Source organism: Malus sylvestris, chromosome 9 (genome assembly GCF_916048215.2).
Source record: "Malus sylvestris chromosome 9, drMalSylv7.2, whole genome shotgun sequence".
NCBI classification, from domain to species: Eukaryota; Viridiplantae; Streptophyta; class Magnoliopsida; order Rosales; family Rosaceae; genus Malus; species Malus sylvestris.
In genome coordinates, this window is record NC_062268.1 from 4,004,907 (window position 1) to 4,286,655 (window position 281,749).

The following is a 281,749-nucleotide window of genomic DNA, read 5'->3' on the forward strand; positions in this document are numbered from 1 at the left end:
TACGAAAAATTATTATGCAGTTGGATCTTGAGTTATGCCTTGTACATATCTCGGAGGCAGGATCTGTTAGATATACGGATGCTAGGTGACGTCACGCGTCGATCCTGGACGTATGTTGGGTTCAGGGCGTGACAATAGGTCTCCCATATGATCAGGTGCTGAGAATTTCAATGAAATTAGTGAAAGATACTGATATGATGAGTATTTGGTGTACCCTGGATGACTCTCACAAGGAAGATTTCATTAAAATGTATATGGATGGCATCTGAGCATTAGGGGGTTTAGTATGATATGAACTATATCAACTTCTGGGGTTTAGTAAGACATTATCTTTCTTTTTTTTCTGTAGTCAGGACGAATGTTTAAGTTCTGGATATTTTCAATAGGTTGGGTACTTGTTTGGAATCTTTAAAAATATTGAGATCAATTTGGAATCACTTGTTAATTAGTACTCATAAATTAATAAAGTACAAAGTGATTAGCAACGGTTGGGATTAATGAAATTCATCCACTTACTAATCTAATTTTCTTTCTAGTTTTCTTTCTAGCAGCACAAAGGAGGATAGTGGTCTCCAAAAATGTATTTTCTTTCTCCTTGCCATGCTAGGCATGCTCCTACAAGTTAAATGTGCAACCTTGCAAACGTCTCCATTTGACACAAACTACATCATTGTTTTGATGTTAATTGCCGATTTATTCGCTTATTCCGGAACATTGGCGATTGTCAAGATACGGCAAGCTTCCCACAATTCAGATCTTTATGAATTGATGAACAAAATCAGCCTTTTGTGTGAAACTTTTGCTTTGATTCTACTAACGATCATCCTAGTTCCAACTTTTGGGTGGTTTACTTTGGCATGTTGGACCATATACTTTGTGACAAGTGTGATTAAGTCCTATTCAACCTTGAAAAGACTTTGCACAAGTACAACAATTGTAACTGACATACTCCGTTATTTCATTCGCAAAATGAAAAAGCTGAACATGATATAGAACGGCACAGAAAAATCCCAATCCCAAAATCAAAATGGAATAGCTATAGCTTAATTAATTTTATGAAAAAATGAGTGAAAAAGTGAGTTGTAGGTGTTGATAAGGGTGGTTAGTTTAAGATGTTTCGCTGCTCTTATCTTTATATGATGCAAATTTGAATACCTGATATAATCTTGGACTATGACTCTTGTGGTTCTTATTGTTGGAGCAATATTAGAAAATATGAAAATAGCAATATAATTCCAATGATAATAATCATAAAGAAAATCTCGAGATCAATAGTGTACAAAATTCATAAACTAGAGATAAAGTTAGAAAAACTGACAAACTTAGAGATTGAGGCTTGCATAAATGCAATGTCCTAAAGATAGAATTTCGCCGTACTCTTGTGTTTGTAGTTCGATAGGCATCCATCTCCCAAGATTCAACAATCTATAATCCGAAGTCAAAGCACTTTAATCTTTGGACTCTGGCGAACTTCATATATTCCGTACTCTCAAAACACGACTCGGAATTTGACACACGAAGCATGAGAGAAACAAAGTGGGGAAACCTTATTTCTCAAGAGTAAAAATTATCTCTTATTTTCTATTTTTAATACCAATGGTTTCATGGGTTTATATAGAATCCAATTTCTACGTATTAAAGAGATGTATTTCATCTATAAGTATACATCACTTATCAAGGGAATACACCTAAACAACATAACCTTTCTAAGAAATTGGTTAACACTATTTTTCATTCAATTATTAAAATTATATATTACAATATTTCATTTTATAATATATAATTTCCATCAATCCCCTACATGAATGAAAAATTGGAAGAATTTGAAAGTACAGGCGGACAAGAGATGCATCGGGAGAGGTGTCTTTTGGACTTGAACCTACCCTAATGAATACTTATTGGATTTACTTGGTGACGCAGTGAATATAGAATCTTGAACTGTTCACCATAGTAGTAAACCAAGACAATAAGCAACGCATCACTAATCCTAATATATTCTGGTTCATACGGTTGTGTTTATTTTGGTCCTGAACAAATCTCGGATTCATGAGAGCTTTAGATAATTTAGCCATCTCATTCTCATAGAAGCGACCCACTTCTACTCTCACATAGGTGACCACTGATGAAGAATAGTCTGCTTTATTCCTCTTATTTATAAGATATCACTGTCATTAAGTATAAATATACAACCTAAAACGTCTGCAGACAACACACTTCTTCCATCATAGGAATGAGGTATATAGTGTGTTAACTTCTTTGAATCATGCCCAACCAGTTTGCCTATTGAACTTAGACCATGGGATCTCCAATCAACTAAGTTAGGTTTCCGCTTGGCTGATTCATTAGTTATGTTGGCTTTAGCCTCATTCCCCTCGATGATTAACTTGTCAAACCTTTAATAATTGGATCCACTACTAGGTTGACTATATCTTTAATGGTGTGCACAATCCATCTTATGAAATTATATTTCATACGAGAGTAGTTGATTAACAATGTCAAGTCCTCAACCGTACATGTTGGGACTTTAGTTGTAATTTGCTAATACTTGGGCATACTTCCCCACATTTAAGGTGGTTGTAAGAAGGTCTCTAACCTTGCCATACCTTAAACAATTACTCATTATAGGAGATGACATGTCGTTCAATTAGCAAATTACTTTTAACCAACCCCCACAATTCTTTCATAATTGTAGTTTCTTTTAATGCTATCATTAAATCGATCACATTTTCCACTTTAAGAAGTAAGGAACAACTAAGATAGACTCGAACTATCTTTTTAGGCATTCAAGCCTCACTTGAATCTCCGCCAAGGAATGTCAACTCCCTTTGAATATAGGCCTTAAATGCCTCACTACTCATTTCTAGGCAAATCACTTATGGGCTTTCATCCTTAGCCTACTTTCAAATTGCCATGGATGACGAATTTGGAACCCTCACAAAGGGAATGTCATCCCCTTTTGAAGTTAGGCTTTGGCCTATCAAAGTGACTATGCAAAGTATTCTAATACTTTCGAAGTCTCTTTATTTCCTTCAACATAGGTATTGACTCCCATAATTTAATAGTCATCTTACTAAGGGGAGAGCAACTTCTAAAACCCGCTCATTCATTTGGACCAAATGATCCATACAAAGTTCGCTCTTTCACAACGTGTCTGCATTTAGAATGCAAACTACGCATCGCTTGTGAGATATACCAATTCAAATCAACATTTTAATTCTATTTTTTCATAAAGAAAACCTTCATGGATGTGTCTAATTAGAATCAAACAAACCATTACATTCCCTTTATTAGAAAAATCCAATGGCATTTGGCATATTTCAAATGCCAAACTTCTCTATTTCTGCACATCTCCTTTCTGTAAAAGGAACTCTTTCATTAACTGGTATGAATCCATTACACCTGCAGTTCACGTGGCTTTAACCGACACATCTTTTCAGTGTGTGCGTAAACTGACCAAACTACAACATGGGGATATTAAGCACTAAAACCCAATCCTAGCCTCGTTGATTTCCAATAAGAAACCACTTTTCCAAAGCCACAATGGTTAAGAAACCATGATCCAGTATGTTGGGATAGGACTATAATTTTCCATCATCCAAATCAGTTGAAAGCTATTCGGTAAGCCTCAATTGCAATTCAAAATCAGATATTTACTGTCATAGCGGTTACAAAAATAGTCATACCTTTCCAGCATATCGACCTTTCGCCAAGTAATGCATATGTAGAGATATATTTTCATATCATCTACAATCATACCAATTCCTATGGGCCTTGACACAAGGATACCAGTCCAATGACTGATCGTCAGTATATACAAATATGTACTTTTTCATGAACAGGTATGAGTTCCAGACTCTGCATGAACCAAGTTCATGAATAACCGTGCTATTGGGAAGTTATCTACATGCTTTAAGTATAACTGAGTGGCTTAATTCCATCTAGATATTGACACTAGTTGAATAAAAATTGCCCCATATATATAAAGTTCTAAAATTAATCACTAAAACATAATATAAATTAACATATATGCTATAAATTACCACAAGACAACCAATGTGCATGGTTCAGTCCAGTGGTTCCTCAAACGGTGTACAACTAGTATGCATATCATGGGTTTAAAGTATTTAATAATGTATCGACACATACATATTGTTGTGCTAGGACAACACCAAACCCGTTGGAACCAACTCAAGCTAACCCACATATAATATATCAAATGAAAATGCAAGAACAAAATATAAAAGACACCAAGATTTTAACGAGGTTCCTCAACAGTCAGTGTAACTGGAGTACGTCCTCGGAGCAGTAGGAGCTCACCCAATAATCCACTATCAACCAAATGGGAGTTTACAAAGTGTTGGCAATCTCACTTACAAAGTGTTGGCAATCTCACAACCCAAATAACCCAATACACCCAATAGCTCTCACACACCACAGAAACAAATAGAGGAAGAAATATAATGAATAATTTCTTCTCTACACATATAGCTCAAAGCTATTACAACAACAACTACTTTGGTGGATGATTACTAACCAAAGAGATGAGCACTTTCTTCTTCTCTTCAAAGAGGAGCTGCAACTTTCTTTTTCTGCTGCTCACTTCTCTCTATATTCAGCTCTCTATTTTCTTCTAATGACAACAAAAGCAGCAATTGCTGCTAAATAATTCATTCAAGTCACCCCCGTGACTTCCCACATGGACCAAAGAAAAAAAATTTCTCCAACATCATCATTTGTCATCATCACAAAGTAAAGAACCACATCATGATGTCTCCCCTTTTTTTTCTTTTTATTTGTTTAATAGTAAAGGTGATGGCCAATTGGCCACAATTCAACAATCTCCACATTGGTCAAGTTCCGAAAACACCATGATAAGCCAACCAACACAATCAACACAAAAATCACTCCTAAACACTAGCAAGAGAACAACTCATGCCGAGCCAAATGCTCCAAAACTCCTACTGCTCAACGCATTCTTCATATAGGCATAATGTGAGCCAAGTTCAAACAGTGAACAAACTTGGCTACACCAACAACCTTAGTCAACATATCAGCGGGGTTGTCTTTAGTTGGAATCTTCTGGAGAATGATTTCCCCTTCACCAACAATTTCACGAACAAAGAGATAACGCACATCTATGTGCTTGGTCCTCGCATGATGAACCTGATACTTAGCCAAATAAATGGCACTCTGACTATCACAATGTACCTCCACCTGCTTCTGATCAACCCCCAAATCTCTAATCAGCCCATGTATCCAAATGGCCTCCTTTATAGCTTCAGCAACTGCCATATATTCAGCCTCTGTAGTAGACAAGGCAACAGACGACTGCAAAATGGACATCCAACAAGCTGGTCCTTTAGCCATAGTAAACACATAGCCTGTAGTAGATTTCCTTCCATCCAGATCACCTGCATAATCTGAATCAACATAACCAACTGCAAAATGACCAATACCAGAGTCATCTCTCTCAAAGCATAAACCAACATCTCAAGTACCATGGAGATACCTCAATATTCACTTAGCTGCTTGCCAATGCTCTTTACCTGGATTATGCATATATCGACTCACCATGCCAACTGCATGAGCAATATCCGGTCTAGAGCATACCATTGCATACATCAAACTACCAACCAAATTTGCATATGGTATATTTTTCATTTGCAGCTTCTCTTTATCATTTTTAGGACATTGTAGAGAACTCAATTTAAAATGAGGACCCAAAGGGGTACTAACCGGTTTGGTTGAATCATGAATTCCAAACTTCCGAATCAACTTCTCAATGTATTGTCTTTGATTCAAACGGACCAAACCCTTCTCTCTATCTCTAGTGATCTCCATGCCAAGGATCTTCTTTGCTTCACCAAGATCCTTCATCTCAAACTCATTCTTCATTTGTTTCTTCAATTTTTCAATCTCTTCAACATTCTTTGAGGCAATCAACATATCATCAACATATATCAACAAATAAACGAAAGACCCATCTTGCAACTTCTTGAAGTACACACAATGATCATATTGACTTCTAGAATAATTTTGGCCTCTCATAAATTTATCAAACCTCAAATACCATTGCCTTGGAGATTGCTTCAAGCCATAAAGCGATTTCTTCAATTTACAAAACAAATTTTCCTTCCCTTTCACTATATACCCATCCGGTTGACACATATAGATCTCTTCATTCAAATCACCATGTAGGAAAGCCGTCTTCACATCAAGTTGCACAAGCTCAAGATCATACTGTGCAACAAGAGCTAACATAATGCGAATTGAGGAGTGTTTCACAACCGGAGAAAAGATTTCATTGTAGTCAATGCCCTCCTTTTGTGCATACCCTTTAGCAACTAATCTTGCTTTAAATCTCACATTGCTTTTCTCATCAGCATCTTCCTTCTTGGCATACACCCATTTGCAACCGATAGCTTTCTTGCCCTTAGGCAATTTAGCTAGCTCCCAAGTCTTGTTCTTCAAGAAAGAATTCATCTCATCACCCATGGCATTGCACCACCTTTTCTTCTCCTCACTCTCAATAGCTTCCTCAAAATTGGATGGAATCTCATCAGTGATAATAGGAAGAGCAAAAGAAACATAGTCACTATACCGAGCTGGCTTGGTAATTTGTCTATTTCCTCTGTTCTTGGCAATAGACTCTTGAGGTTAAACTTCCTCTTCAACTTGAATAGAATCTTCAAGTTCAACTTCTTCAACATCCTCATGGTCTCCAACTTCTTCACTTGTAGTGTCTTCGACATCAGCAGAAATAGGATTTGAAGTACCAGAGGCAACTTTCTCAAGCTCCACCTGTTGGACATCTCTCACATTCTTCTCAGAGACTTTGTACATACTTTCTTCATCAAATGTCACATCTCTGCTGATTACAAGTTTTTTCATCTCTGGGCACCACAACCTGTAACCTTTGACACCACTACTAAAACCAAGAAAAATAGCCTTTTTGGCTCTAGGATCAAGTTTATTTTCAGTCACATGAAAATAAGCAGGTGAACCAAAAATACGGATATAGTTATAATCAGAAGAAGGTTTTCCAGTCTATACCTCCATTGGTGTCTTACCCTGAACAGCAGCTGAGGGTAACCGGTTGATGATGTGACATACATAATTAACTGCTTCTGCCCAAAATGACTTGCTTAAACCCGACTGAGACAACATACATCTAACCTTCTCAAGCAAGGTTCGATTCAATCTTTCTGCAACTCCATTTTGTTGTGGAGTTCCCCGAACACTAAAATGTCTCACAATTCCTTCCTCTTTGCAAACTTTAAAGAAATGGTCGGATGTGTATTCACCACCATTATCCGATCTCAAAATCTTAATCTTTCTCCCAGTCTGGTTCTCAACCATTTTCTTCCAACTCAAGAAAATGCTCAATACCTCACTTTTGTGCTTCATAGTGTAAACCCAAGACCTTCTTGAATAATCATCAACAAAGGTCACGAACCAATGTCTACCACTCAAAGAGGGAGTCTTTGTAGGACCTCAAACATCCGAATGCACATAATCAAGAATGCCCTTCGTCTGATGTACAGCAGTACCAAACTTCACTCTAGTTTGCTTCCCCAAGACACAATGCTCGCAGAAATCAAGCTTACAAGTCGTGGCACATTTTAGAAGACCTTTTTTCACAAGCCCTTGTAGAGCTTTCTCACCGGCATGGCCTAATCTCATATGCCACAATCTAGTAGTATCTGAATCATATGTGCCCATATTTTCAGAGACTACAGATGCTTCACCTGTCACAGTGCTTCCCTGCAATAAATACAAATGGCCACATCTAGGAGCTTTCATCACAACAAGTGCACCATAAGTAACTTTCAATATCTGTCCATCTGAATGAAACCTGAAGCCCTTGGATTCCAAAGTACCCAAAGAAATAAGATTTTTCTTCAAATTCGGTACATACCGAACACCTGTCAACTCTTTAACCATGCCATCATGCAACTTCAAACGAACTGTACCAATCCCTTTTGTTGTGCAAGGATTGTCATCTCCTATGAACACAACGCCACCATCAAACTCTTTCAAGCTTGAAAACCAATCCTTGTGATGAGTCATATGATGAGTACAACCCGTATCCAACACCCGCTTAGTAGCACAATCAAATGATGAGGAAGTGGTTAAAGCAAAATCAGAAAAATATGTTTTAACCTCAGCAACATTAGCTTCAGAACTTTCTTTGCCTTTGGTCTTCAATTTAGGACAATCTTTCTTCCAATGGCCTTTATTATGACAAAAGGCACATTCATCCCTTTCCAAAGGTTTTATACCTTTAGAGTTTCCTCTAGGTCGAGACTGTGATTTTTTCTTACTAGAAGATGACTTCCTCTATGATGATCTACCTCTAACAAATAAAGTTTCAGAGGTACTATCATGATTTTTATCTCTATGCCTCATTTCATAATTCATCAAGGCATTTGACACATCTTCAAATTTCACAGTTTCTTTACCATGCATAATAGTGGTAACAAAATGCTCATAAGAGTCCGGCAAGGAATTCAACAATATTAAGACCTTATCTTCATCCTTAATATCCTCATCTAAATTTAACAAGTCGGCAATCAACTTATTAAAAGCATTAAGGTGTCTAATCATTTTTGTACCTTCTTTGTATTGGAAGCGGTAGAGCTTTTTCTTCAAGTGTAACCGGTTCTCTGCACTCTTCGTCATATACTTGTCTTCCAATTTTTGCCACAACACACTTGTTACCGTCTCTTGCATCACAAAATACTTCTGAGTTTTTGCAAGGCACAACCGAATTGAAGAGCAAGCCCACAAATTTAATTTCTCCCATTCCGGCTTCGACATAGCTTCTGGCTTCTCTCCCAAAGCGGTAAGTAGATCTTGTTGAGCCAACACATCTTTGACCTCACATTGCCACATCCCGAAGTTGTTTGTGCCATCAAACTTTTCCACTTCGAACTTTGCATTTTGCACCGTAGTTCTTGCAAACCCGGAGTTGCTTCCAAAAGGATTTTCATCTTACTCGTCTGACATCTTTGGCAACTAGACAGTACCCAAGAACAACCAGTGCTCTGATACCAATTGTTGTGCTAGGACAACACCAAACCCGTTGGAACCAACTCAAGCTAACCCACAGATAATATATCAAATGAAAATGCAAGAACAAAATATAAAAGACACCAAGATTTTAACGAGGTTCCTCAACAGTCAGTGTAACTGAAGTACGTCCTCAGAGCAGTAGGAGCTCACCCAATAATCCACTATCAACCAAATGGGAGTTTACAAAGTATTGGCAATCTCACAACCCAAATAACCCAATACACCCAATAGCTCTCACACACCACAGAAACAAATAGAGGAAGAAATATAATGAATAATTTCTTCTCTATACATATAGCTCAAAGCTATTACAACAACAACTACTTTGGTGGATGATTACTAACCAAAGAGATGAGCACTTTCTTCTTCTCTTCAAAGAGGATGGGGGCCTAGTTGCAGTGGCACTAGAGCCAAAGAAACTCCCACCTCACACAAGTTCGATTCCCCCCACCCCCAAGCTTAACTAATGACAAAAAAAAAAGGAGCTGCAACTTTCTTTTTCTGCTGCTCACTTCTCTCTATATTCAGCTCTCTATTTTCTTCTAATGACAACAAAAGCAGCAATTGCTGCTAAATAATTCATTCAAGTCACCCCGTGACTTCCCACATGGACCAAAGAAAAAATATTTCTCCAACATCATCATTTGTCATCATCACAAAGTAAAGAACCACATCATGATGTCTCCCTTTTTTTTTCTTTTTATTTGTTTAATAGTAAAGGTGATGGCCACTTGGCCACAATTCAAACACATATATCAATCATATATAAAACACATAAACCAATTGCGTGACTAGTGAGTATAAGCAGATGCAAGAAACAACCCATCATATTTCAATAAACTGATAATATATATATATATATATATATATATATATATATATATGAATATCCACCCGCGTATCATCATGATTTCTCACTTTTCTTTCTCTGTATTCAAAACCAGCGACAATTCTCTCCGTATTAGAGAAATGTTTCTTTCCTCCAAATGATGGCAAATGATGGCTACTCATTGAACATATTATGATGTAAGTATTTCTACATTATGAGATTAATTTCTCACATCCATATCTTCTAATTGTTCCATAGAGATAAAATTCTATCTTTAGATTGTTGGAGCAATATTAGAAAATATGAAAATAGCAATATAATTCCAATAATAATAATCATAAAGAAAATCCCGAGATCAATAGTATACAAAATTCATAAACTAGAGATAAAGTTAGAAAAACTGACAAACTTAGATATTGAGGCTTGCATAAATGCAACGTCCTAAAGATAGAATTTCGCTTCTACTCTTGTGTTTGTAGTTCGATAGGCATCCATCTCCCAAGATTCAACAATCTATAATCCGAAGTCAAAGCACTTCAATCTTCAGACTCTGGCGAACTTCATATATTTCGTACTCTCAAAACACGACTCGGAATTTGACACACAAAGCATGAGAGAAACAAAGTGGGGAAACCTTATTTCTCAAGAGTAAAAATTATCTCTTATTTTCTATTTTTAATACCAATGGTTTCATGGGTTTATATAGAATCCAATTTCTACTTATTAAAGAGATGTATTTCATCTATAAGTATACATATTTATCAAGAGAATACACCTAAACAACATAACCTTTCTAAGAAATTGGTTAACACTATTTTTCATTCAATTATTAAAATTATATATTACAATATTTCATTTTATAATATATAATTTCCAACACTTATGTATAAAGCCGTGTAATACAAAGTTTCATACTTCCGTTCTCTTAATGGAAAAGAAAAAACAGAGCATAAAAAATGTAAAGAAAAAGTGGTATACAAGAATAGTAGTTAACTTATCAACGATTATAATCTAAACATAACTTGTTTTCATTTGTCCTTTTCGTGAGGGTTTCTTTCTGTTTAATCGATCCGAGGTACTCGTTTCCAAGATTGGTTTGCACCGTGAAGAGGGATTCCTATGTCACATTGCGTACGAAAATTACAACATTACGTGCGTGTGTATGCATGGAATGGAATTGTTACCTTTTTCTGTCAACTGGCTCAATGACTCGGAGGCAACTCATCCACTCGCTTACTTCCTTTTGAGCCTCCCATACATAAAAGACCTCTCTCTCTCTCTCTCTCATTAAGGCTCTAAGCTATAGTTCACACAGATGACCAGAAGTCTTGTTCGGTATCGTCATTTTTGTTAACTTCATTTGCTATACATTCATTCCCTATCCAATCCCATGCTCTCTCTATTATTACAAATATAGCACTACCCAATTCTGTACTTTTAAAATATTTTTCTCTATGATCACGAAGAAACAAAGCGCCCTAGTAAACTCCTTGTTAGTCGTGGCAAGTCTCTTTTTTTGTTTGCAAATGAAAAGCCAAAACGGATACTACTCCTCCCTTCAACATCCCCCTCAATAAGTGGGATTCAATGAAATTCATCCACTTACTATCTAATTTTCTTTCTAGCAGCATAAGGCAGGATAGTGGTCTCCATAAATGTATTTTCTTTCTCCTCACCATGCTAGGCTTGCTTCTACAAGTTAAATGTGCAACCTCACAGGCATCTCCATTTGACACAGACTACGTCATTGTTTTGATGTTAATTGACGATTTTTTTTTTTTTTTTTTTTTTTTTTTTTTTTTTGGAAAACCTCGACGGTACGAGGGTAATTTTATTGATAACGAAAAAATAAGGTACACCTAGTCAGGGGGGGACATAAACCTTACCCCTCCAAAAAACAGAGATAACAAAAAGGAATACACTAGAAAGAAGGGGGGATATAAACCTTACCCTTCTAGAAACAAAAAATGAGAATGATACAAAGAAAAGAGGGGGGGACATGAAACCTAACCCCTCTAGAACCAAACATGAAGGTCTAAACCTGCAAAACAAATCAAACAACACCATAAAGATAGGAGAAAAAAAGGAAAGTGAGACAAACCTGGATGCCGACATGCACATTAATTTGAGAAGCGGTAACCAGGCAAGCCAACATAGTCAGAAAACAGAGTAGCACGAACCGCCATCGGAGGAGAATCATGCCATGTTAAAGATGGAGAAGACAAGCCCATGTTAGCAAAATTGTCCGCAACAAGATTTCCTTCTCGATATATGTGAGATGCGTAGAAAGTTATTTTCCGAATGCGATCCAAACAAATAGACCATTGCGTATGAAGAGGCCAAGGAGGATCAAAATCAGATGATTGAAGAGCAGAAATAACACTAGAACTATCACTTTCCAACCAAAGACAGTGCCAACCCCGCTGATAAGCAAACTCAATACCAATAATAATTGCTGATAACTCTGCAAAAAAAGAGTTGCAATGACCAATCCGTTGACAGAAACCTCCGAGAAAACGACCATGGCAATTCCTGAAAACTCCTCCACATGCAGCAGGACCGGGATTTCCTTTAGACAAACCATCTGTATTAAGCTTAACCCAAGGAAACCAAGGAGGAGACCAAAGGACAGGAAGAATAGTAGGAGCCTTGCGAGGGATAGGTTGGATCCCCAAAGAATAAATGATTCGAGTGTCAAAACCCTGAGAATAACCAGGAATAAACTTCCCACCATGAACAATCGCCGAATTAATAGACATGCAAAGACGATGAAAATAGATTGGACGACCCTCAAAAATAAATTTATTTCGAGCCTTCCAAATAGCTGAAATAGTAGAAAGACTCGCAAAAATCCATAGATTGTGCAATTGTTTGGAAAATGGCTTACGAACATATACATCCCAAAAAGCAACCAAAGAATCTGGAAAAGGTAAAGATGTACCAAATTGACATGCTAACCACCTCCAAAGTTGCCTAGATATCCGACATCCAAAGAAAAGATGAGCAGTAGATTCTTCAGAATTATGACATAAACAACAAATGGATGCCAAAGAAATACCACGTCGTTGTAACGCATCTTCTGTAGGAAGTTTATCATGAAAAAGCCTCCAAGCCAAAATAGATAGTCGTGGCGGAATAAAATGTTGCCAGATAACCTTAGCCCAAACACAATCACTATGTCTCCTTCGAATAAGGTGATAACCAGAAGAAAAAGAAAACTTCCCAGTAGGTGAGGGCTCCCAAATCAATTTGTCATCCTTAGCATTTAAAGGCAAAGGTAGACGTAAAATTTGTTGCACAATTGAAGGGAATAAATTTGAAAAATAATCTGGCAAAGACCAACTTTGTGCTTCAATAACATCTGAAACCCGAGGAAGAACCTTAGGTGAAATGACCGAAAATAAAGAAGGACTAATAATAGGCTCATCCAACCATTTGTCAAACCAAAAGGAAACTGACCTCCCATCACCAATAATCCAACGACTATTATTATTCAAAATAGGCAAAGCACGCTTCAAACCATGCCACACAGAAGACCGTAAATAGATATTTTGATTTCTGTAAGGCGAAAGAGGAAAACGCTGACGAGCAAAAGAACCCCACAAAGAGTAAGATTGTAAAGCATCCCATCCAAAACTAAGCAAAGCCGTTAAATTCAAAGAAGCTAAATCACGAAGACCAAGCCCACCTTCTTTTTTAGGTCCACACACCATACTCCAATCAACTGTTACCAATTTTCGGGAAGATAAATCCCCTGACCAAATAAAATTCCTTGCGCAAGCAGAAAGATGCTTTAAAATGCAAGATGGCAATTGATAAACTGAGAAGCTATGGAGAAATAAGCTTTGATAAACAGATTGTACCAATTGAAATCGTCCAGCCATTGAGAGAAGTTTACCTTTCCAACCCGAGAGGCGAGCTTTAGCCTTGTCTACCAAAGCTTGAAAGTGAATTCTCTTTGGCTTACCGCGAAAAATGGGTACCCCAAGATAAGTGAAAGGAACAACACCCAAACGAAAGCCAAGATGCCTAGAAACATGAGCTTTACGATGGGCTGAGGAAGAGCTGAGATAAAAAGTACTCTTAGATGCATTAACAAGTTGCCCCGATGCACAACCATACTTATCCAAGAAATTTCGAAGAGAACAAAGAGATCGAACATTCCCACGACAAAAAATGAAAAGATCATCAGCATATAACACATGAGTAGGAGGGCAACAACCTCGCGGAGCTGAAATAGAAGTAATCCTTCTAGTAGAGAAAAGCGAAGATAAACCTCTACTCAAAGCTTCCTCTGCTAGACAAAAAAGAAGTGGAGAAAGAGGGTCACCCTGACGTACCCCTCGGGAGCAAGAGAAAAACCCATGCGGTGTGCCATTTACCAGAATTGAAAGGCGAGCTGACTGTAATAAAACCCGCACCCAATCCACAAAGATACTAGAAAAACCAAAACTAGAAAGCACATGGAGAAGAAAATCCCAGTTCAAAGTATCAAAAGCTTTAGCGATGTCGACTTTTATGCCTACATTACCTCCAAAAGCCTTTTTGTCCATAAAATTGAACCCTTCTGAAACTAGCCCAATGCAATCAGAAATACGTCTACCTTTCAAAAATGCCGTTTGTTGAGGAGAAATAATGCGAGTGGCAATTAGGCTAAGCCGATCAGCAAGAATCTTGGGGATAATTTTGAACAGAAAGTTAGCAAGATCAATGGGCCGATACTGAGCAATTGTGGCAACACCTTCTACTTTAGGGATAAGCACCACAAAATTGCAATTGGCATTGGGATAAAGCCATCCACGCTTAAAAAAATCTTGTACAAAAGCAATCACATCTAAACCAACAATATCCCAGCATGACTGATAAAAGGAACCAGGAAAACCATCAGGTCCCGGAGCACTCGAAGGATCCATAGAAAAGACAACACTTCTAATTTCATCTGCTGAAGGTAAACAAGAAAGAGAAAGATTTTCCTCTTCACTAACCATAGGTGGTATTACACCACAAACATCCTCAATTCCAGTTGGGGTGAACGAAGAATTATATAAAGACTGATAAAAGTTTACCACATGATCAACAATAGCAGTATGTGAAGAGAGTACATTTTCACCATCTAAAAGATTTACAATCCTAGAGGAAGAATGCCTACCTCGAGCATAAGCATGGAAAAAAACGGTATTACGATCACCCTCAGTGAGCCATTTAACTCGAGCACGGTCATGCCAAAAAGCTTCTTGCATCTGAAGAGCATCAAGGACAGCCGTCTTAGCCACAACTTCCTCATTAAACTTCTCTTGCGAATTCCCATCAGAAGAAATACTATTTTGGATATTCTGAAGTCTTTCTTTAGCAAAAGTGACATTTCTATGGACATCGCCAAAAACATTAGAGTTCCAAACTCGAAGACAGCGCTTAAGGGCCTTAAGCTTTTCCAACATAACAAACATGGGACACCCATAGACAACAGTTGATTGCCAACACTTAGCAACCAAACCAGAAAATTCTGAATGTAAAGTCCACATGGACTGAAACCGAAAAGGTCGCGGACCTCCAAGACGAATAGCAGAAGCCGAGAAAACTAGACAATTATGATCAGAAACGACCCTGGGTAAAGCACAACAACTAGTATAAGGCCAAGAATGTAACCAACGTGTGTCACAAAGAGAGCGGTCAAGACGCCTCTCCATGTAACCATGGACATTCCAACCATTAGTCCAAGTGTAAAAAGCACCAGTAGTATCCATATGAGTAAAGTCACAAAGCTCAGTAGTACTGCGAAAGTCCTCACATGAAGTTCGAGCAGGCAAGCGACCACCCATTTGCTCATGCGCTCCAAGGATAGCATTAAAGTCACCAATTGCCATCCACGGCATTGTAGTATTAGAACGGATATTTAAGAGGTCACACCATAAAACACGACGAAGAGTCGAGGTAGTAGCCGCATAAACAATAGTAAACTGAGAAAGAACACCCTCAAAAGAAGTCTGAAAAGTAACTTGTTGCCCTGAAGAAGAAATCACAGTAGGAGAACAATAGTCCGTAGAGTACAAAACCCAAATATTAGGCAATAAATCATCCATGTTATTGATAGTAAGTAAAGAGAGACCTAATGAATTCCAATAAGCAGAAGGAATAGAATCAAAAGTAACCATAGGTTATTTGCTTATGCAAGGGCATTGGTAACTGTCAAGATACTGCAAGCATTCCACAATTCAGATCTCTATGAATTGATGAACAGAGTTAGCCTCTTGTGTGGAACTTTTGCCTTGATTCTACTAACGATCATTCTAGTTCCAGCTTTTGGGTGGTTTGCTCTCACATGATGGGTCATATGCTTTGTGACAACTGTGATTAAGTCCTATCCAACCTTGAAAGGACTTTGTACAAGTAGAACAATTACAAGTGACATACTTCGTTATGTCATTCACAAACTGAAGGTGCTGAACATGACATTGAATGGCACGAAAGAATCCCAATCCCAAAACCAAAATGGGATAGATTAATTAATGGGTAAATTTCGTGTTTGATTGCAACTCCACACAAAATTTTAAAATTTTACAACCTTGTACAAAAAATTATGATTTCATTGCAATATCATACATTCGTCAATTTTTCAATTAGTATCTTTGTTATATGCCTATGTGGCCCACTCTATCACCTATATGGACTATCTAAATTAAAAAATCAGAAGAAAAATTTTCTTCAAGAAAATTCATTCAATTCATTATATATATAATACGATATTCATTGACATATTACTACAAAATGAATGTATGAAGATGTAGTTATTATTTTTAAATGAATATATAATTAGTTGCATCAAGTATATGAAGTTAACATTTTTTTTAGGGTTAATCTCAGTTTATTACTCTCAAATTTCGTGGTTTTCAACATTTAGTACAAGAAATTTTTTCGTTCCGGAGTCATACCTAAAGTGTTAATTTTGGAACAGTCTCATACATTTATTAGTCTGGCTGTTAAGTCTCTCGTTAACTGATGACGTGACGACCATGTGGACAATGATTGGACATCACGTGTCAATAAAGGTCCCACGTGGATATAAAAAATAAAAAAAATTAAACATTAAACATTAAAAAATAATTTAAAATATTGCAAAAAAAATTGGGCGTCTTCTTCCTTAATCATCCCGACGCCGTTTTAATGGCGGTTCTGATTTTATTTGGGGATTTCTGATTTTTTTTTTTTTGCCTGATTCGTAGGGTTGGGTCGCTTCTACCTTTTCCCAATCGACTTTCTACGTAGTCAACAGTGGTTGTAGTTATGGACAAGGCTCAAGCCATAGAAGCCCAAACGCCCAGTCACCGTCGGCCATCTGGGATCTGCTGCATGCAGCTGCAGGGGTAGTAGCCAAGATGCGCATGAACCAAAGCAGAGGCCTCATGGATCCTCCACGAAAGCCTTCCCCCGTCTCGGTCCCCACCAACAACCCAAATGCTGCTTGTTGCTTCCGCCAACAGTCGATTTCTCACAAGTCGCTTAGGCACTAAGGGCTGGTTTGGTATTGATATGCTTTGAAAAATAGTTGTTTCTGTCTGTGAGAATAAGCAGCTGTGAAATAAAGTTATAGAATGTTTGGTAAACTCTTTTGTAAAAATGCTTTAAAAAAAACAGTATTACTGTGTTTGGTAAACTTTTATGTAAAACAGATGTGAAAAAAAGTCGGTTTTTCAAAGTTGGGTTTTGCAGCTTCTTGTTTTTGACTTTTTTTTCACCCAAAACTGTGGAAAAAAAAACTGAAGCTGAATGTTTACCAAACACAAAAAAAGCTCCCAACTTTTTTTTATACCAATTTTTTTCAGAATCACCTCAGTACCAAACCAGGCTTAAAAAAACCTCAAAACATTTATTCAAATGTCTCTGGTGACATCAAACACCTTGTTGGTATCATATATTAGGCCTCATTACTAAGCCCATAACTTATGTAAGAGGATGAAACTCTTACTCTATAAAAGGGATCATCCTCACCTTCACTAGAAGAAGAAAAAAAAAAGAGTCTCAGATCCTCACACAACAATAGAAGGCAATACCCTCTCAGCCAAACAGAGAGCAAAATGGCAAGGGCTGCATCCACAGAGAGTTCCCGCTGATCTATTATAATCCATACATTCATATAGTGAAATGGAATCAACATCAGTGTGGATGTAGCCCAAACATTGGGGAGAACCACGATACATCTTTGTGTTCTTAAGCGTTTGTGTGATTCACGGTCGGATTTACGTTGGTCCAAGATCCACCAGATTTTGTGCATCAACATTTGGCGCCGTGTGTGGGAAATCGACACGAAAAGCTATGTCGGTTCTTTTTCATTTTTTCATCTTACCACCGTGAAACCTTCACAACCTCATCATTGTCCACCGTGAATCTGCATAAACCTAAAAACCAAAACCAAAACCAAAATCCTAATTCCTTCACCCAACAACAACATTGGCTCTTCTGAGTCCTCCCTAACACATGAGTAAGGGAAGCTGACCATCGCCACCATTGTCACAGCCGCTGTCGTCGTTGTTATCATCGGATTCAAGTGATGAAGAGCCAGAACTTTTCATCACCCCACGTAGATGCATCTCGACCGTCCTTGGGCTTCCCTCTTAGCACGGCTCTTCTCTTGATCATCGTATTCAGCCTCAGTGGAATCTTCTTGTGCTGCTACCACTGAGACAAACTCAGATCATTCCGTAGATCTTTCAACCAAAACGCTGACCCCGAGGCCAATGTTCAACCACCATCTCTTTCCAAATCTAAACCTGCCCATATGGAAGTTTGTGAATTTTGAAAAATGAAGAAACTTAAGAGCTACTACTCGCATCTGAGGCACCACCAGACAATGGAGCTCAAATGGATCTTCCCCTTGGCGATTGGCTCCATTGTCTCCCGTATCTTCTCTCTTCCTCTCCAACCCTATATCCTAGTATTTCTCAATTGTTTCCATCTCCTGGTGGTGTGTCTCTCTCTCCTTCTGAGTCTTCTCTCCCCACCATCCCATCGAGCCAGAGTCCGCCGGACCTGGACGTCGATGTTGCTCCTGATCAACCAGACCTGGCTCTTGCTCAATCAGGCTCTCTCCCAGTTTCCCATGCAGTTTCTATCACTTCATCTCTGCCTATAAATAACAGCGCGCATGTACTGCAATGCCATGGCCACATCAATACATATCCTCAGCCTTTGGCTCCACGTTAAGAAACAATAGCATGACGCAATGAACTGGTTTTTTATTGCCAATCCGCCGTGGAGCCAGTCCTTCAAAGATTCATTCTTTGCGTACTAGAAAACCAAAAGTGATTTTTTCACCTCCGACCTCAAGCAAGTTCCCAACAGCCTCATTACGTTGGGGTGATGGAGAATTACGTCATGAAAAAGGCCAAACTCTATCTTCGGAATGTTGTCCGGCTGCATGCGCTTTACTGCCAAGTTCCTCCCGCTTAGGTGGCCATGGTACACAGATCCCTCGATATGGTTGCTCGAACTGATCGGTTGCTCTCGTCAGCTCCTCAATTGTATACATCTCTACCAACGCCTTTCGTGGTGTGGTGGTCTCGATGATTTGACTATCAAAAGTATCTTGAGATCCTTCAAATGAGACTTTCTTGGTGTGGTGGCCCTGAACTTACCTTCTCGTTCCACCGGATGTTGTACTACGGCTGCAACAAGGACTTCGGACCTGACCCACCGACCTAGATGCCTGACCCGGAGACTACAGGACTAACAAATGTTGGCCAGCTACTTGAAAGGAGGGGAAAAGAGCTCTTGGGTTCCAGATACAGGGATCCCACCTCCTGCGAATACCACGACCACCAGTGGAAAACCAGGAAAAAGATAATCTTTCTTACAATATTTCTATTATTATTCTCTCTACCATCTGCCAAAAAAAAGTTTTACTTTTCCTTTTCAGCAAACATCATTATGTTTTCATCATTTATTTAATATTTTATTATTATTATATTATGATATTTGTTACCAGTGTCGGCCATTTTCGTTTAAAATAAACATAACTTTAATCATTTCTGAATACTTTATTCATTATTTAAAATGGTGGGATGAACTTTAGTGACTCAGGGCACACTACACAATGCAAGTATACATATATATGTTTATTTAAAGATTTTATTATGATGATAATCTTTTGTCACATCATTACTACTATGCCAACACAGGCTATTGATACCACATAACCTGTGCGTCTATGCTTGTCATCGTAATACGACTTCATCATGATTATTCCCAAAGTAGGAAGTGTGACCACATCACATATTGTCACTTTTCATTATTAGGGCACGGTCCACACTCCATAATACAAAGTTACATATATATACACATATACTTTATCCCTATAGTCATCATGTGTAAGACTATTATACTCATATTGTTTTCCATTATTTGTCGCTAGTGACATATATTTAACCCAAGTACCTGTGCAATATTTATTCATTGCCTAGTGATATTGTGATTGCCCTTAAACTATGTTACTTATACAACATGTGATTTACCACACGACGGAATAAATTATTTATCTGTAGTAAGCACATAGTACAATATTTTACCTTGACAAACTTTGTCAATTTGATTTATTCATTATACGGTCATACTTATGCTGTCATTTATTGTCAGGAATTATTGAGTAACTAGATCCACTGATCAACATTGTTGCTGATTAAAGAAGTCTACCAATTTATAGACTGATGAGCCACGTGCTCATGGTGACAAAGAATCAGTCCGAACGGTGATCTCTTGTCTGACCAGACACCCACTTGCTCGGACACTCGTTTATTTAGACACCTATGTGCCTGGACCCAACTCAAAGACCCTACAGATAGCCCCGACTTGATGACCCTACGTATGGCCTCGACTCAAAGACCCGACTTGCGGACCCAATCCGCGGATCCGACACATAGACCTAATATGGGAACCCGACAAGTGGACCCAAATCATGTCGAGAATCAACTCATATTGAGTGCACGTTGACATAAAGTACATACTTGCAATGAGGAACACCACGAGCTGAGCCGCCTTGCAGCGAGCATAGCCTCTAGCCTCGCAACCTCGCAACTAGCATCATCTCCAGCCGAGCAGTATCGCAACGTGTGATACCTTTAGCCGAGTATTGCTTTATGTTGAGCATTGTCTTGTGTTGAATACTGGTTCAGGACAATATCTAGTCACTTCGGCCCACACATGGACTGGATTTGAAGTCTCCAGCCAAAAGACTCTTTTGACTGAAGACTTGGGGGACCATATATTGGGCCTCGTCTTTGGGCCTCATTACTAAGCCCATAACCCATGTAAGAGGAGGAAACCCTTACTCTATAAAAGGGATCCTCCTCACCTTCACTAGAAGAGGAAAAAGAGATAGAGTCTCAGATCCTCACACAACAATAGAGGGCAATACCCTCTCAGCCAAACAGAGAGCAAAATGGCAAAGGCTGCATCCACAGAGAGCTTCCTTGCCGATCTATTATAATCCATACATTCATATAGTGAAATGGAACCAACATCAAAGTGGACGTAACCCAAACATTTGGGTGAACCACGATACATCTTTGTGTTCTTGAGCGTTTGTGTGATTCACGGCCGGATTTACGTTGGTCCAAGATCCACTAGATTTTGTGCATCAACACACCTCACATTCAAATGATTTCTACTCCGTTTTTTCCTTGCATGTCTTTGAATCCAAGCCAGATCTCAAATCTAATGGTAATTAATGGATGATAATTTTAAATCATATCCATGGACTGATAACTTTTCTACATTGACTGGTGTTGGTCAAAGTTAGGCAAAATTCCACCCTCATATTCAAAAATTTACAAAAATATCTGCCAGCATGTGGGTGCCAAGTGCCAATCACGTCCACAGTTTAAGCTGTTGAGGCAACAACAGATGATGAAGGAGCAAAGCGCGGCGGTCTGGGGAGCACAAACTCAATATCCTCCGCCGCTTATGAATAGAAAGGTACGCAGGCAAGGATAGGTGGCTTGACGGAGAGATGGCGCTGACGGAGAGTTGTGCCTGGGTTCGAAACTTCAATGTGTAGAGGTCGAGCTCAATCGGCTCGAGAATGAAGGTCAAGCTCAATCGACGAGCTCACGGGGCCATTAAAGAGGATGAGGGTTTAGTGGGTGGAGTCGAAGAAGGAGGGGGAAGGATGGATGTGCAGAGGAGAGAAGGGAGGGAGAAGGTGGGGGGTCGCGGGTTCGGGGAAGAAGACAACTTCTTTTTTTCGTAATTTTTTAATTTTTTTAATGTTTAATTTTTAATATCCAGATGGGACTCTTATTGACACGCGACGTCTAGTTAATGTCCATGAATGTGCCACATTATCAGTTAACAGACAGACTAAATATATGAGACTGTCCCAAAATTAACATTTTAGATATGACTTTAGAACAAAAAAACTTCATTTACTAAATATTAAAATCACGAAACTTAAAGGTAATAAACTAAGATTTATCATTCTTCTTTAACGATTCATGAAGTTAAGAACTTATTCTCAATAATGCCACTTGCTACAGAAACACCCAATACACATAGATTGTACATTTCAAATTAAATTGCTATTACCCTAAAAAAATTAAATTAATGTATTCGACAAAAAAATTAAATAAAATTGCTATATTTAACAGAGAAATTATGAATGAAAACTAATAGCGCGTTTACGTAAGGGTAATCAGAATCAAGAAACGGAGTTGAATTCCGATTACGGCATACTCCGGTGTTTACCAAATCTGGGGGAATCAAAATTTAATGGGTCCCACACAAATTTTGGAATCCAATTCCAAAATGTGGCTGATTTGGATTCCTAAGATATAGAAGGTATTGGGATTCCGGGTGGCTTGGGCAATCCACTTGATAATTTTTTTCCCTTTATGCCCTCACTTACTTTCATTATTTTCAAGATTATCCTTTTTTAACCTAGACTTATTTTTCTTTCACCCAGCTCATTTCTATCTTCTCTTAGCCGCCTGTCTTCTCTTAACCGGAGCTCTCGTCACACATACGGCTAGGTAAATTCCTTCTTCTGCTTTTTTATCTCTGTGCTCGATGAATATCAGCATTTGGCTGCTCGTTTCTTGTGCGTTTCTTTCTTCTCCGCGATGGATTTTCTTTCGAGGATTCGTTCAATTTTTTTTCCTGATTTTCTTCTTTTTATTTTATTTTTTGGTGTGCGAAAAACTTGAGAGAGAGAGAGAGAGAGAGAGAGGATGAAAGAGTGAAAGACTGAGAGAGTGAAAGATTGAGGGTGAAAGAGGAGTTTTTGTTTGTTTTCTTTTGAGCTTATCGTCTGATGAATCAAAGAATCATTTTTTATTTTTTATTCCATAAAAGGGGAGTGGAGGAGGAGGACTAGAGGAAGCACAGCTCAGACTGTGAGTTGGGTTTTGCTCAGATTTCTTGCCTGTGCATTATGTATGCTTCTTCTAGCTGCTCCATTCTCTCATTCTGTACTTTTGGAATGGTTTTTCAGTGTTTTGTGCTTGAATCACATATTTGCATTGCTTGTTCTGTAGTGGGTTGTATTTTGTTTTCCCATTAAATTTGAAATGGGAGGAATAATTAGCTGGTTTGCTCAATTGTAGAAGACAAAGTTTGCCAAAGTAATGTTCTTGCAGAAATATTTTTTTAAATAGTTTTGAGTTTCTGGTGTTTATGGGAAATTGCTGGTCTGGTTTTAGGGATTTGGTTAGGTGAATGCGATGATATTTGCAAAAGAAACGAAGAAAATGATGGATTCCTTAAATTGGGTTCTTTTAGATTTCGATTTGGGTGTGCTCAAAAGTGTGAAGAAAGTCCTCAATCTTAGTATTAGCAAATAACCTATTAATCCAAGGGAAATAAGATAACCAGTAAGTAAACATGGAGTGGTTTATAAATGTCACAACATATATTTGTTAATGCAGGAGTAAAGGGAAAAAAAGTTTGTACTTACTCCTCATAGGCAACATGCTACCTGTATGAAAATATTTGAACAAATCTGTTTTGAATTCAGGGCATTGTTCATGCTATCGATTTTTTTTTTTTTTCATGCTCTCTGTATGTAAATTTTTGTGACTAATTGTGTTATGTAATGTTAGTTTATTTCAGTTTGCAGATATGTTTATTAACTTATTAATTGAAGTCCTTCATGACATTTTTTTTCTTCATTATTTTGTGTAGACTAATGGCTCGTCTAAGTTTGTCCACAAAGAAGAAAGTACATGCTGCGTTGAATGTGTTGATTGTCTATCTTCGAACTATATTTGTTGCATGTGCTTCTTGCTCATTAAGCATAATTCTATGCTCATTCACATTATGCACAACCAGTGGCGGAGCCAGGAATCTTACCACAATGGGTCGTAGTGTAAAAGTCCAGAAAAAAAATTTAGGATGGAAATGTTAAAGTTAATGCTTTACTTAAACTGATTATGTGTAAAAGGGCTGACTGTTGCCTCTATCAGTCGACTCATTCTATTTATCAGTCGACCCATTCTATTTATCAGTCGACCCAATTACTTCAGTCGGCTTATGTATTGAACTAATTCTGTGTAAAAGGGTTGACTGTTGCCTTTATCAGTTGACCCATTCTATTTATCAGTCGACCCATTTTATTTATCAGTTGACCTAGAGTAAATTCAATCGATCTAAAGTAACTCTGTAAATACATGCAGAATCATTTTGTTACTCAATGCAAAATCAGTTTGTTACTTCATGCAGAATCAGTTTGTTACTCAATGCAGAATCAATTTGTTACTTCATGCAGAATCAGTTTGTTACTCAATGCAGAATCAGTTTGTTACTATTATATACTATATCAAATTTTATTAAAAAAAAGTATATAAAATATTTGATTTGGGACAAGGGCATTTTAGTAATCATACTGGTTTATATTCCGATTCCAGACAGTTTTAGTAAACAATTTCAACAAGAATTTGATTCTGATTCCACCTCATTTCAATTCCTCCTCAATCAAATTCCTTCAATCCGATTCCTCTCAATTTGATTACTGATTAGTAAACGCGCCATAAGAAGAAGACCCAGAGTTCGAACAAAACGATCTGTTTAGTTTAGAGAGAGATAGAGAGAGAGGTTTCAAAATGCTTGCATTCTCAATCGCTTACAGTCATGAATCGTGTTAAATCCGGGTTTGGATCATTGCCTTCCAAAACCCAGATTAGATTTCTCTGCACATCCGTTCTCGACGACCCACACCCTCAATCTCCATTTCTGTCAGAAAACCTCGCTTCTTTCTTGGACAATTGTTCAGACGCTCTCTCACTGAGAAAACTCCACGCTTGCATTTTCGCTCACGGCCTCGGAAACAATATATTTCTCGGCTGCAAGCTTCTGAATTGCTACGCAAGGTTCGACCTTTTATCAGATTCCAGATGGGTTTTCGACAGAATCGTCAACGGGAATCTTTCTCTCTGGGATGCAATCCTGGTTGGGTATTTCAGAGCCGGTCAATTCGACGAAGTTCTTCGGCGGTACGTATATTTGAGGCGGTGGAATATCGGGTTGGATAGCGGCACCATTACGTTTGCTTTGAAAAGTTGTATCGAGTTGGGGGATTTGGGATTTGGACGAGGGATTCATTGAGATGCTTTGAAGTCTGGGGGTAGTTCAAATGGATTTGTGGGTTCGTCGCTTATGGGGTTGTACTCTCCCTTTTATCAGATTCCAGATGGGTTTTCGACAGAATCGTCAACGGGAATCTTTCTCTCTGGGATGCAATCCTGGTTGGGTATTTCAGAGCCGGTCAATTCGACGAAGTTCTTCGGCGGTACGTATATTTGAGGCGGTGGAATATCGGGTTGGATAGCGGCACCATTACGTTTGCTTTGAAAAGTTGTATCGAGTTGGGGGATTTGGGATTTGGACGAGGGATTCATTGGGATGCTTTGAAGTCTGGGGGTAGTTCAAATGGATTTGTGGGTTCGTCGCTTATGGGGTTGTACTCTCGATGTGGGTTTGTTAAAGATGCAGCTGAAGTGTTGGATGAAATTACTGAGAGAGATATTGTTGTCTACAAGTTGATTATTACTGGTTATGCTCAGAGTGGCGACCAACGTGCTTGTGAGGCTTTTGGGTTTGCTCGCTGTATGCAGAGGCAAGGATTGCATCCAAATCGGGTCACTCTTGTTAGCTTACTTCAGGCAGCGTCGCAGTTAGAGGCACTGAAACAAGGACGTTCGGTCCATGGCTATGCTATTAGAAGAGGAATTGGTGGTTTGGATGAAGTGTTCAAAACAAGTCTTATCGACATGTATAATAAATGTGGATCCCCTAGAATGGCAGCCTGCATTTTTTGGCGAAATGGATAGAAAGACTATTGGTTCTTGGAATGTGATGATTGCTGGTTATCTTAAAATGGAACAACCCTTGGAGGCTTTCCGCCTTTTCTGTCAAGTGATGGAAGAAAATTTTGTACCGGATTTGATAACTTTGTCCAATGGGATTCTGTCTTGTGCTTGCTTGAATTATTTGCGTCCAGGAAAGAGTATCCACGGTTACATTATTCGAGCTGGTATTCAGCTTCATCTATTGGCAGCCACCGCTCTGGTCGATCTATACTCCAAAGCAAACAAGTTGATCCAGTCCAGGGAACTATTTGATAGAATGGAGAAAAAGGATGCTATATCTTATGATGTGATGATGACGGGCTAGCAAAGCTGTGGACACCTCTGTCGAAATGGTTGGAGAAAGTATTAAACCAAACCTAGGTTCCTTGTTGATTTTACCTTCTGCTACTTCTGAGCTGAAATACATAAGAAAGACAGGTGTATCCACGGACATGTATTAAGGCACGGGTTTGACTTGAATACTGAAGTTACGAATCAAGTTATCTACATGAACGCAAAATGTGGTTGTTTAGACCATGCGAGGCAAATCTTTAACAAGGTGAGATATCGGAATTTGTTCTCATGGACTTCAGTGATGATGGGTAATGTTTACCACGGCCATGCTGATGAAACCGTAACATTGTTTCGATCGATGCAAATGGAGCAAGCACAACATGATTTAGCTACTCTGATAACCTTGTTCAGGCAATTTGTCAGCTTGGAAGTCTGAGTTTTGCAAAAGAAGTCCACTGTCACTTGTATCGAGCTGATATGAACAACGATATATCTCTCACCAATTCTTTGGTCACGACTTATTCCAAGTGTGGGAAATTAAATATGGCAGCTAGTCTATTTGAGCATGCAGTTGAACGGTGTCTGACATCATGGAACACGATGATGCTTGCATATGGGATGCACGGCAAATCCTTTAACCTTTTCCGTTATCAATGTCAACTAATTTCTGAAACATTATTCGCATATATCAATAACCTGAGTGTACCAATAGATAATCTAAATGTTAAATACAAGTTTATCTCGCAAAAGTTCAACTGAATGAAGTTACCTTGATGCTGTCCTGGAATTGAGGAGAGACGTCTTTCTCCTAACTCTCAGAAACTTTGAAATACATTACGAGACTCATCCCCTCTCCATCACCATCACCGAGGAACATTGCAGTGCGATAAGTAGGCATCTGCAACAACACGGAGGGCAATATCATAAGAAACTGTTGAGGACAATGTAAACAACGAAGCATATACCAACATATATTAGTTCTCTGAAAGTACCTGTGTCAATTTTTCTAAACATGTGTGTGAACACGGAAAATTCCTGAAACGAAACAGACAAGAACAACGTGCACAAAATAATATTTGTGTTTGATGATTTTGGGTTACAATCTCTCTCAAATTTGATTCTCTGATTCGATCTCCGTAAGGTGTTGATTTGTGGATGTTTCGTTGATCCAAAGGCCGTCGAGGCTTGATTTTGGATGAACTGTTGGAAGTTTCTTCAAGGGCCGTGGGCTTGATCTTTGAAGGTGGATTTGAGCGAATCTTCAAGGAGCCGTTGGGGCTTGATCTTGAGGATGAGTGTTTCTTCAAGGGCCGTTGAGGCTTAATCTTGAATAACGGTGATGAGCAGATCTTCAAGGGTTTTTGGGCTTGATCTTGAAGAACAGTGATGAACGGATCTTCAAGGACTTTTGGGCTTGATCTTGAAGAACGGTTTGATGTATGGATTTGTCGACGTTTGTTGATCCAAAAGGCCGTTGGGGCTTGATTTTAGGATGAACGGATGATGAACGATGGTGCTTTCTTCAAGGGTCGTCGGGGCTTGATCTTGAATTGGTGGAAGTTCTTCAAGGGCCTTTGGGGCTTGATCTTGAATTGGTGGATTGTTGATCCAAGGGCCGTCGGGGCTTGATCTTGGAAAAACGATGAACGAAGAACGAAGAACGAAGAACACTTTCTTCGAGGGCCGTCGGGGCTTGATCTTGAAGAATAATGATGAACGGATCTTCAAGAGCTTTTGGGCTTGATCTTGAAGATGGATGATTGTTGATCCAAGGGCCGTCGGGGCTTGATCTTGGGATGAACAGTTGTGTGGATTTATTGATGTTGTCGATCCAAAGGGTCGTTGGGGCTTAATCTTAGGATGAACAGTTGTGTGGATTTGTTGATGTTGTTGATCCAAAGGGCCGTTGGGGCTTGCTCTTAGGATGAACAGTTATGTGGATTTGGTGATGTTGTTGATCCAAAAGGGCCGTCGGGGCTTGATCTTAGGATGAACAGTTGTGTGGATTTGTTGATGTTATTGATCCAAAGGGCCGTTGGGGCTTGATCTTAGGATGAACAGTTATGTGGATTTGGTGATGTTGTTGATCCAAAAGGGCCGTCAGGGCTTGATCTTAGGATGAACAGTTGTATGGATTTGTTGAACACTTTCTTCAAGGGCCGTCGAGGCTTGATTTTGAATTGGTGGAAGTTATTCAAAGGCCGTTGGGGCTTGATCTTGAAGGAGGATTTGACGAAGAACGAATAGGGCTTTCTTGATCCTTCGGGATTTGCTTGAATTTGGGAGGTTGGATGCTTGAAAGCTTTAGAGTTTCAAAGCTTCAAGGATTTTGGATGTGTGGGGAGTATTCTCTTCCATTTTGGGAGTAGAGAAATGTATTTGTGAATTGGTTATTTGATTCTTTGATGGATGAGCCTATTTATAGGATTTGGGAACGAATCACCACCATCCATTTGTTTTGGTGGATGTTGTAGGTGAATTTTGGTGGATGTTGTAGGTGAAACTTGGTGGATGTTTGTAGGTGAAACTTGGTGGATGTTGTAGGTGAACTTAGTGTATGATGTAGGTGAAGTGAATGAAGGTTGTAATTTTAATACAATGGTCAACATTTATTTCACCAAAATTTCAATGTTTACAAATGTAATCTTAATGCAATGGCTAACATTTATGCCACCGAAATTTCAATGTCTACAATGTGTCTTACTCAAATAAAAAAAAAGAGAAAATAATATATTTGATTAACTCGCTCATGGTGATTGTACAACTCAAATGCATATATCAACAAGACTTCATCTCATCAATTTCTATGTCTTATTTTGGAGCAAAATATAAAGATACACATAATACATATTATATGATCCATAAAGCATTTCATTACATATAGTATTGTCCTCAATGAGTTCTCATAGTTTTGAATTTTTTTATAATCACATTAATACAAGCATTAACTACCCTTCTTACTAAATATAATCAATTGTCATTCCTCCATATTTAGAGCTGGTTTGGTATTGCTGAGTTTTGAAAAAAAATTGTTTTTGTTGTGCTGTGAGAATAAGCTCATTTTTGCTGCTTCACGTTTTCAGCTTTTTTTTTACCCAAAACTGTGAAAATAAGTTGTTTTTAAGTGTTTACCAAACACATTTTTAAGTTCAATATTTTTTTATACCCACTTTTTATAAAAGTATCTTAGTACCAAACCAGTACTTACTCTAAGAAAAGTTGCAAAGTTAGAGACATCACCTAATTTGTTGGAAAACTACACAGAGAAATGCAGAAATAAAATTGCCCAAATGGGTAGTCGTTTGTTGACTTTGTTGTAGGCAACGACAAGATAGCCGTGAAAGAGGGGATAATGGAATAGGAAGAGTTTAAACTTTATAACTCATTTTGCTGTTTAACTATTAGGTTGGTAATAATTTTTATGAAGCAATCAGTTTAACTATTCGGATCATTAAAGTTCGATGCAGTGTGTATATATCTATATATATAGATGCCACGAATCAATTGTATGAATGCGGATCTCTGATATCTATGAATTGTGTTTGTTCATCGTGTGCGGTTAGAAATCGTATTAATTTTTTTTATTTAAAATTGAATACAAACAGTACTTGACAAAAACTGACCGCATGATATACGATGAACGTACACGATTCAATATACACACACCACAATCCAAATCTCCAATGTCCATAGGCTGATCATCATCAGCACCTAAGGCGGCCACGTCTATTGAGTTCCACATCAGAAGAGACCGCCATAGAAATATTATAAATCATAGAAAATTGTTGCAGTTTTTCTTCATCAATTGCATGATATGTGAATTTTTCATATGTGCTTACTGCTTAGCCATGTACACAGTTGTTAAACAAATGGATGAGAACGATGCAATTCCAAAATTCTCTTCGACTTTCTTGACAACTCTGAGACTTTCGAGATATATAGCTGTCAAATTTTGCTACTATGTTAAGATCGACCTAAGAAGCCAACCATCAATGGCATGTAGAAAGAGGAGGGTAAATGGTGGTGTGGATATGAGTAGAAAAGAGGAATGCTTATTGAACAAGAAAATAACATAAAAAAAAATAAAGCTTATTATATATGTGACATAACTTCAAGGTATCAGATTTCTTTTAAATGATGAGGAAGAGATAGAAGGAAAGAGAATCCAAATTCAAATTAAATAGCTCGAGTTTAATATATGTAACACTAATTTTGTACTATTGTCAATTCAATAGGTTTTTTTTTAATAGCATCCCACTAAGTGTTGAATAAACCTCACATATGCAATTACTATTTAGGCCATATATGTATTAAAAAACAAAAATTATTTTCTGAATACACCCCAACTATTTGTCAATATGTATTCTAAGATTGTTTTCTTTTAAGCTCTTGAAGATACTCTCACATCCATTATAAAACAAAACTCTAACTAAAAGCACAACATAGTTAATGAAAAAAAGAGGTTAATTTTGATGAATGAAACATGAAATCAATGTTTTGAAAGCTTCGACGTCATCCGTAGCTTTGTCACTTGGGTATTGACTACAACATCTGTATCATTTGTAACTTTGACATTGATTCCAACATCTATATCATCTGTAAGTTTGAAATTAAAATGTCATCTCCAACTTTTGTATTATTAGAATTTTAAAAAAAAATGCATGTGCTTATATATTTCTTCATAAATACATCTTTTGACATACAGTTTCCTTTGCATGAAAATCATTTAAAATCTCTAATTGATATGCAAAGGGAACTTTTGGGTGGAGCTTTAGATACCAGGCATGAATCGTAACATGAAAATTTCTTCTTTGATCCTACAGTTGCCTAGAAATATTCAAACATAAAATAAGCAAGAAAGACAATATGGGCATATACTTCTTCTCATAACGTGATCCACATATTTGAGAAATCTATGACTATCTTCTCCCCCAAAACTCTAGCAAGTTCTTTGCAGAAAAACAAAACATCAAAAACTATTTGAATAATGTAATTAAGGAAGAGTTTGATTGTAGGGTTTAAGTAGGGTGTGAGGTGTATGTAGAGGGGTGTGGGGGTGTAAGGGTAGTATTGGAAAATAAGTGGGGTATATTAAGATAAATTTTTAGTTAAAAAGTAAATGTATGATGTATTAAGTATGTGAGATATAGTCAACAAAATGTGGAATGTTAATAAAACAAGTCATTTAATAAGTATAACAATCTTTTTAACAAAACTAGTTTGATATATTAATTAATATCATGGTTTCAATATATTAACATCGGATTCAAAATTATCGGTCTATTATAAAAGAGTAATTTTTATGAGTCAATATTTTTATCACACTCGGAAAATAGCCCCTTGCAAAAAATTCCTTAGTCGATCGTCCAGCGTTAGAACCTATAAAAAAAAAAAAAAAAAAACAAGGAAACTTCTTAGATTTTCTATTCCTGACATCCTGCTATTCTGTCACTTCTGTAAAAATGCTTTTTCAGGTACACTTATATAGTCCACTGACAATGACTAAGATAATCTTCTATATCTTGTGGTTAAAGGGCAGTATTGTCCATTGCACCGCCAAGTTAATTGTCTATGAGTGTGATAAATATATGGACTTGTATAATAATCATGCTTTTATAGTGTTGCATAAAATTTTCTTCAAATTGAAGTATGATATTCATTGATAGTAATTGAAAGCGTAAATGTGAAATTTAATATTTTTTTGACAAAAAAAAAACCTATAAATATTTCAAATTCATGAGTTTAATTCCATATCAAACTAGTTTTGTTAAAAACACGTACATATTAAATTCACACTCGCGTAGTATTAGTGCCATAAGTATCAAAATTAGGCTATTTAAAAACATTTTGATATATTAATATCACATTTAAACACAATTAGAGAGGGAACGTGTCATTTAAACACATTTCTTTGTTTTTTGTGTATATTTTTAAAGTGTGAATAAATAATTATTTTAATTATTAGACCAAAATGCCCTTGAATATAATAGAGAAAAGGCTAAATTGGATTGTTCATCCCTGTGACCATAGGACACTTGCATGATGACCCCCGTGGTGAAAAAACTAAGAATTAAACCCCTGTAGTCTAGAATGTTAGCAAATTTAGTCCAAAAGTAAGATTTATGTTAAAGGATTGTTAAAAGTTGGGGTAAAACTGTATTTTCAGTTCCAATTGACATTGAATTGGGCTTTTTTTTTATTTAAAAAATTAAGCATTATTTTTTTTGTTAATTGTTATAAAAAAATTATTTATTTTAAATGTCAATTGGAACTGAAAATACAGTTTTACCTATACTTTTAACAGTCATTTAACAGAAATCTTACTTTTGGACTAAATTTGCTAACATTCTTGACCACAGAGGTTTAATTCCTAGTTTTTTCACCATGGGGGGGTCATCATGCAAGTTTCCTATGACCACGGGGATGAATAATCCAATTTCGCCTCGAGAAAATTGCTGCTCTTAATCAGGGTGAAGAAGTAACACATTTTCTGACAAAGTTTTTTTTTTTCTTTTGAACTATTTATATCAGAAACACATTTTCTGAACTTTTTATGTCAGTAACACATTTTCTGACAAAGGTTTTTTATTTCTTTTGAACTATTTATGTCAGAAACACATTTTCTGTTTTTATGTTAGGGACTTGGATTGTCTGCCCTCCCATTTCGGTACCCTCCTCGTACTCTTCTGTTTGTGTGGTCACGGTTAAGTTACGTCAACATTTTATATTATTATTTCTTTTTATTTTATTATTTTTATAAAAAAACAATATAAAATGTTGACATGGCTTAACCGTGACCACACAAAATAGGAGGGCACGGAAAGGGCACCGAAATGGGAGGGCAGACAATCCAGGTCCTTATGTTAGTAACACATTTTCTGACAAAGGTAAGTTTTTTCGTTTTAACTATTTATCTGATAAAGGCATTGACTCCTATATAAAAAAAAATTGTAGCAATAGTTCCTCAACTTTAATTAAATTGGAGTAATAGTTCATCAATTAAAAATCCATTATCATTGGTCTCCCAACTTATCAAAATGTGTAACTATAGTCATTTTCATCACTTTCGTTAAAATTTTGTCAAAATAAGTTATGTTGGAATAACCATTTATATAATTAGGGTCTCTCAACTCATCAAAGTGTGTAATTATGGTCATTTTCGTCAACTACGTTAAAATTTTTGTCAAAATGAGTTATGTTGGAATGACCATTACTACAATTGGGTTAAAGTTAAATGATCATTTCTCCAGTTGAATTAAAGTTGATGCATATTTATCTGATGCATATTTGAATTTGTATTGACTTCGGTGGCAACAATTACCACCATGCATGCATGCAGCCGTTGAATGGAAGTCCAAATACTATGTAGACTTGTAGAGGTCTGTTGTGAGGAACACCACCGTTTCTATATCGGTGGACAAAGCAATAGTACAACTCTCTTATATTCAATCTTTTTGTTTATTTAGTATTAAATATAGTAAACATTGCGTCAGAGAAAATATTTTTTTTACAGGGACTTGGATTCTCTGCCCTCCCATTTCGGTACCCTTCCCGTGCCCTCCTGTTTTCTGTGGTCACGGTTAATCCATGCTAACATTTTATATTATTTTTTATAAAAATAATAAGACAAAAAAAATAATAATATAAAATATTGACGTGGCTTAACCGTGACCACACAAACAGAATGGCACGAAAAAAGCACCGAATTGGAAGGGCAGAGAATCCAAGTCCTTTTTACAGAGGTAGGTGTCCAAATTGCAAATTTATGTTTTACAAAAAGGAGCCCACCGACCGCCCACCCTTGTCAGAGGGAGCTAAACCCCACTACTAGTGTTTTTGCAATCAAGTCCTTTAAGAAAAACTCATCCTCCGGTTCCAGATTATACTCCATCTTCAATTGGTCGTGTTCTTCAAAAATCTACGGGCGTACAATACAAACTTATAAATTAAAAAATAACTTGTACGATAATAACATATCAATATATAAATTTGAAATAATAAAAACTAACACTGATTAAACTCTTCTTTAATCTCTTACCAGATTAATTGTTAAATCATCTTTATTTTTTTACATTCTGCCACACCATAAAAAGTTAGCAACACATAAATACCACAAATAAACATCATAAGTTACTTACACGAGCAACGAATAATAGTATCTCTTTGCTTGTAGTACAGGGAAATAAAGGTTGCCAACATTAATGTTAACCCTCTACATGTAGAAACCTTAAGTTCAAAATATTTGTTTGTTTTATTTAGTTATTAATATTAACAAGCTAAGATTATGTACAATATAACCGCACAAAGGAGGAGGGCGGTAACAGGTCCGCAAATGCATTTTCTTTCTCCTTCACACTAGGGTCACTCCACATTAGCTGTGAAGATACTCCACGCTGACAACTCGCATGTGTTGTCCTCGTTAGGTTTTGACCAAAGACAAACTATTCAAAATGTATTTGGGTTGGCTACGGAATGAGATTCTCTCTGGATGTCACACTTTAGAGTCTATAGACTGAGCAATTCGAATCGTCAATTCAAGGAAGAAAGATACATAAGCGTGTAATAGAAAAATTGTGTGTGACGTGAGCTAATAGGACTACAAAATTTAAATTGCAGAGTTTCAAATTGCTTGATTCGTGGGCTTCGGATTGTGAGCTTCAAAAAAGATCTGAATCCATTGACTACGTACTTCATAAACGGGTTTCACTTCCATGCACCACCACATTTCGAGCTCCGTTTTTCTCTTTCATTTCTTGTGCTGCTTTTCTTGCTAGCTCCCTGTGGAGTATATTGCTTTGAATTATTTTTAGTTAAATAGATAGTGTTCAAGTATTGCTATGTAAATTTATGAACTGATTTTAGTATTCTCTACTTTTTGTAGAAATACTCAATTAGTATTCTCTACTTTTTGTAGAAATACTCAATCCGCGATCGTAGAGACTAGAGAAACAAAGCGCACTCCTAAAGCCTAAAGGACCTGAACTTCTTTTTAAGTTTTGTTTGTCAAAAAGAAAAGAAAAATGCAGTCCAATTTTCAAATCCATTTAGAAAACCGTTATATCTATTTGTTAATTATTTGCATGAAATTAACCGCCAAGCATGCCTATACTAGTTTGGCAAACTAACGTCTTCTGCGGATTAATCTATGCTAACACCCTTTAGATTAATGCCAAAGCCAACCGGCAAACGAAAAGCCCAGACGGATCCATATTCTCTCTCTCACTCTCGCTCCGAGACAAATCGTTCGTCTCTCTCCCTCCGAGACAAAAGTTCCTCTCTCTCCCTTTGAGATAAAGGTCAAACATATTTTCTTATAATTTCTTCCTCAACAAATTTATCATACATGATCCAATTCCCAACTCTAGATAAATGATTTAAAAAACATGCAAAAGTTTCAATAGAGCCAAACACAGCAAACACACGACATATCCACACACACACTTAGTTGCTCAGTGCCCATAACACAAATACATGCAATATTTCATATAAGATAATGCTTGAGAGATTAAATTTTTAAACCGAATTTGCAGACTATGTGATGTGTCACTAATAGAAAATAAAAATGTTCATCAACACTTAAGTATACTAATAATCTAATCATCAACAGTCACCTCATATGATTTACAAAATATAATTTAAATAGATGGTCTCTCTAGAATTATTCTTTCAGGTATACCAAAAAAAATCTTAGAACGATATAAATATAGTAATTAGCTACAATGTACAGCTGGAAACTAAAGCAGTGAGCCTCCACATCAGCACAAGACCGTCAACATAACTAAACTGAATCATTGCTGATACAGTTGAGGCACGGGTAATACTCCAACTGAGTAGCCTCTCAAGGGAACCATTCAAGTTGAATTACAGCATGTCACCCCACAATGAGCCTTGCCCGCCAAGGGAACCATTCAAGTTTGGGTCACTGGGTGGATGTGTCTGCAATTGATGTGAACGATGTTCCTCTGAATAAATTGTAAGGAGTTAAAACACTGCATGCATAGAATCACATACTCGCAACATGCATACGTAAATACAATAGACTTACATGAAGAGGAAGAGCTTGACATTGCTGCAATTAACGCTACAGAAGGTCTTCTACACTCCACAGCCAATGATCCAGCTAGAATAGGGTTCGCTCAAAAGGGACGACGCTGTGAGTGCAGGGACCTCCCTATATATATGCATCCATACTCCTTGATATCAGGCCTATTAACTGATATCTCGGATATTCCAACAGATTAGGGTTTCAGTATAGTCCTAGTAAGTATTGAACTCTTGTCAAATCTTGATAAGGTTACGTGAATGTAGTTGCATGTTATTAGGACTCTTATCCTTAGCCAAGTAGGATCAGAATTCCCTCAACCTAATAACTCATATACTGAGCTATTAGTCTGTCGAGAACAAAACTCATTCTCCTTGACACTCATATCTTACATTCTCCCACTTGAGTGTCCAAGAAGAATGATATTACACAGGCTAAGTATAAGGTGATCACTAGTCCCCGAAAGCTGCAATTACCCTTTTAACAACCTGTCACTTATAGCTTTGAATACCGAATCATCAATGCAGTATGTAATTCCTTCTACATGTGCACTTAACGATTACAAGCATCTATTCCATAAGCACTGTGTTGTTTGACAAAATTCAAAAGTTCCAAGTTGATACCCAAAATTCAACTCCTTAACTGAGCCTCATACAAAGTATGGCTCATATTATTACGACAACATATTATGAGAACAAGCATTATGAAAGCATCCAATTAACCAAGAAAGGAAACGTAACAAAAACTAACTGTGGTTTTACTACTCCCACTTATTAACGTAATCAAATGGGTTTACTACTCCCACTCATTAACAGAATCAAAATCCTCTCGCATCCCCATGTTGTAAACATGCTTCTTGAACACTCCCACTGGTAAGCCTTTAGTCATTGGATCAGCCACCATAAAATCAGTTCCAATATGAACTATGTTGATCAGCCCTTTTCTGACTTCATCCCTTACACGTAAATACTTAATGTCCATTAATCTGCAAGCAATGGATCTTTTATTGTTTCTAGAAAAGAAAACTGCAGCCTTGTTATCGCAGTATATAGTTATAGGTTTCTCAACTGAGTCTACAACCTTCAATCCCATGATGAAGTTCCTCAACCATATTGCTTGTTTGGTGGCAATGTAACAACCGATAAATTCCGCCTCAATAGTTGAAGAAGCAATCACCTTTTGCTTGGAGCTTTTCCACGAAATTGCACCAGCAGCAAGAAGGAAGACATATCCACTCGTAGACTTTCTGTCATCAACACAACCTGCCAAGTCTGAATCAGAATAAGCCACCATTTCCAAATTCTCAACTTGCTGGTATACTAATGCAAGATTCCTTGTTCTTTTTAAGTACCTTAGTACTTTCTTAGCTGCAGTCCAGTGAGTATTCCCAGGATTAGATTGAAACCGTCCTAGAACACTAACTGCAAATCCTAGATCAGGTCTCGTGCATACTTGAGCATACATGATGCTGCCAACCAGTGATGCGTAAGGCTTGTCATGCATTCCATTTCTCTCGAGATCATTTTTAGGGCATTGGTCAGTGCTAAACTTATCACCCTTTGCAATGGGAAGCTCGCCACCTGCACATTTCTCCATGTTAAATCTCTTCATGATTCTGTTAATATAGGACTTTTGAGACAACCTCAGCATCCTTTTGGATCTATCTCGCTCAATCTCAATGCCAAGAACGAAATGTGCCTCACCAAGATCTTTCATATCAAAACTCTCGGTTAACATGGTCTTGGTGGTGTGCAAAAGAGTCAAGTCCGAACTAGCTAAAAGAATATCATCCACATACAGTACCAAAAAAATAAATTTTGTGGCCCTGACCTTGAGATATATGCAGTCATCAATCTTGTTTTCTTCAAAACCAAAAGCAGAAACCACTCGATCGAATTTGATGTACCACTGCCTGGAAGATTGTTTTAAACCATAGATCGACTTGTTAAGTTTGCAGACCATAGTCTCTTTTCCTTTCTCCTCAAAACCTGGTGGTTGAACCATCACTATTTCTTCATCCAATACTCCATTAAGGAAAGCCGATTTTACATCCATTTGATGTAATTCTAAGTTGAAATGGGCTGTTAAAGCCATGATCACCCTCAAGGAGTCTTTGGATGAGACCGGAGAGAAAGTTTCGTTATAGTCAATACCTTCCCTTTGTGTGAAACCTTTAGCTACAAGTCTAGCTTTGTGTCTATCAACGTTTCCCTCTGCATTTCTTTTGGTTTTGAACACCCATTTGCAGCCAATGGGTTTAGCATTGCATGGAAGTGGTACCAACGTCCAGACTTGATTCTTTGCCATAGCTGCAAGTTCTTCAACCATAGCTGCATGCCATAAATCTGCTTTCAAGCTATTGATGGCTTGAGTAAAGGTGAGAGGATCATCATCATCTCCTATATTGTATTCTGTCTCCTGTAAGTATAAAAAATCGGGTAGGATCACAGGTTTTCTTTGTCTGTTTGATTGCCGGATAGGCAACTGCACTGGTTGTAGTGGTTCAACAACACCCGGAGGTATGCTCAGGGGTTGGAAACTCAGGATCACAAGCATGCGCTGTCGATTGCATTGCTTCAGAAAATGACATGTTGTGCACTGGTTGAACAGCGTGCAGAACTGTTGGGAGTGTGCATGAGGTTTCTTGAACCCTAAGCAATGATGCATCAGTTGCTTCAGAAGACTGATCAGCGTCATTTCCAATTTCTTCAAAATCTGAGATTGTGTGTTGTACTGTTTCTTCTTCCAAATCTTCGATAAACTTTGCATTATTAGTCTCCTGGATTCTAGTATGAGAATCAGGACAGTAAAACTTAAAACCTTTGGACTTGTCCGCATATCCAATGAACCTGCAACTTACAGTTCTCGGGTCCAACTTCCTCTCGTGAGGATTATAAAACCGTGCCTCAGCTCTACATCCCCATACATGAAAATGGTTGAAACTTGGCTTTCTTCCTGTCCAAGCTTCAAAAGGTATGACTTTGACAGACTTACTTGGAACCCTATTAAGTGTATAATTGGTTGTTTTGAGTGCTTCTCCCCACAGAAAGATTGGAAGTCTGGATCTGGAAAACATGGATCGCATCATGTCCTTTAGGGTTCGGTTCTTCCTTTCTGCCACTCCATTTTGATGAGGAGTACCTGGAGTGGTATATTGAGCAATGATCCTCGAGCCTTCAAGATAAGATGCAAATGCTCCCTTGTGTTGTCCAGTCTCTGTGAACCTGCCAAAATACTCACCACCCCTATCCGATCTCACTATTTTAATACTTTTTCCAGTTGGTTTTCAACCTCAGTTTTGTATATCTTAAAACAGTCAATAACAGAAGATTTTTCAGATATAAGATACACATAACAATATCTAGAAAAGACGTCAATGAATGTGACAAAATAGGAGTTGCCACAAATTGTTTTATTTGGGAAAGGGCCGCACACATCTGTATGAATTATCTCCAAAAGATGATTGCTTCTTGTGGATCCTAACTTCCTAGTATTGGTCATTTTTCCCTTGAAACAGTCAATGCAGGTTGGAAGACTTTCAAAATCGAGTTTTGGAATGAGATTTTGTTTGGTTAAAATCACAAGTCTTTCTTTGGATATATGGCCGATTCTTTTATGCCAAAGTATGGAAGAGTTTTCATTTTGAAACAATCTTTTGGAACCAATGTGACAAACTGTGAAACATGCATGTAAATAGTCACACTGTAGTTGCCACATATCAGCATGAAGTAAGGCATAACCAAGCAAGGTGTCTAATTTATTTGAATGGAAAAGTCTTACACTTTCATTGTCTCCGATAAAAGTATAACCTGACTTGACTACCTTAGAAGCTGAAATCAAATTCCTTCTCATAGAAGGTACATAGAGTACTGGACTAAGAACCAAAATAAAACCAGAAGAAAGCTTTAAAGAGACACTGCCCACTGACTCGACTGCTACCTTGCTCCCATTCCCGACAAAAACATTGTAAACTTCATTATTTCTCTCCCTTAGATTTGTGAAGCCCTGCAAGGTATTTGTAATATGGATTGAGCAACCAGTATCAAACCACCAACTAAAAAGGGGAACATAAATCAAATTTGACTCGAAACAAACATAAACATTGATTACATTACCTTTCTTAACAAGCCAATTTTTAAAACCAGTGCAATCTTTCCTTAGATGACCAACTTCTTTGCAGAAATAACAAGGCTTTGGTGCTTCAGAAATGGCTTTAAACTTTTGAGATCGTTTAAGGGGGTTAGTATTTTTAAAAGAAGAAAAGTATGAAGTTTTCTTCTGCTTACCAGCAGCCACAGATTGTTGATCAACTGCAACATGTTTGCCCTTTGCAGTGTGGACAAGATTCACAGTCTCCACTTTATCTGTTGACTGCCTCAACTCCTCTTGCGCACACATGGAGATTAAGTCATCGATGTCCCAGGTTGCTTTCTGAGTGTTGTATGACACCTTCAGCTGACCATACTATGTAGGTAAGGAATTTAATGCCATATGCACTAAAAACTGATCTGTGATCGGATGCTCTAGGTCCTTCAGCTTCTGTGCAATGTCTGACATCTTTAGTATGTGTTCTCTCACACTGCCAACACCATCAAACTTCATGGATGTCAGTTTTATGAGAAAATTCCCTGTTTCAGCTTTCTCAGACTCCTTGAATTTGTTTCCCACTGCATTAAAGAACTCTTTTGCACTGTCACTTTTTGGAATACCACCTTTAACACTGCTTGTCATGGCCCTTCTCATGATCATGAGAGCCATTCTGTTTGCCTTTTCCCATTGAGCAAACTTCAGTTTTTCTTCTACTGTGCTTGTAGGAGTCAAGGCTGCAGGTTTGTCTTCCCTCAAGGCTAAATCGAAGTCCATCATGCCGAGAGCAATCTCCATGTCTTCCTTCCACTTCTTATAGTTGGACCCGGTTAGTGTTTCAATATTGGAGAAGTTAAGAGAAGTCATAGCTGTATCAACCATACATGTTCAGTGTGCTAGTTCTCATAAGTTCTTCACTAAAAGTTCAGGATATGAACAATTAATGGCATCAAGAGTCATATAATACCAGTCACATCTTTAGATCAAAAACTGATTATATTATTGTTTGCACAATTGAAATACAAAATTTCACAGTAGCGATGCAATTTTAACACTTTTGAGCAGATAAAATTGCATCAATATTAATCTTGCATTTCACTTGTATACCAATTAAACATGACTGAATATAAGAATTCTTTAGAATTATCACAAAATATATTCACCATCAGTTTAAGCGTTCTGTTCAATTTGAATAGATAAATCATGATACAAACACTTTTGAGTTGAAATTGATCATGATTCACCAAGGATTTCCTGCTAGGTCATATAATGACAGTATCCCCATTTGGTTTTAATTCTCCAAGATCTGGAGACTCATCCTCGTTTGTCTGCAATAAAATTTGCAGAACAGGTATATATACATAAGTGTATGTGTATAAGTGAGTATTCGTTTTCTTAATGGAGTTTATTCATACTAGTTGAAACTATATCAGATTTATGTGCGGAAGTCTTATGACAGGATCATGCGCTTATTCACAATACATACTTGTGCTTATAAGGATTCTAAACACAACAGTGTGGCTCTGATACCACATGTAAGGAGTTAAAACACTGCATGCATAGAATCACATACTCGCAACATGCATACGTAAATACAATAGACTTACCTGAAGAGGAAGAGCTTGACATTGCTGCAATTAATGCTACAGAAGGTCTTCTACACTCCACAGCCAATGATCCAGCTAGAATAGGGTTCGCTCAAAAGGGACGACGCTGTGAGTGCAGGGACCTCCCTATATATATGCATCCATACTCCTTGATATCAGGCCTATTAACTGATATCTCGGATATTCCAACAGATTAGGGTTTCAGTATAGTCCTAGTAAGTATTGAACTCTTGTCAAATCTTGATAAGGTTACGTGAATGTAGTTGCATGTTATTAGGACTCTTATCCTTAGCCAAGTAGGATCAGAATTCCCTCAACCTAATAACTCATATACTGAGCTATTAGTCTGTCGAGAACAAAACTCATTCTCCTTGACACTCATATCTTACATAAATATCTGCATGGAGTATAACTTGTGAACAAAATATAATTTCTCTCCAGCCTCCAGGGAATAAGGTACAAAGAAAGCCGACAAGGAAGATTGCATTGGCTCGAAGCTGTGTCACTTTGCAATGGTGAGTCTTCCAAAGAAGGTGAATGTTCTCGTCAGCTGAAAATAGATTCCTTACAGAACATTTCTGTGCAGTGTGCGAACCGAGCTGATTTGAGAAATGGCCATTCTCAAGGTCTTATTCCGGATTCCTTTTCATTAATGCATGGCCGTGATGCTGAGAATGGCTACTCTGCTAGAACCGCGTTTGATAAGAGTGATATTGTTCAGGGTCCTCTGCCACGCACATGTAGAGAGGAACTGAAAGCAGACGGTCTGGTTCTCGACGAGGGATTTCAAATGAGAATTCTGGTTCAAGACACCAAATAGATTTAAATAGATGTTTAACTGAAGAAGAAACTGAAAAGACTGCCGCTTCTCCAATTATGAGGACGGAAACTGTGATAGATTTGGAGGCACCGGTAGTAGTTGAAACAGATATTTATGGGGAAGATTCCATTGAAAGAAGACGTAATGACTCCCCTCATGGGGGCCTTATCAGAGTAGCAGCTGAGGCTCTAGTTGCCATCTCATCGTCCCAAACTCCTAATATGCAGGACAATGTCACTGGTCACGAAATGGATTCTTCGCAGAACGACTCCCTTCTTTGGTTTGCAAAAACAATTTCTTCATGTGTTGGAAATCTTGACAATGGAAGTGCGGCAGAGGTTAAGCGAACTGACAGTGAAGAGTCCTTTCCTGATGTGACGGATTACTTTGAGCACATGACATTAAACTTGGTGGAAAGTGGAAACCAAGGAAGAGCGGCCCTGCTATGTGCCTCCAAATTCACACAACCTAATAGAAGAAGTGACATTGTCAAAACAGCCACGAAGAGGTCAATCAAGGAGAGGGAGGCAGCGGAAGGACTTCAGAGAGATGTATTTCCCGGTCTTGTTTCTTTGTCAAGAAATGAGGTGACTGATGATCTTCAAATAATTGAAGGGTTGATTAGGGAATCTGGTGGGAGTTGGCAGTCAAGTTTGTCACAAAGAAATTCTGGTAAGGGTGATAAAGGAAGGGGGAGGGAGCGTATGGGGACTTCTGCTCCGTCTACTACTGTGGCTGAAGTTATCCAGCCCCAGATTGAGCAACCGAAATGCGAGGAGCTGCAGGGACCTGATGAGAGAAATCAAACCTGTTGGGGTAAGATGACAAGGCGTCCACAACGCCAAAGATATTCGATTGACAGTTGTCCTATTTCTCAAAACTAAGTATGGAAAGCAGTAATTTCCATAGAGATATAGAAGTGCATTGGATTAGAGCTGGCCTGCATGGATTTGTCCTCGGGTTTTCTAAGCAGTGGAGTTGTAATTTGATAGGTTTATGCCGAATCTGAGTTATCTGTGATTCAGTTTCGTGTATTCTGACTTTCTGAGTGAACTTGTATGATTAATTAGAACAAGTTGACAGAAGAATTTGTTAAACTGAACAATCGTAACATAAACTGCTCAAGTTTTATAGAGGAGTTATGATATTTTCAATACCTGAGGTTGATTTTTGCATCCATTCTTCTGTGCATTTCGTCACAAACAGATCATAAAGCATACGAATAACGGTACACAACCTTGTTAACCTGTCGATGATCCTTTGCGCAACTTTTTATTCTTTTCAATTTCCTTTCTCAATCATTCATCCATGTTTACTCTAAGAAAAGTTGCACGGTTACAGTTTGGACATCACCTAATTCGTTGGCAAATTCCACATAGAAATCCGAAAGTAAAATGGAAAGTGCTATTCCGAAAGTAAAATTGAAAGTGCTATTCTTACGTCCCTTTTTTTTCTCTCACACATCTTTGTTAAAATAGGTGTGTGGATAACTATCCACACATATTTACTCTAAGAGAGTTGTGTGAAAAGTAAAAATTGGTGAAATTTGTCCAAATGGGTATTTATCTGCTGACTTTGTTGTATAGGCAAGGAGAAAGCGTTGAAAGAGACGGGATAATGGGATTTGAAGAGTTTAAACTTTTAAAACTTATTTTGTTGTTTAGGTTGATAATAATTTTACGAAAAGGGTAATAATAGGAAGATTAAATTTATAAACTAAATTATGTGGTTGTTGATGATTGGATTATTACTTAAGTATTGATTAATTCATATATATGACACATTATTTAGTTTGTAAATTTAATTTAAAATTTTATTCTACGTAGCATGTCAAAGTTCTATTATAAAATTAATATGAAGTGCAGGCACTCAACATGCATGATCTTTTTTCGAGTTCTCGACATGAGATTTAGGATAAAATTATGAAGATCAAATTCTTAAACTAAATTTGCAAACCAAATGATGTATCATCAATAAGAGAAAAAAAAACACGTTAATCGATACTTAATCAATAATCTAATCACTTACTTGGTTTGCAAATTTAGTTTATAAAATTTTATTTCCTTAGCATTACCTGAGATTTAATACCAACAAAATCTTAATATTGCAAAAATATTAATTAAAGAAAGATGATACATGTTAAGGTCCCAGAGGCCAACTTGAGACAGGGTTCATAAGAAAAACTGGGCCACGTCCATGTACTCACGTTTGTAAAAAAATGAAATTTTATTTGAACCAATATAACTTCCTTACTTTTTTTACCTATATTGTTTTTTATTAAAGAATTAATCTCTCTTTAAACCCAAATTTATTACCTAAGCTACTATGTCAAACCCAATTCAAAATGTTAAGCTATTTTTATACCCATTAATTTTATAAAATAATATCTGTAATTGAATTTTATTTAAAAAAAAAAGAGACGTCCTTGACCCACCACCATCTTCCCACTAGCATTTCCATGGCTACTTTTTTTATTTTTTATTTTTATTTAATTTTATTTTATCTTTCTGCTACCAAACCTAGTCATTTGCTTTTTTTCTTTTTACTGATGTGCATAAGCAACAAATCAAACAATTCATCCCCTTAAATTTATCAACAAGCAAGGAAGTTTATAATCTAAGAACTTTAGTAAGAAGTTTCTCTTTGGAATTTTCCAAATACGAGGCATAGATATTTGATAACATGGAAAACACTAAGATTTAGAAAACCAAAAAGACCCTGCAATTAAAAGTAACCAATTATCAATTTTTCCAACTGTAAGTAGTTAAACTTGCTTGTCTTGATTTGAGAATTATAGAAAGATTGTTGTAGCTAGTTTTCTTTTTCACATTACCAATTTTTCCACCGTGAGTTCTAAACTTAAAACATGATAGCAAATAAACTAAAAAGAAAGGAAATTCAACATATCTATCAAAACATAAGCTCTAAGCTTGAATTATTTAATCACAGTGAGGATGGAGTTTTCATATATTTACTCAAAAAATATAAAATTTCATCAATAGAAGTAACACGTTGAAAGTATACAAGCTCTCAGCTAGAATTTTTGTAAAATTTTCATTCCTTTGCTAGAAGAATATAATTTGTAGTAGGGGCCTGATCTCACTACATGTCAGGTTTAAATCGATTAAAAATATGGTGTGTTAATGTGTTAAGGTCCTTGCAATTCTACAAGTTTGCACTAAAAGGCCTATTACTTGTAAATTAAGTGATAGGTGGCACTATAGGAAATAGTTACATTGATGCCAAATGGTGTTTTGGGGGTGCAGACATGCACTGGCAAAGAAAAACAATAAAAGGGATGGTAGGATAAACAAAAAGCGAAGATAGAGTTTCATGAGTTTATTGATAAATTTGAGTTTTGTTATTAATTTCACGTTGTACTTAATCTCTAATCTCTAATATTAGAAAGTCAGCAATCAACTTTGGTGTCTCAAGGCTTCACCAAAAATTTCTGGACAAAAACACCCCTAAAACAAAAAAAAATCCAAAACTAACCCAAAATAACACAACATAGGTAATTTTGTCAAAAAGAAAAAAAAAAAAAAGAGCAGTTATCAAATTAAAAAGTAAAAAAATAAAAATAAATAAATAAATACAAAGAGTGGTTAACACATTCAAACACGGTTAACCCGACTTTGACGTGATGAATCCGTTCCACACGCAAGGTGGGATTTGGAACTGAAACTGGTCTTCCACAGTTCCATATGATTTATTCATTTGAAATTGCCAATCTTGATATATATAAAAAAAAACTAATGATTTACACAAATCGGTGAGTTTCTCTCCCTCTCTGATTTAATTTGCTAAAAATTGACATTTATCTGACTTGGAGGGTACTTCAAGCACCAATCTGCAGAGTCACTCTTTAATTGGATACAAAAATAATCTTTTGTTTGTCATATTCATCTCATAGATTACCAGAGGATCAAATCAAAGGCGCCAATATTGGTGTTGCATTCTTCCTTAGTTTTGGCTTCTTCTTTTTTATTTTTAATTTTAAGTATTCAAAGGTCTTGGTATATTGCTTCATCCAAAAACCGATTCAACGAAATCATTGCTGAAATTTTTGAAGGTTGAAATTGACAGTTTGGGTGGATTTCTTTTCTGCAGACAGAAGAGCTAGGTTGAAAGTTGGGCTTTGGAAAATAAGTTAATCCTCAGCAAAGTTTCTCGGTAATTCTATTGGGTTACACTTAATTTTTCTTGATATTTCTCTTATTTTATGTTTATAATGATTGTTTAAGTAATTTAATCAGTACTCATTAGTCTGTGTTTTGGGGGTTTAAGATGAACTTTCATGTTTTTGAAGTTGAGGCTCAATGTCCTTATAGTATATTGAATTGAGGATGCAAATTAACAAAATCGATGAAGGCTTTCACATTCAATTTTAAAAGCCTCCCACCACATAATGCCATTTGGGAAATTCCCATAAGTAACAAAAAAATTTAGTCTTCTATATTTCTGATTTTTTTTTTCTTTCCAATTTGGTTTGCGCAGGGAGCAAGAAAGAAAGACTAAGAAGTAACCAATTAAGAAATTTCGGTTTGCTCAAACAATTCAAAGTACACACTCTCTGCACTCAAACCTTTTAAAATCTGCCTCATTTATTTGGTTTTTGTACATTTTTTAATGAATTAATTAAAAAATTGCTTCCTTTTTTTTGTATAGTATTTTTCCGATTGTGCTCTAAGAAGTTTTCCAGTAACTTGCAGATTAAGTTCTATACAAGAACAAAAATAACTGAAAATAGAAAAACAAAACAAAATGATCGAGACCGGAAGAGTCATACGACCCTTCAAAATAGGATCAAGCTTTTATTTTGTTTTTAATCTTGGACGTCCGCATCCACTGATCTCATATTACGATATACCAATATATTTGTTTTATGAAATAAACATCTTTTGTCAATTCATTTGTTAGTGCTTGCTTCATTTGGCTTCCCTTTTCATGTTTGTTTGGTGGCACGGGGGATTGGGTTGGCAGGTGTTTTTTACTTCTTAGATTATGAAGCTATGTTTGTAAGTAAGAAGTCTTAAGTTCGAATCTTGTTGATGATGAATTCGATACCAAATTAAGTTACATATCATGTGACTTAACCGAACTCTTCATTTCCATAATGTAAAATGTATTATTGTACTAAAAAAATAAACAATAAAATCGGTAACACCTTCATTTATGGCAGAACAATTGAAAAGTCAAAATCTTATTCAGCAAAGCCCAAGCTATGGCAAAAATTTTCATGGTGTCAAGACACGGATGGTACATTATGTGTGTGTGTGTATATATATATATATTTTTTTTTTTTGAACAAATGACATATTGTGACATTAGTGTACTATCCTGTATTTCAATCAAATTGTAAAATCTCTCCGAGCTATAAATTGCTTTTATGGCTCAGTGAGTGAGTAACAGTGACTAAAAAAATATTAGAAATATGTTTGTTCACGACTCTAAGATGATAGTGTATTTGTATTTATAACTGTTAAATAAGTTTAAATATTAAAAATATGTGTAACTGTTTGGAACGTGCGCCGAAGGCTGGAAGGGCAGTGTTGTCCGTTGTAGCAGTTTGACGCTCGCCATACGACGAACGAGTTAGGAACTTTCCGCAAGGGTCTATTTGTTATATACTAAAATAAACCACGTAAGTTGTCGACAAAAAAATCCACGTAAGTTGTCGACAAAAAAAATCCACGTAAGTGGTCGACAAAAAAAAACCACGTAAGTTGCCCTTAGCCACGTAAGTTACAAAAAATAAAAAAATAAACCACGTAAGTAACTCTTTTTCATGAAAGGATCTTGTGAAAGTGCTGTGCAGTTGTAGCACTATTTCATGCCTTTGACAAATTCAAAGATCTCATATTGCATGGACTACTTTATAACACAGTTGAACAAGAATATTTTAAAGTATTGATTTAGTTTCTGAACTATCATTTAGATGAAAATTAAATTATAAATTTTTTTTGGGTAAAGTAAGTCCGTGAATTCATTAAAAAATTTCAATTTCATATCTACTATTATAATTAAAGCTATTTTAATTAATTTTTCGTCAACTTAAGTCACTTGACACACTTTAGAGTGTAATAATAATACTATCATTTTCTTGCCTATAAGCCATAAACATTTCATATAAGTTGCGAATCTAATGTTTAATTTACCCTCTAAAGTTAACTCCATACACTATTTCTTTATGAAAAATTTAACAGTCTACCTTCTAATGTGTATCACATGCAAATAACGTGACATAAATTGACAGAAAATTGAATATAATAGCTTCGAATCTAATATTAAGGATGTAATTGGTAGATTTTTATAATTCAAAAACTGTTTTTTTTTTTTTAAAAAAGTTTAGGAATCTAATTTTAACTCAGATGATAATTCAAGAACTAAATTGACAATTCATCCTAAATATAATATTAGAGCCATTAAGATAAAGTCATATTAAGATGCACATAATCCATGGTACATGTTTCATAAAGCGTCTCAATACATATAGAATTGCCCTCTACTCATAGTTTTGAAAATTTGTTATGTTCACATTATTAGTACAAGTATTAACTACCTTTCTCATTAAATATATGAACTCTAAATATATTAATCATTTGTCATTCGTCCGTATTTACTGCAAAGAAAGTTGCAAAGTGAGTTTGGACACCAGCTAGGAATTTTCCCAAAGGGGCTATTGTTTGTAAACTAAAATAAGGAGTAATACTATACTTATCAGTTATCAAACATTTGTACCATTATTTTTACTATCTTTCTAATAGAAGTAACGTCGAATAACACATACGAGTCTTATTTCTATTAGAGAAATAATACAAATAATAGTACAAATATATAATATAAGAATAACATTTATGCTAAAATAAAACCAAAGTAGAGGGATGTCGACAAAGGATGTGAATCTTCTCCAAATCCATTTGTGGGAATCTTAGAATCTCAATTTAGATTCATATTGGAAAACCAATTGACAAGCAAGGATGCAAGGGACCGTAAACTAAATTAAAACACAACGAGTGGGCCCTACTTAGTGCTAACTGCCATCTCTACGTGCGTCATACCCTCTTCTTGAGTTGGAGTTCCCGACGCATCGAAAAATTTATCCTCTTCTTGCTCGAACCTCGCACAGTATATAAACACAACCCCACCCCACCCTTCCTCCCCCTTTTTGCCTGCTCACGGCTTAAGCATACAAGGCTCCTCTCCCCCCAGTCCTGTCTGCTCCAGGGCTCAGGCTTCCACCCCACCCCCAGTGTCCGCTCCACGGTTCAGGCTTCCCCCCGTCCCATCTGCTCACGGCTCAGGGATACACGGACACTGTAGAGCCGACCCCGTTCATGAATGCTATATAAATAGAGCCGCTCCCCACAAACAAACAAAAAAAAACTCAAATCCCCTTGCCACAAAAGTTGAGAAAAATTCAAATTTTCAGTAACATCAGAAGTTATGGTCCCAGCTGGGTTAGTACACTTCCTTTGGCCTTCCTTTTGCTTATTAGTTATCATCTTTTTAGTTGTTTACTTTTTTTTGCATCCATTCTTCTCTGAAACTCTTTCATCCGCGCACGCCGTCGGACTCTCAGTTGGGTGAAAGTCTAGTCATACGGAGAATGTTGCATCTACTCGTCCCTGCATTTCGTCACAAGCTGATCGTAAAGCTTCGTTTTTTTTTGGCAATTTTCAGGTCCCAAGTTATGGATCAAATAAATTTGGTTTCCAGATGTTCTGTAACACACACCTTCTGATCAATTCTCTCTTTTTATACAAACAAAAAAGGGCCTTCTGCAATCTTCACACGGGATGCAAATCTAACATTAACTAATAACAAATAAGAAAGCAAATCCCATTTACCAAAATAATTTTAGTAAACTAGAAATAGCAGTCTAACATTAACTAATAACAAATAAGGAAGAAAGGCCTCGATCAAAATTCAAAAGCAGAAAAATTGAAACCAAATACAAAGAAATCGAGCGGTAATTGAAATTAGGGGATTTTCAAAACAGAAATCCTAATTTAATTCTAAATCCCCAGATTGAAAGTTTAAAACCCTAATACTCAATTTCAGAATCCAAATCAAGGTACAATAATTTCATGAATCTTGGTACCTTCAGATCAGAGAAGCTTCGATTTGGAGGTCGTGGTGGGAGATGGAGGTGAAACCGTGAAAGTCTGGATCTGGAATATGGAGGAGTCATACAAGCGTGATGGTCGATGACTCGACGGCCAACGTGTTGAGTCTGTCGGCAGAGGCAGGGACGATTCGAGAGATTAGAGAGGTGTTGAGTCTGTTGACAGAGCGGAGGAGGAGAGGAGAAAGTGCAGAAACGATTCGAGAGGTCTGAGCACGAGAGAGAGAGTGCAGACGGAGAGATAAGAGAGAGTGAGGTCTTTCACCCAACGGTTGAAATTTAATCTCAACGAATCCAACGCTTACAATTTATTCTAATATATATACATATATATTTTGGTTCAAGTAAATTTCAGGTAAAATAAGCCTAAACTCACTTTTCTTTCAAATTTTATTATTATTTAGGAGAGAGTGAGGATTCAATATTATTACAATAATTTACGTGAGGAGTTTCGAACCCGGTACGCATGAAACTCAATACCCTACTACTAGGATATTGGATTACATGCAAGCTTAAAATCTTGGATTGTGGGTGTTTTGACATTTTAGCTTGATTAGTTAGGCTTTTGTGAAAGTGGCCGTTTGATTATTATTTCGTTTTAATATTTATGTACAATATAATAGAGGAGAAATATGTAGATATATAAAAGAAATGACGAATAAAAAGGAGTGAAAATACAATATGCGTATGAAACGGGGTCTTGGATAAGCTCATGTTCTTAATTAGCTAGTAAATGAGTTTGGGTTGTGGGCAGATATTCAAACGGTTGATGACACATGCCATTAACTACAATGGAAGAAATTGAAAATTAGGAACTCCTGTTATTCATTAGAGTATGCACGGGAGACGATCTTTTTAGACCACTTTACTAATTACTTCACATAAAATGATTTAGTATTGTGGTATGAAAAAGATGGCCTGCCTAATATTTTTCTATTTGTTAATAGTACAATGCCCCTTATTCCCATGTAATTTTCACATCCTTGATGTTGTTTATAATACAGCAGCACTAGCGAGGAGGGTGGTCGGTACAAATCTCTATTGGCAGCACACAACCGTATATTCCGTCTCCTCAACATCCTTGGAGTCCTCCTCCAGGTGAAGCATGCGACCGGAAATTTACCGTCTCCATTTGTCACAGACCACAACACTGTTGTGATGTTGATGGCTAATTTACTCACTTACGCCGGGACATTAGAGATTGCCGAGATTCTTCAAGCTTCCAACAATACAAATATATATGAATTGATGAACAACATCAGCCTCTTGTGTGGAACTCTTGCGTTGGTTCTACTGGTGCTCCTCCTCGTTCCAGCTTTCGGATGGTTTACTCTTGCATGTTGGGCTGTATATTTTGTGATAATTGGGACCAAGTCCTACCAAACGCTAAGAACAGTGTGTATTGACGCTGTTCCTTATGTCCGCGATAAAATGAAGGAGGTGATGAGGTTTAACGGCAGCGAAGAACCCCAGAACCAGAACGGGGATGCCTCAGTATGATAATTAAGCTGGAATGCAGAGTACAAGTTTTCAAAACACGTGTTTTCTTTTTTTTTTCATCCCAAATCAAAGAAAAAGGAGAGAATATCATACTGGATCAAATCTAATCGTTACATGATAATTGTATTACACAAATGCATGTAACAGTAAGACTTCATCTCATTGATTTCTCTGTCTTTGTAGTACAACTGTACAAGGCATGTGGTTTTTGATAATGGATGCAGACCTTAATGTTAGCCCTTTCCTTGCAGGAACACAAGTTCGAAATAATTGTTTCGTTTCCTTTTTTATTGAATTGGAGAAAAACACCGTAGCAAGTGTTCTGACATTGCTTGCTGCGCAAGTGCGTTTGTTGCTCAAAAGTACCGCGTTTCTTTGGCTCTCATTCACCGCCTTGCCATCTTCCGTAGTGATTTAAGCTTCACGGCCACAATTGGTCATATTCCTCGCCACCAAACTCTGTTTTGGAGTTCTCTTTTGCCTATGACAAAAAACAGAGCTCTCCTTTGGAAAAAAAAAACAAAACAAAACAAAACAAAACAAAAACCAGAGTTCTTGCGCTTGGGTCTGTGTGAGAAAGAGAATGTATCCCTGCATAACATTTATTCATATTTTATTAGGACAACCTCAAACTTTCATCTGTAAGACATCCTCTGGTGAATTCTATCTCCTTGCTTGTAGTACAAGAAAATTACAGTGCTTTTGGAAAATGGATGCCAACATTAATGTTAACCCTCTACATGAAAAAACGTAAGTTCAAAATATTTGTTTGTTTTATTTATTTATTTATGTTCCTTCCCCACTGTGATGGCATAAATATTGGGTTTTGCCCTTTGGACCCTGGTCACTCCATAAAATTTTTCAAAGGGTGCATTGGGTTGTCACAATAAGTTCAATTCATCTAGATTTCGAGGCCTATAGCTCGACCAACATAATGTCGAGCTAAAAATTCCCAATCGATTTTGGTCTTCAGGCTTTCTACTTGTTATTAACTTCGGCATTCCAGGCCATGGATTCTTACTAACTCCGGCATCCTTACTGTGAGTTTCTTTCCTTGCTTCCGTATCTTTACTGTAAGTACTTGTGGGTTAGGTGGTTTCCTTCTCATTTTCCCATGGATATCGAGGAAGAGATGATGGATAGCCTTAATATTACTTTCTAATGTAGCTTGGACTTGGAGGAGAGATTTGACAACAACATCCATTTGGTTGGGAGGCTAATTGCAGACAATGAGCCCCTCCCAAACGGTAGTTAAATAGGTTCTCAAGTCAGCCTGAAACAAAATGGGGTTGGTCAGGGTCCAAAGGGCAAAAGCAAACATTTATGCCATCACAGTGGGGATGAACAAGTCACCAGAAAATTCTGATCAATTCTCTCTCTTTATACTACTTGTAGTACAAGAAAAAAAAGGCCTTCTGCAATTTGCATAAATGGATGCAAACATTAAAATTGACCCTCTAACAGAAATGTAATCTCAAAATATTTACCAAAATAATTTTTATCACGGTTAAGACCAACTCCAATGGTGGGCTAAAAACCAAATTACCCCCTAAAATTTCCCCCCAAACCCAATCCAACCCAAGGGGAAATTTTGGGTTAAATGCTAAATGCTAAACCAAGGCTAGATTCCCCCCAAAATTTATCCTAAAAATCGGAATTTAAAGTTTTCAATATTTATCGGAATTTAAATTTTTTTAGATTAAAATGTTCATAAAATTAATTTACGATAGTCTACATATTTATTTTTAAAAAAATAATTTAACAAAAAAATTAGCCTAAGTTCATTCTTTAATAATCCTGGACTAAACTTTTAGGCTAGAACGGTTCGAGCAGAAAAGCTATTTCTAGGCTAAAAGCTAAATTTTCCAAGCTAAAATATTTGGCTTTTAGCCCAACCATTGGAGATGGTCTAAATAGTTTTTCATATACTTTGCCATGTATGTATGTTGTGATGTTGTCCTCGTATTTCCTGATCGTTTTGTGGAAAACTCTTTTTGCCCTTTTCATTTTTGTTCTTTCAAAATCAGCTGGGAATAAAGTTTCTCCGTTCTGTTTCGAACCCTTGTAAATTTTGAGTGAGTGCAAGTAAATTCAAGGCAAGATAAGCCTAATTTTTTTTTTAATTTTATTATTATTAAGAAGACGAGAAGATTCGAAACTATTACAATAATTTAAAGTAGGGGAAGTTTTGAACTCGGTTCTCATGTGTGGAAACCTCAACACTCCATCCACTAAGATATTGGACCACATGCAAGCCTAGCTAAAATCTTGGAATAGATAGGCTTTTGTGGAACTAAATTAGTGCCCGTTTAATTATCGTTTTGTTTTAATATTTGTGTGTAGTAAATAGAAGAGAAATATGCAGGTACATGAAAGAAAAGACGAATAGTACAATGCCACTTATTTCCATGTAATTTTCACATCCTATGTGTTGTTAACACAGAAGCACAGGGGAGGAGGCAGGTCAGTACAAATCTCTACCGGCAGTACACAAATATATGTTCTTTCTCCTCGCCATGCTAGGAGCCCTGCTCCAGGTGAAGCAAGCGACCGGAGATTTGAAGTCTCCATTTGTCACATACCACAACACTGTTGTGATGTTGATTGCTAATTTACTCACTTACGCCGGGACATTAGAGACTGCCGAGATTCTCCCAGCTTCCAACAATACAAATATATATGAATTGATGAACAACATCAGCCTCGTGTGGAACTCTTGCGTCGGTTCTACTGATTCTCCTCCTCGTTCCAACTTTCGGGTGGTTTGCTCTTGCATGTTGGGCCTTATATTTTGTGATAATTGTGACCAAGTCCTACCAAACCCTAAAAACACTGTGCACTGAAGCTGTTAGTTATGTCGGTGACAAAATGACGGAGTTGATGATGAGATTGAGGGGCACCGAAGAACCCCAGAACCAGAGAGGGATGCCTTAATTAATTAGTTAATTAACTCATGTCTGCCACGTAAACTTTAATTATAAACTACTTGTTATTGCCTTTGGTACCATTGGCAAAGCCAAGAATTGTTGAGGAGAGGGACAAAATTTAAAAGGATAAAAGCTAGGGATTATCGAGGAAGGTGCAAAATTTAAAAGGGTAAAAGATTCCAAAAGAATTTAGACAATCAAATCCTTTTAGATATTAGACAATATTAACGTCGTCGTCCATTATTCATAAAAGGCAATCCTAGTTTTATCATTTACGCGCTACACGTAATTGCCTACAAATCCATTGACAAACTAAAATCAAAACATTAGGTACCCGAAAACGCATAGGAGAAGAACCTGCAACAAGGACGCAAAAAAATTGATAAAAATCCTGAAACAAGAAAGTATGAATGTCACTTGAAAATTCAAACTAGAATGCCCAATTCAGATCCAACCAGACACAACAAATTCAACCTGGAAACCCCAATTAGCACCAAACCCAGATAAATTCGCACTAAACCATACAAAACCCGTCTCGCATAGATCTCAGATCATCAATTAATTTAAATTATGCAAACGAAAATAAGGGATTTACCTAAAACTTGACGGTGGCTGGTGGCGGATGATGACAGCGTGGAGTCGTGAGGGGCGACGGTGCATGGTGTTCGGATGGCTGGACGGCGGTGGGGAGGGAGTGACTGTTGCAGCCTTGTAGTCGACTGTCGCCCTCTGCGTGCAGGTGAATTGTATAATGCCAAAATGGTCCCCCATTTACGTTACATTCCTCTTACGACCAAAACGAATCGTTTGATTGATTTTCATTTTTTTAATTTTAATTTCAAAACGGCGTTGTTTTGAGTTGTACAAAGGCTTTGTATTGCTTGGTCAGCTTATACTGCCTTTTCTATTAAACACAGAGTGATACACAAATTTGATCGACAATCTCCATTAAATATTTTCTTCCCAAATTTTCTCAGCAAAGGATCTCTAGAAAATGTATCAACAAATTTATTTGAGTATCTATGCAAGTGGCGTGCTGGGCAATGAAATGTTGCTCAAAAAATTAAAAAAAAATGAACAAACAACTTTTGTAAAAAAGTGAAATATGTGTTGGAATTTTTTTTTACATTTTTATGAAGAAAGAGAAAAGACAAAGAATGTGGAAGATGGCGGTAGAGAAAATCGAGGCAGATTGTCCGTCCTCCAGTTATAGTACTCTTTTCATCTTATTTTATTTGTGCGATCACGGTTAAGTCATGTCAACATTTTATATTGATTTTTTATAGAGATAATAAAACAAAAAATAATAAAAATATAAAATATTAACGTGATTTAATAATGATCGTACAAATAGAAGAGAATAGGAAGAACACTATAACATAATGGCAGATAATCGGCCTTCATAGAAAATTTAGAAGAAAACATGAGAGGAGAAGAGGACATTCATCAGCTTAATCTTTCCTCTTCCACTCTCGTTTTCAGCAGGAGGATGGTGGTCCCCACAAATTGAAATTCATCCACTTAATTTTTCCTCCTCCTCTCTCTCGTTTTCAGCATCGGGAGGGAGGATAGTGGTCCCCACAAATGTTTTTTTTATTTCTCATCACCAGGCTGGCTGCTCCGATTTAAATGTGCCAAGGGCATTAGTGCAACTAACATAATGCCCTTAGCTTCTACAACTAATTACACAATTACCAGCTCGCAGGAGAATCTTTCATAGATTGTTCTGGCATTAGTGCAACTAACATAATGCCCTTAGCTTCTACGCCTAATTACATAATTACCAGCTCGTAGGAGAATCTTTCATATCTTGTGGCTATTTAAACAAAGGAGATTGATATTGTTCTGGCATTAGTGCAACTAACATAATGCCCTTAGCTTCTACACCTAATTACATAATTACCAGCTCGTAGCAGAATCTTTCATATCTTGTGGCTATTTAAACAAAGGAGATTGAGATTGTTCTGGGAAGAGCCTTTCGTATCTTTCATATCTGGGAAGAGCCTTTTCTTCGTACTTCAACACTTCCTCGATCTCTCCCCCCTCCCCCACACCCCAAACACCCCATCTCCCCAAAAGAAGTTATGGACGTCGAAACGTCGGTTAATTCTCCGCGAACCCCAGCTCGGTTAGTACATTTTCTTTTGCTTTCGTTTTCTCTACTTTCTAATTATTTGGTTTTACTACTCCTAATAAAGTACGTACAAGGTGATTAGCTAGGGAAATTCGTCCACTTACTCATCTAATTTTCTTTCCAGCAGCACAAGGGAGGATAATGGTCTCCACAAATGTATTTTCTTTCTCCTCACCATGCTAGGCGTGCTCCTACAAGTTAAATGTGCAGCCTTGCAGGCGTCTCTATTTCACACAAACTACGTCATTTTTTTTATATTAATTGCCGATTTATTTGCTTATGCCGGGACATTGGCTATTGTTAAGATACTGCAAGCTTCCCACAATTCAAATATGTATGAATTGATGAACAAAATTAGCCTTTTGTGTGGAACTTTTGCCTTGATTCTACTAACGTTCCTCCTAGTCCCAGGTTTTGGATGGTTTGCTCTCACATGTTGGGTCATATGCTTTGTGACAACTATGGTTAAGTCTTATCCAACATTGAAAAGACTTTGTACAAGTACAACAAATGCAACTGACATACTCCGTTATGTCATTCGCAAACTGAAGGAGCTGAACATGAGATTGAATGACACAGAAGAATCTCAATCTCAAAACCAAAATGGGATAGTTTAATTAACGGGTATATTTAAGTTTGCCCCCTCAAGTTTGTGTTTAATTGTAACTCCACACAAAATCTTAAAATTGTACAACTTTGTACAGAAAATTAAGATTTTAGTGTAAGATCATAGATTTGTCAACTTTTTGGTCGGTATCTTTGTTATATGGCTACGTGACATCACGAGACCCACTCTATCACCTATATGGACTACCCAGATTAAAAAATAAAAATAAAATTTTGCTTTTGGAAATTCATTCAAATCTTCTTCTTTTTTTCTTTTCTTTTTTTATATAAAAATTACGATATTCATTGCATATTACTACAAAATGAATGTATGAATGTAGAGTTTTTATTTTGGAATGAATATATATAATAAGTCACAGCATATGAAGTTAACCCTTTTTTTTTTTTTTTAACAATTCATAAAGTTATGAACTTATTCTCAATAATGCCATTTCAGTGTACATCTTTCATAATTAAGGTAGATTTCCAACTTCCCTGGACATATATATGGCTCTTTACATAAACAGAGGATTTCAATCAGTAAAACGTCCTAATGTTAAATCTGCATTTTATGCAACCACCAACTCATAGCATTCGGGAAGTATAGAGATAGATGCAACCTGTGTTGGATGAGTGTTCTGTTGCAGTGACTCGGAAACCTCTTCTTTACAGCATTCCAACTAGACACAACTGGTCAGTGGCGAAGCCAGAAATTGACTGGGGGAGGGGCGAAGTTAAAGGATTGCAAAGTTCAAAAAAATAGCAACAACCAAATCCTTACAGCCTTAATCTTTGAAGGATGATTTAAGCATTGTTTTTTTTATAGTATCGTTCCATTATGTAACTCCTTCAAGCATTGTTTTTAATAGTATCGTTCCATTATGTAACTGTAAAATGGAAAGGAAAAAATAATTCTTACACTCTTAATCCTAGAGTAGACTATACTAATATGCATAGTAATTAATTCAACCAACAATTCAATTAAACAATACCAATAAGCATACAAATTATTCAATAAATAAATATTCAATTCAACTAATCATATGAAATAATCAAGAATTCAAATTTTAATTTTCACCCAAAAAATACATTTTAATTTCATATCAATAATCATAGAATCAGATTAATAATCAATAATCAATAACCAATAACCATATTAGTGCATTACCATAAAATTCTATACCTATCAAACAAAATGTGTATTAAATAATTAATTAGGGTTAGGGATTATAAATTTAAGAATTAAAAATTTTTACCTTTGAAGGCTGAAGCCGGCGGCTCAGGCGCTCAGCGGCTAGAGAAGTGGAGGAGGGTGGCTGGAAGGTTGACAATATAATTGGAATTAAAAAATATTTTTTATGTTGCTGATGGGACTTTGGGTTGCTGAAATGTTGTGCTCTCTGGCAGAAAGGATGAAAAAACAAAAGGGGAGGACACGGCAGCACTGAGGTCTGAGTGGTGGGAGGGATTGAGAGTGAAATGGGAACACGCGGTCCCCCAAGATATATATTTTTTATTTTAAAAAGTACGAAACCGCAGGCGCTATTTCAATTATTTTTTTTATTTTTTTTACCAGAACCAAAACGACGTCGTTTTGGTCTGGATGTTTAAAAATAATAATTCAAACTTAGTCTGCTGCTGCGCGCAGCAAACCCAGACATCATCGAAGTAGGGACAGCTGAACCAGTGGGTTTTCCGGCAAGGGGAGGGGCTGACTCAGAGATCCAGTCCTATTTTCCGGCGAGGGGAGTGGCGGCCGCCACTCCTCGCCCTCACGTGGCTTCACCACTGGTGGGAGGGATTGAGAGTGAAATGGGAACACGCGATCCTCCAAGATATATATTTTTTATTTTAAAAAGTACGAAACCGCATGCGCTTTTTCAATTATTTTTTTTACCAGAACCAAAACGACGTCGTTTTGGTTTGGATGTTTAAAAAAAATAATTCAAACTCAGTCTGCTACTGCGCGCAGCAAACCCAGACATCACCGAAGCAGGGATAGCTGAACCAGTGGGTTTTCCGGCAAGGGGAGGGGCTGACTCAGAGATCCAGTCCTATTTTCCGGCGAGGGGAGTGGCGGCCGCCACTCCTCGCCCTCACGTGGCTTCGCCACTGCAACTGGTGTGAATCCATCCAAACCTACTCAAAACAACAAAATGCCCAATTCCAACTAGACACAACAAAATCAACCTGGAGACCCCAATTAGCACCAAACCCAGATAAATTCGCACTAAACCATACAAAACCCGTCTCGCATAGATCTCAGATCATCAATTAATTTAAATTATGCAAACGAAAATAAGGGATTTACCTAAAATGTGACGGTGGCTGATGGCGGCTGATGACAGCGTGGAGTCGTGAGGGGCGACGGTGCATGGTGTTCAGATGGCTGGACAGCGGTGGGGCGGGAGTGACAGTTGTAGCCTTGTAGTCGACTGTCGCCCTCTCCCATGGCAGAACAAAGGCTCTGAAGCCTGCATGTGAATTGTATAATGCCAAAATGGTCCTCAATTTACGTTAGGGGTGTGCTATCCACACATCCTATTACGACCAAAACAAATCGTTTTATTTGTTTTCATTTTTTAATGAGTAAACTGACGATTTGCCCCCTGAACTATCACCCAACTTTTGATTTGCCCCCTAAACTTTTTGATTGGAAAATTAAGGACTTAAACTAATTTTTTTGGCCGATTTCCCCCCTACCATTAGTTTTTCATAGATTTCATCCAAATTAACGTTAACTCTTATCATGTGCAAACCACGTAACTCTCATTTGTGGACAAAAGCGTCATTTCACTAGACATTCAGACAAAAAAGCTATAGAATCACATATATTTGCATAGGTTTATATTTTAGAAATCTAAGGTTTTCAATTATTTTAAAGAATGAAGCGACCGAACTACCTACACATGTTGTGCATATGCTTCCATTTAACAGAAATTTGGATGGAATGAATGAAAAATTAACAGCAGGGGGCAAATCGGCAAAAAAAATTAGTTTAAGTCCTTAATTTTCCAATTAAAAAGTTCAGGGGCCAAATCGAAAGTTAGGTGATAGTTTAGGGGGCAAATCGGTAGTTTACTCTTTTTTAATTTTAAGTTCAAAACCACGTTGTTTTGAGTTGTACAAAGGCTTTGTATTGCTTGGTCAGTTTATACTGCCTTTTCTATTAAACACAGAATGATCTGTTTGAGATAGAAGGAAATAGAGTACCATAGAGTGATACATAAATTTGATCGTCAATCTCCGTTAAATATTTTCTTCCCAAATTTTCTCAGCAAGGATCTCTAGAAAATGTATCAACAAATTTATTTGAGTATATATGCAAGTGGCCAGTTGGGCAATGAAATGTTGCTCAAAAATGACAAAAATGAACAAACAACTTTTGTAAAATAGTGAAATATGTATTGGATTTTTTTTTTTTTTTTTACGTTTTATGATAGTTGGAGAAGATGGCTTAGTTGTTTTTCCCCGTATTTTTATGAAGAAAGAGAAAAGACAAAGAATGGGGAAGAAGACGGTAGAGAAAATTTAAGAGAAAAGGAGAGAGAGGAGAAGAGGGAAAAAAAAAAAGAACCATTAAATTATCTCATGATGTATATTAATTAGTGTGAAAAATAATTATGTGAGTATTATAAAATAATAAAAGGTCATACAACGGGTTTTGATTTTTATTATAAAATAATAAAAGATTATACGGCGAGTTTTGTTTTTATTATAGAGTAAACTACCGATTTGCCCCCTGAACTATCACCCAACTTTCGATTTGCCCCCTGAACTATCACCCAACTTTCGATTTCCCCCTGAACTTTTTAATTGGAAAATTAAGGACTTAAACTAATTTTTTTGGCCGATTTGCCCCCTGTTGTTAATTTTTCATTCATTCCATCCAAATTTCTGTTAAATGGAAGCATGTGCACAACATGTGTGGATAGTTCGATCGCTTCATTCTTTAATATAATTGAAAACCTTAGATTTCTATAATATAAATCTATGCAAATATGTGTGATTCTATAGCTTTTGTGTCTGAATGTCTAGTGAAGTAACGTTTTTGTTCACAAATGAGAGTTACATGGTTTGCATATGATAAGAGTTAACATTAATTTGGATGAAATCTATTAAAAACTAACGGTAAGGGGAAATTGGCCACAAAATTAGTTTAAGTCCTTAATTTTCCAATTAAAAAGTTCAGGGAGGAAATCGAAAGTTGGGTGATAGTTCAGGAGGCAAATCGGCAGTTTACTCTTTATTATAACTATAACGTCACTTAACAAATTCCAAATTTCCGATGCCAAGCAAAGTCCATCCAAGTTTTTCTCTCAAATCGATTGACATGTAGCCGTAATAATTGAAACTCCAAATCTTAGTCAACTCAACGCCGTGTAACCCCTAATCATTTTTGAACAATTGATGTAACACGTGTCGTTTAGGCAAGTGGCCAGTTGGGCAATGAAATGTTGCTCAAAAATGAAAAAAATGAACAAACAACTTTTGTAAAAAAGTGAAATATGTGTTGGAATTTTTTTCCTTGGTCCCCCACAAATGTTTTTTCTTTCTCATCACCGGCTGGCTGCTCCAAATAATGCCCTTAGCTTCTACAACTAATTACACAATTACCAGTACCATTGCTCACAGGAGAATCTTTCATATCTTGTGGCTATTTAAACAAAGGAGATTGAGATTGTTCTGGGAAGAGCCCTTCATATCTTTCATTATCTGGGAAGAGCCTTTTCTTCGTACTTCAACACTTCCTCGATCCCCCCCCCCCCCCCCCCCCCCCAAACACCCCATCTCCCCAAAAGAAGTTATGGACGTCGAAACGTCGGTTAATTCTCCGCGAACCCCAGCTCGGTTAGTACATTTTCTTTTGCTTTCGTTTTCTCTACTCTCTAATTATTTGGTTTTACTACTCCTAATAAAGTACGTACAAGGTGATTAGCTAGGAAAATTCGTCCACTTACTCATCTAATTTTCTTTCCAGCAGCACAAGGGAGGATAGTGGTCCCCACAAATGTATTTTCTTTCTCCTCACCATGCTAGGCATACTCCTACAAGTTAAATGTGCAGCCTTGCAAGCGTCTCCATTCGACACAAACTACGTCATTTTTTATATATTAATTGCCGATTTATTTGCTTATGCCGGAACATTGGCCATTGTTAAGATACTGCAAGCTTCCCACAATTCAAATCTGTATGAATTGATGAACAGAATCAGCCTTTTGTGTGGAACTTTTGCCTTGATTCTACTAACGTTCCTCCTAGTCCCAGATTTTGGATGGTTTGCTCTTGCATGTTGGGCCATATGCTTTGTGACAACTATGGTTAAGTCTTATCCAATCTTGAAAAGACTTTGTACAAGTACAACAAATGCAACTGACATACTCCGTTATGTCATTCGCAAACTGAAGGAGCTGAACATGAGATTGAATGGCACAGAAGAATCTCAATCTCAAAACCAAAATATGATGATTTAATTAATGTGTATATTTAAGTTTGCCCCCTCAAGTTTGTGTTTAATTGTAACTCCACACAAAATCTTAAAACTGTACAACTTTGTACAGAAAATTAAGATTTTAGTGTAAGATCATAGATTTGTCAACTTTTTGGTCAATATCTTAGTTATATAGCTATGTGGCATCACGAGACCCACTTTATCAGCTATATGGACTGCCCAAATTAAAAAATAAAAAGAAAATTTTGCTTTTGGAAATTCATTCAAATCTTCTTCCTTTATTTTTTTTATATAAAAATTACGATATTCATTAACATATTACTACAAAAAGAATGTATGATGGTAGAGTTTTTATTTTGGAATGAATAAATATAATAAGTCACAGCATATGAAGTTAACCCTTTTTTTTAGGGAACTTTAATGAAAAGATCTCGGTACTGTTCATTTTAACGAAAAACCACATTTTTACACTAAAAAATCAATCATGGTACTATTTATTTTACCCTTTATTTTGTCCTTATCGTTCAAACTCAAAGTTTTCAAGCATTTTTCATTAGTTTTCTTTTTTTTTAACAATTCGTAAAGTTAGGAACTTATTCTCAATAATGCCACTTGCTCCAGAAATACCCAATACACATAGACTGTATATTTCTAATCAAATTGCTATCACCCTAAAAAAATTAAATTAATGTATTCGACAAAAAAATTAAATAAAATTGCTATATTTAACAGAATTTATAAATAAATTATGAACGAAAACTAATAAGAAGACCCAAAGTTCAAACAAAGCGATCTGCTTAGTTCAGAGAGAGAGAGAGAGAGGTATCAAAATGCTTGCTCTCTCACCAATCGCTTACAGTCATGATTCGTGTTAAATCCGGGTTCGGATCATTGCCCTCCAAAACCCAGATTGGATTTCTCTGCACATCAATTCTCGACGACTCACGCCCTCAATCTCCATTTCTGTCAGAAAACCTCGCTTCTTTCTTGGACAATTGTTCACACGCTTTTTCACTGAGAAAACTCCATGCTCGCATTTTCGCTCACGGCCTCGGAAACAATATATTTCTCGGCTGCAAGCTCCTGAATTGCTACTCAAAGTTCGACCTTTTATCAGATTCCAGATGGGTTTTCGACAGAATCGTCAACGGGAATCTGTCTCTCTGGAATGCAATCCTTGTTGGGTATTTCTGAGCCGGTCAATTCGACGAAGCTCTTCGGCGGTGGAATGCAATCCTTGATGGATAGCGGCGCCATTACGTTTGCTTTGAAAAGTTGTATCGAGTTAGGGGATTTGGGATTTGGACGTGGGATTCATGGGATGCTTTGAAGTCTGGATTTAGTTTGAATAGATTTGTGGGTTCGTCGCTTATCGGGTTGTACTCTAGATGTGGGTTTGTTGAAGATGCAGCTGAAGTGTTCGATGAAATTACTTGGAAAAATATTGTTGTCTACCCTTCGATTATTACTGGTTATGCTCAGAGTGGCGACCAACGTGCTTGTGAGGCTTTTGGGTTTGCTCGCCGTATGCAGAGGCAAGGATTGCATCCAAATCGGGTCACTCTTGTAAGCTTACTTGAGGCAGCGTCGCAGTTAGAGACACTGAAAGAAGGACGTTCGGTCCATGGCTATGCTATTAGAAGGGGAATTGGTGGTTCGGATGAAGTGTTCGAAACAAGTGTCGTGGACATGTATAACAAATGTGGATCCCCTAGAACTGCATTTTTGGCGAAATGGATAGAAAGACTATTGGTTCTTGGAATGTGATGATTGCTGGTTATCTTAAAATGGAGCAATCCTTGGAGGCTTTCCGCCTTCTATCAAGTGATGGAAGAAAATTTTCTCCAATGGGATTCTGTCTGTGCTTGCTTGAATTATATGCGTCCAGGAAAGAGTATCCATGGTTACTTATTCGAGCTGGTATGCGACTTGATCTATTGGCAGCCACCACTCTGGTCGATCTATACTCCAAATCAAACAAGTTGATCCAGTCCAGGGAACTATTTGATAGAATGGAGAAAAAGGATGCTATATTGACGGTCTAGCGAAGCTGTGGACACCGTTGTCGAAATGGTTGGAGAATGTATTAAACCAAACCTAGGTTCCTTGTTGAGTTTACCTTCTGCTACTTATGAGCTGAAATACATAAGAAAAGGCAGGTGTATCCACGGACATGTATTAAGGCACGGGTCTGACTTGAATACTGAAGTTACGAATCAAATTATCTACACGGACGCAAAATGTGGTTGTTTAGACCATGCAAGGCAAATCTTTAACAAGGTGAGATATCGGGATTTGGTCTCATGGACTTCAGTGATGATGGGTTATGTTTACCATGGCCATGCTGATGGAGCCTTAACATTGTTTCGGTCGATGCAAATGGGGCAAGCACAACTGATATAGTTACTCTGGTAACTTTGCCTCAGGCAATTTGTCTGCTTGGAAGTCTGAGTTTTGCAAAAGAAGTCCGCTGTCACTTATATCGAGCTGATATGAACAACGATACACCTCTCACCAATTCTTTGGTCATGACTTATTCCAAGTGTGGGAAATTAAATATGGCAGCTAGTCTATTTGAGCATGCAGTTGAACGGTGTCTGACATCATGCAACACGAGGATCCTTGCATATGGGATGCACGGCAAATCCTTTAACCTTTTCCGTTTCATCGTCAACTAATTTCTGAAACATTACTCGCAGTGATCAATAACCTGAGTATACCAATAGATAATCCAAATGTGAAGTACAAGTTTATCTCGCAAAAGTTCATCGGAATGAAGTTACCTTGATGCTGACCTGGAATTGAGGAGAGATGTCTTTCTCAAAACTCTCAGAAACTTTGAAATACATTACGAGACTCATCCCCTCTCCATCACTATCACCGAGGAACATTGCAGTGGGATAAGTAGGCAACTGCAACAACACGGAGGGCAATATCATAAGAAACTGTCGAGGACAATGTAAACAACAAAGCATAGCAACATAAATTTGTTCTCTGAAAGAACCTGTATGTGTACATTGTACGATGAGGAGTGAAGGCAATTTTCAGTCGGCTTTAACTTTGGGAAGCTCAAGACGTTGGGCAGTGTGATGTATCTTATTTGGGCACACAAATAAATCAACACCTGTTGGAGTATATGGACTGTAGTTTGGAGCAGGTGACTTTCGTTTATCCCTGATAAGCAGAAATAGTATTCTCATTAGAGCAAAGAAAAACCGAAAATTCGAGGCAAGCCAGATTTAAGCATATTGTCTTGAATCTTTTCATTAGAATCCTGTCGATCCTCTCTAAGTCCCTTAAAGCTTCCATAAAAATGATCCAGAATGTTCTTCCTCATTGCCAGAAGTTCGTCATCCTTCCCCATGAACTTATCTGAATGACCTCCATCCATTTTTGTATAGGTTTGGTATTCTTCATACTTACACCCATTATCCGCGAGGCATGCAGATCTTTCTAGCTGAGCTACTTGGCCACCTGAGATATTCTCAAATGGATTGCCTGCTAATGGAAAACCATCTGTAGAACAGGGAAGAAAATTAAAAACTAAACTAAACAAAATCCTTTTCCAATAAGTAGCTCATAAAATGTCTTTATACTGTGTGTGAATGCGTATATGTAGTTTTAGGCCGATGGCCAATACCTCCAACGGCAGTGCCAATGAGGCGGAGGGCAGTAGACGGAAGAAGAATATGAAACATTTTCTTTTGAATAGTTCTTTTGGGTAAGGAAATAGTTAAATTTTTGCCGCATCCCCACTTGCTTGGATGAAGACGACCGCAACGAAGTAGCCGAAACCGAAGTAGTAGTGGAAGTGCAGCTCTCCTCTAGCAATTATTCTCTGCCCTGGTTCCCAGAAATCCACAGAGCAAAACCAGCAGCTGCCTATCTGCCCTCAAAATCAACAAATTACCCACCCATGCCCTCAAAATCCACAAAAATTCAACACACTCAAAACACATCAATTCCATCACAGCAAAATTTCCAACTTTCGCAAACAAACTTCAAGAGCATAAAATTTCTGCAGAAATGAATAGAAAAGCAAAATCGAACTTGCCGATGCGAGCTGAGCTGGTAAATTCTAGCAAGAGCGGCGGGGGATAACTGAGAACGCCGGATGAGGAGGAGGCAAAATGTAATTTATCCAAATGATGTTGATTCTGGGCTGTATTGATTGGAGGACAGAGAAGGACTAGGAATAACGAAAAAATGAAGCTTTCAACTGGGATAGTGTGACTAGTGTCGGGGTGGATGAAGGCGGAGGGAGGTAGACAGACAAGAAGATGAAACATTTTTTTAATAAATTTTTTAAGGAAATAATAAAAAAAAACAATTTAATTTGTTTGCCCACATGGCGCTGAGATAGCAACTAGTCAGTACAAGTAAGATATTGAAATAAAATAACGAAAGTGTGAAATTGAAATAAAATAAAAGTACAAGTAAGATATTGAAATATTTTAAAAATATTGTATGAAGTTGTAATTACATTTAAATTTAATAGTGTATAATTTAATTTACCCTAATATTTTAATATTATTATTAATGGAACTCCAAAAATCTAAAAGTGGACTCCTTATAAAAGTATATTTTTTTTTCAAAATATAAAAAAAAATGAAGTGCGCAATTAAATTGTTAGAACATCAATAAAGCCAACTGTAGTGCAAATATATACAGCGAATATGTGTAAATGGATCTTTTACATCTCCGGTGACATCTTTATTGAGGGGCACCTTTAAATAAATATAATATAAGAGCAAATTAAGATAAATTCATCGAAATATACACATAATCCGCAACATTATTCATAAAGCATTTTAATACATATAAAATTGTCATCAATGATTTCTCATAGTTTTGAAAAAGAATTTATGATCACATTATTACAAAATATTAACTAACTTTCTAACTATATATAAACAAGCAAGTGGTCATTTACCACATTGCTGAAAAGGTGTTGAGCTCTTACATGACTGCATGGGTTCAAACCCCGTTCGATGGCTAATCTAACAAAATTTATTGTTTGACAAAAAAAAAAATAATAATAAAACTATATATAACCAAATGTTATTCATCCATATTTACTCTAAGTAAAGTTGCAAATTCCACACAGAAATCCAAATGAGTATTTTGTTTGTGGACTTTGTTGTAGGCAATGATAAGATATCCTTGCAAGAGATGGGATGATGGAATCGGAAGAGTTCGAAATTTCAAACTTATTTTGTTGTTTAACTTTTAGGTTGGTAGTGTCATTCAATACTACGGTCTAGTGGTATTCTTCTTCATTTATAAGTGAGAGATCTTATGTTAGATTATCGCCAAATACGAGTTTGAACCAGATTATTGCTAGTCCACTATAAGACTAAGCTCACCCCCTCCCCATAGTATAGATAATATCACTTGTTCAAAAAAAGAAAAAAAAAAACTTTTAGGTTGGTAGTAGGTTTTTTTTTAATTTTTTTTTTTTTTAGGTTGGTAGTAGTTTTATGAAAAATTCAAGTTTTATTAACAATATAAAACAAATAAATAATAAAGTCGTTCGTTTAGGGCGCAACAATTGAAATTTGTGATGTTAATGTCCGTACGCGGAATGCTGGGACAGTTCCATGCGCTTCGGCATTCGACGAACGAGTTAGGAAGTTTCCGAAAGGTCTATCTTTTTCTGTACGCTAAGTCATCCATTCAACGTTGAACTAAAGTAAAGTAGCTCGAGCAAGTGACTTTTTATCATAGTAATAAAAAAAATGTTGAGCTTTTAAATGCCAATACGGGTTTTAATTCGATTAATAACTAATCTAACATTTAATTTGACAAAACTTATCGTTTGTCAAAAAATAAAGTAAAACAGCTTGAGCGGGACCTACCTTAGTGCCAAGAATTCAGAGGATCAGAATGGAAGAATTGTATAAAGGAAAAACTTGATAAAGTTCAATATTTTTTAACAAATATTAAGAATAGTTCAGTTTATTAAAATAGTCAAATCCCTTAAAATTGGGATTATTTAATTATCAATAAGTATTATTTGTTGATAGGCTACTCATACGAAGAAGCCATGACAGAACCGACGAGACGGCGGAGCAGGAGGGGGGGGGAGAGGAGCTGCTCACCGCAGTCGGAGCATATCGGCTGGAGCAGACGATCTTGCAGACATAATGCATTCACAACTTTGCCCTCTCTTTCGTTGCGTCTACGACGGTTCAAGTAATTTTAAGTGTTTAATGTCTTATAATTTTTATATAAATTATAAAATAAAAAAAAATTATTAGTTTCAAGTAATTGTAAGGGTAAACTAGTAAACTTGCAAAATTCAGTCTTAATTTCACTGTAAGATTTGCAAATGAATGCTAGCTGCACCAGCCCACAACATTTGCTCACTCTCTCTCTTTAAGTTCTAAAGTCTGTATATATATACCAATATGAAGAAAGGTATTACTAGGAAAACTAAATTTGATAGGCAAAATTTGCAAAAAAAATGATGTGTTACCAGTAAAAAAATAAACACGTTTATCAACGCTTAAGTAATAATTCAATTACCAACTTTCATGTAATTTAGTTTACCAAATTTTCGCCACAAATTTTGTCTTCTTAGCATTACCCTAATAAAAAAAGACAATAGAGATAGATAGTAATTGTGTCGAGAAGATTGAAGAGCGAAAACGAAGAGCGAGATGTAAGGAGCGAAAGCAAAGAGAGATGGGGATTAAAAGAAAAAGGAAATTCTATATGTATATTTGGTAAACAGGCATGGCATACTTGAAATAACAGAAAATTGGTGGAACAAAATCCACTAATTCGTGTTAACGTTAATTTGCACGAAATATATCTGAAACTGAGGGTTGGGAGAAATCGGTCAAAAAAACAAAAGTTTAAATCTTTAAAAAGTTTAGGGAGTAAATTGAAAATTAAGTAAAAATTCAAAGGAGAAATCGGTAATTTAACCTAACTTTTATTAAATTACATTCATCAGCGCGGTTCAGCCTAGAAATAAGCACTTCCAACCCCTTCATTTCCTACACTTTTTCCTGGGGATTTTTGATCGCCTAATTCTACTGGTTTGATCGCCTACTTCTCCTGGGGATTTTTGATCGTTATTTCTACTGGTTTGATCGCCTAGTTCTCCTGGGGATTTTTGATCGCCTAGTTCTCCTGGGGATTTTCTCCTGGGGATTTTCTCCTGAGAATTTTTGCAATTAAAAAAACTCAAGTTTGGAATTAAATCAGAAGTTATGGTCCCAGCTGGGTCAGTACATCTTTTTAGTTGTTTATTCGTGTTTTTTTTTTTTTGTTGGCATCTACTCCGCTTCTGCATTTCGTCACAAGCGGACTGTTTCCTTTATGCTTTGCAATCAGCTTGTTAATCTGTCGACGATACTCTGCGTAACCTTCCTTCAAAAGCAGAAAAATTGAAACCAAGTACAAAGAAATCGAGCGCTAATTGGAATTAGGGGATTTTCAAAACAGAAATCCTAATTTTAATTCTAAATCCCCAAATTGAAATTTCAAAACCCTAATACTCAATTTCAGAATCCAAATCGAAATCAAGGTACAATAATTTCATGAATCTTGGTACGTTCAGATCAGAGAAGCTTCGATTTGGAGGTCGTGGTAGGAGATGGAGGTGAAACTGTGGAAGTCTGGATCTGGAATATGGAGGAGTCATAGAGGTGTGGTGGTCGATGACTCGACGGCCGACGTGTTGAGTCTGTTGGCAGAGGAAGGAGGAGGAGGGTGGTCAGTACAGCACTAGGGAGGAAGGTGGTCAGTACACATCTCCACTGGCAGCACACCAACTTATATTCCAGTTCATCAACATCCTAGGAGTCCTCCTTCAGGTGAAGCATGCAACCGGAGATTTACCGTCTCCATTCGTCACAGACCACAACACAATTATGATGTTGATTGCTGATTTACTCACTTACGCGGGGACATTGGAGACTGCTAAGATTCTCCAAGATTCCAGCAATACAAATGGATATAAATGGATCAACAACATTAGCCTACTGTGTGGAACTTTTGCGGTGATTCTGCTGGTGCTCCTCCTCGATCGAGATTTGGGCTGGTTTGCTTTTGCATGTTGGGTGGCATCTATTGGGATAATTGTGACCATGTCCTACGAAACCCCAAGAAGACTCTGTACTGGAGCTGTTGATTATGTCCGTGAGAAAATGAAGGAGCTGATGAGGAGATTGAAGGGCACCGAAGAACCCGAGAACCAGGACAGGATGACTAACCCTGAAACTTGTTAAAGTTGTTAGGTCTCCTGGTTTTTAGGATTTGTTTTAAGTAATGGTGAATAATCCCTATTGGGACACATTTGTTGCATTATCTGTTTAAGACTTGGTCATATACCACGATCCTAGGGTTGTAAATCGTGGGCTGTTATTTCTCCTTCAGTGTATTTTGTAAAGCTATTATATAGCGACTGCAACTCTTTGATTTCAATAAGAGAGTTCTCCATGTATTTGAGTTTTATCAAGCTGTTGTTTTGCAAGTTCGTTGTCGCTCTTCTTGGTTCTAACAAAGCTTTAATTAATGAACTACTTGTTATTGCCTTTGTATTACTTGGTTAGCTATTATACTACCATTTCTATTAAAGACAGAGTGGTCTGTTTTGAGTTAGAAACGGAGTATCGCTCAAATAAAAGGTCGTACCCAGTGCACAAGGCTCCCGCTTTACGCAGGGTCTGGGAGAGGTGAATGTCGGCTAGCCTTACCCCCATTTATGGAGAGGTTAATTTGGAGATCCAAGTTATGGATCAGATATTTAAGCGGCAATACATGGTGATTGTATTGCGAAAATGCCTGTATTAATAAGATTTTGTCTCATCAATTTCTCTGTCTTGGGAGTACAAGGCATGTGCTTTTTGACAATGGATGCAGACCTTAATGTTAACCCTCTCCATTCAGAAACACAAGTTCAAAATAATTGTTTCGTTTCCTTCTTATAAAATTGGACCATGTAGAAGGAAAAAAAACACTTTAAAGCTCAATTGAAGGAAAAACCCCTCAACTATCCACTTATTTATTCTTAGTTGCAAAATTTTCTTTGTTCTAAGTTTTCTGAAATTGTTTACTGAACAAGTGCGTTTGTTGCTTTCATTTTGTTGCAAGTGTAGCTCAATACGACCACGTTTCTTTTGCACTCACTCACTGCAGTGCCATCTCCCGTAGTTCTTGAAGCTTCGTGGCCACAACTGGTCATATTCCTCCGCACCAAACTTTGTTTTGGAAATTCTCTTTAGCTGGGAAAGAAAACAGAGCTCTCGTTGAAGAAGAAAAAAGAAAATAGAAAACAGAGTTCTTGCATGTGTCTGTGTGTGAGAGAGATAGAATGTATAGCGAGTCTTCGATTTCGTTTGAGTCCGCGGCATCTGAAGTGATTTGCATCCACGAATTTGGTGCCGTCGATGTTATCTAATCCTTTACTTTGGATTGATATATGAAAGAAATGACAAATAGAAAAGAGTGAAGAAACAATATTTATAACAAACGGGATCGTGGATAAGCTCATGTTCTTAATTAGTATTGTGGTCTAAAAAAGATGGTCTCCTTAATATTTTCCTATTCGTTAATAGTACAATGCCACTTATTTCCATGTAATCTTCACATCTAATCCTATATGCTGTTTATAATACAGCAGCACTAGGGAGGAGGGTGGTCAGTACAAATCTCTACCAGCAGCACACAATTGTATATTCCATCTCCTCAACATGTTTGGAGTCCTCCAGGTGAAGCAAGCGACCGGAAATTTGCCATCTCCATTTGTCACAGACCACAATACTGTTATTATGTTGATTGCTGATTTACTCACTTACGCGGGGACATTGGAGACTACCAAGATTCTCCAAGCTTCCAACAATACAAATATATATGAATTGATGAACAACATCAGCCTCTTGTGTGGAACTCTTGCGTTGGTTCTAATGGTGCTCCTCCTCGTTCCAGCTTTCGGGTGGTTTACTCTTGCATGCTGGGCCTTATATTTTGTGATAATTGTGACCAAGTCCTACCAAACCCTAAGAACACTCTGCACTACAGCTACTGGTTATGTCCGTCACAAATACCAAACCTTAATAACACTCTGTATTGCAGCTGTTGTTTATGTTTGTGACAAAATGAAGGGCACCGAGGAACCCCCGAACCAGAATGGGATGCCTTAATTACTTGTTATTGCCGTTGTATTACTCGTTATTGTCTTTGTATTACTTGTTATTGCTTTTGTATCATGTGTTATTGCATTTTCTATTTAGTTAAATACGATGTAAAATAGTGCTTGCAAACCCTTTCTTTTTAGTAATTGTTGGAACACAATTTGTAGGTCTGAATTATGAATCAGATAATTAAGCGGCAATACAGACGACGTTCGTTGCAAAAGTGCGTTTGCTGCTTTGATTTTGTTGCAAGTGTAGCTTAAAAGTACAGCGTTTCTTTTGCTCTCATTCACCACCGTGCCATCTTCCGTAGTGCTTTAAGCTTCACGGCCGCGATTGGTCATCTTCCTCACCACCAAACTCTGTTTGGGAGTTCTCATTTGCTGAGGAACAAAAAACAGAGTTCTTGTTAAAAAAAAAAAAGACGGAAAACAGAGTTTTTGTGTGTGTATGTGTCTGTGAGAGAGAGAATGCGTAACGAGTCTTCGATCTGATTTATGTTTTTGTGTTCCTATGTCGGTGGAAATTTTGGACGGTTCGTACTCTCGTCTTGTGGACGGTTTGTTATGTGAGAATTGCAACTGACGTACCAATACTTGAAAGGATTTTGTGAAAGTGCAGTTGCAGCACTCTTTCATGCCTGTGACAAATTGAAAGAGCTCATATTGCATGGGCTACATATCTTGTAAGATTAGAGCAAATTAAGATAAACTCATCTAAATATACACATAATACATAGTATATGATTCATAAAGCGTTTCAATACATATGGAATTGTCCTCAATGACTTCTCATAGTTTTAAAAAACAAAAGATAAATTATGATCACATATGACAAATATTAACTACCTTTCTCACTATACATAACAAATATTCCGCGTTGAGTTCATATTAATAGAATGAAATTTTATCTTTATTCAAAACAAATATTTTGTTTCTTCAGTTTCTTTGAATTAAAAAAAAATTGAACTGTTGAATAAAAAAACTAGGGATGTAAAATAGCTTACGTGGCTCGGTGTTATAAGGATGTGTTTGCTGTAGCAAACTACACTAACATTTAGTCCAATCTAAGCTAGTAAAAGTTAAAAAGGGCAAACAAACGCAGGTGCGTTTGTTGCACCGGACTGGACTATCTTCAAGGACTAAGTTGGACTGGCTTAGACTAGATTAAACTGGATTAGCTTAGTGAAGTGTTTGGTGCAGTGTCGAACTAAAAATCAAAATAATAACAAACTTTAATATTACATTATTTAATATATATCTATTAATATTTTAATACATACTTATTAATATTTTAAAATTATGCAACATTTTTCATTTTCTTAAGAACAATGTTCTAAAAAACGCTAGGCGCTAGTCGGGCGGTGGACTAGCGCCTAACGCCTAGGCGCTAGTCGGGCGGTGGACTAGCGCCTAACGCCTAGGCGGCCTAGGCGGATTTACATAAATTTACACTATATATTATAAAATATGAGTATATGTGTATAATTTTAGAACTTTTTTTTTTCTATTTTTATACAATGAATATTAGGCCTAGTTTGTTTTTTCTTTGAACAAAATAGTGGATCACAAAATCGACCCAACTTGAAAGAAAATCCCTTTTTTTCAATTAAACCGACAACTTTCTACATCTACACCCTTTATCGGTTTCTCCAATGGTAGTCCCAATCAACCATCACTTGTTTATTGTTTAGTGGCTCTAGGCTTGCATTTATTATTATCAACAGATCTCCTTTTCTTTCTCTCTCTGCAGAGAGATCCTCTTCTCCCACTTTAGGTATGCCTTTCTTTTCCTCCCATTTTCAGTTTATCTTTCGACTCTCTCTTTCTCTCTCCCTCTGTACCCCAACTTTTCCATGATGCATGAATGAAATCCATACGTGGTCTGCAAACAAATGAAATCCATATGTTTTCCAGCTTAGCGCCCACAAGAAGCAGAAGCTGTCAGAACGGACGGATCTCTTCGACTCTCTCTCTCTTCTTTCTTTCTTTCTCTCTCTCTCTCTCTCTCTCTCTCTCTCTTCTCTTCAACAGAACGAACGGATCTCTTCAATAGATCCCCTTCTCTCTCTGTAGTAAAACCCAACGGACGAATCTCTTCAACATATTTGGGTTGTGGGTGGTGGACCATGCAGATGCGAGGGAAGATTTGCAGAGCATCGACCGCCGCCTAGCACCGCCTAGGCCGCCTTGAGCGCCTAGAGACGCCTAGGCGGCCGTCTAAATCCTTCCCGCCTTACCTGAACGATTTAGCCTAAATCGGATCGGGACTCCACCGCCGAGCCCCTAGGCGGCCGCCTAGGCCGAGTTTTAGAACACTGCTTAAGAACTCTCCCTCTCCCTAGAAACTTCTCTACTTTTCTCCCTCTTTGAACCCGTCATATTCTCTTCGTTTCTCCATTTTTTTTTTTGCAAAATTTCAGATCCTTCTAAACTATTTTCTGCAAAATTTCACATTCCTTAGAAACAAGCTGATGGGTTATTTCTCCCTCTGATCAAGTTATTATTGCATGGCTTTGTTCCTTCAATCGTTGCTGTTGAAATGTTGAGATGTTTCTTATATTCAATCATTTGCTTTGGTAGCATTTTATCTCCATTTTCAACATATATGAGCTTTAGGAAAGCCTATATTTGCCCTTGATTTGATTTGCTTCGTCAAATTCTCTTTCTTTTTTTCATGTTTGTGAATTCTTCGAAAGGTTGAGATGTTTGGTCTACAGTCGAAGCATGTGGTTGAGACTGTTGTCCTGATTTTGCAGTGCGAGATCGCCGTCTTGCATCTATAATGCGAGACCGCTGTTGCTATTGATGTGTGAATGACAAGATCCATGGGTCTGAAAGCAGAAAGGGCGAGATCGACGAAGCTCACAGAGGATTAGAGGAGCGAACGAAGTTGGTCTTAGCAGTCCGGCTGTTTCTGGAGGGTCTCGCTAAGACCCTTTAGTGAAAGCTTTAGTGAACGCGAGTCCCTCATAGTCCACTAATGCTAATCCATGATACTAACAAACACAGAATTAGACTAGATGTTAGTCTAATTCAATCCAATGAGGACTACGGAGGGCAAACAAAAACACCCTAAAAGTCTAAATACTAGGAACCAGGTTTACAGTGGACTGCACCCAATTGAGGCCTATAAATTTGACCTATATTCAAATACCCCTTCGGATTAATGCGTCGTGAATAAGAAAAGCCACACACACCTTTTCTAACTTTTCTAATAAAAAATGGTAGCAACGGAGCCGCTGATGTATCGTTCTTGGAAATGTCCTGCAAACTGATGATGTATTGCCAACGCACACGGCAGAGTAAACTAAATGAAAGCGTATTGAAAAGTCTTCGTCACGAAGACGACGACGACAACGAAGAAAATAATAATAGTGAAAGCGTATTGAAGGTAGTATAAGTTCATCTGTTGTGGCTTTGCAATCTGTTGCAGCCATTTCCCATTCATCTTCCAATTGGACAAAACCTCCATGTAGCTTGAGCCAGAACTTAACACCAATTCAAGTAAGCACTTCCGTTAATACCTCAACACAATCCTAATGGGGCCTCAATCGTGATGCCTGAAAGCTGCGAAGTTATCAGGGACAGATTACTTCTAGATTGTAATTCAATACCATTAACTCCCAGTCTTAAAGATGAAGTGTCACACCAAAGTGGTTTTTTCTTTCGTGCGAAGTTGGAGGCCAATGAAGTACATGCTTGTCACCCCTCAATGAGCCTTGTCCGCCAGAGGAACCATTCAAGTTTGGGTCACCGGGTGGATGTGTCTGCAATTGATGTCAACGATGTTCCTCCGATTGAATATCTGCATGGAGTAACTTGTGGACAAAATATTATTTCTCTTCAGGGGCTGAGGTACCAAGAAAGCCGACAAGGAAGATTGCATTGGCTTGAAGCAGTATCACTTTGCAATGGTAAATCTTCCAAAGAAGGTGAAGGTTCTCATCATCTGAATATAGATTCCTTACAGAACCTTTCTAAGCAGTTTGTGAACAGAGCTGATTTGAGAAATGGTCATTCTCAAGGTCTTATTCCAGATTCCTCTTCATTAATGCATGGCCATGATGCTGAAAATGGCTACTCTGCTAGAATTGCGTTTGATAAGAGTGATATGGTTCAGGATCCTGTGTCACGTACGTGTGGAGAGCAACTGATTACAGACGGTCTGGTTCTAGACAAGGGATTATCAAACGAGAATTCTGGTTCAAGACACCAAATAGATTTAAATAGATGTTTAACTGTAGAAGAAATTGAAACGACTGCTGTTTCTCCAACTATGAGGATGGAAACTGTGATAGATTTGGAGGCACCGGTAGTAGTTGAAACAGATATATATGAGGAAGATTCCATTGAAAGAAGACGTAAGGACTCACCTCATGAGGGCCTTATCAGAGCAGCAGCTGAGGCTTCAGTTGCCATCTCATCATCTCAAACTCACGATATGCAGGACAATGCCACTGGTTGCAAAATGGATGCTTCGCAAACCGACTCCCTCGTTGGTTTGCAGAAATAATTTCTTCATGTGACGGAAGTCTTGACAATGGAAGTGCGGCAGAGGTTAAGCGAACTGCCAGTGAAGAGTCCCTTACCAATGTGACGGATTACTTTGAGCACATGACATTAAATTTGCTGGAAACCAAGGAAGAGCTACCCTGCTATGTGCCTCCAAATTCAGACAACCTAATAGAAGAAGTGACATTGTAAAAAAGGCCACGAAGAGGGCAATCAAGGAGATGGAGGCAGCAGAAAGACTTCCAGAGAGATGTACTTCCCGATCTTGTTTCTTTGTCAAAAAACGAGGTGACTGATGATCTTCAAATAATTGAAGGGTTGATTATGGAATCTGGTGGGAGTTGGCTGTCAAGTTTATCAGAAAGAAATTCCGGTATGGGTGGTAGGGGAAGGGGGAGGAAGCGTAAGGGAACTTCTGCTCTGTCTACTACTGTGGCTGAAGTTTAATTCTGACTTACACAATATTGAATTAGCTCTCTCTCTCTCTCTCTCTCTCTCTCTCTCTCTCTCTCTCTCTCTCTCTCTCTTTCTCTTTCTCTTTCTTTTCTCTCGATCTCAGATATCTTCATACCTTCATTACTTCCTCTGAGTTATGATGGTATCATCGCCTAGTTAGGTTTACTACCTCTTCCGATCCTAATTCTTCCGCTGTTTGTTTTGGAAGGTGCGAAGTTGGAACGACGGTGTGGCGGTCTTTGTTTCGGCGAAGTTGCGAAGTTGGATTGTGTGATTTGCAGTTGGGTGACTCCGATACAGAGTGTTGGGAATCGTCTGCTTCTGGGTTGCTCATTGTCTTGGTGATTGCTTCAGGTGTTCTTATTCCTTTAATTCAAAGGTTGTAGTCAATTTCTGCTTTCTGGGTGTTGCTAATTTCTGATTTCTGGGTGTTGCTAATTTCTCGAGATGTTGATGTGTGATATTTCTGGTTGATCTGGGATATTTGTGTTGATTTGGGTGTTTGTGTTAATCTGCATATTTTGTATTGCATATGTTGATGTGTTGATTTGGGTGTTTGGGATATATGTGTTGATTTGGGAGTATTGTAATCAAGAAAGTGTTATTCTTTCTGCATCAACGAACGTGTGTGAACAAGAAAGTGTCATTCTTTCTGTATCAAGAACAAGAAAGTGTCATTCTTTCTACATCAAGAACAAGAAAGTGTCATTTTTTCTACATCAAGAACAAGAAAGTGTCATTTTTTCTGTATCAAGAACAAGAAAGTGTCATTCTTTCTACATCAAGAACAAGAAAGTGTCATTTTTTCTGCATCAAGAACAATAAAGTGTCATTCTTTCTTCTTAAGTTCAGAGTGTCATTCTCTGCATATAATCTGAATCAGTGTTAATTGTTGTCTGTGAAAAGAATTATGACTACTTCGAGTTTTAAAGTGGAAGGTGTTTTGGGTATGCTCTGAGAGATGATAATTTTGCCAAATGGGCATTTCAGTTTCAGTATGTTCTAAGAGGTTACAAACTATTTGGTTACTTTGATGGCACAATTGTGTGTCCATCAAAATATGTTGTTAGTACTGCGAATGGTGTTACAACAGAAATTACTGAAGCTTTTATTGATTGGGAGTCTACAAATATGGCATTGTTAAGTCTTTTACTTGCCACCTTGACTGATGAGGCCATGGAATATGTCATTGGTTGTAGAACTGTTCATGAGGCATGTACAAATCTTGTTGACAGATATGCTTCTGTTTTGAAGTCTAGGGTGAATCATCTTAAGACAGAATTGCATACAATTCAAAAGGGCATTGATTTTATTGATAAATATTTGTTGAGATTGAAAGCAATTAGAGATCAATTAATTGCAGCATGTGAGTTTGTGTCTGATAATGAAATTATGATTGCTGGTCTTGCGGGTCTACCAAAGGAATATTCAGTCATTCGAACAGTGATTCTGGCTAGGGAGTCTTTTATCACTATGAAAGAGTTTAGAGCACAACTCCTAGGAGCTGAGAGAGAAATTGAGGGAGAAATGAATGTGCTTTCACATAATAGGTCTGCAATGTTTGTTTAAGGCTCTAGTTCTAGTTCTAATACATCATCATCTTCTAATCCCCAAAATCATAGTCATATACCTGCTAGTACTGGTGGTATAATTATTGATGTGCCATTTGTGCCGTCTTCACAGTTGCAGGACAGTTCTTCTATGTCTCAACAGTTTCCTCAACAGTTCTATCTTGCACCAACTCAGAATCCAACACCTTTCTTTCCATCATCTACTCCATTTCCTAATGAATCTTATGGCTTTGGTTTTATTGGGAATACAAATAATCAGAATGGTTCAGGTTCACAGACTCATGGGTAATCAATTTGGGTCTAGACCTCCAAATGGATTTAGAAATAACAATCATTCCAGAGGGAAATTTTTTAACTCTGGTGAATCATCCAATTACTATTTTGGTGGATCAAGACAAAATGGGAATAATACTTGGTCTGGCAATATAAATACCAGGACTAATGTGACAGTTGAATGTCAAATATGCAATAAAAGGGGGCACACTGCTGCTAACAGCTTTCACAGGAATAATGCATCTTCATCATATGGTTTTATTGTTGAATGCCAAATTTGTGGTAAAAGAGGGCATTCAGCACTTGATTGTTATTAAAGAAGTAACTTTGCTTTTCAAGGTCAGGCTCCACCTTCTTCATTGACTGCTATGAATGCTCCACCTTCTTCATCGTCAACTAATTTCTGAAACATTATTCACCGAGATCAATAACCTGAGTATACCAATAGATAATCCAAATGTTAAGTACAAGTTTATCTCAGCAAAAGTTCATCGAAATGCAGTTACCTTGATGCTGTCCTGGAATTGAGGAGAGACGTCTTTCTCAAAACTCTCAGAAACCTTGAAATACATTACGAGACTCATCACCTCTCCATCACTATCACCGAGGAACATTGCAGTGGGATAAGTAGGCAACTGCAACAACACGGAGGGCAATATCATAAGAAACTGTTGAGGACAATGTAAACAACAAAGCATACCAACATAAATTAGTTCTCCGAAAGTACCTGTATATGTACATACGTTGAAATGAAGGAAAGCTTATTTATTGATATCCCCGATAAGCTACAAATATGTACATATACATGAGTCAAAATAAACAAACAAGAGAGAGCCTTCACAAAGGTTGCTTAGGAGAAGTCGCAGCAGTCGGTAGAGCCCCAGAAAGAGAAGGCACCGGAGGGGGATCATTCGGAGCCTCAGTACTGGACAGAACCCTAGAAGGAGGAGGCATCAGAGGTTGATCATTTGGAGCTTCATTACGCGGTATAGCCCCAGAAGACGAAGGCAATAAATGCCTTTGGAACAAACCCACAAATCTCTGATGATCAAGTAAAACCTGACCATCAGATTCCTTCATCTGGTCCAGCTTCCTCTTCATGTTTGTAGCATAGTCATGTGCGAGACGGTGCAACTGTTTATTCTCATGCTTGAGCCCTCTAATCTCCTGTTTGAGACTCATCACTTCAGCCGCCAATGATTCAACTTGGCGGGTTCGAGCAAATAGGCGTTGGGCCATATTAGACACAGAACCTGCACACTGAACACTGAGAGCCAGAGAATCCTTAACAGCTAACTCATCAGATCGTTTGGAAAGTAGTCTGTTATCTTTGGGAGTGAGAAGGTTCCTGGCCACCACCGCAGCGGTCATATCATTCTTCATAACGGAATCCCCAACGGTAAGAGGACCAGTAGGGGAGACGAAGGATGGGCGCCATATGTTGTCTGGAGAAGGCGGGGCTGCCTCTTCAACAAGGTTCAAGTCAAAACGACGGTCGGAGGGGCCAGACATTTTCAAAGGTGTTGAAGAGAGAAGAGGTCGAACAAATCAAGATCTTAGAAGTGTAAGAATGGAGCTTCTACTGGTGGAGATTCAAGTGTGCTTTGGAACTTAATGCCAGCCCCTATAAAAATCTGCACTCGACGGAGCTTCAGAAATCGAAGAGGCGCCTGCTCAGAAATCGAAGAGGCGTTTGCTTTCTCAAAAGCTGGGCTGCTCAGAGACCACGAGGGTCGATCTCAGAAATCGAAGAGGCGTCTGCTTTCTCAGAAATCGAAGAGGCGTCTGCTTTCTCAAAAGTTGGGCTGCTCAAAGACCACGAAGGCCGATCTCAGAAATCGAAGAGGCGCTTGCTTTCTCAAAAGTTGGGCTGCTCAGAGACCACGAGGGCCGATCTCAGAAATCGAAGAGGCACCTACTTTTCCAGCCTTGGCAGCACCTGTCACACGCACACTCAGCTTTGCGGAAATTATGGGCATTCTGTCGAAGACTTCTGGTGAAGTAGAAAGCACATGAGTCTTACTGTTCAATCACCCACTTCCCACACGCAATAGTAGCTCATGTGTATCACAGATAACTTTGCCAAAGTTCTCTGCCAAAGTTGAGCACGTGAAGCTTGCAGCTTCCACTACATCGCTCTGACCAAGACGGGTAAAAGAATAGCAAAAAAACAGCACTAACAAAGTTTAGACACATAAATTTTGAAGGTCTAGCTACCCCATATTATTACCCACAAGGGTAAAGGAACAGTATCACTGCTGGATAATTGGAAAGTCCCTGTGTGTCAACCTCTGTGCTTCGTGGCAAGGTAGACTACCAAACATGCCCAACCTTTACTCACATTCGAGAAAACACTCCCAACAAGATTGCTTGCTCCAAAATCGAAGAGGCACCGTCCTCCGAATCTCGAGAGCCAGACTCCCAACATGACTACTTTCTCAAAAATCGAAGAGAGGGTAAAGGAACAGTACCATTGCTGGATAATTGGAAAGTCCCTGTGTGTCAACCTCTGTGCTTCGTGGCAAGGTAGACTAGCAAACATGCCCAACCTTTACTCACATTCGAGAAAACACTCCCAACAAGATTGCTTGCTCCAAAATTGAAGAGGCACCGCCCTCCGAATCTCGAGAGCCAGACTCCCAACATGATTACTTTCTCAAAAATCGAAGAGACACCGCTCTCCGAATCTCGAGAGCCAGACCCCCAGCATGATTGCTTTCTCAAAAATCGAAGAGACATCGTTCTCCGAATCTCGAGAGCCAGATCCCTGATAGGATTGCTTGTTCGAAAACCGAAGAGGCAACACTTTCCCAACTACAAGAGCCGGATCTCCTTGGATAAAGCTGTCTGTAATCTTCACACGCAACATCAGCTTTCCACATACCACAGACCACTTTTTCAAAGTGCTCTGACAGGGTAAAGGAATAGCATTACTACTTGTTGTTAAGGAGACTCCTATATATGTCAACATCCATCCCCAACGGACAGACAGACCTGCAAAAATGCTCAACCCTTCCTCATATATGAGAGGGCACTCTCAACGAAGCCTTTCAAAATATTCAGCTTTCTTTCCCCCCGATAATACCTCTGCAAACAAGTTATACTAGAGCAAGAATATCTCATATCATCAGGGTTAAAAGAAAGAGTATCCCATATCATGCTTTTTCCCTGTCTTTTCCTTTGGCCTTGTTCTTACCTGCAAGACAAGGAGAAAGAGAGCAATCAGTCAGCACTTGGAATCAAGCTTCCAGCCAGGAACTGACTGCCTGGAACTTACTTACCTGGCATTGCTCTCGAGTACTCATCTTCAACATCTTATGCTTCCAGGGAAGATACCGCATCTGCCTGAGGAACAGATAGGGCAAGTGAGAAGGATACAAGGAAGCATGTGGAGACAAGCGTAACAGCACACGTGCCGATACATCCATTACTCTGTCAAAGCAAAAGTATCCCATATCAGTAGGGTCGAACGTACTCTAGATTTGATGGACTTGTTTTGACCCTCAAATTCTTCAGTCGGCCTTATACTCTGGAGGAAACCAGAAAACCCTCCAGCTCAGTTCAAGAATAAGCCTGTGGAAAGTTACTTCTTCAAAAGCAAAAGTATCCCATATCATCTCTTCTCATTTTTCTTCTCTTTATCCTTCATGCTGCCTGCAAGATAGGGAGAATGTGAACAATCAGCCGGAGCTCTGATTGCTTACCTTGTCTGTCACCTCTTTCAGCAAATCCCCTAGCTCGGCAACTTGAGGGACTCCTACTACATGGTTTGTATCGCGCTTGACCAAGCCTGAAACTACAAGTAAGCTTCAAGTGAAATTGATACATTACCTTGTGCATCTCCACCAGTTCAAGATACCACCCCTGGATGGAGGAAGAGTACTTCCAGAGAAGATGTCACATCTACCTATGAGACAGATAAGGCAAGTCAAGACGATACCACATTCCGATACTTAGAAGTTTTGTGATTACGAGATCATTCTCCCACAATATTTCCTAATGTCATTTGTACTAAATCATTCACCTGTACTCACTAAAGGAAAGCTTGAACCTATGTACTTGTGTAAACCCTTCACAATTAATGAGAACTCCTCTATTCCGTGGACGTAGCCAATCTGGGTGAACCACGTACATCTTGTGTTTGCTTTCCTATCTATATCCATTTATATACTTATCCACACTAATGATCGGAGCAATCTAGGATATATCGTGCAAGAGAACGGAGAATTAGAGAGAGATCTCAACCATAGAATAGAAGTTGGATAGATGAAGTGTAAGAGTGCATCCGGCGGGTTGTGTGACCGTCGTAGGCCACTGAAGCTCAAGGGAAAATTTTATAGGACGGCAATAAGGCCAGCGATGTTGTATGGCACAGAATGTTGGGCGGTGAAGCATCAACACGTACACAAAATGGGTGTGGCGGAGACGAGGATGCTTCGTGGGATGTGTGGGCACACAAGAAATGATAAGATTGGAAATGAGGATATTCGAGGTAAAGTAGGAGTGGCCGAAATTGAAGGAAAGATGAGAGAAAATCGGTTCCGGTGATTTGGACATGTGCAAAGAAGGCCTACTGACGCTCCGGTTCGAAGATGTGACTACGGGACAGAGGTTCAGGGCCAAAGGGGTAGAGGAAGACCTAGGAAAACTTTGGAAGAGACTCTAAGAAAAGACTTAGAGTACTTGGTTCTAACGGAGGACATGACACAAAACCGAGCGCAATGGCGTTCTAGGATTCATATAGCCGACCCCACTTAGTGGGAAAAGGCTTTGTTGTTGTTGTTGTTGTTGTTGTTGTATTGTGTCAGGCACTTGCCCCTCACTCGCGAGTGGGGCCGCGTCAGCCGACAAGTTTACAGGGCACAGGGCCCGCGTGCCAGGAAATGCAGGTGACCGTTGGGAAGACACATTCCGTTCGATCTCAACGGCTCTTTAATATGAGCCGTCCGATTTGAAACGGTAATAAAAAAAAACTAATTTAATATCAACTGTTCGATCTGAGATCAACGGTTGATATTAATCTGCTTTATCAATTAAAAAAAAAAAGAAAAAATAGTTTTAAAATTAAGAAAAGTTACCGTTGTGACACGTGGCATAATCTGAAGTGTTGGAATTTAATTTTTTTTTAAATCTAACGGCAGAGATTAATTATTTGAATATTTTTTTTTAAATTGTAAAAAATCCGGAAAAAATATATGAAAATTAAAAAAAAATGTTTCTACTTTTCTATAAATATCTTCTCATTATCATCTACCTTACACCACAATTTCATATGTTCTCAACTACTTTCAATCACTGTAAGTAGAACCTACGAATAATGATACAGATTTTGATTTGGTGAAGAAGGAAGCAGAAATTATGAATAATGATAGAGATATTGAGAAAATTGGTGTGAGATTTAAAAGGATGGATGATGGATTATATGGAGGATTCTGAATTGATTAGGTTGTAGATAGTGTCACGTGACATGCCGTCATTCGTTAAACATTTGATCGAAATATATCCTAAACGATTCTGAAAAGATAACGACACGTGGCACGACGGCATTGGATAAAAATCTAATCGAAATCCATCACCAATAATTATCTTTTCGGATAATGACACGTGGCAATGAGAACGATTTAAAATCTGATCGAAATCTATCTTCAAAGATTCTGAAAAGATAACGACACGTGGCACGATGATATTAGATAAAAATCTTATCGAAATCTATGACCAATAATAGTCGTTTTGGGTAAATGACACGTGGCGCAACGAGAACGATTTAAAATATCTTATCCAAAATTACAAATAAATTTATTTAGTATTATTTTGTAAAAAAAAATTTAATAATATTTTATAACCTATTGTCAGGGCTACTCAAGTGCAACGGTGAAAGTGTAAAAAACAGTTACTGTTTACATAGTGGATTGAATAATGGATTGTTTGGGAGATGGCTCCAAGGGTGGAGTTGCTCTTACGTTTGCTTTGTAAAGTTGTATCGAGTTGGGGGATTTGGGATTTGGACGAGGGATTCATGGGGATGCTTTGAAGTCTGGGTTTTGTTCAAATGGATTTGTGGGTTCGTCTCTTATCGGGTTGTATTCTAGATGTGGGTTTGTTGATGATGCAGCTAAAGTGTTCGATGAAATTACTGAGAGAGATATTGTTGTCTACACTTCGATTATTACTGGTTATGCTCAGAGTGGCGATCAACGTGCTTGCAAGGCTTTTGGGTTTGCTCGCCGTATGCAGAGGCAAGGAATGCATCCAAATCGGGTCACTCTTGTTAGCTTACTTCAAGCAGCGTCGCAGTTAGAGACACTGAAAGAAGGACGTTCGGTCCATGGCTATGCTATTAGAAGAGGAATTGGTGGTTTGGATGAAGTATTCGAAACAAGTCTTGTGGACATGTATAACAAATGTGGATCCCCTAGAATGGCAACCTGCATTTTTGGCGAAATGGATAGAAAAATTATTGGTCCTTGGAATGTGATGATTGCTGGTTATTTTAAAATGGAGCAACCCTTGGAGGCTTTCCGCCTTTTCTGTCAAGTGATGGAAGAAAATTTTGTCCCGGATTTGATAACTTTGTCCAATGGCATTCTGTCTTGTGCTTGCTTGAATTATTTGTGTCCAGGAAAGAGTATCCACGATTACATTATTCGAGCTGGTATTCAGCTCGATCTATTGACAGCCACCACTCCGGTCGATCTATACTCCAAATCAAACATGTTGATCCAGTCCAGGGAACTATTTGATAGAATGGAGAAAAAGGATGCTGTATCTTATGATGTGATGATGACGGGCTATCTCCAGAATAATTATGCTAGCGAAGCTGTGGACACCTTTGTTGAAATGGTTGGAGAAGGTATTAAACCAAACCTAGGTTCCTTGTTGAGTTTAATTTCTGCTACTTCTGAGCTGAAAGACATAAGAAAAGGCAGGTGTATCCGCGGACGTGTATTAAGACATGGCCTTGACTTGATACTGAAGCTATGAATCAAATTATCTACATGTACGCAAAATGTGGTTGTTTAGACCATGCGAGGCAAAACTTTAATAAGGTAAGATTTCGGGATTTGGTCTCATGGACTTCAGTGATGATGGGTTATGTTTACCACGGCCATGCTGATGAAGCCTTAACATTGTTTCGGTCAATGCAAATGGGCAAAGCACAACTGATTTAGTTACTCTGGTAACTTTGCTTCAGGCAATTTGTCAGCTTGGAAGTCTGAGTTTTGCAAAGGAAGTCCACTGTCACTTATATCGAGCTGATATGAACAACGATAAATATGGCAGCTAATCTATTTGAGCATGCAGTTGAACGGTGTCTGACATCATGGAACACGATGATCCTTGCATATGGGATGCACGGCAAATCCTTTAACCTTTTCCGTTTCATCGTCAACTAATTTCTGAAACATTATTCACAGAGATCAATAACCTGAGTATACCAATAGATAATCCAAATGTTAAGTACAAGTTTATCTCGCAAGAGTTCATCGAAATGAAGTTACCTTGATGCTGTCCTGGAACTGAGGAGAGATGTCTTTCTCAAAACTCTCAGAAACTTTGAAATACATTACGAGACTCATCCCCTCTCCATCACAAAAATAAAAATAAAAATTGCCCAGATGGGTAGTTGTTTGTTGACTTTGAAATACATTACGAGAAATCCAAAAATGTCTTTCTCAAAACTCTCAGAAACTTTGAAATGCATTACGAGAAATCAACAACAACAACAACAACAACAACAAAACCTTTTCCCACTAAGTGGGGTCGGCTATATGAATCCTAGAACGCCATTGCGCTCGGTTTTGTGTCATGTCCTCCGTTAGATCCAAGTACTCTAAGTCTTTTCTTAGAGTCTCTTCCAAAGTTTTCCTAGGTCTTCCTCTACCCCTTCGGCCCTGAACCTCTGTCCCGTAGTCACATCTTCGAACCGGAGCGTTAGTAGGCCTTCTTTGCACATGTCCAAATCACCGGAACCGATTTTCTCTCATATTTCCTTCAATTTCGGCTACTCCTACTTTACCTCGGATATCCTCATTCCCAATCTTATCCTTTCTCGTGTGCCCACACATCCCACGAAGCATCCTCATCTCCGCTACACCCATTTTGTGTACGTGTTGATGCTTCACCGCCCAACATTCTGTGCCATACAACATCGCTGGCCTTATTGCCGTCCTATAAAATTTTCCCTTGAGCTTCAGTGGCCTACGACGGTCACACAACACGCCGGATGCACTCTTACACTTCATCCATCCAGCTCGTATTTTATGGTTGAGATCTCCATCTAATTCTCCGTTCTCTTGCAAGATAGGTCCTAGGTAGCGAAAACGGTCGCTTTTTGTGATCTTCTCTAAATTGCTCCGGTCATTAGTGTGGATAAGTATATAAATGGATAGAGATAAGAAAGCAAACACAAGATGTACGTGGTTTACCCAGATTGGCTACGTCCACAGAATAGATGAGTTCTCATTAATTGTGAAGGGTTTACACAAGTACATAGGTTCAAGCTCTCCTTTAGTGAGTACAAGTGAATGATTTAGTACAAATGACATTAGGAAATATTATGGAAGAATGATCTCGTAATCACAAAACTTCTAAGTATCGGAGTGTGGTATCGTCTTGACTTGCCTTATCTGTCTCATAGGTAGATGTGACATCTTCTCTGGAAGTACTCTTCCTCCATCCAGGGGTGGTATCTTTAACTGGTGGAGATGCACAAGGTAATGTATCAATTTCACTTGAAGCTTACTTGTAGTTTCAGGCTTGGTCAAGCGCGATACAAACCATGTAGTAGGAGTCCCCCAAGTCGCCGAGCTAGGGGATCTGCTGAAAGAGGTGACAGACAAGGTAAGCAATCAGAGCTCCGGCTGAGTGTTCACCTTATCCCCATCTTGTAGCAGCATGAAGGATAAAGAGAAGAAAAATGAAAAGAGATGATATGAGATACTTTTGCTTTTGAAGAAGTAACTTTCCACAGGCTTATTCTTGAACTGAGCTGGAGGGTTTTCTGGTGTCCTCCAGAGTATAAGGCCGACTGAAGAATTTGAGGGTCAAAACAAGTCCATCAAATCTAGAGTATGTTCGACCCTGTTGATATGAGATACTTTTGCTTTTGACAGAGTAATTGATGTATCGGCACGTGTGCTGTTACGCTTGTCTCCACATGCTTCCTTGTATCCTTCGCACTTGCCCTATCTGTTCCTCAAGCAGATGCGGTATCTTCCCTGGAAGCATAAGATGTTGAAGATGAGTACTCGAGAGCAATGCCAGGTAAGTAATCAGGTAAGGGGTTCCAGGCAGTCAGTTCCTGGCTGGAAGCTTGATTCCAAGTGCTGACTGATTGCTCTCTTTCTCCTTGTCTTGCATGTAAGAACAAGGCCAAAGGAAAAGACAGGGACAAAGCATGATATGGGATACTCTTGCTTTTAACCCTGATGATATGAGATATTCTTGCTCTAGTATAGCTTGTTTGCAGATGTATTATCGGGGGGAAAAAAGCTGAATATTTCGAAAGGCTTCGTTGGGAGTGCCCTCTTAGATATGAGGAAGGGTTGAGCATTTTTGCAGGTCTGCCTGTACGTTGGGGATGAAGGTCGACATATGTAGGAGTCTCCCTAACAACAAGTAGTAATGTTATTCCTTTACCTTGCTTGGTCCTAGCACGGTAGTGGGAGCTGTCAGCTTCACATGTTTTAACTCTGTCAGAGCACTTTGAAAAAATGGTCTGTGATATCTGGCTCTCGAGATTCGGAGAATGATGCCTCTTCGATTTTTGAGAAAGCAATCATGCTGGGGGTCTGGCTCTCGAGATTCGGAGAGCAGTGTCTCTTTGATTTTTGAGAAAGTAATCATGTTGGGAGTCTGGCTCTCGAGATTCGGAGGGCGGTGCCTCTTCGATTTTGGAGCAAACAAAAGTGTTTTCTCGAATGTGAGTAAAGGTTGGGCATGTTTGCTAGTCTACCTTGCCACGAAGCACAGAGGTTGACACACAGGGACTTTCCAATTATCCAGCAATGGTATTGTTCCTTTACCGTCTCTTCGATTTTGAGAAAGTAGTCATGTTGGGAGTCTGGCTCTCGAGATTCGGAGGACGGTGCCTCTTCGATTTTGGAGCAAGCAATCTTGTTGGGAGTGTTTTCTTGAATGTGAGTAAAGGTTGGGCATGTTTGCTAGTCTACCTTGCCACGAAGCACAGAGGTTGACACACAGGGACTTTCCAATTATCCAGCAGTGGTACTGTTCCTTTACCCTTGTGGGTAATAATATGGTAGCTAGACTTTCAAAATTTATGTGTCTAAACTTTGTTAGTGCTGTTTCTTTGCTATTCTTTTACCTTTCTTGGTCAGAGCGATGTAGTGGGAGCTGCAAGCTTCACGTGCTCAACTTTGGCAGAGAACTTTGGCAAAGTTATTTGTGGTACCCATGAGCTATTGTTGCGTGTGGGAAGTGGGTGATTGAACAGTAAGATTCATGTGCTTTCTACTTCACCAGAAGTCTTCGATAGAATGCCCATAATTTCCGCAAAGCTGAGTGTGCGTGTGACAGGTGCTGACAAGGCTAGAAAAGTAGGTGCATCTTCGATTTCTGAGATCGGCCCTCGTGGTATCTGAGCAGCCCAGCTTTTGAGAAAGCGAGCGTCTCTTCGATTGATTCGGAGAACGATGCCTCTTCGATTTTTAAGAAAGCAATCATGCTGGGGGTCTGGCTCTCGAGATTCGGGGAGCGATGTCTTTTCGATTTTTGAGAAAGTAATCATGTTGGGAGTCTGGCTCTCGAGATTCGGAGGACGGTGCCTCTTCGATTTTGGAGCAAGCAATCTTGTTGGAAGTGTTTTCTCGAAATGTGAGTAAAGGTTGGGCATGTTTGCTAGTCTACCTTGCCACGAAGCACAGATGTTGACACACAGGGACTTTCCAATTATCCAGCAATGGTACTGTTCCTTTACCCTCTCTTCGATTTTTGAGAAAGTAGTCATGTTGGGAGTCTGGCTCTCGAGATTCGGAGGACGGTGCCTCTTCGATTTTGGAGCAAGCTATCTTATTGGGAGTGTTTTCTCGAATGTGAGTAAAGGTTGGGCATGTTTGGGCATGTTTGCTAGTCTACCTTGCCACGAAGCACAGAGGTTGACACACAGGGACTTTCCAATTATCCAGCAGTGGTACTGTTCCTTTACCCTTGTGGGTAATAATATGGTAGCTAGACCTTCAAAATTTATGGGTCTAAACTTTGTTAGTGCTGTTTCTTTGTTATTCTTTTACCCTTCTTGGTCAGAGCGATGTAGTGGGAGCTGCAAGCTTCACGTGCTCAACTTTGGCAGAGAACTTTGGCAAAGTTATCTGTGGTACCCATGAGCTATTGTTGCGTGTGGGAAGTGGGTGATTGAACAGTAAGATTCATGTGTTTTCTACTTCACCAGAAGTCTTTGACAGAATGCCCATAATTTTCGCAAAGCTGAGTGTGCGTGTGACATGTGCTGACAAGGCTAGAAAAGTAGGTGCCTCTTCGATTTCTGAGATCGGCCCTCGTGGTCTCTGAGGAGCCCAGTTTTTTAGAAAGCAAGCGCCTCTTCGATTTCTGAGATCGGCCTTCGTGGTCTTTAAGCAGCCCATCTTTTGAGAAAGCAAACGACTTTTCGATTTCTGAGATCAACCCTCGTGGTCTCTAAGCAGCCCAGCTTTTGAGAAAGCAAACGCCTCTTCGATTTCTGAGCAGGCGCCTCTTCGATTTCTGAAGCTCCGTCGAGTGCAGATTTTTATAGGGGCTGGCATTAAGTTCCACAACACACTTGAATCTCCACCAGTAGAAGCTCCATTCTTGCACTTCTAAGATCTTGATTTGTCCGACCTCTTCTCTCTTCAACACCTTTGAAAATGTCTGGCCCCTCCGACCGTCGTTTTGACTTGAACCTTGTTGAAGAGGCAGCCCCGCCTTCTCCAGACAACATATGGCGCCCATCCTTCGTCTCCCCTACTGGTCCTTTTACCGTTGGGGATTCCATGATGAAGAATGATATGACCGCTGCGATGGTGGCCAGGAACCTTCTCACTCCCAAAGATAACAGACTACTTTCCAAACGGTCTGATGAGTTAGCTGTTAAGGATTCGCTGGCTCTCAGTGTTCAGTGTGCAGGTTCTGTGTCTAATATGGCCCAACGCCTATTTGCTCGAACCTGCCAAGTTGAATCATTGGCGGCTGAAGTGATGAGTCTCAAACAGGAGATTAGAGGGCTCAAGCATGAGAATAAACAGTTGCACCGGCTCGCACATGACTATGCTACAAACATGAAGAGGAAGCTTGACCAGATGAAGGAAACTGATGGTCAGGTTTTACTTGATCATCAGAGATTTGTGGGTTTGTTCCAAAGGCATTTATTGCCTTCATCTTCTGGGGCTGTACCGCGTAATAAAGCTCCAAATAATCAACCTCTGATGCCTCCTCCTTCTAGGGTTCTGTCCAGTACTGAGGCTCCGAATGATCCCCCTCCGGTGCCTTCTCTTTCTGGGGCTCTACCGACTGCTGAGACTTCTCCTAAGCAACCTTTGTGAAGGCTCCCTCTTGTTTGTTTATTTTGACTCATGTATATGTACATATTCGTAGCTTATCGGGGATATCAATAAATAAGCTTTCCTTCATTTCAACGTATTGTGTTAAATACACCAAAGCCTTCTTCGCTAAGTTCTTTGAATTTTCTTTTGTTGAAGCTTGTATGTTGAAGAAATCCAAAAATAAAAATTGCCCAAATGGGTAGTTGTTTGTTGACTTCGTTGTAGGCAACGACAAGATAGCCGTGAAAGAGGGGATAATAGAATAGGAAGAGTTTAAACTTTATAACTCATTTTGCTGTTTAACTATTAGTTTGGTAATAATCTCTACTAATTAATAAAATACTTATTGTCAACCAAAATTCCATAAAATTACCAGTTTAACATAAAATTAATTAACAATGTAAATTGCAAACAATACATAAATTGAGTGATGTACAATCTCTAATCTCTAATATTAGAAAGACAGAAGTCAAGTTTGGAAATATAGTATTTAAAATATCAATATTAGAAAGACAGAAGTCAAGTTTGGAAAATCTTAAATAAATCTTTACTATTAGAAGCAAGAACTTTACTTTGGGATAATGTTTAAAATATCAATATTGGTAGAAATACCGATATGTAAATTCGTGAAAATATCGATGAATGCTTTTGAAGAAAATGATGGAAATTTGCTAACAACTTTGAAATTTGAAATGAAACTTTAAAGGATGGCATATGAAACCACAATACAGAGAAGAACATCTTCAAATGAGATGTCAAAATTGTCACATAGACAACAGTAAAAAATTGGCAGCAAACTCTCTTCAACTGAGCCTTCAGTTTCTATGTGGCATTGAGGCAATTGAAGGCAAAGCCTTCTGCAGTCAAATTTGATAGCAGTTGCCAAATTTATTTAATAATTTTTTAATAGATGTGATGCAATATGAGAGAGTAATCTAAATTGAAACGGTTATTTAATTGGAACCGTTGATCTTTCAATGGTAAAAAAAAATCTGAAAAGCAAGAATAAATCTAAACTCTCCATTTTAAATGGTTGAAAAGAAAAGAAAAAAAGATAAGGTCATGTGATTGAGATTCACGCCTGGTTTTCCACTTAAATTGACCTTAGTCCACCATTTCAGTCCTCATAGAGTCCCTATATGTGGGTACATACACTTAGTGTCCGGCGAGTTCCTTAGGGACTCACTTTTCAATCCATTGAAGATTTATTTTATACGGTAGTTATTCCTATATATAAATCAGTGAGCACTATATAGTAACGCATAATATCACAAGGAAGTTCTGCCGTTAGGATGACAGACTTAGAGTTCTGCCGTTGGATAAATCAGTGAGCACTATATAGTAATGCATAATATCACAAGGAAGTTCTGCCGTTAGGATGACAGACTTAGAATTTGTTTTCGCCAGGGCTATCTTTTGTACAATAAAATAATAAAATAAAGCGCACGTTGCCAAGTTGAATAGACGTGTCATAACCCACGTTAACTGTGATGTATATTCACCGGAATTACCACACTTTCTACGCCGTTATGGGTCCTCCGACTCAACTCTAGTTAATTTTTGTAAATTTTTGTTTTTTTATGAGTTGAGCAATAATATTAGTAAGTTAAATATCAGATTAGCTATTGACGTGATTTGAACTCACGCTATCATACAATGACACAACACATTTTTTTCATTGTGGTAAAGGGCCCTTCTGTATTTTTCAGTGTTCTAAAAAACGGTATGGGTGCTCCGCCGCGATTAACTCGAAATCGCTTATGAAATCGGCAAAGATATTAGACGGCATAAGGCGGCCGCCTAAGTGGGCTAGGCGGCTTCGGTGGACGCTGGGCGGTCTGGGAAAAAACGTACTGTCACAACACACAACCACTTTGTCTCCCCGAGCCTTGCCGTTTCCCTCTCGGTTTGCTTGAAATGAGCCTCGACATGGTCTACGAGAGAGAGAGAGAGAGAGAGAGAGAGCGATCTTTGTAGGTGAGAAGCTTGCAGTAGCAGTCTTGCAGAGAAGGGTGACGGCGGCAAGTTGTAGACGATAAGACTGCAATTGCAGAGATGGGTGCGGCGACTTTGGTTAGGGTTTGAAGTTTAAAGCAGTTGGTTACTTTAGGCTTTAGCAGTTTAGCTATTAGGTTTTTCTTTAAAGCAAGTGAGTCGGTGAAGTTATAATATATTAACACAACAATGAAAAGGCCGACCTTCTTCACTTTTATTAATGAGAATAAAGGCCCATCAATATGGGCTTTTCTAAAATGATACAAAACTCATTTAGAAAGTCTAAAATTTTACATACATACATGCATATGTATTCTTTATTAAAAATAATGTATTATTCAATGTGTTTTTTCATATGTTATATACATGCACCTCTTCATAATTTTCTCTTTATTATGAACCACCCAACGCACTACGTGGGATTTTTACTTTTATTTTTTTAAAATTAGATATAATCATTCAAAATGTCTCAAGTTATATGGCATATATGCTTAATATGTTTTTAAATTTTGGACTTGTTGGATAATTTTTTTTTTCATTTTATCATTCTTTTATTATCTATACATGGATTTTATACAAGTATAATTTTTTGTAAGTGTCAATATGTACTTATTTACAAGATATACAAGAAATTTACCTAAATCCGCCTAGGCCGCCTAGGCGCCCGCCTAGATCCCGCCTAGCCGCCTAGGCGCTAGGCGCCAACCTGCCGCCCGACTAGCGCCTAGCGTTTTTTAGAACCTTGGTATTTTTAACAACTAAAAATTTAATATCGACGAATATATTGAATATCTATATTAGTTACTTTCGATGGAAATGATAAAAATTTAAAATGAAACATTAGGGCATTAGGGGTTGTTAAATATTGGTTTGGACGAAATATAAAAGTTTATCATATATTTAACAAATGTGTTAAAAATATCAACGACATATATTAATTTTACCCTAAATTTAAAATTTCTTCAATATGAGATGAAGTTTAAACTTCATCTCCACTTCCATATCTTTCTTTAATTTTTTCAGAAATTTCCATATACAGTGAAGAAATTTTGAACACTACTCGTGAGCATGGTCTAAAATATCCATAATATCCCGATATTTCCATCGAAATTTCCGTGTTTTTGGACTACCGATATTTTTTTGGACTACCGATATTTCCGATATCATCAATATTTTAGACCTTGCTAAGTCACTCATGTATCTTACCATGCAATGTATAAAGTGTAAAATATTGTACTAATTCATTATATATAAATGATTATGGTGTGTTTAAACTTCTTTCATTAATTACTACATATTTTCTACACTCACAATGTTTGCCAGCTCGCTATATAATTAACTTAAATAAGTTATATCTATCATGCAATGCATTTCCTTCCAATTTTTAGGTTTTAGTATATTTCTCCACACTTTAAAACCTATTAATTTATAAGTCCAAGCTCCCCCTAATTCGGATTTGGCTGAGTCAATCATGAACAAGATTAGCCTCCTTGTTGAACTCTTGTCTTGATTTTAGAACTGGTCCTTGTTTCGGGTTTAGGGCCTTAGGGGGCTAGTCACCCTCTTATTTTGGGTCATTTGCTTTGCGAATGTTGTATCGGAGTACACTTGCTAATATCTTAAAACGTTGTATAAAAGTATAATTACATCAGTTGTTCATACATTTGACAAATTAAAAAACTATCCGAACATAATCATCGTACACTTCACAACAAAACCCGAAGAACAAACTGATGAGCCTCCTCAAGTGAGTTCTACTACGGTTTAACAAGGATGCGGTTGCAGCACTTTTTAATCATCAAGAATCCACAATTATTTACCTTTAATTTTGCTATTAAAAGTAAAGAATAAATTAATACTTAACTGCCCTTTGCTATCCGCTCTTCCATATTCTATTCTCGGGGTATCATTGTCAAAACGGCCATGAAAAGGTCCTCAAGGAGATGTACTTCCCTGTCTTGCTTCTTTGTCAAAGAATGAGGTGACTGGTGATCAGTTAATCACCAAAAATGCATAATGTGAGTTCGAACTTTATCGGTGACTAATCTAACATCTAATTTTAAAAAATTTATCGTTTGACAAAAAAAAATTATATAAAGAATAAAAAATAAGTTAATATTTAAAATAATTTTAGTATTGAAACTATGATTAGCACTCAAAAAATTTAATCGTGCACTCCTCGTAAAAGTATTTTTCTTTCAAAATAGGTAAAGTTTGGAGTGCACAATTAAATTTTCGAAGTATCAATAAAGACAACTATTGTGCAAAGATGTAAAACCGAGGATGTGTAAAAGGGTATTTTACGTATCAGGTGACATCTTTATTGAGGGACAACTTGTAAGATCAAAATAAATATAGTCGGTGGAATAGATTGATTACAACACCAAAAGTAACCACTAACCTGAAGAAGACATCTCTTGGAAACTAGGGATCTTCTGCAACTTTCCTCAACTGGATGTAATTACTCAGTGAATGGGATCTGAGTATTCGTTTGTATGCGTGATTGAGAGAGCACAGGGATCCCGTGTTTTATACTGCATACGACGATGATTGATAAGGACTCAAGCTTAATCAATCTAACCTTATCACGGAGAAAGCCTAGCATTCACATCCATTATAAGTGTTCCAAACTATCATGACTGTTTTAGCTGAAACCCCTATTATATAAATTCCTTATCAACTTACAACCTTAGTTAATTCCAACCTCTTATATCCTCAAGTCTCCAAACTAAAGATGATCAAGTGATCAGCTCTCTTTAGAACTTACACAACTTTAAATAAAAATAATATTAGAGCAAATTAAGATAAACCCATATAAAGATACACACAATCCATATTATGATTCATAAAGCATTTCAGTTCATATCATATAGAATTGTCCCCATGAATTCTGATAGTTTTGACTTTTTTTTAATAATCGATTGTCATTCATCCATATTTACTAGGAAAGTTGTAACGTTATAGTTTGAGCATCACCTAATTCGTTGGCAAATTCCACATAGAAATCCAAAGATAGTTTGTCCAAAAGAGCATCTCTTTGTGGATTTTGCGTAGGCAAAGATGGCCTTGAAAAAGACGGGGGATGCAAGGAAAAGACAGCCATGCAAGGGACGGATTGCGAGGAAGAGATTGGCTTAAGCTTTCAAACTCATTTTGTTGTTTATTATTAGGGTAAATTACACAAAACTACTTCAATTATTGGGCCAGTTACAGTTTCATACCTCATCTTTAAAAAATGTCAATGTCAGACCTCATCTATGAATTTATTAAAATTTCATACATTCCGTTAGTTGTCTGATGCAATGTTGACGTGGCTTAAGGCGGGACCCACTTTCTATTTAAAAATTAATTAAATATTAAAAGATTTAAATATAAAAAAAAACCAAAAAACCAAAAAAAAACCACCCACACCCAGATCCCCTCCCCCCTCGGGAAAACTTCCCATCACCCTCCTACCTTCTCTCCACCACATCTCACCCAACCCTCTCTCCTCCGATCCTACACCCAAATCTTCAAGTCAGTCTGCACCTATGGATTTCTTCAAGTCGGTTTGCACCCATGGATTTCTTCAAGTCGGTCTTCTCCGACGACCCCCTTCCTTTCGACGATTTGCACCCGGACGCCCAAAATGACGGCGTTATGGCACCAGGGCGTGGAGCTTCAAAGGTCTGATTTGCGACGAAGTCCGAGTCTGTCAACCAGAACTACCGTCGCGATCTCGAGGAGTTAGGGTCCGGGTTGAAAAAGGAGACGGCAGTGATCCGAGAGGTGGCTTCGCGCGCCATCAAGGATTTTCCTGGTTCGCTCAAGGTCGGCGCGTCGGTGGCTCAAGATAAGTAGCAGTGGGGTGGTGAAGATGGAGGAAGTGAGGCGTTGGTGGGGTGGTGAAGGAAGTTTTGGTGGGTGGGTGGAGGGGGGACACGAGTCGATGGGAAGTTTCCGGGGGGGGTGGGGGTGAGGGGATCTGGGTGTGGGTGGTTTTTTTTTATTTTTTATTTTTTATTTTATTTTTTAATATGTAGTTAATATTTAATTAATTTTCAAATAGAAAGTGGGTCCCGCCTCAAACCACGTCAACATTTAATGGATGAATTGACAGACAACTTACGGAAGGTATGAAATTGTAATAAAATCGTAGATAAGGTATGACATTGACATTTTTTAAAGATAGAGTATGCAATTGTGACTGTCTCAATAATTAAAGTAATTTTATGTAATTTACCCTTATTATTTAGATCGGTACTGATCTTACGTAGTCGAAGTATTATCATAAAATCAGCTTACAATATAAAATGTGGACATAATACGTATCAGGAGACTTGTATAGCACGTAACACATTAATTGAACAGTCAAAATCTTTGTCAGCACGTGCTTCCGAGTTCCATTAGTTGAAACAACGACTCTAGGAAGAGGTTGATGAAGATGAAGGTGATGGGGGGTATTTGTCAATAAAAACATTTATTTAAGTGGTAGTTGCGCACACGCCCTTTAAAGTTTGTGCGAATTCCTTGTGCAAATTCCTCGTCAAATTAAAACAGGACTGGCCTCTGCTTTCAGTTTCCCACCCACGCACACCCTTTAAAGTTTGTGCAAATTCCTCATCAAATTAAAACAGGACTGGCCTCTGCTTTCAGTGCCCCTCCCCACCCCCCACAACAAAAATAAAAAAAAGAGTTACGGATTAACATAAGAAGTTATGTACGGCGAAAATTCAGTTAGCTCTCCACGAATCCCAGCTAGGTTAGTACATTTTCTTTTGCTTTTCTTTTCTCTACTTCCTTAATTGGTTTTAGTATATTTCCCCACACTATGTGTACTCTCCTCCCTCCAACGTCCCCCACACAAAGTGAGATAGCTGCGGTGGCGGGCTCGACCAAATTTTTATTCGGCATCTTCAAAGCCGACCGCGTTGATGGCATCTTCGTCGGGCACTTGTGTACTGAGCCATGATTGCTATTGGTATTTAGACGGAGAGAAGATGGAAAGAGGTCTCCATTGGTATCATATTTTTATTTTATTTTTTTGAAAGTTTTAAAAATTTTAATTGGGTAAACAAGAAGTAGCCAGCGACTTTAGTTATCACTGTGAGGGTAGTGAGGATGCGATGACATGAACGCCAAAGGAATTCATCAATAGCTAGGAGAAATTAGACTGGGGATGCATCATGCATGCATGGCATGGAATCTTTGTTGTTAAGATTTAGGTAAATTTGATATATAAGTCCAATTTTTTTAGCCAATATTAAGAATAGTTTAGTTTTTCAAATTAAGTCAAATTCTTTAAATTTAAGATTGTTATTGTCAATAATTATCTCTTTAATGATAATATTCACTATACAAATTAATTTTCTTCCTAATTTTCTCTTTAATGATTCCTTTTTTCTTTTTCTTTTTTTTGTTATTTCTTGTCCTTCTTACTGTTCTAGACCCCATTTATAGAATTTTTTATTTATTTTTATAATCAACTTATCTCACAAGTTAATTTTATTTATTTATCCATACGACAAATTCTTTTTATGATCAAGTTGTATCACATATTAATGTGCCTTTCTTGTAGATATATTATTTTTTGTACCTTTTAGTTAGGTTTTATATCTCATTTATAGGTTTTATATCTCATATTAATGTGTCTTTCTTGTAGATATATTATTTCATGAAAAAGGGTTTGCACTAAATTTATTTTAACCAAAACCATGCTATAATTTTATTTAAATGAAAAATACTTATATTTTAATGAAAACCCTTAAACTTTAATAAAAAGGACAAAAAAACTTAAATTTTAATGGGAAAAGCATAATTTTAATATTTAAAAAAATTAAAACAAGACTGACGTGTGGGACCAGCTCGTCCTCATACATACTTTTTATGAAACTTAACAGTACTAAACTATTTATGAAACTTAATAATACTAAACAGTTTATGAAATATAACGGTACTTCACTGTTTATAAAATTAACGATACTACACTGTTTATAAAACTTAACGTGCGCTGGGCACACATGTTTATATTTTATGTTATTAGATGATTTTTGGTTAAAATGCAAAATTTTGAAACCCTTTTCATTAATTTACCTATAATATAAATTCATATATTTGTTATTTGAGTTATGGTGGTATGTTGAGTAGATCGATTTATGTTAGTATATTTTTTTTTTTTGTTAGTAGATATTAAGTAGATTTATTGTAATTAAAAGATGCGTGAAATTAGAAGATTTGAATTTATCTCTAATATCTTAAAAAAACATATATATAATGAGAATAAAAAAATGTGAAAAAAGATAATACTGAACTTAACCTATAACCATATATAGAAGGTCACGGCCACCAACTAACAATCATCACCATCTCCATCATGCTAGCACCTCCAAACCCAAACACCAACTCCACCTACAACTGAAGTCACCAACATCGAGAAGAAGGTCATAGATTTTGCTGAAATGATATGGAGGTTGCTGAAATGATATGGACTATCATGATATAGCCACCACCATCTTCATCGATCACAAAGAAGAACTGAAGCTTTACGAGCCGAGAATTGGCATATGAGAAAATCACATGAGCAAAAACAAGCTCCTTAAAACTCTATCTGAATTCTTAACTCTCTCATTTCTTAGAAGATTGTCTTCCTAATGTAATTTCAATTTGGGCCTATTTTGGATTCAATTCAATACCCGTTTGATCATTGGGTTCCATATTGTATAATCTATGTTTGAAATTTAGATTTTGAGACAACTAATATTAATGTTGACCATGATATACCCAGTTGTGACTTTTGAATATAATCTATGTTTGAAAAATTATTTATAATGGATGTGACATTTTCAATAGGTTTGGTACTTGTTTGGAATGTACAAATTTGGAATGACAATAAAAGGTTGGAGGTTATAGGTTAATCCCTTCATAAATGATCACTTGTTAATTAGTACTCGTAAATTAATAAAGTACAAAGTGATTAGCAACGGATGGGATTCAATGAAATTCATCCACTTACTAATCTAATTTTCTTTCAAGCAGCACAAAGGAGGATATTGGTCTCCACGAATGTATTTTCTTTCTCCTCGCCATGCTAGGTGTTCTCCTACAAGTTAAATGTGCAACCTTGCAGACGTCTCCATTTGACACAGACTACGTCATTATTTTGATGTTAATTGCCGATTTATTTGCTTATGCCGGGACATTGGCGATTGTCAAGATATGGCAAACTTCCCACAATTCAGATCTCTATGAATTGATGAACAGATTGAGTCTTTTGTGTGGAACTTTTGCCTTGATTCTACTAACGATCATCCTAGTACCGACTTTTGGGTGGTTTACTTTGGCATGCTGGGCCATATACTTTGTGACAAATGTGATTAAGTCCTACTCGACCTTGAAAAGACTTTGTACAAGTACAACAATTGTAACTGACATACTCCGTTATGTCATTCACAAACTGAAGGAGCTGAACACGAGATTGAACGGCACAGAAGAATCTCAATCCCAAAACCAAAATGGAATAGCTATAGCTTAATTAATTTTCTGAAAGAGCGAGTTGTAAGTGTTGATAAGGGTGGTTAGTTTAAGATGATTCGCTGCTCTTACCTTTATCTGATGTAAATTTGAATTTGTTTTATTTGAATACCTGATATAATCTTGTAGGTGGACTATGACTCTTGTGGTTCTTATGTATAAAGCCTTGTAATACGAAGTTTCATACTTCCGTTCTTTTAATGAAAAAGAAAAAACAGAGCATAAAAATGTAAAGAAAAAGTGTGGTCTACAAGAACGGTAGTTAACTTATCAACGAATTAAAATCTGCACATAACTTGTTTTCCTCTGTCCTTTTCGTGAGTGTTTCTTTCTGTTTGATCGATTCAAGGTACTCGTTTCTAACATTGGTTTGCACCGTGAGGAGGAATTCCTATGTCACATTGCGTACGAAAATTACAACACTATGGGCTCGTTTACGTAACCATAATCAAAATAGGAAGAATTGGATTGATGAGGAATTGAATTGAGGAGGAGTTGGAATGATGGGGAGTCATAATCGAATTCATGTTGAAGTTGTTTACTTAAATGTTCTAGAATCGGAGTATGAATGAAACTGAGTTCATATAAGTTGTTTACTAATTTACCTGAATCGGAATAAAAATTAATATGATTACTAAAATGCCCTTGTTCTATTATGTTTTATGTCTTCCGTATATTTATTTGTAGTAACATTTTAATTTGTTTTATTTAACATGAATCCAATTCCTCCTCTCCTCTCGGCAATTTGTTTTATGTCTTCCATATACTTGAACATTTCTCCCCTCTCGGCAAGTGTGTGTACCTTTTCTCTCATGGCCCTCACCAACATCTTCCCCAAGCACCCTACCCATAGCCACCACCTCTTCTACATGAAGTATTTCATGATTTATGGGTTTTTGGAGTGATTGATTCCATGGGTTGGGATTTGGATTTGAATTGTTTATTTTCTAGGGTTGGGTGGTTGATTTTTTAATCCTGTTTTGGGAAGATGGATGGGGTTCTTGAGCTGGTAAGTTGGGAAGTGAAGCATGGTTGCACGGGGAGGTGGAAACTTGAAATTGAGGCGCATACGCATGAAGGTGGGGTGTGCAGGGAGCGGTGGACTTGTTCAGATGAGTGGCAGACTTGAAATTTTAGAAATAATGAGAGGGTCATAATAGGTAGAAAAAGTACATTCCTGATTCCCTCACTCTCCCGGAATCCAAATACCTCACTCATCTAAGGAGTCCAATTCCTCTAATTTGGGGAGTTGGATTCCTTATTTCGTTTGGACCCCACCACTCTTTTGATTCCCCTTGTTTTAGTAAACGCTTCAATACTCCGTAATCAAAATTCAATTCTTTATTTTGATTTCGATTGCGGGTACGTAAACACTCCTTACGTGTGTGTGTATGCATGGAATGAAATTGTTACATTTTTCTGTCAACTGGCTTAATGACTCGGAGGCAACTCATCTACTCTCTTGCTTCCTTTTGAGCTTCCCATACATAAAAGACCTCTCTCTCTCTCTCTCTCTCTCTCTCTCTCTCTCTCTCTCTCTCTCTCATTAAGGCTCTAAGCTATAGTTCACACAGACTACTAGAATTGTTCGTTATCGTCATTTTCGTCAACTTCATTTGCTATTCATTCATTCCCTATCCAATCTCGTGCTCTATATTATTACAAATACAACGCTACCCCATTTTGTACTTCTTTTAAAATATCTTTCTCTGCGATCATGGAAAAACAAAGCGCCTTAGTAAACTCCTTGTTAGTCGCGGCAAGTCTCTCTTTTTGTTTCCAAACGAAAAGCCAAAACGGATACTACTCCTCCCTCCAACGTCCCCCGCTATAAGTGGGATTCAATGAAATTCTTCCACTTACTATCTAATTTTCTTTCTAGCAGCACAAGGAAGGATAATGGTCTCCACAAATGTATTTTCTTTCTCCTCACCATGCTAGGCTTGCTCCTACAAGTTAAATGTGCAACCTCGAAAGCGTCTACATTTGACACAGAATACGTAATTGTTTTGATGTAAATTGCTGATTTATTCGCTTATGCAAGGACATTAGCAATTGTCAAGATACTGCAAACTTCCCACAATTCAGATCTCTATGAATTGATGAACAGAGTCAGCCTCTATGTGTGGAACATTTGCTTTGATTCTACTAATGATCATCCTAGTTCCAGCTTTTGGGTGGTTTGCTCTTGCATATTAGGGCACACGCTTTGTGACAGCTGTGATTAAGTCATATCCAACCTTGAAAAGACTTTGTACAAGTAGAACAATTGCAAGTGACATACTTCGTTATGTCATTCACAAACTGAAGGAGTTGAACATGACATTGAACGACATGGAAGAATCCCAATCCCAAAACCAAAATGGGATATATTAATTAAGGGGTAAATTTCGTGTTTAATTGCAACTCCCACTCAAAATCTTAAAATTGTGCAACCTTATATATAAAAAAAAAAAGATTTCATTGCAGTATCATACATTCGTCAATTTTTCGATCAGTATCTTTGTTATATGCCTACATGGCATCATGAGGCCCACTCTATCACCTATATGGACTACCCAAATTTAAAAAATCAAAAGAAAAATTTTCTTTTGGAAATTCATTCAAATCTTTTATATATAGTACGACATTTATTCACATAATATTATAAAATAAATGTATGAAGGTATAGTTTTTATTTTTGAATGAACATATGATTAGTCACATCATAAAGCATATGATGTTACCATTTTTATTAACAATTCATGAAGTTAGGAACTTATTCTCAATAATGCCACTTTCTACTGAAATACCCAATCCACATTGCATATTTAAAATTATATTGCTATCACCCTAAAAAAATTTAAATTAATGTATTCGACAAAAAATTAAATAAAATTGCCATATTTAACAGAATTTATAAGTAAATTATGATTGAAAACTAAGAAGAAGAACCAAAGTTCAAACAAACCGATCTGCTTAGTTTAGAGAGAGAGAGAGGTATCAAAATGCTTGCTCTCTCACCAATCGCTTACAGTCATGAATCGTATTAAATCCGGGTTCGGATCGTTGCCCTCCAAAACCCAGATTAGATTTCTCTGCACATCAATTCTCGACGACCCACGCCCTCAATCTCCATTTCTGTCAGAAAACCTCAATTCTTTCTTGGACAGTTGTTCAGACGCTTTTTCACTGAGAAGACTCCACGCTCGCATTTTCGCTCACGGCCTCGGAAACAATATATTTCTCGGCTGCAAGCTCCTGAATTGTTACGCAAAGTTCGACCTTTTATCAGATTCCAGATGGGTTTTCGACAGAATCGTCAACGGGAATCTGTCTCTCTGGAATGCAATCCTTGTTGGGTATTTCAGAGCCGGTCAATTCGACGAAGTTCTTCGGCGGTACGTAGATTTGAGGCGGTGGAATATCGGGTTGGATAGCGGCGCCATTACATTTGCTGTGAAAAGTTGTATCGAGTTGGGGGATTTGGGATTTGGACGAGGGATTCATGGGGATGCTTTGAAGTCTGGGTTTAGTTCAAATGGATTTGTGGGTTCGTCGCTTATAGGGTTGTACTCTAGAAGTTGGTTTGTTGAAGATGCAGCTGAAGTGTTCGATGAAATTACTGAGAGAGATATTGTTGTCTACACTTCGATTATTACTGGTTATGCTCAGAGTGGCGACCAACGTGCTTGTGAGGCTTTTGGATTTGCTCGCCGTATGCAGAGGCAAGGATTGCATCCAAATCGGGTCACTCTTGTCAGCTTACTTCAGGCAGCGTCGCAGTTAGAGGCAGTGAAAGAAGGACGTTCGGTCCATGGCTATGCTATTAGAAGAGGAATTGGTGGTTTGGATGAAGTGTTCGAAACGAGTCTTATGGACATGTATAATAAATGTGGATCCCCTAGAATGGCAGCCTGCATTTTTGGCGAAATGGATAGAAAGACTATAGGTTCTTGGAATGTGATGATTGCTGGTTATCTTAAAATGGAACAACCCTTGGAAGCTTTCCGCCTTTTCTGTCAAGTGATGGAAGAAAATTTTGTCCCGGATTTGATAACTTTGTCCAATGGGATTCTGTCTTGTGCTTGCTTGAAGTATTTGCGTCCAGGAAAGAGTATCCACGGTTACATTATTCGAGCTGGTATTCAGCTTGATCTATTGGCAGCCACCGCTCTGGTCGATCTATACTCCAAATCAAACAAGTTGATCCAGTCCAGGGAACTATTTGATAGAATGGAGAAAAAGGATGCTATATCTTATGATGTGATGATGACGGGCTATCTCCACAATAACTATGCCAGCAAAGCTGTGGACCCCTTTGTCCAAATGGTTGGAGAAGGTATTAAACCAAACCTAGGTTCCTTGTTGAGTATAATTTCTGCTACTTCTGAGCTGAAAGACATAAGAAAGGGCAAGTCCATCCACGGTCATGTATTAAGACAGGGGTTTGACTTGAATACTGAAGTTATGAATCAAATTATCTACATGTACGCAAAATGTGGTTGTTTAGACCATGCGAGGCAAATCTTTAACAAGGTGAGATATCGGGATTTGGTCTCATGGACTTCAATGATGATGGGTTATGTTTACCACGGCCATGCCGATGAAGCCGTAACATTGTTTCGATCGATGCAAATTGAGCTGGTGCAACATGATTTAGTTACTCTGATAACTTTGCTTCAGGCAATTTGTCAGCTTGGAAGTCTGAGTTTTGCAAAAGAAGTCCACTGTCACTTGTATCGAGCTGATATGAACAACGATATATCTCTCACCAATTCTTTGATCACGACTTATTCCAAGTGTGGGAAATTAAATATGGCTGCTAATCTATTTGAGCATGCAGTTGAACGGTGTCTGACATCATGGAACACGATGATCCTTGCATATGGGATGCACGGGAAATGCAAGGAGGCCCTAACGCTCTTTGAACAGATGAAAAGTGAGAAGGTTGTCCCTGATGAAGTAACCTTTACATCAGTTCTCACCGCTTGCAGCCATTCTGGTATGGTAAACGAGGGCCTACGAGTTTTCAAGTCCATGGTGGAGGAACATTCCATAATCCCACGTGAAGAACACTATGGTTGTATGGTCGATTTACTAAGCCGAGCAGGATTGCTTGAAGAAGCATATAATCTGATCAAATCCATGCCATCAGATCTTACTGCTTCTCCACTGAAAACCCTTCTTGCTGCTTGTAAAGTACACGGAAATACGGAGATGGGTGAGGTTTTGGGAAGGCGGCTCGTGGACTTAGATCCTGAGAACTCAAGCGCGATCGCCCTGGTGTCAAATTTGTATGCCGAAGGTGGAAAGTGGAACGAAGTAGCCGTAATAAGAAACACCGCAAAACAGAGAGGTCTGAAAAGAACTCCAGGATATAGTCTGATACAGGCTAGATAGATAAACAGGTGTTCGAGATGTGAATTTCTCCTCCCTTCCAATTCAATTTTGATTCATTCAATTTCACAGAAGATTATGTTTCTTGTGCCCTACGTAATGGAAGATGTTTTCCTTTACCTACTAAACCTAACCACTCCTAGAGCTAAATTGTAGCCAAGAGAAGATTGAGACAACGGAAAAAGAAAATAAAGATTTGGTTTGTCTTACAAAGTTTCTCATTGCTCCACAGTGACATGTTAGGCAGTAAGAATAATGGGTCAGGCTGCCGGATTAAGTGACATGTCAGATCACTTAATACCAACAAGTATATGAACCTATTATGACTTGCATCATTCGTATTGCTAATACTTCATACTTCCATGCAGTTTCTCTCGACTACACAATCACTTTTTGGTGGATAGAGAATCTTACTTATGTCTGATTACGTGATATGTCAGATCACTCAATATCATTACCTTAATAGACACTACTTGACTACTTCTCAATGAGCATTTCTTCATTCCTGATACATACGTAAGTAACTCATTGGATACACAAAATAAAAAAAATTACGCGCACGTCAACTTCTAATAAATAGCCAGCCCTTGGGGATGCCAAGGCATCAATTCAGTGATCAGATTTGCGTGTTACAGCAAACCGCTAGCTTAATGGGCGAATTTTATAAAACGACCTGGAGAATTGCTCAGATACCAGTAAGTGAGGGCTTTTTAGTTCGTGTTACAAATGCACTGGCTAAAGGTCGGGTGAAATTTCATCTTTCGAGATATTTATTTTTTGATGGATATGAGTAGATATTTAACTTTTTCTAATATGAATATAAGAATGACTGTTTCAATTACCTACAAGCGAAAAAAGAGTATCTCATACTATCAGGACATACTCTCAATAGTTACGCATGTTCAATGAATAGTTGCAATGTGTTGAAATAATAAATCACCCGTCTAATAAACGCTTATAACTCGATGAATCGGTGAGTATTTACCGTAAATTTGGGGTATAGGTTAAAGGTTAATGATGACGTGGCCGCTAGACACTAGATTTTTCCGGCGAACAGAACTGTACTAGATAACCAAATCTGACATTAGTATATAAAGCTCCAGTCAACTTTCACTCTCATTCAAATCCAATCATGCCGGAATTTCAACCCCAAACCACCGCCAGCCCTCCTTCCTACGATCTCATAATCCTCGGCGCCTCCGGCTTCACCGGTAAGTACGTCGTCAGAGAAGCTCTGAAATTTCTGAACACGCCCGCCTCCCCTCTCAAGTCTCTAGCTTTAGCCGGTCGCAACCCAACCAAACTAACCCAAACCCTCAAATGGGCAGCCCACCCGAACACACCACCGTCCATCCCCATCATCACCGCCGACACCACCGATCCACCGTCTCTCCACCGCCTCTGCACCCAAACCACCCTCATCCTCAATTGCGTCGGCCCCTTCCGCCTCTACGGTGATCCCGTCGTCGCCGCCTGCGCCGAAACCGGCTGCGACTACTTGGATATATGCGGGGAGCCTGAGTTTATGGAGAGGATGGAGGCGCAGTACCATGGCAAGGCGGCGGAGACCGGTTCGTTGGTGGTCTCGGCATGTGGGTTCGACTCTGTTCCGGCGGAGTTTGGGTTGATGTTCAATTCGAGGCAGTGGGTCGACCCGGCTGTGCCGAACCGGGTTGAGGCTTATGTGAGCTTGGAGTCGGAGAAGAGGATTGTTGGGAATTTAGGGACGTATGAATCGGCGGTGCTGGGTGTGGCAAATGCCGATAAGTTGCAGGAGCTCCGGCGGTCCAGACCCAGAAGAGCTAGGCCTGCGGTAATTGTTAATCAAATAAATCTCAGATTTTTAAACCTTTTGTGTTCGTAGTTGGAAGTTTATTATTTGAATTTACTGCTTTGATAATTAGAATTTAGTGTTTATATTATTGCTGGAATAATGCAGGGGAAGAACACAAATAAAATTTCGAATCTTGGTGCAAATGTTGTCTTAATTTAGGTCCTGCTATTGGCAGAAAGTAGAAACCGATACGAATTTTAAGTTTGTGTTTTGGATCGCATGTTCCTTTCAATATCTCGGTTTGCTCAGTTAGCAAATACATCAATGAATCGAATTCACAGTTTTGTACCTACTCCGCTATCCTGGAGCCCTTAGTGGTCCATTGGTTTCGTAGTTCAGGGGATTCGTTGTTCATGCATCGCTGTTATTCGATTTATTTTTCTGGGTTTAGAGTGTTACTCATGAATTCCAAATGTTTGGATGCTAATAGACATTGAGAAGTGTAGGATTTTCAGTTCGAGTAATTTATGTCTTCGATTTTTGGGTTGATGGTGCATGTGTACATTACTGGGGCAGGGCAGCTCAATTGGTTGATCTTGAATTTCTTTATTGGTTGCAGATTCCTGGTCCTCCTCCTCCTAAAGGACCAACCATAGAACAGCAGAAAGATATTGGCCTTTGGGCTGTGAAGCTACCTTCAGCAGATGCTATCGTTGTACGTAGAACACTTGGATTTCTGACTGAAAACCCCCGCGGGCTTCCTGGGAGGAACGAGAGTTCTGAGCACATTGAAAAAAGAGAAGCCTTCTGGTCAACAGTGAAGCCAGCTCATTTTGGGGTGAAGATAGGAACCAAGTCACTGTTGGGCATTTTGCGTATCATGACAGTCGGAGTCTTTATTGGGCTTTTGGGTAGATTCTCCTTTGGGAGGTGGCTTCTTCTGAAATTTCCCTCTTTTTTCAGTGTTGGATGGTTCAGGAAGAAGGGTCCCTCCGAGGATGAGGTGAGAAGCGCTTCGTTTAAGATGTGGTTTGTTGGACATGGTTTCAGCGACAGCAGTCTTGTTTCGCAGGGAAGCAGAAAACCCAACATGGAAATAATAACAAGAGTGATGGGACCTGAGATTGGTTATTTGACGACCCCGATAATTCTACTTCAGTGTGCTCTGATTGTTCTGAGCCAACGCGACAACCTTCCAAAGGGAGGAGTTCTCCCAGCTGGCATTGTGTTTGGCCCAACTGGTCTTCAGGAAAGGCTCCAAGAGAACGGGATTTCTTTCGATGTCATTTCGAAGAAAGCTCTTTCTGGTTAACTGGTACAGCAGTCTTGACAAAATAAATCTCTAGTTGGAAGTACCCTTTAAACAGTAACATGCGACAAACCAAAGTTGTATTTGCTTTTTCATTATGTTTTGATGTACCTTTTAACAGTAGTTATAAATATTGTGAGATTATGGCTTGATCTGCATCTGATTTGTCTCAACTGATGCATCTGATTTGTCTCAACTGATGCATCTTTTCTTCTGATCTGATCTCAGAAATGAAGGTTTAACATGGTAGTACCTGAAACTTCTTCCATGTGTCGATGAGAGCAGTGAGACTCTTCGTAGAACTACCGCCATCTCCAACCGCCCTTCTAGCCTCTTCTCTAATGTGCCGTGCGCTTGCAGCTTCAACAACTCGTTACCCATCATCTCACTAACCGTATGTGCAATGTCCTCTGTTTTCACCACCATCTCCCTATCACCCCAACCCCAACTCTTATCCCACATTCCGAGTCCAATTCTCTCCATCAAATCTGCATTGATTTTCTGATCTCCATGTTACTGCCATACTAACACGGGCACACCGTTCCAGAGAGCCTTAGACAGGGAGTTCCAGCCACAGTAACACCGATGGCCAGATGGCTCAAGATCTCCTCCTTCCCCAGTTCTTCACTGCCAGTCCACTTTTCTTCACCCTCTCCAGTAATCCCTCTCCAAGCACCGTCAGTTTCTCGTCATGTTCCACGTCAACTTTCTTATCCTTCACAGCCCACAGAAACCTGCAACCCCTCCTCACGAAGCCATCACCAACTCTCTAATTTGCTCCCTTGACATGGCAGTCCTGCTTCCAAAGCTGACATAGAGCACTGACCCAGTTGCTTGATCATCAAGTCATTGCACCTGTTGGCTTGTCTCAAAGAAACAGGGCGCTAGTTGTCAGATGGAAATTACTGTCAATACTTTGCCCTCATTTAGTGCTGCCAGACTCTCACTCCCTATACTTTCACATGCGTTCACCAAAGTGATCGCTGAGATGGGCGGGACGAAGCGGCAAGCGAAGGGTAGAAGATGGACGGAGTGGGTGAAATGTCAAGCTAGACTATATATAATTAAACACTTCCTTAAAAAGCTGTTCATTTCATTTCCAAACTCCAAAACCATAATCCAATGGCAGTGAAAGTCGTTCCAAGTTTGCAGGGTAGCTCCACAACCTGGCTCGTCAACGGCGTCAGCCATCTGAGCTCAAGGAGAGAAACTTACTTACGAGGCAGATCCCATTGTGTCAGAAGCAATATCTCAGGTCAATCACGCACTGCCAGCTCAAGAGTACTTGTCTCTTCCTCTAGCCTTCTTTGACCTCGTATGGCTAAGGTATCCACCCTTCCATCGTCTTTTCTTCTATGACATATTACCTTGCTCTTCCCCTGCAGACACCCTACTTTTTTTTCATTCAATAATTATTCCAAAACTCAAAACCTCCCTCTCTATCGCCCTCCAACATTTTCTACCCTAGCCGGAAACATCACTTGGCCCGAAAACTCCCCCAAACCCACCCTCAATTATGTCAAAGGCGACACCGTTTCCTTCGCATTAGCCGAATCTGATGCCAATTTCCACATCTCTCAAGCAATGATTTTAAAATTGATGCCAAAGAATACTACCCTCTTGTGCCCCAACTGGCGAAAGCTCATGAAAAGCCGCCGTGATGGCGTTTCAAATCACATCTTTCCCAACAGCGGGGGCTTTTCCGTTGGAATATCCATGCACCATGCAGTTGTTGACGGCAAGACTCTCTTTATGTTTTTGAAATCTTGGACCCACATGTGCAAACACGTTCATCAATCCGATGACATTTTTTTCCCTGACCAGCTCAAATCGTTTTACGACCGAAGGGGTGTCAAAGACCCCTTCTGTCTCCAACTGGAAGATATTTACTCGAACCAGTTTCTGAACATGGACAGACGTCAAAATAATCGAAGTATGATGGTTGCAGCTCGCTATAAATCGCTAGTGATATCAGATTCAACTCGAGGCAACTTCGAATTCACGAGCGCAAAGATACAAGCTTTACGGAAATGGGTCATGACTAGAATGGAAGAGACCACCGGGAAACAAGAAGAGGGACATGATCGATCTGTTCATTTGTCAACGTTTTCTCTAACGTGCGCCTGGGTTTGCTTACCAAAAGCAGAGCAGGAAGAAGTAAAAGGGGGCATAATATCTATGTCATTTAGCGTGGACTGCCGGTCGCGCTTAACTCCTCCTTTACCCGCAAACTATTTTGGAAACTGCGTAACGGGCTGTCTAGCACCTGCAGAAAGAAAAGGACTTCTGGGAGAAGACGGATGGGTTGTAGCGGTAAATGCGATCACCGAAAACATTAAAGGGTTGTAAGACGGTATTTGGATGAATGGCGCGGAGAAATTGGTTAACAGTTTGTACCCTTCTGATGAACAGACTAGTAGTGGTGCTGGTCACCGGAGACTATTGACAACCGCTGGATCGCATCGGTATGACATGTATGATACTGATTTTGGATGGGGAAGGCCAAGAGCACCGAAGTGGTTCGGATAAATAGAATTGGAACAGTCACTTTTGCAGATGGCAAGAATGGTAGTGGCGCTGTTGACGTTGGATTGGTTTTGAAAAAAACGTCATATGGAGGCTTTTGCTTCTCTATTTGCTAAAGGTCTTGAAACCCTTTAAAGTTTCAAGTCTCATTTCATCTGGTCAGCTGAAAAATTGTATGCTTCTTCGTGCTTAATCTTGTGATTTTTTTGGAGCAGGAAGCTGTGTAAATATAAACGTTGATTGAATTTGTAGGATCAGTACGAGGTTTTTCACAATGCACATGTTGAATAATTCTATGAGTTGTTTGATCAATGAATTTGAAATGTGTAATTTAAATTGTTATATTAGCCTCTCCGCACGCGTTTACACACATGTGATGTGCTATATGTGTGACTCATAGATCTTTAATAATGCACCTAGTGTGCATTATTAAAATGTGTGTGCATTGTTAAAAATTTGTAAGTCATGTGTAATACGTAAGATTACCTTGCATGCGCATAAGTGCGTGAGGAGAGAGACTAATTATTATTTTTTATTTTCCTTGGACAAACGATCGGAGGTTAGAGAGAAGACATTATCCATCATGGCAATTCACATCTTGCAATAGTGTACAGTGCATCATCTCCTGCACCTTAAAGTCACAATCTGCGGCTGAAGAGTCTTCAAGCCCGGGAAATGGTGCAAATTGGATTAGAAATAAGTCCAGGGGATAGGCTGTGGAGGTTTGATGTCCCCAACTACCAGAAACAGTTCTAAGGAAGCAAGATTTACTAGAGAAATACAAACCGTTTGCGGATACTTGCAGTTTACCAGTTTCAAATCATTCAGTCGATGTGATGGACTCTCAATAATCAAAGGTCTGAAAGCAGACGTGCTAGAAGAATTTCGTTTGCAATTTTACACACAGAGTTGTTAGCTGATTGAATCCGTCGAAACCAGGTGGTAGCCTTAGAACACATTACACATCTAGCCAGTGATAAATTCTTTAGAGTTGATGCCTTCAACTCTGAAAGTAACCAGCAAGGGAAAATATATGATTATATGTTTGTTCCCAATCCGAGCACCTAATAAATGAAAGCGAAACCACCCAATAGATAACTAAACAATAGCACTCTTGGGATGAATGAGTTACTGCTTCTAGTTTTTATATGAATCCACATTTTGTAAATTTGAAACTGATGCGACAAAAATTCGTCAACAACAACAACAACAACAAAGCCTTTTCCCACTAAGTGGGGTCGGCTATATGAATCCTAGAACGCCATTGCGCTTGGTTTTGTGTCATGTCCTCCGTTAGATCCAAGTACTCTAAGTCTTTTCTTAGAGTCTCTTCCAAAGTTGTCCTAGGTCTTCCTCTACCCCTTCGGCCCTGAACCTCTGTCCCGTAGTCACATCTTCGAACCGGAGCGTCAGTCGGCCTTCTTTGCACATGTTCAAAATCACCGGAGCCGATTTTCTCTCATATTTCCTACAATTTCGGCTACTCCTACTTTACCTCGGATATCCTCATTCCCAATCTTATCCTTTCTCGTGTGCCCACACATCCCACGAAGCATCCTCATCTCCGCTACACCCATTTTGTGTACGTGTTGATGCTTCACCACCCAACATTCTGTGCCATACAACATCGCTAGCCTTATTGCCGTCCTATAAAATTTTCCCTTGAGCTTCAGTGGCCTACGACGGTCACACAACACGCCGGATGCACTCTTTCCATCCAGCTCGTATTCTATGGTTGAGATCTCCATCTAATTATCCGTTCTCTTGCAAGATAGATCCTAGGTAGCGAAAACGATCGCTTTTTGTGATCTTCGCTAGATTGCTCCGGTCATTAGTGTGGATAAGTATATAAATGGATAGAGATAGGAAAGCAAACACAAGATGTACGTGGTTCACCCAGATTGGCTACGTCCACGGAATAGAAGAGTTCTCATTAATTGTGAAGGGTTTACACAAGTACATAGGTTCAAGCTCTCATTTAGTGAGTACAAGTGAATGATTTAGTACAAATGACATTAGGAAATATTGTGGGAGAATGATCTCGTAATCACGAAACTTCTAAGTATCGGAGTGTGGTGTCGTCTTGACTTGCCTTATCTGTCTCATAGGTAGATGTGGCATCTTCTCTGGAAGTACTCTTCCTCCATCCAGGGGTGGTATCTTTAACTGGTGGAGATGCACAAGGTAATGTATCAATTTCACTTGAAGCTTACTTGTAGTTTCAGACTTGGTCAAGCGCGATACAAACCATGTAGTAGGAGTCCCCCAAGTCGCCGAGCTAGGGGGTCTGCTGAAAGAGGTGACAGACAAGGTAAGCAATCAGAGCTCCGACTGATTGTTCACCTTCTCCCCATCTTGCAGCAGCATGAAGGATAAAGAGAAGAAAAATGAGAAGAGATGATATGAGATACTTTTGCTTTTGAAGAAGTAACTTTCCACAGGCTTATTCTTGAACTGAGCTGGAGGGTTTTCTGGTTTCCTCCAGAGTATAAGGCCGACTGAAGAATTTGAGGGTCAAAACAAGTCCATCAAATCTAGAGTACGTTCCACCCTGCTGATATGGGATACTTTTGCTTTTGACAGAGTAATGAATGTATCGACACGTGTGCTGTTACGCTTGTCTCCACATGCTTCCTTGTATCCTTCGCACTTGCCCTATCTGTTCCTCAAGCAGATGCGGAATCTTCCCTGGAAACATAAGATGTTGAAGATGAGTACTCGAGAGCAATGCCAGGTAAGTAATCAGGTAAGGGGTTCCAGGCAGTCAGTTCCTGGCTGGAAGCTTGATTCCAAGTGCTGACTGATTGCTCTCTTTCTCCTTGTCTTGCAGGTAAAAACAAGGCCAAAAGAAAAGACAGGGAAAAAGCATGATATGGGATACTCTTGCTTTTAACCCTGATGATATGAGATATTCTTGCTCTAGTATAGCTTGTTTGCAGAGGTATTATCGGGGGGAAAGAAAGCTGAATATTTCGAAAGGCTTCGTTGGGAGTGCCCTCTCAGATATGATGAAGGGTTGAGCATTTTTGCAGGTCTGCCTGTCCGTTGGAGATGGAGGTCGACATATATAGGAGTCTCCCTAACAACAAGTAGTAATGCTATTCCTTTACCCTGCTTGGTCATAGCACGGTAGTGGGAGCTGCCAGTTTCACATGTTTTAACTCTGTCAGAGCACTTTGAAAAAGTGGTCTGTGGTATCTGGCTCTCGAGATTCGGAGAACGATGCCTCTTCGATTTTTGAGAAAGCAATCATGCTGGGGGTATGACTCTCGAGATTCGGAGAGCAGTGTCTCTTCGATTTTTGAGGAAGTAATCATGTTGGGAGTCTGGCTCTCGAGATTCGGAGGGCGGTGCCTCTTCGATTTTGGAGCAAGCAATCTTGTTGGGAGTGTTGTCTCGAATGTGAGTAAATGTTGGGCATGTTTGCTAGTCTACCTTGCCACGAAGCACAAAGGTTGACACACAGGGACTTTCCAATTATCCAGCAATGGTACTGTTCCTTTACCCTCTCTTCGATTTTGAGAAAGTAGTCATGTTGGGAGTCTGGCTCTCGAGATTCGGAGGACGGTGCCTCTTCGATTTTGGAGCAAGCAATCTTATTGGGAGTGTTTTCTCGAATGTGAGTAAAGGTTGGGCATGTTTGCTAGTCTACCTTGCCACGAAGCACAGAGGTTGACACACAGGGACTTTCCAATTATCCAGCAGTGGTACTGTTCCTTTACAGTTGTGGGTAATAATATGGTAGCTAGACCTTCAAAATTTATGTGTCTAAACTTTTGTTAGTGCTGTTTCTTTGCTATTCTTTTACCTTTCTTGGTCAGAGCGATGTAGTGGGAGCTGCAAGCTTCACGTGCTCAACTTTGGCAGAGAACTTTGGCAAAGTTATTTGTGGTACCCATGAGCTATTGTTGCGTGTGGGAAGTGGGTGATTGAACAGTAAGATTCATGTGCTTTCTACTTCACCAGAAGTCTTCGACAGAATGCCCATAATTTCTGCAAAGCTGAGTGTGCGTGTGACAGGTGCTGACAAGGCTAGAAAAGTAGGTGCCTCTTCGATTTCTGAGATCGGCCCTCGTGGTCTATGAGCAGCCCAGCTTTTGAGAAAGCGAGCGCCTCTTCGATTGATTCGGAGAACGATGCCTCATCGATTTTTGAGAAAGCAATCATGCTGGGGGTCTGGCTCTCGAGATTCGGGGAGCAGTGTCTCTTCAATTTTTGAGAACGTAATCATGTTGGGAGTCTGGCTCTCGAGATTCGGAGGGCGGTGCCTCTTCGATTTTGGAGCAAGCAATCTTGTTGGGAGTGTTTTCTCGAATGTGAGTAAAGGTTGGGCATGTTTGCTAGTCTACCTTGCCACGAAGCACAGAGGTTGACACACAGGGACTTTCCAATTATCCAGCAATGGTACTGTTCCCAATCTTATTGGGAGTGTTTTCTCGAATGTGAGTAAAGGTTGGGCATGTTTGCTAGTCTACCTTGCCACGAAGCACAGAGGTTGACACACAGGGACTTTCCAATTATCCAGCAGTGGTACTGTTCCTTTACCCTTGTGGGTAATAATATGGTAGCTAGACCTTCAAAATTTATGGGTCTAAACTTTGTTAGTGCTGTTTCTTTGCTATTCTTTTACCCTTCTTGGTCAGAGCGATGTAGTGGGAGCTGCAAGCTTCACGTGCTCAACTTTGGCAGAGAACTTTGGCAAAGTTATCTGTGGTACCCATGAGCTATTGTTGGGTGTGAGAAGTGGGTGATTGAACAGTAAGATTCATGTGTTTTCTACTTCCCCAGAAGTCTTTGACAGAATGCCCATAATTTCCGCAAAATTGAGTGTGCGTGTGACAGGTGCTGACAAGGCTGGAAAAGGCTGGAAAAGTAGGTGCCTCTTCGATTTCTGAGATCGGCCCTCGTGGTCTCTGGGAAGCCCAGCTTTTGAGAAAGCGAGCGCCTCTTCGATTTTTGAGATCGGCCTTCGTGGTCTTTGAGCAGCCCAACTTTTGAGAAAGCAAACGCCTCTTCGATTTCTGAGATCAACCCTCGTGATCTCTAAGCAGCCCAGCTTTTGAGAAAGCAAACGCCTCTTCGATTTCTGAGCAGGCGCCTCTTCGATTTCTGAAGATTCGTCGAGTGCAGATTTTTATAGGGGCTGGCATTAAGTTCCAAAGCACACTTGAATCTCCACCAGTAGAAGCTTCATTCTTGCACTTCTAAGATCTTGATTTGTCCGACCTCTTCTCTCTTCAACACCTTTGAAAATGTCTGGCCCCTCCGACCGTCGTTTTGACTTGAACCTTGTTGAAGAGGCAGCCCCGCCTTCTCCAGACAACATATGGCGCCCATCTTTCGTCTCCCCTACTGGTCCTCTTACCGTTGGGGATTCCGTGATGAAGAATGATATGACCGCTGCGGTGGTGGCCAGGAACCTTCTCACTCCCAAAGATAACAGACTACTTTCCAAACGGTCTAATGAGTTAGCTGTTAAGGATTCGCTGGCTCTCAGTGTTCAGTGTGCAGGTTCTGTGTCTAATATGGCGCAACGCCTATTTGCTCGAACCCGCCAAGTTGAATCATTGGCGGCTGAAGTGATGAGTCTCAAACAGGAGATTAGAGGGCTCAAGCATGAGAATAAACAGTTGCACCGGCTCGCACATGACTATGCTACAAACATGAAGAGGAAGCTTGACCAGATGAAGGAAACTGATGGTCAGGTTTTACTTGATCATCAGAGATTTGTGGGTTTGTTCCAAAGGCATTTATTGCCTTCGTCTTCTGGGGATGTACCGCGTAATGAAGCTCCAAATGATCAACCTCTGATGCCTCCTCCTTCTAGGGTTCTGTCCAGTACTGAGGCTCCAAATGATCCCCCTCCGGTGCCTTCTCTTTCTGGGGCTCTACCGACTGCTGAGACTTCTCCTAAGCAACCTTTGTGAAGGCTCCCTCTTGTGTGCTTATTTTGACTCATGTATATGTACATATTTGTAGCTTATCGGGGATATCAATAAATAAGCTTTCATTCATTTCAACGTATTGTGTTAAATACACCAAAGCCTTCTTCGCTAAGTTCTTTGAATTTTCTTTTGTTAAAGCTTGTATGTTGAAGCTTTCTGAGTGGAGCATGTAGGTTGGGGTAGTGTTCCCTTAATTTCCCGAGTGAGGAAAACTTCTCGGTTGGAGACTTGGAAAATCCAAGTCACTGAGTGGGATCGGCTATATGAATCTTAGAACGCCATTGTGCTCGATCCTGTGTCATGTCCTTCGTTAGATCTAAGTACTCTAAGTCTTTTCTTAGAGTCTCTTCCAAAGTTTTCCTAGGTCTTCCTCTACCCCTTCGGCCCTGAACCTCTGTCCCATAGTCGCATCTTCTAATCGGAACGTCAGTAGGCCTTCTTTGCACATGTCCAAACCACCGTAACCGATTTTCTCTCATCTTTCCTTCAATTTCGGCTACTCCTACTTTACCCCGGATATCCTCATTCCTAATCTTATCCTTTCTCGTGTGCCCACACATCCAACGAAGCATCCTCATCTCCGCTACACCCATTTTGTGTACGTGTTGATGTTTCACCGCCCAACATTCTGTGCCATACAGCATCGCCGGCCTTATTGCCGTCCTATAAAATTTTCCCTTGAGCTTCAGTGGCATACGGCGGTCACACAACACGCCGGATGCACTCTTCCACTTCATCCATCCAGCTTGTATTCTATGGTTGAGATCTCCATCTAATTCTCCGTTCTTTTGCAAGATAGATCCTAGGTAACGAAAACGGTCGCTCTTTGGTATTTCTTGATCTCCGATCCTCACCCCTAACTCGTTTTGGCCTCCATTTGCACTGAACTTGCATTCCATATATTCTGTCTTTGATCGGCTTAGGCGAAGACCTTTAGATTCCAACACTTCTCTCCAAAGGTTAAGCTTTGCATTTACCCCTTCCTGAGTTTCATCTATCAACACTATATCGTCTGCGAAAAGCATACACCAAGGAATATCATCTTGAATATGTCGTGTTAACTCATCCATTACCAACGCAAAAAGGTAAGGACTTAAGGATGAGCCTTGATGTAATCCTACAGTTATGGGAAAGCTTTCGGTTTGTCCTTCATGAGTTCTTACGGCAGTCTTTGCTCCTTCATACATATCCTTTATAGCTTGGATATATGCTACTCGTACTCCTTTCTTCTCTAAAATCCTCCAAAGAATGTCTCTTGGGACCCTATCATACGCTTTTTCCAAATCTATAAAGACCATGTGTAAATCCTTTTTCCCATCTCTATATCTTTCCATCAATCTTCGTAAGAGATAGATTGCCTCCATGGTTGAGCGCCCTGGCATGAACCCGAATTGGTTGTCCGAAACCCGTGTCTCTTGCCTCAATCTATGCTCAATGACTCTCTCCCAGAGCTTCATTGTATGACTCATTAGCTTAATACCCCTATAGTTCATGCAATTTTGTACGTCGCCCTTATTCTTGTAGATAGGCACCAAAGTGCTCATTCGCCACTCATTTGGCATCTTCTTCGTTTTCAAAATCCTATTGAAAAGGTCAGTGAGCCATGTTATACCTGTCTTTCCCAAAAGTTTCCACACTTCGATTGGTATATCGTCTGGGCCTATTGCTTTTTTATGCTTCATCTTCTTCAAAGCTACAACCACTTCTTCCTTCCGGATTCGACGATAAAAAGAGTAGTTTCTACACTCTTTTGAGTTACTCAACTCCCCTAAAGAAGCACTCATTTCATGTCCTTCATTGAAAAGATTATGAAAATAACCTCTCCATCTGTCTTTAACCGCGTTCTCTGTAGCAAGAACATTTCCATCCTCATCCTTGATGCACCTCACTTGGTTTAGGTCCCTTGTCTTCTTTTCCCTTGCTCTAGATAGTTTATAGATATCCAACTCTCCTTCTTTGGTATCTAGTCGTTTATACATATCGTCGTAAGCCGCTAACTTAGCTTCTCTGACAGCTTTCTTCGCCTCTTGCTTCGCTTTTCTATACCTTTCACCATTTTCATCAGTCCTCTCCTTGTATAAGGCTTTACAACATTCCTTCTTAGCCTTCACCTTTGTTTGTACCTCCTCATTCCACCACCAAGATTCCTTTTGGTGTGGGGCAAAGCCCTTGGACTCTCCTAATACCTCTTTTGCTACTTTTCGGATACAACTAGCCATGGAATCCCACATTTGGCTAGCTTCCCCCTCTCTATCCCACACACATTGGGTGATTACCTTCTCTTTGAAAATGGCTTGTTTTTCTTCTTTTAGATTCCACCATCTAGTCCTTGGGCACTTCCAAGTCTTGTTCTTTTGTCTTACTCTTTTGATATGTACATCCATCACCAACAAGCGATGTTGATTAGCCACGCTCTCTCCTGGTATAACTTTGCAATCCTTACAAGTTATACGATCCCCTTTCCTCATTAGAAGAAAATCTATTTGTGTTTTTGACGACCCACTCTTGTAGGTGATCACATGTTCTTCTCTCTTCTTAAAGAAGGTGTTGGCTAAGAAGAGATCATATGCCATTGCAAAATCCAAGATAGCTTCCCCATCCTCGTTTCTCTCCCCAAAACCATGGCCACCATGAAAACCTCCATAGTTGCCTGTCTCCCTGCCCACGTGTCCATTTAAATCTCCTCCTATAAATAACTTCTCCGTCTGAGCAATTCCTTGCACCAAGTCTCCAAGATCTTCCCAAAATTTCTCCTTCGAACTCGTATCCAACCCTACTTGAGGTGCGTACGCACTAATCACATTGATAAGTTTTTGTCCTATTACAATCTTGATTGCCATGATTCTATCTCCTACCCTCTTGACATCTACAACATCTTGTACCAAGGTCTTGTCCACGATGATGCCAACACCGTTTCTCGTTCTATTTGTGCCCGAATACCAAAGTTTAAACCCTGAGTTTTCTAGATCCTTTGCCTTACTACCAACCCACTTAGTTTCTTGTAGGCACATAATATTTATCCTTCTCCTCACCATAACTTCCACTACTTCCATAGATTTTCCCGTTAAGGTTCCTATATTCCACGTTCCTAAACGCATTTTGCTCTCTTGAACTCTACCCTTCTGTCCTAGCTTCTTCACCCTCCCCCGTCTAATAGGATCAAAGTACTTCTTTTGTGTGTCCCGGGTAAAGTTGATAGGAGCATATGCTCCCAAACAACTTTGAGTGGAGTCGTTCGAAAAGAAGTTTCTATGGCCCCCTTGCTCATTTAACACTGCATCCGGGTGCCGATGGAGATACAGCGACCCTTGCTCACTTATCACTGTGCTCAGGCCACACAGCGCGCCACTTACGGGTGACGCCCTAGCTTTAGCGCGATTTTGTTCTGGATTCATTTTCATAAGGATTCGACGTGATCATGGAGTGCCGGCTGTCGACTACCTGACGCCCTCCCCCTCCTCCTTTATCCGGGCTTGGGACCGGCCATGTAAGACATAGGCGGAGTTATGCGACAAAAATTCGTCATGGAGAAAAAATAGAGGTGTAGGTCTAAAGACCCATAACGAAGAGTGTATGAAAGCGAAACAGTACAAAGTTTCCGGCGGGGCAAGAATCTGATGCTATCTCTTGAGCACAAAACATAAAGGATAAAACAACAGCTAAGGAGAGACACCAGAAAACCGTTCGTATTAGGGTAAAAGGATAACTTTACAGTTGGTACAGGGTTCAGCACGGGTCGGTTTGGTCTTGTTCCACCGCCAAACCGTCAATTTGACCGATCACCACTGCAGGATTTGGTTCAGTTCGGTTGAGTGGCACTCTATCCGGTGGGAAAACCCATCGGAACCAAAATGTTAAACTTGCTGATGTTCTAATTTCAACCATCGACCTTGAGAATGGATATGGGTGGGAATGGAGGTTGGCAGCCGCTGCCCGGATCCCCATACGTGTGGATTAGGAGGAAGGGATCTGGAGATGATCCCTTTCCGTAGGGTACAACGTAACCCTAACTAGGGCTTGCCTTGTTATTTACCTTCTTTTGTCAAATATTTACGTACCCTACTATTATAAGATAAAATAAAAAAGCTTTCTTGCCCATATGAAATCGAAGCACTTCAACTCCTTGCGAAATGGAGAACCGCAGAACCTACGTTGTACGAAAGGATGCCACTTGAACTCTGGACGTGAGCACAGCTTGCATTGCTCTTTGCATGCATGCTTGTAACTACAACCTACTAATCTAGGAGAAATTTGCAATGCCTCTCGAACTTTTAATTTGGGATATATATATATATATAGTGAGCTTTTTTATTCTTTTATCAATTTACTAAATTATATAAGAAGAATGTCATAACCAAATTTCTCCCTGTAATCTTTTAGCCAATAATAATTTATATTTTGGGGTTTTAAACTTGTAATTTGCTAAAGAAAATTGAACAACCTGTGAGATCATCTGAGGTCACAATCATGGTCTTCATCATTCTTAAATCTAAGGCTTGGGTTTCGTTGGCGGCTGCTTGTGATTGAGCTCCCTTCTCTTAAGGAAAACAAATTTAGTGCCACCACCACCGTGCATATATTCCCAGTGCGAGTTACATGACCTACAGGGAAGGCCGTCTCTACTTCCCACCGGTGGCCGGCCGTTTCACCACAACAGTCAAAAATTAAGCTAAGGTTTTCAGCTGTCACAAACATATTTAAGACCACTGAGTTTATTCCAACTGATTTCATAAGTCCAACAATTAATGAAAATGAAATTACACTTTACAACCCTCACCTTTCAAGATCAGTAATCGTTTATCTACTAGAAAATATACTAATCACAAGCTAAAAGATTTATAGTTGCAATAACCTTTCAGACGAATTTCTCCGCTGTTACTTTCCAAAGGCTATAAATCGTAATCATCCTATTAACAACGTCCTAATCAATTAGCATTTCACTAGTTGTAGTTTGTATCGTTGCCTTGGAGCTCTGCGTGCTCAAGTCTTCCCCGCGCTTCTTCGATTCTTGGGACCTAATGAACTCTTGTATCCTTGCCTTTAACTCATTGTCCGGTATCAGCATGTCCGCAGTAAGATGGGATCGGTTGAACGGATCAGACTGCAAATCACACGCAAACGATAAATTAGCACGATAGGAGATACATTTCATAAGATTGCGGAATATGTTATCACATAAAGACTGATGACGTACACTATCACTAAGAAGATGCCTTTGAATGACGGGTCGGTCTACTGTGATTCTTGAAGAAGGTAAGATAACTGGATCCTTCATTAAAGTGTACTGCAAGAAAGAAAATACATGTAAATAAAAAAGCCGGCTCCAACATATCTTCTGAACCACAAACACAAAAATGTACCTGAATTGGATCGAGGAATTCATCTGGTATGTCCCCAAGAATAGCTTCAATGTCCATGGCCTCCGAAGCAGCAACCTTGGCTTTCGCACCTAGCTCAATAAACTCTTGTATGATCCTCCCATCTTCACCAATTTTCCTTAGGACATCTGCTGCAGCACTAAATAACTGGAGCGATGTACAACTGTGTCAGGCAACATCCCAGCCAAACATAATGATGGAAGTTAAAGCCGACTAATCTGAATTACCTGCTCATTGTACGAACGACCATCCTTTGAGATGGCAGCTGGAAATATATTTTCTGAATCACCCTTTGCCAAATGAACATATATGTATACAATCTTCGAACAAAATAAAAAAAAGGTAGTCAGGCTCGGTGTTCTTCAATCAAACAAATGCAAAGGTCTCTGCCAACAACAAATCAGACGCTAAAAAATGTGCATGATTGCATAGGCTAGAAATGCTAGCACAATCTTAGAAATTTCACAATACTCATAACTGTCATCATAACTTTAGGCCCCGTTCCAATTGAAGTTAATAGTAATGAAGCAGGCCCTTTGTTCGACCAAATGGATGGTCAGGGTCAGCTAAGCTGTGAAACTATGAGCCATGTTCAACTGAGTGTTCTTTACTAACAGGCAGATTTAGATTCAGTCATACGAAATAACCATATACATACATATATAATTTCAGCTGCATGCCTTCCGCCAAGCAAAAAGCACATAAGTTCGAAAATCGTATGCCAACCTGCTTAAGCAATTGCTTTGGACGGAATTCATACTTCTCAGGGTCTTTCAAGCTAAGAGATTTTCTTTGAGGGCCTACTAATTGCAACAAAAAGTAATTGAGCATGCTGGCCACCCTTTCAACCTGGAAAGAAATTCAAATTTGAAAGACTAATAAGATAAACCTCGAGGAAGCTGCTTATTGATTTAGCAACCAAACTTTCATTTCAGAGCAATAAGCATGCATCTTTAGGAATGTGTGCGAGTGAGAGAGATTAAAAGAGATGTTTATACCATCTCAGGAAGTAGGAAAGGAGCTGTAATTTGTTCTGTAGTAAATGCCATCATACTAACGTCTTCATTTGCTAACTTCATATCTATTCGGATAATCTGTTAAGAAATGTATTCATTGGGTTAGGTACTCTTACTTCCAGAAGAAAACTATCATGGTTTTTATTTTAGTGGAGGGAAGATGAAACAGACATTCTCTTGAGACTGGAAGAGGCGTGTTCTCTCCTGCCTTTCTTGAGCAGGTCTGCGCTCCCACTCTGCAGTGTTTGACATCTCAGCTTCCAGTTCTTTGTGTTCAAGAATTTTGTTAAGACTTTCATCCAGAAGATAGATGCTATCATTGATCAAGAAGTTTAAGAAATTCAAGTAAACACCCTTCTCCTCTTCCTTTGCAATCTGGAACAATATATAAGTTATTGCAGTTAAGGGCACATGCCGTAAAAACCAGAAAGCAGAATTTAGAGAACTTAGAATAATGACAGAAATTTCAAACAAGTCCTTCCATTAAACTACTCTACCTGTTTCCAAGCATTTCGATGACTAGGGACATGCCACAGATATTCAAGAAGTTCAGCAATATTGTGGCGAATATTAAACTTGTCATAGAACTGCACAATTGGAAAAACAAACACACCAATGAACAAGAAGATAATTGAGAATGCAAAACAAAATGTATTTATATGAACCTCCTTCAATATCTCGCACACATGAACATAAGAGCACACACCTGTGTGTGAGAACCAGTGAACTCGATGTCAACATATAGCTTCAAGAGATTCCTCACAAGATACTCAAGAGATAGTTGGTGCCCTTCAAATAGGGTCGCTGTAATAGATGATCCGCTGTAGACGCAAGGCAAAATTCTATAAGTGCCCAATTTTCATCATCAAATCAAAGGATGTGAGATAAAATGGAGACGTTAAACCACCTTCCACGGGGCATCCAGCAGTTTAGGACTTCAACCATCTTTGCTCTTAGGTAAGGGTTCCTGATATATTCTGGGCTGGCCATAAACATTATAATGAAGTTCATAAAATCATCCTGCAAAGCAAAAATAAAAAATAAATTAATAATACATGAAGATAAGAAAACAGGAGGTATGAAGAGAAAAATTTATGATAAATGTCTTCAATAAAAATTCTACCAACAAAACCCCATCCAAGGCTTTTGGAATCCGGGAAGCAAATATAAGCAACTCCATGGCATCTTCCACAAAATGCTCTGGCATAGAAGCAAACTCCGTAGGGCTAGTTGATGGCAGGGGCATTTTAAACCCACCAACCAAGCGAACTAGCCACACCACCATCAAACGATAGAAAGTAAGAGCACTCTGTATAACTGTCGGATCCTGAAAGGGAGAAAAAAAAAACAAATATAAGGACAAGTAGTGGCTCCAAACAAGAACCCCAGGGAAGGCAACTATAAGAAAAGAAGTGAACCAGTGAAGAGCAGCAACAGTAAGCATTGTAAAATAGGGCTACGAAACGGTAAACAGTACTAACCAGCATACACATTAGATTACAAACACGTATGTTAGATTTTCTAAATGAAGCATTTTTTTTTTCATCCTTCATTGAAGGAAGAATGGTTAAAAACTTAAAAACATCATAACCTTAGAATGGATAGACAGACTTCCTACAAAGATGATGCAGATGCCATAGACTAGAATGGCCACCCAACACATCATTCAACTTCAATATGACTAGCAACTTAGTACGCCCCTCAACACCCATATGAAAATAGAGACAAGCTCAAACCTAATAGGCTAGGATACCAACCTCATAAGAACTATTTAAAAATATGTATGACCCCACAAATGCAAATAACCACACAAACGTGTGCACACAAAGAGTTCGGACATACCCTTAATATCTGAGCTTCATAAGAAAGCTTTTCCTGCGAATATGACTCTATTTCCTTCTCAAGGCGAGCTATATCTATCTCCAATTGTGGAGAAGATGTCTGGCCTTGCATGGCTTTAAGTGTGGTGAGAGTATCTTCAGACCTTGAAATGTCCTGGATTGAGTATTTTTCAAATATAAATGTTCCACCCATCAATTACATATAACAATATACAGTTCATGAAGTATATGAATTTCTTAAATCATGAAATAACAAGCAATAAGCAGTTGCTTATCACCATGTGGTATTTCACGTCTTCCAACAAGGGACACCCCAGTTACCTGTACTAAATGTTTAAAGTCAGAAAATGCTTTCAACAATCCCAGATTGAGCACCCTTGCAGTCATGAAGAAGCATTCGCAAATAAATGAATATTTAGCTTTTTCACTATTTGGCTTCACGTTGACACTATTTCCGGAACTGGTGGCTTCTTGAGATTGTAAAAGGCGAGTTTCACCATCAGTATTCCCCATACTAGCTTTATTAATCCATTCAGTAACTTCTTCAGACGATGCATGTAAAGCAGTCAAACCTCTAATGTAGGTCAAGAAAGAATGGTTAGCATGCGGAACTCAAGAAGGAAATTTATGTCCACTAATAAAAAAAAAATCCTCACCTTAACTCCAAACGGTTACTGTAGAATACATATTTTGGATCAATTTTGTCTCTTTTTGTTAAATTTGCATCTAAAAACGGCTCACAAAGCCGAAGCATGACAGCACTGAGATTGACAAACATGCCTGAACTTGCACATGAAAGAGGATCTACCTGTGACCATAGTAACAAATTACTGGATGTTCATAAGTTAAGAATCCAAACATTCCTTACCAAAGTTGACACGAATTATCAAAAGAAAAAGGCTTCAGTTAAGGTCAAACTAAATAATTGTGTCTGGCAGTTTTACTGGCCAAGATTACAATCCTTCACAAAATAACATCATTGTTTGCATCTCAAACGATCAAAGACAATACCTGAATCTGAGCCCTTGATGAGTTTTTGTTGATCACCTCTGCAAGATACTCAAGAACATTCTCACGGGTGTCAGCATTTTTCAGTAGTAAGAGAAGAACTTCAGTAAGGCCATCATATAAGTTATTCATGACTGTCTTAATTGTGGCAAATGAAGATAGCAGATCAGCTGGTCTACGAGTTGAAGCTTCTGAAAAGCACTGCTGCCTGGTGTTATCGTTCAAGAGAGAAACAATGCATTAATAAGAAGCCCCTTTTTCCTTCTAAACATTAAAGAGAAAGAAAGTTGACTACTAACCCGAATAGAAAGAGAGCACAGAATGCAATGGCCGTTAAAACTACATGCACATTTATCTACCAGTTTCATGCATGGTTCAGTTTCTTTTAGTCGACTCAAGATTTATAAGTTTCCGAATTTGAGAAGGCGATATGGTAACCAAGCAAACTGAATTGAAACCTATAATTTTTGTTTTTCTCTTGAAAAGAAGAAAGGTAAGTTTCACCAAGCCATACAGATACACAAGTTTCAGTTAACTGTAGCTTAGCTTTAGTCTTCTACAGTCTAGAAACTGAAAACAACACAACATACAAGATTTTATTCTATACCAGTACCACAAACCAAAGGAAATAACATAACAAGAAGACCATGTCAACAACAAATGCAAATAATCGCAACCTGAAAAGTACAAGCATCATTGGCAAACAAGCAAACAAGAAACACAAAAATAGTTCACTCACCCAACATCAGGCTGGCTCTTGAAAATAGGATGATCAGGCAGAGCACTGACATGAAAAAAAGGACCCAAAATGCTAGTCCTCTCAATCACACGCCCATTCAAGTACACCCCTTTTGGAATCCACCACGGGTGATTCACAAGTGACCTTGCACCAACCGGCAACTTAACCAAAAAATACAGAGCCCTCAGTGGCTGCTGGAAGTTTCCGAGGGCCGAAACCTTAAGCACAATCTCTCTAAGCTCCTCATACAATCCCTTCAAAATTGGGTCCAAGCTATCGAAATCGGAGTCGGTGAAGAACTCCTCCAAAAACCCAGGTGGGCACTGAATTCCCCCACTACTCCCACTTCCTCCAAACCCATCAGCTGAACCGCCACCCTCTGAGAAGATCAATGGCAATAAAGGCGAGGCATTCGGCTTGTTCGAATCGAAATTCGGGTTGGGGAACGATTCGGGATTCCCCAAATGAATCCTACAATACGAAACCGAAAGCTTCTTCGCTTGCCTAACCACGGATTCCAATTCCGACTTCAAGTTCCTATCTTTCATGGAAGCAATTTTCTTACCCTCGTCGTAGGCGCGTTTGTAACACCCGATCAGGTACTGGAACGGCAGTTCAGCAGCGGGGAAGCTGCCGGATAGCCGATCGATTAGAATCGATTCCATGAGGTCGCAACTGAGCCTCAACTCCTTCCCCTCGCTGAGAATCTCTGCCGCAGTCATCTCCAAGTAAACGACTCGGGAATCGGAGTCCGATGGACCGGTCAGCGATACGAGAAAGATTTTGCGGAGGACTATGTCCTCCAACTCCTCCCGGGACCGCTGGCGTTTCGGGGTCGCCATAAATGGAATCTGGGCTCTCAGTAATGGGATTTTCCCCCTCAGTAATCAGTAATGGGATTTTCCCGAGAAACAAACAGATGGGTGGTTGGATTTTGGGTTGATTGCGATGGTGGATGGTGGAAGGTGGGTGTTTTAGTGAGCCGTCGCCATTGTAGAGAGAGAGAGAGAGCAAAAACAACGACGCAGAGGTTTCCTTGATGGTGTGTGAGACTCAGTAGAACAATAGACGAGGACTCGGTGGAGAAGAACTTGGGAGAAAAGTAGGAATGGCTCCCCAAACGGCCCCGGTTCACTCCGGTGTCCGGTCCGATCCTGACGGTTTTTTTTTTTTTTTTTTTTTTTTCCTCTCCCCCTCTCTCTCTCTTTAGCACGGTACCGGCTTGGTCCAATTCAAAACCCATTTATGAGAAGATTAGGAGTTTGGATTCTATTAATGAATCCAACTTTCCAACTTATATTCGATAATAATTGGATTAGTACTATAATTACTATTAATGATGATTAACGATCATTAGCGTAGTCGCATATAGGTACTGGTATTCACATATCTATTTTTACTTATCAATTATTATAAATTATTCTCAATTTTTTCAATTATCGAATCGAATGAATTCAACAAGTAAAGTGGTTATGGGAGAAAGAGTTTGTGGTAAATACTGGGATGGGCGGAGGCTTGGCTGAGGTGGGCTATAGCCCAACAGAAATATCAGACCAATTAAGGGTATTATTATTCATTGTAGCCCAACCCATTTTCTCTAGCCCAACCCAATTAGACCAAAATATTATTATTACTACTCAACCCATCCCCATGAGCTTTTGTTCTCTCTTTTCAGCCCTTTGACTCTCTTTAACTTTTTTTTTTTTTAACAAACGATATTATGTACACTAATGAGGATAAAGAAGTAAGCCAAGCCTCACATTGAGCCAATCATACTAATATGGTTCAAATCCGTCTTTGGCGAATCGAACCTAAGACCTCTCACTTATAAGTGAAGAGGAATACTTCTAGACCGTAGTACGAAGCGGCACTCTCTCCACCTCTTAAGTCCACTTCTCTTACATCTCTTACCCCAAAACACTAGAATTCGAATAATGTTACACTAGAATTTGAGTAATGTTACACTTATCTCATTTTTTTAATACTACATTTGTACCATATTTTTAATAGAGGTACATCCACATTATATGTGGGTCCCATATCTATTAAAGATAAGATCTGATACATATGTGGTATATAAAATACGATAAGAATAACACTTGTTTTAGACTTCAGCCTTTTATTTTTCTACATTTCACAACATTCAAATTTTCTCAACACAAACCTTATGTTAAAGTTAAGGAATAATACTTAATTTGAAATAATGGAGGATAAAAGTCATTAAGTAAATTACAAATTCTCGGTTTTCACAGTTTTCTCTTAGCAAGGAAGTAAATTTTTGTACTTTGATATGGATATTGATAGTTGTCTTGAAAGTTCAGTCCACTCAAGCTTTAAATCCTAAATTTGTACCTTCATCACAGCAGTCCATTTTTTCGAAGGGCGAGAAGACTCGCACAGCCTTTGGTCATCCTTGTGCGATTCACAAACCTCATAAATCGAACCAGGACATATTGCGTGGAATACTGGCATGAAATTCATCATCAATCATTGAGCCCACCTCGTGGTGGTTCTTTATTATTCAACTTATTTACGGTTAAAAGGAAAAAATTGAAATATCATACTACCAAAAAAAAAAAAGTAGATCCTTTTAATAATAAATAAATAATAAAGATGGTGTTTTATCTTAGTAATAGAAGGAACCGGATCCCCTCTGGACCCAAATATACTAAGTCTGCTGAGCAAAGGATCCGGTTCGTGGAAATTTGATCCAACGGCTACAATTATTATAACTTTTAGATGGCTCCTGTTTGTAGCCGTTGAATCAAATTTTAACGACCCGAATCTCTTGCTCAGTAGGCTCAGTTTTATTGGGTCAGGAGGGGATCCAGTTCTGTAATAGAAAACAATCATGCATATTTTCAACTTAAAAAAAAAAAAAAAAAAAAAAAAAAAACTCATCAAAAAGCATGACAACTAATGTCTGCATAATCTTTAACCTCTATACGTTCATATCATTTGCAGGTAGTACCCCAGAGCGTACCAACATTTAGAAACTGACTTGGACTTGGATTTCTTTTGCTTCAGAACACGTATGCATGTAGACATTGATCTTACGCGCGTTCTGAATTCTCTCAATTTTACACCTAGTTTGTAAGAACTCGTAACAACGGTTAGAGATTAAGGTCTTGATCGCTGTGAGACCCCCAATATATTAAGGGCACCCCCGAAATTTTGACTTGAAGAGATCTCTTTGACGCTGTTGCAGGTACATGGACCAAGGTTCGAACTGATTCGTTACAATCGACGAGAGATAAGGGATCTTTCTGGATTCACAGATGATCACTTGAACAAAGTTAAGATCCAAGGCTTCCAAGGGAATGCATACGAGATAGGGTTTGCCATTTGCCTTACGAACATTCAACATGCTCGAGGTCATGGTCATCAGTCCATTCCATAAAACCTACTTGGGTGGAGGAGAGTGCATGGAGGCCATGGTGGTCGAGGTAGTGCACCACTATAATCGTGGTTTGGATCCATCTTAGGAAGTAAACCGCAGGGCATTCGTCGAGGAAAAACTCGAGCGATACTTCTCTAACGGTCGTAATCAGCAAGTTCATTATATATAGGTCTTCGGAGATGGGATACGTAGTACAAAAGAATCGCAATGAATCATCAAAATTTCAAGGTAAATAAGACATCAACATCTGCAAAGGGCTCTGGATCGTACTATGATTCAAAACTTGCTCTTTCAAATCGCAACTGCTTTCTGCCGGTGAAAAATCAGATGGCAAGGATGCAGGAGGAACGTGATTTTGTATACATATACTGTTATAGTTGCAAAACTGCAGGGTTTATCATGTCGAGCAATTTGTGTCGACAAAATTACAGAGGCAAAATTCATTTGATCAATAGGAGTCATAAACCGCCCGTTTAATCTCCTTGAACAATTCCAGGTTAAGACTTTACAGCAATTCATGATGATCCAATGGAGTTGTGAATGAGGGTCTTGCATTGACAGGACCAAATAGTAGCTCTAAGCAGAAGGCAGGGCCGCATACCGATCTTCCTTTTTTTCCAACTTTATCCAAATCCCGAACAGTGAGCTGCAACCATTCAAAACACCAACACATCAACATGAATCAAATTTTTAACTGTGGGAGAGCCTGTTTGGAAGTGCTGTTAGAATGGCTATAATTATATTCCTGACGATGTTTAGCAGAAAAAAGTTAGGTGTTTATGGGTTGTGAAAGCGCTTGGAAGCATTAATGCTCAATAACGCAAAATTGACCCATAATCACTTTCAGCAAAATTTTTAAGAAAAATTCAAATACTTCCTGAAAATACATTTGATAGCACTTTTTCAAGAAATAGTTGAGCAATGTTTCTCCCAGGAAGCACTACATATGCTTCCGTAACCCGTAAGCACTCCTAAACTTTGTCTGCCATACATCACTAAATGCCCTTCTGGTTGTTTGGAAATGCTTTTGACCTCTCTAGAAGTAATCCCAAACAAGGCCTAAAATTTTCATCGTGCCCATAAGTGCTTTGTATAGAAGCATTTTCAGTGGACCGTTGATAAAGTGCTGGAAAGAGAAAGTAGGTCAAGACCTGTAGCAAGCTGTTCCTGATGAAAGCCGTGTTGAAGCAAGCATAGAAGAGGCGACTTCCATACATTTTTTGATAGAAAATGACTCGCACATCTCCAGTTACCTGCACAGGCTTATCGAAGTAATATTCAAGACAGGCCTTCTGGTAAAGTGCCGAGCTTTCTGTATCCATTTGGACTACAACATGAGGCTCATCCGATTCTGATTTCTTATCTTCCTCATCGCCTTCGACGAATGAGAGATAGTATCGTGGACTACTCGTCCTCTGACATCCTTTCTGGATTTGTTTGCAGGAACTCCTAGAAACTTCAAGTGACGGACGATAAACCTGGCCGGAAATCTGTTAACACAAGGTTCAAGAAATTCTTATTAGTTGACTTATAAGGATATGGTAATTGATCAATGTTCTAGATTATCAGAATGTACAAAAAAGGCAAACCTCTTGCAGCTCCGACACCACAAAAAAGATTTTCTCGATGTTAACCGTGTCATAAAATCGGATTCTCCTCAATTCTCTGCTACATTGCTGAGGCAAGTTCACATCAGGTGGTGCATCTTCAACTCCGTGAGGTAAAGAGAGACAGTTCGACCAGTATCCTACATAACGGCGTTGACTTGGTATTGAGACCTGTTTCGATCAGATACCAATGACAACGTGTTTGTTAGTGTAAGCTGTTTTATGCCCTTCTTAGAAGAGTTTTCAAATGACTTGATTGGAAATTGAAAGCAATACATAAGCTCAATTTTTTGTTCATACAGATTATGATATACTAACATTCTTTTGGAATCGTTTGTATTAGACGTAATATGACTTACTCCTTCATTATTGATGGTCCGCCTTTGAGCATACAACAGAAGAGCTTCCTCTGCTGGCATCCCACAGTAGACTAGGTAAGCACATACCATTAAACCCGTTCTACCTTTGCCTGCCTGCATCAAAATAGCAGCGATCAAAAAACACAAACGTTATAATGCATCCTCAACGGTGTAAATTTAGCTTAATCAATGTTTTATATTTGGATTCAGATAATTAAGCAAACAACAATGTTTGCTTAAGAAATAGCTTGCTATTTATGCCTACCTACCATGCAGTGTATAACGGCAATGTTTTTCGGATCCTGTGATAGCCATGAATCAACATTTTCACAGAAGAGCTTGATCATTTCTAGATGTGGAACATGATTGTCATCAAAAGGAAACCTCTCCACACGACCATGAAAATGAGACGGGTCATAACTTTCTTCGATGCAAAGGTTATAGATCTGAAAAAATACTACCCTATTAACAAAAAGAATGTATATATAAAAAGGAATCAAAATTAGAGGAATAATTTAAGAAGGAACTAATTGGATTAAGGAGCTGCAGTACCTTGTAATGATCTTGATGTCTCATATCAAGCACAGACTTGACCTGCCAAAGAGGATTACGATACATTGCCCGCATTCGTTCTGAAGGGAATGACATTGCCAAAATGCGATCCGTAATGTAAGTCATGTCGAGATCATAACCAGCAACAAGCATTCGCCTCCGTTGCTTCGACACCAAGTTACGGATGTAAAGACTTTTACTCAGACAATTGATCACTTTGTGTTGTATGGTCAAGCTTTCAAACTTCCCAGCCGGCACTTGCCTTGAAAATTTCAACCCCATCTTTTGGCTGATATAAATGTGAATGTTATGGTACCTAACCTAAGAAAACACCATTCATCAACAACTACTAAACAAAATTAACAATCATAAATATCTGAAAAATTACATTCATGCTTAAACACACACACGTTATTCGCGTCACATTTATTCACTTCTCTTATACATGTCAGTCACGGGGACAACCTCCCTTATCAGCAATGTGATATAAAAATATCGTGCATATAGCATTTCTGAGAAAGAAAATGTACCTGCAGAGCTGAACATGAAGTTTATGATGAATTGGGTGAAAGGAACTTGATGTGTTGAAGCAAATTCTAGGGCAAAAAAAGTAAAAAAACCCCAAATTGAAAAGGTTTGGGGAAGAACCCTAGAATGAGCTTTGGAAAAAGGAAAAAAATATGTGGGAGGTTAGGGTGGCCGGGAGGTCATGACGAATGTGACCTTCATTTTTCGTTGGTTGAGAGAGAAGAAAAAAGAAAGCTGATCGGAATTGGGAAGCTTAAGCCAAATTGGGAGGGCACAACAATCTCAACCCCAAATTTGGACCAAAATTGTTGCGGCAAAAAATCAAAAATAGGGAGCAAAATTGGGCGAGAACTTAGGGTATTTATCTGCCTTGGACAGAAGAAAGCTTTTTTAATTATGACCGTTGGGATTGGCTGAGCTAATCAACCCTAATAAAATATTACATGACCGATCGTGATAAAAACCCTGGAAAAAAACAATTGTGAGAACACATGCAAATCTGATATCACTATTCAAATAAGTTGTGATATACAGTTCAATAGAGATCCAACACAATCTTGTGTCTTAGGGGAAACAGAGAAATTTTTGTATGTGACTGCAATTAAAAGATTTTCAATTTGAATAATCTAGCTTTAAATATAAGACCAAGCATCTTCAAATGTACACAAACTTAGTACATTTGAAAATACTTAGTTGTGTAGTTGGAATCAAGGATGGGTTTGCCCTACTAGATGTTACAGCAATTGTTATAGAGGAGAAATAATGAAAATGGTTTGAAAACTTTGAGTTTTAACGATAAGGACAAAATAAAGGGTAAAGTGAATAGTACCACGATTGACTTTTTAATGTAAAAATATGATTTTTCATTAAAGTAAACAGTACCGGGAGCTTTTCATTAAAGTTCTCTAAAACTTGCAAATTTGCATCGACTCGCAATATAGGTATATTAATTCATTCATCAATATTTGTCTAGAAAAGCCACATTAAGCACACCATAAACTCTTTAGTTATTAGGGAAACTCATCTATTTATGGGTCGGCAGCAAATAAAACAATAAAAATTGGAAGATGAAAAATATATTGGAAAATTAAATTAGGGTAGTAAAGTGTAATTTACCCATTAAATTATTCAAAGTGGCAAACAAATTCAGAAGAACCTCTAAAGTAAACTGTTGCAACAAAGGAGGATGATGAGAATCCGAACCTACACCAGGATGCATAGGCGTCATTACTTTCTGTCACTGCAATAAAACAACCAAAAAATTCATTAGAAATAAGCAATTTCACTGTAAAGTCTTTTCTTTTTGGTTGGATAATTTGACCATAAATCGAAAATAAAATCAATAGTAAATTGTGTTGTTTTCTAGAGAAGAAAGGGGGAAGTTGCATGTGTCGTCTTTTTCCTCGACCTCCAAAACAGCTAAGCAACATACGTGATGCGATATGTAAGCTGTTATGCTATTCTCTGTCTTCGCCTCCGGCGACATGACAACGTCTATTGTCTAGTAAACGACATGCAAGATGCAATGGTTTACTTATCGCTAAGGTAAATGACATCACGCCGTACAAATATCAAGCGACACTAGTGAAGCCTGAACGGAGCAGAAAAAAGACGATGGCGGTGTCGCTTAGTTGTAATCACAAGATCCAGTATTGTAGATAAGTGGATGGTTCCTTCCTACCTATGAAGACCAACGGGTACTGTGCTTCAAGTCACTCATTTAAATTTTCATCGCATTTGATTTAAAAAAAATTCGTTGTGTCATATGTAAGAGGATGTGTAAAGATCTGAAGAATTGAAGTAATTCACATAGAAACCCAACCATCACGGGATGGCTTAGTAGTAGGGAAGAATTTCAAACTGCACATCCTAGGTTCAATTCTTGACGCTGGTGAATCACAGATGTGGCAAGAGGATGCTGAAATATCTCTATGAGTTTTCCCGATTCCCGAAAGAATGGATTGTTGTGATGAAGCAACTAGCTGGTCATCTTTTTAAAAGAGAAAAATAAAACATAAAAATGCTTTTTTAACATGTAGAAATATCGTGGGTATTCTTTTATACATAATTCGGCTATAGATATGATTGTCCATACCAATTAGCCTTAATGAAGATTTAATATTTAATTAGATGAGATTAATGTGTGATTTAGACAATGCCCTTTATTTGTAGAGCTAATATTGTCGTGTGTTAGGTCAGTTATCCATGATAGTGTGTCTACCCACTTACACTCGAGTTCAAAATCTCTCCTCATAAATTGAAATAGTTAAGAATATCTTAATTCTCTTGAAAGTAATAGTAATGAAGATGATATTAGCATAGAACAATGTTTCTACATACACTAATGCTACATTTAACTACATTTTCAGACCATTTCTTTGATGGATGTGTTAATTAGGGAAAGTGGATTAGAACATGATCTGAAGACCACACAAACAAGATTTTATTGAGCAGTAATAGAGTGCTATTACTCAAGGTGATCATGTGGCCTAAGTGACAAGAACATTGCAGCATACTGCAACAGCTTCCTCTCAGAGCTTCCATTTGGAATCACAGGAATCACGGGACCTCCATTAGTCCTCAACCTGTACCGGCGCCAAGCGAATTGTATATTCACCGCTGCCCATGTTCTCCAATTTGAAGAGTAGTATCTCGCCGTTCGCTTAAGCCTTTCGTTGGCAAATTTGTAGCGGAAGTGATCCGTCATGTATCTCAGATCGACTGCATTGAGGCCAAATGCTTCTGTTGATTCAATGCAGGTGAATGTCGCGGATGAGGCTGGAAGGCGGTCCATGAATGGCCGGCGAAGGCACCAGGAGAGCAGCTCATCGCCAAAAAACCCTCCCGGTTCAAGCACATTGGTTCCCACCATGCCTTTGCTTAGGCCTTGGGTGCGCTTAATGCGCCCTCGTACGATAAATAGCATCTTCGGCACAGGATCTCCTTCTCTAATTATCTGTTTAAATTAATTGCGATGTAAATCATGAGATCTTAGAGTAATTAAATCACTTTGCAGATGATCGATTTGTTACCTTTTCATCTTTGGAGAAGACCAGTGGCCTAACCCTATCACACATGTTGTCAAGAATAAGATCATCCAAGTTGTGGAACAGGGGAACCTTTTTTATGAGGTCTAAGCATAAATGGCGCTTAATCTCCCTTCGGAGCCCTTCCGGCAAGTCTTTGATCAAATCCATCTCATCTTCTCCCCCCATTGTCACCCATCTATGCCTTTCGTAATGGCGTACTCGTCGTCTCAATCCAGACGGCAACTGCCTCCGCTTCATCCACCATTCCATGTCTCTGCACCTCAACTGCATCTTCCTTTTCTTTGCCATAACGGCGTGGAGAAATACCTGCATCAAGTATTGTAAGGTACGCATAGTCAGATCGATTGTTTCCATTTTTATTCAAGCAGATATTCTAATCAAATTTAAACTACGAGGGCACACTGCCCTATTTAATTTGGCTACGCTCAAGTCTACTCATAGTCAGATCACTTGGCCGAAAAAAGAAAGAAAAAAAACTCAGAAACCCAAAAGCAAAATGTACATTCTTATGTATGTGAAAAAGTCACCTGAATGTTTCCAATCAACAAAGTGAAGAGCAGCAACCCACTAAGCACAATGCATATGCTGAAAATCACTTCTAACCAGTGACTTGTAGGTTCAAGATCATTCCCAAATGTGCTGCAATAGAGCATACAATTAATTTTATAAATTGTCTATTATTCTCATTTTTACTAGTTAATCGTGAAGATTACTTGCTTAACAAGGTACCCGAGAGTCATTAGGCCCCAGAATATGGGATAGAGAATCTTAATAGCAAGGGAGTTGCTAGATATGACAGGAAGAGCCCACTGATAGATTCCATAGTTGAATGTGCCATTTACATCCAAGCAGAGTGGTGGCTTTCTCATCACGCTTGTTGTCGTGTTCCCTCCACAAGGGTTGCCAATCGTGGCGGCCGGTAACAAAAACTGGTAGCAAACTTCGTCCGAGCAAGACAGAGAGAGATTACAATTGACATTTTGGTCACAATGCTGTCTTAGGCACGAAGCTACGCGCTGAATCGCGAGCACATACCAGCATCCCCCGGCAACCTAAAACCACGAAAAAAAAATTAATTAAGCATCAAGAACTATACCTAATACAGATTTTGAATTTTAAAGCGCGTAATTTGATGATCTTACGTACGTGAGAAGCAATGAAGTAGGCAATGAGGTTGAGGCCAAAACCCCACCAAATGGTGCCAAATATGTAGCCTGTGACCTTTTGCATTCTTCTCATCAAGGAGATGCTGTGGTAGACTTTTGGGAGGAATTGGAACAAAAAAATTAAAAGGAGAATGGTCATTATCACCTTAACCTTCTCTTCTTTGATCAATTTTGGAAGAACCAGCCAAAATACTGCCTGCAAAAACAAAAGAGGCAGAAGACTGTTTTCTCAGCCAAAAAGCTGCAATTTGGTCCCAAAAGTTGTAGTTTCTCACAAACAGATTTTATTAGGGGCTAATTAAATTATGAACAATACTTGGCTAAGATGAGTAGGAATTCCTATTCAAAACTTCTCAAAATTGTTCGTTGTCCATTTATAAAACTTCGGGTTTATAATCAGAACCATTCATATTATAAATCACCTTATAAAGATTGCATCTGTAAAAAATAAATTAAAATTATGGTTGTTTAGTCATCAAACTGTTTAAAACCAAATGAACAGTATTGGTAAAAGCATTACGAACCGTCTGTGTATTTGCTACAATAGATTGACTAAACGACCTTAGTTTTAATTTAATTTTTGCAGAGATAATCTTTACAATGTGATTTATAGTATAAACGATTCTGATCATAAGTACAAAGCTCTGTGATTAAAATACAAAGAATTTTGAGTATAAATTTCTACTCATCTTTGAGTAGTCATGTATTGTTCTTAAATTATTATATAACTTATTGCTTATGTCGAGGAATGTTAAGTAGATTAAATTTTTAGATTAAATTTGAAAATTATAGTGTGTGTTACTAATATGAGTACGTTCATTAACACTTAAATAATAATTTAATCATCAAATGACCATAGCATATGGCTTATAAAATTTAATTTAAAAAGTTAGTCTCCTTATAGTATAAATGATTCTGATCATAAGTACAAAGTTCTGTGATTAAAATACAAAGAATTTTGAGTATAAATTTCTACTTATCTTTAAGTAGTCATGTATTGTTCTTAAATTATTATATAACTTATTGCTTATGTCGAGGAATGTTAGCATTACTTACTGAAATATCCCGTTATCATATATTACTTTGACCGTTACACTAGAAAGATTAAAAAAAAGGCTGGTTTCTTAAAATTCGGATAATTATATGAATCTGAAGCGGGAAAAACTTTGATGTAAAAACTTTGATGTAAGATGAGAGCACATCCTACTCAAGTTTTTTCATGTGGAGACACTGGCAGGGGTAGGAACTCATGGGTAATTATGTAATTAAACAAAAGAGATGATTGAAGACTATCAAAGCCAGCCAGTGGAGAAATTTTTAGTTGTGACGGGAATACAAGTAATGCATCATGTGTTTTAATATGAATGGTGGAAATTTTTATTTTTTAAGTTGTTAACTTTTTAGCACACTTATCTCATCATGTGTCACTAAACAAATGATGAGATATGTGTGCTAAAAAGTTAATAATTCAAAAATTAAACTTTTCCACAATTTGTATACCACTCGTATTTCGATCTCGATGAAAAATTTCTCCAGCCTGTGGACTCACCTGAGGAACGGGGAGAATGACGAAGGCGTCGAACCAGAAACCTTTGAGAGATCGAAGGTAGTGGTAGGAGATCGCACGTGGGTCCCACACGAGCTTTCCGCAGCCGACCACCAGCGACTCCCTCGATACGTACGCCAGCCGGAACTGCAACCACAGGTGGCACAGGTGCACGGCGTCCACGCTCGTGCGGAGCACGGTGACAATTGCTGCCAGCCCTCCGTCCATGTAGAGGCAAGGGGTTCCGCTTCTTCCGAAAGAGAGGGCGTAGAAGAAGAGCGGGTCGACGGCCAGCGCCATCCCACGTGCGAGGAGGAACGCGCGGTTCCAGCGCTGGACGCGCTTGCTGCGGGGGTCGAGGACGGGGCCGAAGGGGCCGGCTGGGCGGTGGCGGGAGATTCCTTTTTTGAGATCGGAGCGGGATTGGATGGGAATCAGGGAAGAGCCGGCGGAGGCCTCCCACTGGGGCTGGTGGGCGCCGTCGCAGCTGGTGGAATGGAAGGCTGGGACCCCCACCTGAGTGCAGGCGTAACATTCGACAGAGTTGCTGATAATTGGGGCGTTGATGATGTCTTCGATGTTGTTGGAGTTGTGGTTGTTGTCGGCGTCGTCGATCTGGGAGTTCTGGCGCCGGAGAACTCGGGTCCACCTGTTGCATGTCAGCACACCCATGCACACGTAAGCAATTATACATAATTTAATTAATTAATTCAGGAAGGAGTACGTAATTAATATTGGGAATTGGTAGTAACCTTGGGAGGGAGAAATGGGAGGAGGACATGTTGATGATAAGGAGGAGAAGGCAACCATGGGAGAGAGGAAGAGAGTGTTTGGGAGAGCTAGTGATGACAGTGAGAGTGACTCAATAATACACACACATATATATAGATGGGATATTCTAGTAAATAATTGAGTATAGAGGGAAGGGATCAGCTATAGCTCGCTATATATGGAGGTGAAACATTTTAGCAACTCTTCTTATTACGTGACATGTCTGACCGTTCAACATTTTATCAATTATTGACGTGTTTATATATGTAATTGTATATATAATCTCGATATGTTTGCCAATGAAAGTTCAAGTAACAAGTGACAAACGACATGACACCATCTTATTGGATCGTCAAACCAACCATCTGATTAGGACGTGATCATGCAGCATGTTCTACCATCCAATATGTTATTGATCATCGATATACTTATAAAGTTGATATTATCAAAATTCATATAGATAAGCTTATCAATGAAAATTTACATGAAAAAAAAAATTTTGATCGTATCAGCCCTCTCGTCAAGTGGTGTAACCTTAAGATTTTTCCCCACGTAGGACTCTATGTCATAATATTTTGTGTCAGTTAGCATATGAAGATGAAGAGGAAGGGAAAGCGAGGGGAGGTTGAATTGGTGAGCAAAGGCAACGTGGTTAACTGCTTTTCCAAACGAGTTTGGGTCCATGACTGATCAATCCATGTCACCGCCGATATATACAGGACCACCAGCCCGCAGGCCAACCTATTTCTCCTATCATACGTACTCATTGTAGTAACAATTATAAGTTACTGCACTTCTACAATTCTCGGGGTTAATATAGATCGTTTTTCACGAAACTGCATAGCTCATGAAAAGATTATGACACCACACGGCTTAAGCTTCTGTTAAAATATAATTTTGCATTAAGAATAAAAACTGCACTTTCACAGGTAAAACTGATGAAATAGAAAGTATCAATGTTTATTCGTGTGAAACATAATCAATAATTTAACCATTCTTAATGAGAGGTGTATTAGCATTTTAAAAATAGAGTAATGTGAGGGAAGCTAAATTTACAAATCATGTGATATGTCGGAAATAAACATGTTAGTCAACATTAAAGTAGTAATTCAATTATGTCACTTAGTACTACCGGTCTAGTGGTATTCCTCTTCACTTATTAGTGAAATGTCTTAAGTTCGATTCTTGCAAAGACAAATTTGAATTACATTATTGTTAGCTCATTGTGAGGTTTATCCCACTTCTCCGCCCCTTTAATTTAGATAATATCATTTTTTTTAAAGTAATAATTTAATTATCAACGTTCATGTCATATGATTTATAAAATATGATTTAAATAAATGGTTTCTATAATTGTTTAAGCCCAAAATATTGGTTTGGCCGAGATGGATTCTCGGCCGGAAGGCCTTACGGAAAGATTACCGTGGATCATTTAGTTCATGGGCTTCCTAACCTAGGTTGGTCAAGTCATGCTGTGAGACGAGTAATTGAATCCTGGCACAATAAGGAGTCTCGGCAAGATATGGATAGAAGTGGATCCGATTTGATAAAGGACTAGGTTCAAAGTCATAGTGAAAATAGGATTGGTCGAGATGGTGTTTGATGAGAAGAAGAAATCCTAATCCGAGTAGGGTTTTAACTCGGTCTAGAAAGTGTCTGGTGCTATACATAGGAGAATTTGTGCATCGTTCATGCCCTCTTCAATTCAACACACAATTGCCCTGCATAAATTCTCTCAACAACCTTGAGACTTTTTCCTTTTCTTTTTTCGCCAACACACCTTCAGTTTGGATAAATAGCACTGTGAAGGCAACTAGTGATATCTTCAGTCGGCATAGATAGCACTGTCACCGTAGAACCAGCCAGTCTCGCAGCATCTTCAGTCGGCATAGATAGCACTGCGTCGAGGGTGACTGGTTATCTATCCAAGTCTCGGTCGATAAGGATTTCCGAATCCTTATTGGTCGAGGTCATCTCATTAGCATTCTCGACGAAGTGAGGTGTTACAGTTTATTAGGCTCGGCACATTGCATGCCGAGTTAGTTTATGATTTGATACTCTCAAGTGGGATTTAGAGTTTGGCATTCCGACGGCCGAATCACGTTTATTGTTAAGACATATATCCACTTTGAGTATTTGTGCCCTTACACTTTGGTGTCGATTTGGCGTGAGTGTACTATGACGAATACCATCACTGTGACCGAATCCGACGGTGACGATTTGTGAACTTCGTAAGAATAGTAGCCTTGTCTTCATGTTCGAGAACCCAAGAGGCCGAGATGTGTTCCTTCCTCGGTCATAATCGCGAGACGCAAATGTCAGCCGCGCACCCAACGCAACATCAACAAATTTTACTTCTCGGCCGAGCTCGGCCGACGAGTTGGCACGTCCCGCATTCAACCGAAGGACGTAGTTAGCTTATGGATTACTCGGCCTGCACGCCATGTAGGTTTGGTAGTTTTTAAGGTCTACAATAACGTTACCCTAAAAAGTATATTTTGAAATTTAAACTTTAAACATTTTATATTTAGAAAAAACATGCACACCCGGTACTGTTCACTTTAACGAAAAACCACATTTTTACACTAAAAAGTCAATCTTGGTACTATTCACTTTACCCTTTATTTTGTCCTTATCATTAAAACTCAAAGTTTTCAAGCCCTTTTCATTAGTTTTCTTTTTATAAAAAGTGTAAAATGATTATTTTGTACGGTAAAAACTATCATGAATAAAATATCAAAATTACACCAAAACAGCTTATGCATTTAAATATTTCTTTTGACCTTCAATGCATGCACCTGGTTTGAGCATCGTCACGTGATATTGCTGTATTTTTTTTTTGGTAAAAAAAAAAAATACAGCAATATCACGTGACGATGCTCAAACCAGGTGCATGCATTGAAGGTCAAAAAAAAAAATACAGCAATATCACGTGATATTGCTGTATTTTGTTAGATAATCTTTGTAAGGTTTCAAGACAAAGAACCAAAGGGCTTTTCAGATTAATTACCATTATCATATTTTTAATTTATTTACTAATAAAAAAGTTTACCTAAATTTTTTATAAATACTATTATATTTCAATTTAATTACATGTTTGTCACTCAACCTTATCAACTTTTCTGACGACCGGCTGATGAATATTCTGACAACCAGCCGACAAGCACTAAGGTGACCGGCCGGTCAATCTTTTCGGTGACCTCAAAAATGATTTCATGACTTCCAAATGAAAAACAATAACTTGTACCACTACATCCAAACAATCACTTGTGATATCTATGACATTTGTTAATATTTGTTTAGTTCACTCTTAGGTCACTGTTCAGCAGTGACTCCTAAAACATCATGTAAAATGTTACAATTTCTCTAATTTTTGTTGCATATACATGTGAAAAGCAACAATTTCTATCACTCCCTCAAGTAACCACTTGTGATACGTATTACTATCATCAATATTTATATCAACCAAGCTCATGATGTAATTTATTTGTTGAATATAGTCTCGCACTACTACGAAAGTGGCTTAATGTTTCGGAGACTGGTGGCAGTTTTTTACAATATATTGTCGGATAAAACATTTCTGACAACCTGTTTAAATGATGTCGGATGACACAACAGTACTGTCGCTTATAACCAACATAAAATGTAAATGTTGAATATAACCGACACTAAGACATTATTATTCGACTGTATTTGTTTTTTCTTTTTTCAATATTTTCAAACTTGGTCGGATAGGGTAATGTTGGTTTTATCTGACGTAATTGGCCACTTGTGTCAGATAGGGTATCAAATATTTGGGCAGGAATTTTCCTGCTAGTTTTGCTCGCAGAATTGGGCAGAAGTGGTGTCGGATGATGGAAATAATATATGATGTCGGTATTACTGGCATTTTTAACTGATGCCAGGTTTTTACCCTAAGAGCAACTCCACCGTGTGGAGTAGCCCCAACGACAAGCCTCAAAACAAAGGGCAGTAACTCGAGCAACCACGTATAGCCCATCCGGGCAATTACGCAGGAGCAAACTTGAGCAAGAGGCCCGGCGAGAATCGTTGGCCTAAGAACCCGAGGTGGGTATGATTCAATGCTAGCATCAGGGCGACGTCAGCCCAATTTTAATATTTTTTTAGTTAGGCGTGTGCATTACAAGCGCGCGTGGGGGCGCGTCCCCGACCAGTTTCAGACACTGGGGCCCGTGGCGCAGACTTGGGCAATGTTACCGTTGGAGGCCACATGGTAGTTCCTCGTCTATTGGATTTCAACGGTTACTTTATGTGGACCGTTGGATTTCCAACGGTAAAAAGAAATTCAAACTGTCATTAATTTCAGTCGTTGGATCTTAGATCAATGGTCCACGTTATTCGGCTTTATAATTTTTTTTTTTAAAGTTTGAAATTATGAAATCTTACTAATCTGAAGTGTTGGAATTCAAAATTTTTTTAAATCTAATGGCGGAGATTAATTATGTGAATAAAAAAAAATTAAAAATGTAAAAAATTAATAAAAATCTGAAGAAAAAAAATTGATTTTACTTTTCTATAAATACCTTCTCATTATGTTCTACCTTACACCACAATTTCATATTTTGTCAACTAGTTTCAACGACATTCTTATCTTTCTCTCAAAGTTTCAATCCAATTTTTTTTCCAACAAAATGACTAATGATGCAGGTACGAATTGGTCGCTTGTTGAAGATGTTACATTGTGTACTAGTTGGGTTGAAGTTACTCATGAGCCGATTACGGGTAATATGATGAAGTTGCGAGAAATGTGGAGTCTTATTCATGCCAATTATCTTGAGAAAATTGGTGGGAAAAGAACTAAAGAATCGATGTCCAATCGTTGGAGAATACTCAGCCAATCGTTTAGTATGTGGAGAGACGCCTTTGCACAAGCTAGTACTAATCTTCGAAGTAGGGAAAGTTTAGCGGATCAGGTAACAATATATTATTTATTTGTTTGTACTATACCCAAATTTGCATTACCTACTTTGATTTAATAATTATTTCTTATTCCGCATTTCAAGCACAAGCTTGGTATAATGCCAAAAGCAAAAACAAATCATTCAACCGATGAGAATGTTGGAATATTGTCAAAGATTGTCCTAAATTCAGAGTTGCGCACGTTAGTCTAGAAGTTTTCATGAACAGCACCCCTCTACACTCTACACCTAATCATGCCTCGCATGTTCGTGAATCTATCCTCAAATATTGTAAACAGATTGTGACACGTGGCGTGACGTGATTGATTAAAAAATTTATTGGAAATCTATCATCAACGATTCTGAAAATGTAACAACATGTGGCACGACAACATTGGATAAAAATCTTATCGAAATCCATCACCAATAATTGTCTTTTCGAATAATGACACGTGGCACAATGAGAATGATTAAAAATCTTATCCAAAATTACAAATAAAATTATTTTGTATTATTTTATAAATAAATAAAATACTATTATTTTATTGCATATTGCCAGGGATATTTAGTGTAGGGGTGGAGATGCAAAAGGCAGTTACTGTTCATTAAGGGCAGTTATTGTTCACTGGTGGATTAAATAGTGAATAGCCCTAGGGGCCTTAGCAACGGTGGAGTTGCACTAAATAAAAGGGGTGTGATATTCACACACCCTTTTTTACTTCTCTCACACATTTTTGGTTTTCGACCGTCGGATCGGATGAATTGAAGAAGATCAACAGACAGAAATTAACAAGAGGTGTGTGAGAAGTAAAAAGGGGTGTGTGGATAGCACACCCCTAAATAAAATCCCTTTATTCCCCCATTTCCTTCCTGCACCGTTTCTCCCTCCTCGTTTCCTTCATCTTCCCCTGCTTATTTTTCTTCAGATTCTCCTTTCTTTTTCCTTCCCTCTTTTCTTCTCCTTCCAACAACCTTCATGTGGGAGAGATATTTGGCGTGGGTGAAATAGGGAAACCAAAGTCGACATGTGAGAGAGAGAACAATGGGTGTGGTGGTGGATCGACATAGGAGGTGGCGGCGACTCTGCGATATCAGTTTTTTTTTTCTTTGAACCCCTACCTGTACACATTCCACTCCAGATCCGTCGATCTCCATCCCAGAAGCCAAAAAAATGAAAACTTCCAAAATTTCTCGCACTCGAAACAAAAATAGAGAAATCCCAACATTTTCCTACCTCTTTTCTCTCATTTTCTCAGTAACCAAATACACATTGTTACCATCTCAGACAATATACAAAGCCTAAACCACCTATTTCACTTCAAATCCTAAAAACCCAGAAACTCGGTGAGATGAGATAAAGTGGGTAGAGATGATGGGTTTTGGGTTGGTTTGGGGATGGAGTCAGTGACGAAGAGATTTGGATTGGATTTAGATTTAGCGGCAGAGAGTGATGAGTTTTGGGTTGGTTTGGGGAGATGTTGCAGCAAAGGATTTGGATTTGCTGGGTTTTATTTAATTGCAGTGATTTGCAGTGTGTTGGTGCGTGGCGAGGGAGGGAGGAAGCTTAGGGAGTCTCATGCAGTGCGTGAGATTTGTAAGGAGTTTCGTGCAAGGAGGAGAAGGTTGCACAAGGAAAAAAGGGTTGAAGTTTTATAGGGTGGGGCCCACTATTTATCAGAAAAATCATATTTTAATTTAACCAAAAAACTGATTTTTTTTATTGTTAATGGTTAGTTGTGTTAGTTAGGGGCGACACAAAGCTGCTCTATCCAACAACATTTTTTAGCATTTAATGTCGCCTGTATCCGACGGGCGTTTCAATGTCGCTTGTATCTGACGCTAAAGTGCTTATATCCAACACTACTGTCCTTTTTTTTTTATTTAAAACACTTTACGTTTTCTTGGCGGTTTAAGGGAACTAACCGACAACAAAAGCCTTTTCGTGACGCAAGAAATGCTGTCGATTCTTTTATCCGACATTACGTGAATTTCTGTTAGATTTTTGCTAATATCTTACATAAATGGATTTTTCTTGTCGTTTTTTAAAATTACACTACTGAGTAGTTTTGTAGTAGTGTTAGTTTTGTAGTAGTGTCGCTCTCATGTCACTCTATACAACTGACTTTCAAAAAATCATGTAAGTGTTAAAAAGTCTCTATTTAATTATATATGCATGTGAAATACAATGACTAATAGTTAGTAAAGATAATTAAGACACTTAATAAACTAGAAAACATTTTTGTGCCTAGCAGTTGGGGTCTGTTGAGGAGAAAAAAAATAATATATTTCTCAACAATTCTCAACAAATGGCAACAAAAAAAAAAACAATTCTCAACAAATAATGATGAGACAAATATTATAAACCTTAAAAAATTACAAACAAATAAATGAAGTTGAGTTGGTAAGCTGTTATTGTTTTATTTTTTGAGGTTGTGGGTTCAAATCTAATAAACAGTATCTCTATTTTTTATTGAAATGTTAATATATAAGCCACCACCAAATCAGGTGACCGAAGATAAAAAAATTCGGTGAAACTCTATTGACCGTAATATTTACATATGAAAATCTCGGAAGACAAAAGTTTCCAGCGAGGATTCCAACGACCGGAATATTTTTCGGTGACCCTTTCCGGCAAATAGTTAGGTGGCCTTGGGTCTTGTGCAATGAGGACAAACATGTAATGTACCATCCTTATAAATATTGTTTTTTTTTAACTCAAAAAAATATTGATTTTTTTACTCACAAAAATATTGGTATATTTCTTTAAAAAAAATAATATTGGTATATTTCTTTAAAACGTATATTCTACTTGATACTTAATCCTACTTTTGTACAGACTCTCAAAGCTTTGTGCGCTTGTCTTTTTGGTGTTTCACCAGAAAAAACACAGCCAACGCACCAATATGCTAAAAGCCTTTAACCCAGAAGGATGCTCTGCAAATCATCGTGTATGTGACAGTCGTAATTCTCCCATGCATAATTTATTAATTTTTTAGGGCATGATCACCACCACACCTTCTCTCAAAAAATATATATTAAAAATAACTTATTTTCTATGGCATGATCACCACAACACCTTGTCATCTGATCTCGTTATCTCAACCTCATGTTGTCTTTCGATCTGATCAATTATTTCCCTCTTGTATGGCTAAGGAATAAAGATATCTATTTCCTTTATTCTTGTAAGAAAAAAAAGAGTTATAGGCTAGAAACTTCACGATCATAATTATACGCTCCAAGATCTTCTTTCTTTTGGACTGTTTCCCACATGATTTCCGTAAAAAGGTGTCGTGCATTGGCGTCTCGTCGTCTCGGACAAGGACTTACTTGAAGAGAACGCATCCCCTTTTTATGACTTCCACTTATCGATCCCGCCCATATGTCCATTTTTTATTTGTTGTCCCTTGCCTAGCTCTTTCTACTCACTTATCGCCGTTTTGAAATAGATTGACCGTCATGTATATGTGGCGTTTTGTATCTTGTATACATTATCTAAGTGCAAATTTTTCTTTATATAACAATATATTATTAGATTGAAACGTCATGTGACTTGATCCATATAAGTTATTCTCGTTGTCTCGTGAGTATGTTGTGGGTCGATTAAAGCAATAGTAACTAATTCAAGCCACACACATAAGAAAAAAGATGAGGCATAGCCGCATAGGCCAGGCATTCCTTTCTTGGGAAAATTAAATCGGACCCAGACTAAAATAAAGAATCATCCGGTTGTGATTGTAAATATAAAAGCAAGTTTCACATTGACATCATATGCTTGTGGTAGTTAATTAAGTGTCACATTCACGAGCATGTATACTAGAGTTTGATTTGGAAATGTATCCAATATCCCTTCCTAATGATTTTATTAAGAAGTTAAAATTATTTACCTTTAATTTCTAATTACAAATTTCTACAGTATATGGTGTTAATAAAATTATTAGTGAATATCATGGAATTACTCATCATTGTTATTCATTTTGCAACATGGTGTTTACACTGAATTACAAGAAATAAATAGTTACACTATAATCGTCGTATATAAATTTATAATTTACAACTTATATTAATTTTTTATTACAAGTGATATTCTACACTAATTTACAATGAAAGAGAAGAAGAGCTTGAACCTAAGACACAGTGAATTAAAGAGAAAACTCTTAACGTTTAACTAGAAATACATAACATTATTCATATAACTTTGGAATATCATCCCAATGCTTAAAGCTGATTAATATTTTGCATGTGGACACTAGTCTTAATTGCCCTTTAATTACATATTCTTTCCTGCATGATTGCATTCCAAAAGTTATCTGTTACTTTCACCTTTTTGTTTTCCTTTTTTCATCGATCGATAATTATCTAGTAAAGTATCTAAATTTAACAATGTAGAAAACTAAAACGATGATTCGATCATAATCCAGAAAATCACCTCGAAGTTTACGTGCTTTCGAATTAGCACTGCATATATGCTAGCTAGCTTCTTACTTCTCCCAACCTTTTCCTGTCTGCATGCATGGATAGTTTGCAAACTCTCTTTCCCGCTTCTGCGAGTGGAAGGTTCTCGTATGAATCCAAACGTACGAGATCGACAAACAATTTTGCACAACCAAACCACACTAAATGCAAATATGCAAATGGCCGACTTGTGAACATTAGAAATTGAAAACTAATTAGATATATGCGGCTTCTTTGTCTACATCCCTTTTTGGGAATTCCCATATAGATGGATTTTAGATCGATGGATGTAGAAAATATTCCACATTTTGGGATCTTACAAAATCAAATGCATCAGGCTTTAGAGACCATAAATCACTCTTCAAGAATCTTTTGTCAGTCTGAATTGAAACGAAAAACACAAAGTGTAAAAAAGGGACCGATGTGTATGTTTTAAAAACTGTTTATCTATTATCTTTGTCTCATTGCTAAATAAAAGCAAAGCGTGATGCACGATTCTGGCTTGTAAAAGTTGAAAATAAAATAAAGGCAGGGAGAAAAGGTAGCAATAATGGGTACCCAACAAAAACGACGTTGCACAATATTCGCGAAGTAGCTCATCCAGAAGGAGCATTATTAATAAACTCAACACATGAATGGATTTTCTCTTTGCTTTCGTTCCTCTATCTGTGGTACGCAAGCTCGAGCTAGCTTGCTGCTTCATTTTCCGGTCTCTCAGTTTTTTTCTACTCTCTCGCTTAGCATCATTGTCCTCACTTTCATTTTCAGAAAAGCTTAAGTATAGAAACAGAAAACTTCCTCTTTAAGTTTAAAATTGTATTGAATGAATAATGAATTACACTTGGCAGTATATATAGCCTTTGGCTATTTACATTAACACCCTTAACAAACTTAACTAATCACAACCGTTAACAAAACTAATAACATTTAGTTCTAACAAACTATTTAACAGTAACTGAAATGGATGACTTGTCATTCTTCCTAATAAAGTGTTCAATCAAATGACCATTTTAGAGCCTGCAGAAATTAATCGGTTGGCCTTTGTTCAAATGCTTGGGCTACATTATCCAAAACTCTCTGTGTGTGTGTGTATTCCTGGCCTTTGTATGTGTGTATTCCTGGCCTTTGTACAAATGCTTGAGCTACATTATCCAAAACTTTGTGTGTGTACAGTGGCGGAGTAAAAAATTTAAAGCGATGGGGTCAAAAAATAACTTTAAAAATGGGTCATACTTTCATTTATAATTGTACACGACGTGTTCTCATATTTTCGAAATGTCATCTCACAACACTATTATCAGTAGAATCAAATACATCTTTCTCATTGTACACAACCAACTATCATTCAACTATTGATCTACCCATCTTATTACGATGTGGATTCTCCATAATTTTCATCATTGAAAAGCTCTTTCAACTGAAGTAGTTGCAACTGGTAAAATCAATGCTAATTTCACTAACAAGCACCAAGGGATACTGTCTATCCCTCTTTGTCTCTACCAACTTTTGTACAAGGCTACTAATTCCTTTCAATATAGTAGCTTTGTTTAATTAAAAAAGTATTAATTAAAATTATTAGTGTTAATTAAATTTTTTTTTTAAATTTTCTTAAGGATAAGTTTAGAAGTATTAGGTTTTTGGGATAAGTTAACAAAGCAGCGTGCTGCAGTACTGCTATACAGGTTCATAAAATTTTCAAAGGGGTAACTTGACAAGGTTATTGGGGTCAAGGGATGCCAATGCCCCTGCATTGGCTCCGCCAGTGTGTGTGTGTGTATATATATATTCCTCTTTTCAGTCTTTGACACTATATATTTTTTCCGACCAAAAAAACAAGGGAGATGACTACTGTCACACACCATTTTTAATCTCTAACACAACTCGTATTATTGAATCAATCAAATAAAACAACATATATGATTAAACAAAAGTGTGTGAGAGACTAAAAATGGTGTCTTTTTTTTTTCAATTGCACAAAAAAATTTATTTCCCAAGTAAGTGTATTTCAATCAAGCAAAGATCCTACAACCAACAAATCAAGAAAAAATAATTGTTTCCCATTGATTCAACAACATAATTATTGGCCGTTCACATTGATATAACAACTTAATTATTTCCTACGTAAGACTATTTCAAGTAATCAATGATCCTCCATACAACAAATCAAGAAAAGATAATTGTTCATATTAATTCAACAACTTAATTATTGATTAAAGACACAGAAAATTTCAAATTTCAAAATGTCGTACAAAATCAACCACCAAAATCATGATTGTGGCCGAGTGTGACTATATGATCTGCTCATATGAAAGTTAAAAACCACGAGCATATATATCAACATCAAACCCTAATTTCGGGACCTACAGAATTTGGACTTTAAGGGCAAAAGGAAACAACAGAGGCAGAACATCAATAGTGATATGTAAGATGATAATATCTGTATTTTTACATCAATAATTGAATAGACCGTAAGCCTATATATATACACACTTTGTTGATATATATGTGGCACCATGTAACAATCTAATCAACTTCCGTAGTCAAATACAACATAGTTTTCCGTACTCATTATATCAGTTACATGCCGTACCTTCTTTTCAAAATAGATAAAACATAAAGTTTAAAAGAGTGAGTGTTTCTGTTTATGTGCGTAGTTTGGCTAGCAGCAAAAACTTATGGACGTGTGAGAAAACGATGGAACTGGAATCTTCCTAGAAGTTGGAAGAACTTTGGCCTTTCCTTTTGTCACCATCGATTACTCTCAGCCTCTCAACTTGTGTTGGCTCCTACGGTATATTTCATACTCCATCTCTACCCTAACCCACCAATCAGAAAATTTAGTTTGTTCCTAAAACTAAACGGTGAAAGTTTTTATAAAAAAAAAAAAATCAATTTAGGTCGATAAATAACTCATCTTCGGCTTATGTCTATGATCATTTCATTTTTTAGAATGCATCAATTCAACAATATCTTCTCCAACTAAATTCAATAATAATAATTTTTCTCTTTAACTAAAGTCGATACCATTTGCTGAAATTGCTCTTTATTGACATCTCTTCAAAAGCACACAATGTTTCTTTTAATATAAATATATTATTTTCTTTAATTAAAGGGGTTGGTGATTGGGTTAACTCACACAATAGGCTTACCATATTAATTTAGTATCGAACACATCTTCTATGATTTATATTGGTGGAGATTGGTCTACAGTTGATGAGAATTAGAATAGTTTGTTAGAAGATTATAGAGTGAGTTAGTCCTAAACTTGAGAACTAAGAAACCGATGTTCTCTGTTATGTGAGTATAATTTGTAAGTACTCTCTCATTTTTTGTAATATGTTCAACTCTAAAGATATCAATACAAGCTTTCATTCCTTCTAAACCTTCATCTTCTTCTTCTTTGCTCCTCTATAATATGGATATATAGTTTACATGTAGTTAATAATTAAACAGTAATACTAAGTGACAAAAACACTTAATGTTGGTTAACTCGATCCAAATATTGGGAATACGTTGTGATCATCTTTTGTTACTTTCCCTCAAAATGGTTCATATTTAAAATCAAAACATGTATTATTTATTAGTGCAAACAAATTTAATTAACATGCCTGCAAGAGACCAAAATTTAATCAATCCATGACCATAATTTTGTCAACCTTGTATCTTCTACTTATTTTAATTTGTATTGCAAGTTTAAAGATTATATGTATCTTTGCTTTTAACTATATATACAGAATTACATTATTCAATTAATTATTTGGTGAAATATTAAATAAAGTACAGAAGTGTAACCACCTTATATTTGATTTTAATTATAATTTAAAAAAGTCATGCTTAAAAACAGTTTAGATATCTATGATTTGAAAATCTGTCGAAGATTTTTTTTCAAATTGTTAGTGTTTTCAAAACCATAAAAAGTGTAAAAACCTAGAAAATATGACCTTTCAGTCCCATCATCGTGTGCATGGCGTGATTGGTTTGAAGTGGTTGCATTGTTTCTTTCATGGGCTTTTTTGTTTATGTTATTTTACTATTTTTCTCTGAGTGGAAGGTTCCTTGAAACAAAGATACAATAAACAGTATGTGTGTGTCTATGTATATATATATATAAACACACACATATGTATGTAGGAAATCTTTAACGGAAATTATCCTTATTTTTTTATAAAAATGAGAATTAGTTGTGAGGTTTACATTACATCAAACTTTAACGATCTGAATTGTTTATTTTTCAAGTTAGACTCCACACCTAATCTCCATTTTTTGACAAAAATAAGAATCTCTTTGCATAAAGGGCCTATATGTATGTATATATATAAAGGACAATACTAGAGATACCAAAATTTTAAACTGAATTGACTAACTAAATGATGTGTCACTAATAATAGATAAACCTGTTAATCAATATTTAAGTAATAATCTAATCATGAACATTCACATCATTTGATTTATAAATTTAATTTAAAATTTTAATTTCCCTAACATTACTCTAACTAAAATAACTGAAAAACTACAATCCAAAACGTAGTTTTACACCAGACCTGTGAAAATAAGTAGGGTCCAAATGCTCCTATTCTTCACTTTATATATTCTTCTCCATAAATATGATAATAATTCACCAAAAAGAAATGGGGTCATCCCTACTTGTCACTTTACTAGTTTACTTTACTTCAGGAGATCAACATCTGGTAGTTTGGTTTTATAATTAAGAATACCCTTCTAACCTTATTTAAGAACTCTTTCCAAGATATATAATATCATTATTAAGCCACAAACAAATCTAATAATTTAAACAAGTTGTGTGACCCCTCAAGTTTTTTTTAACTATTTGTTTGAACTTGAGATTTTCCAGCAGAACATGCATGCTATACAGACAGTGCCATATATATGTCCAATTTTTCATCACTTTTTGGGAATCTCATGACCTGGAGAATTGTCAAGAGTAGGACCCTTGTTTTTAGATTCCTTATCAATGGCAATTCTGATCATTTTAAAAATAAAAAACAGAACAGTTGTGGGGTTTTGATGCAGAAGAACAATCAGCAGTAAAAACTTTGTTCGTTCATTATATCGTTCACATTATTGTTTGCAAAACGTGGTGCACGGCAGCACGGGGCTAGCTATTAGTAATTTAGTATATAAGAAGTTGGGACTTTATTTCATTTTATTTTTAACCAAATACAAAGTTGAGACTTAACTGGGATAGAAAATAATGTTTTAAAACTGGGAATCCTGAAATGTAACAAAAACAATTGACATGAAATTGATGGTTCATTCTATGTTTGATTCCTTTTCCTTTTATTTATATACAGTTAAATGACATGCAAAATAATTAATAATTTTGAGATTCGGAGAGTTTGAGGAAAATATTTGAAAGCTGCTGGATGTGGGGATAGAAACCAATGAAGCAATTGATATTCTTCTTAAAATGCCTGAACGTCTCTCACATATATGCGTGTAGAATTAATTAAAATCGATCAATATTAATCAAGTGAGAGCGTTGTTTATCGTATATATACTTCAATGGCCACATATAATATTAATATATATATATATATATATATATATATATATATTAATTTTGTCTTCTGAAAGTTACGCATAACATTTTGTGAATCGTGATCGATCCAATTTAGACCATCATATATGTATGATTCAGACTGAAAATAACCAGCTTGCACTGAAGCAAGTTGGAACCAAAGCTCGGGACGATCAAGATCCTTGATTTGCATCCATAAGTTCTGCGGTTGTCAAAGAAGTACGTATAAACCCTAGCATCCATAATCCCTTAACTTGCAAGTCTTTGTTTTCTTAAATGAGTATCAATGTATGCCCCTGGTGCTTATGAGACAAGTCAACAGAGATTGAGACTTACGTGTAACAAAGTGTACATATATGATAATCTCGTCGTGTAAGAAAAAAGTGATAAACGCAATAAGACGTACACCCTGTTGAACCTAGGTTTCAGCCTATCATAGGATAAAAAGAACATAAAATTGAAAATTACTATATACTTTGTAAAAAAAATAATTCTTACTTAGTAGTTCCATTGCACCTTTAGTAAATATTCTTACCTAGCAATTCCATCATGCACTCTAATTATTATGGTCCAAAAAATTTGCTATTCCTCTCAAAATTGATGTTTCTCACTCTTTCTTTTTCTATATATTCAAACTATATTAAAGCAAAGTTAAATTGACACAGAAGACCTAGCTAGTATACTTTGTTAATTAACGAAACAAGAAAATGGCAATGCTCCTGGTGATGTAAGAGAAATAATTCTTCGGTCCCGATACCATCCCAGTTGTTCCTACACTATCTCCCTGGTTTTGTCAAGTTCACCCGGTCTCATTTATGTCCCACCCCCCTTTCACATAACACTCATGACCTACCACCAATGGTGGCCTCACACAAGACCTTCTCAGCCCCAGAGGAGATTAAATTCACAACACACAAACAAAAACATATATATAGATATGGTCCATGTGGATCCTTGATGACTCACAGATGTGGTCCATGTGGATCCTTGATGACTCACAGATGTAACAAAAAGACTAGTGTATTTATTAGCACCACAACAACAATTTTGGTTCTGGGTCCCAGTGATTTTTGGAGTTTTGGAGGCAAAAGCAAGCAGAACAATTAGGCACACATACTCGTCAATAGGTTGCTTAAACAATAGAAAAAGACCACTCACGTAGGGCCTGTACAAATTACAGGCAGCAATCATTTTCCAGTTGCTAATTATCTTCGTCTAACATGCATTCAACAGTCCGTACAAAGTACTACATTTCAAAACTCAAAGGCTCAAAAGTCTCCCGGTGTTGCTTTCAAACCCTAGTTAATCAATCATTTACATATGGATTAGGAAACCGCGGTCCAAAATAATTAAGCATTAAGCAAGATATTTCCATAATATATTTTTTAGCAAACTCTATATATGGCTCGAACAATCAAGCTAGCTAGCTAGCTCGTGTGCCTATAAGTGATTGTTATTCATTGATGAACATAAGTACGAAGCTTATAGATTCACATTCATTAACGACTATCAATTATTAGTCACACGTACATGAATCATGTCTTAGTTGTTGACGAATGCATGTGAAGGCTCGCATGGCAAGCTGATGTATGTAGACGCAGTCAAATCTTAGCCATCGATCTAAAATGGAAAGCCAATCATATAATTTGTCCTCAACACATTTTGTTCAACAAGGAGATAAGGAATTTCACTTTGGATAAGGCATTTTTGCAGGATATCCAACTGAGGGCTGTCCTCGATTAAGCTACAAATTAAATAATGTAACGATTGTGATATGATCATATGTGTACATACAACATTAAATAATTTACCGAACCGATAGTTATATGATATCTGTACATACAACATATATAATTAATGGAGCCTTCCAATGATCAAGTGGACCATAAGTTAAATAAAGGGATGTGATATCCACACACTTTTTTTTATTTCTCACACATCCTTCTAATTTTCAACCATCAGATCGAATGAATTGAAGAAGATCAACGGACAAAAATTAAAAAATGGTGTGTGAGAAGTAAAAAGAGATGTGTGAATAGCACACCCCTAAAAAAATAATAAGTACGTACGATCGACAAAGCTTCGTTTTTGTGCTTCTACTTTGCCGATTGCAAATGGATATGTTGGTCCTTAAACTAAAAACTTTTAGCAAACATTAATTATGCTAGATACTGAACTTGCCAAAGTACCACAACTTCAAAAGTTGAGGTTGATAATGTAATATACATTCTGAAAACACAACAATTACTAAGACATTGAGATCGCAATGCAATAAATCATATCAACATGAAATAGAAATAAACTTATTGGTAGGATACGGTAGACATGACTCTTGCAGAAAACAAGGGAGTCTTCTACTCTCTCCAAACTATATGTTTTTTTCTATGAATAGCGTTTAGTACATAATATAACACATATTGTGAGAGCAGGGACAATCCTATATATGGTGATTAGGGTTCATCTGAAACCGCCTATTATAATTAATAAAGAGATGCACCAATCACTATTAAATCAAATTGTTGTCCTACCATAATAAGTCTCACCATAATTGGTTAATCAGAGTAAGACTTTATTATTCTACCCATATTAGGCGACAATATCACTAAAATATCAAGTCACTTAATTGACAAATTATTGATACTCACAATAATTCTTACAAATAACATTTAAATACTTAACTACTAACAAATTACATTCAAAATCCAATCACACAAAACCAAAACGATTCCATGAGAGGGTACATCAACATTATTTAGTACATAATCTTCACAATGATAAGGTTATACAGATATGCGCATAAAACCAGTAAACTAGATAAACTAAGCACCATCAACTAAAATAAAAACTTAAAAAGAACAAAAGTTGGTGTAGAATTGAACGCTCATAACCAGTTAAGCTATAATATCTCCTTGTCACAAATGACTAACACAATTCTAGGAGAGGGTGCATCGACATATCGAAAATAAGGTATTCCTCTCGCGACAACCACATAAAGCCAGCAGACTTGGTTAAACCAAATAACATCAATATAAAATGAACTTAAATTACAAACTCATGGAGTCGGGTTCAATTGCTCATATTTTATTTATTAACAATTTAAAAATCATTTGAAAGTGCTTTTAGAACGACAAAAAGTAATTTTAGAGGAAATATTTTTTTATTCCAAAAGCACTCGAAGAAGCACGAGTTATGTGCTTCTTGCAGGAATTGGAGGAAGCACTTCAAGTGTTTTTTTATGATTCACTTCCATTTTACTAAAGACTGGTTCCAAAAAAAAAAATTCATTAAAGACACTTTTAGTCATTTTAAAGGTACTTCTAACAAGCCCTTACAGATTAAATTGAGAAATATAAAAGTACATTAACAAAGTCGAGGTTGTTGGAGGGAATGAGATTGATCTCTGGGCTCATAGAAATGGGCCTCAAATTCGAAGCCCATAAACACATTGTCGAACTTGGAATTATCCAAAACAATTGATAGATTTAACTTTTTGGGCCACATCTCATAAACGGCATTGAATAATAAAAGACGGACAATGCTCTCTCAAGCCCAACTGAGGAATAAACAAAACGCAGCGTTTTACCACTCTGAACCGTTCGGAAGAGCGACGTCGTCACCTCGTTTAACCAAACGCCACTTGGACCACATTCGGAGCTTCGAGCAGCGGGTGAGGTCACCCACGCCGCTCCGTCGCTCACTCGCTCAATTCCAAAACCCGAAAAACCAAAAAAATTATATATCGATTTCATTTCTCCGTCGAGAGAGAGAGGATATTGAGGGCTCTCCCCATCTCTCTCCCTTGAAAATTTGATTCGAAATGGCTTCCTGCAATCGGTGAGATCGCAACCCACTTCTGTTTTTATCATCTTTGGTTGCTTCACTTTTGATTTGGATCTTATGGGGTTGAGTTTCCGGACCTGCAGTTCGAAATTTCAGCTGGGTTTGCTTTTTTGATGTTAAAGTTTAGATCTTTTTATATAAATTCATAGACTTTATCAGTTGTTTGATTGTTTAATTGGGTTTTGGGGGTTAATCCCTGTTTTGGGGTATCACCGTTTGAGTAGGTTTATAATTTTTGGCTGATTCTTGTGTATATTCTGCTTATTTGAACTCATGGGTGTTGTGAGTAGATGCATCATGCATCTGTGATTATAGCTTAATCCCCGAACATAAAAAGTGATTAGTTTAATCCCAAGTGCGGTAAAAAAGTCCAGTTTCCTGATAAATTTACTGTGTGGATTCTTCTTCAGGTCTGAGTTTTACTAATACCTCGGGCAATCTTCATCATGGTACTTTGAGATACTGGTACAGTAAATCTTAGTGATGATGTGTTAGTGAGGCAGTGGTTGTGGTGAAAATGTGGAATTTTGCATCCAGCTGCATAACTGGAAGTGTTGGATTGAAAAGCGATCCTCTAAAGCCGACGCAAGCAGCTCTTGAATGTTCTGACGACGAGAGTTCTTCGGTTGTTGGCAGAGAGGAAGGACTAGAGTGCCCGATATGTTGGGAATCCTTCAACATTGTTGAGAATGTGCCCTACGTTTTATGGTGTGGCCATACCCTCTGTAAGAATTGCATTCTGGGACTGCAATGGGCGGTTGTGAAATTCCCCACTTTACCGATTCAGCTTCCGCTTTTTATCTCCTGCCCGTGGTGCAACCTATTGTCCTTCCGGCTTGTTTACAGGGGAAATCTCAGGTTCCCTCGCAAGAACTACTTTCTTCTCTGGATGGTTGAGAGCATGAATGGTGATAGGGGACCGCAGTCTAATTCTACCTTCTCTGGTGATAATCAGTCTGTCTGGCCGGCAAATGGAAATGTCTCTGTGGGAACTCAAGCGAGCCATGGTACAGGTACCCACAGGAGGGGGCAACATATTCGCCATATCGAGCAATCTGGGTTGAATCACAATCATGGCGCTGTCAATAATTACCTTAGTGTGGAGCGTTTGCATTCTTCAATTCAGAAGTCACTTGTTTTCTTCGTTCATTTGACAGCAAAGTTCCCGCTGGTTGTCATATTTCTTCTGATCATCTTATATGTAATACCTGCCTGTGCAGTCTTGTTGGCTTTGTACATAGTCATCACCGTTGTGTTTGCTCTCCCGTCATTTCTTCTTCTGTACTTTGCATATCCTAGTTTGGATTGGCTTGTCAGGGAAATCCTCACCTGAGGTGCTATTGGCTTCTTTGTTCACAAGCACTATGAATACAACTTTGCTCCTACACAATGGTGGCGCCTTCTATCCGTACTTCCAGCGTGCAATTCGACGACTTACCAGGTTCCATAAGATGCAATGTTATTGACTGAATCATTTCGGCTCTCATAGATATTGGCTCGGGCATGTTAGTTTCTCAAATTTTGTTCACGAAGATAATGACTTCGTGCTTATTGCAATGCTCTTGCTAGAATACAGTTTAATTAGGGTTTTACAGGGTTCTTGTTTGTATGAAGATTTGTGTTGAAATAAATATGTTTTGTAGTTCTTACTTTCGCTGCAAGATAGGGGTAGTTGTTTCGTCCGCGAGTGGTAGGTTTTGGATGAAATTGTTAAATATGGTTATATATTCATCAAGAAATTACTGGTTGTACATAATTTTTGTAAGAGCTTTCCAGCTCGAGTGATTAGCATATGCTTGTTTTTTTTTTTTTTTTCAATTTTCGCGATATTGTGATTGTAGCGGTTGAGATTGTAGGACGATGACTTAATTTTGTTAAAATTTCAATGAAACCAACACGTTAGCGGCAAATGTAGGTGATTTATGCTCGCATTTGTCGCTCATGCGGTAAATGTCATTATTCTCGAGTTGCAACAATCAGTAAACTTTCGGGTTTAAAATTGCAAGAGTTAAACTAGATTGACCAAATGAAAATCATAATTTAACTAAAGAAAGAATTATACCATCGATGAATTGATTCGAAACTTCTCGAATCTTCCTTCTTTTCTCCTCAAGAAGTTATTTATCAAGCATGCTTTCGTTCCCTACCATCCACAATAAATCTACGAGTTCACAGAAAATCCACATCAGACAGTCCGACTGGATCCTCCACGTGTCAAAAGCACAACCTGGTGTTGCTACCTATGACTGCATTATGCACCACTCCTCTCTCAGTGGTTTGGCTGCTGAAGGTAAAGTACTGACATAAAGTTTCAGAAAAACAATGGCAGCCGTTGCCGTTTCTTCACCGAAATCCACCATTTTTCAGAACCCAATTTCTCTCAGAGAAGAACCAAGTTCGAGCCATTTTGGCGGGTCCTTGGAAGGGTTTTTGTTTCCAGGTAAAAGCAAGAGCAGAAAGGCCATCAATTTGGTGGTCGCTCCCACAAACTCCACCATCAGTGGCAGCAGAGGCGGCGGCGACCGGTTTTACACCAACTTCACTGGGTTTCCTTTTCCTCTGGGTCCTTTTGTCAATAGAAGCACTACTAGGACTGAGTTCAGCTCATTTTATTCTTTTGATTTATTAATATATTGTAGTTGTTTTCAGCTGATAATTGCTTATAATTAGGTAGTTTTTGGCTTGTGGCATGTCATGCTTCCATCTTTATGCTCACAATGAGTTCCCGATCTTCCCATTGTTTTCGATTTTGATGTGTTTTTATCACTCTTCAGCAGAAGCATGTTTTTATAGGTTTGACACACCCCGATCCCTGTGTAATCCGGACACGAGGATGCACACGTGCTGGCCGACATCCGAGGGTGACGAAAGCCATCCTAACATGCAAGTTTACATGTTCTTAGCATATGCATGTTAGGACTACTTTTGTCACTCTCGGATGTCGGTCAGCACGTGTCCATCCTCGTGTCCGGATGACACCGGGATCGGGGCATGTCAATGTTCTTGTGAATTGCAGCCTTTGCAGTATGTTTACTCTCTTTTTCGCGTGTTCTTAGACTGTGAAAGGCTGCATATGGTTATTTGAACAAGAGCAAGCATTAGGGTTCAGCAGTGTGTCAACAAACATTAGAATGACAGTCATCAAACTAAAATCCCGAGGATTGTGAATCCATGCGCCCGTTGCTCCAACCAAAGAGTGTATTCAGGTTATATCTTGCTTTCTATTCTAGTCAGTTATAAATTTTTCTTGTTGAATCTTCTTCTTTTTTACTTCTCCGCGTATTTGTTTAATTCTGCATATCCGTACTTTTGTTAACCAACTATGCTTTTCTTATGAGTGTTCTTGTTTCTTTCCAGCTTCTGAAAGAGTTAGGAGCTCCCGTGAATACATAGTTCTGCCTACATTTGCTTATGAGCACAAATTTTTCGCTCGAGCTCAGGTATGGGTGGCACCAAGGCAATGGGTGCCAAGACCTTAAAGGATGAGGACTTCTGCACCTCAAGGGCTGATGACATTGAGCAGAAAGTTCTCAGTTCACCAGAAGTTGGTAATACAAAGGGCAAATGTGACATCCGAGACTTCACTTTTTTAAAGATATTGGGAAAACTCATTTCGTTGTGAATTTTCAGGTATTGGACTATATGTGGAGGTCGCTTTCTATCATAAGCGTTCCAGAACTCTACTGATAAACAGATGCTGTACTTTTTGTGCCAAGACAGCCGCCTGATTGTATCAGCAAAGAATCCTTGTTGGCATCTGCGATGAATGGTTTGGCGGTAAAACTTCTCAGTAAACGAAAAGAAGTTTCTCAGGAACCAGTAGTTGACAACAAGTTGAACCGTCAAAAAGGTAGAATCTCCATTCCGCATTCCAGTCCGAAATTCCAGTCTGGCTTCAGTTTTAGTAAAATGATAATCCAATTTGAGGGTGATCATGTATGTTTTTCTGAAATGAATTCTTTTGTGTAGGATGGGAAAGAATTGTTCTCCAAATCTTGTTTCTCGGTCCATCAAATCTGTTGGAACCGAACGCTAGCTTTGCTCAGATGTGACAAAAGCTGATTGTTTCACCCATTGTAAAGGCCCTGGTCTTCAGCAAAGTTCCTGAAAAGGTACTTGAACCATTCCGATGCAAATTTTGGTTCGTCTTTTGGTACGCAAACTAATTAGTGAACTCACAGCATGCCTAACAAAGACACAAACGCATGATCATATGATATTTTGACTTCCTTGTTGTCGTGTGTATGTGTGTGAAATAATAAAACAATCTTTTTGCATTTTGATGATTCAGGTCAGTGATTGGGTTGATGGAATCGCAAAGGACTGGAGTTTCAGGAGAACAATCCCCGCTCATTTTGCTGCACCAATCAATGCAAGCAGGTCTGATCTGTTAGCTGCATTTGCCTTTCTGGATGACCTTCTGGATGAACGTTATGTCACTAGGCCTTCACTCTCTCTTCTCTTCACATCACTCTTGGGAAAGGCCGCAAGCTACTTCCCTCCCGATGACATGCAGACTTTATCATCCCTCGGTCAGTTTTTGGTCTCGATAGGAGCTGTGAAAAAGACGGTCTGCTTAGGGTACAAAGGTTCTTTGGCCAAAAGAAAAGGTAAACTATTTAACATCCTAAAGTTGTACAAAAGCAAAAGGTGCAATACAAAGCTTCTAGTGTGTTGGAAAATAACATTCTCTGTAAGCCTGCCTCTTTTGGTATTCAATGGTTGTAGAAACTAAAGCAAGAATAAAGCTAGCTGTTGGAATCCCCTAATCATGTCTTTCTATAATAAATCTATCCGCCACGTGGTATTAATGATTCGCTTGTTATAATATAGGTGAACGATATAATTGATATTACATGGTCTTAGATTATAATTTTAATAAATAGATTCACGTGCTATAACATGAGTCGATTGGTAATACTACATGACAGTGTGACTGTCACACCAAAAAACTTCTCGAAATAAAATAAATAGAAGAAACTGTAGCAATGATCATTCAACTTTAACCTAATTGGAGCAATATTTCCTCAACTAAAAATTCATGACTAGTGGTCCCTTAACTCATCAAAACGTGCAACTATGGTCCTTTTCTCCAACTCCGTTTGAACTTCCGTCAAAATAAGTCACGTGTCATGCACATGAGGCTTGATCAAAGGGCAAACATGGAAACCAAATGAAAAAAATTGTAGCAATGGTCCCGCAACTTTAACTCAATTGGAGCAATAGCCTCTCAACTTTAATCTAATTGAAGCAATGGTCCCTCAACTTTAATCCAATTGTAGCAATGGTCCTTCCAACATGAGTCATTTTGATGGAATCTGACAGAGTTGACAAAAACGACCATAGCTGCACGTTTTGATGAGTTAAAGAATCAATGATCATAAATTTTTAGTTGAGGAGTTATTGCTCTAATTTTGTTAAAGTTGAGGGACTATTGCTACAATTTTCTCAAATAAAAAACCTAGAGAAAGGCATGTCCTTCTCCTTCACTTACTTTGTATTAATAGGCATCTATTTTTGCAATCCATTAGGAGGATGCTGAAATCTGAGCCTACTCTAGATACGAAATTTATTGTCTTAATTTTCTCATCGACTACTTGTTAGAGATAGATGAAGGTAGGTAGGCATAGATGACTTGGTAATTTTGTCAATTGTCTTAAGAAAAAGAGTAGATGAAAACCTACGAAGACTTGAAAAGAGACTATATGAAAAGATATAGAGTACTTTGAGTTAACTAAAAATTTAGCGCAAAACCGAATGCAATGACGTTTTATAATTCATGCAGCCAACGCCACTTGGGGAGCAAAGTTTTGTTGATGTCATGGGGTTCAATAGGCAAAAACTTGAAGAAAAATAGCAGATCATATAGCCGACATTGCTCAGTGTGACAAAGCTTTGCTATTGTCATTGGATTCAATAGGAAAAAACTTGAAGGAAAGTAGCAGATCATACAGCTAGTTGTTCAACAGAAAATGGAAGTAATTTTCCTCTACTGGATGGCTTAACAATTAATTAATATATCTGAAAGAGACTAATGAACTGTAATTATGACATTGATTGGCTTAATAGAACAAATCTACTTTGTCGTTGGAAGGTCAACTCCCCAACTAAACTCTTCTACCAATTGTATTTAGTTTTTGGAGGGAATTATGATCTGGTGTTGATTGATCTAGGTGTAGGTTTCAACTTTCTCAATAACTTTCGCAAGATAAAATAAGCACAAATCACTAAAATCTACAAACTTGATCAAAACGAAAACAAAATTCAAGGAACATTAAAGACTTATTTGAAATTGCTTTTAAATTGATTGAAAACAATTTTAGAACCACTACTAAACGAGCCTCAAGACCTCAATAGAAGTGTTTTTTTAGGATTCACTTGTCATTTTACTAAGAATTGTTTAAAAAACATTGTCATTATAAACGCTTTCAGCCATATTAAAATCACTTCTAAACAACCCTAAGACCTCAATAGAAGGGCTTTAAATTGTGATTTATATACAGTTTTTGTCTATTTATAGTCTCTTCAGTTTTATTTTTTATTAAAACTTTATAACAAATAGAGAAAATTTTCTATTTGTGTGATTCATTTTTATTAGTTTAGAGAGTGGGAGAGAATCCAAGGTGACTTTTTCTAATATTATACTCTCTTTTCTCTTTTTATGCTTCATCTTTGCTCCAATATATGGCCACAACTTTTTCAAAGCATGCCTCCATCAATCGATGCAACCACTTTTTAGAAAATTTCCTCCTCCATGCTGTGCTTAATGATCAAGGAGTATGACTTTCACCCCCAAAGGAAGCGAATACATCAATTTTGGAAAGTGCCCACATGTGACATGGCCCCTCCTCCAAGTGTGTGTATTGCTCTACATCAACCTTCAACACACACTTTTTTTCTATGTTGTGGGGAACATGAGAACAAAGTCGTTTCCGGGTAGGCCTTGCTCATCATAAGAGTAATGCTTCGTATGCGAGTGCGTTAACTGTGAGCCGTCGAAAAAGTGAATTTTATAATGGTTTACAATGTTATAGCTCACTAAAATGTGTTATGCGTGTGCATGATTGCGAATTGTTGTGGAGTGTATCTCTCAATGTTTTACATTAAAACTTATACTCACACGTGACGAGATATGAATCTTATGATGACTAAGTTTGACATTTCCATACTTATACGAGGGGGATGCAGAGAGCAAACTCATCTCGTCCACGCCTTATCTCTTTCTATGGAAAAAATATTCAGTATGACATATAGGTCGGTGCATCTTTTCTTTCTGTGATCATTCGTATGTTGTCTATTAAATTTGTCACTCATAACAATCATACGGTGGACACGTTAATAGGGTGAACAAAAAAAAATGAAAAAAATGGTGACATGTTCTTAAGTGTTGGTCTGATTAAAAATTAGTCACACCTATTGCTATTAAAAGAGTCAAATATAAAAGTAAAAGCACCTACCACCCTTTGTTCTGAACTTTGAGAATTAAGAACCGACTTTTTATTATTTAAAGGTAAAATTATAATAATAAATATTAAAAAATGATATCTCCTATAAATATTAGTACTTTATATCATAAGAAATTTTAATTTCAATATACAAGGAGCCGAGTCGAAGGCCTAATGAGTACACCACTAGACCATATAAATATTGTGTTTTATTTACGTTTACGTTGGTTAAATATAATGCATATGCATTGGCGTAGTTGGTTATATTCTTACTCTATTGGAATTACACTAGATATCTGAAACCGTCATTTTCTTCTTCTTTTTTATGTAGTTCCGCTATCAAATGCCCGCATATCAAAACAACGTAATTTAGATTAGAGCATTTAACCCAATATACAACAATTCAAAGAAAATATATGAGAAAAAAGTATGATAATAATCACACCAATAAACTAGATTATATTACAATAGCAAACAAAACATTTATTTAATATAATAATTTCTCCGAGTATGACTAAGATGTATGAACATTCCAGAACTTGATAAAACAAAAGGAAATATGCAACTATCCTAAGAAAATATGCCGATAAATTATTATTTTAATCTTGGTTCCCTTGACATTTCCTCTCCTTGTGTCGCTTCATGCCTTTCAAGGAGACCCCTTGATTTTCATGCAGAAATCTACAAAACTAAGTAGACGTGGTGGCAATGCATGTTGAATTGCTTTCTAGAATGTCTAGGTTTTAATTGAGTAGGTATGATATGGAATTGGTAGTTTCTGCCAACTATACGAATTTTTTTAAAGTATGTTAGGAACACAATTTAGTTCATTAAGTGTAACAATATAATTGGTTGAAATTTTTTGTTTCAAGTTTTCAAACTAATTGTATTATTACACATTGTGTCCGAGCTGTTTTCCCGACACTGAAAAGTCCCTCTAACTATACATGCTAGTTGGTTAATGCAATGAACTTGTCTTTCAAGTTTAAATCTTCTCATTAGTAAATTAAAATGATTTTAAACTATCGCTTGTATAGAAAAAAATTTGACGGAGTTTTAATAATAAAATTTGTGTTTATCATGAAAGCAATTTCGATGTTCAAATAATTAATTTATTTACACTTTCTCATGATGAGTTGATGTGTATAAATCCCATTAAAGGGATGAAGATGACAATCATAAATTTGTTAATTGTATTTTAAGCATCGTCTTTTTCACATTATTAAATTGTTTCATTATTATATCAACATGATTAATCAATGTTGATATATCATTTACCACACGTCATAATAATCAGCAATGTACACTAATCAACGGCCGACTTATAAGACCGTTTGCACACGACACGCTCTAAGTTTGATTATTATTTATGGTGAATTGATGGTAGTGAAAAAATGCTGAAATGCCTATGTAAGTCTTGTCAGCTCTCAAAATGGTAAATTATCGTGGTGAAACGCCAGATGATATTTTTTTTATTTAAAAAAAGGTATACAAGGCATATTCACTAAATACGCATGAATGAGGGAGAGCTACGTTGGTGTGACACTTGCTCACATTTTAAAACTCATAAACTTTTAATTTTTGAATTTAATTTTTTATCCAACAACTTCCGCTCATGGCTTTAATGAAATTAAGTTAAAATTATATGTTACGGTCGATTATTTAAAAGAAATAAAAGTTATGGGTAACTCTTTTATGTTCCTAAGTAAAGCTTACCATTCTTATTGGTCAGGTATCTTGATTCATTAATTGTAGAAACCAAAACAGAAACAAAATCTGGTTTCTTAGCAACAAAGTAAAGTAAATAGAACCAAAACATACATATATGGTAAGATATCTTCAAAAATTCAATCCAAAATCCATTATTTTTCATATCTTTCACACCAAACAATCCCTAATTCTCCCATTAAGGCGATAAAAATCTAAACTTTGGCAAGAAATCCAAGGCTTCCACAAGCAACCATTATAAAAAGCAAACAACTTCCTCCAAAAAATCACAATTCAATCTTTTGAGTTTGGATTTTGGAATTTTTGGATTTTTGGATTTTGGAAGAACCCCCCAAAATAGCAAAAAGTTGGTGGGACCCGACCCAAACCAAATTCCACACTTGTATTTCTCTCTCTTGTATTTTCCTTGGATTCGATAGCGAACGTGCAAGGCGCTGAGAAGAGAACCCCACCAAACCAAAACCAGAAGAAAACTGGAAACAGTTGCTTGCTTGCACGATCTCTGAAGCAAAATCCCTCACACACCCAAAAAGGAAAAGAGCAAAAAGGAGTGGCCTTTACTCTCCTCTCTCTCTCTCTCTCTCTTTCTCTCTCTCTCTCTCTCTCTCCTCTTTTTCTTCCTCCTCGAGCAGGCCTCATTCATTCGTAACCTTTTTCATTCGCTTTCTGGTTGAATAGCAGACTATCAAAAGGTATGCTCTCTCTCTAGGGGCTTCTGAATCTGTGAGAAGTACCCTATTTCAATCACTTTTTGGCACAAAATGCTAGATGGGTTTTATTCTTTGGCACAAATCATGAACTGGGTTCGATTAAATTTGTGATTTTGATTATGGGTTTTGTGTAGTTGAAGCTTTCATTGAGCTCTCAGTTTTGGGTGCGTCTTTGTTTTCATAATCCTTTAGAGGTTTTCGGATTTTGAGATTTTCTTTCTGGGTTTTGTTCATTTGGCTTGCTTGGTTGTGAAGTTTGTGTTTTTTTCAATCTTTAACTGATAATATGCTATGCCTTTCAATTTCTGGCTATGGTTTTGTAATTGGCTACTTGCATAAGGTTATGATCTTGTAATGATCAATGATTGCTTGTGTAGTTGGAGGTTTGAAGCTAATTTTCTTTTGCTTCATTTAGTTCTTCCCATTGAATGCAACCCAAAAGTTGCTGCTTTTTAGTTAATGTCATCTCCCCATCATAAAAGTTAAATGAATTACAGCCTTTTCTGGGATTTCTTCCTCATCCGCATCGTCATTTTTGGCATTGGAATTGGTTGTTAAGGATTGAATTGTTTGATAATTAGGATGTTTATTCAGATTCCAACCGATTTTAGTTACCGATTTGTTCTGTTAATCTGTTTCTTTTTTTTGTTACCGATTTTAGTTACCGATTTTGTTTCCTCTACCATCATTATCTTGCTAGTACTTTCAACTGTACTTCATTACGCAATAACAAAGTTGATTACATTGCTGTCCTTTGTATTGAATTGGATTAAGATGCCATAAGTAAGTTTTAAATTCAACAAAAATTACGAAATCAACTTGAATATCTAATTTTATATTTATCATTTTATTGTGGGGTAGATTACTGTTTATTTCACTAATTATAGGTGCAGAATTTGGCCCTACAGATGTTCGTAATTTGATCTCAATGTTTTTAACTCTTACCAAACTGATTTAATGTATGAGTATTAGTGGCCGTGTAAATGTAACCTTTTATACCTTTCACCAGGTTGACACTAGTTAAAATTCTTCCTTCTTGAAGCTATCTGTAACTGCTAATTGCATTAAGACGTTTACACAATCTGGTTATCGTGAATAGTCAGTCTTTGATCTGCAGTCCCATACATTTTGCACCGTTATAATTTTGTATTTTTGCTGGTTTTCAGGATTATCTGTTCTAAGATTTGTCTGAAATATCACACTCCTTCCGATGGATGATTTGAGTATCAATTTACCAGTGACCCGTGAAACAACTAAACCAGAGGAGCGTAATCCAAGAAGGAATTCTACAGGGAAAATATTCTCGTTAAACACTGGAGAAAAGATTCCTCATTATCTCAGAGCTTCCACTGGTTCCTGTCATGACAACTGTAAATATGGGAGGAAACATGAAGAGGAAGTGAAGGCAAAATGTCCTATAAAGTTTGTACCAAGAAGGCTTCCAACAAAATCACCTAGCAACCAAAGTCCAGAAGAGAGTATGGTTATTCCTGAGAGGAAGAATGTGTCGATGGTCAAGATCAAACCCTTGCCTGATTTGAATACTCTTTTGCCTGATACCTGTAACATTACCAAGCAGAGAGTGTCAAAAAAATCCATTGACAGCCAAAGTTCTGTTGGGAGTGAGCCTCTGGCCGAGAGTAAGAAGATATCATCAGCCAAGCCCAAATTGCCATCCTGTTTGAAACCCCATGTCAACGCTGCATCTAAAACCATGAAGCAGAAAGTTTCATCCTCTCTTGATTCCTGTTCAAAACCCCATGTCTCTGTTGTGCCTAAAACCATGAAGCAGACAGTTTCACCATCTGCTGATAAACTGGAAGTCTCTTCAAAGAAGGGTTCAATAGGACCTAAGGAAAAGAACTTGTTTGTAAAGCATGTCACTTCTTCGAAGCCCAAATCTTTGGCAGTGAAGGAGTTTCCATCTCCTGATATTTCAGGAGGTTTAACTGGTCTGAGAAACCGTGATTCATTGATAGTCCGAAGGACTGGGACCTCTTTCAAGATAAGATCTTCAGCTTTGAAGCAAGTGTCTTCTCCTGAATCTGCAGGAGGTTTTAAAGGCAAATCTAACAGTGATGGCAAGATAGGCAAGAGGGCTGGAGCTTCTGTAGTGACTTTGAAGAAAGTATTGCCATCCCCAAGAGCATCACTGTCCCCCAAACCTTCTCTCAGGAGTGCTGCAAGCTTAAAAGCACAGAAGAACAGGCCCGTGAACGTTGTGTCTCCTCTTAAGAACCAGAACAAGATCAGGAAAGCTCAACCTAAGCAAGTCAATGACAAAGAGGTACAGGAGAAGACCTTGTATGTCATCAAGGTTGAAACTGAGAACAACAAACCTCTGGAATCTGATCAGAACAAAAATTGTGAAGTTGAACCATCACCACCTTCAGTGTTGTCGACATCACCCAAGTCGGTATCTGTCCAAAACTCTGAGCCCTTTTCATCCCTTGAAGGCGAAGATGAAGGGTCAGGATATACAATGAGCGAAACAGAAGCTAGCTCTTTCTCAGAAGACAATGAAGTTGACTATATTGACAATTCAGATATCCTAGGCAAGGATGGCAAAGGGAAACCCAGAAAGTCAGGGATGGTTTGCTCTGAAGACAAGGATGGCGAAACTTTAAAATTCAGGAGGGGAAAGATTGTCGACATACAATTTGAGAGTACTAATCCAAGGAGGCTCAAATTTAGGCGAGGAATAGTGTTGGGAGAGAACCAAAGTGTCAAAGCTGGTTCCTTCAGGCGAAGCTTTAAGAAGAGAGGTGTCGATGCTGATACAATCAGTACCGAACCTGGTGCAGAAAAGGTTGTTTTGAGACATCAAGATGTTCAGGGAAAGAAAGATGAGAAGGGTTTGTTTAACAACGTGATCGAGGAGACAGCAAGTAAACTCGCTGAAACCAGGAAGAGTAAGGTCAAGGCCTTGGTTGGTGCTTTCGAAACAGTCATCTCACTACAAGAGTGCAAGCCTTCTGCAAATGCTGTCGCTTGAGTTGGGAAAAGAATAGTGGAGAATAAACCAGAGCTTGTAACGCGAGTTAAACAAGCTTATGGATGTGCAAAACTGTAAAGGTAGATTGCTTCAGTTGGTGTTAGACGGCCTCGATGCAGATTTGAATGCGAGTCTAACATGCTTAGAAACTTAACATACCTCATTTGGTTTATGTGGAGAGTATGCATTTTCTTCCTTTTCTCTTGAGTTTCATACCGGATACATATTTTGAGTCTTGACTGTGATAAAACAGTTATAATCCTGCTGATTAGTTGTAATATCGCTTTACTTTGTTCTTAATAAAGTTACTATTAACTGTAATTATGGTTTTCTACTTTGTTGGGTTTGACAGACTGGTTTGCTGGATGGAGATTTTCACTTCTTATTAACAACCACAACTCACACAAACGCATGAGCGACTAATTTTAACAAAATTCTAATGAATCCTACTTATGAGTTTGTTATAAATATTCAAGAAGATCAAGCTAATAGTGTGTCAATATTCATGTACTCATAACGCTCTCCCGGTTTTTCCCTTCAATTTTGGTTGATTTTAACCCGCCTAATCTTTTGAAATGTGTCAATTTGGCCCCAAGCCAATTAATCACATCTTCGTGTCAATTTGCCCCCACCCCAAGCCAATTAATCACATCTTCATTTAGTTTTTCCTACGTGAATGAAAGAAAATAACCTTCAATTCAAAACTATGCACTCAAAATCAAATTAAAAGTCTTATAGGGTATCACAATAATGTAACAAATGATTTTCGCACACTAATTTTCTCTTTATGCACAACATTGCTTATTTTGATAGTCACTTTTTGATTTGTAAATGCAAAAAAAAAAAAAAAAAAAAAAAAAAAAGTGACGTTCAAAAGAAATAAATAGAGTGGGAAAATTATTAAACTTTTAAAAATTATGACATATTACTAGTGTTTAAAATATCAATATTAATATTGGTTGCTTTTATATGAAAATGATGGAAATTTAAAATAAAATTTTAGGAATGTCAAACACTGGTTTTGATGATATATGAGTTTCTTCAATATTTAACCATTATATCAGAAATATCGACAAAATCTATCAATTTTTGCAGAAATATAAGAGTTTTTCCGATATAAGATGAAGTTAAACTTCATCCCTCTACCATATCTTTCTTTGTTTTTCAGATATTCTCACGAAAATATCGACCGTACCTAAAAGATTTTAAATGCTACATAATACTAAAACAACGGAAATATAAATTCTTAGAAACAAGAAAAAAGCCAAAGCTTTCATTTGTTTTCTTCGCCAGGAGGAAAATTGTGCTGGAAGAATATTTCTTTGGCGACTTTTGCGGGGAAATTTTAAACTTTCCACGACAGGAAAACCGTAAAAACAATGGGCGTCGCTTGTCCTTTGACGACTGAATGCCAAATAAGACGCTGCGGTCCCCACTGCACAATCCACAAAAGCCGCCACCTCCGCCTCCAGTACGTGGCGCGACGTGGTTCGGTTGTCGCCACACATAAAGCACCGGACAGGTCGCTGTAACATTTTCCCACAGCAAATTGCAAATTCTTCTGTTTTGGAAGCCAAATCCTTCGTCTTTGTAGTCTCTCTCTACCAGATACGATCTTGGGTGTGCTATCAGTGCTTCCGTCACTGTGTTTTTCTCTGGACGATTTTGCCCCTGAAGCAAACCCAACTTTTCCCACTGCTACCTTTGTTGCAGACTGTAAATTTCTGCTGGTTTTGATTTCTTCAATTTCTTTTATTTCTTCTGGTACTTGTGAAAACCCTAATTTGTGTTCGATTTTGCAGAGTTGGGATTTCTAGGGTTTTGGAGCCATGGCGGAAGGGGGGTTTTGGAGCTGCGGATGTCTGATGTACGGCGACTGATGAAGCTTCCTGTATAAATTCATTTATAAGGTAACGGCTGAGATGAAAAGTTGGGTCTCCATTTCGTTTTAATTACGATCTAGTCCACTCTGAGCTGCTTTCCCTGCGTTTCAGTGGGTTTTGATATGACCAAGGATTTTGCAAGCTCTTAGTTTTCCTTTAATTTTGGTTCTTTTGCGTAAATTCCGTACAAGATTAGTGCGGGTTTTATCTGGATTGAGTAGTTGCTTAAATTTGTGTGAGATTTTGTTTACAAGCTTTGATATTTATATGTTGGGACTTGCGGATCTGATGATTTGGAAATGAGTGGCATGCATTCAGAATTCTTATTGCTAAGATTTTTGGTTAGAACTTAAACTGGATAAGTATTGATGCTCCGAAACGCATGTAAATTTTGAGATTTAATGTTAAGATTGAACATGTGTTCTGCTATTTGGCTGATATCGATAGTTTGAGCATGCATATGTTATTTGTATAGCCTGATGAAATACATGGATTTGAGTTTTCAATCTCACTAGGTGGATAAAATGATTCTATAGAGCGGTTAGACTTTAAATTGGATAGTGTTTGTTGCTGCGAAATACCTCTAGGTTCTCAGATTCTATAGTTTGAATGTGTGCGTGTTATATTCACAGGCTCGTGAATCACAAGGATTTTGAGATTATTGTTTTTGTCAATCTTTCTAGGTAGACAAAATGAATATTACAAAGCAGTATCGTTGCATACACTCAGCAAGTTGTCAATGCACGAAGGGGCATTTAAGTGAAGAAGCGATATTCCTTGTATTCCAACAGTTGAATTGGAATCCTAAGTTGATTGCTACACTTTCCCTTGTCTGCAAATGGTTTGATGATCTTGCCAAGCGTGTGCTGTGGAAGGAATTTTGCCGAACAAGAGCACCAAAGATGATGCTTGATCTTCAATCTAGTGGGAGTCACAGTGTAGATGGGAACTGGAGGGCACTCGGGAAGCTGCTTATTTACTGTACAGGATCTAAGAAGGGTGGCCTCTTTAACAGCATTCATATTCCGGGTCACTTTGTTTATAGGACCAGGTTTTCTAGGACATCAGGGAAGAGCTTTCTTTTACCGCAATGCAGAACAGATGTTTTGTATGTCTCTGACCCCTGTGAACATCTTGACCAAGGTGAAGAGGGAGATGTGGGTTTTTTTCGCGGAGTTTTCAAGTCCTTCTCAATGTCCAAGGTTCGGAAGATGTTGATTAAGAAGGAGGCCCAACTTCATCCGACTGAGGTGTGCCCTTACTGCAAGGCTAAATTATGGAGCATGTTGCAAGCCAAAATGATACCGCAGAGTGCCAGCTGCAGATTGGGAGCTTATGAGGATTGCGTTGAGTATTTTGTTTGCCTCAATGGACATATGCTTGGGATCTGTACCCTGCTACCTTTATCTGATTCAGAAGAAGCATCTGAGGTGGAGTGATAGTTAAAACAAAAAAAGGTACTCTTTTCCACATAGAACTTCTACATTTTTGTTCTTGGAAATCAAGTTATTTCTATGGGGAAATTGAGAATTTCCTGTTGGATGACATGGACGCAGTACAGATAATTTATGTTTTACAATAACTGTCATTTTCTGTTGGATATGGCAAACCTAGTGTTCCAATATGCGAAAGTTGCGCGCCAATACACCTTGTTCATTAAGAAAGAAAACGATGAGAGTATGTTTCGTTACTTGCTTTAGGATCAGCTCAATCGAACATTCTTTCCACACCAAGTGACTATTTGCCCTTTTTTTTGGCTGGACTCGTGATATATCTTTTCCTCTCCCTTGTGTTTTGGGCAGGTTTCCTGTTATAATGTTATTGCAAGCGTAGGTTGGGAAGGTCACATGTATCATGGGCTCTTAGTCGTCGTGTCTCTGGAAGCAGAAATCAACCATTCGATCCCACTGAACTGTCGCAGCTGAGTCTCTGCCGGGACCTGTGGGTCTACTGTGGAAGTGGTTAGGCCGTTTCTTTTTCAATTGTCCTTTAAATCAAATGTAGTCACTGAACCACGTGACAGGATATGTACATATATGCATATTGGTCTGGTTTGTGCAATATAATTACATATTTGTTCGTGACTTCAATAATTATCGAATCAGCTTAGAATTTTCTCGTCGCGTGATTTCCAGATGCTTGAGTTGCTCAAAATTTAGTTCAGAGATTTAAATTACGCATCACAGAGAGGGCGGAAAATGATTAAAACTCTTTCCTGTATTCGATCTGGGGTACATCGGGCTTAAGAGTCGGATTATGCAACCTCTTTAAGAGAAGATTAGCAACGTAAGGATACGCGATCAATCTCGTGTTCCAGTTTCATGTTGCTTACATACCAGAATCAGATTGCGTAAAACCAAAGCGACATAGTACGTTATATACATCAGATTGTATTCCGCTCATTCCTCCGCTTCAAAGTCCAACCCCGAAATTGTCATCCTACCGATGTTGCTGCAAAATTGTAGTCTCCAGTAAGAGCATGTACAAGGCATATGGAACTGAGAAACACTTGACAAACAAGCAACTTTTATGAATAACCGGCATATGACTATACAGAAGTAACCCGAAAACCTATAGAGCAAAGGCTTGCAGAAACTAGAAAGTAGACGGTTCTCTAAATACGTTTATCTCTGGAACGTGTTCCGAAAGATCCTTTGCAAAGAAATAGATGCCAACTTGTATTCTGAGATGCACATTCAACGAAAGTTTCTCTAAACGGATGCAGTGATGACACTCGACGAAAACAGTAGTCTGATTAACAAAAGTTGTTTGCAAGTGAAATTTAGGAGAAATATAGGGGATAAAAGCCTTACACAACGGCATCTAGGCCGGCTAATTTGGGCAGAAATTTCCTGATATGATCTTCCGCTGCTGCATCGGATTTCAGCGTCTCGCAGTTAAAGGAAACCAAAACCTTGTTCTTTCCATGCTGCTCTTCAACTAGATCCACAACATCCTCCTCCCAACTGCCCGCCAATGAACGCAAACAAGGGGAAAAATATGTCATCTCCGCGCAATGATCAATTCCGAAGGAGTAATTTATAAACGAAAACAGAAATTCACAAAAATGAAAAGATAAAAAACGACTCAATTGTATCAAACTCTCAAGCGCAAAAACATAAAAACTAAAAACGAAATGGTTATCAAACGGGTTTGTTCATCCAAAGGCTTGTAAAAAAATCAGCAAGAAAATATAAAAAGGATTTACCCATGAGCATGATCAATGCTCTGCAACCGGGCAGCATCATGGCCTCTGCACTCCACAACTACAACTTTTTCTTTCTTCCTCTGTAAATATCCACACAGAAAGAAAAAAAATCCATAAGATTAAAAAAATATGAAAAGGGTAAATTTTACAGAGTAAAAGAAAATTGTAAAATCCATCGTACATTGAAATCTATGATTGCAAGCTTGATCAGACGGTAATCCTCGCCCCTGCTGCACTCCTTTTCACATGCCAACTCTGACCAACGCGGTAAAGAAAACTTCATCAGCATCAAGCATCGAAATTTACAGTGAATCAACAGATGAAAGAGTTACCGGTTCCCTGAAGGCCGAAGCAGACGTTAACGGAGTCCTGGCGGTGGATGAAGTGGCCGGAGAGGGACCCACATGGTAAAAGTGCTATTGAGGCCACTCCTTCCATCGCCTCCCCAAAGTTCCCACCTTTTGATTCCTCCACCACTTCCTCATCTCTTTCATCTGCCACCGAAAAAAGAAAATTTAACAAAAATTAATAACAAATAAATTTCAAAAAATGGGAATTTACCCATTTGTTCTTCGAGCTCGGTTGACAGATTACCCATTTCAATTTGTCTCCTCCGCCTTGGGCTTCTCAGATGTCAAATTTCTGCACTTTCTCGAGAGTGTTAAGTGTTGGCGCGGTACTACTGAACTACCGAACTGCAATTTTGCACTCAAATATCAAACCACGGTCCGACTGTTGTTTAATCCAACGGTACAGACTACGTTGGATTTTTCGAACGGCTCGGATGACTTGCATCTGATCGAAGTTTATGCGTCCCACCACAAATGAAAGAAATTTGTAGCTCAAATGTTTACCAAGTTACCAGCTATTTCGTTGCGTACATAAGTACATGTCAATTCCTGTTAACATATGTAGAAAGTTTATGCTAACATATATTGACAAAGTGACAACTATTGTTATTGTAGAGGTTTGTCCAGAGTGGATGCAAGATACAGTGAAGTAATGTTGAAGACCGTTAAAGATTTTCAACTACAGTATTTCATACAAGAAGAGAGAAAATGAAGACAAATATGATAGAAGAAAATATAAGAAGCAGGAGGAGAAGTTGTAATTTAGTGTCATAGTTGTTTATAGGGGTGAAGCACAATATACAAACAAACATACAAGGGGTTTTTTAAGTTATTAGGATGGACAGCTAATGATCCCATGCTGGCTCCGCCACTGATATTTACTTTTAGTACAAAATAGTATTTACTTACACTTAATATGCGACTACAACAGCATCCAACGTCAAGTGTATCGAAGTTAAAATCAACACCGTGGAAACACCTTTCTCCTAGACACGAGATCGTGCGTTGAACTCTGGTTTTAACCTTTTGCACTCTTCGTCCCTCGGTGAAAAACGGCATCAAGAAGTCGATAGGAAAATGCAGAAAATTTTGAGCAATATAAGGCTCACAGTTCTGAAATGTCAGAAAATCGGAGAAAATAGGATGTCGGAAAATCGGGGAAACATAATAATACGAACACGAAGATTAAAGCATATTTAGAAGTTTATAATCTTCGACATAAAACATGTCATATACAAGAGAAACATCCCGAGTATAATTTAAGTATCTCTGCCCAACTATGTCATCGTCTATCGAGTCTCCGACAAAGCTTCTTGGTTCTCTGTAGCCGGAGATTCTGAGTCCGTTTCTAACGTCCTGAACACTAGCTTTTGCTGGGGGAGCTGGCCATTGGAAAATGCCGTGACCTCTGTGTCGATAAAAACAGTGTCTTCCTCCCTAAACTCTCCTCTCAATATGCCCTTGGCAAGCTCGTTTTCGACATATTGCTGTATCACCCGCTTCACCGGCCTAGCACCGTAGTTTGGATCATACCCAAGACTTCCGAGAAGCTGGAGAGCTGCATCGCTCACCTTGAGCTTCATCTTCCGGTCTGCAATTCTCTTTTGCACTCGGTCCAACTGCAATAAAAATGTAAAAGATGTGAGCAAAAGACGATGCTGTTATACCTATATATACATGTCAACAACGAAAGTTACCGAGCCAAAAGCGTTTTGGAAATTACCTGTAACTTGACAATACGGCTTATCTGATCGCGGTCCAAGGGCTGGAAAACTATGTACTCATCAACCCGGTTCATGAACTCAGGACGGAATATTGATCTTGCAGCCTCCATTACCCGCTGCTTTATAGTTTCGTAAGCCAACTCCCTTGGAGTGCTGTCATCATCAGCGTTTAGTATGTACTGTGAGCCCACATTTGAGGTCATGATGATGACAGTGTTGGTGAAACTCACAGTGCGACCCTGTGAGTCGGTTATTCTCCCATCGTCTAAAATTTGAAGGAACACGTTGAACACATCAGAATGTGCCTTCTCTATCTCATCGAACAAAATAACTGAATACGGTCTCCGGCGAACCACCTCTGTCAGCTGTCCTCCCTCTTCATACCCCACATAACCAGGTGGAGCTCCTATCAATCTCGAAACAGCATGCTTTTCCATGTACTCGCTCATATCGATTCTTACGAGTGCTTCTTCTGTGTTGAACATGTAGGAGGCAAGGGCCTTAGCTAGTTCTGTCTTCCCAACACCAGTGGGACCCATGAACATGAAACTAGCAATAGGGCGATGAGGATCCGAGAGACCTGCCCGAGACCGCTGAATAGCTTCAGCGACTGATCTCACTGCAGGATCCTGACCTACAACACGTTTATGCAGCTCATCCTCCAAATGTAAGAGCTTCTCCCTCTCCGATTGTTGAAGCTTGGAAACAGGAATACCGGTCCACTTACTTACTATTTCAGCAATATCACTTCCAGTAACTTCCTCTCTCAGCATGGACTTCCCAGACCTCATATACTCATCAAGCTCTTTTTCTGCACCACCGAGTTGTCGCTGCAAAGAATTCAGACTCCCGTACTTCAACTCAGCAGCACGGTTGAGATCATACTCTCGTTCGGCTTGCTGGATCTCAAGATTTACTCTGTCAATCTGTAACATTACCCAGACTTGTTAGTCGTTACTTAATAGCCAAATTCTTTCAAATTATCTTCCCACTTTTTACTTACTAACCAGTTAATTAACAATTATTTGACTTGGAAAATTGTATATTCTTCCCGCTGAATTACTAATATTTCAAGCTTGGACAAATAAAGAATTGTGTAGTAGTTATTTCAGACTTTTTTTTTTTTTTTTCATTTCAGAATAAATAATGATAACTGTCATGCTAACTGATCTAAGAGAAACAGGACTTTAACAAATTTTAAAAACATGTAAATAGTACATACCTCTTCCTTGATTGACTGAATGCGAGTCATGACAGATTTTTCATGCTCCCACTGCTCAGCCAACTCGGATTGTTTTTCTTTTAAGAGAGATAACTCAGCCTCAAGGCGGTTCAATCTCTCTTTTGAAGCTTTGTCCGTATCATTTGTAAGGGACAATCTCTCCATTTCAAGTTTCAACACTGAACGATTGATCTCATCTAGGGCCGTGGGCTTTGACGTAATCTCCATTTTCAATTTAGCAGCAGCTTCATCAACCAAGTCAATTGCTGCAATCAAAGTGATTATTAGGATCAATGTAACATCTCACACAAGTGCATGGATAAATATCTAGTTCAAGCAGAGATAGTTCAATATGTTTACTGTATGGGCTGTGATAGTATTACCTTTATCAGGTAAAAATCGCCCACTGATGTAGCGGTCTGAGAGAATTGCAGCTTCCACCAGTGCACCATCAGAAATTCGGACTCCATGATGCAACTCGTATCTCTCACGCAGTCCCCGGAGTATTGAAATGGTATCTTCTACTGTAGGTTGATCAACATAAACTTGCTGGAACCGACGCTCCAATGCCGGATCTTTCTCAATATATTTGCGATACTCATCCAGCGTCGTCGCACCTATACACCGCAACTCTCCTCGACCAAGCATGGGTTTTAAGAGATTACCAGCATCCATTGCACCGTTTGTAGCACCTGAACATAACATACATCATCATCTCCCTAAAAGCCAAAACATTATTCTTCAACCAACCAAACCACTTGGATAGAATTATTGTTAACGGATTTAATTCAGAACAAACCATTAACAAAGGACAACAGAAACAGAGGAAAAAAGATATTAAAAAGATTGATCATTAAATGCTTATACCACCACAGTATATGAAAATAATTTTAATTTAGTACGCTTAATACCTGCCCCAACAACTGTGTGGATCTCATCAATAAAAAGGATTATCTGGCCCTCTGATTCTGTTACTTCCCTGAGTACTGCCTTCAGCCTGTCCTCAAATTCTCCCCGATATTTTGCCCCAGCAATCAGCGATCCCATGTCAAGGGATATCAACTGTAAAAGAATAGGTCACGTAAATATCCAGATTTTGCAACCAACTTATCAGAACTGTGCTACTACATTACCCATAATCAATTTATCAATAGCTGAGCATATGCACAAGGCGATGCGGGGGCAGCACATATTACTGGTAGGAGGCATCAGACTCAAGATAGAGCACACACCTTACGATTCATCAGAGCTTGTGGGACGTCCCCTTGCACAATTCTTTGAGCAAGCCTGTTGAAGAACTAGAGTTAGATTGATGTACACAATAGAGACTAAAGTCGGTAAAAGGCCTCCAAACAAGGTCAACATAGATTAGTTTGAGCAAGCTGATGAATAACTTAGATTACAGATAACATAAGATAACCCAGAACCAGCTAGCTTTTTATATGGGAAGCCAACTAGGTACTCACATATACACAGGCAAACAACAAGCTACTCACCCTTCGGAAATTGCAGTTTTTCCAACACCTGGTTCACCAATCAGCACCGGATTGTTCTTTGTTCTTCTGGAGAGAATCTGGATGCACCTGCGAATTTCATCATCTCTTCCTATCACGGGGTCAAGCTTTCCTGCCTTTGCCATAGCTGTTAAATCTTTTCCGTACCTTTCAAGTGCTTCATATTTCCCTTCAGGATCTGCAACATAATTGGAGTCACATTTCCATAGCACAGCACAACAAACAGAACACTGAAACCGCTATCAAACAATGGGAGAAGACTGGAACACAACAACAACAACAACAACAAAGCCTTTTCCCACTAAGTGGGGTCGGCTATATGAATCCTAGAACGCCATTGCGCTCATTTGTGTCATGTCCTCCGTTAGATCCAAGTACTCAAGTCTTTTCTTAGAGTCTCTTCCAAAGTTTTCCTAGGTCTTCCTCTACTCCTTCGGCCCCGAACCTCTGTCCCGTAGTCACATTTTCGAACCGGAGCGTCAGTAGACCTTCTTTGCACATGTCCAAACCACCGGAACCGATTTTCTCTCATATTTCCTTCAATTTTGTCTACTCCTACTTTACCTCGGATATCCTAATTCCCAATCTTATCCTTTCTCGTGTGCCCATACATCCCACGAAGCATCCTCATCTCCGCTACACCCATTTTGTGTACGTTGATGCTTCACCGCCCAACATTCTGTGCCATACAACATCGCTGGCCTTATTGCCGTCCTATAAAATTTTCCTTGAGCTTCAGTGGCCTACGACGGTCACACAACACGCCGGATGCACTCTTACACTTCATCCATCCAGCTTGTATTCTATGGTTGAGATCTCCATCTAATTCTCCGTTCTCTTGCAAGATAGATCCTAGGTAGCGAAAACGGTCACTTTTTGTGATCTTCGCTAGATTGCTCCGGTCATTAGTGTGGATAAGTATATAAATGGATAGAGATAGGAAAGCAAACACAAGATGTACGTGGTTCACCCAGATTGGCTACGTCCACGGAATAGAGGAGTTCTCATTAATTGTGAAGGGTTTACACAAGTACATAGGTTCAAGCTCTCCTTGAGTGAGTACAAGTGAATGATTTAGTACAAATGACATTAGGAAATATTGTGGGAGAATGATCTCGTAGCCACGAAACTTCTAAGTACCGGAGTGTGGTATCGTCTTGACTTGCCTTATCTGTCTCATAGGTAGATGTGGCATCTTCTCTGGAAGTACTCTTCCTCCATCCAGGGGTGGTATCTGTAACTGGTGGAGATGCACAAGGTAATGTATCAATTTCACTTGAAGCTTACTTGTAGTTTCATGCTTGGTCAAGCGAGATACAAACCATGTAGTAGGAGTCTCCCAAGTCGCCGAGCTGGGGGATCTGCTGAAAGAGGTGACAGACAAGGTAAGCAATCAGAGCTCCGGCTGATTGTTCACATTCTCCCTATCTTGCAGGCAGCATGAAGGATAAAGAGAAGAAAAATGAGGAGAGATGATATGGGATACTTTTGCTTTTGAAGAAGTAACTTTCCACAGGCTTATTCTTGAACTAGGCTGGAGGGTTTTCTGGTTTCCTCCAGAGTATAAGGCCGACTGAAGAATTTGAGGGTCAAAACAAGTCCATCAAATCTAGAGTACGTTCGACCCTGCTGATATGGGATACTTTTGCTTTTGATAGAGTAGTGGATGTATCGGCACGTGTGCTGTTACGCTTGTCTCCACATGCTTCCTTGTATCCTTCTCACTTGCCCTATCTGTTCCTCAGGCAGATGCGGTATCTTCCTTGGAAGCATAAGATGTTGAAGATGAGTACTCGAGAGCAATGCCAGGTAAGTAATCAGGTAAGAGGTTCCAGGCAGTCAGTTCCTGGCTGGAAGCTTGATTCCAAGTGCTGACTGATTGCTCTCTTTCTCCTTGTCTTGCAGGTAAGAACAAGGCCAAAGGAAAAGACAGGGAAAAAGCATGATATGGGATACTCTTGCTTTTAACCCTGATGATATGAGATATTCTTGCTCTACTATAGCTTGTTTACAGAGGTATTATCGGGGGGAAAGAAAGCTGAATATTTCGAAAGGCTTTGTTGGGAGTGCCCTCTCAGATAAGAGAAAGGGTTGAGCATTTTTGCAGGTCTGCCTGTCCGTTAGGGATGGAAGTCGACATATATAGGAGTCTCCCTAACATCAAGTAATAATGCTATTCCTTTACCCTGCTTGGTTATAGCACGGTAGTGGGAGCTGCCAGCTTCACATGTTTTAACTCTGTCAGAGCACTTTGAAAAAGTGGTTTGTGGTATCTGGAAAGCTGATGTTGCGTGTGAAGATTACAGACCTGTCGGGGGTCTGGCTCTCGAGATTCGGAGAACGATGCCTCTTCGATTTTTGAGAAAGCAATCCTGCTGGGGGTCTGGCTCTCGAGATTCGGAGAGTGGTGTCTCTTCAATTTTTGAGAAAGTAATCATGTTGGGAGTCTGGCTCTCGAGATTCGGAGGGCCGTGCCTCTTCGATTTTGGAGCAAGCAATCTTGTTGGGAGTGTTTTCTCGAATGTGAGTAAAGGTTGGGCATGTTTGCTAGTCTACCTTGCCACGAAGCACAAAGGTTGACACACAGGGACTTTCCAATTATCCAGCAGTGGTACTGTTCCTTTACCCTCTCTTCGATTTTGAGAAAGTAATCATGTTGGGAGTCTGGCTCTCGAGATTCGGAGGGCGGTGCCTCTTCGATTTTGGAGCAAGCAATCTTGTTGGGAGTGTTTTCTCGAATGTGAGTAAAGGTTGGGCATGTTTGCTAGTCTACCTTGCCACGAAGCACAAAGGTTGACACACAGGGACTTTCCAATTATCCAGCAGTGGTACTGTTCCTTTACCCTCTCTTCGATTTTTGAGAAAGTAATCATATTGGGAGTCTGGCTCTCGAGATTCGGAGGGCGGTGCCTCTTCGATTTTGGAGCAAACAATCTTGTTAGGAGTGTTTTCTCGAATGTGAGTAAAGGTTGGGCATGTTTGCTAGTCTACCTTGCCACGAAGCACAGAGGTTGACACACCGGGACTTTCCAATTATCCAGCAGTGGTACTGTTCCTTTACCCTTGTGGGTAATAATATGGTAGCTAGACCTTCAAAATTTATGTGTCTAAACTTTGTTAGTGTTGTTTCTTTGCAATTCTTTTACCCTTCTTGGTCAGAGCGATGTAGTGGGAGCTGCAAGCTTCACGTGTCTCAACTTTGTCAGAGAACTTTGGCAAAGTTATCTGTGGTACCCATGATCTACTGTTGCGTGTGGGAAGTGGGTGATTGAACAGTACGATTCATGTGCTTTCTACTTCGCCAGAAATCTTCAACAGAATGCCCATAATTTCCGCAAAGCTGAGTGTGCGTGTGACAGGTGCTGACAAGGCTGGAAAAGTAGGTGCCTCTTCGATTTCTGAAATCGGCCCTCGTGGTCTCTGAGTAGCCCAGCTTTTGAGAAAGCAAGCCTCTTCGATTTCTGAGATCGGCCTTTGTGGTCTTTGAGCAGCCCAGCTTTTGAGAAAGCAAACACCTCTTCGATTTCTGAGATCGACCCTCGTGGTCTCTGAGCAGCCCAGCTTTTGAGAAAGCAAACGCCTCTTCGATTTCTGAGCAGGCGCCTCTTCGATTTCTGAAGCTTCGTCGAGTGCAGATTTTTATAGGGGCTGACATTAAGTTCCAAAGCACACTTGAATATCCACCAGTAAAAGCTCCATTCTTGCACTTCTAAGATCTTGATTTGTCCGACCTCTTCTCTCTTCAACACCTTTGAAAATGTCTGGCCCCTCCGACCGTCGTTTTGACTTGAACCTTGTTGAAGAGGCAGCCCCGCCTTCTCCAGACAACATATGGCGCCCATCCTTCGTCTCCCCTACTGGTCCTCTTACCGTTGGGGATTCCGTGATGAAGAATGATATGACCGCTGCGGTAGTGGCCAGGAACCTTCTCACTCCCAAAGATAACAGACTACTTTCCAAACGGTCTGATGAGTTGTCTGTTAAGGATTCTCTGGCTCTCAGTGTTCAGTGTGCAGGTTCTGTGTCTAATATGGCCCAACGCCTATTTGCTCGAACCCGCCAAGTTGAATCATTGGCGGCTGAAGTGATGAGTCTCAAACAGGAGATTAGAGGGCTCAAGCATGAGAATAAACAGTTGCACCGGCTCGCGCATGACTATGCTACAAACATGAAGAGGAAGCTTGACCAGATGAAGGAATCTGATGGTCAGGTTTTACTTGATCATCAGAGATTTGTGGGTTTGTTCCAAAGGCATTTATTGCCTTCGTCTTCTGGGGCTGTACCGCGTAATGAGGCTCCAAATGATCAATCTCTGATGCCTCCTCCTTCTAGGGTTTTGTCCAGTACTGAGGCTCCGAATGATCCCCCTCCGGTGCCTTCTCTTTCTGGGGCTCTACCGACTGCTGAGACTTCTCCTAAGCAACCTTTGTGAAGGCTCCCTCTTGTTTGTTTATTTTGACTCAAGTATATGTACATATTTGTAACTTATCGGGAATATCAATAAATAAGCTTTCCTTCATTTCAACGTATTGTGTTAAATACACCAAAGCCTTCTTCGCTAAGTTCTTTGAATTTTCTTTTGTTGAAGCTTGTATGTTGAAGCTTTGTGAGTGGAGCATATAGGTTGAGGTAGTGTTCCCTTAATTTCCCGAGTGAGGAAAACTTCTCGGTTGGAGACTTGGAAAATCCAAGTCACTGAGTGGGATCGGCTATATGAATCTTACAACATATACATACACAAACGCACAAACCATGAACAGTGGTAAAAAAGATAAAGTACTGAAATGCACACAACCTTGGTCAATAACTGATTGACGTCCCCTTATGGATTCTATAGCAGATTTCAAGCTTTCCTTGGTTAATTGAAAATCCCTAAATAATTGCTTCCCGAATCGTTGATCTTGGGCGAAACCAAGAACCAAATGCTCCACAGACACAAATGAGTCCCCATACTCTTTCTTGTAATCCCTGGCTCGCTGAATCAAGGCTTCCAAATCACGTCCCAACACTGACCCCGAAGATTCACCAAGAACCTATTGTAATTAAACAGAGACAGACACAAGTTAATCAGCATTTCAGGTGAAAGACACCAATGTAGAGAATGTATGTAGTCATAGCAGTCAACTAAATACATGTTTTTAGTATCTCGTAGGCCGTCTGAAAACTATGTCACAAACCTAACGGCCTCCAAAGTCATAAAGATCAAAATCTAAGTTTGCACCTACAGTTCACATCTACCCTCAGTCATTAATCTACTCTTGTTTAAGACAATTAATTTACTCTCTTAACATCACAAAACTAACACGCTATTACACATTCATAAATTTCATGAGTGAAACAGGCAAAATGCCAAAGTCATAAACAAAAACTAAATCCATGTGATTAATCATTACAAAGACAACTCGAAAAATACCTTTGGTTGTCGTTGAATATACTTATCAGTGGCCTCGAGAAGCCGGGTATTGTCGACCCCGGCCTTGGAGAAAATCCGACGAGCAAGACCATTCTTCTGCTCCAAGAGTGCCTTCAACAAATGCTCAGTCTCCACTATCTGATGCTTGTTCTCTTTCGCCACTTCCGGCGACGAAACAATCGCTTGCCACGCCATTTCTGTAAAATCCTGCTGTGTAATCTGTCACACCACCAATACCAAAACCCCGTCACATCCATTTTGTACACAAAAAAATCAAAAGCCCAACATTTTTTTAAGCTAAAACAACACAAACAATAAACCATACCCTTCCATTTCCAGTCGAAGCATCACAGCGCACGACGAAAGGCCTCGAATTCCGACCGAGTCGCCGCAGCCCAGTTCGGAACGCACCGTTCGGAGTCGATTGCCTCGAAATTAAGGCCCGGAAGGAGTCGGGTTGGGAATTGAAGCTGAGGGAGTGGTGGGGGCGGGCAAAGACGGAAGCTTTATTGCAGCATTTGGGAGAAACAGATTGGGGAAGATGAAGTAGACCGACCCCGGAAGCGAACGAGGCCGCCGACGCCATTGGAGGAGCTCGAAGAAAAGGTTGTGATTGTTGTGGGAGCGTTGTGGGAAGTGGGTATTGGATATGCAGAGGAGGAAAGGGAGGTTGCTTTGAAACGGTGGGAGGAAGGAAGAAGGAAGAAGGAGCTTTGCGTGGGAATTGGGAAAAGATGTGGACTCTGTGGAGAGCTTTTTCGCGGCTTCCTGTGAAACGATTCAGATATGAGTGAAGCGAACGAACGAAGCGATTAACGGACGAAGCTCGAATTTCGAATTTTATTTTTTATTAATTATCGTCACCGAAAAAGAATGGGGAGACATCCGGAATCGTCGAGAATTATTTGGTACTCTAGTCTCTATGGTGTTTGTGGTAAGCCTACTTGGCTACTTCGATGAATCATACACGTGGCGTTGTTTAAGGAGTTTTGTGGTCCTCATTATCCCGATTCATTGTCGAATATTATACAAAACAAAGCCCTAAAACGGTCCAAATCTATTTCTCTCTCTCGAAAGGTCTAAATTTTAGGGCTGGGCACGGGGCGGGCCGAGCCGGGCCGGACCTAATTTTCAAGGAACCGCAGGTTAAAAGAAACGGGCCGGGCCGAGTCGGGTACATCATATTTCATTACAGGAATCGGACCGAACCCGGCCCGTTTCAAACGGGCCGGTCCGGGCCGGGTCCACCGGTCCTTGGTTTTTTTTTTTTTTTTTTTTTTGCGAAACCGCTACGGAAAAGACTCCAGAACCACCGCCATGCTGCCTTCGTCGTCGCACCACAGCTTCTCCACCGAGCACACACACACAACACACATACTCTCTGCTCTTGAATACACACACACAACACACATAATCGATTCAACTTCCATGCATGTCCCGAAATAAGCAAGCCCATTGAAATCCCAGATCCATAGTTTCAAACAGAACCCATTACTCTTACGCACAAAACTACATCAAATCAATCTCACAAATAATCAAATTGTTCAAATCGGCAAATCGAACCAGAGAAGTCATCTTTCCACGAATCCAAGACCTCCACCCTCGCAATTACAAATTACATCAGTTGATGAATCAAAACAAAATCAGAAACCCACAAAATTCCTAAATCAGAAACAACCCACATAAATAAAAAACCCTAATTTCCTAAATCAGAAACCCTAATTTCCTAAATCAGAAACCCTAATTTATAAATTACCATGGCCATGATCTGCAACCTGCTCTGCTCCTCCGGCATCGTTATAAAATTTCTCAGTCGAATATCTCAGGTAACACCCAGCATTCAAAGCCCTCCCTTCCTTGCTGGGTGCACACCCCATCGCAGCCTTACTTCCCTTCTCCAGACAACTTTTACACCCAGCACTCCCCACAGTCTTCCAGCACTGCGCCAGAGCAAACACCGACCCCTTCACCTCCGCCACTCCAAACCCGCCATTTCCCGCCGCCGCCGCGGTCGCATTCCCGATCGCAAAGTTTGGATAGAAAGGGAGTCGGAGGAGAGATCGAGGGATAGAAAGGGAGTCGGAGGAGAGATCGAGGGAGGAGAGTCGGAGTCGGGATAGAAAGAGAAGGTGATGTGAGGGGAGAGACGGAGAGTGGAGTGAGAATCGACAGATCCAAGGTGTGAGAAATCGGAGATAGAGGCGTCGGGAGAGAGAAAAACTGTAGGGGAGAGAGAAAGAGTGAGGAGACTGAGGAGAGGAGAGTCTTCGATAAGGTGTGAGACACTGCGGTGGAGGTCGCGGTGGAGTGTGGGTGTGGGTGTGGGTGTGGGTGTCGTCTGTCTGCTCCAGGAAGGAGAGTTGCAGAGATGGGGGAAGAACAAACACAGGGAGGAATGAGGGAGAAGGATTGAAAGATTGGGTGTGTGTGTGTGGGTGTCGACTGTGTGTGTTCTCAGAAAAGCAAAAGTATCAAGATAAGAAAGAGGGATCAAGAGGTTGGGTGTGTGTGTGTTCCATCAAAAGCAAAAGCAAAAGCATCGGGACAAGGAGACAATCTGACAATGTTCACGAGGAGCATGGGAGACCGAGAAAATATTATATTTAAATTGGGATGTTACACAAACGGGTTGGTCGGGTACCCGTTTTTTTATACTTCTGGACCCGGCCCGCCCCTAAAATTCTAAAGCCCCGCCCCGCCCCGCCCCGTTTCTCTTTTTAAAAATTAGGAACCGGCCCGTACCCGCCCCGAACCTTGATTACCCGCCCCGACCCGCGGTTCCTGTACCCGTTTGCCCACCCCTACTAAATTTTAGAGTTTGTCGACTATGAGGAAAGAGAGGATCTGAATTCTTTTTACAAGAGAAACACGTAAAAAAATTCTACAAGTCTAGAACACAAGTTGGTATATCACATTATTTATAATATAAGTGGAGAAAAAAAAAATTTGTTTCCGTGTATCCCTTCACTTATATTGTGATATTTCATATACCGACCTGTATTTTGAATAAACTGTAAAATTTCTTGGTATAACTTTTGCGGCACACATGCATAAGCCTCAATGACGTCCAGCGCTCAATATTCAATGTCATATGACTCGCGTGAATATTTTCGCATTCACCACTTGATTTGTGGCTCTTCTTTTTAACTTTTTCAGGCGAAACATGTTGCACAATCCAAACCCTACAACAAGACCATGATCCAATTCCAACATACATTTCCTCTGTTTTCATGGACATTTTGGGATCTCGATCCAAACATGAAAACTTCGTGTTTTCTTTGTATGTCTTTTTTTTCCTCGTACCAGAGATAAATATTTTTAACCACTTGCTTAAAAAAAAAAGTAGACCGAGATAGTTTAGTCCGAAAAATAGGGCGGTTAAGGTCTTCCTAGAGGCAAAGTGAAGGTAGGGTCTTAGGATTACGATGTCAAAAATTTAGCTTCATAATCTTGAAAACAAATGGGGATAGGGCTACGATAAACATCAAAACAATGCAATGTGAATAAATTTTCGGATCGAATGCAACCTGAAAATGAAGAACGCAGACATTTTCGCGCTTTACCATCCTCCTCCGTCACGGTTCGCCTGTCCTTAAGATCTGTACCTAAACTATAACCCTTGCTCATGATCCAAGTTGTGGAGGCATAGCATTTTGTTGCACCACGGAACGAAGTGCATAACGCAGCACAGTGGCAACCCCGCCAAGAGCTTTGGCGATTCCTTGTTGACATAACATGATTTCGAAGATGATACGGTTGAAAATTATACACGGAGAATGAAACAGATTCGATTGTAAAATGCGAACATAAATGCAGCACAAGAACTCTTTACATAAAAATCTTAGATATGATTATGAATGCGTGATGTAGCATAGTCCGACGGACTTAAACAGAAAATAAAGTATGACATTTAACAACACGCCTGCATAATTCCAAAGGAGTAGAATCTATCAGCAATTTTACCAACTTCATCGTGTTTTACCTATAGTAAGAGATGAAGAGAGAGAGAGATAATGTAAAGGTGGATTCGATAAGATTTAGAAGAGGCACAAAAGAAAAGCGATGAAAGAGATAGCAGTATATGCATACGCTTACCTAAAAATGATGTTATCGCCGCTATCTGAGATGCAAAAGTTATAATATAACACAAACGCACTTGTTCTGCTTCGGTTCATTCATCAGTTTTTTTTCTGTTAACAGTTAAAAGGTACACATTAAATTTTAAATCATGTAGAAGCATATAAGCAAAACAGTATCTTCTAGTCATGGCAGGTGGTTAAGACGATGCAGCACATTTTCGGTGTTTTTCCTATTCAAAAGGTGGCTAATAACAAAAGTGCAGGCTTAACAAACATTAGTGAGAACGACACAAACTTGCAAACCTCAAAATAATCTATCAAATCTTGTCTATTCCATTTCCGCCACATACATTTTCGTAATCAAATATGGATAGGAGAAAAATTGGGCACCATAGAAAAGTGATAATCATTTACAAAAGGCGAAATAAAAGAATATTAATAGACGAAAAATTAAAGAAACTGCTTAGTGAGGAAAACAGATGACCCCCACCCCGCTTCCAGAAAGGAGAAGCATGTGCTGTTCAAAAACAGAAGAACCATGTTTATTTTTTCACTTCTAAGTTGTTGCCAAAAGTAAAAAAAAAAGAAAAAAAAGTGACAGATTATCTTCTTTGAGAAGTTGGCTAGAAGCAGAACGAAAAATTCTTTATACAGAAAACTTTGGTAATAGTTTTGTTAATCTCGTAAATATAGTCGTACCTTTCTCCTGTGAAGGTGGTTGAACAACGACATGCATAGTTGTAACTCCACCAGGGACATCACATAATGGACTCCGGCACTCAGCAACTGTTTTGTTGTTCTCCAGTACTCTTCCCGCACATATTAGCTTGACATCTTTAACAGTCCTTGGTCCATTATCCTTTTCTGGTAAATACAATCGTATTGTGGTTAAAGGTCAAATAAATTAATCAAGCAACAGAAGTTCATCATGCATGGGAAAAAAAATTACAAATTAGAGCGGTCTTATGATTTTAATTGAGAACGATTAAAGAGCATGACAAAAATGTGAGATTCGAAGATTTCATAGTGCCATTGCTTCATCTTCTAATGCTCCTGTTGATGCACAAAACCGGAGGGGTCTTGGAACAACGTAAATCCGACCGTGAATCTGCAAGAAATGTAAATAACACAAGATGTATCGTGGTTCATCCCAAGGTTTAGGCTACGTCCACACTGATATTATATTTCCGAGGGAGAGAGAGCTCTGAATATGAGAGTATGAGAGTGAGAGCTTTGAGAGACCTTAGAGCTTAGGGGATGTGAGGAGGCTTGAGGATTGTGAGGGTGAGGAGGCCCTTTTATAGAATAAGGGCTCCTCCTCTTTTTACATATTTGCCCATCCATTTATTACATAATTACATTTGAGTTCCATGAGTATTTATACGAGATATAAATACGGAGGCCCTAAGTATGGTATAAACAGTTCCTATGTTGTGCCCCATATTACAGTTAGCTGGTCTGTAATCGAAAATCATTTCAGCTTAATCACATTAAGCACATTCGAAAAGGCTGCCTATAAAAGGAATGGTACATGACATCAATCGCTCGCCCATGTAACAACAGCAGCCCTCGGGTGCTTTTAATCATGCTCATATGAGCCACAAATGGAATTGAAATTTAAAACAACCTTGATTCCCAACGATTAACTTGTCACCCTCAAATTCCCCAAAGAGGGTATGCTAATATTTGGTTACGAATTCACTAAAAAAACTTAAATCATGCAATTATATTTGACTGAAACAACAAAAAAGCACGCTTCTCGCCTATTATTCTTTTTCAAATGAAATAAGTTCACAGTATGTTCATAAGACTATCTCATAGTAAATTGTTCATCAGAGGCCGGTCCGGTTAAGGTATCACTTCACAGAAAGTTCTAAGACAGAATCGAGTTATGAACTATGATCCAACATCAACCAATTCAAATTCCATCCCGCAACCGTTGCAAACAACATTTCTGAGTACTGAAGACTGATTATTTTGCAATCAGACACCAAAACATCAAAGAACTAATTTTTCCTTTTGTATTTAACAAAAAAATAAAGAAGAACCAACCTTTAGGCCATTGAGCAAGAATGCTTTCCTTCAAGTTTACAACAGTGGTAGCAGCAGGAAAGCTTTTGGGGCCAATATCTGATCCATCGGTCAACCGAAACTTGATCTCCAATTGATCTTGCACCCCTGCCATCTCCAACGATTTCAAAACTTCAAAGGCTTTTTATTCTACTTCTTCAAATGGATTGAAAATCCCAGCAGTTTCTTGGGCTTTTCTGCAAGCAAGCATCACACCAGATTCTTAAATTGGTCAACAAGAAAATATACAAGGAAACTAAATAAACTACACAAATTGCAGCAATCTTCAAGTGGAAAGTAATTCAAAAAGCTTCCTATTTTACAGCATGGAAAATCACTAGCAGCTGTGGTTTAGCTGTCAGCAACCATGAATCCAGCTAAAAGCTTCAAAGTCCAAAAAAACCGCAAAACACAGCCAAAAAGTAGAGAAAATGGAAGAACTTTGATGGGTTTTTGCTCACTTGGCTAAAAAAACTGATCAAATGGGTGCTGATTAAATCCCAAACAAATTAAAAAAGAAATCCCAATTGGGTCGTCTCTAAAGTATAAAAAAAATCACAAACCAAAACAAAACAGTAGAAAAAATGGAAGAACTTTGATGGGTTTTTGCTTACTTGGCTGCAAAACTGATCCGGTTTCTTCTTATTTTTGCAGAGCCGATGAGTGGTGGTTCAGATATACAAGCGGAAGAAGTGGAACGGGAGTTTATTGGATTTAACTAATAGAGAGGGAAGTCGGAGAGGAAGAAGAGATCAAATAAGAAGAAGTTCCCGGAGGCAAACGAGGGTGTTTCGGAGTTTTCAAAGTCTTCTAAATCGTGGTCAACGACCCCATTACCTTGCTCCTTGAATTCTCCTACGGCCATGAAAATGGACACATTTTTCTCTCTTTTTAAAGTGTCACCCTTTGGCTTTTGCGAACTTCCGCTTCTTCCAATGTCTTTTTATTTCTTTTTCATTTTTCAAAAGAAGAGAAAATCGGCCGGTGGCTTTATCTCACAGAATTCATTTTTTGAAACATGAAAAAGAATCACAGAGGTATTTTAACATTTTTTAATCATTATCGTTTAATTCATTAACGTCAAAAATCTAATTCAAAACGTGTTATAAAGATTCCGTCATAATAAAATCTTATACATAATATTTCTTCCATATAGCCCTTGGTCTTGTTCTTGAATCATGAATCACAACCCAAATCTAACGTTCTTTGACCCAACCCTCTTTTAAGTGGATTTTCACAAAGAACTCACATTTAATAAGGACACAATTCAAATGGATTGTAATTTATTTATATCGTAATAGAGAACGGTGAATTCATTAATCTTGCATTAATTACAAATTAGCGTTAGAAGAATTTTTTATCCCGAAAATAATGTACCAATAATAAGAAAAAATTAAATTAAAAAATAGTAAGGTGCCGAGCAGAATGGATTGGTGGCCCAAAAATTAATGGAGTGTAGTGGGGTTAAGGTCGTTATCTCAAACTGTGTAGATGAAGTTATGATTTTGAAGTCATCTCTCGTTCTATTTCCATGTCAACACAGGAGCTCATATGCATGCCTGATGGCTGATGACTGATGACTGAGGATAAGGTGATGGAGAACAAGACATTACTGTCCTTAACATTCACATTCCTCCTTTTGACAATCCTCCTTTTGACAATTTGGCCATATACTACGGGTTTTGTTTTGGCCGCTTCTGAACGTGCGCGAGTGATTTATGACCGATGATAAAATGTTAGTTTCATATGAGCCAAACACGCGCATGAATAATTTCTCTGCTGATAAAAGGTCAATGTACTACAGGTTTTGTTTTGGCCGCTTCTGAACATGCGCGAGTGATTTATGACCATTGATAAAATGTTAGTTTCACATGAGCCAAACACGTGCATGAATAATTTCTCTGCTGATAAAAGGTCAATGTACATTGTTCACGTACGTAGAGGCAGATGCACACTGAGACCTAGGTGGTCCCAGGAGCACTCAAAGTTTAGAAAATATACGTGTGAAAGTCTTCCAATGACCATTCGAATGTTTTGTACAGATCCCTTGTATCTACCAAGTGGTTGCTGTAATACTTGCTCGACATATCTCAATAAGTTGTCTGGATAACACTCAACAAATTCTTTCAATATCACCCATCAGGTGTTCGACGAAAAGCCTTTAGTGAATAAATTGAAATTTTTTGTGCGCTTCACACTCTTTTTCTATCTAAAAAACTTGAACATTTAATCATGTGACCATCCTAAATTCTAATCTTAGAGCCGCCACTACACACATGTGAATGACTTCTAATCGCTGATAAGAGGTATATTCCACACATTTAGTGAAGGATCCGAATTTGAGCTGCATGTGTCATATATGTGTTTTTGTATATGGTTTTTGGGTAGGTGGGTAGTTAAACCATGAAATGTATGTATGTCCAAGAAGTTTTCAGACTCTTCCATTTAAATTGTTAGGCTTCGGAATAATCCATTCATTATTTATACAATTAAACAACTAAGTGCCACCAATTCATCTTAATCATGCACTTAAAAAACTAATTGAAAAAAAAAAGATTTTTATTTATATAGGAAAGCAAAATGCCAAAAGGGTCTAATCAAATGTGGACCAAATTAATTAATTAGAATTGTACACATTCAATTATCAGAATCTACAACCTTACCGTCGTCTAATGCAAATTGCAAAATGAATAGGAAATTTTAACGAAAAACTCTTGGTACTGTTCACTTTAATGAAAAATCATATTTTTACACTAAAAAGTCAATCTTAGTACTATTCAATTTACCTTTTATTTTATTCTTATCGTTAAAATTCAAAATTTTCAAATCATTTTCATTAGTTTTCCTAAATAAGGATAGGAGACTCTAGATTCTTCGTGGATTCTCTGTCACCTTATATTTTATACCGTTTGTACGAAAATTAACGTTCAACTGTAAGGCAACAATCCCCAAAAAATCCCACTTTGAGAGTCGTTAGCACTTCTCAATATCCAATTGTTAAAGATTATGGGTTTCTTGTCATCATCAACTTAGAACATTCAACTTGTACGAATCTTTAGTTAGAAAATAAATCGATTTTAAAGATGCTCTCAATCATGGGATTAAGATTTGATGCATTCCACGAGTGCCACAACAAACACAACGAAACAACATCGTTTCCGTGGCGGTACAAGAAAACGTCGCCCGACGGCCGTCGGACGTCTACATTCAAATAGTTTAATATGACCTGTGGAAAATGTAGACGTTTTCAACGATTGCCGGAGTTGAACAAACCCTCCTAGGGTTTTATACTCATCAATCAATCTTCCAGATGACATAAGAGAAAACTTGTAAAGCAAGAAATTAGAAATGTCATAAACACGAACAATAGAAGCCGGGAAAAAGAATTTATGTGCACATTTTAAATGTCTCTGGTGAACAGTACATAAACAAATACCGATATCGATATACCTAAAAACAGCTCCCCAATTCAATGGGACCTGTAACAGAGCAATCCCCATGTCCTACTCCTAAAGTTCAACATCATGATATCAAATGAAAAGAGGGGAAGATATGGGTTACTAACAAAAATGAAGACGAGAGAAGATTTTTTGGAAGGAAAAAAAAATGAAGCGAAAACAAGAACATATCTGGGCTAATGGGAGAGCCTCACAAAAGGCCTGTCCTAGCCTTTCTCTTCCCTACACCAACCAGTATGATGCGATTGACATACGCCACCTTGTCATCTGAATTTCACTTTATTCTGATATATGTGCTAAGAAATCAAGCACAACCCCCGCCACGACGACCAAAAACACTATCCTTTCTCCGAACCAAAAAATGAGGACAGATTGCTATGTTACAGAATGAAAGAATGAATCTCATGCTGTGATAATGATGATGCTGGTTGTTGTCTGAAGGATTTCAAGGGATGAAATGGATTTCGGAACAGGAAAGTTCCACCCCAATGGTGAATTCTCTGCTTGTCTTCTCAAATAGATCTCGAAAAAATTCGAGCTGCAAAAAAACTTCGTGAATATCATATACTCGCGTTGCTTCGTGTCCTGTCTCCTGTTTGAGCTCCTGTAGATGATCGCTATAAGTCCAAGATGTGGCAGCTCCTTATAAAGTCATTCGAGTAGTTGACATACTTGGTCCAAAATGGCCGAAGATGCTCAAAGCCAATCTGCAACCATGGTTTTGACTGACCATTATAGTGTATCACTGCAGCCCTTGACACAGACTCGATATTGGTGTTATTTTGATAACCCAACCCAAGCATGTGCCACCTTGGGTCAATTGCGTGAACATGACCTCTAAATGCAATTAAAGCGGGTGGTAGGGTTCCAAGCTTCCACATTGTTAGATTTGACTTCAGATTCTGCAAAGGAAAAGCAATTAAAGTAAATCAAAACAATGCACAAGTTAAGCACTAAGAACTGACTTCCAAGAAAAAGTAAAATGCAGTTGAAGATGATTTCGAAGAAAATGAAACCAATAAAAATAACCAGCGCTGCAGATGTATTCTACATCAGAAGTAGAACCTTGCTGACTGAGCTAAGTTTACCAGATTTATCATTCTATCAGAACAAAAAAGACGAACAGAACCCTGAGTAAGGGAAGCTCTACTGGTTCGATTATACCTCTTTTAGCCAGGAATGGTAAGTCTCTCTAATATTTGTTTTTCTCCAGGTACTGAGATCAAAAATATTCATCCCATAAGCCCATGCACATTCTTCAGGGTCCAAATTCTTTGATACGAGGGGATGAGAAAAATTGAAGTAGTTCCTGAATCGCTTGGACATCACCCAATCGTCTTCACCTTTACAAGTTTCGACAGCTCCGTTGACCTTTCCTCCAAGGTCAATTTCCCAAAGTGGTGATAAATCCCGTTGAATCACAACATCATCGTCTAGGAAAACCACCTTGTCAAGGTTGGGAAATAGCTGCCACAATATACAGATGATCAGGAAACACACTTTGAAATAATACAGTTAAAGAAAATCTTATAAAATTTATCAAATAAATGTAGAAAACCATATCCAAAAAGATAAAAGAATTGCAAGAGTACCATCGACTAAATGTTTCCAACTTAAAGAAGAGAGTTACCTCAGGAATATATATCCGGAGATGGTTGAGTAAGGATATGTATTTCGGACTTCTAGCCTGCAATTTTGACGCAAATGTCCGCGGAGTTGTAGCACTAAGATTGGCCCCTGCAATATGATTCCCATGGTAATAATTCCTGATCCCATTTTGGTTTTCTACGGCTTCAAGGACTGGAACATTTTCTCTTGTTAACCAATCAAACTGGTGCACACCTTTCACTTCAACAATAGCAGGGGAGACAGGGTTGAGTGCAAACCATGAGTGCATACCAGCATAGGTTTTCTTGTCAGTAATGACATGGAAGACTATCTTTTCAGGTTGTCGAGATGACTGGACAGCAGAAGCAACAACAACTGAAGCAGCCAGAATGTTATCAGTGGATAGAATAAAGTGGTGATAAGAGTTGTCAGAGAGTAATGGCAGTAACTCTGGAGGAGGCAATTGTTTACGTGCATGAGCATTGGATGAATATTCATCAGTCAAACGCAGAGACAGACAGTAAATGCCTTTGGGTATGGAACTTGCTGCGAAGTGTTTGTTCATCAATTCTGAAAACTTAGACTCTCTGATTTCCCTTTCAAAATTCTCCATCTACACAAAAAAATAACATTATTTTTAAGATGCTAACGGTTACCAAGGGTTTTCTCCCAAAATATAAGCACCACATGAAACATGACCCAGAGCATGTTTTATATTAATTTTTTATAAGTCACAACTTACCATTGCTCTTAACATTAAAGCAAAGGTCCTTGCATCATACTGGTTATTCTTCATTTCGGAAACAAGTTGATTAAATGAATCTGGAAGCTTTAGACCAGCTGGGATTTCTTCAGTGTTCACTTGGTTTAGAACCTTGTAAAAGTCTCTAACCAGTCTCTGATGTGCCATCACCACAACCACAAAGATCCAGCTTAGATAATCATACATTAAACTAGCTTACCGAAATCAAAACTTAAATACAATGTTGGTTGATGTAACCTCAGGGGAAAAAACAATTATACAACTGGAGAGAAAAGTTATTTACCCCTGAATCATCAACCCTACCCAGAAGCCTTGGTCCCAAGCGCCTACCTAAACAGTCTGAAGCACAAGAGTAAAGCAACAATAGTCACAAATTCAATATCAAAGTGTTAGAGAAAAGCTTGGGTGCATGACCTAAGAAACATAAAGATAATAAAATCAGGCTTACAAACAAACACAAAGTTACTATATAGATCCATTGATAGGGATAAACTTAGAGAATTGGTAGGTCGAACTACCAGAGATCACCTAGCCTATTCCTAAATCCGGAACACAATAAACAGAACAGCAAGCATAGAATCCTTTATGTGTACTTGATTTGGTAAACTAAGCAGTAAATCTTATTAATTATCAAACTCGACTTTTTAGGTTAAACAAATAGTGAGCTCCGATGGAACAATGGATATCCGTAAGCCAATAATTGATTTGCCAATAGTCATGCTATGCCGAACATCTGAAATCTTAATTCATATTCAACCAATCAGCACAATGAAAACCAATGAACAATTTTATTCACCTCAAATCTCACCAAAAATATATGATATAGTACAGAACTACATAAACAAGCCAACCCAATGGCATTGAATTCCAATACTAACAGATTTCCAAACAGGAATCGATAGGTGGAGACCCATCAATCAACATTTGATTTGATTACATTTAGATTTCGATGCGAATCAAAACGGAACCAGTTAACACAACCATTCAATCGGTTTGATACAATCAAGCCAGCATTGACAATAACAATCAAATGGGCAAGTGAAGATCCACCTACAACTATCATAGCAATTAATCACAAACAAAACCAGAAAATAAAAAATTCAATTGAGATTGCGATATCAACTGGGAAATTGGCAAAACAAATAAAAAAGTAAATCAAATTAAAAATAAAATAAAATAAAAAGAGTACCAAATGAGGAGCACTTGTTGACACCTTCAAGAGTAACAACAGCAGTGAGAATGAAGACGAAAGGCAATAAGAAAGCGAGGATTAGAATGGTGTGGAAAACCGTTCGATAAGAGATGTGGCGAGCTCCGACCTTGATCTTCATCAAGTCAATAAACCCATTGCTGCTCGAGATCGTTATGCTTCTCATACTAGGCGAGAAGTGAAGCTGCATCGTCGTCTATGCAGCCCCTCCTTCGTATTCTTCTGCAACTCAATAGCACCGCCCGAACCACCGCCACTCAATGCCGTCTCCGCCCATGCCCGCCTCACCATTAGATCCAAACCCACCAAACCCAGTTCCAAATCGCCACCCACAATGAGATTCGACGCTGCCCAACTCAGATCTGCCTCTTCTTCTGCTCAAATCTTTGCTCTTTCTTCTGGGTCTTCGCGAAGACCGCATTGGAGATTCGACGAAATCGCAAAATGGGCAATCTTTCCTTCCTTTACCCCCTTTTTGGATTAATTAATTTCAGATTTCAACCAAGGGTTTCTGGGTCGGGAAGCATGGATCAAGAGAGAGAGAGAGTAGAGAGAGAGGGAGGGAGGGAGGGAGGGAATGGGAAGAAGAGAGAAAAAAATTGGGTTTTTTTGGTTGTGCAAAAGCTTTCCTTCCGAGTTTGTGAGGACGTCTTTGATTGGTCGATCAGTCGTATCTAATTTCGTTTTCCCGGAAAATAATAAACTAATCACTAAAAACTAATTAACAAAATAATAACTAAATTAACATATTAATACATACTTAACAAGTTAATAACGAATTAATTTTTTAATTAATATTTTAATTTAATTTCTTAATTTTATGAGAGTGTATTCAATTGAAATTCTGAGAGATTTTAATTTTTTTATTAAATCTAACGGTATTCAATTAGGATTTCAAATAGTTTCCTGAAATTCAACTTGTATTCATTAATATAGGTTATTAAAGTCCATAAAAATTCGGGTTTATTCAATTAGGTTTTTTAAAAAAATTATATTTTAGGTGTATTTTAATTATTATATTTCAGGTGTATTCAATTAGAAATTTATTTTAAAAAATTTGAGAGATTTCGTAGTGAATTTTAAGCATTCATAAATCTCACCTCTCTCGCTGAAATTTCGAGGGAATTGAATCAAGTTTTTACATGAAGTGTCTAAAAATCAATTAAACTTCATCAAAATTCATGATTTCATAAATCTATTAAAATTTCTCAAAATCTCATTTGAACTTATTTTTTTCAAGTCAAAACCCAAAACTATGTTGGGTTTTTAGAGAGAGAATTTGGGAGGGAGGGTTAATGGTTGAGTTGGGGGATAATTTTTGAGCTAATTTTAGAAATGAGGTTCCTAGGTTTAAAATGGGAAGATTGTGGTTATGTACACTAGTGTGCTTATGGCCCTTGGGTAATTGGTGTGGTTAAATTTAGTTGTTATTTGGTTGATAAAGATAATTACTTGGGCATTAACAAACTTAATTAAAAACCAGCATATGAGCACACACTGTAAACAATTTCATTTTATTTTTTGTTTTTTTTATTAAGGAGTGTGATTAGATTATGAAATAATGATGGTGAGACAATTTCTCTTAATAAGTGCATATTTTATCTTAATATTACATAATTACTGCTTTGTTCTCCTTATGTAAATATTGTGTATCAAAAGTAAGGGTAAAATATGGAAAATAGGGATATGATTGTCATTTTCTCAAAAGATACAAAATTACTATTTTGCCCTCCTTATGTAAGTATTGTGTATCAAGAGTGATGGCAAAATAGGAAAAAAAGTGGTTGATAAGAAGGGTTGTCTTAATAATAGTATAGATTTGAGGACATAATAATGATTATGTTTCAACATCGTTTCTATTTTGTACATGCTAAGTACGTCGGAAGAGTCAAATATCTCTTTTTGTACATGTCAACAAAAAAGAAGCATTGTTCACCTATTGAAATAGATCTTGCATTGTCGTGAGTAACTCAAAATGATCTTACATTTGGGATGATAGAGACACAAATGAGAGAGTTTTATTGGGGGCTAACATGGCTTATAGGAAAGAAAACTTCGGTAATGTTGCATGTTTAGAAAATATAGGTTATACTGAGCGGGTTCATCATAGAGTTGCTATGATTAAAATACCAAAGAGTTTAAAACTTTTATGTGAAGTGACCTACAAATGACGTGGTCAGATAACTCTACTAAGATTTATCACATTTTTTAAACCTACTTATTGATAGGATCTAAAATATTTATCCATTGCATGTTACGTATGTCATTAATAAGATCAAGTAATATGGTCAGAAGCGATACTATTGGAGGGATACTATTCGAGGGTTGTTAACTTTCATAGCCTCTTTTTTTTTTTTTGTAAACTTTAACAACAAAACTTCCGGTACTGTTCATTTTAACAAAAAATCACATTTTTACACTAAAAGGTCAATTCTGATACTATTCACTTTACCCTTTATTTTGTCTTTATCATTAAAACTCAAAGTTTTCAAATCTTTTTCATTAGTTTTTTTTTTCCCCTATCAAACATAAAGATGAAAAAGAACAAATTAACACAAAATTAATTACCAAGGTACCTCGCGTCTTTAAGATATTGAAGCAATTAATTTAAATCAATTTTTTTTAATAAGAAACGGCATAAAGTTCATTCAATAAAGCTAAGAATAGGCTACTCGGTACAAAACGAGGAGATATCCTTCATAAGTAAATTACAATTTATGGGCTCGTTTAGAAATGCTTTTAAAATGATAAAAAGTGTTTTAGTAAAATTGATTTTAGTTTTAAATGTGTTTTTTTTTTATGAAAAAAGCACCAGCTATGTATGTATTATAGGAAACACTTCTGTTGATGCACAAAATCAGCGAGGACTTTGGTACAACAGAAAGTGTCAGGTTTTATGACCTTCGCTTGGTTGCTTCGGTCACTAGTGAGGATAAGTACGTAAATGAATAGAGACAGAGAAGCAAACACAGGATGTACGTGGTTCACCCAGATTGGCTACGTCCACAGAGTAGAGGAGTTCTTATTAGTAGTGAAGGGCTTACACAAGTACAAAGGATCAAGCTCTCAATTTAGTGAGTTCTTGTGAATGATTTAACACAAATGGCATTAGGCAATATTGTGGGGGGATGACCCCTATTTATAGAAAAACTTGTAGCTTTGTCACATTGTCATGTGTCATGTTATGATTGGTTCTTGATGTTGACACGTGCTGCGCTCTGATTGGCTTCTAATCTTGACACGTGTCGAGTAGTGATTGGCCTCCTGGTCGGAGGGGAACTCTTCTGGGTCCTTGACAGTATAGCGTTGACCGGTGCTCGGTAGTTTCAGGATTGGTCAAGTATGGTACAAACAGTGCTCCCCTAAGTTCCCGAGTGAGGGAAACTCCTCGGTTGGGGACTTGCAAGATCCAATCCCTTGAGTAATCACGAAACTTCTAAGTACCGAAGTGTGGTCTGATCTTCATCTGCCCTTCTCTGGAAGTACCTTTCCTCCATCCGGGAATGGTGTATTTAGCTGATGTTAACGCACAAGGTAATGTATCAATTTCACTTGAAGCTTAGTTGTAGTTTCGGGCTTAGTCAAGTGTGATACAAACCCTATAGTAGGAGTCCCCCAAGTCGCCGAGCTAGGAGATCTGCCGAAAGAGGTGACAGACAAGGTAAGCAGTCAAACTTCCAAGTAAGCAACCCAGGATCAGAGGTTTGACTTCGGCTTCCGGTTGATTGTTCTCCTTCTCCTTGTCTCTCATTCAACTGCCAGGATAAGGAGAAGCAAATGGATAAGAGATGATATGAGATACTTTTGCTTTTGAAGAAGTAACTTTCCACAGGCTTATTCTTGAACTGTGCTGGAGGGTTTTCTGGTGCCCTTCAGAGTATAAGGCCGACTCAAAAATTTGAGGGTCAAAACAAGTCCATCAAATCTAGAGTATGTTCGACCTTGATGATATGGGATACTTTTGCTGTTGACGGAATAATGAATGTGGTATGGAAAGGTGTCGTGCTGTAGTGATCTGTTTCAGCTCACCGTTGAACCTTCTGCTTCAATCTTTTGCATGGCAGAAGTGGTGTGCAACCTTTGCATTTAAATGGTCCTTCAGAACATTCCTTCATAGTGACTCATCCACGCTTGGCAGCTTCAGTGTAAAGAGCCAATATCTGATCAACTGTCATGAGGTATTTGCCGGTGGAATTCGTGACCTTGACAGCAGTTGAGGATGAGTACTCGAGAGCAATGCTAAGTAAGCAACCAGGCAAAGGCTCCAGGCAGTCAGTTCCAAATTGGAGGTTTGATTTCAGGTTCCGACTGACTGCTCTCTTTCTCCTTGTCATGCAGGTGTGGACAAGGACAAAGACAAAGACAGTGAGAAAGCATGATATGGGATACTCTTGCTTTCGACCCTGATGATATGAGATACTCTTGTTCTTGGTGTGGCTTATTTGCTGAGGCATTATCGGGGGGAAATAAAGCTGAGTATTTCGAGAGGTTATGTTGAGGGTGCCTTTTCGAATGCGAGAAAGGGTTGAGCATTTTTGCAGGTTTTTCTGTCCGTTGAGGAGGGAGGTCAATGTATATAGGGATTTCCCAATAACAAGTAGTAATGCTATTCCTTTACCCTTCTTGGTCACAGCAATGTAGTGGGAGCTGCCAGCTTCACGTGTTTTAATTTTGTCAGAGCACTTTGAAAAAGTGGTATGTGGTATCTGGAAAGCTGATGTTACGTGTGAAGATTACAGACAAGCTTTATCTAAGGAAATCTGGCTCTCGAAGTTCTGAGAGTTGTGCCTCTTCGGTTTTCGAACAAGCAATCCCGTCGAGGATCTGACTCTCGAGATTCGGAAAGCGGTGCTACTCCGGTTTTTTAGAAAGTAATTATGTTGGGAGTCTTTTCTCGAATGTGAGTAAAGGTTGGACGTTCTTGCCAACCTGTCTTGCCGCAAAACACGGAGGTCGACACACATAGGGACTTTCCAGTTGTCAAGCAGTGGTGCTGTTCCTTTACCCTTATGGGTAATAGTAGGGTAGCTGGAACTTCGAAATTCTCGTGCCTAAACTTTGTCAGAGATCTTTGACAAAGTTATATGTGGTACCCGAGGAGTTGATGGTGCATATGGAGAGCGGTGATTGAACAGTAAGATTCACGTGCTTTCTACTTCACCAGAAATCTTCGACAGAGTGCCCGTAATTTCCGCAAAGCTGATTGTGCATGTGACAGGTGCTGACGAGGCTGAAAAAGCAGGTGCTTCTTCGATTTCTGAGATCGGCCCTCGTGGTCTCTAAGCAGCCCAGCTTTTGAGAAAGCAAACGCCTCTTCGATTTCTGAGATCGGCCCTCGTGGTCTCTGAGCAGCCCAGCTTTTGAGAAAGCAAACGCCTCTTCGATTTCTGAAGCTCCGTCGAGTGCAGATTTTTATAGAGGCTGACATTAAGTTCCACAGCACACTTGAATCTCTACCAGTAGAAGCTCATTTCTTGCACTTCTAAGATCTTGATTTGTCTGACCTCTTCCCTCTTCAACACATTTGAAAATGTCTGGACCCTCCGACCGTCGTTTTGACTTGAACCTTGGAGAAGAGACAACCACGCCTTCTCCAGACAACATATGGCGCCCATCCTTCATATCCCCTACCGGTCCTCTTACCGTTGGGGATTCTGTGATGAAGAATGATATGACCACTGCAGTGGTGGCCAAGAACCTTCTCACTCCCAAAGATAACAGACTACTTTCCAAACGGTCTGATGAGTTGGCTGTTAAGGACTCTTTGGCTCTTAGTGTTCAGTGTGCAGGTTCTGTGTCTAATATGGCCCAACGCCTATTTGCTAGAACCCGCCAAGTTGAATCATTGGCTGCTGAAGTGATGAGTCTCAAACAGGAGATTAGAGGGCTCAAGCATGAGAATAAGCAGTTGCACCGGCTCGCCCATGACTATGCTACAAACATGAAGAGGAAGCTTGACCAGATGAAGGAATCTGATGGTAAGGTTTTACTTGATCATCAGCGGTTTGTGGGTTTGTTCCAAAGGCATTTATTGCCTTCGTCCTCTAGGGTTGTACCTGGTAATGAAGCTTCAAATGATGAACCTCCAATGCCTCCTCCTTCTGGGGTTTTGTCAAGTACTGAGGCTCCGGATAACCACCCTCTGGTGCTTTCTCTTTCTGGGGCTCTACCGACTGCTGAGACTTCCCCTAAGCAACCTTTGTGAAGGCTCCATTTTGTTTGTTTATTTTGACTCATGTATATGTACATATTTGTGGCTTATCGAAAATATTAATAAATAAGCTTTGCTTCATTTCAACATATTGTGTTAAATACACCAAAGCCTTCTTCATAAAGTTCTTTGAATTTTTGCTTTTGTTGAAACCTGTATTGTTGAAGCTTTGTGAGTGAAGCATGTAGTTTGAGGTAGTGTTCCCTTAATTTCCCGAGTGAGGAAAACTTCTCGGTTGGAGACTTGAAAAATCCAAGTCACTGAGTGGTTGTGAGACTGCCGAGTATCAAGGTGCAGTAGCATATGGTGGGAGTCCCCCAAGTCTTCAGGCGAAGAGAGTTGCCGAATGAGGTGTCTCGCGTGTTACTAATTTGTCAAAGTAACGAATCCTTGTTTCGATGTCACACATTCGTATATGCTTTATCTAAAAATATTTCCAACTTTTGTGTGTTTGATGCTGCATGCTATTGACTAGACAAGATCAAGTGCAATTAGTAGCTTTTCTCTCTTTTTCATCTTTTCTTTGGTGGAATTGCTTTTCGTTTCCACTAATCAGCCTGAGTGGATGCAAGATAACACCTTTCTCTATAGCTCAGATTGCAAAGTCGTCTTCATGAAAGTTTTTCCTTATCTTGTGAACTACAACATATCCAAATTTGAGATCCATCGGAGTAGTACAACTTCAGAAATTCAAGTATGATGAGTAACTGTTCATCAATGTTCTGTTAATCCGTCAGACTTGTTGTGAGCTTCGAAACTCCATTTTCTCTTGTTCAGATCAACATACTTTCTTCATCGAAGTTGTTCCTCAGCTTGTGAACTACAACATATCCAAATTTGAGATCCCTCGGAGCAGTATAACTCCAGAAATCCAGGTATGATGAATGACTGGTTATTATTTTTCTGTCAACCCGTCAGATTTGTTGTGAGCTTCGAAACTCCATTTTCTCTTGTTCAGATCGGTATGCTTTCTTCATTGAAGTTGTTCCTCAGCTCGTGAACTACAACATATCCAAATTTGAGATCCCTCGGAGCAGTATAACTCCAGAAATCCAGGTATGATGAATGACTGGTTATTATTTTTCTGTCAACCCGTCAGATTTGTTGTGAGCTTCGAAACTCCATTTTCTATTGTTCAGATCGGCATGCTTTCTTCATTGAAGTTGTTCCTCATCGTCTCTCTCATAACATATCAAAAATTCAGAATGAACTAATGGTTAAATATTTCCAGATCTTCGAAACATCACAGCAGCTTCGAAATCTGCAAGAATCCGACTGTCATGTTTGGAGCTTCAACACTTTAATTTCCGTCGCTCAAACAGAAATGGTTCCTTCGTGAAAGTTGTTCATATGCTCAAGAACTATAGGGTGTCCAAAATTCAGCTCCATTGGAGAAGAGCAGAGGTTGCAGAAATTTGATAGATGAAAGGAGGCGGAAGAGGGAGAGAGAGAAAAAGTCTCTTGGGTTGGATTTCTATTTTGGGGCAGATTCCAATTTTTGTAGCACCTTCATTATTGATGAATTGCTTGTACTTTTGTCCATTATGAAACTTGGGACTTTGGCTTGTTGTTGGATCTATTATAATATGTTTGGGAACATATATAAGTGAATAAATAAGAAGGAAAATTTTGGGCCCTTGTGGGTGTAAAACAAAAAATGTTTATGTTTACCCAAGTGTTTTTGTACAAGTTCAAGGGCATCTTGGGTTTTGTGAACAAAATTTGTTTATTTGGAGCAAGGTTTTGTGTTGAAGCTTTGTAGGTGAAGCTTTGGTGTTGAAGCTTTGTAGATGAAGCTTTCGAGGTGAAGCTTTGATGGTGAAGCTTTGTAGATGAAGCTTTCTGGGTGAAGCTTTGATGGTGAAGCTTTGTAGATGAAAGTATGTAGAGGGAGCTTTCTAGGTGAAGATTTTTTAGGTGAAGCTTTGTAGGTGAAGCTTTTTTAAGTGAAGCTTTTCGGGTGAAGTTTTTTTTGGGTGAAGCTTTGTGGGTGAAGCTTTTTAGGTGAAGCTTTGTGGGTGAAGCTTTGGAGGTGAAGCTTTTCGGGTGAAGCTTTTTGGGTGAAGCTTTTTAGGTGAAGCTTTGTGGGTGAAGCTTTGGAGGTGAAGCTTTTCGGGTGAAGCTTTTTAGGTGAAGCTTTGTGGGTGAAGCTTTGGAGGTGAAGCTTTTCGGGTGAAGCTTTTTGGATGAAGCTGTTTTTTTTTTTTTTTTTTTTTGGCGCTTGACACGTTCTTCATTTGCTTGTTTTGTAATGACTGTGGAAGACGGATTGCTTTCTGATTGAGAAGGGTTCCGGCATCGCTTGCTATGAATGTAAAAGAGTGAGGGCTGAGTTGGCTAAATTACCTCTTTATTGAATTCATTGCCAAATGGCCTTCATTACATAGGATGCCGAACGGCTATAGCTCAACACTTGTACATCGTGAGTCTATTTGTAGTAGTACTTCAAGTGATCAGCGTTCCATGGATGGCCAAGGGTCTTGCCATCGGAGCTTCTAAGTGTGTAAGAGCCAGGGCGACTGATGCCAATGACTTCATACGGTCCATCCCAGTTTGGACTAAGTGTGCCTTCACTCGGGACTCTGTCGCAGAGTAATCTTTTCTTTAAGACCCAGTCTCCTATTTTGAAAGAACGAGGCTTGACCCTAGAGTCATAATAGTTGGAGATGCGCTGCTTGTAGGCGACATTCCTCAAGTGAGCTTGGTTTCTGTGTTCCTCGACTAAATCCAAGTTGAGGGTGAGTTGTTTGTCATTTTCACTTTGAATGTAGTTCTGGACTCGGAATGTTGCTTGCTCGAGCTCAACAGGGACAACCGCCTCTGTGCCAAAGGCAAGTGAGAATGGAGTTTCTCCTGTTGAAGTCCGATATGAAGTGCGATATGACCAAAGAACTTGGGGTACAAATTCTGGCCAACAGCCTTTAGCTTTGTCCAAGCTGGTTTTCAAAGTGCGCTTGATTATTTTGTTGATGGCCTCAACTTGTCCATTAGACTGGGGATGAGCTGGAGAGGCAAAGCATAAGTTGATGTTGAACTTAGAGCAGAACAACCTGAACTTCTTGTTGTCAAACTGTCGCCCATTGTCAGTGACTATCGCATTGGGAATGCCGAATCTACAAAGGATGTTCTTCCACACGAAGTCTTCTATCTTTGCCTCAGTAATGGTTGCCAAGGGTTCTACTTCGGCCCACTTTGTGAAGTAGTCCACTGCAACGACTGCGTAACAGACTTTGCCCTTCCCTGCCGGCATTGGGCCGATCAAATCAAGTCCCCACTGGGCGAAGGGCCAAGGGCTGATCATAGGAGTAAGAGGCTCTGGAGGGGAATGAGGAATAGTTGCATATCGTTGACATTTGTCACATGAGCGGGATACTTTGATGGCATCCTGGTGGAGTGTTGGCCAGTAATATCCTTGGCGAAAAGTCTTGTGTGCTAGGGACCGAGATCCAGCATGATCTCCACAGACTCCCTCATGTATTTCCCGAAGGACGATTTCCGCCTCGGCAGGCGTAAGACACCTTAAGTATGGCAGGCTAAAACCTCGCTTATAGAGTTGATCATTGATGATCAGGTAGCGGGTAGACTTGTATCGAATTTGCTTAGCCTGGACTTTATCATTTGGGAGGGTGCCATGAGCAAGGAAATTATAGATCGGGGTGATCCAACTATCCCCCTGTTGTAAGTTGCATACTTCTGCGGCCATGGTGCTTGGTGTTGCCAACAGTTCGACATGAATTTTTCTTCCAATCTTGTCTTCCACAGTTGAGGCGAGGCGAGCCAGGGCGTCTGCATGACTGTTTGCCGCTCGAGGAACTTGGGTGATCTGGTAGTGGAAGTGCTTGAGCAAAAGTTGTGTTTGCGCAAGATATGCTGCCATGGAGCTGTCCTTAGCATCAAAGTTGTTGGTAACCTGGTTGACCACTAATTGGGAGTCACTGAAAATATCAATTTGTTTAACCCCGAGGTGTTTGGCCAAACGTAATCCTGCTAGAAGGGCTTCATACTCGGCCTCATTGTTTGATGCCTTGAATTTGAAACGAAGAGCATACTCCATTGCTACTTTGTCGGGCGTAGTCAAGACTAGTCCCGCTCCACAGCCCTGTTGGTTGGATGAGCCATCAACATACAGACTCCATGCTGAGGTCGTTGATTCTACCTTCTGAGCTTCCGGGGGTAATGAAGCCACTGCTTCAGGTGTAGAAGCAATGTCAACCGGATATGTGAAGTCGGCAATGAAGTCTGCCACTGCTTGGCCCTTCTCAGCTGGCTTTGGTTGGTAGGAGATGTCAAACTCACCCAAAGCTATCGCCCATTTGATCATTCGCCCAGACGTGTCAGGACTCTGGAGTATCTGTCGAAGAGGGTGATTGGTAAGCACGATGATGGCGTGTGCTTGGAAATAAGGGCGAAGTTTCCGAGCAGACATGACCAATGCTAGAGCTAATTTCTCAATGTTGGAGTATCGTGTCTCCGCATCTTGTAGGGCCTTGCTAGCGTAGTAGACGGGCCGTTCGACACCACTGTCCATTCGAATAAGAACAGAACTGACTGCTGAAGCCGAAACCGATAGATAGATGATGAGAGTGTCACCAACTTCTGGTTTGGAGAGCAGAGGGGCTTTACTCATGTACTCTTTGAGGTTCCTGAATGCCTTGGCACATTCCTCCGTCCATGTAATGTACTTCTTATTTCCCTTGAGTGCTTTGAAGAAAGGAGCACATCTGTCTGTGGCCTTAGAGATGAATCTGGTTAAGGCTGCCACCTTGCCAGTAAGGCTTTGGATGTCTTTTGAAGTTATTGGCTCTTTCATGTCGAGGATTGCTTTGATCTTTTCAGGGTTAGCTTCAATGCCTCGTTGGCTAATCATGAAGCCTAAGAATTTGCCAGAGCCCACGCCGAAGGCACATTTGTTGGGGTTCAACCTCATTCGATACCTCTTTAGAATGGTGAAAGTTTCAGATAGGTCGGTGATGTGTTGGTCAGCATGTTTGCTTTTGACTAGCATATCATCAACGTAAACTTCCATGTTCTTCCCAATTTGTTCGGCGAACATTGAATTGACCAGTCTCTGATAAGTTGCTCCTGCATTCTTTAGGCCGAAAGGCATGACTTTATAGCAATATAGTCCCATGTCAGTAGTGAAGGCCGTGTGTTCTTGGTCTGAGGGGTTCATGAGGATTTGGTTGTATCCTGAATAAGCGTCCATAAAGCTCAAGAGCTCACACCCTGCCGTAAAGTCTATAAGCCTGTCAATAAGAGGAAGAGGGAAACTATCTTTCGGACACCCTTTGTTTAGGTCGGTGTAGTCAACACACATCCTCCACAAGACCTTTTGAAGCGAAAGACTTTCTTTGGTCGGATTTTTCCTAACAAGGACCACATTTGCTACCCATGTCGGGTAATTGACTTCGCGGACAAAGCCTATGCCTTTGAGTTTTTCAACTTCTGCTTTCATTGCCTCGTATCGTTCAGCGTCATAAGATCTTCGCTTCTGTCTCACCGGCTTGATCTTGGGGTCAATACTCAAACGATGACAGATGACATCGGGAGAGATGCCTGGCATGTCCTCGTATGACCAGGCGAAGACTTCAGTGTTCTCTTTCAAAAAAGATATCAATGCTAACCGAAGGGGTGGTGACAATGTGGTGCCAATCTTCACCATGCGATCTGGATAATCTCTTGAGATAGGTACCTTCTCCAACTCTTCAGCAGGTTGGGCTTGCTGGGTGAAAGAGTCATCTCGAGGATCATCGGGTTGATTGTTGCTATCAGGAAGATCCAAGTTCGCTTCATCTAGGCTGGTCTTTGTGACTTGGTCATGTACAGACAGGGTTTCCTTGGGTCCGGGCAAGTGTTGTTGCTTAACTGAAGTGTTGTAACATGATCGTGCAGTAAGCTGATCTCCTCTGATGTAGCCGTTGCCATGGGGGGTTGGAAATTTCATCAACAGCATATGCGTGGATACCATAGCCTTGAGATCATTGATGCATGTGCGCCCAAAGATGACATTGTATGCCGTTGGGCAGTCAACCACTAGGAAGTTAGTGGTAATGGTAGCCGTGTAAGGGCCTGTACCAATAGTAAAGGGTAAATGTATGCTCCCTAAGGGTTGCACGATATCACCGGAGAAGCTTATCAGAGGAGAAATCGAGCGATCGAGCAAGTGTTCAACTACACTGAGTGCCCTGAAAGCTTCGGCAAACATGATATTGACCGAAGCCCCTGTGTCTACGAGGATTCGTCGAACATCAAAGTTGGCTATGTGAGCCTCCACGATCAATGGGTCGTTATGAGGGTAGATGATGCCTCTTTCTTCCTCAGGGTAGAAACATATCGGATCCCAGTTAGGCTTTTGATACTTCCCTCCCCTGATGTCTTCCACGTGAAACACTTGGTGACCAGGCCTCAGAATTCGTTCACTGTTTTTCATGGCCCTATTGGAAGATTCAGATATGGGTGTGCCGCCGCTTATGGAATATATGACATTCACCTGGCGTTGGTTACGGTTATCCCTTTGATGGTGAAGAAGGAATTGATCAATTTTTCCTTCTCGTGCCAAAGCTTCAATACGATCACGGAGGATGATACATTTCTCGCTATCATGGCCGTTATGCTCATGGTAGCAACAAAACATGCCCGCGTTATTCGGGGGCGTGTAATCTGGGTGCCTCGGCTTTGGCTTTGGTATCAGGTGAGCTATGCTGGGGTAAATGGCTGCGCATGTGGCATTCAAGGGCGTGTATGTCTCATACCTTGGGGTAGGGGGTATCTTGACGCGGGTTTGACCCACTGCATTGACTGCCTGGGGGCGAGCGTTATTGTGGCGATACCCTTGGTTATCGGGATAGTGTCCCTTACTCTTTTTACTGAAAGGAGAGTGGTGAGGATGGAAATCCTTCCTCTTGCCTTGAAATTGATATGTCTGTTGATTCGGTGAAGCATTATGCAAGGCATGGGGAGGTGCCACTGCTGTTTGGAAAGTCGAGGTCTTCTCATTTAGGTGAGTCTGGCTTCCACCTCCCACTTGTTGATAAAGGATGGTTGTAGGGGGTTTCTCCTGATATGTCTTTGCCTCGGCGGAGACATGGTTATAAGCCCGCGCCATCACCTCAGAGTAAGTCTTCCAAGTATTGGCATTGATCATGTATTTAAAGAAACAATCACGTAGGCCTGCCGTGAAGGCTTTGAGGGCAGTCTTGTCGTCTGCCTCGGCACACCGGGAGTATTCATGGCTGAAGCGGCCAGCATACATACGTAATGACTCGTCTGGCTTCTGGCGGATAGTGTACAGGTCATCTGCAGAGTGCAAGCGATCGGTTTGGAAAATGTGTTGGGAAACAAATAGTTTCCTCAATTCCTCAAATGAGTCTACCGTCTCAGGTGTAAGACGACAATACCAATTTAGAGCTCCGCCAGAGAGGGTGGAGGGGAAGAGAAGACATCGCTCTTCGTCGGTGTGCATCCGGTATGCCATGGTGGACTCAAAGAGGTTAAGGTGCTCAATCGGGTCCTCTTTTCCAGTATAAAGTTGCAAGCCAAGCTTCTGCTTTGTCTTTGCTTGAAGGGGGGTGTTGAGGATCCTCCTTGTAAGAGGGCCAGGCCTGGGTTGGTTCCAGTCAGGTATTTCAGCCTGACGTTCAGCCTTCAACTTGTTTACTTCCTCAAGAAGTTGTAGGACAAGGGGGTCCTGAGTGGAGTTATGTGTCACTGGAGCTTTCTTTCGTAAATCTCCATCTCCTCTTGGAATTAGGAAGGTTTGATCAAGGGCATGTGATTTTTCCCTGGACTCGCTGTACTGGCTTCCAGGGTATGTCTGTCGGAACACCTCTGAGTCCCCTGTACCCTCATGTCTCTCTAGGACTTGTTGCCCATTCCCCAAATTGGTGGCCGGCTTGGGCCGTGGCAGGGGACCGAGTCTCTCAGAAATCCTTGGGTCATTAATCTTTGAGCTTATATGGATGGAATTCTCTCGACGTTGCTTCAGGAAATCCCGACAATCGCGAAAGACGGCTTTCGATCCTTCTGCCCCTTCAGCAAAGAGGTGTCTCCCTCCACTTCTCATGGTTCGGGTCGAAGCAACTGGGTTAAGAGAAGCATCATGTTGATTATCAAGTCGAGGGGTAATCTGTTCCCTATCAGGGATATCTATGTCGAATGCATGTGACCCTCCATGTTGGAGGGCACCCAGTTGATGGTTGACTTCCACGGGGGCAACAAGCTCGCGTGTCTGAGCTTGCCTAGCTTCGTGGAGTGTCTCGAAGAGCTTCTCATATTGCTCCTGGAGGACCTCATTCCTCATTGCTATCTTGTTGTTATGAGCTTCCAACTCATCGACTTTAGCTTGAAGAAGAACTCGTTTTCCTTCCTTCTTTCGTTGTTTCGCACTATGTGCAAGGGGGGTGTCATTCTGTGTGCTGTGGCTTCCTTCGCTTCCCATGTTGGAGAGGGATGCCTGGTCAAAAGAAAGTGTACGAATGATAGAAACCAGCTTGACACAGCTGAAGAGAGTAGGAATAAGTGTCGTTTCCCACAGAAGGCGCCAAATGTTGATGCACAAAATCAGCGAGGACTTTGGTACAACAGAAAGTGTCAGGTTTTATGACCTTCGCTTGGTTGCTTCGGTCACTAGTGAGGATAAGTACGTAAATGAATAGAGACAGAGAAGCAAACACAGGATGTACGTGGTTCACCCAGATTGGCTACGTCCACGGAGTAGAGGAGTTCTTATTAGTAGTGAAGGGTTTACACAAGTACAAAGGATCAAGCTCTCAATTTAGTGAGTTCTTGTGAATGATTTAACACAAATGGCATTAGGCAATATTGTGGGGGGATGACCCCTATTTATAGAAAAACTTGTAGCTTTGTCACATTGACATGTGTCATGTTATGATTGGTTCTTGATGTTGACACGTGCTGCGCTCTGATTGGCTTCTAATCTTGACACGTGTCGAGTAGTGATTGGCCTCCTGGTCGGAGGGGAACTCTTCTGGGTCCTTGACAGTATAGCGTTGGCCGGTGCTCGGTAGTTTCGGGATTGGTCAAGTATGGTACAAACAACTTCAAATATTTTTTCAGGATCCACTTGAATTTTACTAAGGGTTGATTTAAAAAACATTATTGCAAATAACATTTCAGTCATTTTTAAAAGTATTTTCAAACTAACCCTACAGTAGGGTTTGTTCTTCCAACCACCAAGTACAAATTAAATAAAATTCATATACTGAGAATTGTCAACAAGAGGTAAAATCACTATCAAAATCAAACACAAATCTTTAATTTAAGGGTAAAAGACTGTTTACTACCCTCATGTTTCGTGGTTTTCAACATTTAGTACATCAAGTTTTTTTCGTCTCAGAGTCATACCTAAAGTGTAAATTTTGGGACAGTCTCATACATCTGTTAGTCAAACTGTTAAGTCTTCTGTTAATTGATGATGTGGCGCCCACGTGGACAATGACTGGGCGCCACGTGTCAATAAGGGGTCCACTTGGAATTAAAAATTAAAAAAAATATTAAAATAATTAATTTTAAAAATATTATATATATATTTTTTTGGAAGTTGTCTTCTTCTTGAACCCCCCCCTCCCCCAAATGACCCTCTTTCCCTTCTCCTTCCCTTCTCTCCTCTGCTCACACCCAAGTCGCCGCCGCCACCCCATCCCCGGTTGACCAGGCCCACCTCCTCCGGGTCTGCACCATTCAACAGAACTCGCCCGAGTCATATCTTCACTCGAACCTCAACTGTTTCGCCTTCCAACTCACCCACGAGTTCTTCCTTCAGATCTGCAACTCCTTCCTCCTTTCATGGCGGCCCGTCTTCCACCCAGATCTGCAACTCCTTCCTCCAGATTTGCAACTCATTCCCACCACCCCGATTTCTTTAACGCCATGAATGGGTTTGGATTTGGGTGCGATTTGGGGAATTTAAATGTGGTGGTTGAGGATTTATGTGGGTCAAAGCTCGTCGTTGAGGCGAGATTTCTGGTTTTGAAGTTGAAGGAATCGATTTGGCCCGATGGATGTGCAGCCAATAGAAGGGAGGGAGAACGGAGGGAGAAGGGAAAGGGGTCGGGGGTTTGAGGAAGAAACACCTTTATTTATTATTTTTTTTTGTAATTTTGTAATGTTTAACGTTTAATACCTGGGTGCTCGGGTGCTCGGGTGGAGAAGATGAAAGGGGGTGGAGGGTGGGGATAGAGAAGATGAAAGGGGTGGAGGGGATGAGGGGTGTTGGGCGGGGATGGAGGAAGGGGGTTCTGGGTTGGTTTTGGGCTTTTTTTTTTTAATATAATATTTTTAAAAGTAATTATTTTAATATTTTTTTTGAATTTTTAATTCCAAGTGGACCCCTTATTACAGGTGTCGTCCAGTCATTGTCCACGTGAGCGCCACATCATCATTTAACAGAATACTTAACACTTTTGACTAACGGATGTATGAGACTGTCCCAAAATTTACACTTTAGGTATGACTCTGAGACGAAAAAAACTTGATGTACTAAATGTTGAAAACCACGAAACATGAGGGTAGTAAACAATCTTTTACCCTTAATTTAATGTCGCAACACAGAATGTCGTGTAAATATCGATCAATATTCTATAGAGTGGGCCTCATGGTTACAATTGCGTGGCCGGCATGAGCATAAAACCATTTATTTCACAACTTGTTTGTAGACTATCTCTTAATTCAATGATTTTGTGCGTCGAAATATATCGCAAATTCGAATTTCTTCCTTTTTGATTTTGAAAACGATCATATATTCACATCTCGAAATCCAAAGAAGTCTCTTCCACCTTACCGTCATTTTCTTAAGCATAGTTGATTACCGAAAATAATCAAAGACTTGGATCTCTAATTTGGAGTTTCCATTAGGCTTAACCCATGTAATGTTCGATGCCGTTTTGCTTCGCCAACAATTTTTGCACATTTTAAATCCAAATTTTGAACATAAAAAAGGAGCATTGTTAAGGGAATTATGTCGTTTTTGTCATCCAATTGGCGGATGAGTTGCCGTTTGTCGGCCGGCGATCCAAATTTTGCTAATAATCCGTTAATTACGCAAATCAAACTTTGCTAATTAAAGTAATTAAGAAAATAAATTCTTAAATTAATAGAAATGGTGCTTTCTGCAGACTGTAGCTGCAAATCCATGACGCATTTGATTTCTCACCTTTGTCACGACTCATGCACCAAGTAAAGTTGATTAGAAATTATAGAAAGATGATTAGCAGAAGTAAAGTAAATCCATTAATTTGGTAATTAGCATGGAAGCTTCTAATTAAGTTCTAATGCAACATCCACAAGAATTTGAAGGGTAGTGCTATTCAGTGTGATCCACATACTCAGTTTTACTTCTTACACATCCCTCTAACTTTTGACATCCGATAAAAAAGAATTGAAAAAGATCAATGAGTAAAAATTAACAAGAGCATGTGAGACGTAAAAATTGGTGTGTGAATAATATTTTCCAAGATTATATTGACAGAGGGGAGAAGGTGATTTACTGGGCCATGGAAACTTTTTGTACGTGGTTTGTGCACTATATGTTGTTTTCTTCATAGTAGTGCAAACTTTAGCTGTCGCCAGAAATGTCATAAATTCCTGCTGGGTTTGGGAGAGACTGTGGAGTTTGGCATGCCGAATTTTGTTACTGCACCTAATTTTATATGCTGAAAAATGATGGTGAGAACCGACAAGGATTGTCCAACGATAATCGAATATGAAATTAGTTGTAATTGTATGCCCTAAGTAGCTGTGTTAAGTTGAGAAATTTCGATTTTGATAAGATAAATTTCAATTTGAAAACACCTGAATCAAATTTTATTTTCAAAATATAAAAGGTAAAGAAAGATATAGAATGACACTGAAACGTATCTAAAAATTCCAATAAATTTCTAAGTTCAAAGCTCCATAAATGTTCATACGGTTTTCACGAACCATTGGCCTACTCTTTTCATACCCATGGTAATAATTTTATTCCGTTAGCTTCTTCGATTTGTTTGGATATACTACTCTATCTATAGCTGCTCTTGTTGCTCTCCGTCTTATTGTAACCTCTCTCCACCCGTTTTCACTCTATCAATTATTTAAGCTCTCGAGCTAGTAAACGTATCACTTGAATTATAATTAATTTCTTATAAATACCAGCGTATGTAGCTCGGAATTGAAATTAAGTTGGATGAACCACGTAAACACTTCTCCTGTGTGTGATTTTAACAATTGCTTGAGGAACAAGACATTGTGAAAACTGAAAAGACGTGTTGAATATCATAAGGGATAATTGTATTGTATTTCCTCCAAGTTCCCAATTCTATTTGTCCCTACAAACGCCCAAAGTCGCCGCTAACGACGTTGATGCCACAAAGCCCCTGCACCACGCACGTACATATGCATGTCGTATCGACCGTGTCAAGCATTCCTCCTAGATTTTAGAAGGTTCAGCTGAGACGACGAGTCGTTTTTTGTTGGATGACCAAATGATGTGTCGACCTTGACCTAAAAAAGGTGACGTGTCGGTTGCGTCATATTACTCAATCCCTAATATCTAATTATTTAGTGGGTTTGTTATTCGTGCACCAAAAAGTTGCATTCGTCAATGCATAGCACTGTTAGCACATCGTGAAATGAGTTGGACTTCTTTTCAAGTTGGTTTTTTTCAAATAAGATGTCCAAAAAAATTTAGGAAAAAATCAAACTTAATCGACGTGTGGAATTAAGGTGAAAACATAATGAAAACGCAAAGGAAAAACAAACACCAAGAAAAGTGAAAATCCGAACGAATTACAAAGACATTATGCACGATTTAACTTAATAAAATTAATAGTCTATTTCTACTACATAGTGAAAAATTGATGCATATTATATTTTAATAGACTTCACTTTGTGTCGTGTGCCTAGAACATGAAAACGAGAAAAGGAATTGATGCTCCTCTCATGCCAAAATTGGCAATGCAATTGAAGAATTGATTAGGGTTTTAGCTAGCTTTGCCAAAAAAGTTGCTACACCGACATGCTAGATCTCAAATTTCATTGCTTTATTTAATCCTTCTCTCTCAAAGTCTTAAAATATTAAAATAAAATAAAAAAATTAAAGCAAGAATATATGCGGGCCCACCAAAAGCATATAACATATGGGCAAAGATGAATCCGGATTCTACTTGTGAGGATTTCAGGAATCCGTATATCGTGTTCTTTTATCATATATGTGCGATCAGAAATTATTTTAAATATTTGTATTTAAAATTAAACATAAATAATTCTTAATAAAAACTGATCGCATGATGTACAATATACAAGCACGATTCGCGTCCCATAATCCTCATCAAAAGATTCCGAAGGGATTCTGTTGGGGCCAAGAGTTATGTCAACAAAAATAATCACCAATGCATAAAAGGTACGGATATAATGGTAGGTACGAATTTTACATTAAGATTTCAATTTGATAAAGAATTTAGTAAATTCTTATATGTAAGATTTAAACTTATAATTCTCGGTTCACTTAGTGATACGTATAGGAGAATAAAAATTGCTAAAAGAAACAATTCAAAGATATTTATGAGAAAACTATTAAGTCATCATTAGGCTAACAGGTTTGTAAGGTCATACGATAGAAAACCATTCAGGTAGTAGATGTGTACCTATATACGTATACGAGTAATACTCAGTAGACTAATTTTTTAGACCACATTTACAAATCATGTAATGTATTACAAACAGAAAATAAATACGTTAATTAACACTTAAATAATAATCAACAAGTCATAATATGGTTTACAAAATACGATTTAAATTTATAATCTCCCTAGCAGTGCCCTACATATATCCCCAAAACAACCAAGTAATTAATACAAGAGCACTCAACCTTGTTCCTCTTCGGACTGAGACTCCGACCTCCGAGATGTATTCCCTTTGAAACTTAACCAACTCAACCGGTCGGACTTCTATCACGTTCTTTTCAAACTGCACACATTCATGCTCAATGCCATGGGCAATGTACCCTTCCACCAAGGTCCTCACCATCTCGATTCGATCATTAGGGCCCCGAACACCACGACGGTAAAAGCGTCTCCCTTTTCATTCGGTCCTCACCCATTGCTGTTTTGAACAGATGCTCTAGTTGAAGAGTTGGATTTCATCCTCTTAGAGAAAACAAACCACCAAGCTACGCTTCGTTTCACATATTTCTGACCTCAACCAGACTGTGAGCGGGTGTTTTTCTTAACCCGCTTTCATTCATCATATGTCTCACATTTTCTGCATCTTTCCACCTTCCCACTGCAGCATAGATTTTGGCCATCAACACGTAGTTTCCTGTATTTTCTGGCTCGAGCTCAATAAGCCACTTAACGGCCAACTCTCCCAGCTCAACGTTCTCATGTATCACACAGGCACCGAGTAGTGCACCCCAAATGGCATGGTTAGGCTGAAACGGCATTGATCTAATCAGATCATAAGCTTCTGCCAACCGACCAGCGCGACCAAGAAGATCCACAATGCACGTGTAGTGATCAGTTTGAGGACTCACTTTTGGGTCTTCAAGCATGAACCTGAACAACCCCAAGCCCTCGTCCACCAAACCGGCATGGCTGCAAGCATGCAAAACAGAGGTAAAAGTGACATCATTTGGCCTCACCCCAGATCGAACCATATGATAGAAAAGTGAAACTGCAACCTCGCCATGGCCGTGCATTCCATAACCAGCTATTATCACACTCCACAGGATAATATCTCTCTCCTTTTCTGGGATTTCATTAAAAATTTGGTGAGCATACGCTAAACTTCCACACTTCGAATATGAATCAATCAAACCAGTAGCAACTTCAATACTTGAAAGAAACCCAGATCGTACTACATAACCATGTATATTCATTGCTTGATGCAAATCAACAAGAATGGTATATGCAGGAAGCAGACTGTTCAAGGTTGCTTCGTTGGGTTGTACTGCTTCCATGAGCATCTGTTTGAAATGTTTGATCGCCGCACTACCAAGCTGATTATGAATGCAGCCGGAGATAATTGCATTCCAGGGAACTGTTCTCTTTTTTGAAGTCTTTGCAAACACTTGAAAGCTGCAATGAACACAATTGCATTTTGAGTACATGTCAATTAAAGCGGTCTCCACCATAACATCAGATTCAAGCTTTTGCCTAATAGCCCATGCGTGCAAGCACCGTCCATGCTTTGATAGATGCAAGCTCCCACAGGCTGAAAGAAGAGAAGCTATAGTTACGAAATTGGGTTTTACACCTTCCCGCTGCATCAGCCAACAAAGTGCCAATGCACTTCTTGCATCACCATTCAAAATGTATCCATTGATCATACTCGTCCAAGTCACGACGTCTCTCTCACCCATGCTATCGAAAACTAATCGTGCCTCATTCATGCTACCACACTTCACATACATATCCACCAATGCATTTCTCAGCTTTATCATTTTCCCCAAACCCTTCTCTTCTACAAAGGCATGAACTTGTCTTCCCAACACTATCTCCTTCAAGGAACCAATAGCCGGCAACACAGAAACCACAGTGGCGCAATCCGGCTCCACACCTACATTCATCATCCAATAAAAAACACCCAAAGCTTCCTTGGCACACCCATTCCGAAAGTACCCACTGATCATGGTATTCCAAGACACCACACTTCGCTCTCGCATTGCATCAAAAACCCTTTTTGCCAATTCCGTCTCCCCGCAACTCATATACATTGCCACCAAAGAGTTCTGAACAAACCCATCTAAATCGAACCCACAAACTACCGTTCTTCCGTGAACGACAACACCAACATCAATCAAGGACAAATCACCACAAGCCTTAATCACAACCGGATAAGTAAACCTATCTGGGCAACACTTCCCTAAGGCCACCATCTGCGCAAACACGTCTAGTGCCTCATAGGGTAAGCCATTGCATACATACATCCGCATCAGCGAAGTGTACATAAATGAGCTCCGGTCAGGCAATTCGTCGAACAGTTTGCGCGCGTACGGGACGTGACTGCATAAAGCGTAAGACTTTGCGAGATTTGAGCGGACTTGCGGCGAGACTGAGCCTGATGTGATGAGGTGGCCATGGAATTTCTTAGTTTTGGCGACGGATCGAGTGGCTGCAGCGGCGGCGGTACTGACGACGTGCTTGGCTTTGGTAAAAGCTCGAGCTGGGGCGCTCATCAAGGTCAATTGGCGCTTTTGTTTCAACCACGGTTCGTCAACTAGTTAATTGGCATTAAACGGTGCGTTTGGTTGGGATTAAACGGTGCGTTTGGTTGGGATTAAACGGTGCGTTTGATTCCACTTTTATACTAAAACAAAAACATATATGTATGAAGAAAAATGCAAAGGAGACTAAACAAGTAGGACTCTTTTATGAACTATTTGTCACCTCATGTTTTTTACATAATGTTTTATAATGTTGATACGGGAATTGACGTTAAATTGCGAGGTGACAGAAAGTCTCACTTTTGAGAAAGAAAAAAATTCAATGTACCCAAAAAACGTGAACATTGCATGTCATACTACAATTGGAGTGATTCTCTCCAATTGTATGATGACTTGTGGTATTCCACTTCCATCCCATATTCTAAGAAAAATCTCCTTGCTTTTGAGAGAGTTCTCTTAACATTTCTCATGTGTGAATAATCAAGTTTCAAGCTATGTTAGTTCATGGGATTATGAGCCTAAGATTAATTGATTATTTATGTTTTTTTTAGTACATCGATATTTTACACTAAAGAGAATGGGAGTTCGGTTATGTCACACAATAGGCAACTTAATTTGATATCGAATTCACCATTCACGAGATTCAAACCTAAGATCTTTCACTTTCAAGTGAAGTGAAATACCACCAAACCGTAATACAAGAACTTGATTATTTATGTTTTAGAGTCAGGCTTTTGATCTGTTGTTGTATTCAGAAATAAATTTTAATTAGCATTTAATACTATTGTTTAATTATGCAATTTTGTATGTCTATGCAAGGGTAGGACTAAATATGAAACGCAAATTTAAGGCAAACTAAGATTGGATAGGATTTGGAGCAGCAATAATAAGCTTAATTGCTACGATGATAATACTTGGATACTCATTAGTGAGTATTCATTTTTGTTTAGTCCGGTAATATTTTAAAACATATTTTATTGTTTTAAAAAATAATGGACATGTTATTAATTTGTTTTCTTTTAAAAACAAGAAACATGTAACATCTTATTATTGAGCAAAATCAGCAAGTGCAATAGTATGAGAGGTCATCCAATTATAATATGACATTTGATGTACCGAGTCGTGTACCTAGCATACTAAATTTTATTTCCATATAATACTCACTAATTTTTATTTTTTAAAATGAGACAACTTGTGGCAACTCTCCCATATCCACCCCCCCTTGGGGGTCTGGAGAGGCTATGGGGAATTTCACTTTGCCCGTGGCCACTGTCTAGTAAACTCACCAATCACCAGTTTGGAACATCGAACTCGGGATCTTCCACATTTTTTTTGTTTATTGAGGAACCGCAGTCCGCGCTCTTACCACTGGACCACTTATTGTGGTTCCTATAATACTCACTAATGAATACCTCTTAAGTGTTTTTTTTTTTTTTTCACAAAATAATTCTTATTCCTATCACTAATGTTTTGGGATAGCGTTTAAGTCGATCACATATAGGAGTCGGTGGTCTTATTAATATCAGGAAGCTGCTAGGGCATTCCTAAGTTTTATTAGCAACTCTTCTTAATTTGCTCCGTTTTGTAAGGAAAGATTCGACTCAAAACAAATCCCTACCGGACTAGGAGAACTAGCTTCCCATCCCACCACTATAAAACATATAATCAGAGACCCCAAAAATCTCAAACAAGAAAGCCTAAGTACTGCAAGAGAAAAGCTACTGCCTCTCTCTCTCTCTGAAAGTCATGGAAACTGATGAACAGTTATGTTCAGATTGCAAGAAATACACACAAGTTGTGATTGACCACCGGTCCGGTGACACGATCTGCACCGACTGTGGTTTGATTGTTGAAGCCTTCAGCATCGATGTCACCGCCGAGTGGCGAAATTTTGCGGATAAGGATCCCAAGGAAGACCGGGCTCGCGTCGGTGCATCCTTGAATCCTTTGCTGGATAATGGCATTCTTACCACTTGTATTTCCCAAGAAAAGAAGCAAAACAAGAACAAGGATAACGCCGAAGGCGTTGTTCCTCCAAATAACCGGTTGAATAACGTTGCGACGTCGAACCCTCAAATGTCTCTCGCAAAAGCTACAGAACACCTCGAAGCCATGGCTTGCCGGCTAGACAAGCATGGCCTTCCCGAAGGCGTACTCTATGATGCCAAAGTGTTATACAAGAAGGCCGTTGACAAGAAGATCTGCAGGGGGAGAAAGTTTGGTGCTATGATGGCGGCTTGCCTGTTCCTTGCTTGCCAAGAAAACCATAGTTCGCGAACACCAAAGGAAATCGCCGGGGCTGCCAATGGACCCTCCATGAAAGAAATTACCAAGATGGTAAAATTGTTGAAAGAAGAGCTGGAGCTCGTTTCCAAAGCTACAGACGCTGGGGACCTATGGCGGCGATACTGCTCGAATCTTGGCATGAACAGTATTCAGGATCGGAAGGCTGTGGAAGAGACTCTGAAGAACTTGGCGAAGCTTGACATAAGGAGAAGCCCTACATCTGTTGTGGCAGCGGTTCTGTACATGATAGTGAAGCTTGCTTCCAATGGCAAGACTGTTGAAGATGTCCAGCAAGAAACTGGTGCTTCCGTGGGGACGATTAAAAGCACATACAAGGAGATTTATCCCTATGCTTCAACGATAGTACCCAACTGGTACTGCAAGTACTTGGAGGACATCAAGAATCTGAACACTCGTTGAAGGTCTAGAGCAAAACATTGTAGTTCCTAATTGATCCATATCCAGCTTGGGGAGTTTGTTGGGATTAAATTTTCCACTCTTAATTAGTTGTACGATTATTCTTTTGACTTTGGATTTGTATTTTAGCGGTTGAATTATATCAAGATGTGTTCCACTCCATGACATGTAGTGTTCCGTTTCATATTCTGAGTACACTAAAAAATCTCTCCGCTTTTGAGAGAGTCACTTATCATTTCTCATGGATAAATAATCAAGTTTTGAAGGCTAGCTGTGTTAGTATGTGGGATTAGGAGCCTAAGATTAATTGATTATTTTTATTTTAGAGTCAGGCTTTTGATCTATTGGTGTATTCAGAAATAATGGTTAATTAGTATTGGGTACCATCGTTTAATTATACAATTTTGTATGTCTATGCAATGGTAGGACTAAATATGAAATAAAAATTAAAGGCAAACTAAGATTGGATAGAATTTGGAGCAGCAATGATAAGCTTAATTTGTACAACGATTATATTATGTTGTTTAGAAATAAGGGCAAGTTATTATTATTTGTTTTTACTTTAAAAACCAGGACATGTGACATCTTATTATTGAGTTAAAATCATCAAATGCAATAATACGAGGGGTCATCTAATTGTATTATGACATTTGGTGTATCGCGTCGTATTTCCAGCACAGTGAAATTTTTTTTCTTCGTATAATACTGGCTAGTTATTTTTTTTACATAATAATTTCTTATCCATATATCACTTTAGGAATTTGATGTTTTGGGATAGGGTTTAAGTCGGTCACATATAGGAGTCGGTCACATATAGGAGTCGTATTTGATAAGCTACTGCATCTCTCTCTCTCTCTCGATCTGAAAATCATGGAAACCGATGAACAGTTCCGTTCATATTGCAAGAAATACACACAAGTTGTGATCGACCACCAGTCGGGTGACACAATCTGCACTGACTGTGGTTTGATTGTTGGAGCCTACTGCATCGATGTCACCGCCGAGTGGCGAAAGTTTGCGGATAAGGATCCCAAGGAGGACCGGACTCGTGTCGGTACTTCCTTGGATCCTTTGCTGGATAATGGCCTCCGATGGTGTTGTTCCTCCATATAACCGGTTGAATAACGTTGCAACGTCGAACCCCCAAACGTCTCTCACAAAAGCTACAGAATACCTCGAAGCCATGGCTCACCACCTAGACAAGCATGGCCTTCCCGAAGGCGTACTATATGATGCCAAAGTGTTATACAAGAAGGCCGTTGACAAGAAGATCTGCAGGGGGAGAAAGTTTGGTGCTATGATGGCCGCTTGCCTGTTCCTTGCCTGCCAAGAAAACCATATTCGCGAACACCAAAGGAAATCGCCGGGGCTGCCAACGGACCCTCAATGAAAGAAATTACCAAGATGGTAAAAGTGTTGAAAGAAGAGCTAGAGCTCGGTTCCAAAGCTACAGACGCCGGGGACCTATGGCGGAGATACTGCTCAAATCTTGGCATGAACAGTATTCAGGATCGGAGGGCTGTGGAAGAAACTTTGAAGAACTTGGCGAAGCTTGACATAAGGAGAAGCCCTACATCTGTTGTGGCAGCGGTTTTGTACATGATAGTGAAGCTTGCTTCCAATGGAAAAACTGTTGAAGATGTCCAGCAAGAAACTGGTGCTGCCGTGGGGACGATTAAAAGCACATACAAGGAGATTTATCTCTATTCTTCGACAATAATACCCAATTGGTATTGCAAGTACTTGGAGGACCTCAAGAAATTGAACAGTCATTGAAGGTCTAGATCAAAACATTGTAATTCATCAAACTTAATGCACAAATCATAAATTGTTTAGTGAAGTTAGAGGTTGTGAAATGTGAGGTGAGCTCTTGGTTTGGCCGGAACTATCCAAAAGAATCCTTAAAATGGGTTTTGCAAAAACATGTTAAATTGAAATAAGTTTGAGGATGTTCAGTACACTTACTCTAAAAAAAATCCATGCCAGCCGGAAAGACAAGTTCTAACTCTAAGAGTCTATTTGGTATTCTACTTGAATCTAACTTTTTAAACTCAAAAACAATTTTCTAGTTTTAGGCCTTAAAAACTTGTTTGATAGGATTATTTTTAAAAACTAAACTTAAAATTAACTCAAAAATATAGTATATTCTCTAAAAACATAAAAAGTGAGTTTTTAGAGTTTGTAAACTTAAACTAACTCATTTTTTTTCTCTCCCTCATCCCCACTCATTCCAAATCTATCTCTTTCTTTTCTTCTTTCTCTCTCATCTTTTTTTATTTTATTTTATTTTTACATTTTCCGTCTCTCCTCAAATCCGCTCTTAATTCTCTCGGTTCTTTCTTTCACTCATCCTCCTTTCTATCTCGTCGGATCCTCTCTCTCTCTGCTTTCTTTTACCTTCAATTATCTCTTACTTTTTTTCCTCCTCTCTCATCTTTCTCCCTCTCCTGTGGCCCCCTCTTTTTAGATCTTTTTGTCTAATTTAAGTCGTAAGATTTAAAAATTTTAGCGCAAACCAATTAATTTTTTGAGTCTTAAAGAAAATTATTTTCAAGAAATGTTCTTAAGAAATGTTTTGAGAAATGATAAAAAATTTCAAATAGAATACCAAATAGACCCTAAACCTTTGTAATAAGATCATCGAAATATTTCGACCAAGAAAAAAAGTAAAAAAGATCATCGAAATAAGTTGTAAATGTTCAGTTCGTTACTTTCTGAGAGATCCTTAAAAGCCATTGTTTTGTAAGAGACAAGTTCTATCTATAATTTATTGTACAATTCTTAAGACAAGCTCTAACTTCTGACCATTAAACACGATAATTTAGTATAAAATAATAAGCTGTGTTAAAATTGTAGTGATAAATATGAAATGGTATGAAATAGGCCCAAAACTAAGGTTGTATTGATAGGCCGAAATAAAATAAAATTGCACATTTAGAGGCCCAAAACATTTGGGCTGACCAATTTTGAGCACGAAATCCAGATCAAATCAGAAAGCCCACAGATTTGCCTGTGGGCCCATTCCGGATCCCCAATCGAAAAATTGGAAAAATATTCGGTATTACCAGCACCATAGCGCACGTGGATGTGACATGTGACCAGCATAGATGCGACCTGTGACCTGCACAACCTTCATCCCTAGATGCGCCATAGGCTACAACACCGCCGTTGACTCATAACAGCGACCGTACGATAAAAAGTTAATATTTCACTGTAAAAATAATTGACAACATGAAGAGTAGTCTAATTTACTTAAAGATCCATGCAATGAGGACAACACGCTCCCTCATATATGAAAAATTTTCAAACGTAACACATGAACAATACAGCGAGATGACGTGAACCTGTGCGGCCGTTTGACATCCCACGTAGGAATCATTACCGTTCACATGTTATGTATTTATATACATAGTTTTATACAAAGTTAATATTTCACTATAAAATCAATGGATAATTGACAACATGAAGAGTAACTTAATTTACTTAAAGATCCATGCAATAGAAACAACACGCTCCCCCATATATGAAGAATTTTCAAACGTAACACATGAACAATACAGCGAGATGACGTGAACTATGTGCATCCGTTTGACTTCACGTGGGAATCATTACCGTTCACATGTTATGTATTTATATATATAAAGTGGTTTTATATAAAAGCAAGGTTCATCGATTAGGTAACAAGGACAATGAACGTTTCCATAAAATAATTGTAACCTAACATGGGATGGGAATTTTATACACAAAGTAGTTTCTCTCCCCCAATATCTTTTTCAGTTTCAGACAAACTGCTTCATCCTAATTAATTTTCTACCTTTCCAATCTAGAGCACCATGACATTCGGAATTTGTAATACTGATATCAATTCACTGGTGGAAATCACCTCAAGAAGGATCATCAAACCATCGTCTCCCACTCCTCATCTCAACAGAATTCTTAACCTCTCTCTTTACGACCAATTTTTTCCTTCGACTCTATATCCAACCATCCTATGGTTCTACGAAAACCATAGCGATTCTGGTTTTGCTTCCGAAACTTCAGAGACCAGAAAATCTCAGCGCTTGCAAGAGTCTCTATCAAAAGCTTTAGTTCACTTCTATCCACTGGCTGGCCGGCTCAAAAGCTCGGCGTTGGTTGAGTGCAACGATGAAGGGGCTCATTTTCTTGAGGCCCAAGTTAACTGCCAGCTTTCGGACTTTCTCAAGCAACCCAATCCCGAGTTGATCAACCACTTTATTGCCGAAAATGATCCCGAAACAGGCCAAGTAGGTTTGGGATATGTACTCTTGTTTGTTCAGATTAGCTTTTTCAAGTGTGGAGGAATCGTTGTTGCTATATCCCCTTCACACAAGATTGCAGATGCAGCATCACTCCTCACATTCGCGCGAACATGGGCAGCAATAAACCGCAACGATGGAATCCTTGGAGTGAAATTGGTACAACCGGAGTTTACTGGAGGGTCTTTGTTACCCCCTAGAAGAGATTTACCCTTGGTGTCCATCAACGCCGCATCGAAAATCCAAAGTCAAAATTTAGTTACAAGAAGGTTTGTGTTCGATGTCTCAAAGATAGCCGGTCTGAAGGCCAAAATTGGGAGTGCAGTCCAAACCTTCATCCCATCACATATAAACCTAGTTCTGGCTATCATATTGAAATGTTCTGTTGCTGCTTCCCGTCAATGCCAGCCTGAGAGTTCGACGAGGGCAACGGAGCTGTCCCAGATGATGAGCTTCCGCAAAAGAATGGTCCCCGAGATATCAGAAAATGTCATGGGGAACTGGTTTTGGCCACTACAAGTGGAATTCAGAGCAAATGAGACCGAGTTACACGAGTTAGTGAGCAATATGAGGCAAGCAGCGGCAGATTTCTGGAAAATATTTAAATGTGAGGAAGGATCCTTGGTGGTGTCTGAGTTTATGAGAAAGCAGGCTGATCCTTTTAAGAGGAACGAAGGCGTAAACTTTTACAGGACCACAAGCTTGTGCAAGCTTCCTGTGTATGAAATGGATTTTGGATGGGGAAAACCTGCGTGGGTCACCAACCATATCGTCCAAAAGAACGTAATTCGGTTGCTGGACACAAAACAGCAAGATGGTATCGAAGCTTGGGTGACCCTTGATGAACAAGAAATGGCCATATTTGAGTCTGATCAGGAGCTTCTTGAATTTGCTTCCGTCAACCCTAGCATCACTTGCCATTCCGGGCCGGTCCTGAGTTTTCTAAAGCCCAGGGCAAGGATCTAAATTATTTTTCTCGACACTTATATATTTCACTTTATCATCATTCTCTGAATGCTCGAAATAATTTGTTAATATCGAAATAGTTCCCTCCTTTTACTTGATCAAATTAATTTTCTTTGTGCACCCATCTTCTTATTCGATGGATAAATATATTGTTTTTTCAAAATACTTATGCGGTTCATCGTTACAAATGATATTTTTACTCTATACTAGACTAAGAAAAAGAGAAGAATGATGGTTTGAATTCGAGACTCAATAGGATGAAGAGGAAGGCCTAATCCGTACCATGACAATCCACCATTTACTTTTGCATGTTCAATTTGGGTGTCGTCGACCGGTGAAGAAATTAAGTTTTTTGTTGAAGAGGCTATTCTGTCTGTTTGGTAGTTTTACATATATGGGACCCGTCAAGAACTCTCTCTCTCGACTTCTTTGTCTTTCCACCACCTCGGACTGCTGTAGTGCACAGAAGGTAATGAATTTCACCTTGCTTCGTTAATTTTAATTAGGGGTTCGATTTGGTTTTGAAATTTGATTTGTATGATTTAGGATCTGTGAACCTCTTTTTATATCATTGTTGGAAAAGAAATCTATATAATAGAAAGCAAGAGCCCCAATTTGGGGTCATGCATGCGACAAAAACTTTGGGTTCACGCATTTTACAAAAATATTAGGATAAAATTGCCCTTCAACAAAAAAACTCCCAAACAGTCCAATATAATATATCAAATAATGCAGGGGTAATTTGGTAATTTGATCATCATAAAATATAATATAAATATAAGTGGGAAGAGATAAAAGAATAAAAAAATGGAACGATGAGTGAAAAGTTGATGGTGCCCATATGAAGGGTAAAGAAAAATATAATAAAAAAAAATAAGGAAAATCATGAATATTGTGTTCAAAACATCTTAAGAGGCACGTAATGTCGGTGATAAAGTAGTAAATTTTTTTTAATTAGTATCTTACAATAGGTTAGCAATAATGTAATTCAATCAGTTGTTTATTAAATATTATTTTCTTTATAAAAAAAAAGTATTTCGCACGCGGATATTAATGTGATTAAATTAATTGTACACTAAGGGGAGGGAGTGATCTTAGACTCATAATGGGCTAGCAATCAATTGTTTATTAAATATATTTTTTCTAATCTTAATGTAAATTCAATAAAATGTAAATGAAAATTAAAAGACCGCTTTTATTAATATGGATTCAGCTGCTTTGATTAGTTAAAATATCACTTTTATTAAATGTATTTATTATTCATTTACATCTACATTAATAAATACATTTAAAACATGTAAATCGCGCATAACATGTCGTGGTTCAAAAAATATCTTATGCACGCGCGTAAGTGCGTGCATAAAGACTAGTAAATAATAAAGAGGAATTCGAAAAAAGCAAATATGGACCACTACATCAAGACGAAAAAATTGACAAAAAAATATATAAGCAGGTTTTAATTTGTCAAATATGGATCGTTAAATCAAAATCAAAAGATTGGCAGAAAAAAATTGAATGTTAGTCTGGACTGTTGATCAACGGTCTAGAAATCGAACCGTTCACAATTGTTCAAATATTAGCGTTGGAGTTCACCAAAAAACAAAAAAAAAAATATTAGCGTTGGACAGCTGGATTCCCTGCCACTTGGGGCGGGCGGAGCTGACTGTCACTTCTCAAAAGCCTGCTTTCGTTTCTTTTTTTGTAAAAACCTGTCCTCCCTGTCCTCCAAAATTAGGGCTAGATAAATAATAGAAATGAAAATTAATGAAAAGGGTTTGAAAATTTTGAGTTTTAATGATAAGAACAAAATAAAATGTAAAGTGAATAGTACCATGATTGACTTTTTAGTGTAAAAATGTGGTTTTTTGTTAAAGTGAACAGTACCAAAAGGCTTTTCGTTAAAATTCCCTAAATAGAAACCCAAATTTGAATTTTGGTTCAGGTTTAAATCAAAATTTTTAGTTTACTCTCATCATTGAGTGACCTTTCTTGTGGTAGTCTTACTTACAATTCGAATATCGTAGATAGCGAATTTGATATCAAATTAAGTTACTCATTGTGTGACTTAGTCAAATTCTTCATAATGTAAAAATATCAATATACTAAAAAAAAAAATCCTCAAATATAACACAGTGGTAAAAATATATTGAACCCTTACATAAAAACGTGAGATCTAATATTTAATTTAACAAAATCTATCTTTTGAAATTATAAAAAAAAAAAAAAAAAAAAAAAAACCCCTCAAATATTTGGGTTTGGGTCTTAACATTCGAGCTGGTTGGTCTTAAGCGTGAAACGCTGCGTTATGTGCCACAGATGCTGGGGGGAAGCCAATAAACGAAAGCCGCATACTTTCGTTTCAGAGTTCAGAGCGGGTTCGAAGTGTCTCTCTCCCTCAACTCTCTCAATCTCTCTCGACCATTCTTCTGCTCTCGGGAAAGCTCAGAGGAGGCGCGATAACCACCACCATGGTTGTGGCGGCCCGGGCTTCTTCTCGGGCTGAGGTGCTCACGATGTTCCGCTCTTTCCTTCGAGTGGCTCGTAAGTTCACCGACTACAACATAAGGGAGTACACGAAACGCCGAACCGTCGACGGTTTTCGTCAGAATCGGAACCTTTCGGACCCGTCTGCCATCTCCTCCGCCTTCTCAGACGGGAAGGCTCAGCTGGAGGTCGCCAATCGGCAGGCTCTCGTTTACTCTCTCTACGCTCCGAAGCTCAAGAGCGTCATGGAGGTTCAGAACCCAATCAAGCACTGAATTTGATTCTTTCCAGGTAAAAGCCCCTTCCTTATACACTAAATATGATTAATTTTCCTTAATATTGTTGGGTTTTTGTTCTTTTTATTCGAGCGATATCCTAATCTAATTCTAACTTGCGTGCGCCCAGTTCTTCAATTTGTTGGGTGTTTGTTAGTGCCGGTTTTATTAGGGTTTTTGGTTATGTCTGATTAATGGGGTTTGTCTGCATAATTTGGTTTTTAATTGTTAATTAATGGGCATGAATGATGCTTTCTTTGTTTGCTGAGAAATTTTGGGCAAGGAAATAAAAATTGAAACTTTTGGTCTTAGTTGCTATAGGAATTATTGGGAACCCTATAACTTTTTTATTTCTTAATTCCAACTTAGCCTGTATGATCTGAGCCACTGGGTGTTTAGTTTCTTTCATGGAAAGATTATGTATCAAAGTTAATGCACAAATCATAAATTGTTAATCCATGATATCAAATCGTAAATTGTTTAGTGAAGTTAGAGGTTGAGAAATGTGAGGTGAGCGCCGGAAATATCCCAAAAATCATATTCAAGGCTTATATTCTTTTGTTTTTCTCTTCCTTGTGATTTGGCTCATCAATGTTTGATTTGTGTCAATGTATAGAAACATGTCCTGTCCTCCCAAATACTTTTGGGCGGTATTATTCCTTGATAGTCAGTTTTGCAAAAACAAGTTCAAAGAGGTTCGGTCCATTTACCCTGTAAAAGTATCCTTAAAATCGGTTTTGCAAAGACAAGTTATAGTGAAATAAGTTCGAGGATGTTCAGTACACGTTAAGAAAAAATCCATGCCAGCCGGATAGACAAGTTCGAACTATATGCCTTGCTGATAAGATCATTGAAATAAGTTCTAAGATGTTCAGTACATTACTTACTGAGAGATCCTTACAAGCCAGTGTTTTGTAAAGACAAGTTTTATCTTTAATTTATTTTACAATTCTTAAGAAAAGCTCGAACTTCTAACCATAAAACATGATACTTGGATATCAGAGTAAATTCCGCTGTGTGATTTGTCTAAACTGCAACAAGCATTTGATTTTGATTTTGCAAAAGACCAGTTCTATTTACTGGTCACGAGTCATGACTCATAACGAGTCTGATAATCAAGAGTTGTATTGCTTCAAACCTCAACTCTCAGCTCACTTCATTTACCTTCGGTGATGGTTGAGGCAACTGTTTATCGATACTGATCACTGTTGTTCATTGCACATGACCAACTGTTTATTGATACTTATATCTTGCGGATCTCTCTATGTAGCGTAATTGTTATGGTTTCGATGTTTGTGGCAGTCGTGACATATTGTTGCTGCAATTCTTTGATTTGTGCAGGTTTGCCAGACCTTCACTTCTACTGACAAGCGATTTCATGGAACTTTTATAACGCTGTAGCTTATCGGACTCCTGGGGGCCTCAGATTTGTATTTAGGCCTTTAAGTTTGAGTTTTTGGGTTTAAAGGTGTAATTAGTTATGAATTTTGAGTACCCTTGAGGAATATCTGTTTGCATTTTTTTGCAATAAAGAATAATTTTAGAACCTTTCTTCTGGTACAGATTTGTTCAATTTTCATAAACCATCAATGATTATGCAAAACTGGAAACCATTGGAGATGTGGTTATTGTGGATTATCTCTTTTATTCTTGGTTCATGTCACTTGTAGCGAACGAGAAGAAAACTCGAAAAATCATCTAAAAATCGTGGCTTTACCTGTTTACCTTTTCTTTAAATCTACTTATGTGGTGAAACTTGCTCTAAATATATACTTAAATTGACGATTTGATTTAGGTCAATGAATAATCTTGAATTTATAGTGATGCAAAAGGAAAGACAAGGAAACCGATCCTTACAATTTTTTCCATACAGGGAAGAGGGGACTGGAAATGAAGGGTGTCCTCTAATTTGTAAGATTTTCGCTTTCGGTAATTGAAGGGTGTCCTCTAATTTGTCGATGGAAGAAAGGATGTGGGGATTGGAAATGAAGGGTGTCCTCAAATTTGTATGATGTTCAAGGTTTTTTCTTTCTTCAGAGCTGCAGTTGCAGATTTTGAAGTACTCGGCTTTCTGTATTCCATTTTTGCCCGCGTAATAAGTCTCGGTAATCTGCATTCATTTTCTCTAACATGAACGTTGCGTTATGTTGTCTTTGCATCTTTTGTGAGAAAGTTAAGGTATAAAAATAAGTGTTACTAGGCCATACAACTCAAATAGGTAAACACTGCAAATGTAAGAACAAGCAGACAATGGTAAAGAGTGGAAGGTTACATCTTACAGAATGGTTTGCAGCCTCCCTCTCTCAGCAGCAGAGGGGATGGATCGAACACCCACCCGACATGGCGTTCTACTAATCGATCAAAACATAATGATTTGAATGGCGAAGACCTAATGTCCAACCGGATAGCCGCACAAATATTGTAGGACACAAAACAAAATCTCTGGTTACATCCCTTCATTTCAAAGTTTCACAGCCTTATTTCTCTTCAAGATATCAGATTTCGACTCCATCTTCACCGGCAAAGGGAATAGCATATACTCATTCTGAACTTGATCACGGCCTCTGGTTTCATAAATATCTTCTCTTCTCGGAGTCATTCTAGCTCTGGGGTTTCTTTCTCCATCACTGCTGGCCTGTGGTGATTCGCCATTCTCGGTGTGCGCCTCCTCATCATCCTCCTCGGTCTCCTGAGCAATGCCCTTAACTTCTTCAACCTCACTGCAACGGTTCTCAACAAGCTCTCCATGATCATCACTAGAATCACTCCCATCCCAACCCGAGACTGGTTCATCGGAGTTGCTAAAGACCCGATACACATTCCCATTCTCTGCAAAGCTCACATTTTTCTTGACCTTAGGTTGAAGCCCATGCCCTTTCACCAACACCCCATTTTTAAATCGAAGTCTAAGGTTTTCTTCATCTTCATCACTGTCATGCTGAAATCCTTCAAGCTCCACATCTTCCTCATCATTCTCAGCAATTCTAGCAAACCCGCGAATCTTCTCGATCCTATCCCTCAAATTCTCAATCTTCTCCCTCTGATCCCATCCCATATCGCGACCGCACTTGGCGGGTAAAACCCGTGGTTTGTTAACATTTTGACCAAACCTCACATTCTTCACCCCTTTCACATTCTTCACTGCTTTCAGTGAAAGTCCATGCCTTTTCATAACAACCCCATCAATGAACTCCAAAAACCTCACCAAATCTCTGCTAATCGACCTCTTCCCATCCCTAACAATCGGATCGCCGCCCTGGAAACAAAATGCACAACCAAAAACCTCAAAGAAAATAACAAAAAAGGCAGTAACTTTATCAAAAATTAGTAAAATTGCAATTACCCATGAAATTATTTACCTGAATCGAGTCGAGCTTGAGAAGTAAATTGATGGATTTCTGAGAAATGGCGTGAAAATCCAAGTGGGTTTCACTGGAAATCGAGGATTTGAGAGAGGTGAAAGCAGACTTGATGAATGAGAGGTCTTTGAGCTGCCTGAGGGTTCGGGATCTGCGAACGAGGAACGCACGGAACTGGGTTTGAATCACTCGGGCGGCGGAGTCTCTGAGAGAGCGGGAGTACGGAGAGTGAGAGCAGTGCGAGGCAGAGGAGGAGTAGTGGTGGAGGGAGGATTCGAGGGCTTCAATGCGGGAAAGGAGGGAGGAGATAAGTTGGTCTTGTGGTGGTTGTTGGCGGAAACGGTGTTTTGGGTGGTGGGCATTGTGGGTGTGGTGAGGGTTTTTGGGGCGGAGATTGTGGTGGGGAGAGTAGGGATCTGGTGGGGTGGATTGGAGAAACTGAGAAGCAAGGGCTTGGAGAAGTGGGTCTGTGGCTGGTGGCGGTGGTGGTTGTGGCGGGTAGGGGTTGTGGGTTTGGGTGCAGCAGCAGGTGTTGTAGGAGCTGGTGCAGCAAATGGCGGTGGTGGGGGGTGGAGGTTGGTGGTGGTGAGCGTGGTGGAGGTGGTGGTGGGAGGCCATTTGTGGGAGCCTAAAAGGGCTGACGTGATAAGTTTAGCTACTCATTTACCTATTGCTTAGCATGTGACATTATTTATTGACAAAAAAAAAAGCATGTGACATACTGACATTGTTATACCTTTTGATCAGAAAGTGATGTGAGTATGACGTGGCATGGGCCCAGGCTGATGTTTTCTTTTGTTGGTCTTTGTATGGTCAATGGTTTTGGATTCCATATGGTTAAATGGCCCTATATGTCCCTTATATTGGGGCCCTATGAATTGGTATGGTTATTTTTTTGGTCAATTATGAATTGGTATGGTTGGGACACAAGTAAGTGCATTGGGTCAATCAAAGGTCCAAAAATTCCAAATTGAATTTGGTTTGAGAAATTTTTTTATTTTTTGTTTTGATACAATGATGCACGGTGGGAATAAATTAGTATCGAACTCGTGATTTCAAAATGTTAACCTAAAATTACTCACTTACGGTAAAAAAAAGGAATATCATTAGACCGTAATAAAACACTAAGGAATACAAAATTCATTTCGCAATTCAGAATTGTGATTTTATTACAAATGGTCGTTGAAATTGATCTAACTTCTCATTTTAATTTCTTAATTTCTTAATTTCAAAATCAATCAAGGTCATCTCTGAAGTTTGTCGCAAATTAATTTGATCATTCATGTACGATTTCATTAGTCATTCTGTTAATGTGCTGAAATGACACACATTTAAAGTCTATAAGTCTAATAATAAGATGTCACGCTGATTATAAAAAGATTATAGGGACCCAAAAGTATATGGTCAGCAGTTTTGGTTACTAGCTTTCTCCAAAATTCGGACCAACGGTTGTCATCGCTCATGACAAAAAATCTGAACCGACGGTTGTCATCGCTCATGACAAAAAATCTGAACCGACGGTTGTCATCGCTCAGGACAAAAAATCTGAACCAACGGTTGTCATCGCTCATGACCCATGGGCACCTCGTAACACCTCTTCAGTTCATCCAATGATATGCTTACAAGTATGCCGTGCAAATAAAACGAGCCAGAGCTATTAACCCGCACAATCACACTCCTAATAAAATATTAAAACTGTCAATTTATCCTAGGGATCCTAAGGATCAAAGCACACAGAATGTTGATAAAAAATCGTACTGTCCCAATTAAATATTTTTTATATTTTTAAAAGTAAAGCAGTCTTATTTTACATGAAAAATATAAAAAATAAAAAAATTGTGGCCTAACAATTTTTTATCAACTGTCTGTGTGCGTTAATCCCTATGATCCAATTCTCCAAAATAATTCTTCGTATTTACTATTTTATTTATGAAAAATAAATACAAAAGAAAATGGTAGGGATCCAGTGCAAGCGCGACTACAGAAACCATGCAAATATTGCACTCAGCTGGATCCCAAACAGTCAAAGAGTTGACTCATCGTAATCAACAAATAAAGGCATGCCGTGTGGATGTGGTAAGCAATCAAAATTGCTGTTTAAAGTAGAGTATTACTCAAATCTCAACTTTTTTGGTTGCTTTTCACATTTTTTTTTTAAATAACTTTAACGAAAAAATTTCGGTACTGTTTATTTTAACGAAAAATTATGTTTTTATACTAAAAAGTCAATTCTTGTACTATTTACTTTATCCTTTATTTTGTTCTTATCGTTAAAACTCAAAATTTTCAAACATTTTTCATTAGTTTTTTTTTTAATTGTGTCGGTAACACCGTCCTGTATACAAAGTGTCATGATATAAATCATTGAATTTTTTTAAAAAAAAGATCCAACTACTTGCATTATCACTTCATATATCGAATAGTGTTGCTGACACACTAAATCGTTTATTTTCACAATCAACATTTCTAAATTACTTTAAATTAATTTTTAATAAGAAGATTCAAATTCGGATGAAAGGAAATAAACTTACCTTTATGACTATAAGTAACGCATTCATAATTGACATCGCATGCGTAAATACTTCATTCTTTGCATGAATGAATGGACATGGTAACTTAGCTAAGAAGTAGAATTTACATGAAATATGATCACATATATTTTAGTCTAATAATGTATTATCATGTATAAGTTTTTCGAAAAAGAAACATTTCACATAAGATAAAACCAGATCTACCAAATATCAATTATTATATGTGCATTTTAGTTAATCCAATGACATGCTTACAAGTACACGGTGCTAATATAACGAACCAGAGCTATCAACCCGCGCAATCATCACCTAACAGAATATTAAAACTGTCAATCTATTTAAAATAATAATTTATCCTGAAAAATAGCTCAAAAATAAGAGAACTTTAACGAAAAGTTTCCGGTACTGTTCACTTTAACGAAAAATCACATTTTTACACTAAAAAGTCAATCATGGTACTATTCACTTTACCCTTTATTTTGTCCTTATCATTAAAACTCAAAGTTTTCAAGCTCTTTTCATTGGTTTTCCTTCAAAATAATTCTTCATATTTACTATTTTATTTATGAAAAATAAATACAAAATAAACGGTAGAGATCAAGTGCAAGCGCGACTACAGAAACCATGCAAATATTGCACTCAGCTGGATCCCAAACAGTCAAAGAGTTGACTCATCGAAATCAACAAATAAAGACATGCTGTGTGGATGTGGTAAGCAAATCAAAATTGGTGTTCAAAGTAGAGTATTTACTCAAATCTAAACTTTTTTTGTTCCCTTTCACATAATATTTTTTTTAGGAAACTTAACGAAAAGTTTCCGGTACTGTTTAATTTAACCAAAAATCACATTTTTATACTAAAAAGTCAATTCTGGTACTATTCACTTTACCCTTTATTTTGTTATAATCGTTAAAACTCAAAGTTTTCAAACCATTTTCATTAGTTTTTTTATTGTGCGACAATACGATCTGGTACAGTGTCATAATATAAGTCATTTGAATTTTTCTTCCTTCAAATATCTAACTATTTGCATTTTAATAAGAAGATTCAAATTTGGATAGAGGAAAGAAACTTAGCTTTATGACTATACTTAATTGTTGAAATTAATCATGTATGGTATACATTTTTTCCCATGATCGTGCTTTATTAGATCCAGATATTGTACAATAAGATCGCATGTGTAAATATTTAATTCTTTGAACGAAAGAGTGAACATCATAACTTAGCTAAGAGGTAAAATTTACACGAAATATAAACACAAAAGTTTTAGTATAATAATGTATTGTCACGTATAAATTCTTCCAAGAGAGAAACATTTCACATAAGATGAAACCACATCTACCAAATCTCAATTATTATATGAATCAAGAAGTGGAAAGTGCATTTTAATAACGGATATGGCTTATCTGCCATCCCAGTTCTCATATACTTTAATCTCCTTCTATTTATGCGGTCACGGTTAGCCACGTCAATATTTTATATCATTATTATTTTTTATCTTATTATCTCTATAAAAAAATCAATATAAAATATGAATGTGGTTTAACCACACAAAATAAAAAAGGATGAGAATGTATAAGAACTATGAGGGCAGAGAAGCCGGGTCCTTTTGATAACAGAAACAAAGTGGGGCCCATGATAATTTGGAAATGGACTTTTATGTGAGAGAGAGAGTGAGTGAAGTCTTGTGAAAAGAGATAAGAAGGAAGATACTCATAAGCTCGGTAGTATCCGCATCGCATTGGCAAACAAACGAACGAGTCTCAGTGACTCAGAAAAACTCAGAGACTGAGTGTCTTCTTCTTGTTCTGAGAGAGAGAGAGAGCATATTACAGCAATGGCAGCTTCCCAATTCTCTGCAACTCGCAGCGGAGCAGAGACAGCGTGGCATTGCAAATCGCAATCCAAACTGATCGATTTCGGTTCCAGGAAGAACAAATCCAAGCTTTTGTTCACAAGGACATTGAATCGGACTCGGCCGTTTTCGTTCTCGGTGAAGAGCGTTCTGGACAAGCCTCACGAGCTCAAGAATCCGATCATCGAACAAGGTCATCCTCCTTATCTTCTCTGTTCTTTGATATATATATAAATTTTTTTTTTTTTTAAAACCCATGCTTTCATGCTTTGATTGTTCATCACTCTCATTTTACCTCGTTAGTTTCAGAAAAGGATTGGGAACCACCATCTGGTTGTGATTAATTTACAGGAAAAATGTATTAAAAATCGATTCTTTGTTAGTCTGATGGTCATAATTTGCTATCCGTTTTTCCAATCAAACCCAACTTTTGAGGAGTTTCTGGAAGTGGGGTTTGTTGATTAGATGGCTAAGAGCTTGAAATCATCTGGTTAAGCTGGATTTTTGCTATCTTGAATCGATAGATGGCACGAATTAGCTGATGGGTTCGGATCCTCTTTTTTTATGCTGACATGGTAAATATGTGGTTGGTTGTTGGAAGGGTTTCGGATCATGCTTATCAAATTCTCAATTTTGATATATATATATATATATATATATATGTAATTACACACACACACACACACACACATATATATATATATATATATATATATATTTGAGAGATTGCGCCTTTTTTTGTATGTTCTAATGTAATGACTCGAGATATTGTGTTGTACTCAATTTAGCACTTTGCATTTTTTTACTTAGATGCTGCAAGCGAATTCAGCTCATTCGTACCTGATGCTGCCTCCATCGCTTCGAGCATCAAATACCACGCAGAATTCACCCCGTTGTTTTCTCCGGAGAAGTTTGAGCTTCCAAAGGCCTTCTTTGCAACTGCACAAAGTGTTCGTGATGCGCTTATTGTTAACTGGAATGCAACAAATAATCATTATGAAAAATTGAACGCAAAGCAGGCATATTATTTGTCAATGGAATTTCTACAGGTTCGTTATGAACTCCCTGAATTCGTTCCCCACAAGTGTGGATGTACACTTCTGTCGCTTATAGCTTGCAATATGCTTCATGTCACAGTGTTCTGTTTTTGTAGGGTAGAGCGCTGTTAAATGCCATTGGTAATTTAGAGCTTGATGGTGCATATGCGGAAGCTTTAAGCAAGCTTGGACACAAATTAGAAAATGTTGCTAACCAGGTGAGGGTCCAGTCTTTACCTTTTCATCAAAATTTAGTTATGAACATTCATAATTTTAATATTGCATTATAAGCAACCGGTCACTTCTATAAATTTTGCTTAACGTGTGTGTGTTTGTCTTTCTCGGCATGTTTTGTGTCTGTGTGCTTGTACAACTAGCTTATATAGATGATTTGATTATAGGAGCCAGATGCTGCACTTGGAAACGGAGGTCTTGGTCGGCTTGCCTCTTGCTTCTTGGACTCTTTGGCAACGTTAAATTATCCAGCATGGGGTTATGGGCTTCGGTACAAGTATGGCTTATTTAAACAGCTGATTACTAAAGATGGTCAAGAAGAAGTTGCTGAGGATTGGCTTGAGGTATGCATGCTTTATGTGTTCATCTTTCGTTTCAACTACATCATTGTCTGTAAACGTTTTTGGTGAAATCTTTATGCCTTATTATTTGTTGAATCTTGCAGATGGGAAATCCCTGGGAGATTGTGAGAAATGATGTCTCCTATCCTGTCAAATTTTATGGCAAGATTGTTACTGGTTCGGATGGAAAACAGCATTGGATTGGAGGAGAAGACATAGATGCTGTTGCTTATGATGTTCCAATACCTGGATACAAAACTAAAACCACAATCAACTTGCGGCTTTGGTCAACGAAAGCTTCATCACAGAACTTTGATTTATATGCTTTTAATTCTGGAGAGCACACGAAAGCATCTGAAGCTTTAGCAAATGCTGAAAAGGTTGTTTATTGTACTCCTTTCCTTTCTGTTTTCTTTCTTTTCCAATTTCCAATTTGATCAGAAAATACAGACTTCGGGTTTTCTGTTGTCTTATTTTTCCTTTATTAGTTATTTGGTGTGAAGGGGGGCACTTGCTGCATTCTTTTAAAGAACTTATATTTAATATATATGTGTTCCAGCGGAAATCTCTACTTATCAGGCATATTCTTATTGACCAGTTATCGTCTGCTTTCGGGTTTCTTTTGTTATGTTGCTATTTTAACCACATATGGTTCAATAGGTAAAATAGCTGTTTGTTTAATGATTAACAGATTTGCTACGTACTTTATCCTGGGGATGAATCAATGGAGGGCAAGACACTTCGTTTGAAGCAACAATATACTTTATGTTCTGCTTCTCTCCAAGATATTGTTGCACGTTTTGAGAGAAGATCCGGAGCAAATGTCAAATGGGAAGAGTTCCCCGAGAAGGTGGCAGTGCAGATGAATGATACTCATCCAACTCTCTGCATTCCTGAACTGATGAGAATTTTGATTGATTTGAAGGGTTTGGACTGGAAGGAGGCCTGGAGTATTACTCAAAGGTAACACCTTTTGTGATTTGTGGGAATACTTGTTAGTTCATTCTTAACCGTAGCAACTTCTTTTCCCTTACATCCTGTCACATGTGTTCTAGGACGGTTGCATATACAAACCATACTGTTCTACCTGAGGCCTTGGAGAAATGGAGTCTGGAACTTATGGAGAAGCTGCTTCCTCGACATGTTCAGATCATACAGATGATAGATGAGGAGGTAATGCTGGATTATGTACAAAAGTTAAACAGTTCATACCTTTGGAGTTTATAAAATTTACTGATTCCTTGCATTTGCATATTCTGCAGCTCATTCAGACCATAATTTCGGAATATGGCACAGCAGATTATGATTTATTAGAGAAGAAACTTAAGGAGATGAGAATATTAGAAAATGTTGACTTGCCTGCCAAATTTTCAGATTTAATTGTTAAACCCGAAAAGAGTTCCACTGCTGTCCCGAGTGAAGAAATTGAAAAGTCAGAAGAGGAAGATGAATCTGCTGATGCCGAAAAGAGTTCCACTGCTGTCCTGAGTGAAGAAATTGAAGAGTCAGAAGAGGAAGATGAATCTGCTGATGCCGAAAAGAGTTCCACTGCTGTCCTGAGTGAAGAAATTGAAGAGTCAGAAGAGGAAGGTGAATCTGCTGATGAAGAAAAAGTACCTGTGAAGAAACGCGAAGAGGAAAAAAAGAAAAAGGTTGTGGTGGAACCACCACCGAAGTTAGTACGTATGGCGAATCTCTGTGTTGTGGGTGGTCACGCAGTAAATGGCGTTGCTGAAATACACAGTGAAATAGTGAAAGATGAAGTATTTAATTCATTTTATAAGGTAAGCCTTGACAGTTTTAGTAAAGACGAGGTTCTTTCAATGTTGAAAAATTGCTCTTATTATTGATCTCTAACCTGCAATTTTGGCAGTTGTGGCCTGATAAATTTCAAAACAAAACAAATGGGGTGACACCAAGAAGATGGATCCGCTTCTGTAATCCAGATTTAAGTAACATTATAACAAAGTGGATTGGCACGGAAGACTGGGTCTTAAATACTGAAAAACTGGCCGAATTACGAAAGGTAAAACTCACAAGACTGAACGACTTAGAGATTATGTTGACTTTTATATGATTTTTGGAGTATCGTTGTTATGGCCATATACTTATCTCAGTTATTTGGTTTTGTGATAGTTTGCAGACAATCAGGATCTCCAAACCCAATGGAGGGAAGCAAAAAGGAACAACAAGTTGAAAGTTGTGTCCTTGATCAAAGAAAGAACGGGTTATTCTGTCAACCCTGATGCAATGTTTGATATACAGGTAATTTCTATGCATTCAAATCTCCTTCAAATGTATATTAAATAGATAAATGCCCGCAAAGCCAACTTTGCGCATCGTTGGTCTATTCACTGCACAAAATTTCCTTGTGTTTCTCATCATGCCTCGATCAAAGTTCTCTTCTTATTGGAATGTTTCTGTTCAGGTGAAGCGCATTCATGAATACAAGCGACAACTGATGAATATTATGGGAATTGTTTACCGCTACAAGAAAATGAAAGAAATGAGTGCTTCAGGAAGGAAATCAAAGTTTGTTCCACGTGTTTGTATGTTTGGAGGAAAAGCATTTTCTACGTATGTGCAAGCCAAGAGAATTGTGAAATTTATCGCAGATGTAGGGGCAACCATTAATCATGATCCTAGTATCGGTGATCTACTGAAGGTATGGAGATCTTTGATGTTAATAGGGTTCTTGCACTGATAACTTGATAAAACAAGCGATTTTGCAGTTTTATTGACTTACAGTTAATATAAGTTGGCTCTGTAAAAGAACCAACACATGCAATATCTTTATGTGTGTGTATTTTAGATTGGCTGTAAATTCATCTGAATTACTGACTCACTTATTTATAAAATTGATTGTTATATTAGGTTGTCTTCGTCCCTGATTACAATGTCAGTGTTGCTGAACAGTTAATTCCTGCAAGTGAGCTCTCACAGCACATCAGGTAATTCAGTCTTATCCGTCATGATTCACTTTTTCGCTGGCCACATGATTTTTCTGTCTGTGAGTGGTAAATGGAGAAACATAAGCAGGAATTGGTTTTAAACTTTTTCCGCTGCTTAGGTTTTTAGCAATAATTGATATTTTAGTAAGAAAAGAATGGGTTTGGCTTGGTTTGCGAGAATAATCAAGGGTCAAATTCAAGCAGATTAGCATATTGGTGAATGGTCAAACCAACCCTTATGTTAGTAACTTGTAGAGTAGAGAGTTCAGAGCATTGTGTATTAAACTAAAAATCTAGGTGAGCCTTCCTTGTGTTGGATAATATATCATGGGATCTATGTTTTATGGAACCCGTACAAGGCGCTACAATATACTGATGTATACACTCACAAACCAACCCTTATGTTATCTTGGCCTCTTGTTAATTGTTATTTATTTGTAGTACCGCTGGTATGGAAGCCAGTGGAACCAGCAACATGAAGTTTGCAATGAATGGCTGCATCCTCATTGGGACTCTAGACGGTGCCAATGTTGAGATAAGAGAAGAGGTTGGGGAAGACAACTTTTTCCTCTTTGGTGCTAAAGCTCATGAGATTGCTGGGCTGAGAAAGGAACGAGCTGAGGGAAAGGTTAGTCTCGATAACCAAATTATTGCTTTTGTGCCCGTGCTTTCAAGTTCTTCGAAAGACTGATCCATTGAAAATGCTTCAAAGAACAGAAAATATTTCTTCTGTAATGAAATTTTGATGCCTCTCTTGAATCCTTTATGCAGTTTGTTCCGGACCCACGTTTTGAAGAAGTCAAGGAATTTGTCAAAAGCGGTGTTTTTGGGTCGTACAATTATGACGAACTGATTGGATCCCTGGAAGGAAATGAAGGATTTGGCCAGGCAGATTATTTCCTTGTGGGCAAGGACTTCCCCAGTTACATAGAATGTCAAGAGAAGGTCGATGAAGCATATCGAGACCAAAAGGTTAGTTCTCCATGCATGCAAGCCCTTGTTTGCTGCTACATGCTACACATTTCTCCTCGATATTGATACATCGCTGGCATACATTCCCTCTGCTTAATTTCATCGTACTTTACATTCCCGAGCAATATTTTGAGTTAATCGCAGCTAATGATTTTACCTGATGTTTGTTGGGAGCAGAGATGGACGAGAATGTCGATCCTGAACACAGCAGGCTCGTACAAGTTTAGCAGCGACAGGACCATTCACGAATATGCTAAGGACATATGGAACATCAACCCCGTCGAGCTGCATTAGAAGTTTTCTTCTTGGAACCAAACATGGTCTTACCACGTCGTTGTGATGACCCCCAGGCTTTTATTGTTCCCCTCCCTCTCTCTTTCTCATGTGAATAAAATGCTCGGAATAAAAGGGCAGCGTTTGGTTGCTACACTAGTACAGTAAGTGCTTGGAAAAAAGTGGTTATTTGAAATAAGCACCACCATCTCGTATGTATAGTGGATATTCCGAACAAAGGCAGCGAGGGACCATCTATATGTATCGTTTGGTTTAGTAAAAGTTTAGAGCTTGTTTGGTATCTTATTTGAAATTTTTTATTATTTTTCAAAACATTTCTTGAAAACAATTTTCTTTAAGACTCAAAAACTTGTTTAGTGTGCGATTTAAAAATTTTAAATCTTACAATTTAAATTGGACAAAGAAATCCATAAAGAGGGGGTCGAGGGAGAAAGAGAAGAGAGAAGTAAAGAAAGTAAGATGTGATTGGAGGAAAGAGAAAGAATAGAGATGATCGGAGGAGATATAGAGGAAGATGAGTGACAGAAAGAACCGAGAGAATGAAGAGTGTGAATTGGAGGAGAGACGGAGAAAGTAAAAAATAAAACAAAAAAGAAAAGGCAGAGAGAGAGAAGAAAAGAGAGAGAGAGAGATTTGGGGTAAGAGGGGAGGAGAGAGAGAAAAGAAATGAGTGTTCAAGTTTAAAAACTCTAAAAACTTATTTTTTGTGTTGTTAGAGAATAAACTGTAGTTTTGAGTTAGTCTTAAGTTCAGTCTTTGAAAATAGTCATACCAAACAAGTTTTTAAGGCCCAAAACTTGAAAATTGTTTTTGAGTTTAAAAAGTTGGATTCAAGTAGAATACCAAACAGACCTTTAGTTTTTTTTAGGGATAATTTGATTGCGGTCCCTAATCCTTAACATTCTTTGATTAAAACCTTAATAGTATTCAAAGTTTGATAAAGGTCCCTTGACTTTGTACACCTCATTATATTACTATTAATATTTATATTCTTATAGTTTTGACATTAATTGTTTGATATTTTATGAGATTTATAATCCTATAAATTTAAAATCCCTCATTATAATACTATTAGAAGCGGTTATAATAAAAAAATTCAAACATTTTAATTGAATAAATGGATAAAAACTATGTAAAAATAAGAAATAATAAATGGCAAAAGAATGTATCCATAGTGTTAAAAAAATTGGTACATTTTACAAAAAAAAATTGGTACATTTCACATATAACAAAGTGGTACATTAATAAAGAAGAATGGGTACATTATAAATAAATTAGGGTACAAATAAAAGATTAAAAATTATGAGTACAAATGAATTTTAAAAAATATAGGTGCTAAAAGAAATTAATAAATGGGTACAAAATAAAACTAAAAAGAAAATACTACAAATTTAAAAAAAAAATGTTGCAAATTAAAAGTGGGTACAAACTAAAAATATAAATATATGATACAAAGTTTAGGCATAAAACATAAATATACCATATGTAATTTTTCTATCATTGATTAAATATACAATGTCACGTGATGGTATACACATGGGTACAAACACAAATAAAACTTTAAAAAATATGGGCACAAAAAGAAACTAATATATGGGTACAAATTAAAAATGAAAAGAAAATTGGTACAAATTAAAAAAGATTTGCAAATTAAAAATTGGTACAAACTAAAAATAAAAATATATGATAAAAAATTTAGCCATAAATATAAATATACTAATTGTAATATTTTTAACACAAAAGGAATATATTTAAAAATAAAAATATTTTATTATTCAAATAATTAATGATGTTATTAATACCCAAGGACCTTGATCAAAAATTGAAAATGAATAGGATTTTAATCAATGGAGTAACAAAAAGAAGGATGTAAATCTAATTTTCCCTTTTTTTTATGTATTTTTTCTTATCTCAAATAGCCAAATTAATGAGTGTGATCACATTCCACCCCATTTACTTGCAGCGTATCTTCATTGTGAAACTTTCATGATCGGAACAGTTCAGTCTCTTAATTTCGATCATCTTTATGAAAAATCATCGAATATCGTTAGTCATCTAAATGTGTGAAATAAATCAATTGTTCATTGTGAATATGCTACTTTGTACTTACACTGTTGATTTATTTGATACATTTAGATAACTAAATAATACCCAATTCGAGTGATTTATTGTAAAGATGATTTTCAAGCGAAAATTTAAAGACTGAATAGTTTTGATTATAAAAATTCATACGGTAAAAATACATTATTTGTAAGTAAAAAAAAAGATGTCAGCTCTCTAAGATTATCGGCAAGTATAGAGAACCACACTCTCACATCTTAAAATGTCTTTTTTAGTGGGCATTACAAGCACATGGCCAGAAAAGCACAGAGATCGATTGAAGTAGTGATCCCATCTACGCTCACATGATGTTTAATTTTGTGCTGCACATATATATATATATATATATATGGCACAAATTATTTTGCATATTCAATACCTGTGTGTGCATCACTGCAAAAAAACATGTTACCCTTAATTAAAGCATATTTTAGCTTCCGTTATAATATGAAGATGCCATGAGTCAATTGTAAATGTTCGTATTTAATACGTATTTATATTCTAAAAAACCGCGCCCGTAAAATTTACTGCAAGCCAAACTTGCAAGTCAAAGATTGGAGTTCTTAAAGCCTTGAATCTAGGATGTAAATGGATATTTGAGTTTGAAATGCACTTTAAAGTTGTGCAGTGGGAGTGTTTTCTTTTGGGTCAAGGCAAAGGCATCTTTTCATACTTGCAAAAGAAGATTGATACGTAGAGGGAAAGAAGTAAACAATATGTATGTCATGGTTTGTCATGTATTCGGTATGACTGTCTGATTACAGTAATTCATACCTAGTGAGACTATAAAATCGGGTAGAACCAAAAGATACGGGTTCCCATATTTTTTTAGAAGTACTTTACAAATGACATGGACGGGCATCTTAAACAAGTTTTAAGAAGGTCCCCAGATGAGGTGTTATGTTCAAACTTTATGGACTTAAAAGCAAAAGAATGGAAAAAAGAAGGGGGAAAAAGTAACATTTCTGAGGACCGAAATGTATCGCTGAGATTCAAGTCCTGGGCTGCTACCTTAGTCAAAAGCAGTAAACAGAAGCTTTAACACTAGAAACTCCCAAAGCTGCTTTTGATGGAATCACTTCTCAGTTGGGCATCAGACCCATCAACAGCTCTTGCTTATGTTCATTTCCAAGCCACCAGGACTTGAATTCAACATCACCATTTTCGACTGGACGGCTAAGATCAAATGCATTGTAGATGTCGGAAATCTGCTGCTTCAGCACTCTGGACTCTTGTGCACCTCTCTCGGGGTCTTTGCCGAAATGAACTCTCTTGTGGCCACCCAAAGCTTGGCCTGTTGCAAACACCTTCAAGCAGATGGAGCACTTGTGACGCTTATTCTCAATTACTCTTTCCGTCTCCCCTTCTGCTGCTGAATTATCACTGCATTCAAGCTTGGCAATCGGAATTCTATCTTCATGATCCTCAATTTTTACGGCAGAACTATTGCTGGTCGATTTGTGAACTCTTTGGTGAGCTCCAAGTGCCTGATACGTCCCGAAAACCTTGTTGCAAATCCTGCACTTGTGCTCTCTTTTCTTCTGGGAATCAGCAAAAACTTCAGATTCAGTAGCATATAACATGGGTTTATTGTTCAAACCTGACTTCATTGATCCGAATGCGGCTACAGCCGATTCTACTTCCTCGATAATATCCACCTTCATTTCCACTTCAGTATCACACAGCCCAAATGCAGTTTCCCCATCCAGTCTAGGCCTCTTATAACCTGCACCCCTGGAGAACCTGTCTTCCATTTCGACCTTCTTTTCCTCATCACTCAGAAACCAAGGACCGTTTTCGCTAAATTCAAATACTTTCTTCTCATCAGAGACATTCTTACAATCAGAAATGCAATCAACCAATTTCACAGTATCATCACAAACATCACAACCAGAAACACCACCCTTATTTTCCATGATCCAATTCTTTTGACTTGGTGATTGAACTTCCAATGACAACGAATTGTTATCCGAAGACTCGGTCACCGAACTAATTCGACCCAAATTGCTTCCACTACCAGATATGATCATCAAACAAATAGCCCCCTCTACTACTTCTTCCCCGAATTCAGTAACATACTTAGATTCATTCACACTAAAACTAGAAAAAGAACAGCTTGAATTAGTATTCTTGTACCTCAATCTTTTCGATCTTTTCCTCCGAATCAGCCCGATTGTCTCACTGCTGCACTGACAGGAATCCACAGGAAGCTTCTTGCTTGAAGAAACAGTCTCCAATCCATCAGTTCCCCTCATCCTTTCCGAGTGGCATCTGCTATGAGTAGCTAAAGCTCTCAACGATTCAAATCCTTTACAGCAAACTTCGCAAGACCGCGTCTCCTTCCTCTCCCTCCCCGAGTGATGCCTCATGTGCCCGAACATCGCCCTCATCGAATCAAACCCTTTGCCACAAACCCTGCACCTGCAGACGGTCTCATCCCCTGCAGAAGCTTTAAACTTCGAGTCCCCTGAAAACTTCCAGGACTTTTTCGGGTTCCTTCGTAATCCATAACCAGCGTGATCATCGTCTTCAACCTCAAAATCCACCCTGCACATTTCGATCATTTTCTCTGTTTTAGCAGATTTTCTTGCTCCATGGCACCTCATGTGACCTCCCAAGACCCTGCCGCTCACAAAGCTTTTTTTGCAGAGCTTGCACACATGTTCCATCATCTTAACCAGAAAAGCAAACGAACCCAGATCCCAAAACCGAGACGGAATCCAATTTTCCGAGAAAGTTTGAATCTTTCCACCGCATTCGAGGAAAAATTGCTGAAGGAGCTCAAGAAACAGAGGATGCTGAAAACCCAGATCAGAGACGAAGCTTTCTTGCTTTTTTCACAAGTGACTGGAGAAGAAGCACTTTTGGGTTTTGTAGAATCTGTGGGCAAGAACAAGATATGGGTCCCTAATCAAAACCTCTCCGTCTCTCTTGGGGAAGAAACGATTCAGATTTCAGAGTTTTGGTTTGAGCAGAAGGGTCTCTCTCCTCTCTCTCTCTCTCTCTCTCTCTGGCGTGGTGCTTGAAGACATGTAATTGTAAATGTGGAAGCCAAAAAGCAAAGCAATATCTCTGTACCTGCAGCACTGACTGAGTGAGAGGACTGCTTCGCCAGTAGCGGGCAAGATTAGACACAACGAAAACGAATTAAATGTTTAATGTTGGGATCTTTCTAGCACTAATCTCTCTCTCTCTCTCTCTCTCTCTCTCTCTCTAGATTTTCTCTCTCTAAATGTTTGTTGTTGGGAGCTTATGCCTCATTTGGAAAGAGAGAAAAAGAAACCAAATCCTTGCATGAAAGCAAAGCTATAGTCCCAGACTCCGACTTTTGTCCCACCTGCTCGTCTATATCAAGCTACCAACTTTGCTATTGCTACCACCATGCTAGCTCGCATTTTGGCATTTTTGTAATTAATATATGACATTGTGTGTTTATGTCAACTTGCCGGATCACGGCCCAGGTCGGATGGATAACGTTGTTCAAAAGGGTGGACTCAAATTCGAAAAGTTAGATGGATATGAATTTTCTAATTTATCAAGGAAAATTACTTTTTCCTTAAATATTATAATATTGATAAACGCTTTTCTACTAGATCTATTTATAAATAGAAATGATTTACGTACTTTTCTATCTCATATTCGACATCAAGCAAGCTTTAAGATTGAACAAATAAGGTAATAGTCAAAAGATAAAAATAAGAAAACACACATAAATAAAATGGCAATGCGAAAGTCATACCGCTAAAAAAAATTGTACTGTACTATCACTTGACAAAAAGTGGGTGACCAAATGCTGAGGCAGAAGTGATGTAAATACCCAAAAGGACCCTAATTTATGGCGTTGCTTGGGGTGCAAGGCTGAAGAATTGGATGATCCTACCTTCATGTGGTCTGTGTACATTTTCTTTCCAAGGACATAGCAACCAACGGATTGGAAATGTAAGTGCCTATTTAGCATTTACCACTTTGTTCTCATAAGTAACCCTACACAAGGGACAAGTCTGGGATAGGGATCCTCTCCGGATCCCTTCTACTAAGTTCACCCATCCGGATCATTGAAATTTGATCAAACAACTAAAGTTATTATAACTTTTAAAGGAAATCCTGTTTATAAACGTTGAATCAAATTTCAATAGTCCGGATATGTGAACTTAATGAAAGGAATCTGCAGAAGATCCCTTTCCCAAATCCCAAGGTCCGAACCTCACTGTCCCCAACTGTCGAATGCACGGTTAATTTGACAGGGGTAACATGGTAAAAAAACACTCGAAGGCACAGTAAATTTGAAAGGGTAGGTAGTGGGATGGTCAATGTTTTTTTTTGTTTGAACTTTGATGGAAGTACATTAGCATGCATAAAGTTAATAATTTAGTCATGTCAAAAGAATTTTGACATTTGACCAAACTCTTGACCCTTAATTCTACAAAGTAAGGGATTCCCTGGACATGGTAGAATTTTTCCTTGCTCAAGTTGGACGATCTTAAGCCTTTGACACTACTTTTCAAACCCATGATCTGTTTTTTCGTCGGAAAAGCATTCTCGCATACTTCTTTTGAGATACGCTAAAGAAGCTATCTCAAAAGTGTGTTTCTTCGCGGATTATTTGTCAACTTATATTTTTAGCATAATATTTTATAATGTTGACATGAAAATTGACGTTAAACAGTGAAGTAACAGAGAATCCATAAAAAAAAAAGTATATTAAAAAGCTTTCTATAGAAGTTTGAATAGGTATTTAAATTCATGTAAAAATTCATTTCCAAAGGATTGAGAGAAATAGTATCAAATAAGAGTGACAACACTGGGAAAACGAAGACAAAAAATAAAACGAATTAACCTCACTACCAAAAACAAAAAGATGCAGTGTGAATTCTTGGTAACGAACTTTTGATTCAATTTCTTCGATGAAAACGATCCCTTTTGTGTTACTGTTCGCACGGGACTCATCCTCAGAAGGAAAAACAGGATTTTGGTCTCACGGAAGAACATGGGTAATGAAATTCTACCCTATTCACTTAAGGAAGGAGTTTCCCGGCCACGGTAATCCCTTTGACTAGCAGACGGAGGACATCAATCGTGTACTAGAAACCCACATCTGTATCTGTAGCTGCCTTCTTCCAAGAACTGAAAAACCGAAGGAAAACTACTTTCATCTTTGAAGAGTTAATAATCGATCACCAACTTGAAGCTCCTCCTTCAGGGTTCTCAAAATCATGAACAAAAGGCTTTAGGAGTTTGTACAGCCCAAAGCTGGCTTGAATCGAACAACAGTGCGAGGAGCTATTAGTTGTACTGTAGTTCACCTCCGACCTTTGCCATCTCAACATCTAATTGTGCTGATGCAGGCCAGTCAAGATGCTTCGCATACTTAAATATACGAGTTGTCATTCTACACTGCAATTCTTGAATCTTTCACCTCCGTAAGTGGAGCATATAACTCAACTGTCTTGCTGATACTCATATGATGTGCAAGAATCATCCTGAATATCATAGTTCTCTTTGTTACTGCTAGGAGTTTTATCCAAAAGCCGAGTTTCAGTAGCACCACCACTATCACCAGGGGGATTCTCAACATGAGCTCCTGAGCCATCATCTATATCACCTGCATCCTCGTCCTTAATTCCATCACAACCAACCACATCGGCACCATCATTACAACCATCTACGTCATCAGCATCCTCAATGTGCTCATTGAAACAGCCTAAATGTTCTACCTGGTTATAGGCAGGAGCATCTAGATTTACAGGAGATTCCACCAAAGCGTCCTTGTCATCATTGAGCACTCCAAGTTCGCTCTTTTGCCACTCATCATCGTCGCTATCAATGTTTAGAGGGTCAAACCTATTCTGCTCAGCACGCTTATGGAGCATGAAAACATTGAAATAATAGCTGACAAGGTCTTTGTGCGGTCGCAAAGGAAAAGCCACTGAGAGGTGGTGCCAGAAGTTCTTACCCAATGATGCAGGGTTAGAGAAGATGGCATCGTGGAAGGCACGCTCTTCCTCTTTAGTCCATTTCTCTGCAACCTCCTCTCCCATTTCATAAAAGCCCAACTCTTCAAATAGGTGATGTCCAAGGTCTTCCCTTAATTTCTCTCTTGCTTCCATAACATGCAGTCTCACGCATCTAACAGAACCTGCATCAGCACACTTACAGTTGTTTCTAGCTCTCACATCTTCACATAAATGGTTTTCAAATGTATCCAGCTCAGGCATAGAAATGATAAAGGTACCCATCAGCTTCTCCTGATTGACACCAAGGCCTTGGCCAGAAACATATGAAAGTTCGTGCCGAGGATCCAATTTCTCCAGATGATTTGAAGAGTGTGAACCCTCGTGGCCCCATTCTGGAACATAAGCTTGATGCTGAGGTCCGATAGAAACTAGCCTTTGAGGAGGACAATCAACAGGAGATGAGCAGATCATATCAGAATGAAGAAAAGCCCTCAAATGGTTTGCAGGTGAAAAAAATTCTGGGAATAATGATAGATGCCCTGCTGCCTCAGGTCTTACATGAGCTTCAAACATATTGTTGTTGGCCCACCAAAATCGGAAGGAGCTTCCAGAAGCACCAGTTTCAAGTTCTTTGTAGGTCTCATTTGAGGATTCAGTTCCCAAGTCACTTGCAGACCTTCCTTCGTCTGGACATTTACTAAAACTCCCGTCACCTTCACCATCTTCATATTGTAATTACATCAGCTATAAGATCAAACTCAATATCTACAGATTACACTAAGCTAATAAAAACCATGCATTAGTCCTCGTAAACAATATACTAACTCACACCAGATTACACTAACTTACAACAGAATAACAAACACTGATGCCATTATTTCCATTCAAAGGTCAGGTTGTGTTAATAGTCCAGATTAAACTCTAAATTGCAATTCCAGATCCACGGCGCATGTTATGCATTTACATCTTCTAAGTTTTCCGCCAATCATTATACGCACAACTTGAAAATAAAATTATTATTGACCAATTGACCATGCAACTATTTGGTACCTGAAATTTGAATTTTCTGGGGACTGCTACTCAAAGGAAAAGTATCCACAATTGGAGCAGGCTCATTAGCATGTTCCAATCGTCTAGGGAGCTTACAAGCAACCTCATAAGAATCCTCAACATCAAAAGGTCGTTTGTTTATCATTTTGTCCTGCAAAGTAAAGCCACATTTGAAATGCAGCATTGAATATGCAATACAGCATTTATATACCTAAAACCCCCACAAAAAGCAGAAAGCCGCAAACAAACATCTCAGAAACGAGAAGAAAATAACAATTCTACATGAAACAAACCCTTTTGAATGACTTGACTTAATCGACGCTAACTACAAATGAAAACAGATTACATACTACGTAAGAATGAACATAACATTGTTCGTCCTTTCACAGCAAATACAGAATTTGAAACAACAACCGCATCAGGTAAGGCAAACAATCGGCATAATGCATTGAATCCACTACGTCAGCAAAAATGAATCACATGATTCCAACGACTATTTAGTCGCTTAGTTTTCAATTCTTTCGTTTTTCCTTTCGACAAGTGATAGAGACACATATTCCTTAAAAAATAACATACCATGTAACATGCTAACTTCAAAACATCTACCTTGCATCATCTTTTGCAAAAACCCAGGTTTTGAATATTGTTTTATACCAATTTCCATATTGCAACACACGCAGGGGCACTAAAAGCAAACAATTATTGTCCAACAGTCAAACAATTATCTAAAAAGCATATTAATTTATAAAAAATAAAAAAAAAGAGAAAAAAAATATCTAATTTAAAAATTTATTAAAAAAAAGATTAGTACTACTGGGCTTTAGCTGAAGAAGCTGATCCTTACCTGAAAATATTGACGTCCCGGCAACTGACAAAAGCACCCAAAAATCAGCTTCTCAAAAGTCAAACCGCAAAAATTATTGTACTTTTAATTTTAAAAACTACTTTACGAGCAATTGAAGAAACATGCAGTAAGCTGTTTATCCCCAATTTATACAGATGAAAATAATATAAAATTGGAAACTTCAAGAACCAAAATAATTTCTCAAATTTTCAGATAATTCCGGAAGTTTTTGATCTTTCGGACCACAAAACCCTATCGGGTGAACAATTTTTCGCAGGTCAAGAAAAAACCCTTTTCGGATCGAAAAAGTTTCCGGATTTTTCAAAACCCTAACCCTAGAATCGGATTGGAGGCACGGCGAGGTAAGAAATTGGGATCAACAGGTAGAGAAAAGATTGAATTGAACGAATAAAATCTCGAATTGACGATCGGAGATAGAAATTTGATCAAATCTGAATCGGAATGATAGAGATTGGGGATCGGGTAAAATTTTGGCGCCGGCGGGTTTTATAGCCATTTGTGGTTTTTTTGGGGTCCGAAGAATAGAAACTTTCTTGTTGATAAAATTACTGAAAGAGGTAAGGATCCTCGTTAAAATTACGACGAATGCCACTGTGATTCTGGTTTGTATGGATGAGCACGAAAAAGATTCTGTCAGGTAATCATCAGTGTAAGAATTTTGACAGCTACTAGCATTTCGCCACGTCCCAGTCCAAAGAACGGTTTGCAACGACGCGTCGTTTGTTTAGGAAGTGATCAAACGGTGTGGCGTGTTCACACTTTTTTTAATTGAAATCAATCCTTAAATTAGAGGTAGGCATGGTTCGAGTTGAATCGGTTTTACTCTTACATCATGACCAAACTAACAAGTAACAACAATATAACGCCTTGGCTCGGATTGGATACCACAAAAAAATTTAAAAAAAAATTAAACTAGACCAAATCAATGTTTAGTTGTACTTTTCAGACGATTTGGCTTATAGACGGTCATTTTTTTGTTATTGAGTGTCAAGCTCACCAACATTGCACATTAAACGTAATCATTGTTTTCTCCCAATCAATACAAATACTTATAGGCACTTCCAAACGAACTCTTATATTTACTCAATTTTATTCTAAAATAACATATATATATATATATACACACACACACGTACACAAAGAAGACTTACCTGTAATTAAATGTTGTGAAGCTCAGATTGTAAGAATTTTGTCAAATTTGCAGTCCCTTCTTCAGCCACCAGTGCTTTCCAAGGCGTTGGTAGGAAGTGCTTCAAGTCAATAACAATGTCAAAGAAAGTCAACATTAAGTTTTTAACAACAAACGGCCCTATCGTTTCAAAAGAAACTAAAAATATTAGAGGAATGATTTTCACACGTTGTTTTTTTATAACCATGAGATGGTAACGAGCGTCTACATATACAATTGATTGAATGTCAAAAGATATGTTAGGGGTAAAGAAGTAGGGTAAGTAGATAAATTAATTTCTCCCTTAAACTCATCATATGCTTGTCAAGTTCTACTTCCGTACATAGTTTAGAATGTTGATCGTCTTCTCAAATAAAATAAAATGAATGAAAATTCTTAACTGATCAATAAATGGTATACCTGCAATCTTGTTAAGTACATATTGATCATGTGCCCTTGGATATGCATTTCTGGGGAAGTACCAAAACTTGTAAAATCAAATAGTCCGATCGTTCGATTTTACATAAGAAAATCCACTGTTGGGATGATTCTTTACACTGTAAGAATCACCTTCAAAGCCATCACAAAAAACTTATATATATATATATATATATTATATAATGGTTTGTAGAAAACAGCAGGAAATAAAAATAGAAGCGAGCAAAATAAATTGAAGAAGAAACTTCTCTTCAGGCTCCCACTGCTTCAATTAATATCAACACTGATTTCCTGATCACATCCCATGTATGAATCACACATGAAATATAGGGTGTACGTCTTCTTTCCGGCAGTTTCGGCTGCAGAAGCAGCGAATTCGAGCTTTATCTTTGACTTCTTTTGCACGGAAACTTTCTTGATGTCAAGCAAGGAGTCAGTCTTGGTATCTCCAACTACAAGCCACCACCCTTCTTCTTTCCCCTTGGGATATCTCGGAGCATCAACAGGACCTACCTCAGTCCGCCCATCAAGATCGCGATTAAGACTGACTTGCAGTGTGATCTTATCTTCCCCAGCGTTAATACTTTCGCAACCCAGGACCTCATAATTCACATCAGTGTCAGGAAACCGGTTGCAAAACCGTTGAACATCAAGCAACTGTGCATCTGACATCTCGAGTAGCTTGCGTCTCTCATCGTCTTCCATCTGTTTCAAATTAAATACGGTTTCCACGCTCTTTTCAGGATTATCTTGACATCTCTTTGCCAGCTCCTATGTGAAATGAGGAAGCTGTAGAAGCTCAGAATCGCGGTCCCACATACCCTGAGTCACCATCTGGCTCAACTCCATCGCTTGGACAGCAAGTCTTAGCCAGCCGTTACTGGAAATTACATCAATCATTGCATAAACCAACCTAGTTGCGGAAAGGATCACCTCTTGCTGATCCATTGTTAGGTTCCCTCCTACAGGTTGCCTGGAGAAGTGAGCCTGAAGCAGCGTATTTGCTTTCACATGAGGGTCTGTGCATTTGGGATTCTCGAAAGAGAACCTTTGGTGGTTAATTAACCTTCGGACCAACTCTTCATCCCCAGATCGTATGGGAAGCTGTGAATACTCTGAAGCTTGAGCTAGAATCTCCAGAAGACCCTTCATCTTTGTTTTGGAAGTTAAAGAAGAACTGAACCGCTCTACAGTTGTATAACTGATGTAATAATACGATGCTATCATGCCAAGAGGCAAAGGAGATAGGTTTTTTTCATTCTTGATAGCAACGCACTCGCTTGCTTCCAAATCACTCAGTGTCGTTTCAACAAGCTCCGAGAAGTGTTCAGAAAGATGCCGCTGACTAACTACTTGGAGATTATAATAGTTGGGATTTTGTGTGATCCTCCTGTACAAGAAGGTCCATGTAAGATAATCAACTGCGTCTTGCTTGTTCTCAATCATTCCAGCAACAATTTTCGCATTTACATTATCATGTAGGTAATGGTGGAAATGGCTTTCAACAGGCAATGCTTCATACAAGAACTTCTTGTAGTATTCTTTACGAGGCGTGTGGCAGAGGATGAAACACTTCCCAGAATCATCTAGCAGAGGGCGATTGGCACCGCCCATCATCTGCAACAGATCAGTAACATGGTAATCGGTGTGAACATTTTCCCGGCAGTCATAATATTGGGTTCCCATCACAACCACCAAATGAGCTGACAGCGGCACTCCCCAACACATTGAACTGCTTACTACACGCACTTGAATCCAACCAGATTCATAAAGCTGTGACACAATTTGTTGATCTGAACTAGTTAAGCCCTCATGCAAGTAGCCCACTCCAATGCGCAAAGTGGATTGCAATCTTTCATCATTAAGGCTTCCAAACAAAGACTCGATATGACCTTCCCAAGATCGCAATAAAAAAGGTGGTGTCTCATTATTTACATTTGAGCAAGTCACCAGATGCTCAGCAGTTAGTCGGACGTGTTTCCTTGTAGGAACATACACAAGAGCTGGTTCACCATTCCTGGCATGTTGGACAATGGCAGTGTATGTTAATTTCATCATTGCTTGCATCCTCGCTTCAAAATCAGCAAAATCCACCCCCTGAATGTGTATTTCAAGAGGCACTGGACGCGCCGCAGGAGGAAAATTGAAAATGCTGTGAGAGGTAGCCCCTATCCATTCTCCAAGATCCTTTGCATTTCCAAGAGAAGTTGAGAGAGCCACAATACGAATCATGTTCTCGGATTGAGTTGATATATATCTCATCCTAGAGACTATTGCCTCCAAGATTGGACCACATTGACCACTAATCAAGTGGAGTTCGTCTACAATAAAAAGACTAACCTGTTGAACATGTTTCCACTCTTTCCTGCGGCGAGATAAAGCATCCCATTTCTCTGGAGTGCTGATGATAATATGACTTTTCTCAAGCCGTTTCAGGTCTGTATTTATTTCCCCAGATAATTTTTCAACGCACAGATTGAGACCCTTTCCAAACTTCCTTTCCCAGTCACTGTAACGCTCATTAGCAAGAGCTTCAAAAGGTGCAATATACACAACACGCATGACAGGACTATCAGCTTCAGTGCCCTTTTGATGATTCCTCAATATGGCAAACTCTGCACATATGGTCTTCCCACTCCCTGTTGGTGCAGCAACTAAAACGTTCTCATCTGAATTATACAGAACAGTGAAGACCTGAGTCTGAATAAGATTAAAATGCTTAAAATCATGATCGTACAGAGCTTCGAACACTGGATTCCTTAGTGCAGCCAAGGGAAATGGTTGCAAGTCCAATAACTCTGTAGGTGGAGGATACTTATCAGGTAAGATGAGGCGCCTGAAAGAAACAGGCAAAACAGTCTCCGACCCAAGCCACCTATCCGACACAACACGAATGTAGTATTGGGGAGGAAGTGGTTCACAAATTGGAACTGTGAAGTTCAAAGTATGATCCTCATCAATATACAGCTTCTTCCGTAGAAAATATTCATGATGAAGAATGCACTCACCGTCATTATCCTCCACAATTACCCAAAAGGGCTCCACATATCCATGAATTCTGTCCTCCCACTGAAAGTCTGGTGTTTTAACAAGCTCGACGTTTAGTACTGTGCGAGTAATCGGTTGGACATGGGCTGCAAGGTTTAATTTGGGGAACTGGTGGATGAACTTATGAAGCATTCTTCCCATCTTTGGCATACGAATAAGCTCCCCCAGCTCCTGTGGAGAGAGGTCATAATACCTTTCCCAGGCCAAGTCTTCTTCTCCAATTTCATCAAAATATCATTCGTTATTAACCCATTGAACTGGCGAAGGGGTGTTTGGACGCCCCACATCCTCTTGTCAACCATTTTGCACAATTTCAATGCCTTTCCTGCTAGCTGAGCCCATCCTCGTCTCAAGACAATCTCAAAAATAGCCCGTAGAAGACGCCCCCCACTCTGAGTAATGAAAACCATATCAGATGACAAAGAAAGCCCTTCAAGTTTCAGTTGTGAAATATAAGCTTGCAGCAAAACATTAATCTTGGCACTGGGCTCTTCCCGACTGCCATTGACCGGGACAGGAACACGATCCAATAGTTGTGCGAGTTCCATCTTTTCATCCTGCCGCACAGTGACGTATATAAAATCCTCACTTAGTGAAAACAACCGAAACAGATCTATATCACCCATTGTGGACTTTAATAGCTCATTATATGTGGATATTGTTCCATGAGTTATATAATAATAACTCGCGATTTGCCCCAGGTCTGTGACCTGGAAGTATCCACTTTTTCTATCATACCTGATCAAATTGTTCCTGTCCAAAATGGTTGCAGCAGAATGGATCAGATCCGCACGCCTCTCCTCCAACTGACTATCTCTTGTGCGAATATCAGCTTCCAAACCATACAGGGTTGGTTCTTTTAACATGCGAACATACAGGTAAGTGTGTGTTAACCAATCAGAGGCTTCTCTAGCATTTTGAACAGTTCCAAGAACAATTTCAGCATTCAATTGGTCAGCCAATTTGGAGACTAATTGACTTTCAATAGGTAGTTGTTGATTCATCAAAGAAAGATAGTATTGTGATTCATTGTGGCCAGTGATGATTATCCCTTCTCCTTCTGAATCGTACTGAGGTCGTCCTGCCCGACCCAACATCTGCATAATATCAAGAGGACTTAGTTCAGTCCATGCTCCCTTTTCTGGATTATAGATCTGAGTCCCCTTAATTATCACGGTGTGAGCTGGCAGATTCACACCCCAAGCAAGTGTTGCAGTGGAAACTAAAACTTGTACATACCCATCAGCAAAAAGAGCCTCAACCTGTTGGCGATCATCCCTGTTCAACCCAGCATGATGAATAGCAAAACCATATGGCAGAAGACCTTTGAGATCATTGCTCTTTACCAAATCTTTATGAACATTAAGAATCTCATGGCTGGCACTGTCTTCTTTCAGAAACCTACCAAGAGTGCCCTTATCAAGTGCAGTGTCTCGTATAGCACAAGCTGTTTTAGCCGTTTCTCTCCTTGAATGCACAAAGATAAGAACTTGATGCTTTCCAGCCATAGAAATCACCTTTTCATAACAAATATCATTCATCAACTGCAACCTCTGCAGTGGCTTCCTTATTGTGATTCCAATATATTGTTGCGAAAGGGGTACAGGTCTGAAACTATTGTCAAAATGAAACAGCCCCTTTGTAACGCGCAAGAACTTCGCCACATCTTCATAGTTAGGGAGTGTAGCAGATAATCCCACCAACCGGATATGGTCTTTTGTGGTCTCAATCAGCCTAACAGTTCTAGCAACAATACTTTCAAGAACAGGACCTCTATTGTCATGAAGTAGATGAATTTCATCAATAATTAAAAGTTTTAGAAGTTGTGTGTAAGTACGATCACCTGACTTTCGGGTAATGATATCCCACTTCTCTGGAGTTGTGACAATAATTTGAGTCTCTTCAATTTGTTGGCGAGTGAGTGTCTGGTCACCACTAAGCTCCTTCACCGTGACACCATAGTCCTGCAAACGATTAGACAAATTTCTAACAACTTCAGCCACCAGCGCTTTCATAGGAGCAACATATACAATCTTATAATCACTGTGGTTTATAGTACCGTTCTCCTTATTCATGTTTAGCCCAATCTGATGAAGTATAGTAAGCACTGCAACATTAGTTTTACCTGCACCAGTGGGAGCACATAAGAGGATATTGTCAGCTTCGAAAAGAGCAGCCCCATAGACTCTGCTTTGTATTCTGTTCAACCGGCTCATCCCTTTGAAAGCCGGTTGTGCCCAATCAGGCATGGCAGATACTTTTACAAGCTCATGATCAGGATATGGTTGAGGCTTCAATGCTGGAACATGAATTTCCTCATATCCCTTTTTCATTTCTTTGCGAGACCTGAGTGGAAACACGCACTTGTTAGACACCAAGAATCTGCTTTCTTCTTGAGCAAGGCTATCAAGATCAAGCAACCGCACCTCGCCTCTGAACCAATAACTTCCTCCATCTCTATCCCCAAGCTCGTTCCCAGCAGTCTCATCCTTCAACCTCCGAGCCTCTTCTCTAATACTCTTCTCCAAGTTCTTTTGCCTCTCTTTCGCGCTGGCCGTCGTGTTGTGCAACTGTTGTAAAATTGCAGCCAAATCTGGACCAGAATGCAACATATCCTCCTCGATTTTCTTCCTCTCATCTTCGCTTTGGGCTCTCCCTAAACGGGTGCACCAGACAATTTTCAACCGGTTTCGCACTAGAAGCTTAACAAGGTTGAATTTGTCAAACTGAAGGTGCATCAACAGCCTGGTTTCAACTCCCCTGTCATTGTCTTCGGCAAGTATCTGGAGAACTTCTTCAGAAAGCTTCCGGCATTGAACTGGATCAATATTTTTCTCATAAGCCTCAAAGATCCTCCTCTGAAGCCAATAAGCACCAATGTCCTGAACATTAAGGCTCGAACCATCATTATCCGCTTCCTGCACATCATCATCATCAATCTCACCACCAATTTGCATTGCCCCTGACTTGCTCGGAATGACCACATTATTCCCATCCTGTTCCTCATCTTCCATGACCATATCGAGATCGCTACTCTCCTCCTCCTCCTCATCCTGTTCAAATCGAACCGCAACACCCACATCGTCATCAACAGCTTCACCGCCATCATCCAAGGCATCAATCCCAGCTCCGTAATCCGTGATCCGCCCCCCAATCGAATCCAACCGATCAAAAACTTCATCCGCTATCGGGTTCCACAACTTCTGAATCTCCTTTTTCTTCTCAGAATCCTCAAAGCTCTCGTTTTTAAGAACATCCAAAATCTCATCCGCGGCGCCCACTACACTCAGTGGCTGCCCACCCAACTGTTTCTGAATCACTTCAATAATTTCCTCGTACGCCTTCCCGGTTTCGCTGTTCGTCGGCCTGTAAACACCTTCTTCCTCCACCGAAACACTGAGGACGCTATCTTCACAAAGGCGACGCCTTTTGCTCCGGCGAAACACGGATGCAGGCTCGGCATCAATTGGGTCCCGCTCTTTCTTCTTCCTGGACTTTTTAACCTTGTCGTCAAGCTCCGACGGCCTTCCCCTGAAAACCCTGTCGCCGAAGTTCTTGGGATTAATCTTACCCCAAAGGGACTCACCCTCGCCGCTCAGCTCGTCACGTGATCGGGCACGCGCCTCCGCACCGCCGGCGCTGTTCTGCGCCATGAATTGTCTGCGAATTAACCAAATTAAACCTCAGAAACCCCCAATTGAAATAAAAGAACAATAATCAGAGTCTGGGGTTTTTTAGGGTTCCGATGGAATTGCAAAAGAAGAAGAATTGAAAACAGTAAAAAACGAGGAATTGCAACGAGACCTTCTCCCGTTTTTTTGGGGATAAATTGAGTTGCGTGGTCATCTCCTTCTTGTAGGATTCGCGCCATTCCTCAAGCGTGGCGGCCAAGTATAACATTCTCAGAAAATATTCTACCCCAGGCATTGACCTTGGAAGTCCCACGAAATTTTAATAAAAAGTTCGCGTTCATTTTAATAAAAAGTTATATTTTTATATTAAAAAAATTAGTATTATTTACTTTATCTTTTATTTTGTTATTATCGTTAAAATTCAAAAATTTTCAAAAATTTTTCATTAGTTTTCCTTTAAATAAAACAAAGTTGATCTTAATCTTTATTACCGTTGTATTCAATTGGAATCTTGAGACGTTATTAAAAATAAAGAGTAGCAAATTTTGTAGGTGTGAGTAATAGTAATAATACGGTGTATATGATTAAAAATCAATTGATCTCATTTAGAAAACAACAGTTGTATATATGAACTAATCTCACTCGCGATTGAATCCAAAAGGGATTGAACCATGAATAAATATAAAAGAAAATTAATGAAAAGAGTTTGAAAACTTTGAGTTTTAACGATAAGGAAAAAATAAAGGGTAAAACGAATAGTACCAGGATTAACATTTTAGTGAAAAAAATGTGGTTTTTCGTTAAAATGAACAATATCAGAAACTTTTCGTAAAGTTCTCTAAATATAATACTTGCCCAGACATACTCATGGTTGACAATAATTTTAAATATAATATTGATTATTAATCACATACCTTGTATTACTGTTATATACGTTGAGGTGTTGGTTGGAATGCCCATACTTGTATTTTTATTGCGGATTGCATAGTCGTATTGAGTATATATGCTCGTTGATAAAAAAAAAAGTAGGGGTTTTAACAAAATAAGATAATAGGAGTATTTTCGTAATATTTTTTTTTAAATTTACATTAAAAGGGAAAGGCAGAAGAGTTCGAAATTATTACAATAATTTAAAAAAGAAATTATTAAGTAGGGATGCATAATTAAAAATCATCATTTTATGTTCTAAGATATTGAACTACGTGCACATATCTCAGTATTATGACTTGCCTTATTCGGCTGCAACCGTTGGTAAATGAAATCCTCTATCACCACCACTCTCTCCTAAATTCCTAATCACTTAATCCAAACGAACCAAAATAATTTATTTTTAAAGTAACACTTAATCCAACGGTTCAACATAGACAGAAATTTTAAAAGCTTTATCAGACGGTGCACATATAATCATAGAAAAATAGCCGTTATACATAGAGCGTCAACAGCTCTAACGTTTCTTTTTTTCTCTCTCCAAATCCATCAATCCTCACTCATTCTTTCCTCGCTTCAGAAAAAAAAAAAAAAAAAAAAAAAAAAAAAGCAAACCCTTGATTTTCTTATCTAAACTCAACGAACCCAGTTGTGTCCGGCGAATAATCTCTCTTTTTCTTTCACATTCCGATGGATTTGATCGGCAAGAACGCCGGAGCGGTGACTCCTGTGAAAAACCAACATGGGTCTCGATCCAAGAAGCACGACAACTCGAGATACACTGAGAATTCGAACCCCAATGTTTCCCCTGGCCCCAAACCCACTGCTTCCCCTGCGTCGAAATCGGCGGCGAAGTCCCAGAAATCGGCGTCCAAGAACACAAACCCGGTTGTTCGTTCGCCCCGGAACAAGATCCGGGAGAGAAAGTTCGTCGTCGCGAAGAAGAAATCGAAGAAGGAGAATCCGAATGTCGCCTGCAAGTGCAAAGAGAAGGGAAATTCGAAAATGTGCCTCTGCGTTGCGTATGAAAATCTACGGGCGTCGCAGGAAGAGTTCTTCAAGAAGCGAAACGACGACGTCGAATCCGAGAGTTTGAAGGAGAGCGACAGAGCTGAGCGTGAACTGGAGGAAGCAATCGAGGAGGGTTTGAGGATTCAGGACCTTCATATTGAAGATGGGTCGGGTGATTTGGACCCGGATAGTGAATTGGGTTGTTCGACAATCAAGAGAAGAAGGGACAAGTTGTTGGAAGAGGCGAGGAAGAGTGTGCCAGAGCGTGGGAAGGTGATGCATTTGATTCAGGCATTTGAGAAGCTGCTTTCGATTCCAAGCTCAAAGGATTCGGATGAGCAGAATGGGGAGGAGGAGGCAGCGGAAGAGATTGGGAAGAAGGTAGAGAAGTGGACATTGCCTGGATTGCAGCCTCCTCCGAATGCGCCGGAAACACAGGTTTCGTCGTCGTTTTTCCCGTCTGATTTGTGCTTGACTTCGGAGAATCTCGGTCTGGATCGGCGGCCTTCAGTCTCTTCTTCTTGGGATGGAAGTCTGGGAAGGTTAGCAATTATACTTAATTATAGTTAGAATTACAATTGGATGCACACCAGGTGTTTGTTTGTTGTAAGTCCTGACTGAGTTTTGGATTTGCTATTTTGATTAAACAGTGGTTCAAGCAGGACTTCTAACGGGGGGCGAAGAAACAGAAGAAATGTAAGATCTAGTTTTAACTGTTTTTTACATTATTTGGAGATTGAAAATGATTGACTAACTTAGGTTAGGTTGTATTTTGGTTCGAATTTCAGAGCTCTGAATCTTCTAGCACAATGGGAGGAACGAGATGGAAGAAGAAGCGGCAACAGAGAGCCACTAGCGCTAAGCCATTCAAGCTAAGAACAGAGGTAAATTGTGCGGAAAATGGATGGTATCAAAAAGTACTCGAAAGTTTACTTGCATTCGCATTGCTTCTAACTTTGTTTGGTGATCTCAATGCAGGAAAGGGGAAGACAAAAGGAGGAAGAGTTCGTGAAGAAGTTACAAGAGATGATGATGGAGGAGGAGAGGCAGCGGATACCAATTGCTCAGGGCCTCCCATGGACAACAGACGAACCAGAGGTATAGATACAAATTCGGTGTTCGAAATCACATGAAGAGGACTATATTTAAGTGATTTATTGTTATTGCAAGAAAGACAAGACTGAACCACTAACTTGTATGAAACCTTTGGTGTTTAAGTGATTTATTGCTATTTAAGTGATACCTTTGGTGTTTGTCATCTCAGTGCTTGCTGAAACCTCCGGTAAAAGAAATTACAATACCAACCGACCTGAAGCTCCACAGTGACATGCGGGCAGTAGAGCGAGCTGAGTTTGATCATCAGGTGATTTCAAATACTTGAGCATTGAGAATATGCGCTTGTCCTTATATGTTCAGTCATTCTGCTCAGTAGTGCAAGCAAACTATGTGTGGCAAAGTTGTTTTATCGGTGCCTTTAGGAACACTTCTAGATTTATGGACTCCAAGAAGTTACTCTTATTACATGAGAAATGACCATAACGTCACTTTGGAGATATATATGAGAAATGACTTGTATGGGTGATGTCGGTTGGTATGCTGGGCATGTGATGATATTTCAAGAGACTCGATAACAAATTCCTTTTCTGAAATTGGTTTTGTATTTGTGTGCACTATCAGGTGGCAGAGAAGATGACCCTGTTTGAGCAATACAAGATGGAAAGAGAGAGACTGCAGAAGGTAAAGAGTTATTGCACTTGATGAGCTTTCTATTATCATAGTTATTCTCGACCTGAAATATGAGTTTTGTTATTGTTTTTTCTCTTGCAGTTGGCAGAAGAGGAGGAAATAAGAAGATTGAGAAAGGAGCTTGTCCCAAAAGCACAGCCGATGCCCTACTTTGACAGGCCTTTCATTCCCAGAAGGTAACACTTCATTGATCTGATTGTAAACCGATTATACATAGACCCTTTCTCCTCTTGAAGTTTCTTGCATGTCAAGATAAAACAATGTCATGATTGGAATACTCTCATTTTGGAATGACAAGGGTGTTTCCAAAATCGTTTTCGTAATATGCAGAACAAGAAAGTGCAGATAATTTTTGGAATCCATCCTTACAAAGCGGGTCGATAAAATCTCTTATAAAGTTACACTGATTTACACTGATTCTGGCTTTGTAGGATTTACAGTTATCATGTAATCTGTGGTTCTTTAACTTTCTGCTTTGAAGTTTTAAGGGAGACTAAATATGGTTTCGGTTCCTCCAACAGCGTAGTCTATCCCGTCAAATGTTCTATATTGAGCCAGACATATTCTGATATAAATTGTATTTATAAGTAGGACGTAATACAGTTTTCTGACGCCGTGCTCACGTTTCCTCGTTGTTAGGTCAATGAAGCATCCAACTATACCGAAAGAACCGAAGTTTCATGTGCCTCAAAACAAGAAGATCAAGTGCTGCTTGTCATGGAACGATATGAGCTCCTACACTTACGAACATTGAAGCCTGAAGAAGAAGACGAGAAAGAACCCTTAATCTGTTTCTCCTTAGCCTTGTTCATTCCCCCTTTCGTATTAGTGACCATTAATCATGTCTTTTAAATTTTTAATCCTGTATATGATTTGTAAGCAACTAGTTTAGTTGTGATTTTTCCACCATTAATTTGATTCTTTGAAAGATTTTTCTTAAGAGGTACAAAGACAATCTTATGTTGTGACAATCGTTCTTCTCAAATGAAATTTATATTTGAGATTTAGGGAATACGTGCAGAAAATACGTAAAATTTTATTAACTATCAAGATTCGGAATAAACCAATTTGATCTCTCTTAGATGATGAAAATTTCATACATTTGTAATAGAAGTATTTATGTATTTATTTTCCAAAAAGAAACAAACTCACAAAGTATTTATGTATTTACTTGGAAAAGAGGAAATTATAATTACATCCTTGAGAATTTGTGAGGATCAAATGCATGTTAGCCACAAAAATTAGTTTACATTTGAAGGCTTAAAATATTTGACAATTTGATAAGGCAAAATCAACTTAAAATCCATAAACCATTTAAAAACTCATTTTCTTGTTTTGTTTTTTAAATTTTCAAATATTTTAAGGATTTGGATATAAACTAATTTAATCATGTGATTAATATGCATTTAGTTTTCACAAATGCTCAAAACAAAGACCATAAAAGAGAACTAAAACCAAACAAGGGGGAGCACATAATGAGCAAAAATAAGGAATTTCTAAAATATATTTCATAAAATACAATAATAACTAAAACAAGTAATATTTTTTAAACAACAATAAATAATATATTATCAGATAAAAAAATAAATAAGAGTCAATTGAGGCTAGTTAAGATAAATTGATTAGGGGTGGAAAAAAATACCAAAAATTTCAAACCGAACCCAAAATATCCCGAAGCGAAAAAATCTCAAAATGAATCCCGAACCGATCCCGAAATTTCAGTACGAGAATCGGTCTCATATTTTCATTCATTTGATAATCCCGAACCGAACCAAAATAAAAAATAAAAAAAATTAATTAAATGCGAAACCCAATCACATCGATTCGTAGTCGTTGACATAAAACACAAATGAAAGAGTTATGTAAGAATAAAAATATAGAAGACTCGCCAAAGCGGCAAGCTCTGTTGCCGAGCATTTCCTCATTCTAATGTAGTCGCTCCGCTACATCAAATACTGGTTGCTACTTAATATAGGATTTGGATCATCTCCCGAGCTTATGGAGAGGATCCTCCTGATCAAGACACGTGGACCGTTGGATGAAAATTCAGCGATTACAAATAGGAAGGTCCTTTAAAGTTATAATAATTATAATTGTTGGATTTTCATCCAACGACCCATGTGTTTTGATCAGGAGGATCCTCTCCTTAAGCTCAGAAGTGGATCCAAATCCATTAATATATACTTTAATATAAAATTCGATACTTCCAACATTAAGGAGAGGATCCAAATCCCTTAAGTATATCCTTAATATAAAATTCGTGATGTGGTACTTCCCTTAAGTATATCGTTAATATAAAATTCGTGATGTGGTACTTCCAACATTAAGGGGAGTATCCAAATCCCTTAATATATACTTAATATAAAATTCGTGACGTGGTACTTCCAACATTCTAATGTAGTTACTTTTCTGCCTTTCAACACGTCAACAATCTATCATTTTGCCCTTATTCGTGATGTTAATTACAGAAGAGGATCCTCTCCTGAGCTTATGATGAGAATCCTCCTGATCACGAAATCCAGACCGTTCAAATTTAATCAAACGGCTTCAAACAGGGAGCCCTCTAAAAATTATAATAATTGCAACCGTTGGATTAAATTTAAAAGATCCGAATTTTGTGATAAAGAGGATTCCCATCCTAAACTCAAGAGAGGATCCTCTTCTGTTAATTACAACGACACAATAGATTCTTCATTCCACCCTTTTTTCTTCTACTCCTCCTTTTCTCATTTACTATACGCCACCTTTTCTCTCTGGAAATATATCGACTGGACTGGGCACCTTTTCTCCTTAGCCTTGTTCATTCCCCCTTTCGTATTAGTGACCATTAATCATGTCTTTTAAATTTGTAATCCTGTATATGATTTGTAAGCAACTAGTTTAGTTGTGATTTTTCCACCATTAATTTGATTCTTTGAAAGATCTTTCTTAAGAGGTACAAAGACAATCTTATTGTGTGACAATCGTTTTTCTCAAATGAAATTTATACTTGGGATTTAGGGAATACGTGTAGAAAATACGTAAAAATTTACTAACTATCAATATTCGGAATAAACCAATTTGATCTCTCTTAGATGATGAAAATTTCATACATTTGTAATAAAAGTATTTATGTATTTATTTTCAAAAAAGAAACAAACTCACAAAGTATTTATGTATTTACTTGGAAAAGAGGAAATTATAATTACATCCTTGAGAATTTGTGAGGATCAAATGCATATTAGCCACAAAAATTAGTTTACATTTAAAAGCTTAAAATATTTGACAATTATATAAAGCAAAATCAACTTAAAATCCATAAACCATTTAAAAACTCATTTTCTTGTTTTGTTTTATTAAATTTTCCAATATTTAAGCATTTGGATATAAACTAATTTAATCTTGTGACTAATATGCATTTAGTCTTCACAAATGCTCAAAATAAAGACCTTAAAAGAGAACTAGAACCAAACAAGGGGGAGCACATAATGAGCAAAAATAAGGAATTTCTAAAATATATTTCATAAAAAACAATAATAACTAAAACAAGTAATTTTTTTTTAAACAACAATAAATAATATATTATCAGATAAAAAAATAAATAAGAGTCAATTGAGGCTAGTTAAGATAAATTAATTAGGGGTGGATAAAAATACCGAAAATTTCAAACTGAACCCAAAAAATCCCAAAACGTAAATCCCGAAAATTTCGGTACCCAATCCCGAACCGATCCCAAAATTTCACTACGGGAATCGATCTCACATTTTCATTCGTTCAGTAATCTCGAACCAAACCAAAATAAAAAAATAAAAAAAATTATTTAAATGTGAAACCCGATCACATCGACTCGTAGACATAAAACACAAATGAAAGAGTCATTTAAGAAACTCACCAAAGCAGCAAGCTCTGTTGCCAAGCATTTCCTGATTCTAAAGTAGTCGATCTGCTCTTTCAACATACTTAACATAAAATACTGGATCGGCGTCGATCCAGACCGAGATTCTCCGTCGTCAAGTACAAATCAGATGGAAGTCGGGATCGGCGTGCTTCATCAAACACTGGTTGCCATACTTAATATATGCTTAATATACTTAATATACAATTCGTGATGTAGCTACTTTCAACACTCTAAACCAGTATTTTATACTTAATATCCTTAATACACTTAATATAAAATTCGTGATGTAGCTACTTTCAACACGTCAACAATCTATCATTTTGTATATAAACCATTATCCACCGTTCTTCTCGTACTCCGCCTTTTCTCGCTATCTATACGCCACCTTGTTTCTCTTACAAACGGCAGAGCGACAACAAATTCTCTCTGGAAATCGAAGCATATCTAGAGTTACAAAACCTGGATTACTTTCAGGTGGTCGTAATGCTTGGTCCGTTGCTCCTGCGGTTTAGAGGTTTGGTCATAATGCTTACGGTACTGTACGAGTTGGAACCGGAGAAATATATCGACTGGACTGGGCACGTAGCGGTATTTCCCGCTTGTAAGGACTGCGCGTTGGCCTCCTTCAAAACAAAGTTCTCAGCGACGCCGTTCGTGGACGAGTTGGACGATTCAGAAAATCCGAGGGTGCACACAGCGTCACTACACACAGCGCCGTGCGTTAATCTTTTCCTCAAGAAACACGAGCGTACGGACGGCGCGTCGGTATTGTTCGGTGTTAAGCTCAGAACGTCGACGCCATTGGTGTACGAGTTGGAACTGGAGAAATCGACGCGGTGCGTAGTGGTCTTTCTCGCTCGTAAGGACTGCGCGTTGGCTTTGCTCGGCGGAGAGCTCGGAGCAACGCCGTTGGAGGAGTTCCAGGAATCAGAGAAATCAGCGCTGCAGACGCAGATTAACATTGTGCTCTCCGCCGACCGGTAACGAACTTCCTTGCTTTCAAATTTTATTAGAATTACTTAATTAACAAGTAACAATCCAATTGCTGTTAATTAACTGTCTAATGATTTCATTAGTAATACCTCTCACTTACGAATGAAAAGTAATATCACTAAACCCGTAATACTAAATGATTACTTCAACTCTGTAGTAGAATTAATTGTTCGTCCTTTTATACTTATTTCAACATTTTAATGAATTAACTGTCCAATTAATTTCCAAATGATGAAAATTTCTAATTCGCCTTCTGATTTCGGCAGGATGGCTGTGATTTGGGCTCCAAAAGGTTGCGGTGTTGACGGCTTCTTTGCTGTTGCTCTCAGTGAGGACAACAAGGTGGGTTGTCTTTTTTTTTCTGAATATGATTACACCATTTAATTATGATTAGTGTGATTGTTAAGTGGTTCGGAGTCTGGGCCTTAGGCCTTAGGCCTTTTGTTGTCTCTGTTGTTCACAATTGGGCCTTTTCCTGATCTATGTGGGCTTGTTCTTGTTTCTTTCCTTTAGTTTCAAGAAACAATTTAGCTTCCCAAACAGAACTACTTAGGATTATTAGTCCACCCATCCATACACACCTATGAAGCTAATTGACTTGTTCTCTTCTGCATAGTTCTTCTCTAGCCAAAACTATATTAGCAACTTTAAGTTTTCATGGAAGCAATTAATATCGACTTTTGAGCTAATTGACAGGTCCTTGTATTGGATGACCCGGAATATGTTCACTACAATGTAGAAACTATTAACCTGACAAACTCGCAAGATAAGCGTTTCATGTTATTGAAACATACCAGTGTTAGCAACAGTAAGTGCATTTTTTATAATGTTCCCTTTCTTTTATTCTATCGAAAGCATTACAAAACGTGTATGTACGGATATTGAAGCAACTACACCAATTATTGCACATTTCATATACTTTTTGGTTTGCAATATAACATGCGCCAATCAACATAAATGCCCTGCTCGTTCTCAAGGCCGCAAGATTTTATCAAGCTCCTGCAATGCACTTCCGATCATTACAAATGATATCGCTGTTACTAAAAGGTGCATTTAAAGTTGTTTCTTGTGTAATATGTTCTTCCGTGTGGATGTGTATTTTCTTAAACCTCTTAGTATGTTCTCTCTCACACACAGTCGTAGTAATCAACTTAATAAATTTTGATTTTATTCTTGTTCCAGAATTTTATGGCTTTCCATTAAGCATGGTGCACGAGTGAGCCAGAAGGACAAGTTAGGATTAACATTTTTCTTCGTAATCTTGCTGCTTGGCTGGATTCCTGGTGTTAATGCTGCAGACGAAAACGCATTGCTACAAGGTTGTACATGCACATGGATTTGTATTATCATCGTTACTATTCCATTAGTCTACTTCACCTACAAAATCTACAGTCAGCCTCCGCCAGAGCCCTATCTGTTTAGTGAGAAGGTGAAGAGCTGGACAAATGGTGAAATGAATGTCGAAGTATATGATGATGATGATGAAGGAATACTTGTAGGATCGTGGAGATGTGCTTTTTTTACGGCAAATGGCGATGCAGTTGATATTACTGAGTGGGTTACCAATCTACTCAATTTTGTACTGCATATAATTGTGCAGCAGGATATTGAATTTTTGATGTATATTTCATGTCTAAAACAGTTACAAGATCAAACATATATAGAAGAAGAAACGGGAAAGAAGAATGGAGGACAAAAGGTAGAGGATAATGGCAGCTAAGCAAGTATGATGATGACCTTCACTCTCACTAACTAGCTTTACAATGATGAGGGAATATTATCACTTAACTATGCCTAAAGTAAACATTAAACACCATGACTAAAGCAAACAGCTAACACTAGCACTAAGACTAGCTGAAAGCTCCCTAAGCTGAGCTGTTATCCATCAAAACTAGACAAAAGCTTGCATTATTCTTCCAACAACATTATTCTTCCAACACTCCCCCTAAAGCTGGATCTAGAGGATCCCTTGAGCCAAGCTTGGACATAATGCACAGAAACGGAACCGTAGGAAGAGATTTGGTAAAAATGTCAGCCAACTGATCATGACTGCAAGTATAGTAGGTGGTTATGATTTTGGATTGAACTTGTGCTCGAACATAATGACAATCCACTTCAATATGCTTCATTCTCTCGTGGAAGACCGGATTGGAAGCAATGTGCATGGTAGCTTGATTGTCACAGAACATAGACATAGGTTCATTGTTGGGAAAGCCTAGATCCAACAGAAGGCTTTTCAGCCAAATAAGTTCACATGCAGTGGAGGCCATAGCTCGATACTCGGCCTCTGCATTGGATCGAGCTACAACAGTTTGCTTCTTGCTACGCCATGTTACCAAATTGCCACCTACAAAGGTGCAAAAACCTGTTGTTGACTTGCGATCAAGAGAATTCCCAGCCCAATCAGCATCTGTATATCCCATGATGGCAGTGCTATCATTTTTTGTCATAAGGAGTCCTCGACCAATAGACCATTTTAGATAACGAAGAATTCTCTTCACAATTTGCATATGAGCTAATGTAGGAGCATGCATAAATTGACTCACAATACTCACGACATAATAGATATCAGGACGCGTGATTGTGAGATAAATAAGTTTTCCTACAAGTCTTTGATACTTAGTAATGTCAGAGAGAGCTTCACTGTGAGTACTAAGTTGTAGCTTGCTATCCAAAGGAGTACGTGCAGGTTTACTATCTATTAAGCCAGAGTCCTTCAAAAGATCAAGTACGTATTTCCTTTGATTGAGAAAGAGGCATTCCTGTGAATTTGCAAGCTCAATACCTGAGAAATATTTGACACGTCCCAAATCTTTGATGGCAAATTTGTTTTGCAGAGCGAGCTTGAGAGAGTGAATTTCTTCAGCATTGTCACATGTTACTATAAGATCATCAACGTAGATTAAAACGATTACTTTTCCAACTAAGCCATCAAGAACAAATAATGAGGAATCATCACTACTTCTTTGAAAGCCAAACTCTTCAAGAATGGAGCTTAGTTTTGCATACCATGAACGTGGAGACTATTTTAATCCATAAATGGATTTGTGCAGTTTACAAACCATGTCGGGGTCATCTGATTGAGAATGTCCGGGTGGTAGTTTCATGTACACTTCCTCCTCTAATTCCCCATGCAAAAAAGCATTCTTCACATCCATTTGATAAAGAGGCCAAGACTTATTTACGGCAACTGATAATAGAACCCTTACAGTGTTCATTTTGGCTACGGGAGCAAATATTTCCTTGTAATCCAAGCCATAAGTCTGAGTAAATTCATAAGCCACCAAACGAGCTTTGTGCCTTTCAATCGTCCCATCTGAGTTGAACTTAGTCTTGTACACCCAATGGCTGCCAACTGATTTCTTCCATTCGGGAAGTTTAACTACACTCCAGGTTCGATTGTCATGAAGAGCTTGCAGTTCATCCCTCATCGCTTTTTGCCAAATTTCAAGTTCATTTGCTTCTTGAAATGTTTGTGGTTCATGAGTATTGTCCAAGGTACTAAGAAAAGAAGTATGAGAAGAGGAAAACTGCTTATAGGAAACAAAGTTTGTAAGAGGATACCTAGAAGTGTAGGTAACATAATCATGTAGTCGAAGTGGAGGCTGTCGAACCCTAGAAGGGTTTCGACGAATTGGAACTTGAGGTTCAATATCTGTGGTTTGAGATGAAGGTAGCTCATGCAATAGAGTTGGTGGGTCACGTGAAATGAGACTTTCTTGATAGAGAGGAACACTAGGTAATGGAAACATGTCACTCAAAAACTCCCCATGATCTGCATCACTTAGTTTCTTAGAGAAGTAGGACATGTTTTCATCAAATCTCACATCCCTTGAAACCATTATTTTCTTTGTGATTGGATTGTAACACTTGTAGCCCTTTTGGGTAGATGAGTAACCAAAGAAAACACATTTGGTTGCTCGAGGATCCAGTTTATCACGGTGGAGAGATTGGTTGTGAACAAAGCAAGTGGACCCAAAAGCTCTCAAGTGTGAGAGATCATTTTGTCTGTCCTTCAACACTTCATATGGAGACTTGAAACTGAGTACTTTACTAGGCAATCTATTGATTAAGCAGGCAGCTGTAAGTACTCCTTGTGACCAAAATTTCTTTGGCACATTCATATGAAACATGATTGATCTTGTCTTCTCAAGAAGGTCTCTATTCTTTCTCTCAGCAATCCCATTTTGTTGGGGTGTGCCAACACATGTCGTTTGGTGCAGTATGCCATGAATACTAAGATATTGAGACATGTTACGGGACATGTATTCAGTGCCATTATCGGATCTTAATATATGAATTTTTGATGCAAATTGAGTACCAACCAGTTTGTGAAAATCTTGAAAAACATTTGAAAGTTCACTCTTAAATTTCAAAAGATACAACCAAGTCATCCTTGTAAAATCATCAACAAAGGTTACAAAGTATTTATAGTCATCAAAGGACTTTAGTATTGGACCCCAAATGTCTGAATGAATGATTTCGAAAGGATGGCTAGCTCTAGAAGTGGAAGAATCAAAAGGCAACCTAGAAAACTTAGACAAGTGACAAACATCACACTTTAACTTGTCCTTACATATTTTTGGAAACAAAAAAGACATTACTTTATCAGAAGGATGTGCCAAATGTTGATGCCAAAGTTGTTGGTCTTGAAAAACACTTGAACTGACTTGAAAAAACTTGGGATTCTTAGTGTCTTTAGCCAAGTAGTAAAGCCCATTCAACAAGAAACCTTCACCAATTGTTTTCTTGGTGATGATATCCTGAAAAATGACATTGTGAGGGGAGAAAATGACTAGACAATTTAGAAAATTGGTGATAGCTCATACTGATAGAAGTTGAAAAGGAAAAGAAGGTATGTAAAGGGCTGCTGACTCTATGTGTTTTGATAATAAGTTGATTTTTCCTTTGCCGACAACTGTGGCACCCTTCCCATTAGCTACTGACATTTAAGAAAAATTTGTCATTTTTGTAAAATCATGTAAGTTATTAATTTTATTTGTCATGTGATCCGTGGCTCATGAGTTAATGATCCAATAATCATGTTCATTACTAGCATTTAGGGCAGTAGAGAAGGCACTAAAAATACCTGGGATATCTTTCTGTGAAACATGGTCATGTTTAGCCAGAAAACCAGCAAAATTTCCAAGTAAAGCTGTGTGATTCTTCTCTTCAGCTACGAGAGCTTCATCTCTATTGTTAAGCACCTGTTTGCTGTGGAGATATGCTGCAAAATCATTGATTAATCCAGCAGGATTGGTAGTGAAATTCACCATTCCTTCTGTCGACAAGGTAGCTGCATGGTTGGCCTTATAGCTATTGTTGTTCAGATATTTTTGTGTACCCTTTATCTCTGGACCTTTTGTCTCCTTCAAGAACTTAGGCTTCAATTCCGGATGAAGAATCCAACATCTGTCTTTTATATGGCCAAGAGAATCAC

General features: G+C 38.5%; 30 protein-coding genes, 2 long non-coding RNA genes and 5 pseudogenes across 47 annotated transcripts; 23 read left to right on the forward strand and 14 right to left on the reverse strand.

Annotated features, from left to right (window-relative positions):
• Positions 1 to 25,015: 25,015 nt before the first annotated feature.
• LOC126582540 (pentatricopeptide repeat-containing protein At2g13600-like) lies at positions 25,016 to 26,557 on the forward strand. The gene is made up of 3 exons (XM_050246679.1): positions 25,016 to 25,445; positions 25,568 to 26,143; positions 26,385 to 26,557. The coding sequence occupies exons 1-3, from the start codon at positions 25,016 to 25,018 to the stop codon at positions 26,555 to 26,557; spliced, it is 1,179 nt and encodes a 392-aa protein (XP_050102636.1).
• A 13,819-nt stretch (positions 26,558 to 40,376) lies between these two features.
• On the reverse strand, positions 40,377 to 41,622 carry LOC126582184 (uncharacterized). The gene is made up of 2 exons (XM_050246219.1): positions 40,684 to 41,622; positions 40,377 to 40,573 (listed from the first exon to the last, which is right to left on the reverse strand). The coding sequence occupies exon 1, from the start codon at positions 41,534 to 41,536 to the stop codon at positions 41,033 to 41,035; it is 504 nt and encodes a 167-aa protein (XP_050102176.1). The 5' UTR covers positions 41,537 to 41,622; the 3' UTR covers positions 40,377 to 40,573; positions 40,684 to 41,032.
• Positions 41,623 to 43,137: 1,515 nt separating this feature from the next.
• Positions 43,138 to 43,965, forward strand: LOC126582541 (uncharacterized). The gene has a single exon (XM_050246680.1). It carries the CDS (start codon positions 43,138 to 43,140, stop codon positions 43,963 to 43,965), a length of 828 nt encoding a protein of 275 aa, XP_050102637.1.
• Positions 43,966 to 64,689: 20,724 nt separating this feature from the next.
• LOC126582542 (putative pentatricopeptide repeat-containing protein At3g25060, mitochondrial) lies at positions 64,690 to 65,873 on the forward strand. The gene is made up of 3 exons (XM_050246681.1): positions 64,690 to 65,012; positions 65,118 to 65,591; positions 65,717 to 65,873. The coding sequence occupies exons 1-3, from the start codon at positions 64,690 to 64,692 to the stop codon at positions 65,871 to 65,873; spliced, it is 954 nt and encodes a 317-aa protein (XP_050102638.1).
• On the reverse strand, positions 65,392 to 68,087 carry LOC126582183 (uncharacterized). The gene is made up of 5 exons (XM_050246218.1): positions 67,469 to 68,087; positions 67,252 to 67,344; positions 66,833 to 67,002; positions 66,612 to 66,740; positions 65,392 to 66,509 (listed from the first exon to the last, which is right to left on the reverse strand). Exons 1-5 carry the CDS (start codon positions 67,524 to 67,526, stop codon positions 66,432 to 66,434), a joined length of 528 nt encoding a protein of 175 aa, XP_050102175.1. The 5' UTR covers positions 67,527 to 68,087; the 3' UTR covers positions 65,392 to 66,431.
• An 850-nt stretch (positions 68,088 to 68,937) lies between these two features.
• On the forward strand, positions 68,938 to 69,379 carry LOC126582190 (uncharacterized). The gene is made up of 2 exons (XR_007609305.1): positions 68,938 to 69,061; positions 69,255 to 69,379. It is a non-coding gene; the product is annotated as an uncharacterized LOC126582190 (long non-coding RNA).
• Positions 69,380 to 71,378: 1,999 nt separating this feature from the next.
• Positions 71,379 to 72,313, forward strand: LOC126582543 (uncharacterized). The gene is made up of 2 exons (XM_050246682.1): positions 71,379 to 71,388; positions 71,524 to 72,313. Exons 1-2 carry the CDS (start codon positions 71,379 to 71,381, stop codon positions 72,066 to 72,068), a joined length of 555 nt encoding a protein of 184 aa, XP_050102639.1. The 3' UTR covers positions 72,069 to 72,313.
• Positions 72,314 to 73,401: 1,088 nt separating this feature from the next.
• Positions 73,402 to 73,982, forward strand: LOC126582544 (uncharacterized). The gene is made up of 2 exons (XM_050246684.1): positions 73,402 to 73,418; positions 73,460 to 73,982. Exons 1-2 carry the CDS (start codon positions 73,402 to 73,404, stop codon positions 73,980 to 73,982), a joined length of 540 nt encoding a protein of 179 aa, XP_050102641.1.
• A 3,411-nt stretch (positions 73,983 to 77,393) lies between these two features.
• LOC126582545 (uncharacterized) lies at positions 77,394 to 80,825 on the forward strand (annotated as a pseudogene).
• A 5,878-nt stretch (positions 80,826 to 86,703) lies between these two features.
• On the forward strand, positions 86,704 to 87,768 carry LOC126582546 (putative pentatricopeptide repeat-containing protein At3g25060, mitochondrial). Its single transcript, XM_050246685.1, has 2 exons — positions 86,704 to 86,756; positions 86,877 to 87,768. Exons 1-2 carry the CDS (start codon positions 86,704 to 86,706, stop codon positions 87,766 to 87,768), a joined length of 945 nt encoding a protein of 314 aa, XP_050102642.1.
• A 2,144-nt stretch (positions 87,769 to 89,912) lies between these two features.
• LOC126582181 (uncharacterized) lies at positions 89,913 to 188,778 on the forward strand. Of its 5 annotated transcripts, XM_050246210.1 has the most exons (3): positions 90,693 to 90,719; positions 91,634 to 91,851; positions 186,787 to 188,778. In XM_050246210.1, the coding sequence occupies exon 3, from the start codon at positions 188,011 to 188,013 to the stop codon at positions 188,683 to 188,685; it is 675 nt and encodes a 224-aa protein (XP_050102167.1). In that variant the 5' UTR covers positions 90,693 to 90,719; positions 91,634 to 91,851; positions 186,787 to 188,010; the 3' UTR covers positions 188,686 to 188,778. The 5 variants fall into 5 exon arrangements, with proteins under 5 accessions (XP_050102169.1, XP_050102167.1, XP_050102170.1 ...); XM_050246212.1 differs by lacking the exons at positions 90,693 to 90,719; positions 91,634 to 91,851 and adding an exon at positions 89,913 to 90,051 and having other exon boundaries at positions 186,063 to 188,778; XM_050246213.1 differs by lacking the exons at positions 90,693 to 90,719; positions 91,634 to 91,851 and adding an exon at positions 90,837 to 90,936.
• Positions 105,724 to 108,422, forward strand: LOC126582172 (pentatricopeptide repeat-containing protein At3g03580-like). The gene has a single exon (XM_050246193.1). The coding sequence runs from the start codon at positions 105,849 to 105,851 to the stop codon at positions 108,210 to 108,212; it is 2,364 nt and encodes a 787-aa protein (XP_050102150.1). The 5' UTR covers positions 105,724 to 105,848; the 3' UTR covers positions 108,213 to 108,422.
• Positions 109,293 to 111,450, forward strand: LOC126582176 (probable mitochondrial saccharopine dehydrogenase-like oxidoreductase At5g39410). Its single transcript, XM_050246198.1, has 2 exons — positions 109,293 to 110,022; positions 110,603 to 111,450. Exons 1-2 carry the CDS (start codon positions 109,342 to 109,344, stop codon positions 111,293 to 111,295), a joined length of 1,374 nt encoding a protein of 457 aa, XP_050102155.1. The 5' UTR covers positions 109,293 to 109,341; the 3' UTR covers positions 111,296 to 111,450.
• LOC126582547 (phenolic glucoside malonyltransferase 1-like) lies at positions 111,886 to 114,156 on the forward strand (annotated as a pseudogene).
• LOC126582170 (probable ubiquitin conjugation factor E4) lies at positions 124,458 to 130,914 on the reverse strand. The gene is made up of 16 exons (XM_050246190.1): positions 129,746 to 130,914; positions 129,010 to 129,214; positions 128,655 to 128,806; positions 128,320 to 128,572; positions 128,000 to 128,152; positions 127,281 to 127,484; positions 127,065 to 127,177; positions 126,864 to 126,978; positions 126,655 to 126,744; positions 126,329 to 126,532; positions 126,140 to 126,235; positions 125,868 to 125,990; positions 125,369 to 125,461; positions 125,124 to 125,288; positions 124,958 to 125,047; positions 124,458 to 124,864 (listed from the first exon to the last, which is right to left on the reverse strand). Exons 1-16 carry the CDS (start codon positions 130,585 to 130,587, stop codon positions 124,685 to 124,687), a joined length of 3,078 nt encoding a protein of 1,025 aa, XP_050102147.1. The 5' UTR covers positions 130,588 to 130,914; the 3' UTR covers positions 124,458 to 124,684.
• Positions 133,392 to 136,430, reverse strand: LOC126582177 (phosphatidylinositol 3,4,5-trisphosphate 3-phosphatase and protein-tyrosine-phosphatase PTEN1-like). 2 transcript variants are annotated; one of them, XM_050246199.1, is made up of 7 exons: positions 136,194 to 136,430; positions 135,664 to 135,979; positions 135,381 to 135,557; positions 135,112 to 135,225; positions 134,735 to 134,923; positions 134,297 to 134,635; positions 133,392 to 133,791 (listed from the first exon to the last, which is right to left on the reverse strand). In XM_050246199.1, the coding sequence occupies exons 2-7, from the start codon at positions 135,943 to 135,945 to the stop codon at positions 133,651 to 133,653; spliced, it is 1,242 nt and encodes a 413-aa protein (XP_050102156.1). In that variant the 5' UTR covers positions 135,946 to 135,979; positions 136,194 to 136,430; the 3' UTR covers positions 133,392 to 133,650. The 2 variants fall into 2 exon arrangements, with proteins under 2 accessions (XP_050102156.1, XP_050102157.1); XM_050246200.1 differs by having other exon boundaries at positions 135,664 to 135,984.
• LOC126582173 (cyclic nucleotide-gated ion channel 2-like) lies at positions 138,485 to 142,872 on the reverse strand. Its single transcript, XM_050246194.1, has 7 exons — positions 142,706 to 142,872; positions 141,957 to 142,602; positions 140,388 to 140,603; positions 139,971 to 140,293; positions 139,769 to 139,880; positions 139,224 to 139,547; positions 138,485 to 139,147 (listed from the first exon to the last, which is right to left on the reverse strand). Exons 1-7 carry the CDS (start codon positions 142,732 to 142,734, stop codon positions 138,659 to 138,661), a joined length of 2,139 nt encoding a protein of 712 aa, XP_050102151.1. The 5' UTR covers positions 142,735 to 142,872; the 3' UTR covers positions 138,485 to 138,658.
• On the forward strand, positions 161,261 to 166,243 carry LOC126582178 (uncharacterized). Of its 4 annotated transcripts, XM_050246203.1 has the most exons (6): positions 161,261 to 161,468; positions 161,885 to 164,680; positions 164,832 to 165,022; positions 165,105 to 165,324; positions 165,444 to 165,586; positions 165,766 to 166,243. In XM_050246203.1, the coding sequence occupies exon 2, from the start codon at positions 161,992 to 161,994 to the stop codon at positions 162,805 to 162,807; it is 816 nt and encodes a 271-aa protein (XP_050102160.1). In that variant the 5' UTR covers positions 161,261 to 161,468; positions 161,885 to 161,991; the 3' UTR covers positions 162,808 to 164,680; positions 164,832 to 165,022; positions 165,105 to 165,324; positions 165,444 to 165,586; positions 165,766 to 166,243. The 4 variants fall into 4 exon arrangements, with proteins under 4 accessions (XP_050102160.1, XP_050102162.1, XP_050102158.1 ...); XM_050246205.1 differs by having other exon boundaries at positions 164,832 to 165,324; positions 165,444 to 165,627; XM_050246201.1 differs by having other exon boundaries at positions 164,832 to 165,324.
• On the forward strand, positions 163,605 to 166,243 carry LOC126582186 (uncharacterized; annotated as a pseudogene).
• Positions 170,932 to 174,673, forward strand: LOC126582174 (uncharacterized). Of its 2 annotated transcripts, none has more exons than XM_050246195.1 (2): positions 170,932 to 171,339; positions 172,524 to 174,673. In XM_050246195.1, the coding sequence occupies exon 2, from the start codon at positions 172,568 to 172,570 to the stop codon at positions 174,350 to 174,352; it is 1,785 nt and encodes a 594-aa protein (XP_050102152.1). In that variant the 5' UTR covers positions 170,932 to 171,339; positions 172,524 to 172,567; the 3' UTR covers positions 174,353 to 174,673. The 2 variants fall into 2 exon arrangements, with proteins under 2 accessions (XP_050102152.1, XP_050102153.1); XM_050246196.1 differs by lacking the exon at positions 170,932 to 171,339 and adding an exon at positions 171,370 to 171,521.
• On the forward strand, positions 175,782 to 178,328 carry LOC126582180 (EID1-like F-box protein 2). Of its 2 annotated transcripts, XR_007609301.1 has the most exons (5): positions 175,782 to 176,068; positions 176,155 to 176,262; positions 176,919 to 177,692; positions 177,850 to 177,912; positions 178,038 to 178,328. XR_007609301.1 is itself a non-coding variant. In XM_050246209.1 (4 exons), exon 3 carries the CDS (start codon positions 176,928 to 176,930, stop codon positions 177,672 to 177,674), a length of 747 nt encoding a protein of 248 aa, XP_050102166.1. In that variant the 5' UTR covers positions 175,782 to 176,068; positions 176,155 to 176,262; positions 176,919 to 176,927; the 3' UTR covers positions 177,675 to 177,692; positions 178,038 to 178,328. The 2 variants fall into 2 exon arrangements, 1 of the variants encoding a protein (XP_050102166.1); XM_050246209.1 differs by lacking the exon at positions 177,850 to 177,912.
• Positions 178,435 to 180,203, reverse strand: LOC126582182 (uncharacterized). Of its 2 annotated transcripts, none has more exons than XM_050246217.1 (6): positions 180,038 to 180,203; positions 179,776 to 179,937; positions 179,625 to 179,698; positions 179,444 to 179,523; positions 179,049 to 179,201; positions 178,435 to 178,686 (listed from the first exon to the last, which is right to left on the reverse strand). In XM_050246217.1, the coding sequence occupies exons 1-6, from the start codon at positions 180,039 to 180,041 to the stop codon at positions 178,635 to 178,637; spliced, it is 525 nt and encodes a 174-aa protein (XP_050102174.1). In that variant the 5' UTR covers positions 180,042 to 180,203; the 3' UTR covers positions 178,435 to 178,634. The 2 variants fall into 2 exon arrangements, with proteins under 2 accessions (XP_050102174.1, XP_050102173.1); XM_050246216.1 differs by having other exon boundaries at positions 180,005 to 180,183.
• LOC126582171 (chaperone protein ClpB3, chloroplastic-like) lies at positions 180,962 to 190,594 on the reverse strand. The gene is made up of 10 exons (XM_050246192.1): positions 189,992 to 190,594; positions 189,667 to 189,885; positions 189,049 to 189,286; positions 184,236 to 184,431; positions 183,972 to 184,026; positions 183,651 to 183,801; positions 183,123 to 183,431; positions 182,740 to 183,005; positions 181,517 to 182,443; positions 180,962 to 181,412 (listed from the first exon to the last, which is right to left on the reverse strand). The coding sequence occupies exons 1-10, from the start codon at positions 190,250 to 190,252 to the stop codon at positions 181,083 to 181,085; spliced, it is 2,952 nt and encodes a 983-aa protein (XP_050102149.1). The 5' UTR covers positions 190,253 to 190,594; the 3' UTR covers positions 180,962 to 181,082.
• Positions 190,595 to 193,493: 2,899 nt separating this feature from the next.
• LOC126582185 (membrane-anchored ubiquitin-fold protein 1-like) lies at positions 193,494 to 196,739 on the reverse strand. 3 transcript variants are annotated; one of them, XM_050246223.1, is made up of 5 exons: positions 196,430 to 196,730; positions 195,798 to 196,012; positions 194,445 to 194,609; positions 193,762 to 193,856; positions 193,494 to 193,588 (listed from the first exon to the last, which is right to left on the reverse strand). In XM_050246223.1, the coding sequence occupies exons 2-4, from the start codon at positions 195,928 to 195,930 to the stop codon at positions 193,801 to 193,803; spliced, it is 354 nt and encodes a 117-aa protein (XP_050102180.1). In that variant the 5' UTR covers positions 195,931 to 196,012; positions 196,430 to 196,730; the 3' UTR covers positions 193,494 to 193,588; positions 193,762 to 193,800. The 3 variants fall into 3 exon arrangements, with proteins under 3 accessions (XP_050102180.1, XP_050102179.1, XP_050102178.1); XM_050246222.1 differs by having other exon boundaries at positions 193,494 to 193,648; positions 196,430 to 196,729; XM_050246221.1 differs by lacking the exons at positions 193,494 to 193,588; positions 193,762 to 193,856 and adding an exon at positions 194,056 to 194,262 and having other exon boundaries at positions 196,430 to 196,739.
• A 2,443-nt stretch (positions 196,740 to 199,182) lies between these two features.
• Positions 199,183 to 203,482, reverse strand: LOC126582940 (probable galacturonosyltransferase 14). 2 transcript variants are annotated; one of them, XM_050247182.1, is made up of 6 exons: positions 202,858 to 203,482; positions 201,928 to 201,983; positions 201,624 to 201,779; positions 200,904 to 201,494; positions 200,438 to 200,740; positions 199,183 to 200,175 (listed from the first exon to the last, which is right to left on the reverse strand). In XM_050247182.1, exons 1-6 carry the CDS (start codon positions 203,042 to 203,044, stop codon positions 199,891 to 199,893), a joined length of 1,578 nt encoding a protein of 525 aa, XP_050103139.1. In that variant the 5' UTR covers positions 203,045 to 203,482; the 3' UTR covers positions 199,183 to 199,890. The 2 variants fall into 2 exon arrangements, with proteins under 2 accessions (XP_050103139.1, XP_050103138.1); XM_050247181.1 differs by having other exon boundaries at positions 202,834 to 203,480.
• Positions 203,483 to 209,497: 6,015 nt separating this feature from the next.
• LOC126634259 (uncharacterized) lies at positions 209,498 to 211,204 on the forward strand. Its single transcript, XR_007627262.1, has 4 exons — positions 209,498 to 209,940; positions 210,024 to 210,121; positions 210,297 to 210,925; positions 210,983 to 211,204. It is a non-coding gene; the product is annotated as an uncharacterized LOC126634259 (long non-coding RNA).
• Positions 211,205 to 222,769: 11,565 nt separating this feature from the next.
• LOC126633707 (pentatricopeptide repeat-containing protein At5g39350-like) lies at positions 222,770 to 225,272 on the reverse strand. Its single transcript, XM_050304282.1, has one exon. It carries the CDS (start codon positions 225,231 to 225,233, stop codon positions 223,239 to 223,241), a length of 1,995 nt encoding a protein of 664 aa, XP_050160239.1. The 5' UTR covers positions 225,234 to 225,272; the 3' UTR covers positions 222,770 to 223,238.
• Positions 225,273 to 226,967: 1,695 nt separating this feature from the next.
• LOC126582548 (transcription initiation factor IIB-like) lies at positions 226,968 to 227,927 on the forward strand. The gene has a single exon (XM_050246686.1). The coding sequence runs from the start codon at positions 226,968 to 226,970 to the stop codon at positions 227,925 to 227,927; it is 960 nt and encodes a 319-aa protein (XP_050102643.1).
• An 867-nt stretch (positions 227,928 to 228,794) lies between these two features.
• On the forward strand, positions 228,795 to 229,700 carry LOC126582549 (transcription initiation factor IIB-like; annotated as a pseudogene).
• A 1,963-nt stretch (positions 229,701 to 231,663) lies between these two features.
• On the forward strand, positions 231,664 to 233,332 carry LOC126582768 (acyltransferase Pun1-like). Its single transcript, XM_050246953.1, has one exon. The coding sequence runs from the start codon at positions 231,758 to 231,760 to the stop codon at positions 233,165 to 233,167; it is 1,410 nt and encodes a 469-aa protein (XP_050102910.1). The 5' UTR covers positions 231,664 to 231,757; the 3' UTR covers positions 233,168 to 233,332.
• A 2,144-nt stretch (positions 233,333 to 235,476) lies between these two features.
• On the forward strand, positions 235,477 to 237,474 carry LOC126582769 (uncharacterized). Its single transcript, XM_050246954.1, has 2 exons — positions 235,477 to 235,942; positions 237,268 to 237,474. The coding sequence occupies exon 1, from the start codon at positions 235,636 to 235,638 to the stop codon at positions 235,924 to 235,926; it is 291 nt and encodes a 96-aa protein (XP_050102911.1). The 5' UTR covers positions 235,477 to 235,635; the 3' UTR covers positions 235,927 to 235,942; positions 237,268 to 237,474.
• Positions 237,475 to 238,160: 686 nt separating this feature from the next.
• LOC126582767 (BAG family molecular chaperone regulator 8, chloroplastic-like) lies at positions 238,161 to 239,966 on the reverse strand. The gene is made up of 2 exons (XM_050246952.1): positions 239,286 to 239,966; positions 238,161 to 239,182 (listed from the first exon to the last, which is right to left on the reverse strand). Exons 1-2 carry the CDS (start codon positions 239,901 to 239,903, stop codon positions 238,388 to 238,390), a joined length of 1,413 nt encoding a protein of 470 aa, XP_050102909.1. The 5' UTR covers positions 239,904 to 239,966; the 3' UTR covers positions 238,161 to 238,387.
• Positions 239,967 to 243,521: 3,555 nt separating this feature from the next.
• LOC126582711 (alpha-1,4 glucan phosphorylase L isozyme, chloroplastic/amyloplastic-like) lies at positions 243,522 to 249,785 on the forward strand. Its single transcript, XM_050246887.1, has 15 exons — positions 243,522 to 243,864; positions 244,482 to 244,720; positions 244,825 to 244,926; positions 245,110 to 245,286; positions 245,388 to 245,663; positions 245,975 to 246,246; positions 246,339 to 246,456; positions 246,546 to 247,067; positions 247,157 to 247,309; positions 247,420 to 247,548; positions 247,712 to 247,948; positions 248,158 to 248,234; positions 248,676 to 248,862; positions 249,006 to 249,206; positions 249,384 to 249,785. Exons 1-15 carry the CDS (start codon positions 243,654 to 243,656, stop codon positions 249,498 to 249,500), a joined length of 3,018 nt encoding a protein of 1,005 aa, XP_050102844.1. The 5' UTR covers positions 243,522 to 243,653; the 3' UTR covers positions 249,501 to 249,785.
• A 2,521-nt stretch (positions 249,786 to 252,306) lies between these two features.
• LOC126582713 (uncharacterized) lies at positions 252,307 to 254,851 on the reverse strand. Its single transcript, XM_050246889.1, has one exon. The coding sequence runs from the start codon at positions 254,270 to 254,272 to the stop codon at positions 252,683 to 252,685; it is 1,590 nt and encodes a 529-aa protein (XP_050102846.1). The 5' UTR covers positions 254,273 to 254,851; the 3' UTR covers positions 252,307 to 252,682.
• A 1,459-nt stretch (positions 254,852 to 256,310) lies between these two features.
• LOC126582716 (uncharacterized) lies at positions 256,311 to 259,937 on the reverse strand. 2 transcript variants are annotated; one of them, XM_050246893.1, is made up of 3 exons: positions 259,449 to 259,937; positions 258,605 to 258,755; positions 256,311 to 258,276 (listed from the first exon to the last, which is right to left on the reverse strand). In XM_050246893.1, exons 2-3 carry the CDS (start codon positions 258,747 to 258,749, stop codon positions 257,039 to 257,041), a joined length of 1,383 nt encoding a protein of 460 aa, XP_050102850.1. In that variant the 5' UTR covers positions 258,750 to 258,755; positions 259,449 to 259,937; the 3' UTR covers positions 256,311 to 257,038. The 2 variants fall into 2 exon arrangements, with proteins under 2 accessions (XP_050102850.1, XP_050102849.1); XM_050246892.1 differs by lacking the exon at positions 259,449 to 259,937 and having other exon boundaries at positions 258,605 to 259,442.
• Positions 259,448 to 268,045, reverse strand: LOC126582721 (DExH-box ATP-dependent RNA helicase DExH12-like; annotated as a pseudogene).
• A 1,176-nt stretch (positions 268,046 to 269,221) lies between these two features.
• On the forward strand, positions 269,222 to 272,367 carry LOC126582715 (microtubule-destabilizing protein 60-like). Its single transcript, XM_050246891.1, has 8 exons — positions 269,222 to 270,235; positions 270,344 to 270,389; positions 270,482 to 270,577; positions 270,672 to 270,791; positions 270,958 to 271,056; positions 271,371 to 271,430; positions 271,521 to 271,615; positions 272,079 to 272,367. Exons 1-8 carry the CDS (start codon positions 269,373 to 269,375, stop codon positions 272,191 to 272,193), a joined length of 1,494 nt encoding a protein of 497 aa, XP_050102848.1. The 5' UTR covers positions 269,222 to 269,372; the 3' UTR covers positions 272,194 to 272,367.
• Positions 272,368 to 281,749: the final 9,382 nt, after the last annotated feature.

What these genes read in the sequence shown, in the direction of transcription:
- LOC126582540 (XM_050246679.1), top strand. Translation starts at nt 25,016, where the DNA reads ATGAATCGTGTTAAATCCGGGTTTGGATCATTGCCTTCCAAAACCCAG. An exon ending in TACGTTTGCTTTGAAAAGTT is followed by an intron (nt 25,446 to 25,567) that starts GTATCGAGTTGG and finishes CCCTTTTATCAG; the next exon opens with ATTCCAGATGGGTTTTCGAC. An exon ending in GGATGAAGTGTTCAAAACAA is followed by an intron (nt 26,144 to 26,384) that starts GTCTTATCGACA and finishes ATTTGCGTCCAG; the next exon opens with GAAAGAGTATCCACGGTTAC.
- LOC126582184 (XM_050246219.1), bottom strand. Translation starts at nt 41,536, where the DNA reads ATGGTTGATACAGCTATGACTTCTCTTAACTTCTCCAATATTGAAACA.
- LOC126582541 (XM_050246680.1), top strand. Translation starts at nt 43,138, where the DNA reads ATGAGGACGGAAACTGTGATAGATTTGGAGGCACCGGTAGTAGTTGAA.
- LOC126582542 (XM_050246681.1), top strand. Translation starts at nt 64,690, where the DNA reads ATGATTCGTGTTAAATCCGGGTTCGGATCATTGCCCTCCAAAACCCAG. An exon ending in TGGAATGCAATCCTTGTTGG is followed by an intron (nt 65,013 to 65,117) that starts GTATTTCTGAGC and finishes GTATCGAGTTAG; the next exon opens with GGGATTTGGGATTTGGACGT. An exon ending in AGACTATTGGTTCTTGGAAT is followed by an intron (nt 65,592 to 65,716) that starts GTGATGATTGCT and finishes ATATGCGTCCAG; the next exon opens with GAAAGAGTATCCATGGTTAC.
- LOC126582183 (XM_050246218.1), bottom strand. Translation starts at nt 67,526, where the DNA reads ATGTTTCATATTCTTCTTCCGTCTACTGCCCTCCGCCTCATTGGCACT. An exon ending in ATGCCTCGCGGATAATGGGT is followed by an intron (nt 67,003 to 67,251) that starts GTAAGTATGAAG and finishes TCTGCTTATCAG; the next exon opens with GGATAAACGAAAGTCACCTG. An exon ending in AATTCCAGGTCAGCATCAAG is followed by an intron (nt 66,510 to 66,611) that starts GTAACTTCATTC and finishes GTAATGTTTCAG; the next exon opens with AAATTAGTTGACGATGAAAC.
- LOC126582546 (XM_050246685.1), top strand. Translation starts at nt 86,704, where the DNA reads ATGGATTGTTTGGGAGATGGCTCCAAGGGTGGAGTTGCTCTTACGTTT. An exon ending in GTTGCTCTTACGTTTGCTTT is followed by an intron (nt 86,757 to 86,876) that starts GTAAAGTTGTAT and finishes GTTGTATTCTAG; the next exon opens with ATGTGGGTTTGTTGATGATG.
- LOC126582172 (XM_050246193.1), top strand. Translation starts at nt 105,849, where the DNA reads ATGAATCGTATTAAATCCGGGTTCGGATCGTTGCCCTCCAAAACCCAG.
- LOC126582176 (XM_050246198.1), top strand. Translation starts at nt 109,342, where the DNA reads ATGCCGGAATTTCAACCCCAAACCACCGCCAGCCCTCCTTCCTACGAT. An exon ending in CCAGAAGAGCTAGGCCTGCG is followed by an intron (nt 110,023 to 110,602) that starts GTAATTGTTAAT and finishes TATTGGTTGCAG; the next exon opens with ATTCCTGGTCCTCCTCCTCC.
- LOC126582170 (XM_050246190.1), bottom strand. Translation starts at nt 130,587, where the DNA reads ATGGCGACCCCGAAACGCCAGCGGTCCCGGGAGGAGTTGGAGGACATA. An exon ending in TCTTCCAGTCTCAAGAGAAT is followed by an intron (nt 126,236 to 126,328) that starts GTCTGTTTCATC and finishes ATTTCTTAACAG; the next exon opens with ATTATCCGAATAGATATGAA. An exon ending in GGCATCTTCTTAGTGATAGT is followed by an intron (nt 124,865 to 124,957) that starts GTACGTCATCAG and finishes TGTGATTTGCAG; the next exon opens with TCTGATCCGTTCAACCGATC.
- LOC126582177 (XM_050246199.1), bottom strand. Translation starts at nt 135,945, where the DNA reads ATGGGGTTGAAATTTTCAAGGCAAGTGCCGGCTGGGAAGTTTGAAAGC. An exon ending in GACATCAAGATCATTACAAG is followed by an intron (nt 135,558 to 135,663) that starts GTACTGCAGCTC and finishes GTATTTTTTCAG; the next exon opens with ATCTATAACCTTTGCATCGA. An exon ending in TTGCCGTTATACACTGCATG is followed by an intron (nt 135,226 to 135,380) that starts GTAGGTAGGCAT and finishes ATTTTGATGCAG; the next exon opens with GCAGGCAAAGGTAGAACGGG.
- LOC126582173 (XM_050246194.1), bottom strand. Translation starts at nt 142,734, where the DNA reads ATGTCCTCCTCCCATTTCTCCCTCCCAAG. An exon ending in TGGGGCCTAATGACTCTCGG is followed by an intron (nt 139,881 to 139,970) that starts GTACCTTGTTAA and finishes GCTCTATTGCAG; the next exon opens with CACATTTGGGAATGATCTTG. An exon ending in TGTTGATTGGAAACATTCAG is followed by an intron (nt 139,548 to 139,768) that starts GTGACTTTTTCA and finishes TACTTGATGCAG; the next exon opens with GTATTTCTCCACGCCGTTAT.
- LOC126582178 (XM_050246205.1), top strand. Translation starts at nt 161,992, where the DNA reads ATGTGGAATTTTGCATCCAGCTGCATAACTGGAAGTGTTGGATTGAAA.
- LOC126582174 (XM_050246195.1), top strand. Translation starts at nt 172,568, where the DNA reads ATGGATGATTTGAGTATCAATTTACCAGTGACCCGTGAAACAACTAAA.
- LOC126582180 (XM_050246209.1), top strand. Translation starts at nt 176,928, where the DNA reads ATGAATATTACAAAGCAGTATCGTTGCATACACTCAGCAAGTTGTCAA.
- LOC126582182 (XM_050246216.1), bottom strand. Translation starts at nt 180,041, where the DNA reads ATGGGTAATCTGTCAACCGAGCTCGAAGAACAAATGG. An exon ending in TTGCAATCATAGATTTCAAT is followed by an intron (nt 179,524 to 179,624) that starts GTACGATGGATT and finishes GGATATTTACAG; the next exon opens with AGGAAGAAAGAAAAAGTTGT. An exon ending in GCCGGCCTAGATGCCGTTGT is followed by an intron (nt 178,687 to 179,048) that starts GTAAGGCTTTTA and finishes ACAATTTTGCAG; the next exon opens with CAACATCGGTAGGATGACAA.
- LOC126582181 (XM_050246212.1), top strand. Translation starts at nt 188,011, where the DNA reads ATGTCTGGCCCCTCCGACCGTCGTTTTGACTTGAACCTTGTTGAAGAG.
- LOC126582171 (XM_050246192.1), bottom strand. Translation starts at nt 190,252, where the DNA reads ATGGCGTCGGCGGCCTCGTTCGCTTCCGGGGTCGGTCTACTTCATCTT. An exon ending in CTTCGACTGGAAATGGAAGG is followed by an intron (nt 189,886 to 189,991) that starts GTATGGTTTATT and finishes GTGGTGTGACAG; the next exon opens with ATTACACAGCAGGATTTTAC. An exon ending in GCCGTATTGTCAAGTTACAG is followed by an intron (nt 181,413 to 181,516) that starts GTAATTTCCAAA and finishes TTTTTATTGCAG; the next exon opens with TTGGACCGAGTGCAAAAGAG.
- LOC126582185 (XM_050246221.1), bottom strand. Translation starts at nt 195,930, where the DNA reads ATGGCAGGGGTGCAAGATCAATTGGAGATCAAGTTTCGGTTGACCGAT. An exon ending in TCTTGCTCAATGGCCTAAAG is followed by an intron (nt 194,610 to 195,797) that starts GTTGGTTCTTCT and finishes TGTATTTACCAG; the next exon opens with AAAAGGATAATGGACCAAGG. An exon ending in ACCACCTTCACAGGAGAAAG is followed by an intron (nt 194,263 to 194,444) that starts GTACGACTATAT and finishes GTTTTTGAACAG; the next exon opens with CACATGCTTCTCCTTTCTGG.
- LOC126582940 (XM_050247181.1), bottom strand. Translation starts at nt 203,044, where the DNA reads ATGCAGCTTCACTTCTCGCCTAGTATGAGAAGCATAACGATCTCGAGC. An exon ending in CTTTAATGTTAAGAGCAATG is followed by an intron (nt 201,495 to 201,623) that starts GTAAGTTGTGAC and finishes TTTTTTGTGTAG; the next exon opens with ATGGAGAATTTTGAAAGGGA. An exon ending in ACCATTCCTGGCTAAAAGAG is followed by an intron (nt 200,176 to 200,437) that starts GTATAATCGAAC and finishes TTTCCTTTGCAG; the next exon opens with AATCTGAAGTCAAATCTAAC.
- LOC126633707 (XM_050304282.1), bottom strand. Translation starts at nt 225,233, where the DNA reads ATGAGCGCCCCAGCTCGAGCTTTTACCAAAGCCAAGCACGTCGTCAGT.
- LOC126582548 (XM_050246686.1), top strand. Translation starts at nt 226,968, where the DNA reads ATGGAAACTGATGAACAGTTATGTTCAGATTGCAAGAAATACACACAA.
- LOC126582768 (XM_050246953.1), top strand. Translation starts at nt 231,758, where the DNA reads ATGACATTCGGAATTTGTAATACTGATATCAATTCACTGGTGGAAATC.
- LOC126582769 (XM_050246954.1), top strand. Translation starts at nt 235,636, where the DNA reads ATGGTTGTGGCGGCCCGGGCTTCTTCTCGGGCTGAGGTGCTCACGATG.
- LOC126582767 (XM_050246952.1), bottom strand. Translation starts at nt 239,903, where the DNA reads ATGGCCTCCCACCACCACCTCCACCACGCTCACCACCACCAACCTCCA. An exon ending in TCAAGCTCGACTCGATTCAG is followed by an intron (nt 239,183 to 239,285) that starts GTAAATAATTTC and finishes TTTTGTTTCCAG; the next exon opens with GGCGGCGATCCGATTGTTAG.
- LOC126582711 (XM_050246887.1), top strand. Translation starts at nt 243,654, where the DNA reads ATGGCAGCTTCCCAATTCTCTGCAACTCGCAGCGGAGCAGAGACAGCG. An exon ending in CTTTAGCAAATGCTGAAAAG is followed by an intron (nt 245,664 to 245,974) that starts GTTGTTTATTGT and finishes AATGATTAACAG; the next exon opens with ATTTGCTACGTACTTTATCC. An exon ending in AACTGGCCGAATTACGAAAG is followed by an intron (nt 247,310 to 247,419) that starts GTAAAACTCACA and finishes GTTTTGTGATAG; the next exon opens with TTTGCAGACAATCAGGATCT.
- LOC126582713 (XM_050246889.1), bottom strand. Translation starts at nt 254,272, where the DNA reads ATGATGGAACATGTGTGCAAGCTCTGCAAAAAAAGCTTTGTGAGCGGC.
- LOC126582716 (XM_050246892.1), bottom strand. Translation starts at nt 258,788, where the DNA reads ATGCTGCATTTCAAATGTGGCTTTACTTTGCAGGACAAAATGATAAAC. An exon ending in CCAGAAAATTCAAATTTCAG is followed by an intron (nt 258,277 to 258,604) that starts GTACCAAATAGT and finishes TACAATATGAAG; the next exon opens with ATGGTGAAGGTGACGGGAGT.
- LOC126582715 (XM_050246891.1), top strand. Translation starts at nt 269,373, where the DNA reads ATGGATTTGATCGGCAAGAACGCCGGAGCGGTGACTCCTGTGAAAAAC. An exon ending in GGACAACAGACGAACCAGAG is followed by an intron (nt 270,792 to 270,957) that starts GTATAGATACAA and finishes TTGTCATCTCAG; the next exon opens with TGCTTGCTGAAACCTCCGGT. An exon ending in AGGCCTTTCATTCCCAGAAG is followed by an intron (nt 271,616 to 272,078) that starts GTAACACTTCAT and finishes CCTCGTTGTTAG; the next exon opens with GTCAATGAAGCATCCAACTA.